Source organism: Globicephala melas, chromosome 13 (genome assembly GCF_963455315.2).
Source record: "Globicephala melas chromosome 13, mGloMel1.2, whole genome shotgun sequence".
NCBI classification, from domain to species: Eukaryota; Metazoa; Chordata; class Mammalia; order Artiodactyla; family Delphinidae; genus Globicephala; species Globicephala melas.
In genome coordinates, this window is record NC_083326.1 from 42,181,683 (window position 1) to 42,442,162 (window position 260,480).

Here is a 260,480-nt window from a genome sequence, read left to right on the forward strand (position 1 = left end):
ACGCCAGTCTGGTAATTTATCTACTCAGAGATTTCTTGGTTTGGCTGGAATCTGCGGAATAATTAAATTACTACAGTTCTCTAGGGTATAATGACGATTTGAAAATTCAGAGGAAGATTTGCTCCCTCTCATGAGGGAGATTTTCTACAGGGAAAAGAAGTATGAATTAACACTCAGAGAAAATGACTGCAGCAGAGGGGAGAAGGGAACACTTTACTTCAAAATGAGGATGATTTAGAAAAAGACCAGCTGCTATGAAAACCCAAGAAAGAAGCCAATCATAGACACTGAAGAACTCATAGTACATTTTTTTAATATTAAAGGATTTAAACCAACAGTTACAAAGTCCTATCTCTTAAAGACTAGTAATTCTATTGAGAGACGTCAAATAAATAGTCTTAAAACGATGTGTTAATTTTAAAATAGAATTTGTATAAAATGCTGTGAGAACAAAGAGCTGTGTGCTGGAAGAGGAAGTTTGCAGAGGAGGTGACACTTGAGCTTGGTCTTGAACAAGGAGAATTAGTTCACAAAGCAGAGAAAGAATCAGCTATTTGTGGTTAAGAATCTCCTAGGGGGGAACTGTACCTTCAGTGTGGCTGGAAGGTGGAGTGTGTAGGGGAAAGTGGTGTCAGAATAGGCTGGACGGATGCAAGCTGTTATATACAGAATGGATAAACAACAAGGTCTTACTGTGTAGCACAGGGAAATATATTCAATATCCTGTAATAAACCATAAGGGAAAATAATTTTTAAAAAAAGAATGGGCTGGATTGCGGTCCTTAGGCAGCATACCAAGGAATGTGAATGTCATTCTGTAGGTGACAGAGGGCCATTAAGGATTTCAGGGAGAGAAGAGATTTGCTACAATTCATCTTTCAGAAATATCACCTGGAGTACCATGGCAGCTTGATTAAAGGGAGTGAGCCAGGAAGCATCTTAGTAAATGATACACAATAGTTATAAACGATATCCACTTGGAATATTCGCTATTAACTGATCACTATTAAGGAATAACTCCAAAGTTTTCAAACTTGAGAAAACCAGACTCAGAATACTTTTTTAAAAGAGAGAGGGGGTGAGGGAAGGGGGCACTGGATTTTATAAATTAGAGCTATAACATGAAACAGAAGGAGCATGCTAATTAGGATAATTCAAGGCAGGTTCAGCAAAAGGACTATTTACAAAGTCATGGGCAGCGCCTAGGAAAATAGAATGGGTAGCTCAGTACCCAAGGGCTAGTAACGGTGTAGCTGTTACCACCCCTAGGCTGAAGGATGAAGGGAAAGAACGTCATTTCTATGACATCAGGAGGCTAAAAAGATCAGGAGACGGTCTCTGCTTCCAATTAATCTCCTAACCTCTGCCAAGAGAATAAACTAAAAATCATGACACATCCTGGGTAGAATGGGAGAGATTAGTCCAATTGTTATATTCCCACTTATTTTACCAGTTTGGCCGTTGGAAAAAATGTATAGATCATGGCAAATAATAGTGGACTAACACACACTTAACCAAGGGGAATCTCCAGCCTCAGCTTCTGATATTGAGTATATTAGAGGATGCATGCCTTTTAATATCCATAGGAAAGGAGAAACCAAAGCAGTTCAAACTGAACTGGGATGGACAGTAGATTATGTTCATGGTCTTGTCCTACAGCTCTCCTGTCCTTTATCATGATATGATTCAAGTGGACCTGGACCATCTGAACATTTCAGAGAATGTCACGTTGGCCCACTATACTGTTTTATTTTAGATTGAAGTATAGTTGATTTACAATGTTGTATTAGTTTCAGGTGTACAGATTCTTTTCCATTATAGGTTACTACAAGATATTGAATATAGTTTCCTCTGCTATACAGTAGTATGTCCTTGTTGTTTATCTATTTTATATGATAGTAGTGTGTATCTGTTAATTCTAAACTCCTAATTTAATCCTCCCCAGCTTCCCCTTTAGTAACCGTAAGTTTGTTTTCTATGTTGTGAGTCTATTTCTGTTTTATAAATAAGTTCATTTGTATCATTTTTTTTAGATTCCACATATAAGTGATATTATATGATATTTGTCTTTGTCTGACTTCAGTTAGTATGATAATCTCTAAGTTCATCCATGTTGCTGCAAATGGCATTATTTCATTCTTTTTTATAACTAATATTCCATTATATATATATATAATGGAATATTACTCACATACCGCATCTTCTTTATCCATTCATCTGTCAATGGACATTTAGTTTGCTTCCATGCCTTGGTTATTGTAAATATTGCTGCTATGAACATTGGGATGCATGTATTTTTTCAAATTAGAGTTTTCTCCAGATATATTCCCAGGAGTGGGATTGCTGGATCATATGGTAACTCCATTTTTAGTTTTTTAAGGAACCTCCATTCTGTTCTCCACAGTGGCTATACCAATTTACATTCCCACCAACAGTGTAGGAGGGTTCCCTTTTCTCCACACCCTCTCCAGCATTTATTGTTTGTAGACTTTTTGATGATGGCCATTCTGACTGGTGTGAGGTACACTATACTGTTGATATCATGTTAATATCATGATATCATGTTGATATCATGTTGATATCATGATATCATGTTGATATCATGTTATCAAACCTGATGAGAAGGAAGCTCGGATGGCTTGGTGTGGTGGTTAATTTTATGTGTCAAGTTAACTGGGATAAGGGATGTCCAGAAAGCTGTTATACATTATTTCTGGGTGTGTCTGTGAGGTTGTTTCTGTAAGATATCAGTATTTAAATTGATGAACAAAGTAAAGTTGATGGCCATCCCCAGTGTTGGTGGGCATCATCCAATCCACTGAGAGCTTGAATAGAATAAAAAGGCAGAGGAAGGGCAAATTTGCTCTCAGTGCTCGAGCTGAGACCTCCATCTTCTCCAGTCCTGGAAGAGGGCATCGGAGCTCCTGGTTCTCAGGCCTACGGACTCAGACTGAATTACAACACTGGTTTTTCTCGTTCTCTAGTTTGCGGGTGGCAGATTGAGGACTTTTCAGCCTCCATACCCATGTGAGCTAATCTCTATAATTAATAGATAGATAGACGGATACATAGACAGATAGATAAAATAAGTATATAGGTTCTATTACTCTGGAGAACCCTGACTAATACCCATGGTAAGACACTGATTCTCCAAAAATATATGGGCTGCCGCATAAGTGAGTTTTCAGGGGTCCAATAGTCTGGGGCATGCCGTGCCGTTGCCTCCAAGGTAAAGGGCAAGTTGTGGCACTTAGCACCTTCCAACACTATGAAGCATTGCACGATAGGCCTTTTCATGTTTGGGAGGCAACGTACTACACTTAGGCATACAGTTCCTATCCATTTGTCACGTGATGCAGAAGGTTGCCAGTTTTGAGATTGTCTGGTAGCATTGCAGTACTAGTACAATCCAGGTTGCCATACCAATAATTCTGTTGCATACACCACATGACACAGCAGATCTCGTGGTACTAGAGGTATATGAGATAGTTAAAGAAACCATGAGGAGTATTTCTCAAGACAAAATGGGAAGTTGCCGCACAGCCCTCTAGGGTCCTGAATCAAGACCATGCACTTGTAGCATAAAACTATATACCATTCATATAATAACTCCTGACATGATACTGGGTCCTGACACAAACCAAGCTGTGACCACAGGTCACCAAGGGGCTGTATGACTAGAAGTACCCATTTTGAACTAGGTGCTGTCAGATCCACCAAGTCATAAGATTGAGTAGGCCCACCAGCAATCCATCTCACAATGGAAATAATACATCACGTATCAAGCCGAGGCAGATCCAGAGGACAAAAGTAAGCTGCACAAATATGGCCCATGACCATTCCACCTACACCTTGCTCTCAGCTTATTCCTATGGCTTCAAGGGAGTTCCCTAGAACAGCTGATGAAGGAGGAAAAACCCACAGCTGGTTTACTGATCCGATGGCTCAATGTTTTGGTATGAGCTAAAAATAGACTGCTATTATATACAGCCACACCAGGGGGGGATCCTTCAAGACAGTGAAAAAAAGTCCTCCTGGTGGGTAGAGCTTTGGGTGTAGAGAGAAGCGGCCAAACTAAGGATATATATGGACACAATGCCAGCACACCATGCAGAGTCTGAGCCCACATCTTTTTCTCTTTTGTTAACTCATAATAGAAAGATTTGAAGGAGAGAAGGGAAAGCAGCAGAAGCTGGCCCCATGGGAACCTGAACCACTGGCTCTGTTTGGACAGTTTGCTGTGCCTTTTGGACCTACTTGGGTCTGGTTACGTATACACCAGGGGTTGGCAAACCACAGCCCATGGGCCAAATCCAACCCACCACCTGTTTTGTAGCTTGCATTCTTTGTAAGCTGAGAATGGTTTTCACATTTTTTTTCTTTTTTCTTTATTTTAAATTTTTATTGGGGTATAGTTGATGTACAATGTTGTGTTAGTTTCAGGTGTACAGCAAAGTGAATCAGTTACACATATACATATATCCACTCTTTTTTAGATTCTTTTCCCATATAGGCCATTATAGAGTATTGAATAGAGTTCCCTGTGCTATACAGTGAGTCCATATTAGTTATCTATTTTATATATAGTAGTGTGTATGTGTCAATCCCAATCTTCCAAGTTATCCCTCCCTACATTTTTTAAAGATTGGAAAAAATCAAAATCAAAATAATATATACATATAAAGTGATATGAAACTCAAATTTCAGTGTTGATAAAGTTTTATTCGAACATAACTACACTTATGCACTTACATATTGCTTCTGACCACTTTTGAGCTATAGCAGTAGAGTTGAATGAAACCATACAGCTTGTAAAGTCTGAAATACTATCTGGCCCTTTATAGGTAAAATCTGCTGACTTCCATTTTATAGTGGAATGCACTGTGCACATCCAATTTTATGGTTCAATGAATCAGGAAGCACAAGGTTTGTGATTTGGATATCCTATGGTCAAGAATTCAATCTGTCCCAAGACCAGCAGTCAGTTAGGATCTTCCTTTCTAATGAATAGTTGTTGGCAGAATAAGACATAGCCTTATTCCAAAGGTCTAGGGTGTCTGTTGTCATTCTACTGGGGCTTGGCAGATGCTGTATAGCATCTCTATCTGCCACTGACAGGAAGAGCAGACCATTGATTTTGCTTGGTCACAGGGGCCCTGTGGCAGGATTGAACTGCAGCCTGAAGTGTTTCAGAGCTCTTTGCTATTTCAGGTCCTACTAAAAGCTATCAGCTTATGGAGTTACCCGGTAAATGGGTTGGTACAGCATGCCTAATTGTGGTACATATTGTCTCAAAAAACCCAAATAGGACCACAAAACATGAGTGATAAACTGTACAACAGCTTCTCTCTCACTTCAGAAGGGATGTCCCAATATGCTCAGACCATTGGTTTCCTATAAACATCACTGATATTGTAGGGTCTTGAATGTTCAGAAAATTTTTCTCTCACTCTTTGGCAAGCATATATCTTATCCCTTCCATAGGTGTTGATCTCTAATAAACATCCTGAACACCAAACTCCTTCTCAGAGTGTGCTTCCTGGAGAGCTCAACTTGTGATGTTCTAGAGCAAGATTGAAATGGCGTACTGTTGTCCCTGCTATGTAAACGCAAGCTGTTTCTGATTTCACATACTGAAGAAAATAGAAAAGAAGGTATTTTCATAGCAGGTACTAGGAGATCTGTTGATTTGCTCCAAGAAAGATACCTTACCTGAAACCATAGCTATGCTAGGTACCACCATGTAATTGAGTTGACAACAATTTGCTGTCACTCTCCATACCTACCTTGTCTCTGCCCCAGCTAACAGGTGAGATATATGATATATAGTAGGAATCACAACCTCTGCATCTTTCAGGTCTTTTTGATGGCACTAACATCTGGATGCAATATTTTCTCAAGATGCAATATTGCTTTAAGTTTACTATCTTGAAAGGTGAGTTCCAGGGTCTTCCTCTATTCCTAACATCAAAGCCCTCACTCCATGGGTCAGGGAATCAATGTGGGGCTTCTGTCATTTATTAAGTATATCTATTGCTGCTATATCCTCTAAGATTGGGGGTAAACCATATGATGGGTCTACAGTCCCACTATTAAACAAATTTGAGCCAAAACTCCATCTATCATTTAAAATCCATTAGTTTCCATCTCACTTGTGGGTCACGGTTGTATTTTGGGTCTCCAGGGATTAGTGATTAAGTAAAAATTTCTCAGGATCACCTATGTCTGACCAAATATTCCCATTTCTTGTCTGAAGATCTCATTTCTTCCCTACTATAAAATTTGAGAGCAAATTCTGTCATCATGACTGCAGGTCTCTCTGGGTAAGTCTCAGGAGAAGATTCATGATATATATGTGTGGCCACGTGGCAGCATTCTTCTTTTAAAGGAAACTGGACTCCTCTCAGACAATGAGTTCTGGGTGTATGAACTATCTTATGTATAGGAAATTGGTAGCTGTCTGCAAAGACCTACAAGAGTGACTCAAAGTAGATTTCTGACTAGTGGTCTTAGAATTTTCTACCTAAATATGTCAAGTAGCATCTGCCTATTTATTTCATTTCTAAGGACACTCCCTGAACAATTAGTCATTGTAACAAATCCCTGCAGCTCAAAACACTCTAAATATTATTCTGTCCCTTTATTTTATTGTGATAATTGTGCCTACCTTATCTCTGAGATTTAAGCTTGACCATCTGGCCTCTACTAACCCAGAATTCCATTGTTCCTAGTGATATCAGAGAACTCAATCTGTGTAACCCTTCACTATCTTCTCTGGCCTGACAGAACAGCCTCCACGGAGCAATTCAAAGATAGCACAGGGAGATCAGCTCCGTGCTTTGTGACCGCCTGGAGGGGTGGGATAGGGAGGGTGGGAGGGAGGGAGACGCAAGAGGGAAGAGATATGGGAACACATGTATATGTATAACTGATTCACTTTGTTATAAAGCGGAAACTAACACACCATTGTAAAGCAATTATACTCCAATAAAGATGTAAAAAAAAAAAAAAGATAGTGATCCTCTTCAACATTGCATTTCATAATGACCCAATGAAGGGAATGATCACCCAGGGGATATAGTTAGGGAGTGGTTGATGAGCTCTATGCCAACATTCCCAGTTCCATGAGGCTTTAGACTCACTCCTTCCTCAATAGGATTCCAGAGAAGTTCTGACATTTTGACTTCATGAGCTATCGGGTATGGTTCAGTACAAACTTTAATTAACCAACCTAGACAATGATTATGCCACTTCCAGGTGCTCAAGACACATTAAGTCAAAATTCCTGGGTAGATAAATCCATCTCTCTTGGTCTAGCACTTCTGTACATTTTCCTCAAGCTTCTGCTGATTAGAAAGTTTTTGCAACTCTTTCAGTGTATCTTCTTTGAATGGCATTTTGCCTCTCCCTCCATGTTATACTGGAATCTTACTCTCATTATGGGCTTAGAAGAAATGAGAAGAATTGACATTAATTTGTAAGTTTCAGGGTAATTTTAGGGATCAAAGTTCCCAGGAGGATTTAATAAAGAAACAATACATGAAGGTGTGGGCTAGATGGAAGAAAACTACAAGGGATAATAGAACTTTGCCACAGGGCTTCTCTGTGAGAGGCTCGCGAACCGCAAAAAAAATAATAATAATAATAAAAAAAATAGAACTTTGCCAGAAAACTAATACAAGCTCTGGGCCCAAAAGGAAGCAGGGAGAGAGTATAGTTCCTGGAACCCAGAAAGAGTCATGTAGAGGGCTGCCTTGAGCGGAGAAAAGTAGTAATATTGTAAGTCTCTATCCATTGGCTAATTGGAATATTTCTATTAACGATACTTTACTTCCTCAACTATTTGATTACTCTAAGATGCACTTCGTATAAAAGAATAGGCAGTATAATGCCTGACTTTTTTCTCTTTATTTACCAATTTTAAAAACTTAAAATTGGCTCTCCGGTACCTTCTAATGGTCACCAATGAGTTTGTTCATGAACTTACTTGATGTATTTCAATCCAGTTCAGATACTGATGCTCAAACTGGCCAGTGAGAGCCTACCAGGTTGGCTCCTGAGTCCTTCTGAAACATCCCTATTAGCCTTGGATTGCTTCCTTGCTTTCTGATATGACAAGATGTTCCAGGCTCATATTGTAAAATTCCTGCCCCAGACGTGTCATCACTCATTTCTTTAAGATGACTCCTTCCTGTGGAAAGCTGTGCTTTAAGACCATAATCTGAGTGCTACGGGTGCTGATCGCTACTGTGATTATTATTGTTTCTCAGCCTTTTCAGAGGACAGAGTTAGAAAAAATGTATTTTTTTAAGTTCATATTGATACTTCCTAGCAAAATCAGGACTATAGGGTTTTTATTTAACCTCTTTGATCTTCTGTATTTCCTTTTTCCCATGCCAAAAATACAAGTAATTAAAATAAGCCAGCATATGTATCTGATTTTTCCCATGATATGCATCAGAAGAATGGGAATAGCAACCTCAACTTTTCATGGACACATTTAAAGTATACCTTGAGTACTTCCAGAAATAACTTTTTGGGAAGTGTCTTTAGTAAGCTGAATATCCTGTCTGAGCTGGTGAAGGCAAGAACACGATATAGGAGTTGTCAGATTAGATGTACCATAATTTGTACCCAAAATGTGGTGAGGCCCAGGATAAGCAGGTTATATATCCATTCAATATATTATAGGCCAAGGGCCTTTACCACATCAAGTTTCTATTTGAAAATGCAAACGGTAATAAACAAGCAATTTTCAAATATTTTTAAAGAATAAAAGAAATTCATCAATTGAGGAGTTACTATAATATTCCTTTGCCTAATATATATATGTGTATATATATGTATGTGTGTGTGTGTGTGTGTGTATATATATATATATATATATATTTTTTTTTTTGGCCACACCAAAGAGCATGTGGGATCTTAGTTCCCCAACCAGGGATTCCACCCATGCCCCCTGCACTGGAAGCACGGAGTCCTAACCACTAGACTGCCAGGGAATTCCCCCAATAAATATAATTAATAAAACAAATCAGCTGCATAATGTTTATTTTAAAAACATTAACATCAGTGAGCTATTTCTTTTGTGTTATTAATATATAATTCTATACTCCAAAGTTAAATTATTGGTAGAAAGAGCAATGCCATTTTACTAGGCGGCAGGGGAAAAAATGGCTGGCTGACCCAGGAGGAGAACTAATGTGCTTCCTCAGAGCTTGCCCCAAACTTCAATGGTGACTATGATGCAAAAGGGATGATCATCAAGAGAAAAGGCAAGAACACTGCCCAAGCAGTCCCTGTCTGAAGGGGTACCCACAAAAGGCAGGGCTCCTCTCTACTGAAGGGACTTTTCTTCTGCAGTGAACAGTGAAGGGGCTAATTCAGAATTCACTCATTTTAATCCCAAGATTTAGATGAATTTTTCTATCATCTTGCAAGCTGGTATCTAGTATGTGTAACTTACAAATTTTATTGCTGTCTTTAAGCAATTAGCTCATGCCATTTTTTTTTTTTTTTCAGTACTTTTCCCTACAGGACTGAAGGTTCAGAAGTAATTTGCAAAGGAAAACATTCCCAGCCATGTGACTTAAAGGTTACCCCAGCAATATTTGTCTTCATTAGTTTCCTTGAAAGGCCATGTTTTCTTAACTTTATATCATGCTCTTTCCCCCACTCACTAAATTTGGTCTGAGTCTGTATTAAGGGCTGCGTTGTTGTCTGCTAACTTCCAGAGAAACTGCTAAGCACCAAGAAAGATAGCACTTAGCTGCTTTTAGTCACGATCAACGGTTTGCTCATAAGAGCCTAAAAGGATCAGAAGGGGTGGGGGGAAGGATATAGAAAACCTCTAATAGATCACCACAGAACTTTTGATTTTGTTTATAGAGAGAACACCAGTAATAGTGACTGACAGGTAGTGCTCATAATTGATGTTGCTGTAATTCTAGATGGGGTGCAATTTAATGTATATTTAATGTACAATATCTTTATGAAATTTATGTCACATCCTATTCTAATGCTCCTATAAACTGCTGCACAGGAATAGAAGGAAATGATATTTGTGTTCTGTTTAATCTCTGTCTGGGGCATTAACCTCTGCCCGCGGAACGTCTCTACCCATTTGTCTCTGTATTGGTTTGGGAGTAGTACCGAGACCAATAGGTGGTACTAAATAAATATGTTATCAGCTAGGTCATTTAACCCATATACACGAACCTAACTTACTTATTGTGGTTGTATAGCATGCTTTTCCGGGGTAATAATAACAATAATGGCATTCATTTATAAGATGGGCACTATCTTATTTAACCTCTAACGCAGGTATCTTCACTCTTTGTTCACAGTTGAGGAAACTGTGGCCTGGGGAAGTTAACTAACCTGCCCAAGGTCATTCAGCTAGCAAGGAATTCGAGCAAAGACTCAAGTTCAGGCATATCAGGCCACAAAGACAATACACGTGAAGAAAATTCTTCATCATTGTCGTCATGTACATCCACGTTCGCTACTAACCTTGAATTTGCCTTCAATTCTCTCTTAGACTATAAGCATCTAGAGAGAGATTTGTAGCCCAAGTATCAACATCACGGAATGCTCTGGACAACTGATGGGAGGATCATTTAGTATAATGCGGCATAATCCCCACTTTCTAGGTGTTTGGGTACTAGGATGAATACTCATTCCCAGTGGTGAACATGTCTCAAGTAAAAACAATGGTGTACATTCTGAGGTAAACAGTATGATCCTAAAAAGACTCCAGTAACCAATAAGTAATATCCTAATTTCAACACGTTGTGCTTTCAGAGGCTGTTGGTAAGTGACGTAGAACATATATAGACTTCTTTATGAGTTCACTTTGGTTCTGGGGGTGAATGGGGGTAGCATGGCTGGGTGAAAGGAGCACGTGAGTTAGTTCCAAATTCTTCACGTACCGATTGCCTGGCCTAGGATGACTGGGTTAACCTCTCTGCCCTTAGTTTTCTCAAACATTAAAAGGGATTAATAATACATACTTTATAGGATTATTATGAAAACCAAAGGGAAAACTTTAAATTTCCTTGCAATGGTCTAAAACATAGTAGATTTTCAACAAGTATTGGCACTTAATTTTTACTCTTTTAAAATCCAATTCAAGAAAGGTTTGCTGAGCTTGTATTATATATTATGCAGCAACTGCAAAGCAGATTTAAAAAGTGATTAGGAAACAACACTCCATAAGCTAGAATGGGGACAGATGTGTAAATAGCTACCTGCAATGTGATATAAAAAGTGCTATCTTAACAGAAAGGACAAAGTGGGAACACACAGATAGGAATGGTTAATTCTTTCTTTAGGATGTCAGAAATCGTTTGCAGAAATGGGAGAATTTCAATCTATATTTGAATGTAAGGAAAGAAATGATAAGAATTTGGAAAGTTTTGAGTGCAGGCAAGGTTATGTAATATTAATCTGCATGAGATTCATCCATCTATTCACGCAAACATTTACTGAAAGCCTACTATGTGCCAGGCACTGTTACAACATGCTAGGGTACAAAAATGAGAAGACATGGTTTTCCTTCAAGGAGCTCACAGTAGTGATTGATACAGAGGGATAGTTTGCATTTTTACTCTGAACTTTCCTGTCATTTTTATAAAAACTATTAATAGTACTGAGGCATATTTGTAAAAATGGTCATTGAGGCCATAACTCAGATCAGTAGTAAAGTACAATAGAAATTCTAGCACTGTTGCCATTTTTTTCAAAATAATTTCTGTCACAAGAGGAACATTTGTAAATTTCCATTATTGGTTTGTTTGTTTTTTCCTTCTTCCCTCCACAAAATCAAGATTTCAGTCCAGGTCAACTTCTGAGCTTCAACTGTATGCACTGAATATATAATTTGCACAAGATACATCTGCCTTTGAAGAGTTTATAATTTAGTGAGGGTATGAAATTATCTCTCTGTAGAGATTACGGTAAAATTCCTTCTGAAGATTTATCTTCCATGAAAATTTAGAAGGAAGATAATAGAAAGCAAAGTAGAATTTATTAAATTGTTCTTTTAGAGTACCTGTAGAATCATTTCTATCTTAGTTTCTGCACAAGAAAACCAAATTGTGTTGGATTTATTGCCTGCTCTGGGGATCTTGACAGACTACAGACTAAACTTAAGTCTCTGTTTCCTTGGAACCGTTGGACATAGGCATCTTGTATTTCTCACTGAGAAATTTTACACCAAAGAGACAAAGGAGATTAAGGCAATAAACAAATTGGAATGGCTTAAGGAGACCTGGCACCCTTCCATGATATGACAGCTCTCCTGTTTCTCAGACCGGATTGTATTTTTTGAAAATCCAGCTATACATTCTTTTAAGAGACACCCCTAAAACATAATGACACAGAAATATGTAAATAAAAGTAATGGAAAAAATATATTAGGCAAATACCACCTCAAAGAAAGCTGGTGTAGGATAAAAATATCAGAGAAAATAGAGAGTAAGGCAAATAGAGATAAAGATGGCAACACAATAGAAAAAGGAACAAACCACCAAAAAGATATGACAATCATAAACTTTTATGAGCCTAACAACAAAACAGAACCAAACCAATGCAGTGACAAGTAGAAATTGACAAATCCACTATGATAGTAGGCAGTTTTAACAATTCTCCATCTGAAACAGACATATCAAGTAGAATAGAGAATATTTCAACAGTAAAATTAACAAGCTTGTACAATTGGATGGGTCTAACACTCTGCACTGAACAAACAGAAATACATATATATTTTTTCAAACGTATTTTCAAGTACACATGAAACATTTACATAAATTGCTCACAAATGAGTCATAGAAGAAGTCCAATATATTTTGAAGAATTATCTACGAAACACATTTCCTCACTACCAAGCAACAAAGTTAGAAAGCAATAATTGAAAAAAAGCCTCCAGATATTTAAAAAGTTTTAAATACATTCCTAATAAGTCATCAGTTAAAAAGGGACACACAATAGAATTTACAAAATATTTAGAACCAAATGATAACTAAGCGTTATGTATCAAAACATGTGTGGCAAGTCAGAGTGGATCTTAGAAGGGGATTCAGAGCCTGTAGATACATTTATTTTATAAAAAGAAAGAAAGAAAGAAGGACTGAAAGTAAATGAGTTGGCAAATCAGCTCAAGAGATTAGAAAAAGAACAGAGTAAACCTGAAGAGAGTAAAAGGTAAAGCAAATAACAGCAATTAATAAAATAGAAAATTAAGAAAAAGTAAATCAAACCAAAAAAAACTGGTTTTCTCAAAACAACAACAGCAACTAACAAATTCATAACTCTCTAGCAAGACTTATCAAGAATTCAAAACAACCTAAAATGTCTATCAACAGAGAATTATGGACTCTTCATGAAATGAAATGTATAAAAGGTATAATAGTTAGAAAGAAGATTAGAGATTCATGGTCAGCATGGATAAATCTTAAAAACACGTTTGGCCAAAAAAGCAACTTGCAGAATATGTATAAACATATCATTTTTGTAAATGTCAAAAGTGTGCAAATCAGGACTATATTCTATTTATGGGCACACACACACGTAGTAAAAATATGGAAACATTCATGGGGTTAACAAAAACCAAAATCGAGGTAAAGTTTACACCACAAGGGAAAGAGGGAACGAGGGAAACGGGATTGGAAACGGGGAAAGAGAGGGAAGTCTTGTCTGTATCCATAAGGTTTTTTCTTTATACGCATCTGAAGTAAATAAAGCAAAAAGTTAGTATTTGCTTAAGCTGGGTTGTGGGTAGACAGGTAGTCATTATACCATTCTCCGTCATTTTCTATGTATTTGAAACATAATAAAATTTTAGAAGTAAAAACGTAGTTATCTTACGTAATCTTTTGTTCTTTCTTAATTCTCTCTCCTATCCTTCTCTCCCACCCCACAACTGTAACACAAAGGTCCCAGGTTTACCAGTTTATGTACCCATGAAGTTACACAGATATTAATATATTTCACCTCCACCTGGATATCTGAAAAACCTCAAATCCTCTTCAGGTTTCTCAGGAACTCCCTAGAGATATTTTGCCTCCTTATTCAAGTCACTGCCACAAGCCTTTTAGGGGGGTTTACCCAGAAAACCCAGCTCTGTATGTAAAAAAAGAGGTAGGCCAGAAGGTCCAAAGCCACCTTAGGAAGAAAGGAATTTCAGATTTTGATGAGTAAATGACAACCAGAGGTATCTTTCACTTCAAATACCAAAGCACCATCTCATACATACACTCCTCTTATTTTTCATTCTCTTAACCCACCCTACTCAAGGAACAGTGCAAACAAATCGCCCTGGGATCACTGCCATTGATTCTGCTTCCACCCAGTCTGCACTTTGACCCACACCTGACCCACAGCCTACCGTCCCTCACCCCAACCCACACCCAATTCAGTCTTGCAGATAAGTAAGAAAGGCAGGAGATGCTCTTTCCCCACAGTTCACGTGAAACAGGTATTTCTTCTGAGACAAATGTGGAGTTTCAATCCATCTGGATGCAAGTCATTTAAAATATGACAAAAGCTACTACTAAACAGTTATTTGCAAGGGATTCAAATAAAACTCTCATAATTCTTAAAATGGTCATAAATTGTTCATGTTGAGAATTAAAGTTACCTTACACTGTCTTTGTAGAGTAAGGTACTTAACAGCTATACCAGTGCTTTTAATGACAACTTTACTGTATTAATTGCAGGTACCTTTCATTGCTTTCTTGAATCTATGCTAAAACATAAAGCAAAGCAAAAACAAAAACAAAAATAAACAAGAATGAGGGCTCCATTCTTAAGCTACTATAAAAATCTTGCTTTAAATCACTATTTTAAGGCAATAGTGTGGTGTCTCTAGGGCACCAAAGGAGATACAAAGGCACATGTAGATTGCCGATTAGGACTATTACTTGGATACAAAGGGACTACTCAGGCGAAATAGTATTGAAATGGTGGCTGTATGGTGTGTTCCTTTATCAAACCCTAAACAAGCTATATTTCTGTAATTTCACCATTGTAAAAAAAACATGCTAGAAGAATGATTGATTTTAAGATGACTTTTATAGTAACATAGGAAACTCTTAATGTTTTATAACAAAATGCTAACCCAATCGCTCACTGCATTGTCAGGTGTTGTACAATGCAGCCCATATTGTTGGATCAGTAAAAGCTTCCATTTGATACCAGTGGGAAAACTTGAAATGTTTGTACCTGAGTAATAAAATGGAATATTTGTTGGCTTAACTTTACTTCTATATATGTTTGAAGCAATATCCCCACTGGTATGTATTACAAATGATTGAAATAAATTTGGCAGGAAGTCTCAGAAACCAATAATGGATTTCTCAGGACTTAGGAAAATATTTGCATTCCTGTACCCACTTTCATGCCAGGAAAGGAAAATAAAACTTATTAACACAAATTTGATTTTATCTTATGATTTCCCTTCCCCTCTTCTTTCCCTCCCTTGCCTCCACTCACAAACCCCCCTCCCTCATTGTTTTCCCTTGAGGTTTTCTGCTTATCTCATAACCCCTAGCAATACAGTTCTTGCCCATTTCCATAGCTCCGTCATTTCCAATAGGCTTTTCCTCAGGTACACACAGCTCTCCATCTTCTTTGTTCCACCTTTACCTTGCTTTCCCATTTTCAGGTTTCCTCTCAGCTCCTACCCTGTTTCACCCTCTCTGTCTTTTTAGTCTGAAAGGTAATAAAGAGGATATTGTCATCTTTACTTCCCAGGGAGCTCGAGATGGATTCACCCCAGAAGATGGTAACCCTATTTCCTTTGTCAATTTCCATTGTCTATGTTAACCATATAAATGTAAAGAAAGCAGAAAAACCCAAACTGGCCAAATGCACTCCTCTGTGTTTCTTTAATCCTGAGCAAGGTGGTGTAAACTGCCCACCAAAGTTTCCCTGAAAATCAAGGGCACCAAAGCTCACATGTGTATTAATGAGACCCAAGAGCATGTAGTTCAAATAAAAGCAAATTAAATATGTTAATGTAAATTTTGGCATTAATGAGATTTACTAATAAGAAGAACCCTATTAACTCTTTTTCTGGATGGAATTATAACTAATACAAAAAGCTCAAATGCTTTATTAACTTATTGCATCTTCCCTCCAGATGTGGGATTTGCTTTTTGACGTGGTACAAGCCCAGTGGCAACACTTAGTTTAACGAAATTCTGAAAGCACTAAGTGTATTTCGTCAGGGTTTTATGTTTTTTTCATGAAATAATCCTTAAGCAAGTATTCTTGTGCTTTGCTTCTCACTTCCTGATTTCATCTGACCTTGTGACACTTTTTTTGGCGGAATAATAGAACATAAAATGATAAGATCTCATTTGACCTAATGTCTTTGAGCAATACAAATAATGTTGGATGATTCTATATCAAAATAAAAGTTTTAAAGCAACTTTCTAGTCCCTGAAACAATTTGGAAGTCAATACCTTCCCCCACTATTAGAAATGTAAAATGTTTTCATATTGACTATGCATCCCCCAGAGAGTTTGATTTCTAGTGAATATGATTCTACTAAAAGATCAAGCCCCGGGTAAATACAACGAGCAATTGAAAACTTTATTACCTTTCCTTATAGAGAAGGATAGATCATACAACATAGACTAAATGAAATGGAAAAGACCTTGGGAAAGACATGGCACCAATGTTTAAATTGTCTAGGAGTGGTGATCATTTATTCTTCTTAAAGATCTCCAAGGCAGAAAACTTGGCAATGTCTTTCCATGGTCTATACAGAGGTTCACCACTTCATGGTAGAATTCCTTCTTAAGTTTAACAGAAATTTTTGAAATTTGTGCTATTGCAAATACATTTCTGGGTTTAATATATCTGTGCATAAAACTTCCTTTCTCGGGCTTCCCTGGTGGCGCAGCGGTTGAGAGTCCGCCTGCCGATGCAGGGGACACGGGTTCGTGCCCCGGTCCGGGAAGATCCCACATGCCGCGGAGCGGCTGGGCCCGTGAGCCATGGCCGCTGAGTCTGCGCATCCGGAGCCTGTGCTCCGCAACGGGAGAGGCCACAACAGTGAGAGGCCCGCGTACCGCAAAAAAAAAAACCAAAAACCAAAAAACACAAAACTTCCTTTCTGTAGTTAGGTTAATTTACTTAGGGCAGTTTCTCCAAATTTAATTGGCAAGTAGGCATTTAAAGCCTCATTGAAAATAGCCAAATGCATAAATATACACCAATTTACATTTCCACCACCAAGAGATGAAAAAGCCCATTTCATCATATCCTTGACATCCAAACTGCTCTTGATGTTTAAAAAAAATGCTTTGTGTAGGAGTAATCCACCAAGTTACTAGAGTTTAGCAGGAATGGGTGTTCTCATCTTCCTTTCTTCAGATGGTTTGGAGAGTACAAAACCGATTATATTGTTACCAAGGAGCAGTGGAGGGCCGAAGAAGGGCAATGTACTTAGTAATTCTGCATCATTTGCGTTATGTGATCCTCCATGTATTTCTATTTACTTAATGAATCTTTATCTATTATTATGTTCTAGACTCTGTTTAAGACTCTGGAAGCAAAAACGATGAATACACATTGTTGTTCTCAAGGAGGTTACAGTTATAACTGAGCCGTTTCTCTAAATAGCATACAGCAGCAGTTAAAAGGAGTTTGTATACCAGCCTATTATAAACAATTCTAGGGAGAAGTCTGCTAAATTATCTCTGTTGTTGATGTTACTTCTAAATCATATTTCAACAAATATTTATTAGTACCTGTCATATGCAAGGCACTAACCTGGGAGATGCAATATGAACCTGAAAATATAGGAGAAATTAAGTGTGCCTAAAGGCAGACAAATCTTCACGGGTCTCCAGTGTTTCTGCACATCTTTTGAGCAGAGGCATTGATAGCTTTTGTTCCAGGGCATCCTTTCAAGGATGTATGTATAGCGAACGGTCTTAGAAGGTAGAGGCAATGTCTCCCTTTGGAGCAGAGGGTAGTTTCTGTAATGTCCAGTAATAAAAGTGACATCTCCTTCTGAAGAAAAGGTAGGTCAGGTTTGCCTGTTAAAGATTTGGTTCTCAGGGTGTCTTAGCTGTAACACAAACTCACTGGGCATGCAGCATCCACCTGGGCATTCTGAGTCACGCCATGGAACTTGGGGGACAAGGAAAACTGATGTGAACATGAAGTTCATGCTGCCTGATGAGCTAAGAGTAATAAATCCTTTATCTCTGATCTGGGAGTCTCCTGTCTTCTGCCAGGATCCGTGAAACTGTGGCAGGCTAAATTGTTAGTTCCAGAGTCAGTAAAATCTTGTTAGTGCCAATCAAGAAGTTTACTATTTAATAAGGAGTTTAAGAAAAGCACACATATAACCATGGTATGTTACAACTGTGGTCATAGTTACCCAAAATACTATAGAGAAGGACAAAATTGGTTCTGACCAAGAGATAGTTTCATGTAGGAAGTTAAGGGAAGGAAAAGGAAAAGACTCAAAAAATTATCATTCTCTCCCTATTTCTCTGACCTTTCTCAGTATCTTTTGCTGGGTCTGCCTCTGTTGTAGGAAGCCCTCAAGATTCTGTCATTGTCCCACATCTCTTTGCATCTATGTCCTTTGGGAAATTTTATCCATTCACATGACTGCGGCTGCCAAATATGCATCTTCGTCCTTAATTTCTTTCCCAACTCCAGCTCCCTGTTTCCAATTGTCTACGTCACATCTGGATATTTTACAGGTGACCCAAATTGAACGTGTCCAGAATTGAACCTATTCTCTCATCTTCCGACATATTCACTAGTCTCTTCCTTCCTGAAACTGTTAAAGGAATCATCATTTCCAGGGCCTCATGCAAGAAATCCACAAGGAATTCTCATTGCTAGGCAGGCATGTCGTCAGAACACAGTTTAATAGAATCAGCCTGAGGTAAACCATGCCACTAGAGTCTGTTAAGTATTGATACTGTCAACAAAGACTCATTTTGACCTGGGGGTTGTCCTACCTTTTCAAAGTGACTTTATCTCCAGTCTGATCCATAATGGATTGACTTGATAGTTCCATGTTATTCTTATTTCAAAGTTCTCATCCTTGTCCTTGTGCACAATGTCCTACCCATACTGGGTTCTACACAGACCTGCTTGGGATTCATGATCATTTTGGGAGAGCTGTTTTATCCCATGAAGTGAATTAATAAATAGGTTCTGAGGATATTACCTCCTTAACAAATATCCTATGTCTGTTCCCTTATTTTCATGTCTAGAATAGACTGTCCTGTTTCAACCCTTGATCAACCATCACCAGCGTCTTCTACTGTCTCCTATGTGTGTTCTATTTCTTTCTTTGAATCCATCTTGTATACACTTTCCAAAACACTCTTTTCAAAAATTCAAAGCTGGTTAACAAATTCGGTGCCTAAGACCTCGCAGTAGCTCCCATAACGAACACCATAGGTCACCTACTACAGGTCCTTTATGATAAAGTTCAAGTTCCTTCACAGGACAGACAAATGTCTCCATGATCTGAATCCTATCTAACTCTCCAGCTTCATCTCAGCCACTCCTTCCTTCAAATCTCAAGATACAGCAAAATCACACTAATTATAGTTCTTCCCATGTAATATGCTGCTTCTCGCTTCCATGCTATTACTGACTCAGCTCCTTTTCTCTAGGGTTCACTTCCTAGTCTCTCCCTCTGTCTTGTCTTGACTTGGCTAATTTGTTCTGTTGCGTGCTTCACTAGTCGGTCATCTCCTCGAAGAAGTCTATGATTTTCTCATCCAGTTCCTTGCCGCGTAAGAAACTCCCTTCATAGCCTCAAAATATCAGTACACATCTCTAATCCCTACCACACTGGATTGTAATTACCTTTATTTCCTGTGTTTCTGGCTCTCTTACTAGATTAAGACACTTGAGAACAAGAACTATCTTTGCATCCCTATTGGCTTGTGCCTGGCATATAAGTATTCAATAAATATTTATTGAATGAGTGGATGGATAGATAGATAGGTGAAGAGTGGGAGATGAGCTGTGAACATTTATGTAGCAATTCAATCAAAGTACATTTAAAATTTTAATGAATGGAAAAATGGACAGACTATAGTATGGTGCTCTTTTGAAAGGGTATTAGTTACCATAATAAACATATCAGCAATAGAATAGATTTGGCTGCTGTTCCTAATTATTATGAATATTTTCTTTTTCTCCTGCTAAACTCCTGATAAGTTAGACATGTAATAGATAAACTGGAACATAGTCAATATTTTCAAATTGACATATTTAACCTTTTTTAAATGGTAAATACAAAGCATTTATAATACTAGCATATATAAAGAGCAAAGTTAATATTAACATTGCCTATGTTTGTCCTTCTTCTCTTCCTCTTCTTCTTCTTTTTAGTGAATTCATTTCCATTTATATCAATTCCAAAGTGTGACAAATGACTTGAATCCTTGGAAAAGACTGTGACTTTCAGGTGTTCAGGTGTGACTCTGAAGCACGTGGTAAGGTAGAAAAAAGAAACTCCAGAGAATAGATGATATAGAATGATAAAATATTTGAAAATAGCAGGTAAGACTTTAACTTGTTGTTACAAACGAAGTAGTGGGAAAAAAAGGTGTTTTAATCATCTGAGTTACAAAAATAATGCAAGATGAATACATTTCAAAATATAATTTCAATGAGAGTTTGAGAAGAAAAGCAGAGATGTTTTTTACAACTACAGGGTCAGAACCTCTGAGGAGACCTACAGAGAGTCTGCACAATCATTCTAATGAGACCATCTTCCACTACATTAGCTTGAATAGTATAGAGCCAAGTGGAACTCAGTGGTCTTCCCCCTCATGAATCCCTAGTGCTTATTCAAATGTAGTGTGATTTCAAGGGTAGATCAACTTAAGCTAGATATGTTTATCCCTCTATAGATTTAATGGTGAGGATTAAAAAAAATTAAATGCATTTATTTATCTATAATAATAAAGTCAAGAAATGGAAAAATTTATAAGCTCAGAAAATACAAATGAAGGTCTTGAACAGAAGCATGAAAAGCATTATCTTCATAGTTATATACATAAATATTTGCCTACTAGTTCTTATTTTGACATTTGATGGACTTTTACTGTACTTCAGTATTTTGTCTGGCAATTTTCTTGTTAAATTTGACCTCCCCAAATATCTTCAAAATTTTTTCTTATTCTTCTAGTTATAGGTGTTCTTACTAAATTTAGGAAGAATGTTTTATCCAGGGTCTTGCATCTACTATTAAATATTCTGGCCCACTCATAGAATCACATGTAGTAATTGCTAACTACACTCTATTTTTGTTACTTCTTAGTACTTGTTCAAATACTTTTAAAAGCTTTTGCCTTTAAAAATTCTAAAGCAAAAAGAGTTTTAAAAGGAAAAGATAATGTGGAATCTTCAGTATCCAAGTTGTGGAAGTGAAAATTCTTACATTTTGGGAAAGTAAATTGGCAATATGTATCAAAAGCCTTAAAAAATAAGTTTACACTTTCTAATACAACAATTCTCCCTTATAGGAATTTATATTAAGGAGGAAAATCATGAATACGCCCAAAGATTTACCTATAAGGATAGTCATGAGGATGTTATTAATAATATAAAAATTACAAACAATAAAAATACCAAATCATAAAGAGTTGGATAAACTATCCAACTCTCTAAGCATGTTTCTTATGTGGAATACTATACAGTCGTTAATTTAAAAAATCACATTTTGGAATACATATCAACATGGTAAAATGAGTGAGAAAGGCAGACTACAAAATTATAGGTTGATCCAAATTAAACAGATACACACACATACATATATACTATAAGTAGAAGAATATGTACCAAATACGAAGAGTGATAAATTGTTAGCAGGGTGATGGGATTATAGGTTGTATTTTTTCTTTTGGGGGATTTTCTATATTTTAAAAATTTTATAAAATAGACATTTAAACACCATTTTGGAGAATTTTAAATTTGTTTCTGAGGTGAGGGAAAGGCATAAACTCTTCAAGAAGTGGGTTTGGGAATGAGTAGAAAATCTACTAGAGAAGTTAAGCATGATCTCAAGCAATTCTACGTAAGTGAAGGTGACACTCCAGCCTTCATAAACCAGGAACCTGAGTATGAGAGCAGTCAGGGAAGAAAGATGCATCCAGTTTGGACCAGGGTGGTCGGGTATCCAAGAGAGGTGTCCAGCATAACCCCACTTTCCCTGTCTTTCTCTTTTCACTGGTTACTTCAAAAGAGGGGTGGAAACATATGATGGACTTTCTTTAGAGGATTTGTCAGCAGGGAGCTAAAATCTCATTATCTTTCAAGGGAGAGGCTTAAAAATGGAACTGCCTCTGACACTAAAACTCCTTTGAAGCTTCAAATCATCAGAACACCAACAACAAAGCTGTACACATCCTGTGAAGATTTCTGGCACTAAGAAATATTTACTAATAATTATTATTTGGGCACTAATAAAAATAAAATGAAAGGTTTTCTACCTGTGCTTTGTCACATTAAATACATTTATTAAGAAAATATAAATTATATCATGAACCATACAATTTTCTAGGTGGAAAGAATCTTAGCTTATCTACTTCTTAAGTGATATAGCCAATTAAGCTATCTATTTCTTTAACTAATATGTTAAATGTACGATTCAAAACAATTTATTAATATATGAAAAATAAATAATTAGTGATTAGTTAGTAATTGTGCTTTATTTTAGTAAAGTACTTCTTGAAACTGCAGAATTGGATAGCTAAACTATGAATCACTTAACTACTCCTTTGGAAAGCCTTTCACATAATTTATAAAAGCACACGGGAGTCAGGACCACTACTCATCACCAGCAGCTTCTCAGACTGACGTCTTGTGCTTGTTTGGGAGGAAAAACACCATCTACAAAGAGCTTGCTTCTTCATAAGCCCAAACCTATAACCTATAAAGTTACACACATGCACACACATGTACAATGATGATTTTGGTAAATACAGTAATTAAATTATCATTTGCTCTTTATATTTCTTTTTTTTTTTTTTTTTTTTTTTTTTGCAGTACGTGGGCCTCTCACTGCTGTGGCCTCTCCCACTGCGGAGCACAGGCTCCGGAAGCGCAGGCTCAGCAGCCATGGCTCACGGGCCCAGCCGCTCCGCGGCACGTGGGATCTTCCCAGCCCGGGGCACGAACCCGCGTCCCCTGCATCGGCAGGCGGACTCTCAACCACTGCGCCACCAGGGAAGCCCTGCTCTTTATATTTCTGATTATTTTTGAATTTTAGAAGCTCCTACAACTTCAGCCATAATGTTCCCTGCTTTGCTAAATTATAAACAATGCACAAAAAGAACTATTATTTAAAATGGTGGTTTTAACACTGTAGCTTGTGTTATGGACTGTGAAATAAAATTAGTGGATCATGACTGATGTTGAAAAAATTAAACAGTAAAGAATAGATTAAAAGGATTAAAAAATAGATTAAAAGGATTCGGTACACATTAGAAGTACACAAAAAAGTATTATTTTGGAAAACTTTTGTTTTGATAATATGTGTATTCTGGGTTGCAACGCGATACATATTTTTAAATAGGGCTATGTTGTATATGGTTTCAAAAAGCAAACATGCCCACAAAATCCAACTTGCAACTTGGAATGTTTTTCCTTAATATGGATATTTTCCCTTAATATTCCTACTTTGACACTGTAATATACGTATTATTCAATGATCTACTTAAGAAAGGCACATCCTGTATCAAAAGCAGGAAAGGAAGAGATGACAAAGTAAAATTCTGAATATGTTTTAAAATCCTTCCCGAAAGTACCCATATGGGATATGCTTCTTTATGGTATTTTGTTTACTCATTTATACATTCTCTTGATAGATAGATAAATAGATAGATAGATAGATGAAAGAGAGATAGATTGATAGATAGGTTGATCAATTTACCTATATAGAGAACTTACTATGTGACAAGTGCTGGGGATGCAAATGTAATAAAGCAAGGCTTTCTGACAGTAAAGTCCTGGCAAAGGAGACCACAAATAAGCTAACAAACAATAAACTAACAACATGCTAACAGTTTTAATGTGTTGTAACTGATGGTCTAGAGGTACATTTCTAGTTCAGTGACAAAATTGCAGAACTTGATTTTAATAAATAAAATTTAAATTTTCAGATGAATGAAAAGAATTGGGGGCCAATCTAATAGTAACCATTGTTGTATGGAACTAGAACCTTGAAAATTTCTAGACCTGATGAACATTAATCATTTAAAATCCAGAGATGCAGTGTCCTGCTAAATAATACAGAGTGTGAGGATGACTCGGCCTATTGATTATTCAGTTCAACATTAAATGAGCACTTTCCATGTGCCAGGCATGGTAACGAGAGCTGGAGAAACAAAGGTGAAGAAAACACACTTTTAGTGGCCATGGCTAATTGTGGTCTAGTAGGGAAAGCCAACATAAAAACAGATAATAAATCACAGAGCAACTCTCACAATTAAAAGCGTTGGGGGTATTGCCAGGTACGATGGTGACACAGGGAAAGGAGTGGTCAGCTCTTTGCGGGAGACAGGATTTCACGGAAGAGAAAGGAAGAAAGGCATTCCAAGCCAAGAGGACCACCTCTTGAAAGGGAAAAGAGCTTAGAGACCTAGAAAACCACCGGGGCTGTGAACTTCGATATCACACTTGACCACTAGCATATTATGTGACCCAGGACATTCCGATACTGGGAAAACCAACATGTAATGTTTTTTTCTTGCAAAGCTGATAATGCAGAGAATTAACGAGATATGTATGTATAAACAGAAGTTTCACAGTTAGGAAGTCATGAAATGTCCCTCCTAGGAGTCCTATAGTATCATATGCCTGATTCACTCCCGGGCTTATCAGCATCATTAGATCAGCATATGAAGGGTCATCATGGCCACTGCCTGGATCTGCTGGGTAGCAGGGCTGGCTTACTGCAAAATTAGTGTCGAATAACCCCATAGACTCTAGATTTAGGGACTCAGGTCCCACAGCTGGGAGCAGGCACCTGGGTTTCCTGTTTGAGGAATGATGCTCTCTACTCTTTGCCAGATGTAACTGTTCTTCCAAAATCAAATCATTTCCTCACCGCTCCATTTGCCTCTTCATTTCTTTTTTAAATTTTGCCCTTCAAAACCAATACTTCTTTTAATAACAACAGCAAATGCTTCCATAGCCCTTCCTATGTGTCAGGCCCTATTCTAAATGCTTAACATATATTAAAGGATTACATTTTCATATCAGTCCTATGAGATGAGAACTATTATTGTTATCTTAGTCTATCTAGGCTGCTATAACTGAATATCATAGACTAGGGGGCTTATAAACAACAGAAATTTATTTTTCACAGGGCTGGAGGCTGGGAAGTCCAAGATCAAGGCGCTGGTAGATTCTGAGTCTGGTGAGGGCCTATTTTCTTGTTCAAGACCTAATCACCTCCCAAAGGCACCACCTGGGGATTAGGTTTCAACATACGAATTTGGGGGGAGCACAAACATTCAGTCTATAGCGATTATCCCCATTTTTCAGAGGAGGAAATAGCAAGTTGCCCAAGATCCTGAATAGGAGCAGAGTCACTAATGAAACCCACGCCATCTGGCGCTGGAGTCAATATTTTTAATCACCATAAAATGCCGCCTCCCACAAACGTCAATTTAAAAAGGTATTTGGCAGGAACCAGGGAACAGCACATTGAATTCTGCTCTACAGAAAATTTTTCTTGGATGTTTCTTTTTCATAAACTGCAAAATCTCATAAGTTTTGCCCCTGTACCCAGCTGTTTTGCTTTTATGTACGTGGTTTATATCGGCCCAACAATCTTAAGAAACACGCCTCCTCATATCATGTTTGGAAGTGTAGGTCAGCCAGACTGAAAGATTACCCTTCTCAGCTGATTTATTTTCCGTAGAGTTTAACCAAAACTCTCTCTGTCTCACAAATAAGATCTTTCTGAAAGAGTTCTGCCACAACAGGAGACTTACATAAGAATTTGTAGCTCATTAAAATTTCTTCCCTCTAATACTCAAGGTTGAAATGAAAACTTTTCTGCAAGGCCAGCATTAAGAGCAAATCTAAGTTCTTTATTGATTAAAAAAAAAAGCTGATTGCATTAATCTTTTTACTTTTTATCTTGTCTTTCGGTCACAAGTCACCAATCCTTGCATGGGAAGGAACTACTTCTATTTCCTGAAGTTTTTAAAGAGGATATAATAGTCGCAGAAAGTTATTTTTTAAAATCAATCTACCATATATGGTTTTAGGATCTACAAACTGGTCGAAGGACCCCTGACCCTATCCATTCTTAAATGTTTCTTGTATCATTTTTGAACTCAGCTTTATTTCCAGAAATGATTAAATATTTAGATAGAAAAAAAATTAGCTGGCACTTAGCTCCTTTAAGTTTTCAAAAATTCTTCTTTCTGTGGGCAAAACTTAGAACTTTATGGACCTGTGATTCTGAGTAAAACCGACACTAAAATCTTTCCCACTTTTTTTTCAAGACTTTTCCAAAAACTTAACATCAGTGACAGAAAGGTCAAAACTTTCAGCAGAAGACTTTTGTGAAAATCATCGCCAGTATTTCAAAGTGAGAGGACAGGGAAAGTGGGAGTAGAAGAATCTCCGTGTTTTTCTTTAATTGCTATGGAGAGGTTTATTCATTGGCACAGAACTAAGCCAGCCCACTGAAAGGCAGCGGATGTTTTCAAGTCCCCTTGGGCGGGCGAAGCAGGTGCTGTTTTGTCTTACATGCGCTGAACACTGAATACATATTGAAAAATATAAAGAACTGATATGTAACCCTTTCACCTGGCCATCATTCACCTCTGCCGGTGTAAAATAACGCTAAAAAAAAAAGATTAGCACATAAATGTCAGGATGTGCCTGAAGAAGCAGGAATCTTACAGCCACCTTTACATTCTGAGCTCTGTCTGCAGTAAGCAGGCCATACGCAATATCAGGGAAAACAGAGTGTTTGTCACGGAAGGCAGACTGTGGGGTTGTATCTCGGCAAGGCTATCTACAAGTGTGTAATGTTGCCAAACTATCTAATGTCCTGGTACGCGTATCTAAAAAACGGGAACTATTCCAACCTTTAAGCTTGGGAGAGAAATGAGTGATAAAAGCATGTGAAAACATCTGGTCCCAGTCGTCTCCCAGTAACCCTTGGCGTGTCCACAGCTGTTGTTAGCCTCATCCTCTGCGGTCTCCAGCAGTTTGTCCATACAATGAAGGTACTAAACCGACAGTCACCTTCCCCTGCGTGGGTACTCATCATTCATTACCTTTCTGCTTCTCGGTGCTTCGGCCTTTTCCATTCTGCCTAGCAGCCAAAGTCTAGACTGCTGGGGGTAACTACCAGCTGCGTTTCTGGAGAATTGTAGGGCTGGCGGGGGACACGGCAGGGGATGGTCCCCGCCTGCCTTTCCCAGCTTCGTTTGTCTGTGTAACTCTCAGGAGGTGGGCACCAAACAGGTCTTTTTTGTGTCCTGTAGTAGCAACTCCAGTGCTAACAGGGTCGGGGTAGTCGGGAGAGTGCCCGACATGAAGACTGAGAAAGATTCCTGAGCTCGCTGCGTTCCTCCAGGGCGCCCTTCGGGCAGGCCCTGGGTAGCGAAGGAGTGCGGGCGCACGGTGGCGCCCGGGCGAGGTTGCAGGGCCCCCGAACGGTCGGATGGGGGAGCGAGAGCTAAAGCTTGCAGAGCGCGCCGAGCCGCCTGAGCCGCGGCCAGACCCGGGAGCCAACAGCGAACGGAGCCAGCCCGGCTACAGCGGGAGGAGGCCGAGAGGGAGGCGGGGCGGAGCGGGGCGGGGCGGGTGGTGCAGGGGAGGCGGGGGCGGAGGCGGGGGCGGTGTCTCCCCGAGCTGCGCAGGCGTCGCTCGCACCTTGTTGATTAGTCAGTGCTGGGAACGCTGCTATGGCGTTTCTCAGACCCGCGGCTCCTCCTCACACGCTCCAGGCGGAGGGAAGGAGGGGTAAAAGAAGGAGGAGGCGAGCGGGCGGCCGCCGCAGCTGCAGACCCGGGGCCAGAGGAGGAGGCGGAGCGGGAGCCGCCGCATACACCCCGGCCGCCGCCGCCCGCCGCCGCCGCTGGCTTGCTGCGAGTCCTCTCCAGGCTTGAGGGCACGCGGGGCGCCCGGCCATGTACCGCAGCGGCAGCTGAGCCGGCCGCGGGCCCCCTCCCTCCCCGCCGCCGCGCCCCCGGGCTGCCCGCGGCCAGAGTGACCGGCGCCTTCCGCGCGCCCCAGACCGCAAGTGCGAGCAGCGGCGGCCGCCGAGGCGCGGGTGGTGCAGGCGGCGGCGGCGGCGGCGGGAGCGCGGGGCCGAAGGAGGCGGGGAAGATGGACCCGGCGCCCTCGCTGGGCTGCAGCCTCAAGGATGTGAAGTGGAGCTCCGTGGCCGTTCCGCTGGACCTGCTGGTCAGCACTTACCGACTGCCCCAGATCGCGCGGCTGGACAGCGGTGAGTCCCCGCCCGCGGACCGCAGCCTCGGCGCGTCTCTGCACGCGTGTGCCCGGGAGGGTGGGACCCTGTGGGGAGTGGGCTGCCCGTCCCCCAGCGTTGGACTTGGCTCGAGCGGCTGCCGCAGCCCTGGCGCGTCGCTCTCAACTCCCCCCAGCAGCAGCTAGAGGTGTGAAAATCAGAGCCCTAGTAGTATAATTTAAAAGGACGCAAAAAAAAAAAAAAAAAAAAATTCAACATAAGGGAAGCCTCTGCAGATAGTAATCTTGGAGGCGAGCTGTCTCTCTTCACCCGCCTGCAAGAATTACTCAACCTGGGAAACCCTGTATGAGTTATCTTAGGCAACTTTCTTACAAAATAATTGTGCTTTGGGTGGCACCTTTATTTTGGATACTCTCCTCCCCCTCCGCCACAAGAAGGAACAGATTTTAGGGGAAAGGCTCCTGGGTGACCAATGGAAGGGATCACATTTCTCGGAGACGTTTTATTACAGCTTGTCTGTTTTGTTTACCTGAAGAGAAAGTAGTTTAGGGCTGTGTGTAGAAAATGTTTTTAGCAGAGGTGATGGTATGCTTAAGGTTAATTATTAGCTTAGCGCCTTTCTAGCCTGGAAAATAATTGAAAATACACCAACACCTGTATTGACTTGGAACGTGAGCTCGGAACTAAGAAATGCTTGTGTTTCCTGAAATTGACAACCAGAAACCAACCAAACGTCTCCCAGCTGTTTGTTCTGCAGGTTGACATCTGCAATCGAGTAGATGGATGTGCATACTGTCAAGCAATAGATACCTTTCAGTTTGAGAGTTCTGACGTGTAAGGTGGCAGTTTAGGCGTGTTTTGTCCTTTGTGTTTTGGTAATAACTTCAGTTGATGTTGGCTTCGTGCGATTTCAGACTGTTTGCAGAAACAGGCTTGCTTCTGCTATGGGGCTGCCAGAAGCACCTGGGTGCAGGCTGGCGGGCAAGCAGATAGAGCTGTGGTCACACAGGCCAAGTCAGAACAGCACTGAGCAGAAAGATGTCATTTCAAGTCACAAGGACTTGGGTTACTCCTTTTCTGGAGTACAGGAGTGAGTAACATGAGACGTATAAACGTCCAAAGGCATTTTTGTTCCCGTTCTTTTCTGTGGGGTTAGATCAGACATTTGAAGTACTGATGTGAAAAATAAAGGCAGGAAAGTTCATGAACGCTGAAAAACAGTCTTGGCATGCGTGTTAGCCTTGTTTGATTGGTGGTGGTAGTGGTGGGCTTTGGGAATAAACTAAGAGTTTTAAAAGTAGTAATGAAATGCACGTGAGTTCAGGGAGGGTCAGGTGGTGTGTTGAGGCATTTCTGCTTAGAGTGGGCGTGCTTTAAATATGCGTCTATAGATCAGAATCAGAGAGAGAGAGAGAAAGAGAGAGAGAGAGAGAGAGAGTGTGTGTGTGTGTGTGTGTGTGCTGACAGTGTTTCATTTACTCTTACACCGTGCAAAATTGTGCATATTGGAAGGTTATGTGAGTCCTCACCTTTTCCTACCGTCTCTCATCTCTGCACGCTCCCCCAAAACTTACTAGCTAGGTAGTGAACATTGGTGTGTGTGGTGTAAAAGTCACCCAAAAGTTTCATTAAACTGACAGTTGAAAGAGGCTGAATACCAGTTGCAGACATGTTAGCTTTATTATCCACTTTCCTCTCTCCGCCATTCATAAAAAGGGTCTGAATCAACAGTGTACTCATCCCACACTTCTTTTTAAAATTAGGACGTGGGTAGCGAGTCTTAACAGCGTGTCCTTTCAAGCTGTGGATTTTGATCACTATGTGTAATTCCAATTCTTTATTGTAAATTTTCTCTTATTCCCGCTTGAGAATCACAGTGACATACACAAATTTGGAATCATAGCCAAATACTGCTTTATACCTTGTTTCTTTCACTTAATCCCATTGTTAATTTTTTTTAAGCTGCATGATGTTCCATGGGATGATGGCTCTATATCTAGTCCCCTGCAGCGGACATCAAGCGGCTTCATTTTTTACTATTATTAAGTTGTGATGTAATGAATACTCTTGTACATAAATCTGTTTGTTTGGGTTAGTATGTATTCCTTCCCTGCTGAGTAAGCATGTAGATCCGTTTTAAGTCCTTGATACACATTGTCAAATTGCTTTAGAGGTTGTACTCATTTATACACAAATGAGAATTTTGGGAGTACCAGTGTCCCTACAGCCTTAAAATAATAAGTATTTTACAAACAACCAAAAAAAAAAAAAAAAACTCTGCTAATTTGAAGGGGGAGGTGTTAGATTACCAATTAAATTTGGATAGACTTTAAAAGAACTGATGATAGAGTCCATGCTTATGTTTTAAAATGTTTCACAGCAATGCTTAGAACATGTTAAGGATATGCCACCATGCTATATGTGAAATTTGTGCAGTCGTCGTCCTGTGTATGTCCTTTTCCCGGTTTTAGTACTGCAGGTACATTTTATACACGCACACCCTATACTTAGACATGAAAGGTAGTCATTTTCCAAATCACTTGTTTTCAAAGAGGTTAAAGAAATGGAAAAACATGACAGTAGTTGACATCATGTCAAGAGAAAACTGTTGGCTATTTTAAACAATCATTAAAACCATTAAACATCTGATTTCATAACTGTTGATTATTGAAGGCCTACTATGTGCTGGTACATTTCTAAGTGCTTGATGTATTTCTCATCCTTAGCACCCCATTTTAAGGACTTTGCGAGCCTTGAGATTTAGAGAAATTGAGCGACATACCTAGTAAATGGTGGACTGTGGTTTTCAGCTGACTTTCCGATTCTAAAGACACCTTTTATCTCAAACTGTACTACCTCCTTCTACTAAATGGGAGTAGATTTAGAGTAGGTCTAACGTCTGCTCTAAATAGCCCCACTGTCTCTCTGAGAGCTTGAGGACAGGAAAGTCAATATTTTTAAAACAGTGTAGACAGCGAATTAAGCGCTGGCCTCATCCATCATATCTAGACGATTTTCTGCTTCCTAAAGGAGTGGCTGAAAAGAGGTAAGGGGCAGCGGAGAAGAATCTGAGAAAGAAGGGAAAAAGCGGAGTCTGAGGGCTTAGGGTATGTAGATGTGTCTGTCGACATTACTCCTTAGGACATTTGCCATGTTTAACATACTAACTATACAATAAGTAAGAGCTTTCCAGTTCTTTGCTTCATGCATGTCAGTAATGAAATGCCAGTCAGACACATTCAGTATTCCATCCCCAGTGGCGAAATTTGTCATCGTATAAGATAAATACAAAATTAGTGAGCCTTTATGGTATGGTCTCATGAGTCTTTCTGGAGACTAAAAGAAAAGTACTCCAGCGGTCCTCCTTAGGAGTGAGATACATCTCTTCAGCCAGTGTCTAATCCCCGTCAGCAATGCAGTTAAGATCAGATATCTAACTTCATCATCAATTTTAGAAACTTGGCTGCAGAACCAGGTTCAACCAATGTGTTTATGACTAAGAAGAGGGTGGAGAGAATGCTAATCCTCACCCCATCATCAGCCCATCCTCGCTCAAAGCTAGGTAGGTGGGGAAATTGTTCTTTCTCTGTCTCTTCAATATTTTGTCTTGGAAGGGTTTTCTGAAGGGTTGTTCTACAGCAGTGTTCTTACAGCTTTTTTGCTCTCATAGTGCCTAAAAATTCTGTAAAACCCTGTACCCTAAGCATGTTTTTAAGTTCATTGCTAAAACTTTTCATCCTAAGTTTAAATAGTTGCAAAGGATGTCATTTTTTAGCATATTGTAAATGTTGACTTTTTAAATTGTTACATCATTTAAAAAACTCTGTAGTGGGATCTATATTTAATTCCCAGTATCATTCATTTTTAAAAATGCAGGAGTAAGTTCTTAACAGTAAAAGTCTTACATCTTTCCTTTTTCTCCTTCAATTCATATTTCCATTTCCCTTCCCCTACAGACTTCTATCCCAATGTAATATAGTGTTTTTGTTTGTTCGTTTGTTTTGGTAGAAGGAAGGATTTATTACTTGCAGTAAATAAGGAGAACACTGGAGATCTTTCCCAAAGCAGTGTCTCCCAATGTAATATAGTTTTATGCATGAAAGTGTCTTATTGATCACTCTGTCTTACGTAACAAAAAAGAATATAAATTGAAATGTAGTATTTTGTATTTCTTTTGGCCATAAGTCTCTTTTTATTTAAATATTTCAGGTTGTTTAAAACAAACAAGTGGAAATTACCTGTCTTAGAGAAGGAGTTCACCAAATGCTGGAGACCTGATCCTCAACAGGCATCACCCTTTTAATTTGTTACTTTGTTAGTTGCCCTGAGCCCTGTGTTCTTTACACCCTGGGGTAATGAAGATTAGAAAGATCTGGTGAAGGCGATGTAGATGCATTGCTTTTGTAAAGTGGGAGAAGGAGCTTTGCGAAGGGGAGATGACGGAGGACAGCTTCCCTTCATCAGGAGATGGATGTCCCTCCATCCCAGTCTTGGTTTCAGGCAGATCAGTTTTCAGACAAGAGAATATTTGGAAGTTGGGGATTTAGAAATTGACTCACATATAGCTATGATGGTGAATCCCTTGGGAAGTGTTGGCTTTGCTTCAGACACATATCCCAGTTCAAAGAATGCTGGTCTAGAGCAGTGAAAGATGAGCTTATGGTCCTGTCTGCTGAAAGAAGGAGGAAGACCAAGGCTGCGTGAATTGCCAGGGAGAGAGAAATAAAGATGGTGGGCATTGGAGGCAGCTGCGTATAAATTAGCAGCAGTCTGGCCCTCCTAGCTTTGTGGAGGAATCAGAGTTGACTCTAAGCCCCAGGTGTGTTGGGACTGTGGGAGCTTTGGTATTTGCTTTCTGCTGAGCTGCTTCTCTAACTTTACCATGTAAGTGCCTGGAGGGCTGATGGTGCAGAAACAAGGTGGACACTCAGATGGCAGTGAGGGTCCACGTGGCTGTTTGCAAATGTCAAAGGTGTTTATAGATTCAAGTTTTATCTTTGAAATTAATGTAAATTCCCAAAATCTGCTCCATGACTGGTGTTACTTTAATATATATTAAAAAATTTTTTCTAAAGTAACTTAATCTAAGTCTTTTTCTGGGAAGATGTGCTGTGCTTATCTTTGGTTTCATTTCCTCTGGCATTCTAAGTTGTAAGAGGTTACATGTGCCCCAGGTGAGACAGTTGCTTAAAGGATACTGGATTTGGAGCCTAGAAACCTCCGTTCAGTTACATGCATTGCCATTTCTTAGCCATGTGATCTTGGGCAGTCTCTTAATCCCTTTGATTGATATTAAAGTTTTCTCATGCAGAAAAAAAAATGTACGTTATACTTGCCCATGAATCTCATAGTTATTCATTAATCTGTTTATTCAATAAGCTAATATTTATTAAGGCTCTACTGTGTGTCAAACCCTGTTATAGGTATTGGGACAGTAGCACGGAACAAAACAGAAAAAAACCTCTGTCCTCATGCAGCCTACAATCTTATGTATCTACTTACTATGATAGTTAAAGGCAATAATATATGTGAATACATGTGTATTTTATTATGTTTTTTAGTTAATTTATTGTTTTTTGGCCGTACCACGTGGCTTGCAGGATCTTAGTTCCCCCACCGGGGATCCAGCCTGTGCCCCCTGTGGTGGAAGCTTGGAGTCTTAACCACTGGACTGCCGGGGAATTCCCAATACATATGTGTTTTAAAACAATGTATATGTAAGATTGACATAGTGCATGCTCAGAGCAGTTGATGGGGAGGCTTCAGAAGCCTCCCCTTCTGTTGCCTATCATTTAGGCAACAGAAGTCCAGTGAATAATAAACAGATTTTGCTATCCTTACAGATAAAGAAGCTGAGGGAAACGTTCTGTGTGACTTTAGTCCATTTCCTTCTGAGTATTCCAGGTTATTGACTTAGTAATACACAGGTTATAAAAAGGTGGTGTAAGGTCTTTATCAGAGAGAAAGTCTTGTAAACTAACTCAACCAAGATTGGGTTTGGGAGAGACAGGAAGTTAGTTTTGTTTTGTTTTGTTTTTTTTGCGGTTCGCGGGCTTCTCTCCGTTGTGGCCTCTCCCGTTGCAGAGCACAGGCTCCGGACGCGCAGGCTCAGCGGCCATGGGTCACGGGCCCAGCGGCTTCGCGGCATGTAGGATCTTCCCGGACCGGGGCACGAACCCATGTCCCCTGCATCGGCAGGCGGACTCTCAATCACTGTGCCACCAGGGAAGCCCAAGAAGTTAGTTTTAACTTTAGGTTTTAACTTAATCCAGAACCACATGTGAGCCTGACCTAGTGATACTGAGACACTGGAATCTTTTTTTAGTGCATACTCATGGATTCTTTTATCGAATTGATGATGATTTTCGGAGCACCTACAGTTGGAGAACTATTAGCAGGAAAGAAGTGCCTAGTATGATGTTATACACAAGGTGGGTTATGAAGAAAGTCTCTTGAATATTCTTTTGTATACCATATACTTTTACTTTCCTCTCGTCATGTATTCTAGTTGGCCATGCCTAAAAATTATGAAAAAAGAGTAGGAGAGGACCTTGTGGAGGACAGTGGATGGAGGTAAACATTTAGACCCACAAGACGAGATTTGGACATGGCTCCTTGAATGCTCTTGCTTTTCAAGTAAGATGGCTGTTTTGAAAGTCTTAAATGAGTATCCACATGACCAGTAAAACAAATCTTAAGATGCTCAGTTCATCTGTAAAAGGAAAACTGGTTTGACCATTGTGATCAACTGCATCATAGTTTAAAGAGAGTATTTTAGTCTCTTTACCTCATTTGGCTGCCTTGTTGAAATAGCAAGTTCTAGTAGACCAGCTTGTAAACTCGTTTATTTTTGTTTGAGATTCTTGAGGTATCTGTCTTTTCACTTAGTAAGCTGCAGTTCTAGGAAGAATCATAAACTCCCTCTCGTCTTCAGCAGGGCTATCAATCTTAAGAAGACCAGCTATTATATGCAACTTGAAAAATAGCTTTTATTCCTGGTTTATGTATCATTTTGTCATACTTGACAAAATATACCTGCTAAAATATTTTTTAAATCTCATGGGATTAACTCCTCTTTTAGATGACATTTCCACATGAAGATGCTCCCCCCACATCTCAGCCTCCACCCCTTTTCCCAGTTTCACAAGATTGTTCACTCGAATTTCAGGTTAAAGGTATTTAGGGTAATTTTTACTGTTTCTTAGCTTCTAAGCACAATGCCTGGTACATAGGAGGCATTCAGTAAGAATGTAATAAATTAATAAGCAAATTTCAGTATTAAAATTTTTAAGGTCCAAAATATCGGTATTACTAAAGCTGTCTATGACCTCTGCTAGTCTGACATAGAACTTCACGCTTGTTCCACTTGAGATAAGGTGGTAGGTCCTAAAATTAGCAGTAGGGAAAAGAGAGACTGGTAGAGCATCATGATGAAATCATGATTCTTAGGGTCATTAATTTTCAATGTTGTAAATAAGTTATTTCTAGAAATTACAACTCAGTTTTTCAGATTTTTTTGCTTTCTTACTAGTTCTTTCATTCTGAAATTAAGATGCCTTCTTTACATATTACATGTAGCTATGTCATTGAATTTTTAATCTTATGTCACCTAGAATACCATAAATCTTTGGGACTAGTCAACTCTTAAAACAGTAAAGAAAAACCTGATTGGAGAGTCAGCTAGCCATTTAACTATCCATTGTCTCATCTTCTCAGGGCACCAGGGATTTTACTTCTAAGCAAAACAAGCCACTTGATTTAAGTAGTGTTACAAAACTACAACTGCTAATTTGATACAGTTGTCATCTTCCTAGAATAGCCCCAAGATTGACTTGAAACCATAGTGTCTTAATCCCAGACAATGAGTTTCCTTTTCTGCCATTGCAGGAGTATTACATAGTGGTAAAATAAAAAGGAAAAACCAATATTCCTGAGCTATTTTCTAGTTCTGGGGATGAATTACTTTACATATACTTACAGGCAAGTCGTTTTAATTGATTCTGCTACTTCTTAAACCTACTTTGAAGTATTTAAATACCACTTGGGCTTTGATGACTTGAATGGTTGTTTAATAAATATCAAGTTACTGAATTCAAAATGCAATGTGAAGTCTTATAGTTATGAAGCTAGTTGTTATTCAGGCTAATATTTAACGTGTACAGTAAGTTACTACGATTAGCCCTGGTTATAGCTTAGAGAGGAATGTAATTGTGAGCAGTGCTTATGTTTGTATCCTTGTGAAGATTTAAAATAGGTTATATTCTGTTGTTTTTTTCCACTCAGTAGAGAAAAATTTCCTTGGTCAGATGTTTTTTCAAGGTGACAGTTTTCTCAATACCAGACTTTAAGATGTTAGAAATGAAAATTTGTTCTTGATAATTAGTTCACATTGACAGTATTTTCCTCCTAGCAGGGAACCAGATTCAAATATCCAAAAGTAACTGGAAAAGGGTAAATATTTACTTTTCTATTTTTAAACATATCTTGTTACCTTGTAGGTAATTAGGAAGCACTGGTTATAAGAGATTTTTGTCATTCATTCAAAAAAACGGTAATGAAATGCCAGAGGAAGCTCACTTGAATAACTCCGGGCCATCCATCTATGCAGATGCTATACTCCGTGATTGATATTCACTTTGAATTGCCACTCTCTTCCTTTAGCAGCAATGGGCAAGTAGGGAATGGCTGGAATCAAGGACCTAACATCTATTCCATTGTCATTCCTCGTCCCCAGTAGCTTGTGCTATGAAATCTTCAATTTGTTTCAGGTTAACGTTTAATGTAATGCAGAATCCATTTTTACCTTGGACCACAGACCCACAAAATCAGTCAAGCACCAGACCCAAGTTAAAAACAATTCAATTAGTTATGCCTAAAGAGGGCGAGAGCTCTAGAAGGTTCAGATTACTTATTTAAAAAAGAACATAAAGCTTCATTAAGATATTCTGCTGTTATTTTTTCCTGTTTATTTTGGTCCAGTCTTTGGTCTGTTAAGAGGAAGGGAGCCACTGAGAGTAGACAGGATCAAGAGAAAAATTTTCACAAGCTCAGCATGACCAGGTATATCAGTTTAGGTTAATTTCAACTGTATGTAACAGGGACCAAAAAAAAAAAAAAGGTGGAGATTTCTTTTTCATATAACTAAAGTCTAAAGGAACACGGTGCAGGATGATAGGGCAGATCCACAGAGTCAAGGACCCAGGCTTCTCATGTCTTTCTGCTCTGTCATCCTCAGAGGTAGTTTTTTGTTTGTTTGTTTGTTTGTTTTTTGCGGTACAGGGGCCTCTCACTGCCGCGGCCTCTCCCGCTGCAGAGCACAGGCTCCAGACGCGCAGGCCCAGCGGCCATGGCTCATGGGCCCAGCCGCTCCACGGCACGCGGGATCCTCCCGGACTGGGGCGCGAACCTGCGCCCCCTGCATCAGCAGGTGGACTCCCAACCACTGCACCACCAGGGAAGCCCCTCAGAGGTAGTTTTGACTTTATGGTTCTCAGTGGCTGCTAGAGCTCCAGCGATCGTGTCTGCATCCCAGACAGGAGGAAGGGAAAAAGGGTATGTTTTACTGCACCGTACTTACATCTCATTGGTCAGGACTTACACACTCCTATATGGGCAGGAAGGCAAAGAACTGGAGTCTTAACTGGGCACAGTGCCCAGGGTTTTTTACTGCAGGAGAGGGAAGCAATGAATATTGGGAGCCGCCTAGCAGCTTTTGCCATTCAGTTTTTTGCTTTGATGCCTTTTCTTTACTTTTTTTCTCCTATTCAAAACTTACTAAAATAGTCATGCCTTGTAAATAACTAGAAAGAACCTCCTGTATAGCACACAGGGAACTCTACTCAGTACTCTGTAATGACCTATATGGGAATAGAATCTAAAAAAGAGTGGATATATGTATATGTATAACTGATTGACTTCGCTGTACAGCCGAAACTAACACAACATTGTAAATCAGCTGTACTCCAATAAAAATTAATTTTAAAATAAATAAATAAAGTTACTGTGCATCTTAAGAAAAAAACAAAAGTCATGCTTTGGGCCCTAATTCCTTGACATCTCCTTGTTCAGGTTCTTCCTTAGCTAAGAGAGTAGGAACTTCTTGCCCCAACTTACTTTTCTCTCTTCATCCTTGAGCTAAAACCTTAAAGCGGTTCTATTTAAGAGGCCCCTTATTAGAGGTGGAAGTACTTTATCAGTAAGCCATGAAAAGTTGTATACTCTAAGAAATTGTTGTTAGAAGGCACTCTCACATTCTTTTTTGGTTTGTCTGCTTGTCAGGTTTTGTCCCAGACCTGATGTACACAATGGGGATAGTTGTCCAATTTTTTTTTTTGGCTGCATTGGGTGTTCGTTGCTGCGCGCGGGCTTTCTCAAGTTGCGGCGAGCGGGGGCTACTCTTCGTTGCAGTGCGCGGGCTTCTCACTGCCGTGGCTTCTTGTTGCAGAGCATGGGCTCTAGGCATGCGGGCTTCAGAGTTGTGGCTCGCAGGCTTCAGTAGCTGTGGCTTGCGGGCTCTAGAGCACAGGCTCAGTAGTTATGGTGCACGGGCTTAGTTGCTCCGCGGCATGTGGGATCTTCCTGGACCAGGGCTCGAGTCCTTGTCCCCTGCATTGGCAGGCAGATTCTTAACCACTACACTACCAGGGAAGCCGTGTCCAGTTTTTTAAAGGTGCTTTTTTTCCTGCTCTATTTCTTTTGCCAGAGAGGCTTGGCGGGTTTTTTTTTTTAAACATACTATTTCCCCCCCAGATATCATTGTTATAGACAGAAAATGACAGAAATGAATATCAGTGTTAATTCCAGAGTTTATATAATTTGTTATGTAACCTTTTTTTCTTTTTAAATTTTATTTATTTATTTTGGGCCACGTTGGGTCTTCGTTGCTGTGCGCAGGCTTTCTCTAGTTGCGGCAAGCGGGGGCTACTTTTCGTTGCAGTGCCGGCTCGCAGGCTCAGTAGTTGTGGCCCACGGGCTTAGTTGCTCCGCGGCATGTGGGATCTTCCTGGACCAGGGCTCGAACCCGTGTCCCCTGCATTGGCAGGTGGATTCTTAACCGCTGCGCCACCAGGAAAGTCCTGTAACCATTATTAACATTTTCCTATTATGCAGGCATGCCATGTAAATGGAGAATATATATAAAAGTGAGACCAAGCTATATGTAAAACTTTTAAAATTTTGCATTATATCATGAGCATTTTCTTTCATTATTAATATTCTTTGAAAGTAAAATTGTCATGACTGAATGTGATTCTTCTATTACCAGTTAACCATTATTTGACTATTTTCCACTTGTTAGACATTTAGTTGTTTTGAGTGTTATGTTTTTGAGGCTATCTTTATACTTATATTTGTCAGTTTTATACATCATTTCATTATTTGGGATTCCTGGAAGTGGGATTAAAAAAAATTTATTTTTTAGATTGTTGATGTGTATTGCTAGATTGTATCCGGGAAAGTTTGTACCATTAACAATGAATGAGTAATATCATTGTGCATCATTGAATATCGTAGGTGTTTTCCAGTCTTTGCTAATTTAGATAATTTAAAAGTTGGCACTTTTTCTAATTTGTATTGCTTTGATGACTAGTAGAATAAATTCAATGATTTTATCATATTTGTGAATTTTATGAGTTATTTGTTTAATTTTTCGGTAGTTTTTTTAAAGCTTCTGTAATAAAAATGAAATCCTAGTGTCCTTTATTCCTGGTTTTTCTGCAGGATGTTTATAAGTAATCTCCAGGTTTCAGGTGGGCTTAAGCACTTTATAAACTTCTGTTCTATTTTTTCCAGTTAATGTTCATAAATAGGTATTACCTCTGTTTCTGAAATTGAATAAGTGTGGTTAATTTACTTTTCTTCATCGAGTTGGATATTGGATTTAAATGTTATGTTCAGTGTTGCATTGTGGCCAGTCAATAATCTCATGAAAATCTTGATAAAACCATGTTGTGTGTTCGTAGCTATAATTATACATACAGAATTTGAATTCATGTCATGGAGAGCTCCCACTGGTACGTCATTGTTGACAAATTCCTTTGCATTGCATAAAACTAAGCTGACAAACTAGGTTCATTACTATTCAGTTTTAAAGACTAAGAATGAATAGACAAGTTTATAAAAATATTTCATTATTTTTACATGTAATCTATAATGAACCCTGAAGTGCTGCATTTAGGGCAGGTAGAGTTTTCTATTGCATTTCCTATTCTCTCTCTTGTAAGCATTGGGTTTTGGCAAATTGAGAACCTGCTGAAGCTTAGAATCTGAGTGCTGATGTGAGAGAATAAATACTAGAGATTCACAGATAACTTCAAGACCAGGAGAGAAGCAAACATGATAGTTTGAATGTCGTTTCATTTCCTCTGTTGAGTATCTGTGCAAATGTCGACTTTGATGTAGTAATGTTTAAGAAGAAGGGAACTGGAGGTAAGAGAAGGAAAACCCGGTTTAATTCTTTCTACGTATAGACAGTGATTGATGGGGGAACGAAATACTTATCCCACTGCCAACTTGGCACCTGAGGACTCTAAATAGTTGTCTTTATCAGAGGCTTGAGGTGACAGTTGCTGAAAGCACAGTACAAGATGACTTTAAGAGAATCTTTTAGCGCCAAAGAAGAAGCCTCAAATTAACTTCACAGGGGATCAGGTAGCTTGTGAATTGTACTTGCCCCTCCCCCCAGTCTTCTGTCTTTTTTCTTGACCCTGTTGGGAAGCTGTCAATCTGAGCAGGTTGTATACAGTTGAATACAGTAGCTGTCTGAGGAGTTTCGTGCTAATGGACACTAGAGGGGGAGGGAAGAGGAGAAATGTATGAACTAAGTTATAAATATCATGTATAGTCTATTTAGTTTTTTAAATTGTCACAATGAAACAAAACTTCATTTCTCCCAATTATAAACATCATGTATTCACAATTAAAAATTTGAATGCATGGAAATATTTTAAAACTAAAGATAATCTGAGGTCCCACCATCCTAAGATAACTTGGTGACTGTCCTCTCTTGCATCCTCTATTCTCTTTCTCTCTTACACTCATAATTTTACAGAAACAAGGCATTTTATCTACCACTTTTGTGTTTTGTTTTTTTGCTTTCTCCCTTCACATCAACCCCCATTCCTCCAATCCAACCCTGCCTACCCACACAATCCACTTTAATAATCCAGGAGTATCTTTCATATTTCCTCTATACTCATATAATTCTGCACTGACGTTAGATTTACAGTCCTCCCTCAGTATCTGCAGGGGATTGGTTCCAAAACCCCCGCAGATACCAGAATCTGTGGATGCTCAAGTCCGCATAGTAAAAATGTCCGTAGTACAGTGGCCCTCTGTATCCATGGGTTCTGCGTCCGTGGATCCAACCAACCTTGATTCGAAGACAATACTGAAACAAAATTCTGTCATTGCTTTTTAAAAACAGGATTATATTATACATACTTGTGTATTATACATACTTCTTGGCTTCTTGTTTATGTCACTCATGGGAATCTTTCTAAATCATCTGGTGTAAAACAAATTCATTCTTTGTTAACAGCTGCATAATAGTCCATGGTACGGGTATACTCATTCTTCTGTTCATTTGTGTTCAACTTGTTCCTAGTTATTGGTCTCACTAAACCTCCATGTACATGATGTTGTTAATTTGTTCATTATTTCTATAAAAGTCTGGTTTCTCTCACATATCTTTTACTTCTCCCCCAAACATCTTTGATGGCACTGTCTTCCTGATTCTCTTAATCTCACATGCAAGGACCAGAATGAAATCTTTTTAGAAAAAATTATTTAGGGAAAGTGGGTCTTCTATCCCAGTATCAGAACCCAATTCACAGAAGTGGACCCGATTTAACAGCGGTTGCCCAAATGCTGTCCAAAAAGTCGGTAACAATTCTCATTTCCATCCCTGATGTATGAGAATACCATTTCTCCAAACCTGTGACAACCATTAGACGTTATAAAGTTTAAAAGAAATATTTGCCAGACTAATGGACATAAAATGAAATCTGCTATGTTAATTTGCATTTGCCTGACCATTAGTGATTTTTGTGCCCTTTTAATGTCTGTTTATCATGTAGACTCGCTCTTCTGCAAATTGACATATTTTTTGCTGCTTTTTCTGTTGTCATTTTATTCTTGGCAATTTCTAGGTGCTGTTTATATTATTCTAGAGATTTTTTTCTTATTTACATTTACCTTATCTGTTGACTTTGCTTGTTATATGTATCCACTCAAGAGTTTAAAATTTTTACTTAGACAAGTGTCTTTTTTCTTTTTTTAGAAATTTCATAAATGTCTGAAATAAATGTCTGAAACATTTATATTAACATAATTCCACACAAATAACCCAATGAAAGTTTAGTATTAGTTGTTTTCTTTGCTTGTTTGTTTGTACTGCAGCTTCTTATTAGTCATCAATTTTATACACATCAGTGTATACATGTCAATCCCAATCGCCAAATTCAGCACACCACCATCCCCACCCCCCACAGTTTTCCCACCTGGTGTCCATACCTCTGTTCTCTACATCTGTGTCTCAACTTCTGCCCTGCAAACCGGCTCATCTGTACCATTTTCCTAGGTTCCACGTACATGCATTAATATATGATATCTGTTTTTCTCTTTCTGACTTACTTCACTCTATATGACTAGATCCGTCCACATCTCAACAAATGACTCAATTTCGTTCCTTTTTATGGCTGAGTAATATTCCATTGTATATATGTACCACAACTTCTTTATCCATTCGTCTGTCGATGGGCATTTAGGTTGCATCCATGACCTGGCTATGTAAATAGTGCTGCAATGAACTTTGGGGTGCATGTGTCTTTTTGAATTATGGTTTTCTCTGGGTATATGCCCAGTGATGGGATTGCTGGATCATATGGTAAATCTATTTTTAGTTTTTTAAGGAACCACCATACTGTTCTCCATAGTGGCTGTATCAATTTACATTCCCACCAACAGTGCAGGAGGGTTCTCTTTTCTCCACACCCTCTCCAGCATTTGTTGTTTGTAGATTTTCTGATGGTGCCCATTCTAACTGGTGTGAGGTGATACCTCATTGTAGTTTTGATTTGCATTTCTTTAATAATCAGTGATGTTGAGCAGCTTCTCATATGCTTCTTGGCCATCTGTATGTCTTCTTTGGAGAAATGTCTATTTAGGTCTTCTGCCCATTTTTGGATTGGGTTGTTTGTTTCTTTAATATTGAGCTGCATGAGGTGTTTATATATTTTAGAGATTAATCCTTTGTCCGTTGATTTGTTTGCAAATATTTTCTCCCATTCTGAGGGTTGTCTTTTCATCTGGTTTATGGTTTCCTTTGCTGTGCAAAAGCTTTTAAGTTTCATTATGTCCCATTTTTTATTTTTGTTTTTATTTCCATTACTCTAGGAGGTGGATCAAAAAAGATCTTGCTGTGATTTATGTCAAAGAGTGTTCTTCCTATATTTTCCTCTAAGAGTTTTATAGTGTCCGGTCTTACATTTACGTCTCGTATCCATTTTGAGTTTATTTTTGTTTATGGTGTTAGGGAGTGTTCTAATTTCATTCTTTTACATGTAGCTGTCCAGTTATCCCAGCACCACTTACTGAAGAGACTGTCTTTTCTGCATTGTATATCTTTGCCTCCTTTGTCATAGATTAGTTGACCATAGGTGCGTGGGTTTATCTCTGGGCTTCCTATCTTGTTCCATTGATCTATATTTCTGTTTTTGTGCCAGTACCATACTGTCTTGATTACTGTAGCTTTGTAGTAGAGTCTGAAGTCTGGGAGCTTGATTCCTCCAGCTCCGTTTTCCTCTCTCAAGATTGCTTTGGCTATTCGGGGTCTTCTGTGTCTCCATACAAATTTTAAGATGATTTGTTCTAGTTCCGTAAAAAATGCCATTGGTAATTTGATAGGGATTGCATTGAATCTGTAGGTTGCTTTGGGTAGTATAGTCATTTTCACAATATTGATTCTTCCAATCCCAGAACATGGTATATCTCTCCATCTGTTTGTATCATCTTTAATTTCTTTCATCAGTGTCTTATAGTTTTCTGCATACAGGTCTTTTGTCTCCCTAGGTAGGTTTATTCCTAGGTATTTTATTCTTTTTGTTGCAGTGGTAAATGGGAGTGTTTCCATATATTCTCTTTCAGATTTTTCATCATTAGTGTATAGAAATGCAAGTGAATTCTGTGCATTAATTTTGTATCCTGCAACTTTACCAAATTCATTGATTAGCTCTAGTAGTTTTCTGGTGGCATTTTTAGGATTCTCTATGTATAGTATCATGTCATCTGCAAACAGTGACCATATTACTTCTTCTTTTCCAATTTGTATTCCTTTTATTTCTTTTTTTTCTCTGACTGCCGTGGCTAGGACTTACAAAACTATGTTGAATGATAGTGGTGAGAATGGACATCCTTGTCTCGTGCCTGATCTTAGAGGAAATGCTTTCAGTTTTTCACCGTTGAGAATGATGTTTGCTGTGGGTTTGTCGTATATGGCCTTTATTATGTTGAGGGAGGTTACCTCTATACCCACTTTCTGGAGAGTTTTTATCATAAATGGGTGTTGAATTTTGTCAAAAACTTTTTCTGCATCTGTTGAGATGATCATGTGGTTTTTATTTTCAATTTGTTAATATGGTGTATCACATTAATTAATTTGCGTATATTGAAGAATCCTTGCATCCCTGGGATAAATGCCACTTGATCGTGGTGTATGATCCTTTTAATGTGTTGTTGGATTCTGTTTGCTAGTATTTTTTTTTTAACATCTTCATTGGGGTATAATTGCTTTACAATGGTGTGTTAGTTTCTGCTTTATAACAAAGTGCATCAGTTATACATATACATATGTTCCCATATCTCTTCGCTCTTGCGTCTCCCTCCCTCCCACCCTCCCTATCCCACCCCAGTTTGCTATATTTTGTTGAGGATTTATGCATCTATATTCATCAGTGATATTGGTCTGTAATTTTCTTTTTTTGTAGTATCTTTGTCTGGTTTTGGTATCAGGGTGATGGTGGCCTCATAGAATAAGTTTGGGAGTGTTCCTTCCTCTGCAATTTTTTGGAAGATTTTGAGAAGAATGGGTGTTAGCTCTTCTCTAAATGTTTGATAGAATTCACCTGTGAAGCCATCTGGTCCTGGACTTTTGTTTGTTGGAAGATTTTTAATCACAGCTTCAATTTCATTACTTGTGATTGGTCTGTTCATATTTTCTTTTTTTCCTGGTTCAGTCTTGGAAGGTTCTACCTTTCTAAGAATTTGTCCGTTTCTTCCAGGTTGTCCATTTTATTGGCATAGATTTGCTTTTAGTACTCTCTTATGATGCTTTGTATTTCTGTGGTGTCCTTTGTAACTTCTCCTTTTTCATTTCTAATTTTATCGATTTGAGTCCTCTCCCTCTTTTTCTTGATGAGTCTGGCTAATGGTTTATCAATTTTGTTTATCTTCTCAAAGAACCAGCTTTTAGTTTCATTGATCTTTGCTACTGTTTTCTTTGTTTCTATTTCATTTATTTCTGCTCTGATCTTTATGATTTCTTTCCTTCTGCTAACTTTGGGTTTTGTTTGTTCTTCTTTCTCTAGTTCCTTTAGGTGTAAGGTTAGATTGTTTACTTGAGATTTTTCTTGTTTCCTGAGGTAGGCTTGTATAGCTATAAACTTCCCTCTTAGAAATGCTTTTGCTGCATCCCATAGGTTTTGGATTGTCGTGTTTTCATTGTCATTTGTTTCTAGGTATTTTTTGATTTGCTCTTTGATTTCTTCAGTGATCTCTTGGTTATTTAGTAATGTATTCTTTAGCCTCGATGTGTTTGTGTTTTTTACATTGTTTCCCTGTAATTCATTTCTAATCTCATAGTGTTGTGGCCAGAAAAGATGCTTGATATGATTTCAGTTTTCTTAAATTTACAGAGGCTCGATTTGTGACCCAAGATGTGATCTATCCTGGAGAATGTTCTGTGTGCACTTGAGAAGAAAGTGTAATTTGCTGTTTTTGGATGGAATGTCCTATAAATATCAATTAAATCTATCTGGTCTACTGTGTCATTTAAAGCTTCTGTTTCCTTATTTATTTTCATTTTGGATGATACGTCCATCGGTGTAAGTGAGGTATTAAAGTCCCCCCTATTATTGTGTTACTGTCAATTTCCTCTTTTAGCGCTGTTATACTTGCCTTATGTATTGAGGTGCTCATATGTTGGGTGCATATATATTGATAATTGTTATATCTTCTTCTTGGATTGATCCCTTGATCATTATGTAGTGTCCTTCCTTGTCTCTTGTAACATTCTTTATTTTAAAGTTTCTTTTATCTGATATGAGTATAGCTACTCCAGCTTTCTTTTGATTTCCATTTGCATGGAATATCTTTTTCCATCCCCTCACTTTCAGTCCGTACGTGTCCCTAGGTCTGAAGTGGATCTCTTGTAGACAGCATATATATGGGTCTTGTTTTTGTATCCATTCAGCAAGCCTGTGTCTTTTGGTTGGAGCATTTAATCCATTCATGTTTAAGGTAATTATCGATATGTATGTTCCTATGACTATTTTCTTAATTGTTTTGGGTTTGTTTTTGCAGGTCCTTTTTTCTTTTGTGTTTCTCAGTTAGAGAAGTTCCTTTAGCATTTGTTGTAGAGCTGGTTTAGTGGTGCTGAATTCTCTTAGCTTTTGCTTGTCTGTTAAGCTTTTGATTTCTCCCTCGAATCTGAATCTGAATGAGATCCTTCCCAGGTAGAGTAATCTTGGTTGTAGGTTCTTCCCTTTCATCACTTTAAGTATATCATGCCACTCCCTTCTGGCTTGTAGAGTTTCTGCTGAGAAATCAGCTGTTAACCTTATGGGAGTTCCCTTGTATGGTATTTGTCATTTTTCCCTTGCTGCTTTCAGTAATTTTTCTTTGTCTTTAAATTTTGCCAGTTTGATTACTGTGTGTCTCGGCGTGTTTCTCCTTGGGTTTATCCTGTCTGGGAGTCTCTGCGCTTCCTGGACTTAGGTGGCTATTTCCTTTCCCATGTTAAGGAAGTTTTTGACTGTAATCTCTTCAAATATTTTCTCTGGTCCTTTCTCTCTCTCTTCTCCTTCTGGGATCCCTATAATGTGAATGTTGTGTTTAATGTTGTTCCAGAGGTCTCTTAGGCTGTCTTCATTTCTTCTCATTCTTTTTTCTTTAGTCTGTTCAGCAGCAGTGACTTCCACCATTCAGTCTTCCAGGTCACTTATCCGTTCTTCTGCCTCGGTTATTATGCTATTGATTCCTTCTAGTGTAGTTTTCATTTCAGTCACTGCATTGTTCATCTCTGTTTGTTTGTTCTTTAATTCTTCTAGGTCTTTGTTAAACATTTCTTTCATCTTCTCGATCTTTGCCTCCATTCTTTTTCCAAGGTCCTGGATCATCTTCACTATCAGTATTCTGAATTCTTTTTCTGGAAGGTTGCCTATCTCCACTTCATTTAGTTGTTTTTCTGGGGTTTTATCTTGTTCCTTCATCTGGTATATAGCCCTCTGCCTTTTCATCTTGTCTGTCTTTCTGTGAATGTGGTTTTTGTTCTACAGGCTGCAGGATTGTAGTTCTTCTTGATTCTGCTGTCTGCCCTCTGGTGGATGAGGCTATCTAAGAGGCTTGATGGGAGGGACTGGTGGTGGGTAGAGCTGACTGTTGCTCTGGTGGGCAGAGATCAGTTAAACTTTAATCCACTTGACTGTTGATGGGTGGGGCTGGATTCCTTCTCTGTTGGTTGTTTGGCCTGAGGCAACCCAACACTGGAGCCTACCTGGGCTCTTTGGTGGAGCTAATGACAGACTCTGGGAGGGCTCATGCCAAGGAGTACTTCCCAGAACTTCTGCTGCCAGTGTCCTTGTCCCCATGGTGAAACAGAGCCACCCCCTGCCTCTGCAGGAGATCCTCCAACACTAGCAGGTAGGTGTGGTTCAGTTTTCCCTGGGGTCACTGCTCCTTCCCCTGGGTCCCGATGCGCACACTACTTTGTGTGTGCCCTCCAAGAGTGGAGTCTCTGTTTCCCCCCTGTCCTGTCAAAGTCCTGCAATCAGTTCCCACTAGGCTTCAAAGTCTGATTATCTAGGAATTCCTCCTCACATTATCAGACCCCCAGGTTGGGAAGCCTGACATGGGGCTCAGAACCTTCACTCCAGTGGATGGACTTCTGTGGTATAAGTGTTCGCCACTCTGTGAATCACCCCCCCAGCACTTATGGGATTTGATTTTACTGTGATTGCGCCCCTCCTACTGTCTCATTGTGGCTTCTCCTTTGTCTTTGGATGTGGAGTATCTTTTTTGGTAAGTTCCAGTGTCTTCCTGTTGATGATTGTCCAGCAGCTAGTTGTGATTCTGGTGTTCTCGCAAGAGGGAGTGAGAGCACGTCCTTCTACTCCACCATCTTGTTTCCTCCTAGACAAGTGTCTTTTTCCTGTGTTTTCACTCTTGGCTGAGAAAGTGACTCCTAGATTGTATATACATTTTCTTAGATATTCTAGGAAGATTGAAAAAAAATTTTTTTAGGGCTTCCCTGGTGGCGCAGTGGTTGAGAGTCCGCCTGCCAATGCACGGGAAACGGGTTCGTGTCCCGGTCCAGGAGGATCCCACATGCCACGGAGCGGCTGGGCCTGTGAGCCATGGCCGCTGAGCCTGCGCGTCCGGAGCCTGTGCTCCGCAACGGGAGAGGCCACAACAGTGAGAGGCCTGTGTACCGCAAAAAAAAAAAAAACAAAAAAAAAACAAAAAACACACAATTTTTAAAATTTAAGTCTTTAGTCCATCTGGAATTAATTTTTGCATATGACGTAAGATTTTTATTTTCTTTCGGACTGTTGTGCCAGCCCAGTTATTCAAAAGTATGCTTATTAAATTGAATATCATTGTCAAAGTTTTGTTCTTTAACAGTAGAAAAGACACACTTCATCCACACCTGTCTTTTAGGGATTGCCTTGGGCTGTGATGTAAAAACATGTAGGTTAATGAAATCTGAAAACAGATTTTTTTAAAAATTCTTTTTTTTTCATTCTTTTTATTAAAAAGAAGTTGTGGCTAGAGCTGTCCCTAACGTTGATTTACTCTTCTTTTCCAATAGCTGTGGGAGGTCTGAGATTTTTTTTCTAAATAAAATTTTAATTCATTTTAAAGCCAGTGCTACCCTGTTGAGTCTGGGAAATGATAGTAACTTGTTAAATGCCTTCTGGAAGCATAGTCCAGATGCTTTGGCAATAAGTTGTCTCCAGGGAAGAATTTGTTTTAAAATGATACTGTACTAGGCTGGTGTGTGTGTGTGTGTGTGTGTGTGTGTGTGTGTGTAAAAGAGAGAGTATGTGCCTTGCAAAATTTCAGAAGCATTTGCAAGTCTGTGCTCATCTTTTTAACTGTTTGATTAATTGAAAGTGTATTTACCCCATTATTTTTTGGACAAGGAGCACACTTCACACACTATTCTTAACGTATATCTGTGTTTATTGCTTAAAAATCCCATTATGACCCACATCTGTTCATTTTTAAAGGCTTGAAGTAAATTTCTCTTAATGTTTTCCTTACCTCCCCGCAAATCATGGATGGCATTGTCTTCCTGATTCCTCTTAATTTCACATGCAAGGAGCAAAATTAAATCTTTTTAGGAAAAACGTAGGGAAATGTGGACCTGATATCTCAATGTCCCAGACTTTCTGCTTAAAAAAAGGAGAAATAAGTGTGAGAAGAGAACTCATACAGAGATTATTCTTTGAGACTTTTTCTACTGTAAGACCTTTGTGCAGAACTACAACAAAATCTCAATTGTGCATTCCATAAAGTCCTCCAAGCTTTATGAAGTTGGAGTTGGGTGTGTTTAAAAGTTTCATCACTTCTCTTTTTAGGTGTCTTTCTGAGCCATCTGAGAGCCAGGATCCTGTCTTCTCTTTCCGTTGTAGATTTCACAGGGTCTAGTAGGACCACCGGATGTCCACCAGATGGATCAGAAATCCTGTCTGAGTGACTCTGCCACAGAGCTCTCTGGACACTCCAGCTTATCGCTAAAGTATTTGCAAGCTCCACCCCCGGACACACACAGGTGTACATACTCTATTCTTCACCTTCTGACCTTTTAGCAAGTTCTGGGCATGGAAAGAAGTGGTAACCGGTTTGTTACCTTATTTGGAAAACGGAGTTTTGCAGATGTAATTAACAGTTTTGAGATGAAATCATCCTGGATTACATAAGTGTGCTCTAAGTTCACTGACACCTGTCATTCGAAGAGAAAGGCAGAGGGGGGTTTGAGACAGACAGAAGAGGAGGGAGAGATTAGAGTGCTAGAGCCACAGGCCAGGGTATTCCTGCAGCCGCCAGAGGCTGCAAGAGGCAGCGAACAGAATCTCCCCTAGAGCCTCCCAAGGAAGCACAGGCTTGCCGACAGCTTGATTTTGGACTTTTGGCCTCCAGAGCTGTGAGAATAAATTTCAGTTGTTTCAAGGCACTCAATTTGTGGAAATTTATTATGGCAGCCAGAGGAAACTACATATATACACGTGTATGCACATAAGCACACATACATATGTAAACACACACACACACATTTTGCTGGCCTATAGTTAAATAAAGTGTCAGATAATTTTTTTAACATCAGAAGTTATAAATGTGTCATCTCGTTTTCTGGATTTTCCCAGTGATAGAGTTTACCCTAACATCCATCAGTAGGCTGATGGATAAGTGGGATTATGGAATGTGGTTTTCACAGCGTGTTTGCTGAGCAGCTGTGGATCACACGCCCGCTGTCTTACAAGCACAGTATCAAGTTCCAGGAACATGAAGGTGAGTGAGTGCAGTCCTGATGCTCAAGGAGTTCAGAGGCCCACTGGGCAGGTAGATTCTTAGAAGTAACTATTATCGTGTAATAAGCGTGGAAACGCTTCATCCCAGAGGTCAGTTAATGTTGCCAGGAGCTCTGGAGGCAGGTTTCACAGAAAACATTAACTGACTGCTGAGCTAGACACTGACGAGTGAGTAGGGTTCCAGTGGGTTTAGAAGAGAGGATGCTCTTCCTGACAGAGGTTAGGAACATCCTGAACAGAGGCATGGAAGGGGGTGGTAGGAGATGAGGCTCAAAAGGCAGTGGGGAGCAGATCTTGAAGAGCTGTCACATGTTGAGGTTGGACCTTTATCCTGTGGCTTAGCTGCTGGCTCTTAGCCTTTCCCCCGCCTTCTAGGACACAAATAACACATGGTGTTATAACAGACTCCACTGCAGCAGAATCCACTCAGGTCCCCAAATTTGATGCACTTCAGAATGAAACAGTAAATAATGAAGTAGAGTGAGATGTTTAGCCTACCTCTCCCAATTCTCAGACCAACAAGGAGTTTTTTCTCATAACGTGTGAGCTCCTGATATCAAGAGCAGTCTCTGGAGAGGCTCAGTGTAGAATCTTGGGCCATGTGTACTTCCTTGCCCAGCTAATGATAAACTCCATCCCATTCTGTCTCAAGAAAACCTACTAGAGTTTGTGAGTCAAGTTTTCATAGAGAAACTTGAGTCCACTCCAGTTTTTATTTTAGGAATAAATTATCTCACAGACTTCATATTTCACCCGATCCTAGTATTGAGCAACACTTTCTACAACCAGCTGTGTCACCGCGTCACAGCTGCAGATGAGTGTGTAGACAAAGGGCTCATCTTTGTTCCTGTGCTCCTAGCACGGTCCCTGGTCACAGAAGTGCTCCTCTAATGTTTGTTACTATGAACCGAGGGGAAATGTTGGACGGCTTTCCATATGGGAAGGGCCCAATTATTTAGATTTTAGAAGGATCGTTCTGGTGTCATTTAGAGCAGGAAAAATTTGGAATTATAGAATGACAATATTTGGAAGCTATGGAGTTATAATCAGGGAGAAAGATGGTCTGCAGCCAAACCTAAAGTGGGAGTGGAGAGGAGGGGGTGATATCCTGGAAATATTTTCAAGGTGAGATTTCCAGGACTGATGACTGGATAGATGGGATATGAGGAGGAGAGAAGCACTCAGGAGTCCTGAGGCTCCTGGGGGGCTGATGTCCTTGTCAGAGGTATGAACACAAACGAAGGAGCAGATTGCGGGTGAGTGCATTAGTCAGGGTAGACCCGGTGAGGCTGCAGTAACCACTACAAAATGTCAGTCTTTGAAAATAGCGGAGGTTTATTTCTCCCTTGTGCTATGTGTTTATCACAAGGTGGCCAAGGACTCTCCTCTATGTGCTCATCCTCCCTGCAGGACCCGGGCCCAGAAGCCCGTGTTTATGCTTCCACACCTGTTGAGGAAGGAGACAGAATACGGCTTATCACGCACTGGCCCCTTAAAGATTCTACCCAGAAGCGATGCCCCTCACGTCCCTCTTACATTTCATTGTTGGTGGCAAATCCCACGGCCACACCTAACATTCAGGAGCGTGGAGATGTGCAGTCTTGCCATGGGCTGGGAATATGACTCCAGTGACTGTTGTGCTAATTGGTGGATATGTTGAGCTTGAGGTATTTATTTAAGGGAAATTCCCTTCAGAAAAAAATTACAAATCATGGCTTGCATCTTGAGAGAGTTCAGGGCTAGAGAAATAATGTTGGAAGATTTCAAAGTTGTTGGTCATAAAACAGGCCACAGGAGTGAGTAACATTGATCAGGAGGGAATAGAACCTGTGCTCATGATGGTAAAAGATCAAGGTTAATAAGCTTGTGGTTCCAAATATTGCAACCCCAAAGTGTATTTTTTTTAGCAGTTTATTTTAACTTTTAAATAATTTTAAGTAACTGTTGACATAGGTGTTGAATTAATCACTTAAACGGAGTTTAGCTTTTTCATACTCCAAAATCACTGACTTGCATTTAGTAATTTAAAAGGTGCCGTTAGATTTTCCAGTAGGATTTCGGCCAATTTTCTAACCCAGCATGGAGGAAAAAGTATTGCCAAGGATAGCTACTGTAGGTCGAACTAAAGATCACTTATAAGTTGATTGATACTAAGATTGCTGAGTACTCAGAAAATTAGAATACCTTATAAGATTTTCTAACTGGTTGTGCCTCAGACAGAAAGATATGGGCTTAACCTTTCTCTAATGATACTCTTTTTATAGCTCCGATTACTGGCAAAGGGAGTAGTTAATAGCACTTTTCCCCGTTGGCTGGTGCGCATACATAAGGAGACATGATGATTCTCTTCTCCATTCTCTTAAAAGGTTCTTGTGCTCCTGCCTGCCTGACCTCCATCGAAGTCTACACCTAAGTTACTCACTTTTTAATCTTTTCGTGTAGACATATGTGATTACCACAAATAAACCCTCCTCCCTTCAAGACTGTGCACTTAACAGGAAAATGAAAAAACAAATCTGGTTTAATGCATGTCACCATTATTTCTTTGAAGGAAACTGCAGAATTACAATAGTAGTGATGGTAAAAATTCTGGTCTTCACAGCCGAGGTGGAACGAGTATTTGTCAGGCTTCCACTTTTTGTTAGCACTGTATCATGAATGGTTGCAAAATAAAGAAGGAAGCTATACCTTTTACCTTCTTGTCACAGACACATAAAACTATTAAAAGCAACTCTTCCTTATTCCTCAAGCAAAGCCATTGGTGTTTACTCCTGGACGATGATTATAATTAACATTTATTGAGGGTAATTACAGTGCTGGTTATGGTACAATACTTTATATACATTATCTCATTTAATTCTCATAATAGCTCTTTGACGTAAGGCTACCTACCAGGAACAAGAGGCTGAGAGAAAGGGAATAGTATGCTCAAGGTCACACAGCTGGGAAGATGGGTAGCGAGCTGCCAGCCGGTTCTGGAGCCCTGCCTTCCCTCCTGTCGCCTGCCTCTCTCAGTTTTCCGACCAACGAGGAGTTTTTTTTCCCCACTCATATTGCACATTACAGAATAAGAGAATCTTCTGTTGATCATCTTTATTAAAAATTGAACCACTCATAGGCAGCGTACCAAGAGTAGGCCTGGGTGCACTAACTGAAGTAAAGAGAACCACCAGGGCCCCAGAGAACTGTTAGTAGAAGATGGGAACTAAACTGGACACTGGGAATTACCAGCTGAGGGAGGTTTTCTGTTTTAAATGTTTGTTGTCTTCCTGCCCCGTCCTCCCCAACAAGAAAGACTCAGGGTAGAAGTTGACATGGAAAAGCCGAGTAAGAACTGTCTTCATTTTTCCTTCTTGGCATCAAAAATGCTTGTTCCTTAATTGCCTTCCATGGTCTATGCATATGTGTGTTTGTTTGTGTGTGTGTGTGCGTATTTCTATATGTAAACCCATATGTATAGTCAAAGGCTTCACTTACCTTGGAGCAAGACTTGATGAAACTCCAGCCTTTCCAGAGAGGCTCTGCTTCTGATGCCCATCTGTCAGAAAGTCCACACTTGTAGTCAGATCCCTTCCCTTGACTGAGGAGTAGTATATTTTATGGTTACAGTGTGACACAGCAAGCACTTTGGAAACCGAGCAGAAACAGGTTGGTACCATCAAAGGTGACAAGAAAGAACATAAGAGATGCAGTCAGGGCCTGTGGTCACACTTAGGCTCCGACACCAACAGATACCCTCCCCACTAATACATCTCTCTACTGGGCAGTATTTTCACATTGTGTATTGATTAGAACAACATTAGCGGTGGTTCTTGCCTAACTTCTTGGGGATCTGATGAAAGCTGCAAATCGACATGTGCACAAACACAAAGTTTTTTACATAATTTCACAGTGTTCGTTATCTGCCCACCTGTTGCCTGAAGCCAAGGACTCAGAACCGTGAATTAGCGTGTCCTGTCACTGCACAGTACATGGGCACCGTAGCGGGGCACAGTCCCTGATGGCATTAGAAGGGGAAAGGCAGCACCCCATCCTGGAAGTTTATTACTTTATCTTACAATCATCAGTTGACTAGGTAGCATTCTGCACGTTGGGATTTTCTCCGTGACGGAGGGGGTGGCAGTGCCCTGGGGTGGGAAGTGGTGAAGAACGTTTCTCAGAAGTGGAACTCTGTGCCATTCACACAAATCTGATTTCGCTTTACTTGGGTTCCCCCCACCAGAGAGCACCAACTGTGGCCAGGTCTGGCCCGCTGCCTGTTTAGTAAACTGAGTTTTACCAGCCATACCGTTCATTCACATACTGTCTCCGGCTGCTTCTGCACTTGAATAGCAGAGTTGAGTAGTTGCGTCAGAGATTGTGTAAGCCTACCATGCCTAAAATTTTTACTCTCTGGTGCTCAACAGCCCTTGTCCTAAGCTATTTGTTCTTACCCAGTTTTCTTTGAGGTTGGTGTTGTTTATTTACATAGATGAAAGTAGAGATGTCTATAGATTCTGGAAAACGAACTGATGTGGACGGACCAGGCTTATGTACACTCACATTTAACAGTGGTTTAATCAATGGTAGCTGTCTCTTTGAAAACAAGGCAAGAGAGCTCTCCAGATAACCCCCTTTAGAAATACAGTAGAGCAGTCCTTGATTATTTGTAGCCTTATCTCTTTGTGAAATGGCTTAATTTTCATGCTAGGCTGGGTTCTCCGGTGCCCTCTCAGAGCATACTTGGTCAACACAAACTATATTATTTAGTGTCACACTACATAACACAGAATCAGGAAAGCAAAACCACCTCAGTAATCACACATAATGAATTTCAACAACATAACTTCTAAATTCAATTGTGTGTCTCTTGGGTTATCCATAGTACCTCTTTTCATTAATGTCACTAAAAACTGTCTGCAGAAATAAAAATGGCAGTTGTAGAAACATGTCTTTGATGGATAAAGCAAATGGAAAGAACAAACTAGTATTGACACAAGGCCCCTGACCTCAAGAAATTTAAATTTTAGTACTTTGTGTTTTAGTACTAGCATTATATCAATTTTTACAACTATTCCAGCAGATTTGGATGATTGAAGAAAGAGAACTGAATCTGTACCAATCCAGAGAAGTTGTTATTAATCATTTATTGCTTTCCTGTAAAACAAATACAGTTTTCTAGACTTCACCACCACACTGATATGATATGAGAAGAAATGAAAAAGTTACATTAATGTGTATATTTCCTCTTTTTAAAAGTTTGCTTTTCTGTAAAGCCAAAGAATTTTTTTTATAATATTGAGAGAAGGAGTGTATATCATAATACTGGTAGGACTATGACTTAGAAATTTATTTGGTTTTGTTTAATAAGCTTTTAAATATACAAAAGTAAAATTTGAAAATTGAGAATTTAGTTGAATGATAAACAGCTAAGTTAACTTATTTCTTATTTGAGCTATACATCCCGCCAGAAAAAAAATTGTCTTAAATTTGGTAGTACATATTCAGAGATTCTTTGGCCTAAAACATGGAGGAATAATTTGTGTAGTAAATGTAAATGAATTATCAGAAACCCACTCATAGCTTCCTACTGAATGTAAATGAGATGGTGATGGATGCTGTTAATCTGTGTGAAACAGTTGTGACTGCTGTTTGTGCCTGCTTGTAATAGGGGCAGCATATATAGTTTTAAAAGCAGCAAAGTTGCATGTACTTAGCGCTCTCTATGTATTCAGTACAATCAGGGCCATTGATGGCTTGTGGCAGTTGAGCCTACTGGGATGATGTATACAGTAAACATCTCTTAATAAGATACTGCTGCCCAGTTACTGTTGTGAGATTGTGCTTGGTAACACTCACCAGGGCTAGATTTTTCTGTTTTCATTCTACACTTCGTAGAGTTTCATCTTCCCAGAGTCTTGAAAATTTAACTTCCGCATTACTTACCTGGCATAATTATAGGAATTGCTAGGGGATTTGAGAAGGTGTGGGTGGAAGCAATAATAGTCAACAAAGGAAGCCTCATACAAGTCATGTTGATAAGCTCATGATTATAGCAATATATCAAATAGAGAAGCACTGCTACTACATTCATTGACTTCCTGCTGATTTTTGTGTTTTGGTTTGTTTTTTTTTTTTTTGGAAATTGTTATTCTTTTGGTCTCCAGTCAGACATGGATTTCAACCCCAATTCCCTCTTGACCCTGTGTGTGAATTTGAGAAATTAAGGAACTTTTCTGAATTTGTTTCCTATGTGGAAGATCCCGGCTTGCCCAGGATAGTCCCAGTTTGTGTCTCTTGTCCCAGAGTAATTATTAATAGTGCCCTCTCTCACTCTGTGAAGCGCCCTGGTTTGGACAGTAGATTACATGGACATCCTATTTATAGGTGAAGTGGAGGTAATACCTCCCCCCAGCCTTGTGATATGTGGTGGTTCTATGAAATAACATGAAAATGAACAGCATGATTCTTTTGGTTTACAAAAAAATAAAATTTTTGTCACAGTAGATAACCTTGAATTCTAGAATAATGCTGAATAGTTTTATTCATATATATCTTATACATGCATACATATTATGGGGAATTTGCGACAGATAAATAGGTAGATATCGTATACATACATACATATATTAGTGAAATTGCTGTCTGAGAAATGGAGAGAATATTTTGGTGACCATTAATGGTGCATCAGGAATCAACACTCTCTGTATTTTGAAAGGAGTAATTACTACTGTATTTGTATCATTAGAAATTTCTGCTGCACAGCTCTGTGTATCATTGTTTCAATGTCCCTGTCTGCTATTTGAATTAATTTGAAGGCTGTGGTACCCTTGTGGCAGAGCATGATTTAAAATTTAGAGCAGTTCTTTTGATGAGCAATATGCATTTTACCTCAACACTACATTTCCTAGGATAACACGGTTTTGCAACTGAAATGATATTTGTGAGAGTGATTTCTATCATGCTACTATGATCTTATATTTTTTGCTAGAAAAATGAATCTAGTTTAAGACCATATGATTTGATTCTGGGATTATTAAATACGCTAATTTAATATTTGGGGTTTACTGTAGGGATTTTAAACTATTTTTAGAAGGTGGAAATAATATGTTATACTATAGTAAGATGATTGTGCATTGGAATCTTACAAAGCAAGCTACACATATTTCTACATAGAACTTTGGCAGTTTTAACTAGGAGTCTTTAGCTTCAACCATTCAGCTTGACTTAGTCATCTTTCATCGGAAGATTTCTGGTTTATATTCAAAAGCAAGAAATTATTCATGAATTCTAAGTTATACCATATGCAGTAATTTTGACAAGACTATTTATACTATTCCTTTCCTTTCCTTCCTTCCTTCACTGTGGATGGTGCTCTGGGGGATTATATGCCTCCATTTGAGGAGCAGATGGCTGTTAAGCATTTCTGATGAGCTGTCTTACACATATATCATAGGTAGTAAATTTTTTTCTGTTCCTAAAAGATGCTTAGAAAGGTCTATAATAGTTCTTTTGCCATTTTGTGTGTGTGATCCTGAATGAAAGCTATACATCTTTTTAAAAAATTCTATAATTCACCCTTCTTACTACTGAGTGTAGGTTTTTCCACTTGCATCCCATTAGTCTGTATAGGTGGTGATGCCCTTCTCCAAAATGAGGAATAAACGGCAGGCTTGGGATGGGTAGTGGAGAGACTAGGTGATGAGGTCAGGGGCTGGACGTGCTGAGGTTGACTTGCTGATAGCACATCCAGGTGGAGATGTTACCCAGGCAGTTGCTTGCTCCCATCCATGGGCACAGGTGTTCTGGGGTCACATACAGGCGTTGGGTCCAGATTGATGAGTGGGAAGGGAGGCAGAATACGCTTCCAGAAGGAATTATTTCCTGTGCTAAATCTTGAAGGACAGATAGGGATTAGCCAGCTGAAGAGGGCTGCTCTGTTTTCCTTTACCTCTCAAACACTTCTTACCCGATGTGGCCTTCTATTAATCTTTGAAAGTTATACCCTTTTAAATGTTTGTGATATAAGCACATACACATTCAATATAGAATTTTCTGAACCAGTCCATCTAGGAAGAGAGACAAAGAGAGTTTTCCCTTGCCAGTGTGAGGTTAATTCATAAGGGCTGGTTGGAAGGAACTGGGATGGGATCTGGCACTGTTGGGTGGTTAAAACTTACAGGGGCAGCTTGGTTCAGCTGCTTTTACTGTTTCCTTTTTAGAAGTATTAACTCTCTTTACAGTTAATCCCTCATGTGATGACTATACCTTAACCAGGATAGAATGTGAAATTTCTGGTGACTCCTAAATATGCTCTGGGATTGTTGCTGTGTTTTGAGATCTGGCTTGACTATAGGCTTACCTCTTTGAAGCCAGAGAGGGCCTTCTGTCTTAGCCCAGGCCAAGCAGTTAACACCGTTAGAAACCAAGGCTCACAAGAAACTGGCTCAGCCCTACGTCTGAGCTCCATGCTATTTGCACAGATTAGGTGACTTTTTAAAAAAAACTTACTAACAGCTTTATTGATGAATAATTCGCAGCTCATAAAATTCACTCTTTTGAAGTGTACAATTCAGTGGTCTTTGGTATATTCAGGGAGTTGTACAACTATCACCACTATTTTATTGCTACCGAAGGAAACCTCGGACCCAGTAGCACTCACTTCTCACCCCGCCCTCTCCCTAGCTGCCAGGAGCTACCAGTCTTTCTGTCTGTATGGATTTGTCTGTCCTAGACATTTTGTATAAATGGAATCATATAGTATGTGGCCCTCTGTGACTGGCTTCTTTCACATAGCATCGTGTTTTCAAGCTTCATCCATGTTGTACGTATCAACACTTCGTTCCTTTTTATGGTTAACTAATAGTCCACTGCATGGATTTATCCCATTTTATGTATCCATTCATCAGTTGGTGGCCATTTGGGTTGTTCCTACTTTTGGCTCTTATGAGTACTGCTGATATGAACATTCAAATACGGTCTTTTGTGTGGACATATATTTTCATTTCTCTTGGATATATGCCTACAAGTAGAATTGCTGGGTCATATGGTAACTATATGTTTAATCAGTGGAGGAACTGCCAGACTCTTTTCCAAAATGTCTGCACCATTTTACTTTCCCACTAACAATGTATGAAGGTTCTAATTTCCACACATCTTTATTGTCTGTCTTCTTTATTATAGCCATTCTAGAATGTGAAGCGGTGTCGCATTGTGGTTTTGATTTGCATTTCCCTAGTGACTAGTGATGTTGAGTATCTTTTCATGTGCTTTTTGGCCACTTGTGTATCTTCTTTGGAGAGATGACTATTCAATTCTTTCCCATTTTTAAATTGGGAAATTGTTGTTGAATTACGAGAGTTCCTTATGTATTCTGGATACATGCCCTTTATCAGATATATGTTTTGCAAATATTTTCTCCCATTCTGTGGGCTATCTTTTCACTTTCTTTTTTTTTTTTTTTTTTTTTGCTGTGCGCAGGCCTCTCACTGTTGTGGCCTCTCCCGTTGTGGAGCACAGGCTCCGGACGCACAAGCTCAGTGGCCATGGCTCACGGGCCCAGCCGCTCCGCGGCATGTAGGATCTTCCCGGACTGGGGCACAGAACCCGTGTCCCCTGCATCAGCAGGCGGACTCTCAACCACTGCACCACCAGGGAAGCCCTCTTTTCACTTTCTTGATGGTGTTTTTGGAAGCATAAATGTTTTAACTTTTGATGATTTCCAGTTTATCTGTTTTTTATTGTCATGTGCTTTTGGTGTTACATATAAGAAACCATTGCTTAATCCAAGGGCACAGATATTTATTCCTATTGTGTTCTAAAAGTTTTATAGTTTTAGCTCTTACATTCGGATCTACTGAGTTGATCCATTTTTCGTTGGTTTTTTGTATAGATTACTTTCAAATGATGGCTTTTCTGTGCTTCCCAGCTATTTTATCTTTGAAGTATTTCTGGTGTCTCAATCCACATGAAATTACATGAAAAGTTTTAAGAAAAATTCTTTTTTTTTCACTCTTCTGTGTCTTATGTTTGGTCATTTGAGAGAATCTACTTACTGGCATACAGTGATTAATTTCAACTTTTTTTTAACCTACTGCTATTGTGAGCTGAAGAATACACATGTTCTCTTTTACAGTAGCAAATACAAGTCAGCGTAGTACTGAAGACTCTTGCTCTGTTAACCTGAACAGTTGGTCTCTGTTCTAGAACAATATCTTCATTTTCTGAGAACATTTGTTTGGGATCTTTCAATGAAAGCATCTCTCTTTCCATCAGCCTCTTATCTGCACAATGAACAAAGCTACTGAGTAGAGGGCAAAAGCTTAAGACATGCAGGTGATTTGGAAACTGCCACATCCCATATGCTGTAAATGCTGAAAATTTACATCTAAATCAAAGTTGAGTTTGGAAACTTCACAGTCTATTCTACTCTTCAAATAATATGCTACAAAGTTTTCTTATAACGTCATTGATTATTTTTATTTTTCATTAAAACAGAATGTTTTTTAGTGCTTTAATATGCCTAGTTCAGCAGGCAGTGATGCCGCTCGTTTTGTAAATAGCATGTTTTAAATTTAAGGGTGTCAGTGTCTCTTAAAATGTCCTTTATATTTCAAAGAGCTTCAGCTACCTTCAAATATCACACATTGAATGAAAAGCTGAAATGGAATTTTTGTACTGAATTCACATAAATCGGTTTCTATTCTTTAGTTATTATTTTGGTATACTTAGCTTTTCAGGTTGTTAAGAAAATCATTTTGTTCTAAATAGCTTAGCTTCATACTTTATGGTGATGAATATAAAAATTGAGTATTACCTGTTAAATACTGTCGTAGTTGTGATACAAAGGGTAACGGGCATTATATAAAGCCATAAACTAGTTTACTTAGCAATATTAAATAGAACAACAGATTTTCAATACTGATTTTTATTTTTAAAAGATAGGTCAATAATGGTTTTCATGTAGCAGTTCAGTAATTTAGTTTAGTAGTTGGCAAGGCTGCTTCTAGCCACTTCAGAGGGGTTTCTTCTGCCAAAAGAAATTACAGTTTGCACCTGCCGTGAAAATGGATAGAAGCGGGGTTCAGCCTCACGGGATTGCCTTCTGGGGCTAGTTTGTGAACTGCCCGCAGCGCTGTGACAGTGACCTTTCCAAGGAACTCGGTAGGCGGCAGCAGGGACAGGAAGTTTGCTATATTTTGGAATGCAAGCAAAAATATTGGTACATTGTCTCTCCAGATGACTCTCAGAGCACTTTTCTTTCTGTACGGGGTTGGGAGGGTGGGCTATGTATGGAGAGATTTGCCATGTGGGTTGGCTTGTGTCCGAAGAAGGAACCCTTTCAGATCTGGGTCTGATTACAGAAACGGAGAAATAAAGCTGCAGTGGGGGCTGCTTTCATCTCTGGATATAAGGGAAGGCCTCTGTCTATTGAAACAGTTGCTTGTGTCTGGGTGAGCAGTCACCAAATAGAGAACACGACCACAGAAGTCCGGGTCAAGCTAGCAGCTTTCCTCATCTGCTTCTTCCATTTTTTTTTTCCAAAGCTGTGTTTTCTTGACTGGTGACTGTTAGTAGCAGCCTAACATTTATTGAGTGTTTACTCTGTACCAGGTGGTGTGCTTTTCTTTAGCTGGATTATTTAAGCCCCACAGCAGCAGCATGGAGGTAAACACTGTTATCTCCATTTTACAGAGGAGAATGGTGAATCTCGGTTGTCCATGGAGTTGGGCTACCAGAGCCCAAACTCTTTTGCGAATTTTGGGAAAAAAATTTTAAAATAGTCTTAGTTACGGTAAATACTGCTTTCTGTATATTTAAATGCATACTATCTGAGATCTTGCTTCTGCACCTCTAGGCTTCCTCAGAGAATCCTTGTCTCTTTCAAAGACACTGTAGGAACTGGGGTCCTAATGTCTCTTAAGTCTTTGATACAGCTTCTGCTAGTTACGATTACTAGCTCTGTATTTCATTGAATCTTACAAAATTATCAATTGTAAAAGGCACTGTTATTTTATATATAGTTAAGAAAGAATACAGATGCCAAATAAACTGTAGCAGTGCTTCTTATCACCTACAGTTTTATTTTATACTTGTGAAATAAGCTCTTTGAGACTTACTTAGACATAGATTTTTCCATTCTTGGGCCATAGAAACAAGAAAATATATGTGAAACAAATTTAGGTATTTCTCAGTCTTCTTTACAATCCAAGTTGAACTCCTCTGCTTTATTTTGCCACTCAGCTGTAGATGTCCGTGCTTTTCCTACACAATATGTCCTCTGTGCAATCAGGAGCATTGCTGAGACAGCATTTCTTAGGAATGCTCGACCGTTGTCTGCAGGATCTTCTTCCAAACTACAAGTTCTAATGAGTATGTACAGGAAATGAGGATACAGCAGAACCACCACCTAGCCAGCAGTGATCGTAAGATGGCAACCCAAGTTTGGAGATGTGTCATAGAATCAAAATATAGTACTGTGATATTAGAGGAAGAAACAGAATCAAAATCCCAGACTTCTTAACTTCATCACCTTTACTGGGGCTCACCTTTTTATCTCTGGAATGTGCTTGTGCTAATTATGAGTAATGATAACAAGAATACAGGCAGTGTGCTATTTCTAGTATTACACGTGGCTGGGTGGTTAATTCACTCTGGACAGTTTAATAGCAAATAGCAACAGTCCTGGGATCTGAAGCTAAAACATCATGATGTGGAGAAATGCCAGAAGCCGGCTGTAGTCATGTGGAAGCTGTGTGAGCTTAAGCAAGTTACTTCTCTGTGCCCCATTTTCTTCATCAGAAAAAGATAGTTTCCACCTCAGATCCTTTTGCTTTAATGAATTAATTTCTATAGTGCCTTTAAAACATTGTCTTCTCTACCAGTAAGTGCTATTTATGTTAAATAAATTCGTGAATAAACAAATAAATGACTGGTATCATCAGGAAGTATGGAGCAAGCTGTAAGCAGAGGCCAGCCAGCGAGAGAGGAGAAGGGAGCAGATGTGCAGAAGCCAGGAGGCCAGGGGCCTCCTGCCCTCCTGCAGGAACCTAGCACTGGAATCCCCTGGATAGGGCTGGGGGATGGGCTTGCACCTTCGTTGTTTACTTCGTTGTTTATAGTACTTTCCCTGAGTGTAAATAAAGGTCATGTGTGTGTGTGTGTGTGAGAGAGAGAGAGAGAGAGGGAGGGAGGGAGGGAGGGAGGGAGGGAGGGAGAGAGAGAATGGGGGCTAAGATGCTCCACCCAGCATGGCCCTCACTCAACTATCTCAGCCTCTGACCAGGAATCGTCTTACCAAAAATAACCCCACCTTTTAAAGTTTTTAAAAATTATCATTATTAAAGATGGCTTGGTCATTCTGTGACTTTGCAACCAAAGCATTTTAACTGCTTCTTCAATATCTTTTGGTCCAGAAATGACCCAGAATAAGGCCCAACCCACAGGTTGTAAATCTGTTGAGCCCTCTTCAGTTGGAGAGGTTTTACAGGACCGGAGAAGCCATCTGCAGCATCACCTTATCAGAAGTAAATTTACCTAAGCAATCACGGCGGTTCTCCTTTACAAATTTCCGTTTTGGGTTCTTGATGGGCGGGCCAATTCCGGGCTTATCTGATGTCAGCCTGGGGCAGGACCAAGGCTCTTATTCTTACGTAATTCTGCCTTCTTCCTCCATGTTCTTTTGGGGGAAGAAGTGAACTTCGCTTCTTTACAACTCCTCACGTTAAATAAACGAACTTATCAGCACGGGGTGAAGAAAATGGGCCTTGGAATTCTGCAGCCTGCCTTCCAGTGCCCGTCAAGGATTCACACCTCAGTTTTGTTCTTTCTCAAATAGGGAGGCTGGTATTTACTCCAGAGAGCTATTGTAAGAACCCTCTGCAATGTTGTAGCTTCAGCTCTTAGTCTTTCAAATACTAGTGCCAGCTCAATAAAGTCAGTAAAACTTGGTCACAATTAGATATCCCACCTTTGTCCAAAGCAGGGGTGCGGATGGGGCTAGGGATCAGATGGGGACCTTTTCCAACAATATATACTCCCCGCCAAGAGTCCTTACTGCAGTGAGCCACTCTTACTCCTTGGGGCGGGGCCAGAAGCCAGAGATGAGGTGCTGCTTCTCTTTCCATCCTCCGACCTGGAAGCTCTTGCTTGGGGGACACCGGGTCCCCAAATTATTCACCTTAAGAAGATTTAATGCTTATTTCAATGATAATTCCTTTAAAATCTTTTTTGGCAGACATACATCTCTTCCAAGCAACCTTGGAAGGTCGTATTGTTACAGTTTTCATCTTACAGATAAGAAAACTGAGATTCAGCAGTTCGGTAATTGCCCAAAGATAAAAAGTAAAAGTTAAGTTCCATTGTAAACTTATAAATCAGCCAAAGTCAGTTCCTGGTTTTCGTGTTTCAGTGTCATTTAACAGGATGAGGCTTTGACAAGCTTTTGTTCTTGACACTCGTTTGTTCCAGGGGCAGGAAAGAATGGGGGTCTGTCTTCTGTTTCTGATCCCCCCTTTCTCAGCACAGTTTGTGAGATTCACAGCTCCCTGAGGGGAAGGGTCAGTTTGATAAGGGGTTCAGCTGCCTCTAGGGCTGAGGGGCCATGTGGAGGAGTGCTAGCTGTCATCATGGGAGCCAGGCACCCGGCCAAGGTGAGGAAAGTGTGAGGGCTTAGTAGGACCTTGTGGAAGGAAGTTCACCGATTGAAGCCATAAATTCACAGGGCTGGTGGCCATCCCACGGCTGCTAGCTTGCATGTGAACTGAGGGTTAGACCAGAGCAAACAGACTTTCTCTGCCAGTTAAAGCGGAAGCATGTTTATTTTTGTCTCTTATTTAGTTGTGTGTTGTAGGCCTTCTCCCTTCCTTATTTTTTGCTGAGAGTAGAAATGGCAGCTGAAGTTCATTCCTTTCCAAGTCAAAAAGATAGATTTGCAGGGCAGAAACAGAGGCACAGATGTAGAGAACAAACGTATGGACACCAAGCGGGGAAAGCGGCGGGGGTGGGGGGGTGCTGGTGGCGGTGTGATGAATTGGGAGATCGGGGTTGACATGTGTACACTGATGTGGATAAAATGGATGACTAATAAGACGTGCTGTATAAAAAAATAAATAAAATAAAATTCAAAAAAACCCAATAAAGGTACGGTAAATTTATAAAGGATCCCTCCCCCCAAAAAAAGAAAGAATATAGAAATGGGGAAGGGGAGCATGTTTAGTTGCTCATATTTTGGGTGGGAACAGTAGTTCAATAAATTGTTTTTATTCTAGGCTTTTTAAGAGTGTTGGGTTTTGGCTATTCTGAGCTATTGGCTATTAGTTTACCATTGTAAAGAGACCAGTCCAGTTGTTGCTAGATGAAATATGAGGGTCATAAACATTGCATAAAGGTAAGCTCGGTTTGCCTGGTTTAATGATGTGAAGAGCACAGGAAGGGAATAAAAGCAAATTTCCAGGTAAGTTAGACCTGAAACATTCTTTAAAGCATCAATTTGAATTATCTATATCGGATTTTTAAGAAGGAAGTAGATACAGCGACTAAAGCATCATTCTTTGTCCCATTTTCTGGTGTTTGAAAGCCCCCTAGTTTCCACCTGTCTGTATCTGGAGGTAGAGTGGCCTTGACTCGGGGCCATTCAGCTTGGTACCCTGTTTCAAGGTGTAATCATCATCCTTGACATTCATCATCCCCGGTGCTCACTTTCTTCTTTACCTCTGAATACTCTAGAAAGTGAGTTTCTACCAGCATCTCTGGTTGTGGCATTTTAGACACCAGAGAGCTCGGGATCACAGTTGAATGCTTGCAGGCTGGAGTTGTTTTCACTTCTGTCCTTTCCGTATAGAACTAATGGCAGGCAGTTTTTATCACTTTACACATTTTCTCATTCAGCCCTTTCTCATGTCCCCGGTACCATGTAGCAGAACCCGGGAGCTAGAAGGAAGCCCCAAGACAGTCCTACCCCGACCCCTTCCTATGATGGAAGAGGCTACAGGAGGAGGCAGGGGCTGGAGATGACTTGTCTCCAGGTCGCTGGCTGAGTAATGGTCGAAATATAACTAAAGTCCACGTCTCCCAGCTCTGTCTGGTGCTGTTTCAACCATAGCACGTTACTTTGGTTGGTTGAATTTGTTTGTTGCCCAGCTGTCACTATTGCCATTTTAATGATTCTATATCATTATAATGGTTTAAAATCTGTGTATGACATGAACAGCCATGTGTTACTTTCTCTTAACCCATATACTAAGGGCTCCCTGTGTGCAGAGGCCGGGTTGGGAGCTAGACCTGGCATTTCTCGGTTAATTCCATGGTAACTTTTACAGTAGGTGAGGGAGCTAGGATTTGAATCTGTTTCTCTGTCTTCAAAATCTCTGCCCTCTCAGTACCTCACAATTACATATTCAGAATAAATAAACCTCTCGCACTTGAGGTTTCTTCAGTTTTAAATCAGAAAATATCTAATCAGAATAATGCGTTTTTCTTAAACTATTATCCTGCTTTCCTTTAATTTAGAAGTAAAATTCAAGAGAAACTCTTGGAATGAATAGGGTGATGCATGTAAACAGTCCTAATAATGAAGCTGCATGAAGTTACAGAAATGACATCTGATTTAAGTGGCTTCATCAGGTTGGATAAGAAGGGACATTGATTGATAATTGGCTACAAAAAGAGGCCTTGTTTTTACGCAAGAGTTTATGTTCCAGCTGTTAATTTGAAGTGTGTCTTTTAGATTAGAAAGATCTAGATAAATACATGTCCTCTTCTTATTGTAATAGTTATTTTTCTTACTTGTGAATCTCTACATTTAAATCATTGAAAGTTTTACACACATTCATCTAAATGAGCAGTAGAGCAGAGCTACAGTGATTGCAGGAGTGTGAAGCTGCAATGGCCCTATGTTCTGTGTTGTTCTATGTAACTTCCTTGACCTTCAGAGGCCCTCCAGAGAACAGCTCCGATAGGGGCTGGTTCTGTGCTGCAGCTCTTACATCCCTTCCCATCCCCCCAGCCCCGAAGTTCTCGTGTGGAGAACACTGATCTAAAACCTCTACCACCAGTATTTTTCTTTACCATTTGATGACTTAATTAGTTCTGCCTTCTTTATTCTCTTATCATACTCACTCCCTTTGGTGCCTCTCACTGTTCTTCTTGCCCTTTATCTAAGGAGAATGACTCAGTTTTTGTTAGAGGCAGTAAATACAGAGAAAGAGACATTGAAATTAATCAGACCTGAGATTGAAACTCAGTTCTACTGCCTTAACTAGCTGTGAGCCCTCACTGACATGTTTTTACTTGTAAAACAGGGCTAGCAATACCTCCCTCACAAGGCAATAAGAAGGATTAACGAAGGTCATACATGAAAGCACCTAAAACTGTGCCTGGCACACTCTAGGAATTCAAACCTGAGTACTCCTCACCCTGTCTCTCACCCTTTTCCAGGTTCCATTGCAAAATTAGGCATAATATCTCTAAAGTAATTTCATGAAATTTTACCTCTACAGCAGCATCTTTCTCCTTTTTAAATAGACTGCTTTTTCTCATATAACATTTTTAAACAACCAGATTTTTATTTTATGTTATTATTTTTGTTTAATTACTGCCATTATAACTACATTGATTTCTCCTGTTATGAAAATAATCTCATTATTGGTTACATAGACTTTGTGGGATATTCTGCAAACCTATCCACCATGTATAATATTTTACAGACAAAAACGACCTAGTTTTCAGACAGCCAATTTAATAATGTTAGAAAACTTTTGCTTTGTTTTTTAACTTGGTATTTTGAAAGAATTTTAGACTTATAAGAGTTACAAAAATAGTACAGTGAGTTCCCGTATACCCTTAACCCATCTTCCCCTAATAACCGTAATAACAGTTATCAAAGTTAATGTTGGTTCAATACTATTAATTAAAACAACAGACTGTATTTGGATTTCACCAGTTTTTTGGCTGTTGTCCTTTTTTATCCAAGATTTAATCCAGGATCCCACATTACATTCAGTTTTCCACTTCCGTAGGCTTCTCTGATTTGTCACAATTCCTTGGTGTCTCTCCTTGTCTCTCATGATCTTGACACTTATAAAAAGTGTTGGTCATTTACTGTGACTCAATTTGAGTTTGTCTGATCTCTTGATTAGATTGAGGTAATTTGTTACCGCCAAGGATACTGCAGACGTGATGTCCACATAGCTTTTTACAGGTCTAACATTAGTCACTTGGATGAGTTGGTCTCTGCCACGTTCTCCAGTGTAAAGTTCCTGTTGATCCCTTGGTAATTAACTAATATTTGGGGGAGACACTTTGAGACCATGCATATATATATATGTTTCTGCTTAACTTTTGCGCACTCATTTTAGCATTCATTGGTACATCTTGCCTGCAGCAATGTTACAGTGGTATTCTAATGGTGATTTTCTTGTTCATTCATCCCATCTACATTTATGAATTGGAATTCTTCTGTAAGGAAGATTTGTCTTCTCCTATTTATTTTTTTATTATCATTCATTTATATCAGCATGGACTCATGGATATTTATTTTATCCTTTGGGTTATAATTTAATATTATCACTATTTACTTTGTTGATCAAATTGTTCCAGCTTTGGCTGTAAGGAGTTCTCATGGCGGTTTCTGTGTTCTTCTGTGTACCTTCATCTTTTTTTTAAAAGCACTTTTTTACTTTCTGACCCCCCCCCCCCACAAGATGTTCCAGGCTTATTTTCTATTTACCCTACCTCAGCCCTCACTTCTCCAAGGAGGCTTGATTCCTTTTAATAAAGGTATGTTTATTGCTACTGGAGTGTCGCTGCTTCTAGGCCTCTCCGCAGACAAAGTTAGGAAATATATGTATGTAAACTAACAAATGTCTACACACACGTATCTCTGTATTTTCATATCCATCTATCTGTATATGAACTGAGGGGGTTCATACTGTATAATCTCTGTTTCATATCTAGCACAAGGTTCATTTTAACTTTTCTCTTTTGCTTATTTGTAACTTCTTTTTCCAGCAGTGAGAAGCTGGCTTTCAGTATCAAAAATCAATTGATGGTATCCATGTGGATAAATTTTTGGATTTTCTGTTCTGTTCCATTGATCTTTGTGTCTATCCATTTGCCCATACCACACAGTCTTGATTATAGTAAGTCTTAAAATCAGCCAGTGTGAGTCCTCTAACTTTCTTTCTCTTACTCAAATTGTATTGACTGTTCTAGTTCCTTTGCCTTTCCCTATGAGTATTAGAATCAACTTGTCTATATTTACCAGTAAAACTCCTGCCAGGATTTTGATTGTAATTGTGTTAAATCTATAAATCATTTTGGGGAGAATTGATATAATGAGTCTTCAAATCCATGAACATGCTGTGTCTCTCCATTTATTTACATCTTCTTTTGATTTCTTTCAAAGGTTTTATAGTATTCCCTGTATAGAAACATACCTGTACATGTTTGGTTAGATTTATACATAAGTATTTCTTTCTTTTTTTAACAAAAACTTAAATGGTATTATATTGGAAACAGACGAGTGGATATCCTTACCTTGTTCCCGATCTTAGGGGGAAAACTTTCATTCTTTTACCATGATGTGTGATGTTAGCTTTGGATTTTTTTTTTTTTTTGTAATGTCCTTATCAGATTAGAAAGTTTCTGTTCTCTTCCTACTTGCTCAAAGTTTTGATCATAAGTGGGTGTTGTAGTTTGTGAAATGCTTTTTCTATATCAATTGAAATGATCACGTGTGGGTTGTGTTTTTAGCCTGTTAATTTGGTGAATTAGTTGGCTTGAAACATTAATCTCGCCATGAATTCTCAGGGTAAACTCCAGTTGAAAGTGGTATGTTACTATTAATGTTAATATTTTGTTGAGGCTCATGAGGGATATTGGTGTCATTTTCTTTTCTTGTGCTGTCTTTGTCTGGTTCTGCTATCACGGTAATTCTGACCCCAGGGGTGAGTTTGGAAGTATTCCCTTTTCTTTTATTTTCTAGAAGCAGTAGAATTGGTGTTATTTTTTCTTTAAATATTTGGTAGAATTTGCCAATGATCTGGGCTTTGGGATTTCTTTTTTGAGAAGGTTTTCTAAGTACAAATTTCATTTCCTTAATAGAAGACTGATCAGGTTATATATTTTTTCCTTCAGTGAGTTTTGATAGTTTGGGTTTTCAAGAAATTATTCCATTTCATCTAAATTGTTGAATTTATGTGTGTAGAGTTGTTCTTATGTGCTTACTTTGTTTTCCTTTCCATGCCTGCTGGGTCTTATTGATAGCCAGATGTTGATAATTTTTTCTGATGTTGATAGTTTTTCTGTCTCTTTTGTTCTTTGTCAGCCTGGCTAGAGATTTACCGATTTTACTGGTTTTTTTCAAAGAGTTAAGCTTTAGCTTTGATTGATTTTTTTCTCTATTTTTTTCTGGTTTTAATTTCATTGATTTCTGCTTTCATTTCCTTCTTCTTCTTAACATTTCTTTGATTTCTGCTCTGTTCCTTCTGATTGCTTTGGGTTTATCTCTCTCTGCTTTTTCTAGTTTCTTAAGGTTGGAGCTTAGGTTGTTGATTTCAGACCTTTCTACTTTTATAGTACAAGCATTTCATGTTATAAGTATCCTTCTAATTGCTGCTTTATTAGCATCCCACGCACATTGAAAATCTCAAAAGACATTGTTTTAATTTTTGCTTTTAACCACCATACAAATTTTATAGAAATTAAGAGGAGAAGAATAGTATACTCTCTTTTCCCAGGTATTTACCATTTCTGTTGCTTTTCTTTATTCCTGATGTTTCTTTCTAGTACCATTTCTCTGTTTGAAGAACTGTCTTTAGCATTTTTTTTTTTCTAAGAGGAAATCTGGCAAACAAATTTTCTCTTAGTTTTTCTTCATCTGAGAGGGCTTTTATTTCACATTCATTTGTTAAGGGTATTTTCACTGGATGACAATTCTTTTCTTTCAGGACTTGGAAAATGTTCTACTTCTTTCTGGCCTCCATGATTTCTGATGAAAAGTCAGCAGTCATTTCATTGTTTTCCTAGACTATGGGTCACTATAATCTTCCGCTTTCAGGATTTTAATCTTTATCTTCAGTGTTCAGCAGTTTGATAGTATATGTCAGGGCTTGGAATTCTTTGAGCTTATTCAGTGTGGTGTATGCTGAGACTTCTGAATCTGTAAGTTTATATCTACCAGGTTTCAAAGCTTTCAGTCATTATTTTTTCAGACATTTTTTTCAGCACATGTTCTTTCTCTTCTCCTTCTGGGACTCTGATGACATGAATATTAGACTTTTTGGTATATTCTCATGGGATCCTGAGGACCTGTTCAGGTTTTATTGTTTTTTGCTTTTTGTTTTTTTTCTTTCTGTTTCTGTTTCTGTTTTGCTTTCTGTTTCTTTCTGTTTTTTTTTTCTTTCTGTTTCTGTTATTCTGTTGAATAATTTCTATTGATTTATCTACAGATTTACTGACATTTTCCTCTATTATCTGCATTCTATTATAGAATCCATCAGTTAATATTTTAGTTACTGTATTTTTCAGTTCTAATGTTTCCATTTTCTCCTTTATATTTTCTGGTTTTAGGGAGAGACGTTTTATCTATTTGTTTCATGAGTGTTCACTGTTACTTCTTAAACCATAGTTTTAACAGCTGCTTTAAAGCCTTTGTCTCATAATTTCAGTACTTGGATTGGTGTCTGTCTTTTCCCTTCCAAGTTAATGTTTTCCTGGTCATTTGTGTGCCACATAATTTTGGTTTTTAAGTGGGACATGTTGAATGTCCTTTTATGAAATTCAGGATCTTGAGGTCTTGTTTAAATTTTAAGCAGAAAATTGATTTGGGTTCTGCTTTGCGTTAGCAGACATTCAACAGGTTAGGTTCAGGTTACAAGTTTCCACCTGCCTTTTCAGGCTGCGGTTCCACTGACAGTTCAGTTTTCACAACCTTTGCAGTGCTAATTGGATCTGACTTCCTTGTGCCCCACCCTGTAGCCAGGCTGGGTCTGGGCATTGGTGTATGCTGCAGTTAGCGCTCAAGGCGTTTGGTAGGCTGCTGAAAGTCAGAACCATGCGCAGCTCAGAGGTGAGCCCAGGAGTGCTGTACAACTTCGCAAAATTTCTCTCTTGAGCTTCCTTCTCTTTGTGATCCTGCTGGCATTTTCTGGCTCCTTGGGAGCCCACTTCCCAGTCCTCTAGCCAAGAAGTCAAAGCTCTAGTTTTTCCTCTACCCTGCACTACCTGCAGTTGCATTTGTGTCCAGGGGAATGCTGCAAGAGGCCAGGGAAATAAAAAAGCAACAGTGATTTGCCCATCCTCTTGGGACCACCACTTCTCTGGTCAGAGAGGGTTCCTCTCCTGAGAGTTTTAGGGACCTGCCGAGCTCCTCTCTGCCCATAGACAAATTTAGCAATAGTGTACAGTATTTGTGTACAGGTCTTTTATTCTTTAACATGACAATAGCAAGTTAAAAACATGGTTTTTGAAGCTAGTAGGGTCAGCTCCATCCATCCCCTTCAGTGTATTTATGTGTGCCATTCATTTGTAATATAGTCAGATTCATTTGGTAAGAATGTTTTAAAGGTTGGGTTTCACATTTTTAAGATACCCTGAGACACCAGCACACCCTAACATGACTGCCTTTGGTCTGCTTTCTGGGTCTGACGCATGCAGAGTTGTGCTTCAGTGTCAATTGTTTCTTCCAGTCACCAGCCTCCTCTCACTTTGATTTCACTCAGCAATGCTATTGTCCATTCTCATGGCAGTGCTATAGTACAGACTGATTTACAGTATTCTAGGACTTGATTGGTGATTATGCCATGACAGTTATCCTGTAATGCATTTGCTAACAGAAAAGGATAAGGCTTCTTTTTTTTTTTTTTTAAATATTTATTTGGCTGTCCCAGGTCTTAGTTGCAGCATGCAGGATCTTTAGTGGCGACATGCGGGATCTAGTTCCCTGACCAGGGATCAAACCCGGGCCCCCGGGCACTGGGAGTGCAGAGTCTTAACCACTGGACCACCAGGGAAGTCCCAGACAAGGCTTCTTAAAACTTCCAGTGACATCCGTTGTGTTTCAGAATTCAAATGAAGATATAATGCTGTGACATGCTGTTGGAAACCAAATTGTTACTATATCAGGACTGGATATGGTAACATGTTCCTGGATTTCTTGTTAGTGGATTGTCTATGACAAACCATGATTTCTGGTCTTTTTTTGAATGTCTTTACCAATCTTTGTAGTACAGAAAGTGACCAAGTATTTAGCTGGGTTTTTTTTTTTTTTTTTTTTTTTTTTGCTTTTTTACATGTATACTCTAGGTCAATAGCAATAAAGATTAAAGAATGTCATTCCTCCCCTGCACCAGGAAGGGGTGAGCTAGAAAGGCTCTCTGTTCAGAATTAAAGTTCACCTCTAGTTGGATCAGTGCTTTTCATTAAAGAAGTAAAGTGTTCTTTATCCACATAGATTAAAATGTTGTCAAGGTCCCAGGCCGGAAACACAGCCGGCGAACTGAAGTGCTCTCTGGTTTCTCTCAGCTTGAAATCACTTTTAGAATTCGACAGTACTGTGTTGTGAGACTCCTGGCAGCACCTGAATTCAGAATAGCATGCAGCCTCTCCTTCTGCGGTGACCATGGCTTCCTTTGCAGAAGGGCTTTGTCTTGTTATGAAGGTTCAGGCTTGGTTATTGAGTGCCGGGGACAGTGATTCTGGGAGGTGGACATCATCATCCAGAGTGCTGAGGTTGACTTGTGAACTACATATATTTGATTCTTAGGAGAGAAATAATCCTAAGTGGCAGATCATTGGTGTTAATGTCACTAAAATGATTTAGAATATTAGTGGTGGGGGGGAGGGGAGGAAGACTATCAGGGGGAAGATTTAAGAGGAGTGGATTTCTAATAGCTAGTGTAGAATGATATATAGTTTGAATTAACTTGTTACTGAGATACAAGAAGCCTACCAGTGCATACAAATTTGAACTGGTGCATTTCCCTTTATTCTTTGATGGAGATAATAAGCCATAATATGGGCAATAGATTCGAGATCTCCAAAATTGACCTTGTCCTTTTTGTCCCCCAGTAGTAAAGGGAAGTAAGTGATCACCATAGTCTTCATTTTTAGAGAGTTATCTTTTCAGGGAAAGGGGCAGTACCCAGAGAAACATAAAATTCATTCCATAAATGCTTTTGAAAATGTATACTTTGGCTAGGGCTTTGCAAATGATAAAAACAAACTCAAGCTGCTTAATCAGAAAAGAATACTGGAGTATCATGAAATCCAAGGGCAAGAATGCAGCAAAGGATGAAACAAGGAACTGAAAAGATGGAAAATGATCTCATTGGCTCATCTTGGGTTCATGTGTCCTCGCTTGAGCCAATCAGCTGTGTCCGGGCAGTCGGGCATGTAGTCCAAATGTTCTATGGGGTTCCTTCTCTGTGGGGAAAGAGTGACATTTATTGATGAAGGGTTAAACTAGATGGAACCCTGCGAAGTGATCTATTACAATGCCATGTTTAAACTTGCCGGCCTATTATAATTAAAACCTCTAATAATGGTGTGTGGCCTTTAGGTAGGTTACACAGTTTATCAAACTTGCAAATATAATAAGCTTTTCAACCATTTTCCTTCACATGCTGTCATACTGTTCTAACAGTTTTCCTCCAGGTGGCTGCTGTGTATCTCAAAGATCACTGCATTGCTAATTATATATATATTTTAAAAATATAATGCCTTTCTTCTTACATAATCCACTACCATTTTTAGAACTCTCTATAATGTACTTTTCCTCCATGTATAGTCATATCTCTCATGCAATTTTTCTTAAATTGCCCTGGACCCCTTTTTTTCTCCATACTGTTGTATGTTACCACTTTTTTGAGACCTAAGAAATTTAACTTTCAGATTTAGAAAATATGGCTTTAATATATTAGTAAATGATGTGGCATTTTTGAAAGGTCACATTTTTTTATGGTTGGAAGGAAAATGGGAAATATTTGTGAGTCATTTTAGCTGTCTCAGTGAGTTTAATGCCAGTTTTTCTCTCTAAGGTTAGATGCTTAATTTCAACACAAAGTATCACTTTTCTCCATATGCCTGACTTTAATTTTTGTGACATGGCAGAATAGACTGATACAGTCCTTTGGAGTGGAAGTTTGCATGTGTGGTAGTGGGTGGTAAGCATGTTGCTTCTACCAGCTTTGCTCTTCATGCCTCTTATGGTATTGGTGTTACAACCAGACCACAACTACCTTATATATCACCGTGGTCAAGCACTATCGGTTCTCTCTCCAGCTCTGTCATTTATTAACAGAGTGATCTTGGGCTAATTATTTCACCTCTTGGAGCTGTTGTTTTTCTCATCCATAAATTTGGAGAAAAGAGTTTTTACAGCTATTGACTTTTAAAAACAATACTTAACACTGTTCCTGGAAATTCATCACTGATAACTAAATGGTAGTTACTATTAATTTTTAGTAGATGACATGTGTTTCTTGTAAAATGCAACTTCACTAGTGCAAAGCCCCTATCTAGTTAAATTGATATCCATTTTGTTGCTTTGCAGTGGTATGTGGCTTTCCTAAACTTGGAGCTCGCGGAAGCCATGGTTAGAAGTTGGGGCAATGAGGGAAATACAGACATAGGAGTGAACTGATAAAATAATTGGCAAACTCATTAGCTATTCAGGGAATGTTAAACTGATTGAGTTGATTACTTTGTGAAAGCTCGAAGTAGAATTAAAAAGAAGAATTTCTGTAGAATAAAGTAGTAACACATTTGAAGACTGAAACTCACACGAAGTAGAAAATAGAAATGGAAAGAACAAACCTGTGTACAATAAAGTGAAGTATAAATTGAAGCAAGAATTGCTGTCATGTGTGTATTTTACCTTACATCCTGAAATGCACATTTTAATAAGTAAAAAAATATAATTTTTAAGAACAGTAAAACAATCCTGCTTTTGCCTGCTGTCAGCCAGGCCATTAGTAGAACATTTTATTTTCTTTTGGGCTCTAGAACTAAAGAAAGAAAACTGGACAAGATCCAGAGAAGAGTGATAGCAGGAACCAAAGGACTATTAAAAAAATAAGGCCCATGAGGAAAGGGTGAAGGAGTTGTGAATCTTTCGTTTGAAGAGAAGTTCAAGAGGCCACTTAATAAGTCTTCGCATATGTGAAGGGTTGTCATGAGAAGGATACTGAGTAGTTGTTTCCTTTCTCACTAAGGACTGAAGAAAGGGGAATGGTGCCAGAGAGACGTGGGTTAGATAAAAAGAAATACTCCTTGCAGAGAGAGCAAGGCATGAAATCTGTAGTCAGATTAGCTGGTCCACATATCTTTGACTGGACTAGACAGCCTTGGTCCTTGACCGTTTGGCTGTATTCTTTTGAGGTTGGCTTCACTGCACACCTATGGACTTAAATCTTGGCCACAGAGGTGGCACTTTAAAATCTTGTACCATCTTGAATTTCTTGACGTTTTCATGCCTGTTTCTCTTCTTTATCTGCTCCAAATTACGAGGTGGTACAGAGCACAGAATGAATTCTTGTAGCCACTGAAAGAGACTCTTAGACCTGAATAATTAGTAGACTCGTGAGGCAGGTGTCCCCTCCACAATGTTTGTCATATATACTTGGAATCACTGTTTACCTCAAACAGTATTAAATTACATTTAAAAATAGAAACTCTTTTCCTAGGGAGATCTTCACGGTTGTTAATGGGAAAAATCTCCAAATAAGATTTTTATACCACGATGACAGTTTAGCCAGTTGGTTAAATAACTGTTTCCTATCACTAAATATGGAAAAGCTTCTTTTTTTTTTTTTTAAGTGAGAGCTGCTGAGTTAATAGAGTTTAAAAGTGAAATGTATACAAAATCCTAAGCACATTTATAGTGGACTGTGTAAGTGAGTGGTAACTAACAGATGTGTGCCAGCCCACTGGGGTGAAAATAGTGGAAGGGAGGAGCCGGGGGATGATTTGGTTGACATTTACTCAATCACACAGACACTTAATTGGGACTGGTACAGAATTTTAAGTGCCTTTTGGGGGACTTACTGTTGTGATCTTTCTTTAGAACAGCCCTGATATACCCTTCAGAAGGCTGGCCTGGGAGGACGTTGTCTGTGCCAAATTACAACACAGAACAAGGGGCTGTTCTCTTTCATTTGCTGAGAATAGTGCTTAATAAGTACTATTTGACAACATGCTGAATTAAGAGAATGTTATAAGGATGTTTCACGAAGGAAAGTGGGTAAAACATCTGATGTTTACAAGTTCTATTTACATGTAAGTTGACAACAGGATAAAGCCATGCTTAAAGCTTTATTTTAAAAATTTTATTCATTCGTTTGAATATATATGCTGAGAGAAAATGCTTTTATCTGGTTGCAGATATACTTTATATCTCTGTATAGTTAATGCCAATTTTTTTCCGTGTTGGTTTGAAATGTATCAGGCCCTGGTAAACTGCTTTATGTTAACCAAATTCATGCAGTACTGATTTGTAGCCCGGGATACATCCCTGATTATTTCCTGTTTCTTTTGACCTTGACTTTGATCCCATTCTGGTATCTTAGTTTATAATCATAAGTAAAGGGAGAAAGAACTCAAAAATTTTAATAATATTTTTATGTATATTTCAGTGTCATAAGCTAACTGTCTCAAGTTTAATGTTATCATAGATTGTAGCATATGAAAGTACTGCTGTGGGACATTCAAATGTAGTTCCATTTATTAATACACATCTATAATCTATAGTCAGGTATAACCTATGAAATAATTAACTTGTGTGTTGAAATATAAAATAGTATAGTGATTTGTGACTTCTTTTCTAGCTAGGTTTCTCACTTAAATATGCTTTAAAAATGGGTTTAGATGACCCCCAGTGCCCCTTGCAACTTGAAGATTCTGTGCTTCCCTGATACTGAGCTTGTGTGAGGCCTGTAGCCTGTCTGAATACATGGGTAAGTAGCAGTCTGTGTTATACAGCTGTAGGCTGATGATATACTGGTGACCTTATTTTAAAGAGAGATTTGTATTTTGTCACTGCAATAGGGCCTTAGGAAAACCTGAAGTTTTGTGTATTCAAGTAATACATCCCTTCCTTTTCTTTTCCTTACTTAGGATCTAGTGCAATTCTAATGAGCACAACAAGTGCTGGAGTAAAAAAAAGAAAGAGAGAAAGATATAAGGATAAACAGAACAATTAACTAGTGACTAGTTTTCAATGCTTAAAAAAAATACAGTGTATAGGGAGGGTGGGAGGGAGATGCAAGAGGGAGGGGATATGGGGATATATGTATAGATATAGCTGATTCACTTTGTTATACAGCAGAAACTAACACAACATTGTTAAGCAATTATACTCCATTAAAGATGTTTAAAAAAAATAAAAGGATACTCTTTTAACCCCCCCCAAAAAAATACAGTGTAAACTAATACCTTACCTTATATTTTATTTTATTAATACCTGGCAATTGTGTGGCATTTGTGATTCACAGAATGCACTTATCAACGTCCTCATTTAATCCTCACAGACAATTTATGAAAGAGGCTCTGTTCTTTGCATTTCAATTAGAAAACTGCTTCTGAGGGCTTCCCTGGTGGCGCAGTGGTTGAGAGTCCGCCTGCCGATGCAGGGGACACGGGTACACGCCCCGATCCGGGAGGATCCCACATGCCTCGGAGCGGCTGGGCCCGTGAGCCATGGCCGCTGAGCCTGCGCGTCCGGAGCCTGTGCTCCGCAGCGGGAGAGGCCACAGCAGTGAGAGGCCCGCGTACCGAAAAAAAAAAAGAAAAGAAAACTGCTTCCGAGATTATTGTGACTTAACTGGGATCACGCAGCTAGTATTGGGTCAGGATTCAAACTTTGCACTCAGACTTCAGAACCAGCTGTCTGTCTTTTCTGTTCTTCACAATATTCATCTGGGCTGGGTTTACTCTGAAACTATATTGAGATACACAGTTTAGGTGGACTGCATATGTGCTCGTGTGAAATCTGGGTAAATCATTTATAGAACAGGCTGTTTAGTTTTCCTTTTCATCTGGCTTAATGAGATTGCATGGTTTAAGACTAAGAAACAGGAAGTCTTCAGTTGCCACTAACTGACTGGGAACCTTGTGTCCATTTCTTCAAATATAAAATGAAGGCAGGTGACGTTTAGGTTCTCCAAGCTTCCCTCTAGCTCTGAAATTCTGTGATTCCAAATTTATATATTAAAATTTAATTTTTAAATTAATTTAATAATTAAATGTAAAATTCTGCTCCATTCAGAATTTAAAAAAAAAAAAGTTGCCTCATATGATGAGCCCACCTTTTTTACATTAACTTTCTCCTAACAGTCTATGCCAGGGATTGATAGGCTTTGTTTGAGTTTTAGATAATATGGTAGCAAAATCCCAGATTCTATTCTGTAAGAAATAGTTATCACATGGTGAGACTCTCATTCTGAATTTAAAGAGTGAAAAATGACTGCAGAACGCCAATTATACAGGAGTTTATTCCCCAAATGTAAATTGAGACTTAGTATTAAGTACTTGGGCTGCCAAGACCTTGAGCTCCCAGCCTGGCACGGAAAGCCAGGCCCACAATCATGAAATGTCGTTACAGCTAGAAGGCCCCTGGGAAGGATGCGTACAGAGTGCCAGCAGAGTAAGAGAAGGAAACAGTTCCATCCGTGGGATGGAAAATGGAAGGGATGCACCAGTGAGGACTTCACCAAGAATGGGGTTTTACCAGATGGAGAAAGGATAGTAGACCATCCTAGGCCGAAGGAAGCATGTAAGAGAAGCAGATCCCTTAAGGAAACTACTTCAGAGAACCCCAGCTAGTTCTGTTTGTATCACATGCTGGAGGTTGACTTGCTGGGAAGGTAAGCTGCACCTAGCATGGGAAAGTCTTGTATGGACTTGAGACTATCCTAGGCATTAAGGAGACATTCGAAGAAAGTAAGGAAGAACTGGTGTCTTGCAAAGATGACAGAGAAGGCAGTGTTAGACTCTGAAATTTCTAGCTCGAACAACTGTGGGGGAAGGGCATTCTGGGCAACAGGATGAGCGTGAGAAAAGCCCATGGACACCCGAGATAGATAGCACACAGGGCTGTGCTAGTCTCCATCTATGGGCCCTTCTTTGGCCCTCTCATGCCTCAGACCTTCCCAGTGTGATTACTGTAGCCAGGTCAGGAAGGGTTCCATGCTGTACTCCATGGATTTTGGACTTTTTTCTCTCAACAGTGAAGAGCCATTGAAGATTTCTAAGCCAAGTAATAATGAAAGTAGATTTGCATTTGCAAGACTCTAATTGCAGCAAAATGGAAGCTAGGTTAGAGGGGTGCCACAATCTATATGGAAACACCCTTACAATATTCCTGCTGAGAGCTGTTGGGAGCCTGCATTAAGTGAGAGCAGAGGGATGTGTAGAAAGGGATGGAGCCCAGAGACTGAGTTAGAATAATGACAGCAATAATATTAGCTGAGGTTTATTGAGGGCTCACCTTGTACCAGGTGCCTGGTGTAAATGCTTTATATTCACTAATCATGTAAGCCTTACAACAGCCCTATGAAGTAGACACTATTATTCTTATCATCATCATCTACATTCTCCAGATGAGAAGACTGAAGTACAGAGACATTAAATAACTTGCAGTTACACAGCCAGCAAGTGGCAGTTTGGGGATGTGAACTGAAGCACGCTGTTTCTAGAGTCCACACCGTCATGACTGCATTCTGTTGCCTCTGGATCAGTAGGCATCCATGCGATGTAGGTGATGAAGGAAGAGGTACCATTGGTACCATTGGTACCATTGGCAGTGGTACCATTGGCAGTGATTGCTTGGTTGACTGGGAGGGTAGAGCTACCCCACACAGAGATGCGAGGAGCCAGGGCTCTTGGAGGAAAGATCATCATTCTGAGATATATCAAGTTTTCAGGTTCTCATGGGGCGTTCAGCTGGTGATATCCAGATGACAATTGGATATATAGACCTGGAGCTCAGGGTTGGCCTGTGCCTGACAGTTGCGTGTAATTCTAAGTGCAGCTGCTATCAGGGCAAAGTAATGAATTGGCAAAGCTAAATATAGCTCAAACTATATTCATAATCGCCCTTTATCTGTAGGACCCTGGCTTATGCCCTTGCTGTATCTCCCCAGAAATATTTATAAATATTTCTCTACATAGGTCCATGCAGGTCCGTGCAGTGGAAATACTGGGGAGGGAACTCCAGCGTCAGCGTAAGTGGGACTAATCTGGGGATTCTCTGTAGTGAAGACAGCTCCAAGGCAGAAAACGCGTATTGAGCCTGTGTATTGAACCAGTGCAGTTAAATGCTGTGGAGCTCTCCTGCATCCAGCTTTGGATTCCATTCTTTACAATCTAAATGGAAAGTACCCTTTACAAACCTCCGAAAAGGTGTGTGGTTTCTTGGTGGTCCTTGGAACAGATGAGTGAGGTGGTTGTTTAATCCCAGCCAGGGTGGCAGTTCAGGGTCAGCATCATGAAATCCAAAAAGCAGAGGAGTCGTTTGGAGCCAATGCCCAGCAGTGGTCAGATGCATTCAGGGAGGTACAGATGAATGGAGTTCAAGTGGTAGGCACATTTCTCTGCATGTCAGTGGACTGTACTTGCTTTCCAGAAAAAAATGTTCTTTGCCTCTCTATTCTAGGGTTTAAAAGTACAATCAAAGGAACGTAGCAAAGAAACCTTGGGACCTAAGCATCATATAAAAAGTAATAATTTTGAAACTACTTAAAAGTTCTGATTATTATATCCAATTAATTTTAAAAAGCCAAGTGAAATTGTTGGAAATTATTTTAAGCTTTATTTTTAAATACAGACTAATAAGTTTTAGCTGCATTCATTTCTCAATTTATCTGATCGTTAGATTCTGTTTGCCTCCAGAATCTTAAGTGAACTGTGTTCTTTTGGCCTACCTGAGATGTTAAACATAAGCAGAGCTGCACTCTTATTTGACTGTGCCACTCAGCTTGGGCAAGGTAACAGCAGTTTCGTATCCTAATATCTCAAAGTATAAATTGATTGTGATTACTTATAAAGCCTCTGTGGAAGAAACATAAAGTTTACCCATAATACTCTTGACTTAAATTCTATATCTGCTGTGTGCTGGAATGACCAGCTTTCTTCCTGTATCACTCTCTGTGGGAGGCAGAATTCTAAGGTGACCCCCTTGGTGGCCATCCCCTGGTGTTATACCAGATTATGTTATATGGCAAAGGGAATTTTGCAGATGTAATTAAGGTCCCTAATTAGTTGACTTTGAGATAGAGAGATTATCCTTAGTGGGCCCAACCTAATCAGGCAAGCCCTTCAAAATAGATAGTTTTCTCTGGCTGGTTACAGAAAATGAAGGTCAGAGATACTCAAAGCATGAGAGGGATTCAACATAAGGCAGGTTCTTGTCCCTAAGGTAGCGAGGGGGCCACAGGGCAAGGACTTGAGAGCAGCCTTTAAGAGTCCAGAGTTCCTCCAGCAAGAAGAAAACAACTGCAACTGAATTCTTCCAACAAAAAGAATGAGTTTAGAAGAGCACCCTGCCTGAGCTTCAGATGAGAATCCAGCCAGCCAGCATCTTTTTTTTTTTTTAACATCTTTGTTAGATGTTAAACACAATGGTGTGTTAGTTTCTGCTTTATAACAAAGTGAATCAGTTATACATACACATATGTTCCCATATCTCTTCCGTCTTGCGTCTCCCTCCCTCCCACCCTCCTTATCCCACCCCTCCAGGCAGTCACAAAGCACGGAGCTGATCTCCCTATGCTAAGCCAGCATCTTGATTTCAGCCTGAGCAGAGAACTCAGCCATGCCGTGCCAGATTTCTGACCCATGTATAAGCTGCTAAGTTTGTGGTAGTTTGTTATGCAGCAATAGAAAACTGATACACTGTCCCTCGCTGCATTTCTCTCTATTAATGCTGGTTACTGGTCTTCAGAGCTGCAGTGTTACCATCTCTCAACTTAGTGTATTTTCCATCTGTTGCTCTGATAGCCACAACTGCATTAAATTAAGGAGAATCCTATTTCTTTTCCCCTTTTCTCTTTTAAAACCCTGAGCCCAGTCTTACTGGTTCTTATTGTGATTCTTCATCTAGGTTCCAGGCTTTGAAGGGAGATAGGGAAGGACTTACCCTCTTCATGTTGTTAACGTATCATCATGCTGAAAGTGATTTCAGGATGTAGTTTCTGTTCCATTTCCCTTTATTGACTTAGTTCTTGGCGATGTTATATCCTGCTGTCGAAGATGTTTCTCATGTTACCCATTGGAGTGGGTCTGTTATCTCCATTTCACATGTAGAAAATAAGCAAAAGAGCAGTATGTGGCTATCCCATAGCAGAGGTGGGAGTGGGCTCTAGGAGCGTGGACTTCAGTAGTTGTGGCATGCAGGCTCAGTAGTTGTGGCTTGCGGCTCTAGAGCACAGGCTCAGTAGTTGTGGCACATGGGCTTAGTTGCTCTGCGGCATGTGGGATCTTCCTGAACCAGGGATCGAACCTATGTCCCCTGCATTGGCAGGCAGATTCTTAACCAGTGCGCCACCAGGGAAGTCCCAAATTGTTGGATTTAACATGACATTTACACCTGGTGAAAATCATCCCTTTATTTTAATAGTTGATGTGAAGCATACAGTGCAAATCATTGCACATTAATTATCAGAGCATTTTCTCATTGGAGAAAGAAACTGTTGTGTACCTGAGTCCAGCTGGTAAGAGAAAGGGAACTAATTGAGGAAGGAAATAAGTCAAAGTCATATTTTTCACGAGCTTTCTATCTATACAGTACTATCCTGATCCTTCACGTTTATCCTCATCCACTCATCCCAACTTCCTTACAATATTATCACCATCATTTTAAATGTGAGAATTCTGAGGCTCAGAGATGTTAAATAATTTTCCAGAGTCATATAGTTAATAAATATTAGAATCTCAATTCAAACCTAAGTCTGGCTCCAACTCTTAGCCTATTGAGATCCCAAACTGCCTTCCACCTAACATGTGGAATCATCATACATTCATTTGAATTAGTGGAAGCAAAGAGCTGGGGGCAGGGCAAGGAGGAGGGATCCTAGGAATGTGCCTGGTGATTTGGCCTTTGCCTGCCCTCCCTTTTCAGAGCTTGGTGTCTGGAGGAGGCTGGGATGATGCCTGCATGTTTCGATGCTTGGTCTCTGCGTGACTTTATGGTATAACATTGCCTCGCACCATGTGATAAATAACACGTGTTGCACCAACCAAATGCATCATCTTATGTTCACTGTCCAACACTGGAGGACACACGGGCTCTATCAGACTTATGGAGAGAGGAATGTCTATATTCTGTCTTTTAATGGATGGGCAAAGTGTAATTTTCCTATGTGAATCTGAGCCCCCTCCCTCACCTGCCAGAAATGTGATTCCATGGTATGTGCCAGGCACTGTACTAAGAGATTTAGTATATTGTCAATGTTTGTAGAAATACTGATACTACAATTGCTCACCTGTTTTTCTAAAAATCACTTGACATAGAATTCTTATCTTTTAAATATTAGGTACAGTACAGTATTTCAGAGCATAAAATTTCAGATTTGCCTTAAGTAGGCATACTTCTGTTTCCTACAGCAGAAGTCTATTATTCCTGGTAAATCTACTGTTGAAAAGGGAGTCCTTTGTCCCAGGGTTCATTTGAAAAGAGGTAATAATATATCCTTAATCTCTCTCTCTCTTTTTTAAACATCTTTCTCTTTTGTTTTATACATTCCTTTTTGCTTAGATTTCACCATGAAGTTCTTTGATTCCCTTACCATTTAGTGTTTTGTCTAAATTCATCTCTGTTTCTTTCTCTTCTTGTTGGGATTTCACAGTAAACCGTAAAATGTAAAAACTCTTTCACTTGCTTAGAACCCAAGGTTACAGTTTTTGGGCCTTTGAACAGAGTATTCATCTAAAGAAGGGATCTTAGTGTAGATTTGTGGATGTTTGTTTAGGGTGGGAAGAGATCAGTAGGAGATACTTGAAAAAACAGCCTTTCTAAATACTCTGCTTTCCTCGAGGGGCTTAAATATTGAATAAGACCGTAGTGCTTAATTTATACTTAGACCTATTTAATGTGAATGCTCACTCATTTCTACCCAAGATTGTTCATTCAGAAAGCACTTATTATATAGCTGTTCTACACCCGGTGGTCTTGTGGAATGCAAATCAGAGGAGAAATAGAAATGATGTTGGGCCTGAAGAGTTGAAGATCTGGTTGAGGTGACAGGGTTCCTGGTTGTTTCATGTCTGTGCACTCAAAGTAAAGATAGGTGCAGATTTAATAGTTCTTAGCATTTGTTTCATCTTTCTAAACTTTAGATACTTTCAGTCAATAGAAGAACTAGGCATCACTTTTAGATTAGTCAGCATGCCATGACAGCAGATATTTGGCTTCACTTAATCAGAATATTTTACAAGAATAAAAATATCCTGGGGGCTTCAGTTGCTTTCTTTGACATTCCTACTCATTTTCAGAAAACAGGGACCTCTTAATCATGGGTTACACTAGAATTTCTGTGCTGCAGGTTCATGGCCAAAGTGAGATACAAGGGGAGGAGTTGAAGTTTAGCCACTGGGTCTTGATTCTTAGTAATGGTCAAATGGACGCTTCACCCACAGGCTGTGGAGTGACTTCCTTCCTCTGGCACTCAGCATGTGGTATCACTGAGGTACTTGACATTAAATTCTTCTGTTGATGGTAAATTCTAGGAAATTCTAGGAAAGCTGTTTCACTGTTTTTCTCAAGATTTCTTTTTGCCATTAATATAAGAACACTTACTATTTTTCTCTCTGCATTTAGGAATACTTGATATTACCCCATTTAGAGCCATACCCCTGACTTAGATTCATAGATAACCTAGAGCCAAAGCTCATAATACGTGAATTTAACTATCCAAATGTAAGTTAACATTTAACTTTTATCTGTAATTAGGTACAAGTAAAGAGTTCTTATCAATGTGTGACAATAGTTTTAGCAATTTTTGAGTAATGTGCTGGTCTTTATGAAGTAAACTTGAGTTAGTAAAAGTAATACAGTCTCTGTACCCACAAACCAGTTAGGAAGCTTGAAAGAAATTATCAAAAGCATAATATTGATGAATGCTCTTTCCTGTAAACTCTGGGGGATTATTTTGAAGTAAAAATCATTAGATACCAGCCGTTGTTCAGATTTTACAACCGGGAGGTAGGCTTAGACAGTACATCCTTAGATAGGCATCTTTAATACAATCGGTTTCTTAAAGATGAAAAACAAAAATTATTTTCTGTTTTGAAACTAGTTTACATATTTTGATTGTATAATGTAGGCACCACAATTCTTAATTTATTCTAATACTCCTGTATCATTTTAGGCTTGAGTTTGGCTGCAAGTCACAGAGACCCAAAGACCAAAAGTTCAGGTTGGGGTGTTGCCCAAGGTGACAGGGGCCTGTTTTTGTTGTTGTTGTTTTTCAGTTGCTATGTCATGCACTCAATTTCAGCCCTAAGTTTCCTTCAAGGTCTGAGATAGTCGCTACCATTCCAGTTCTGATAATCGCCTCCATATTTCATCCATCAGGAAGAATAAAGAGGGAAAAGAAAGGCACATTCCCTCCAAAGATATGTCTTGGTTGCCACTTAAGTTCAGTGTGGTACTGGAGATTCTAGCCAGAGGTATTAGGCAAGAAAAGAGGGGGAAAAATGGCATCCAGTTGGAAAGGAAAAAGTATAACTATATCTATTTACAGATGACATGAACTTGTATATAGCAAATCCTAAGGAATCTACAAAAGAAACTATTAGAACTAACAAGTTCAGCAAGATTTCAAGATATAATATCAGTATGCAAAAATCAGTTGTTTCTCTACACTGGCAATGAACACTCCAAAAATGAAATTTTAAAATAATTCTATTTGCAATACCATCAAAAGAATAAAATACGTAGGAATAAATTTAACAAAAACAGTGTAAGACTTGCACACTAAAAACTACAAAACATCATTGAAATAAAGATTTAAATAAACGGGAAGACATCCCATGTTCATGGATCAGAAACATTAATACTGTTAAGATGACAGACAGTTCTCCCCAAATTGATCTATAGATTGAACACAATCCCTATCACAATCCTAGCTTTTGAGACAAGAACTGGTAAGCCGATCCTAAAATTCATATGGAAATGCAAGGGACCCAGAAAAACCACAATAGTCTTGAACAAAGTTGGAAGACTCACATTGCCCAATTTCAAAACTTATTACAGAGCTACGGTAATTAAGACAGTGTGGTTCTAGCATAAAGATAGATGTATAGGGCAATGGAACAGTATTGGGAAACCAGAAATAAACCCTTACATTTATGGTCAATTGGTTTTTGACAGGGAGGCAAGACAGTTCAATGAAGAAAGAGTAGTCTTATCAACTGGTGCTTGGATAACTGAATAGCCACATGAAAAAACAAAGTTGGACCCCTACTTACAGCATGCAGAAAAGTTAATTCAAAATGGATCGTAAACCTAAATATAAGAGCTAAAAACTATAAAATATTTTAAATCTTCATGATGCATGGCTTATGCAGAAATTTATCAAATATGACACGCAAAGCACAAAATTAAAAATAAATTTGACTTCATCAAAATTAAAAAATTTTGTGGTTCAAAGGACACTATCAACAGAGTGAAAGTATAGTTCATATAATGTGAGAAAATGTTTTCAAATCGTATGTCTGATAAGGAACTTGTATCCAGAATGTTAAAAATAAAATAAAATAAAATAAAGACTCTTACAACTAGGCATTAAAGACAAGCAACCAAATTTAAAATTGGGCAAAGGATTTGAATAAACATTCCTCCAAAAAAGATACACGAATGGCCAACAAGCACATGAAAAGATGCTCGACATCACTAATCATTAGGTAAATACAAGTCAAAACCACAGTGAGACACACTTCACACCCACTAAAATGCCTATAATTGAAAAGATAGATAATAGCAAGTGTTGGAGTATGTGGAGTCCCTGGAACTCTCATTCATTGCTAGTGGAAATGTAAAATGGTGTAGCCAATTTGGAAGAAAAACAGGGAGTCCTCAGAAAGTTAAATATAGAGTTACCATGTGACCCAGCAGTTCTACCCCAGGTATGTATTTGAGAGAAATGAAAACATATGTCCATACAAAAATTTGTATACTGATGTTCATATCAGCAGTATTCAATAACTGCCAAGATTGTAAACAGTCCAACTGTCCATCCTCTGATGATTGGACAAATAAAATATAGTATATCCATATAATCAAATATTTGGCCATTAAAATGATGTACTGATGCATGCTACAACAGAGATGAACCTTGAAAACATGCTAATTGAAAGAAGGCAGACAGAAAAGCTCAAATATTTTATACCTCCATTCATATGAAATTTTCAAAATAGGCAAATTTATAGATACAGAAAGTAGATTAGTGGTTGCCTAAGCCTGGGGTGGGGAGTAGGGAATAATTGTTAATGGGTTTGAGGTTTCTTTTGGGGTGATAGAAATGTTCTGTAATTCAACAGTAGTGATGATTGCACAGCTCTGTGAATATACTAAAAGCATTGAATTATAAACTACAATCAGTTGATTTTCTGGTATATTAAAGATTTTAAATCTATATATATATCTTGGAAGTTACATATACTACTTGCACTACATCCCATTGGCTATAACCTAGTTACTGTGTTACACCTACTTGTTACGGGGCCTGGGAACAGTAGTCTGTATTCTGGGCAGCCATGTGCCCAGCTAATATAAGAGGACTGTTACTGAGGACAAGGAGTGAGTGAGGTATTACTGGATGTCTAGCAATCTTTGCCACTTTTCCAAGTTAAAGGGGAATCATAACCAAAAAAAAAAACTGCTACAAGTTATTATGGTTAAGTCAGACAATCGTGTTGATATACAGCTTCCTATTAGCCTGAAATAATAACCTGTTTGTTTTTCTTTTTAAAGATTTTACATACAAAGAGAGGATGCAAAGGGCTCATGAGTACCAGTGATCCCCTGATGGTGTCTTTATGAAACCTGGTCCTCCCAAAATTTATGGCTGTGGTAACCAAGTTGATCGTTACAGCCTCCTCTACTTTATTTATTGAAAAAGTACTGATACTTTTAAGAATTTTTGAGAAGTCTATAAATGCCATTTCAGAACACACAGTGAAATCAATAATAATTCTTTTAATTATTGAGATATAATAAATGTCAAAAATAAGGAAAGCATATTGTTTTCTGTATAAAGGAATTAGTCTTTTCAAGTTGTTGTTTTTTTGTTTGTTTGGTTTTTTAGCATTTAAAATTACTAAACCAGGATTAATGGGATGGATTATTTCAGCATCTAAGAAAAAAAAGGGAACATTTTTTAAGTTTCAGGGAATGGATTTCTCTTTTGAAATAGTTTGTTATTGGCTGAAAAGCTGAAAAGTTACTTTAGAAAATATTAAAATAAAAAAAATAATTTCATGTGTATGCTATAAAGCTTCATTATTTTCAGTTGATTGGGAAATTTGGTAGGCCAGAGAGAACTGGCAGAACATAACATTTTATTTTTTTTATTGAAGTATAGTTGATTTACAACGTTGTGTTAGTTTCAGGTGTAGTTACAATTACATATGAGTATATATTACATGTATATGTAGTTACAGTTACATGTATTCAGTTACATATATATTCTTTTTCAGATTCTTTTCCATTATAGGTTATTACAAGATGTTGAATATTGTTCCCTGTGCTGTTTTTCTATTTTATATATAGCAGTGTGTATCTGTTGATCCCAGACTCCTAATTTATCCCTCTCCCTCACCTTTCCTCTTTGGTAACCATAAGTTTGTTTTCTATGTCTGTGAGTCTCTTTCTGTTTTGGAAATAAGTTCATTTGTATCATATTTTTAGATTCCACGTGTGAGTGATATCATACGATATTTGTCTTTCTCTGACTTACTTCACTCAGTATGATAACCTCTAGGTCCATCCATGTTGCTGCAAATGGCATTATTTCATTCTTTTTTATGGCTCAGTAATGTTCCATTGTATATATGGACCACATCTTCTTTATCCATTCCTCTGTCGATGGACATTTAGGTTGCTTCTATGTCTTGGCTATTGTAAACAGTGCTGCAATGAACATTGGGGTGCGTGTATCTTTTCAAATTAGAGTTTTCATCATTTCCTGTTACAGGCCCAGGAATGGGATTGCTGGATCATATGGTAACTCTATTTTCAGTTTTTAAAGTAAGCTCCATACTGTTCTCCATAGTGGATGTATCAGTTTACATTCCCACCAACGGTGTAGGAGGGCTCCCTTTTCTCCACACCCTCTCCAGCATTTATTATTTGTAGACTATTTCATGACGGCCATTCTGATTGGTGTGAGGTGATACTTCATTGTAGTTTTGATTTGCATTTCTCTAATAATTAGTGATGTTGAGCATCTTTTCATGTGCCTGTTGACCATCTGTACGTCTTCTTTGGAGAAATGTCTATTTTGATCTTCTGCCCATTTTTTTATTGGGTTGTTTGTTTTTTTGATGTTGAGCTATGTGAGCTGTTTGTATATTTTTGGAATTAATCCCTTGTCAGTCACATTTTTTATGAATATATTTCCTATTCTGTAGGTTGTCTTTTCCTTTTCTTTATGGCTTCCTTTGCTGTGTAAAAGCTTTTTTTTTTTTTGCCGGACGCGGGCCTCTCACTGCTGTGGCCTCTCCCACTGCGGAGCACAGGCTCCGGATGCGCAGGCTCAGCGGCCATGGCTTACGGGCCCAGCCGCTCCGTGGCATGTGGGATCTTCCCGGACCGGGGCGCGAACCCCTGTCCCCTGCATCGGCAGGCGGACTCTCAACCACCGCGCCACCAGGGAAACCCTGTGTAAAACCTTTTGAGTTTGATTAGGTCCCATTTGTTTATTTTTGCTTTTATTTCCATTAGTCTAGGAAATGTATCCAAAATAATATTGCTGCAATTTATGTCAAAGGTATTCTGCCTATGTTTTTCTCTAGGAGTTTTAGAGTATACGGTCTTACGTTTAGGTCTCTAATCCATTTTGAGTTTGTTTTCATATATGGTGTTAGAGAATGTTCTAATTTTATTCTTTTACATGTAGCTGTCCAGTTTTCCCAGCAACACTTGTTGTAGAGACTGCCTTTTCTGTATTGTATATTCTTGCCTCCTTTGTTGTAGATTAATTGACCATAAGTGCATGGGTTTATTTCTGGGCTTTCTGTTCTGTTCCATTGATCTATGTGTCCGTTTTTGTACCAGTACCATACTAAAACATATAAAATTTGAAAGGAGGTACAGGCATTTAATCTCAAGTACTGTTTCAACAGAGAGATAAATTTATTATATATTTTTGGTAGGTATGTTGTAGTGATTAAGAGCATAAGCTTTGGGGGAATTCCCTGGCAGTCCAGTGGTTGGGACTCTGCACTTTCACTGCTGAGGACCCGGGTTCCATCCCTGGTTGGGGAACTAGGATCCTGCAAGCCGCAAGGCATGACCAAAAAAGAACATAGCTTTGGAATCTTTTTGACATAGTCCTGAATCTGCACTTTTCTGCTTATTAAATCTGTGAGCTTAGACTACACTTAACATTCTGAACCTTAATTTTTCTTACCTGTAAAGAAGGAACAATACCTACCTCATAATGTTACTGTATTACATTGAAATAATATATGCAAAGCATTTAATTAGTGTCCGATTTACTGTTGGCACTTAATAAATGTTTGTTTTATTATCATTGAAATACAATCATTAAGATAGAATGAGGTATTTGAAAATCTCTTTGCACATAAGTGGGAAACATTTTTATGGAACCCTGTGTGTGTACAGTTGTCAACTTGGTATGAAATGCCTTTTTTTATTGGTAACTCAAAAGTGAACTTTTTCTCATCTTGGGATGAACTGTCAACTTCTCCATTAGTGAAGTTTTAACTAACAAAATTTTATTGCAGAGAATGGAGTAAACAGACGCTAATTCTAAGTTTCTCATATAAAATTTATTTTCTAGGAGAATGCATAGAAGGGCTGCGGGAAAATGACTACCTTCTGATTCATTCGTGCCGTCAGTGGACCACCATCACTGCCCATAGCTTGGAGGAGGGGCACTATGTCATTGGGCCAAAGATAGAGATTCCGGTACATTATGCAGGTAAAGCTCCTTTCAAGAGACAAGAAACGACTAATGAAGGGTACTTGAATATGCTAATTTTCTCCTCCACAGTGAGAAAATAGGAATTGTCTATAAACTAGAGGGTATAATGACTTAGAAAAAGATGAATGAAACACTTTGGTTATTTTATCAGTGAAAGCTCAGATTCATTTTGTCATAGGCATTTCTAATTAATGCATGTAGTTAAGCGTGAATTCTTAAGCACAGATTCTTATTAGATATTTATAAAATGAAAATGGTACAAACACAAAGATCATCTCTGGAATGACAGTCCATATGCGTAACCAGCCTCTGAACACCAGTATCTCTGAATAAACCTGAGCACGATTTGTGAATGACTTTGATGTCATGGTTTCACAAGATACCATTTCACAAACAAGCATTGTGGTCTGGTTTTAAAAGTATTGGATTGAAAGGTCAGATACCTGAACATGTCCCTCTTTGCAAGGAAGCGTTTAGAATACAGGCAGCAGAGGTGACCTCACTGCTTAGTTGAATCAGGATAATAACTACCTTCTTGCCTCAGTTGGAACTCCATTCAGTGTAACAATGTCATTTAACTAATTTTTATTAAGGGCTTTCTAAATACCAGCACTGTTCCAGGAGTTCATGATACATCTAGTAGCTTAAATCCACTTTCAATAGTGGCGGCTTACGAATGCAGTTTTTAAAAAACGTTCTGTATATATATTTCCTATACTTTCTTCTGGTGCTTATAGTTCATTATGTGAAGGATCTTGACTTTTTCTCTACTATTGTTAATTTTTCAAAAGTCTCTAGCAGGACACTGTAATTGATTAGCTATAAATTGTATAGCCCTAGACTGCCGTCATGTTTTTGAGTGACTCCTCTACATTGCCCAGAGAGTTGTCTGTTTGGAAAAGAGACCTTGCTATATCCCCACTGTCTAGAACAGCAGCAAATGGTGTGTGTTCAGTAAATATTTTTTGGATGAATGAATGGTTTGGTCCCCCTTTTATTCCTAGGAGTCTTCATTGCTAGATATGACCTAGAGATCACTAAATTTCTCAAAATCCTTCTTATTCCAGAAAAATTATAAGAAAGAATTTCTCTTGCCTGAAACCCTGTCCTGGAATTCTCTTGCCCAGATGTAGGAGTAGACTTCATAGAAAAAGGAGGAACATATAGCTACAGAAAGTATTACGACTGTGAGATTGGGAGCCAGGCCAAAGGGGCAGAGAATGAGACAGACCCTCCACCTGCCCAGTCTCTCCTGCCAGTGGTCCCACAACAGGTGAGATCCATGCTAGTTTTAGCAGAACCAAAATTCTGTCCCTTGTGGAAAACCGAGAAGGAAGGTGTAAGATTGTGATTCACATATATGATTTTACCTAATCTGCTGTGTTCTTCTTTTAGTAGATTGAGTTTTAGTCTTTCCCCCAAATCCATTGCTCCATGACATCGTTCGTCCCAAATGCATGCTGTCATTTGATCAGTTACTCAGATCTCTTTAGAGACTCCGTATGCCACCAGTCTCTTTGACTTATTGCTCAGAGCCCTCACAGGGGCTGGTTCTAGTCCACTTCTCCAAACTTACCTCTTCTACTCTGAAGAGTGAGCCTTCCACTCTAGCTAGATTAGTCACCTCACTGTGTCCTGGATATCCTGAGTACTTTTGCACTTACACCATTCCCCGGGCGGCGTTGCCTTCCTTGGCCATGCTTTTATCAGAGCCTGTCATTGCATCAGGAGGGGGCAAGTACCCCCGACTCTCCCCATGTGGTCTTCGATGTACTTACCGTGTATCACATTCATTTAGCACATCCTCGGGCTTCGTTCAGTTACCTTTTCCTACAAGCACACACATCTTCACTTGCCAGCTGCACTGTACACTCCTTAACAAGTGAGACCAATTCTAAAAACCTTTGTGAGTCCTTAAGATCTGTACACAAAAGATACAGTTCTTTATGGCTGCAGATGCTTCACCTAGGGATCTCAAACTTGGCTGTACATTGGAATCACCTGGGAAGCTTTCAAAATGGCTGATGCCCAGTTCCCATGTTCAGGGTTCTGGTAATTGGTTTTGAGTGTGGGCTGAGCATTAGGATTTTAATAGCTCCTCTTGTATGTAGTTAAATTATGCAGCCAAGGCTGGGAATCCTTTGTTCTGGAATGGGCATTCACAGTGTCAGATGATCAGATTTCCCTAAATACCTGCAAATATTTGCAAATGTTTTATTGTTCTGAACATTTTTTAAAATAGACATTCACATTCCACTGGGATAAAAGATATGGTATGTTCAACAGCTTACCCTTTATCTGCAGGGAAATGATAGTACACTTAATTGGGAGACCCCAGGGCGTGTATTGCAAATGATACTATTTTTTTTAAAGTGAAATTGAGGTCCCAAGACTAAAAGGAAACATGAACACTAAGACTGTACCACTTTACATGAAAAGAAAGAAAATATATTAAAGGAAGAAAAACTTGAAATAGAACTATCTTGGTTCAAGCTGCTATAACAAAATACCATAGACTGGATAGATCATAAACAAAAGAAATTTATTTCTTGAGAAGTCCAAGATCAAGGTGCCAGTAGATCCGGTGTCTGGTGAGAACTCAATTTTCTGGTTTGCAGATGGTCATTTTCTTGCTGTGTCCTCACAAGTTAGAGAGAGAGAACAATCATCCTTCTCAAGTCTGTTCTTATAAGGGCACTAATCTCATTCATGAGGACTCCACCCTCATGACCTAATTATTTCCTGAAGGCCGCACCTCCAAATTCCATTACATTGAATTACTCTGATTTTGGGAGGATGTAAACATTCAGTCCATAAAAAGTAACCAATGGTTTATGAGACATTTGATAAGATTATTTCAAAGAGCATCCTAGGGGATATTTTATTTCAAAGAATTTATTATCAAGTCCAGCCTTTGGAAGAGAGTATAAAGTAAATTGTGGAGACTAAAAATATCATATATGTCTCTGGTTTATTAGTGTTTTAATTTTAATTCGTAGAAGAAACCGTTATTCATGCATGTTGTACTAATTTGTTGTAATTTCATATAGGTTAAGAGTCATCACTCATTCTTTGAGGAAAATTAATAAATAATAATTAAATATGTTTAACATAGTAATAAAATCTACCAGCTTTGTAATCAGCCTAGTTGGATTCCTGGTTCTGCCACTTACTGTCTGTATTTGGGCAAGTTACTAAACCTCTCTGAATCTTAGTTTCCTCATCTGTTAAGTGGGGATAACTATAGTGCCTTTCTCTTCAGCTAGTTGTGAAGATTAAAAGAGGTAATGCAAGTGAAGCACCTTTCTGAGCGCTTACTAATTCCAAGCGCTCCATAGTGTTAATAGTGGTGATTATGGTAGTGATAGCAGTAAAATGTTTCTAAAGATTTAACTGTTTATTTTGAAGTACAGATTACAAGTTGAATTACTTTTCTGCTCCTTAAAGCAGGCTGAATACTGATACCCCTCAATGTTGTTTTGGCTGCTGGGTTTTTTTGTTGTTGTTTTAAACTTTTTACTTTGAGGCTGCAATCGTATGATATATTCCTTTATACTATTTACCCATTTTTACCATCATTTGCCATGTTTGTTGTATTCTTTTCCTCCATCTCTTTCTCTGCGCGCGCGCGCACACACACACGCACACACACACACACACACACACACACACACCCATATTATTTATTTATCCCGAATCATTGGAGAGCAGATAGCACACATCCCCCTTAGACTTCATTATGTATTTCCTAAGAACAGGGATATCCTCTTATGTAACCACAGTACTGTTAGCAAATTCAGGACATTTAATACTTTAATCTGCGGTCCATGTTCCAGTTTTGTCAGTTGTCCCAATAATATTTTTTCGCTCTAGGACAGCACCTAGTCTGGGACCCCTTATTGTATTTCCCTATCATGTCTCTTTAGTCTCCTTTAATCTGGGATAGTTCCTTATCCTTCCCCTTATCCTTCCTTCCTGATGTGTTTTATGACTTTTTTTTTTTTTTTTTTGGCTGCGTTGGGTCTTCGTTGCTGTGCGCGGGCTTTTTCTAGTTGCTGAGTGGGGGCTACTCTTCGTCGTGGTGCGTGGGCTTCTCATTGCTGTGGCTTCTCTTGTGGAGCACAGGCTCTAAGCACATGGGCTTCAGTAGTTGTGGCACATGGGCTCAGTGGTTGTGGCTCGCGGGCTCTAGAGCTCATACTCAGTAGTTGTGGCACATGGGTTTAGTTGCTCTGCAGCATGTGGGATCTTCCAGACCAGGGCTCGAACCCATGTCCCCTGCATTGGCAGACTGATTCTTAACCACTGCGCCACCAGAGAAGTCCCTATGATATTTTTGAAGAATATAGGCAAGTTGTTTTATAGACTAGCCCTCAATTTGGGTTCCCCAGGCTGTTCATGATTAGATTGAGATTATGCACTTCGGTCTGGTTGTGTCCTCCTCAGGGAATCACATCTAGAGACACGGGATGTCCCTTTGTCCCTTATTGGTGACATTGATTTTGATCACTCGGTTAAGGTGTTGTCTGATTTCTCTGCTGTAAAATTACCATGCTTTGTGTTACTGGGAAATTTGAAAGAAGGTTCTTTGAGATTCTGTAGGTATCTTATTCCTTCTCTAACTCTCCCCTTTTGTTGAGCAGCTATTGATGTTTCCTGTCTGATTCAATTTTTACTTTGAAGGTGGCAAAACAGTGCATTTCTAACGTAACTCCATCATTCCTTCTTATATGTGTTGTCATTCTACTGTAAGGAAGAGCTGTTCCTTCTGTCCCATTGTTCAGTTAGTTACCTTTTATTATCAGCATGAAATTATGGATTCTTACTTCAGGAAGGGGGTCAAAATATCTTCCTGTCCTTGTTTATTTTGATGCTCAAATTGTCTCATATTTTGCCATTTGGGTACAAGCTGGCCCATCTGTCTTTATGACATGCCCCCTTTTCCTTATTTTCTGTTGCAGGTAGCAACCATTCTTCTCAGTTAGTGTACCATTTTCATCAGGGCTACTGCACTGTCCTATTCCAGGCAACGCTCCTTACTTTGTGGTCTCTGTAAATGGTGTCCCTTGGAGTTGTGCACTGCACAGCCAAGGCAGTTGTACACAGCTCTATTCACATATATTCTGGAAAGTTGTGAAACTCAGCATTTTAGAAAATCACAGAGTGCCTTTCCCATATTTTTTATCAGAGATTTTCATGAAATTCCTCATGTGAAAAGAAATAATTTCATAAAATTTTCAGAAAAGAGAAATATGACTTGAAGTCCCTTATCAGAATTATACTCTGATGTGGTGGTAATAAGAGTCGCCTTACTCTGAATTCTGAAATTATTAGATGTGCTTTGAGAAAAAAAATAAAGACTTCCCTTATTCTGACAAAGTAAGTTTTTTATTTGGGATAAAAGGAATTTTCTTGGTTTAACAAACAGTTGATTCCGAGAGAGAGAATGTGTTCAGTCAGCATCAGCATCACGTATTTTGCTAACAGCAGGGAAACCGCTCAAGAAAAATTGGCATAGTGTTTAGAAAAATGATTGCAGCTTTCAGACAACTTTTAGTCAAAAGGTATCAGAGATCAGTTTAATCTAAACTCTAACTTCTTGTTGCTACCGAAAGGGCAAAGATTTCCTAAGGAATGTACAAGACAGAATGTGGAATTTTTCTGCATTCTGTGTACTCAGACCATCTAAATTCCTGCCTGGCACTCCATCAGACACTGCTAACTCACCCTGCACGCTTCCTGACTTGTTCAACCAAAAAAAAAAAAAAAAAAATCTATTTTTAAGAATTAGAAAAGGGAACCTAGTGCAACTTAATTATAGCCAACAGTTTGTAAAGATGAATGATTTCCATTTTACAGTTCACATTTCTATTCATCAAATTCCTTGTGTCTCTGCAGCTCAGAGTGGTCCAGCTCGCGCATGTTGCTTACACTAAAGCATGTGTCTCAGGGTTTACGCTGAGCCCTTCTAGGGCCTTAAACCTAATTTGGTATTCACAATTGGACATTTTGTCCTTTAAAACTAATATAAACTTCAGGCTCCACAAAAAGCTGGATACGCCGTTGCCTCTGGAATTTTATTTGCCCTTTTAAGCTCCAAGTTTCCAAACTATAAAATGAAGTTTTACCTTAGAAAATGTCGTGAAGATTTTCTGAGATCTGACTTGTGTAAGTGACTCAACACTGTCCCTGTCACGAGATGAGTACTAAATAATGTTACCTCCTCGTTATCAACTCTGTCGTGAAAACCAGAAAAAGCTCTCTCTAGAGACACAGCTCTGAGAAATCAAATGAATCAGAATGGGAGGTGTCTGTACCCGTGATCCACCACTTGGGGAAGTAGTGGAATTCCGACTGGGTTTATGAAAATATAAATCATTTGACGGCGTGCTTGGTGTCATCATCACCGAACAGATTGCTACTTGAATATAAGCATCTGAGATAAACTCCAGCCACGTTTGGCTTCTATTTTTAAATTCTCATCCTCCTGCAAATCTGGTGAATCTTTAACAAGCTAAAATGATCTCAGTACTGCCCTCCTAGCTACAGTATGTACAGAAATAGGTAACAGTGGAGCCCAAGGTTGGTTAGAATTGCTTATGAAATCTGCAAGGCCCTTCTCAGCAAGCACCTGCATTTATATCAGCAGTACCTGTTTTTAAAAATGTAGGATGTGCAGTGTCTGTCTCTCGGGCAAAATTATAGTAATGTGATATTCTAACATAACCTTGAATTGTAATTACTGAACAAAGGGAAGTGTTGAAACAAGCTAATTTTATTCTCCTGGGTTGTGAGTTTAATTAGTGTGAATCATCTGTTTACAAAAGTGACTACTTTTGTAAAACATCTTGTGTACTTTCTCTGTTACATGGGATAAAGCTTATGTGATAAAATGGAAAGTAACCAAATGGTCTTTTAAAAAGTCCTCAGGACCAATGTAGTATGCCAAGGAACATTATCCCAGCCAGTTTTGCCAGTAATAAATATTAGCTATCTAACAAATAACCATTTTTCTTAATTGAATCTTTAGGTCACAGATAGCAATAACTCAGATTTATGTAGTGTTTAGTATTCTTTTGTTAACTCAGCATTTTACTTGTATTTCTTCATGCAGCTTTGACAACAAACCCATGAGGCGGGTTCTATTATTATCTGCATTTGTGCACAAGTGCAAACCGAGGTTCAAAGATGTTAAGGATCTTGTAATGTTACACAGTAATAGGTGTGATTTGAACCCAGGATATGCGGCTCCAGAACCTGATTTCCTCACCACAATTCTCTGGAAAGTGCTAGAAGGCACTTCGCACAAGGAAGATATTCTGACCATCACAGAGAAGAGAGATCTGTTAGAATTTGCTAGTAAATTGAGTAAAGCTTTTGCTTTTCTTTCCTTACACGCACAGCTCCCCACTTGTAATCTGACTCTAGGGGAAAACTAAGGAAACATATATTTCTCTTGACCTTTTCCAGATTCATAAGTCATCTGCGTACAGGTGACATTCCCATTTCTAAGTAAATTACAGGAAGGAGCAAAGACAGAAGAGCTTCCAGGAGAGCCTGTGGGAGATCGAGAGGATGCTGTGGGAACCTGGGGGCCTTCCTATCCAAGTCTGGAGGCCAGGGGAGAAGGTCTTTTAAGTGTGACTTAGGAAGTTGGTGATATTCAAAAGGACAGGCTCGGTGAATAAATGGCAGGAAAATTAGACTTCACCAGGGGATTAAAAATGAGTGGAAGGTGAGACAGCAACACAGATCAACTATGTGTGCCAGTGTAGTAAAGAAAAGTAAGTAAAGAAGTTGGTGATATTCAAAAGGACAGACTCGGTGAATAAATGGCAGGAAAATTAGACTTCACCAGGGGATTAAAAATGAGTGGAGGGCTTCCCTGGTGGCGCAGTGGTTGAGAGTCCGCCTGCCGATGCAGGGGACACGGGTTCGTGCCCCGGTCCGGGAAGATCCCACATGCCGCAGAGCGGCTGGGCCCGTGAGCCATGGCTGCTGAGCCTGCAGAGCCTGTGCTCCACAATGGGAGAGGCCACAACAGTGAGAGGCCCGTGTACCGCAAAAAAAAAAAGAGTGGAAGGTGAGACAGCAACACAGATCAACTATGTGTGCCAGTGTAGTAAAGAAAAGCTAAGGGTGACGACATAGGAGTGAAAGGCTTCTAATATTCATTTTTTAAGAATAATGGAGTCGGAAGCATCTTTCTCAGCTGGGGGGATGACTCAGAAGAGAAAAGGGGGGAACTAATTAAGTAATGTAATAGCCTGGTATCTGGGAAATTGTCTCTGCCATTGTTTTCCACCAGGGACGTTGTTACCCTCTCCCTCTCTACTTCTTTGTTTCATGATGTATTTGGTGTAGCTACTGTAACATAGCGTTTGTGGTCAGAGGTCAGGTGAATTGTATCTTTCACATTTGGGTATTCACCCAGACGTTTAAACTCAAAACAAGGGTAAAGAACTTACGTAAGCATCTGCCTTTGATGGAAGAATGACTGAGGACTGTCGCCAGCCTTCGGTATAGTTTTCTAGTTTCACTTCTAAATGCTCAAGAATAATACCCCAAGGAAATTTGAATATGAATGATATTCATGAGGAGATGATTCTAGGGAATTATCTTGATTTTGTTAAGTATTGTTAGGTATGATACTAGTATTACAGTTTTGAAGGAAAACATCCTTATTTTTTAGAGACATACTGAATTACTTAGGGGAGGGGAATATGATTATCATTTATAAAATACTTCAAAAACAAACAGATCAACATAGACAAATATTGGGCGGGCTGTTAAAGTTGTTCAGTCTAGGTGACGGGTAGATGGTACAGTATTCATTTTCTGTATGTTTTGAAAAATTTTGTAATAAGGAAAAAAATGGACTCTCTGACAGCAACCAACAGCAAAGTTAATTGTCGTGCATAACTCTTCAGTGGTATTCTTACCAAAACCACTTCTGCCTCAATCCTTGAATTCTACTTGTAGTCTCAGTAAGTTGTTCTGTTCCAGTGTCAAATGTGGAAATAGCCCAGTGAAAGGTGAACTCAGAAAGAAATGATTCTGTTTTCACCACATGGTGCAACCATCCCAGTTTAGCAGCTACCTGTGGAGACTTGATTGCTCCCAGCCTGGCCGGTTCCCAGGGGCTTACCCAGTTGGTGGTAGTGATTTAAGTATAAAGGAGGAAGGAGGTGTGTGTGTGTATGATTTGGAAAGAAAGGAAATTCTTTTTTATTAGTTTCTCCTTAAAATAAGAGCTTTATGGGAGAAATGGAAAGGGGGAATATGAGTAAATACAGGGAAAGTTATTTGGTGTCACACTGTGGCTTTTCTTTTTTTTAAAACATTTAAAAAATTTTATGTATGTATGTATGTATGTATGTATGGCTGTGTTGGGTCTTCGTTGCTCCACTCAGGCTTTCTCTAGTTGCGGCGAGCGGGGGCTACTCTTTGTTGCGGTGCGCAGGCTTATTGCAGTGGCTTCTCTTGTTGTGGATCATGGGCTCTAGGCGCGCGGGCTTCAGTAGTTGCGGCACGTGGGCTCTAGAGCACAGGCTCAGTAGTTCTGGCACACGGGCATAGTTGCTTCACGGCATGTGGGATCTTCCTGGACCAGGGCTCGAACCCGTGTCCCTGCCTTGGCAGGCGGATTCTTAACCACTGCGCCTGTGTGGCTTTTCTTGATCTATAAATGCTGGTAAAACAACGTTTATAAAAATTTGAGAATCCGTCGATTGCTGTTTTCACATTTTGGCCTGTTTACTCTCAGAATCCTTGAAAATCACACACTGCATCTACAACAGAAACTCTAGGATCCAAAACATAAAACAAAAAACTCTGGTACAAAAACAGGGATGGTGTTTGGGGTTCAAAACTCGAAGGCTGCTGTTTTCTAATTTTTTTTTCTACTTCTCTGTCAGTACTGAATGGAAAGTTGGTACTTGAAAGGGATAGCTCCAACTTTAGTCTGATTTAACCTATGAGATAAATGTGATTAACATCAGGTGGAAAGTTTGAACAAGCTGCCTGTAACCACACTGTTAATGGGGTGTTTAAAACATGGGTGGGGATGGGTTCGTCTCACTTCGTAATTTGATTTCCATGTTGGATTTATACCTCCGAGAGGTGATGTGACCTTTTAAAAAGTTCCCTTTCAGCTTTTAGGGATTGCTTTTTTTTTTTTCTTTGCGGAAAACAGACTTCTGTGTTTCAAAACTGATCTCAATGCCGGTAAATCTTCCTGAAGTCACTTCCCTTCGTTTCTTAGAATTGGAATCGCTTACCTTTATGACTCACCCTCCAGGGCAGTCGTGTGCTGGTCTTCTGTTAAACCGCTTACCCAGCTGGGTAGTTGTCAGGAGGACTTGTCCACAGGAAAACGACAGACCACGTGTACTATGCGAACTTTTGTGACATTTAGGGCAAGAGCATAGATGATTCAGAACTTGCATGTGTGCTTTTCCGGAAGGTGTACATTACCAAGGCCTCCAACCTGTTAGGACTGGTTTACAGAACATCATGGGGTTTGTCCCTAAGAGTGAGTCAAGCCAGTGAGTGAGCGTGAGACCAGCAAGAAACACAAAGCTTTTATCTTCTAGACGTTAAAAATCGTTGTAGGTAAATGAAATGCAGGGGCGCATCAGTGTTTGAAATAGTCCATGTCTCCCCTCATGTCATTTGCATCCCATGAGCTTCATACTCAGTGGCAGCTGTGTCTTTGCATACAGCCCTTCACACCATTTCATCACCCCAGCTTTACTTGTAGTAATGAAGCCAGTCACCCAGGGAGGGAATTTCAGCCCTCCATCACCTCATGCCCTTTCCTCTTTGCCCCTGTAAGTAATTGTGTGCCAAGTCTTGCTGATGCCATCCCCACTGTCCCTGCCAAAGCTGCTCCCCCTTTCCAACCTGCTTTCACTGGGTCTCTGAAGACCCGAGTGCCTCCTTCCCAGCCCCCATCAGTCAGGTTATTTTTTCTCAACTAGAGCTGTTACTTTACCACTGGCCGGGACGTGTCAGAGGCGTCCTCCAGGTGGGTGCAGACTGTCGTCTAATCAGGGCCCTTCTGAGACCTGACATCCATTCAACTATAAGAGCATGCTCTCCGGTACACACCTCTCAGGGCGCCAGCCCCACTGGCCTGTTCGTTGTTCCCCAGATGGGCCCCACCCACCTTGCCTCACTCTGTGCTGCTTCTAGTCCTTGGATGGCTCGCACATCAGTCACCCCCCAGCTATGAGACCCTACCTCATACACCACCTCCCCTCAAGAAGCTTTTCTCAATTTTCCACAATGTGTGTATAGATAAGGTCCTTCCTGTTTGGAATCCCTATAATACTTTGTGCTCAAGAGTGTTTATGTCTTGCTTTTATTCTCCTCCCTACTAAAGGCTCCTTGAGGACAGTCCTGTCTCTCACAGAATCTAGAACAGGCTTGGATAGTTTAAGAGCTCACTAAATATTTTTGAGCGAACTGAACCTGAGTCATCTTTAAAGAATGAACATTTTTTTCAGTCGGTTTACAAAGATGCCTGAGAATGCCTGGAGAACAGTCTGGTTTCCTTTTCCCTTGAAGCAGGCAAGTGTAGCTCTAAGCCCCTCCATGGATAGTAAGAGCAATGATCATGATGCTCTGATAGAAGTGCAAACTGTTGAATAAGGAGAGAGCAGTTCTGTCTGGGAGTGGGAGGTGAGGGTCCTCAGGTGACCATGGCAGGAAAGGGAGTCTAGACCAAGTGCCAGATTAAGGAAAGGTTTGGATTATGGGCAATAGTGAAAGATAATTTAAATGGTTAGTGGGTTAGAGGGGGAAGGATTATTTAGGAAATGAGTTTCGAAACCCAGCTTGGAACAAATGTAAAGAGATTCAAATTCTAGGATGAATTATGGGAACAGTAATCTCTGTGTCTTGTGGGCATCCCTCCTAATCTGTGTCTCAAAAAGATTACAGGAGGCCACCACCTCCCACACTGATCCAGAATGGACGATGAGAAATCAGAGAAACCGGATAGGAAGTTGTTGAAATAACCTGATAAAAGATAATGAAGACCTGACCTAGGCTGGGGGAAGTGCTGATGAGGTAAAAGTTGATACCTAGATGCAGGGGACAAGGAAAAAGGAGAGAAAGGTAATTCTGAGAATTTTTTTTTTTTTTTTGGTCCAGTTTTTAAGGAAACAGACTTTTGTTTTTAACCTCCCAGGCATAGGCCTTAGCTCGTGGACTCTTTTTCCTAATGGCTTTCATTTATTTCTGCCATTTTCTTTTTTGCTAAAACATTCTTTGCCTTTAAAATAAATGTCAACAAAATAAATGTCAAGTTCTTCCTAGAAAGAAGTAGAGTAGGAAAGTGAAGATTCAGATTTCTTTTAAAATGCTTTTGTGATCTTGTTGGGACACTCAGGGCCTTCCAGTAGAAGTTTCACATCATCTCGGGTACTTAGACTTCTTGATTGGCAAGAATGTGCTTATCCTTTTAGTTCTTGAGCCTGCCAGGTACATCAGAGATAGGAGTTCCACAGAAAAAGTGTGTTTGGAGTAAGGCGTCAGGTGATAGGAGGAGAAAAAAATATATACAAAAATCTCAAGGACTAAAAGATTGATACCATAAAGATTTAACAGTTTTGCCTATATCTGGCATTTACTTATTTCCTACATCCAGTAGGAATTCTTTGTTCTGTGTATCAAACTAGGAAAGTTTGATGAACTGAATGAAATAGTCCAGTCGTATATTTTCAGTGCTTATGATAAAGACATTCCTCTGTGAAGAAGAACATGTGTGTTTTGTAGATTGACTCGTTAAGATCAAAACATCTGTTATGGAGTCTGTCACAATTCTTAATAACTGTTACTTTCTTGAAGAAAAATAATGTTTGTTTTCTATAACATAGACCAGTGGTTTCCAACCAAGTTTGAGCAAGCAAGTTGGTCAACCAAGTTGAGCGTCTGTACCCACCTCCCCTTCCCCAGCACATTTGGCAATATCGAGAGACGTTTTTGGCTATTGCAACGAGGGATGGGGGGCTATTGTGACCCGGTGAGTAGAAACCAAGGATGCTGCTGACCATCCTATAATGCCCAGGACAGCCAAGCCGCCACTACAGAGATGTCGGTGGTGCCGAGATGGAGAATCCCAGATAACAATAATAATGTTATTACTATGCTGTGTTATCAAAAAATATTTTATGCTGTGTTATCAAACAATCTCATTTTGCACAGAGGCTGCCAGACAGACATTGTCTAGAAAAAAGTATCAGAGTTGATTTCTAAAACATAACAAGCTGTTGCCCAGACTGAAAAAAACATGTTAAACAGTTTGTGAACAGACATCACATTCTGCACACACTGCCTGAGACTGACAGCAACCATGTGTGTCATGGCAGAAAAATTCAGGGGGCAGCAAAGGAGCAATCCCCTTTCGTTGCAAAGCTTTGTTTATCCTCCAGGACTACCCTGGCCCCTTCCTTCTCCCTTTATCTTCTCCCTTTATATATATATTTAAAAAAAAAAAAAAGGTGTACCTATCTGTAAATGCCTAGAATAAACAGATTTTAAAAAACAACATTATAGGGCTTCCCTGGTGGCGCAGTGGTTGAGCGTCCGCCTGCCGATGCAGGGGACACGGGTTCGTGCCCCGGTCCGGGAGGATCCCGCATGCCGCGGAGCGGCTGGGCCCGTGAGCCATGGCCGCTGAGCCTGCGCGTCCGGAGCCTGTGCTCCGCAACGGGAGAGGCCACAACAGTGAGAGGCCCACATACCGCAAAAAAAAAAAAAAAAAAAAAAAAAAAAAAAAACAACATTATAAAACCTGGTTTCCCTACTTCAGATTGTAGTATGTATCTACATAAAATATGGTTCTTCAGATGCTGTTGAAATTGAGAATTTTACGTGTTGTATCTGTGTGGGTCAAGGTCTGCCCCCCACCGCCCCCCAATAGAAGTGTAGCATCATTTCTCTTTTATTCTTCTATCTTCTCCTTTCCCATTTTAACAAAGTTCAGGTGACTGAATAGGGAGTCCAAATCTAGCAAGGAGAGGCTGCCTTGAAGCAGTGCTGCTGCGGGTCTGCGGATCTATTCAGACGTTGATTGAATAATGGAACACGCTGGAGACGCTGGGCAGTGGGCACAGAGGGTGGGGGGAGGAGTGCAGCGGAGGGAGTGGTAGCACATAGGACCCGCAACAGTGAGTAGCCGGGAGCACCTACTGAGTGGGGGCCAGGCCTGTATCACACAGAGAGCCATGATTTCATTTCATGGTAGAAACTGTCCCCTTCCAGATGAAGAACCCAAGGCTTTGGGATCTTAGCCAAGGTCCTACCGTCAACAGGTAGGAGAAGTCAAGATTGAAACCCAGAGCCATCCAACCGCGAAGCCTGCCCACTCCGCCTGCAGCCGCCCTTCCTGCCACGGGGGCCAGATCCCAAAGTTCTGATGGGCCTTCTGGGTTTGGGTTGCACCTTGTCAGCATGAGCTCACTCCCATGATTTTATATGTGGGTTTTAGAGATAACCCTTCGGTAGCAGGTGGGGACAGCCCTTGGTGACTAGCGTAAGTAAGGCGGAAGCAGCAAATAATACAGCCCGTTGCTCCCGGGGCTGCTCTCGAGTTTCTCAGGGGCAGGCCGGGTGAATCATGAAGAGAAGGTTATTATCTCAAGGGTGAGGAAGCATTTCGATTGGGGCTGTAATTATTCGGTCTGTTTTTCCACCTTTCCTTTACCTGGCGCCCTCTTGTCAGCCAGTATGCGCTGGCTGGTAATATTCTTCTGCTCATCTAGCAGGCAAAGCTCACAAATTCGAGGGCATTTTGTTCCTCCTCCCTGCGGAAAGGCCTTCTTTGTGTTCCCAAGGTGTAAACGAGCTGGGCAAAGAGCAGTCCTTTGGAGCAACAACCCCATGTCTGGATTAACAGGGCAGACAAGTAGGGAAACGTAAAAAATAAAGGCACTTAAACTGAACTACAGAATTCCTGGCATAGATCACTTCACTTCACCTCGGCCCCACTCTCCTGAACACACACATATATGCACAGTGTTTCATAGCGAGTGTGTCTTTTTTGTGAGGTAGTGGAAGGAAGATGAGGTGATGCATTTTACCTGTTGCAGGAACCATTAGGAGACTATATTCTCTTTGATGTTTGGTTCTGGTGTGTTTCTATGTGACGACTGTAGAGCATGTTGCTGTGTAGAGAGATGATGTCACTAGTGCTGCTGGTGTCCAGTCATCTCCGTCTGCTGTCTTCATGCTTGACCAGCTGGGCACTCTAGACCTTGAACGACATTGAGGTGGGAGGAGCCACCTTGGGTCAGCTCTATGGTTCCCGCCAGACTCAAGGTCATTGCCTCCTGCCTTATGGCAAAAACCAACAACAGTACAGAGTTAGGAACACGATGAGGGTTCCTACTTTCACCTCTTCTCTTCTGTGGCTGTCTCAGTCCATTCGGGTCACTATAACAAAGTATCACACACTGGGTGGCTTATAAGCAGCAGAAATTTACTTCTCACAGTTGTGGAAATGGAAAAGTCCAAGGTCATCATGCTAGCATGGTTGGGTTCTGGGGAAGCCCGCTTCTGGGTTGCAGGCGGCTGACTTCTTGCTGTGTCCACTCATGGTGGAAGGGGCTAAAGACCTCTGTGGGGTCTGTCTTATGAGAGCACTAATCTCATTCATGATGGTCCCCCTTCATGACCTAAGCGCCTCCCAGACACCCCACCTCCTAATACCATCACACAGGCTTAGGATTTCAATGTATAAATTGGGGAGGGGAGACACATTCAGTCCATAGCAGTGGCCTAACAACTTGAATTTTTCTCCCCAACTAGAGTTCGTACTCTACCAAAATGACAATGTAGAGAGGAAGTTCATTGATCTGGCTCAGCTTCTTAGGGGCTATGTGATCGTTTCTGTATGTTGCCTAACTTTTCTGTGCCTCAATTTCATCACTCATAAGATGGGGAAAATAATACCTATATATACTTGTTTTGAGGCTGAAATGAGCTTAGAACTGATGCTTAGAAGAGCATCTGGCATATCCTAAGTACTGTATAAATGTTCTGTGCTGCTGTTACTGTGTGGTTGATGTAGTAAGACAGAAAAGGAAATGAGATTTCAAGCATTGGAAAGGAAGAGAAAAATACCATGATTGTCTTACAAAATCCCAGTAAACCAACTGAACCAAAGATTATGATTAATATCAGAATTTAGTGGTCAGATACAAGGTTAGGTTATAAAATCTATAATGTTCTCTAATACACTAGAAATAACCAAGTGGAAAATGTAAGTTTTACACAGTAGTACAGAGCGGCATCCAGAACACATTCTTGTTTCCCTTGTAAAGACCTTCACTTGATCTGAATGAAGATAGATAAGCCTGGAGATGTCAACATGTCTATTATTCCACAAGACAAGTGTTTCTTTGTTGGCGTGTGAAAACATGTTAAATGTTCTGTATAGATTTGTTTTAATACTTAAAAGTGTCCTCCTACCTTTACATGGAGGATCTTATTTACAGATTTCCTCCAGAAATCTATTTTGGGATATCCTGAAGAGTTCATACCATACTTTTAATTCAGTCAGTTGTCTGAACATGATGAGGTGTGATGAGACAGTTTTCTTAAGATCACCGTCCAGATTTTTTTTTCAACTAAGTACATGCAAACCCCCTGTTAGCAAGTAAGGTTCCTGGAAGTCAGGTTCCTGGCAATCTGTGTGTGGCTGCACAGTGGCGATTATGGTAGTTCTTGCTCTGGAGTGGCCATATGAAGTCTTGACAAAAATCTATTGATCGCTGTACAGACAAAGTAGGTATAAATTGGTTTGAAGAGCCAGGTATGTGCCATTGTCTTTTTAAGTCTCTTCACTATTGGAATCATTTCCAAATCACTGGATCTAACTTCCAACCATTGGCTTTAATCAAATGATTCCAGTTTGACTGCCTGTAGGGTGGGCGGGATATCTAGCATGATATTGCTTTAGCTACGTGAGACCTAATTCAAGGAAGAGATGACTCCAGCTGGCAGCTTTTGAATGGTTTCGGTTTCTCAAGTGATTCTTGACTCAGTTTAATTGATCTGAATGAGTAAGATGCAAAGTCCCCCAAACTCAGATGAACCTGTGATAAAACCCACACAGCTTAGGATTTAGAATTGCATTTAGAATTGCTCTTTCAGGTGTGCAGACGCTGAGGCAGCTGTGTGGGGTGGAATGGGTCTTAGACTTGGAGTCAGAAGTTGTAGATTCTGGTGTTTGCCTCTGCAATTTACATTATCAGCTCTGTAACCTCAAAAAGTGCCTTTATTCTTTCTCAGTTCCCAAGTTTTTAAAATAAGAATGTTTGTGAATATTGAATACATTGACTATATAAGCTTTGTAAACTATAATGAACTATCCCTTTGCAAAGCATTACTTTTAGTAGATCAAAATATTCCTGGTTCTCCATATACTTAGTACCTTCTTTAAGAACAAGTGAGTGTCTTTTGTGCTTAGAATAAATGGTACCTGATCTTCAAGCCATTCTGAGTCCTCTCACCTTAAACCCGACTGTTGGAAGCACTTCTTCTTCTTGTAAGTTTCATAGCACTTTATTGAAACCATGTCTGGCACTTGCGTATACGTGGCCTTTACATGTATCTGCTACTTTATTTTAGCTCTTAAAAATGACATTGCAGTTATTTAATTATTTAATGCATTATTTATCTTTGCACTCTTCACAGTACCTTGAAGTGTGCCAGGTACGTAGAGATGCTTAAATGGTTGAACAGTTGGAGCTGTAGTGTTTTGCTTGAATCTAAGGAAGGGTCTATCGTGAGTACTTGATTGTTATTATCAGTCTGGTTTAAGCTAGAGGTAAAACAGTATCGTATGGGCACGTGCCATCAAGGAGGATATTACTTGCAGGGAAGATGGAGAGTTAAGTCATGGAACCAAGGACACATAAACTTGCATCTAGAAAACCAACCTGCAAATTAAAGGAAGCACTCTAATTGTACAGAGCAAGAAATGGCGTGAGAAGTAATGACTGAACACAATGTACAAAATTGACCAACTGCCCAGAAAAGGAATTGATGACCATGTGATCTCACTTTACCTTCAGCCGAGCATCACCTTTCTAACATCTACTCGAATGTTCCTTATGCCTTTGAAGACCACGCTCAAAACATTTGATAAGAAATACGTAGCGTGAACCCTGGGTTCATATTCCTCAGGGGCAGCTGAAGCATTTCACATCAGGGAACTCAACCCAACCTTATCACCATTGTTGATGAAAGCTGCTGAAATCACACACTAGATTTTAAGCATCAAAGCTCCCAAACAGTGTATTGGCAAAAGGAATTCTGTTAACTACATTCTTCATCAGTAAGAACTCTAGGTTTGCATAGTTTATTTGGGGTGGATATCAATGTGTTCATTTTGCCAGAAATTCTTATCTGTAGTTTTCTAAGGCCGTGAAGTCTGATGTGTGAAAATAATTGAACCTCCTATGACCAGACACCACTGATGGTAAATCTGGTTCACTTTAAAGCAAATGATGGAAAATCACCAGGTTCATATATCTCTGAAGGTTGAAAAACCAGTCAGGACAGCACATAGTGACTGACCTAGTGATCTTCTCATGGAAAGACTGGTGGGCAGCTAGAGCACATCGTGTGACAGCTCTTCTATTTTGGCATCTTCTCCCAGATGCCTTATTTTCAGGTGGCTTTGCTTGTAAGGATATGCCCTGAAGAGCAGAGAAATGCACTTGTTTTCACTGTTTCTTATCAGTCTTCTTGGGAAAATGTGCAGGAAGAGAAAAGAGAGATTTTTTTTTTCTTTTGTAATTTGACCAAACCAAAAAATCATACCAAGTAAGTTGTTATCCTAAGTCCTCTTTATGTTGTATACCATTTTCCACTTGTTTCTGAGAGTGAAAGTGGGTGAGGGCCACGGGTGCCTGTGTGTTCTGTTGCTCCCTGGAGAACTCAGTCAGGGACACTAGGAAGCAGTGTATCCAGCAGGAAGCACCCATTGTCGTCCCCTCTAATTCGTCCCCTGAAAAAGGACATGTTGCTTTGGACTTGAGTTCTGCACAGTCTTGTTTACTGCATCCCAGAATTCCGTTTATAACTGTGTCTGTTCCATGGTGGTAGAAAGAAATCCCCTCTCCCCCACCCCCACCCCGCAAGTGGAAGCTAGTTTTTACCTAAGTGGATAATATTTCCTTTTATTAAAACGTGGCCAGAAAGAGTTCTGTTTTGACATTATAAACGAGAGTTAGGATTATCTACCAGGTGGATACGGCAATTGTGTGTGTCCCCTCCAGCTAGGCTATTTGACTATTCAGTTTTTCATTCTCTAGTTAAAAATTAAAATTCAGATATTAATGCTTTTAAATCTTTCTACTATATACAAGACTAGGGAGAGTGATTCATACAGAAAAGCTTTATCAAACATGTTCCTTCTGATAACTTCGAGGATAACTTCTATAGAAGGGAAGTTGGCATCAGAACAGGGAGAGTCAGGGGTGAGGGTGAGAGGAGAGAGAGCTGTAACCAAATGAAGCTGCTTGGAAGCTGTGGTGTCTGGATCCCTCCATTAAAAAAAACCTATACAGTACCCAGTTTTCTACAATACAACCCTACGTCCTGTTCTCTTCTCTTGAAGTCTTTAGGGGCTGCCTTTTCTGTGTTACAGTTCCAACCTCTTGCCCCATTTCCTCGTAGAGCGAACCCCAAGCCAAACCCAGTGGCCATTCAGCTGACTGGGCCAGTTTAACCAGTATTCCCAGCTCTGTTGACATTGCAGCACCACACTAGAGAGCTTTTGTGTTGTTCCTTCCGTGGTGGTGAGACAGAAGACAGGTGTGGAAGCTTCACAGGGTGGAACTTGCCCCTCTGATGACTCACTGGGTGCCACTCTTTGGGTGTATATTGTCAATACCCCCTTGCTAGGAGGTTGTCTGACCTCAGGGGTGTAGCTTCTGGGGCTTTGCTCATAAGGTTGCATGTTTAACCCGCTGGAAACATTCCAAGTGGGTAATTGCTCTCCACCTTCTAAAATCAATGGATTGGGTGTGTCTGTTTCCTAGGCTGACTGTTCTATGTTAAATTTCTCAGAAGTAAGAATGAGATTTGTTTTGTCAAAGGGTAGTGTGTGTCCCATGGAGATGTTGGGTTTTGATTTAGAAGAAGGACTGTGCTTCTTTTATGAGTGTGCTTATGATTCTGATAACTTGAAGAGTGGTTTAGGTGTAAAGATACAACTTGTCTTATTAGTACATAATAATTTCATAGACAATTGTTCCTTGTGTCTGTTGTGTTATTAGGTATGTGTATTTATGTACAGGCATACGTCATTTTATTGCACTTTGCAGATAGTGCATTTTTTACAAATTGAAGGTCTGTAGCAACCTTGTGTTGAGCAAGTCTGTCAACACCATTTTTCCAGCAGCATCCTTTTTAAATTAAGGTATGTACATTGTTTTTTTAGACAATGCTAATGCGCCTTTAATAGGTTACAGTATAGTGGAAAAGTAACTTTTATATGCACTGGGAAAACAAAAAATGTGTGTGACTCTCTTCGTTGTGATATTTGCTTTATGGCAGTGGTCTGATATCTCTGAGGTATGTCTGTGTATATATGCCCCTGAGTGTGTGTGTGTGTGTGTGTGTGTGTGTGTTACACACACACACAGAGGAATGTGTGGAAAAAATGGTTACCAAAATGTCAGTGTTGGCTATCTCCAGGTGATTTTAACTGATTTAAAAAACAAACCAACCCAAGGGCTTCCCTGGTGGCACAGTGGTTAAGAATCCGCCTGCCAATGCAGGAGACATGGGTTCGAGTCCTGGCCCAGGAAGATCCCACATGCTGCGGAGCAGCTAAGCCCGTGTGCCACAACTACTGAGCCCACGTGCCACAACTACTGAAGCCGCGTGGCTAGAGCCTGTGCTCTGCAGCAAGAGAAGCCACCACAATGAGAAGCCTGCGCACCGCAATAAAGAGTAGCCCCTGCTCACCGCAACTAGAGAAAGCCCACACGCAGCAACAAAGACCCAATACAGCCAAAAATAAATAAATTTTTTAAAATAAATAAATAAATAAAAAACAAACAAACCCTAGGTGCAAACTATTACATTTAGGCTGGATAAACAACAAGGTCCTACTGTATAGCACAGGGAACTATATCCAATCTCTGGGGATAAACCTTATGGAAAAGATTATTTTTTTAAAAAAAGTCTCTGTGTATAACTGAGTCACTGTGCTGTATAGCAGAGATTGGCACAGCATGGTAAATCAATTATACCTCAATAAAAAAACAAACAAATAAGCAACCGAAACCCCACCTGGAACCCTGTTTCTCCATCTAGCAGCTCCTCAACCAAACATCTCTGCCCCTCACCTCTCCTTTGCCGCATAACCTACTGTGGTCTGACTTTCATTCTCATAACTTGGCCGCCATAGCTTTTACTAAGGTCCTCAGTGCATCCTGCTTTCTCCATCTAACGGGCGTTTTCCAGCCCTTTCCTTGCTGGACCTTTCTACCACATGTGAGGCTGTTGTTTGTTTTTCTCCTTGACGTTGTGGACTGCCAGGACATCACCACTTGCTCCCGGTTCCAAGCTCTGTCTCTCTGTGTCACCCGCCCCTTGGCACTGGGTGTCACCCAGACTGCCATCCTTGGCCCACTCAGCTCAGTGGAGCTCACTCTAAAGCTACCACCCGCCCTTAAACCTGCCCTTCTTCCTGTATCCTGTTTGGTGGCATCACCACCCAAGCCAGAAATCTTGGACGCTTCCCACGACTTCATCCCCCACATCCTGTGATGAAAAGTTCACTGATTCCATCTCCTCTGTGTATCAAATGTGTCCTTTTCTTGAAAACACATGTCTACTGCCCTAATTCAAACCCTCTTTGTTTTTCATTTACAGTGGCCCCTGAACTGCCTCCAGTTTTGTTCCCCTAAAATTCGCTACCCACACAGCAGCCAGAAAGGTCCTTGATATTTAAGACACATAGGATTTTTAATTTACACACCTTACACCTTTGCTTTAAATCTTTTCATGGATCCCCAGGCCAACAAGAGAAAGTCACTATGACAAATTAAGACACTCTGACACTTAGGTCTTGCCTGCCCAGTTCTGCATTTGTATAGTTCCCACACCTGCCATGTCCTTCCTTTAGTCATGCTCTCCTCTCCACCTAGAATAGTCATCCGTCGTCCAGGAAGCATCTTCTGGTCTTCTGGTAACCATCTGTCTCTGACATTGCATGTCCACATTTATAATTGCCTTCCCCCACCCCCCAGTAGATCCTGAGTTCTTTGAGGGCAAAGTGCTTATCAGAAGATCTGGCATGTAATAAGACAGTAAATCTTCGGATTAATGATGTGCCTATGTAGTTTGAATTGTTGATACGAATTAGGATATATAGAGATTGTCAACAGCAGATAGTTCGTGCATAATCTTAGTGTTACCTTGGCTTCTATCACTGATCGCCAGCCTATGTGGTGAAGGTGAGGAGAGTTGAGCTTGCGTGTTTTGAAGTGGCACACTTAATATTTAAACTTCCCTTCTGTATGTTTGATTTATTTTGAAATTTTGAATACAAGGGAAACAGAAATTTAGGGATCTTTAAAAGAGTGTGACTTATAAATTGAGGAACATTGGCTTAAAGAAGTTCACAAAACATGACTGCAAATGTTGGGAGTCATGCCTATAGTAAAAATTAATCTTACACTTTATAAGCATTGTCAATATAAACTAGTTACATTTACTTTAAAATTGCCACAGAGTAATGTGTAAGCTGTCAGGCAGTGGAAACTTTCATAATTTTCTTCATCTAGAACAGAGATATAGATATAAATAGATATATATCAAATCTTGTCTTAAGTACTTTCTGATGATGCTTATAGCAACTTACAGCTCAAAGGGAAGGGCTATCTTTTTTTTTTAACTTTTTTTTTTTTTTTGCGGTACGCGGGCCTCTCACTGCTGTAGCCTCTTCCGTTGCAGAGCACAGGCTCCGGATGCGCAGGCTCAGCGGCCATGGCTCACAGGCCCAGCCGCTCTGCGGCATGTGGGATCTTCCCAGACTGGGGCACGAACCCGTGTCCCCTGCATCGGCAGGCGGACGCTCAACCACTGCGCCACCAGGGAAGCCCTAGGGAAGGGTTAATCTTATTCATCCCCTAAATTTCACAGTTGAAGGAAATGAAAGACACACACATCCATATCCAGAGGGAAAGACACCAAAATGATAACTCTGTCAGAGTGATGTTGGAAGAATTCACTGATGTTATAGTTGATTTACTTTTTATTTACAAGATGCCCCATGAAGTGGTTTAGTTAATCAGGAAGAAATTAAATACAAAGTCTTTACTTTAAATGATACCTCACTCAACCCCTGCCAAAAAAAAAAAAATCTTCATGTTTTCAATAAAAGTATTGTTTATTAGCAGCCATAGAAATCATTCTCTCATTTTTAAAAACTCCATGGGAGCTTGAGATGTGTGTGTGTGTGTGTGTATGTGTCTGTCTGTGTCTGTGTAACAAATAATATTATCAACAAAGTGTTTGTTAGTGCTGAAAGTAGAAGGAAAGAGTTTCAGATTAGTAAGCTTTAAATACCTCTCTACAAGACTGATTTCTAACTATCTCTTCTCTAAAATATGCCAAGAAATGTATTTAACGTAAGCAGACTTCCAGTCATTTGGATCATTGTTCAAATGATGTGAAAGTTATTGATGTGAAAGTTATTCTACATCGTCTAAAAAGAAGCATATGGGCCCTGAAATGTGAATCCACATTTGGAATTCATTTTGTCTTTGACTCACTCATTCTCAGGATGTCTGATAACATGTAGTTGTGCCGCAATATAGTCGTCCTTAGAGCTTGTGTGGGAAAGGCGGTACAATGAAAGTAACGTTCGGATGCCGTTACAGTTCCAGTCTGCCTTCACGAGGAACAATGGTGTAGGTGTACCATTCGGATCAAGTGCAGCCTTGTGGTCCACTTTCAAAAAGGACAATTATTACATTTCATGTTTACTTCCCAAAGGGGATTTTTCCTTGGTTAGCGATATTTAAATGAAAGTGCTGGGCAGTAATGCCTTTTGTTTAATTTCACTGTTATTATTGGTAGGGAACTAGATTTCTCAGATTTCTGATCAAAATGATGCAAAGTCTCATTTTGAAAAGCCACATTTTTGCTGTATGTGTTTGGCATGAGTGGAGGGGGAGGGAAAGGGGACGAGGAGAGGAAGAACATGGGAATGAATGGGTCACAGTGGCTGGGAGTGAGCTAGAAACATACCTAGGTCCAGGTTGTGAAGGGTCTTTATAGATCCACTTCCACTCACTAAAGTTAATACTTTACCCACTTAGGACTTAGCATCAGGGTCTGCGGAGACTTTATGACCTTAATATATAAAAGATAGAGTTCCTGCAACCTAGAGGTTGTCAGTGAGGCAGTGGGAACAGTGACGCAGAGTAGAAAAGGAGAATGCTGTATTTACCAACTGAAGAAATATCGAGACCTCTCTTTCAATTCTACTGTGTGGCATTTTTGCCTGATTTTCCATGAAAATTACTTGACTGTCACCAACTGTGACACACTGCCAACGGATGTGAAGATCCACAGATTCATAGAAGTTCTGTCAGGTTTTGAAATAATAAAGAGCTCAGTTTTGATCCCTGGTCCTTATTGGCAAGGGACATTCGCTAAGCATTTTTCTCCCTGCAGAGGGGCAAGCACTGGTGATACAGGCAGTGAAACTACTCGGAATGGTGCCGTCATGGTGGATACATGTCGCTACACATTTGCCCAAACTTCTATCTACAATGTGTGCCACAAAGAGTGAACCCTAAGATACGGACTTCGGGTGATTATGATGTGTCCGTGTAGGTTCATCAGTTGTAATAAATGTCCCACTCTGGTGGGGATGTTGATAACGGGGGAAACTGTCTTTGAGTGGGGGCAGGAGGTATTTGGGAAATCTCTCTACTTCTCAGTTTCACTGTGAACCTAAAACTGCTCTAGAAAAAAAAATACTTAAAAAAAAATAGATGGATTTGTCAGGAGTAGGAGATTATTTTAAGAGTGAATACCTCATGTGTGTCATAGTCTTTGTGGCTCTGCTTTAAATCCCCCTTCCCTTCATTGCTCAAGCCCCGCATTAGTGTCACCTCCCATATGCACAACCTCACCTGGTTCCCTGGGCAGTTAGTCATCCCTCCTGTGAGTGAGCTTTTCTTCTCGCTTCCACGTAGCCCTTCACTTTGAATGGTTATTCTGTTTCATCTGTGTCTCCCTGGCTTGCTCAGGAGTGGGACTAGACCCTGTTCATCATCCTTGCATCCCTAAAACCTAGGAGGGTGCCCAGCTTGGAAATGCTCAATAAAGAAAATAAAACAGAGCAAAATAAAATAAAATTTGGACTTTGGCAATGAGGAACTTATTGAGAGATTGTTCTTCTTGTGTTTGTTTTATCAGAGAGGTAATCTGGAAACTAGGTGAAGAGTAAGAGTGCCTCAAAGGAGAAGCATACATTCTGTAAATCATCGGAATTTGGGTTATCCCTAGATGTTATAAAATCAAATATCTTAGGAGAAGAAAAAGGCTTAGTCTGAGTCTTAGGATCAAAACGTAGTCTTAGTCTAAAACAACCAGTTTATTGCTGCTGAATTTATAGTAGGGAAAAGCCTGCTCTTACCCATATCAGCTGGTATTATATGCATAAACATATCTACTAAGCAGTGTTCTTCTACCAGTCAAAAATCAGTATCTGGGGCTTCCCTGGTGGCGCAGTGGTTGAGAGTCCGCCTGCCGATGCAGGGGACATGGGTTCGTGCCCCGGTCCGGGAAGATCCCACATGCCGCGGAGCAGCTGGGCCCGTGAGCCATGGCCGCTGAGCCTGCGCCTCTGGAGCCTGTGCTCCGCAACAGGAGAGGCCACAACAGTGAGAGGCCCGTGTACTGCAAAAAAAAAATTAAGTATCTAATGTAAACCCTAAGCATTGTTGCTATTCGTTAAATATTTTTTAATACTGTTTGAAAGCAGTAGTTGATCAGTTTTATTTAAATACAGGCGATTTTCTTGGGCTTTGCAGCGAGGAAGGGATTTACATAGATATAGATTTTTTTTTTTTTTTTTTTTTTTTTTTGCGGTACGCGGGCCTCTCACTGCTGTGGCCTCTCCCCTTGCGGAGTACAGGCTCCGGACGCGCAGGCTCAGCGGCCATGGCTCACGGGCCTAGCCGCTCCGCAGCATGTGGGATCTTCCCGGACCCGGGCACGAACACGTGTCCCCTGCGTTGGCAGGCAGACTCTCAACCACTGCGCCACCAGGGAAGCCCTACATAGATATATTTTAAGAGAAAGTGAAGTGTTTACTGTTTTTATTTGATGTGGGCTTTTTTTGTTGTTATTGCTGTTGGTTTTGTTTGACAGGAATCAGTTTACAACTCTGAATGGCAAGGTTGTAAATGAAGAACGGAAACTCTGCCAGAAGGCATAGGGAAGGCCTAAGGGAGATAAAGATGTTGTTCTTGTAGATTCTCAACTTGCCCTTGTCCTTGCAGCTTAGCATCAGTAACTCCTCTCCATTTAAAAAAAACCTTTTTTTTAATAAAAAGTACTATTAGCTTTCAGTGTAGTTTGTTTGTTTTTAATGCAGGGTGTTCATTGTGAAGCTCTTGACCCTAATATAGTGATATTTGGTTTCTCAACCTTACATTTCACCTGTTGGCAATAAAAGCTGTATTATTACTGAGGACCTAAATTCCACCCACTGGTTTTTCCAGAATATTTGTAGGACTTTCTCAACCACTAGGAGCTGCCAACTCAGCTTTGGTATGTAGACCTCCCAGCTAGCCGGAAGCAAAATATAATTTGAATCACTCCTCTTTGTTGCATAACTGCTGGTTGACTCTGGTACTTAGGTTTCGTTAATGGCTTTAATCAAACTTTACCTCATGTTATGATGTAGTCGTTAGACTTTCTTGTAAAAGTGGATGAAGAAGATGATTAAAAAGCTGCATTGGCCCAGCTTCCTAGTCTACGTCCCTTTAGGTGTTTGAATGGATAGATCTGAGTGAATAAGAATGTTTCTCTATTATGTACAGGTCCCTTCCTATTAAATATATATACATGTAATACACTTTAAAGACTTTTCTCTTTCTTACTTTCTCCCGGGGCAGCCTTTGCCATACCTTTATTTATAAATTCATTTGTGCAGCACGTACTGGGCGAGGACTCTTCTATGCCAAGCAGTGTACCAGTCCCGGAAGCAGACGGGAACCATAAGCCTGCCTGGAAGAGGCTTGCTTACTGTGTTGCACTGTAGCTAAAAAGTAGCACCAAAGAGGGAAACCCGAGGGGCCTCATCATCTAGAAGGCGCTCCGAACTGAACTATGGTATAGTGGGTAGAACTACAGAGTGGTGTTCTTGCCAGGTCATGGGGTGGGGAGAGGAGAGAAGTGTTAGCAGGAGTCCAGTCTGGAGGACCATGTATCATTTACTAAGAACTTTAAGCAACACCTAAGGAATATTATTTGAAGAGGTTTTGGACACATTCCACCACCTCCATAAATCCTCCCCTACCTAACAGTGGAATTCCTCATTTAACTTTTACTTCCCGTGCATTACCTCCAGAGATTTAACTCCTACTGAAGGAAAAAAAAAAAAAAAAAAGCACACTTCCTTTGCATTATTTTAATGGCATTGCTTTCTTTCTAAGATTAGCGCTCAGAGGAAGGCCCTGTGATGAGGTGCTGGTGGCAGAGGGGGTAGATAACCAAGAAGTGATTGGAGCCTGAAGCGGGGGGGATCCTAAATGAGACATGGGTGGGATGAGACTGGCCAGTGGGGGTAGGAACGAGTCAGGAAGTATGCAGTCACTGTCCTTAGAGTTCTGATCAACCCTACCCCCTCTTCCATTTCCCCATCGTAATAGATAAAGGATATGTACCTATAGTGTCCATATTTTTTGAACCAAAAATTGAAACCATGATCTTATAAAAGATTTTTGTACCACTGCCTGTGAGATATTTAGACTCTTTTATTGGATTTACAGGAAATCTCCATGTTATGTTTGTGTAATAAAGAAAATATTCGAAATCAGGATGGTTTCTGTTGCTTTAGTATAGCTGTGGGTGTGGAATAATGGTATTTCATGATGCTGTGAATGGCTAATATTTTTTTTCTGTTGAATAAACTAAACTATCTATCATTGCCAGAATAGAACATCAAAGTTAAAGGCAATTGGAGTGATGTTTATTGTTTCCCAATAAAAATAATTCTGTATATATATGAAGGTTCTGGTCAATATTTTAAATTACTATTCTGAACCAGCGTTCTTTGTGAAGGCTAGAAATGAAAATTCCATCTTAGTGTCCTTTGCCCATTTTTATAAGTTCCTGTAGGTGACCAAAGGCACAGGCTTTAAAGAGTCTTTGGTTTTACTTTTCGTTTTGCCACTCACTACTCTGTGATTTCATTAAGTTAACACTCTGGAGATCAGTTTCCTCCTCAACTTACTTCATGTGCCTGGTACATGGTATGCTCACGTATTTTACAACTTCGATCTGATTATCTTTATCTCATGTACTGGTGCACCTTTTCCACATTTTTCTACTGCTGTAACATTTGCCTTATGTTTATAAAGTAATTTTCTGTACATCAGTCCTATGAGCTAGATTAGAGAATTTTATAAGTGTGTTTTACTAACATTAATGCATTCACAAGATACAACGTGCCTTTGTTAACACTAGCACATCAGACTTTTATAAAATCAATGAATATAGTTCTTGCTTTTGGATTTTGCTTTTCTCCCACATTTGCTGTTTCTGTGTTGCATGCTCTGTGTGGGGGGGAGGGAAGGGCAGGGGTGAACACTTATGGCCCTGAGATATTGAAATTATTCCTTTTATGGTATCAGAAAGCTGACCTCGACCAGAGTGTGCCTTAAAGTCAGATTGGTAAGGGCTTCTCCTGTGGTATTTCAGAAAGTTCCAGGAAGTTACCAAGCCTCTTTAGAACAACCCTCCTTTCTATGTGTTGATGACTGAAAATCTTCAAAGGCTTTATCTCTTATGAAAGTTCAGAATGTTCCAGAGCTCCTAGAGTTAGGGGTACGGGGGGCGGGGGGGATTGAGTTAGCTCATTTAAGCCTTTTCTAACATTTGCATAAAATTTAAAATCTTTTAGTGAAGCTTGATTTGTTAGGAAAGAAGCCTGCGACCTAGGCTTTCAGTGCCCAGATCAGAAGGGATCTCCCACCAAGAGGTGAAAATCTTAATCAGAGAAAGTCTTAAGAAATTTTATTTCAGTTTTACCAGCTGTAAATAACACGTAGATGATCATTGGTAATTCTAACTAGGATGATTAAGTGTACAATTATGACACTATATTCATTTTATAAAGAAACAATGACGAGGTAATATCCAAAAAGTAAATTTACCTTTGCAGAGGAATGAAGCCATGATAAAGTTAATGGCTAGGCAATTGTTTTTGATTTCCTGAAAATAATTGGTGTTTTAAAGGTTTACTGTGTTCTTAAGTAATATTTTTTTGGCCTTGAAACAGAAAAATATTTTTTTCCCTTAAGAAACATAGGTATGCTTTTGTAATCATCACAAGGAATATTGTGGTATATCCAGTTTTTCAGGAATATTTCTGTTTTGATTAAGTCAGACTCATCAATTTGGACTCACAGCCAAATCCCCCATATCCTTTATTGATAGAGCTGAATACTTAACAAGCTACAACTGCAGCTTATTCTAATTTAAGCAAATTTGATATATGAATTTAGATATAAAGGTGTATAAGTTAAGTGATTGTATACTTGACATTCTGTGTTTGCCGTAGACTTTGCCTTGGAAGAACAATCTTAGCTAGTCAATATAAAATAATTCACTGTAGATGAAAATGTACAGTTTTACAGAGAGGTACACAAATGGATAACTGTATAATCAGTAGTATATTACTGTTTTCAAAATGCAAACTCTGCTGATAAGCAGCTCATCTTTCCTCAGTAGTATACATTCTTTTGTTTTGATGTTTAAAATATCCCGAATTTTCCTCTTTTGAAACAAACTGGAAGGGCAGATTGTAGTATAAATAGATGAAGTTGGGGCTTCCCTGGTGGCACAGTGGTTGAGAGTCTGCCTGCGGATGCAGGGGACACGGGTTCGTGCCCGGGTCTGGGAAGATCCCACATGCCGTGGAGCAGCTGGGCCCGTGAGCCATGGCCGCTGAGCCTGCGCATCCGGAGCCTGTGCTCCGCAAAGGGAGAGGCCACAACAGTGAGAGGCCCGTGTACCAAAAAAAAAAAAGATGAAGTTTTTTCTTTGACATCTTGCACAGTGTTAGGCATTTGATCCCAGCTTAGTTATCATTTGGTTAAACCATATACACTTATATCAGTTGCTTTATAGTTGAGCATTTCATGCTTCTCAATAATTTCTTTCTCTTTTCTGTAATTTGCCTTTAAACTGAAGTATGAAAAACTGAGAAAATCACACATTCCATTTGTCCATTACTGATTAGCTACATATATTTAGCAACTAAAGGAACATTATAATTTCAAATATTATTTATAACTTAAAGCACATATAATTTAGGAATACAGTATGAGTTAGATCCTTATAAACCCACTAAAATTCTTTGAAAGGTTTTTACAAAGGACACGAAAAGGTCTGACCCTAGAAAATGACATACTCCAGAGAGATCATTTGGGTACCTGAGGGTAAATGTACTAGAATGGAAAGGAAGTATGAGTAGTGAAGGTGATGCAAAGATGAGGAAACTGTATCCTGGAATAGGAATTCTGGGAGCTAGAACATCTAGTATGGGAAATACTGAAGACCATAGCTACTTAGTCCAAATACTGAGGATTTGCATGTTCAATTATGGTACCTCTGTCTTCTGCCTTCCCACCCTCTTTGCCAGACCAGCTGTGATAGTAGCTAGTAGCTATTGAAGGTGGCAGAAATGGTTTATAAACTTTTATTTTTGTACAGTTGCTTGACAGTAGTCATTGTTAAGCAACACATGTAGATGATTCCACTTTAAATGGAGGTACACATTGATGTAAAAACATTCACTGTACTCAACATTTTAATTATTAACCTGGCACATAGGTCTTGAAAAGATGTTTGAATGACTGGTTTCCATTCCAGTTTCTACCTATCTATTTAACTTAACTGATGCTGATTTTATATGGGGTAATCATAATGTACTCTATAAACTCTACTAGGAAATATAACTGGTTTACATATTTTTCTAAAATAATTGTCTTAAACGGGATATTGGGAAATTATAAAATGCTGATGTAAAGTCTTTCATAGAATGTCTTCATTCCATTTGCTATTGATTGGGAGGGGGAGAGTGGGATGTCAGATTTCCAAATACTTTGAAAATAATTTTCTATCTAAAATCAAAACTTAGAGAGTTAACTTGTGCACCCAAATGAATTTACAGTTAATCGTACTATTGAAGTTGTTAATAAGTAATATTTTGGTGGATTCTTCCTTCTTATTTCATTGAAGGGAAACAAATATCCAAAACTATTTTGATTTAATTTGGGGATATCATTATATTTTTGATTGATTTTTGCAGCCAATCAAAGATTTGCCTTCCTCATCGTGCTTAACTCGTTCTAACATTAAAAATAGCCAGAGTCCTTAGGCTCCTGCCAACAAAAAGTGTTATGAGGAGGTGGTCAGATGTGTGTGGTTATGGGCAGGGCAGGTGCAGGAGGTAAGGAGCCAGTCTCAGATATCAGGATTATCTCTAGGTGATCCCAGAAGTGGGTCGTCCGCATATGAATGTGTTCCTGTGTGGGATGATGAAGGTGATGGTAGTGATGACAGAGAGGAAAGAAAACTCATGCACCTGAGACCTGATGGGAGTGTGCTTTGTTTCCTTACAGTTGCATGGTAGGATCTAAGGATTAGGTAAAAATCAGAAGGCTGTCACCTGTGAGAATTTCAGTATTTTTAAAAGAATATTAAGTAGAAATATATTTCTACCTAACTGGAAATGCTGCCATAATAACAGAATTTCTGTTTGAGGTCTGAAGCAAAGGGAGAACTCTGATTAAATGTGCCAATTCAGCACAAATGTTGAGTATTTGCTCTTTCCCAAAACCAAGAAAAAGATGAAGTGAAGAAGCAAATAGGGGGTAAACCCTTAAGAACAAACGGAAGAAGATAGGACAGAGCATGAAAGATATTAAGTCTCTAGAATAAATAATGGAAATTTCACCCATAATCTTCAAATTTTCAGTAGAATGGAACCATAGTGAAGATGAGATGCCAGTATTAAAAACCGGAGGTCTGTGAAAGTCGGAACAGCTGGTATAACCCCCAGAACGCTCCCTCGCTTGGCTTTGGAGTGTTTGCTGTCCAGTGTAACTCATCCAGGTGGAAGGATTCTCCTTTGGAAAGGTGATCCCCCAGTAAAGGGTCTGTAGATACTAACATTGGGGGGTTCCCTAATGAAATAGTGTGCTCCCCAGCTGATCAGACTACAGTGAAATTAACAAGTCGACAAGTCCATTCACCTGCACAGAGCTTCCCATGCATCCAAATTTTAGTGCCTCCCTCTGAGGTGAGGCAACCAAGGAGCATCCGCCTGTGGGGAGTGTCTGCAACAGGACTGTCCAAGCAAACCACATACCGGGAAAAAGAAATCTTGGCACAGATGCCCTCCAGGAATCAGAAGAAAAGTTCCGTGATTGTCTGAAAGAGATCAAAGGATAGAAGATATTTTATTAAACAAAACCAAGGTTTTTATTTTAAAAAGAAACAGAATAAGCAAGCTCTTCTTTTAGAAGTTAAAAATATGGCAGAAGTAAAGAAGTTCAGTGGAATGATTGTATAACTAAAGATGAGGAACTCTCCCAGAAAGTAAAATTTTGAAGAGGAGAGGAGTATAGGAGAGGAAAGAAGAGAAACAAAGTAGACAGCGTGAGGCTCAATGTTTGAATAATAGGTGTTCCAGAAAAGGAATGAATGGAGGTGATCATGAGCATCATTTTTTTTAAAAAGAGAGAACCCGTACCTGATGTGTTTGACCATGTTGAGAGGGGTTTTATGCTTTGGATCAGCAAGAATTAGTTACTTAAAACACAAAGCAACTGTACGGCAGTTATTTACCCTGCAGATGGGGATTAAATATTGCACAGGAAAGAATGTAATCCTTTTGGTTCTACTGTGACCTGTATCATATAAACACTGAATATTGATTCTAATCCCCAAATTAAACTGTCATGGAACCTAGTTGGGAGGATTGGGACAAGAGAGTGTAGAGTGAGTGTAGGTGGTATCATAAGCCTCCTATGTGACGGGAAATCAACAGAGGATATATACAAGTCATACCTATTTAGAAACACAGAGACAGATATCAGAAGAAATGCTCAAAGAGGTAAAAATGAACAGCTCTGGGGAGCAGGCATCAGGTTGAAAGGTGTAAGGCGGGAGCTGCTGTTGCTCTTTTTATTATAACACACTTAGTGCCATTTGACTGTTAAAACTATGGGAATGTTTTACTTTGAAAATAAAAGCAGGAGACAATTTTTTGAACAAAGCCTGCCACGTCCAGTGTATGGATGTCACAGCAGGAGGGATGTGAACTGAGTGGACGGCTGGGCAGTTTGGGGAAGGTTCTCAGGTCCTCCCCCTTGGGTCTGGCATCCCCGGCTTGCGCAGGATGCGTCCTTGTCACAGAGGCCCCACGCCTGGCAGAATGCTCTGCCATCACTGTTTCCAGATTCTCAATAATTTAGGGACAAGGGGCCCCCGCATTTTCATTTTGCCCTGGGCTCTGTGAATTATGTAGCCAGACCTGCTTCTAATAGATACATTGTTTGAATTCCGGCCTGGCTGAGGTTGCTACTACTTCCTTTGACTCTGACCTTCTAGTGGCCTGTTTTCACCACCCAGGCATTGCTATGGCCACAAGAGTTGGAGTAAACTGACATTCCTTGCAGATGAAGGGAGTTTAGAGAGAGTCTAGCGGTCATGGATTACATGACCCCCTCCAGAAAACTGTTCTGGCATCTTCTATCAGTTAATTCTTTGTCTTTTTAAAGAAGACATCTGACACAGAAAGAAGTTGTGGTGGTGGTGGTTGTTTAATAGACCTTATTTTTTAGAGCAGTTTAGGTTCACGGCAAAATTGAGGGAAAGGTTCCAAGGTTTTCCATATACTTCCTGCCCACACATACATGGCCTCCCCCATATATCCCCCCACCAGAGTGGTATACTTGTTAAAACTGATGAACCTACACTGATCCATCTTCATCACCCGGAAGCCCTAGTTGACATCAGGGTTCACACTTGGTGTTTGCTGTAGTCTGTTCCGGCTGCTATAACAGAATACCATAGACTGGGTGGCTGATAAACAACAGAAATTCATTTCTCACAGTTTTGGAGACTGGGAAGTCCAAGATCAAGGCACAGGCCTGTGTCCTCACATGTGTGAAAGCGGGGAGGGAGCTCTGTAGGGTCTCTTTTATATGGGCACTAATCCCAGGCCCCATCTCCTGATACCATCACATTCAGGATTAGATTTCAGCATACGAATTTGGGTGGATGGGGGCACAGATATTGTCAGTCTGTCTGTAGCAGTGTTGTATATTCTGTGGGGTTGACGACTTTATAATAACGTGTATCCATCATTTTAATATCATACGGAGTCATTTCGCTGCCCTAAGAATCCTCTGTGCTCTTCCTGTTCACCTCTCCCTGCCCCCAGGCCCTGGTTATTTTTAATTCTGAACCATGTACTGAGTTAAATGATTTTCTTAGGAAAGAGTATCGGGGCTGCCCAACAGAGAAGTGGAAAGCTAAGCTCACAGCATCAGGAAGAAGTTGATGGTGCCCCTGAGGTATGAAAGGATCCCCCTCAACCAAGGAGGGCACAAAGAAGGCTAAAATCGGGCACCTTTTGGCCAACTGGGAGGTCTCACTTGACTTTCTGTAACGAGCAGCGCCATCTGCAGGCAGTTCTTATTTCCTGGACCGTCACCGCATGGCAGTTGGCACATCCCACCTGTGTCACTTCCAGGGCCAGTTTGGGAAGCACACACGTCTGATGCGCTCTTTGAAAGGTTCTCCTCTGTCCCTTCCTCCACGGGCTGACTGAACCTGTCAGATCTGCTGCAGCTCTCCTGGCCTGTGTGTGTCACTCGAGCTCAGTGGTGGGGGCTAAGCTGAGTATGTCCTGTGTATATAGAGGAGGGGACAGACAGTGCCAACGGAAAGGTGGTGGCTTGTCGCCATAAAGTGAGGAGGATGGTTTTCCTGTTTAGTTAGTAAGTTCATTTCAGAGGCAGTTACCAAGGAGGATCCTTAGAAATGCCTAGAGCAATAGCAGTCACAGTAGTCTTCGTGCAGCCCCCAGAATGATGTGCCTGAAATGCACTGCTAATATGGATATATGCCTTCTGCTGTATTTATTAAAAGTTGTTATTTATAGTTATATCTCATTGATTCATTAAAATTATTTAAAATTGTAGTGCTCTAGAGATTACTGTTGAAGGAAATAGGTGTGACTTGTGACTTAGATGAAATTTTTTCCTCCCTCCCTCCCTCCTTGCCTCCTTGCCTCCCTTCCTCCTTCCTCCCTCCTTCCCTCCCTCCCTCCCTTCCTTCCTTCCTTCCTTCCTTCCTTCCTTCCTTCCTTCCTTCCTTCCTTCCTTCCTTCCTTCCTTCCTTCCTTCCTTCCTTCCTTTCGATAAAACAGTTTTGTAAAGAGTGAAAGCTCCCATGCAGGTAACGTTACTTCCGGCATGCCTTAGCGTAGCAGGTGGAGCTGATGAAACAATTGGAGGCTGGCCTTTTTCCTGGTCTTATTGGCTCTTCTTGATGTCCATTCAGTTCACATGCCTGACACTGTGCTGGACACTGGAGGTGCAAGGTCAAACAAGATAAAGTCAGACACTGTCATCGGGGAACTCTCGGTCCAGGGAGGAGAGGCGCTAATCAACTCCACATTGAGATAAAGGCTGTAAATGAAAAAGTCAACGTGTCTTCAGAGCTGAAAAGGAAGAGCTACTTTAGGTTCAGTTCAGGAAAAACCTTTTTGAGGAAATGACTTGTGAGCTGAAACCTGAATGATACGTTAGGAAAAAAAGAGCATGGCCGGCGCAGGGAACAGAGTGTGCGAAGGCCTTGAGGCAAGATACATGCTCTTTGTGTGAGAGAAATTCACAGAGGGTCAGTGTCCCTAGAGCTCAGAAAGGAAGGAGTAAGGTAGCACAGCACTGAACCCCCAAGGCAGGGAGCGACCACGTGGCCAGGACCCAAAACTCCATTAGGGTTTTTATTTTAAAATCATACATACAACAGAAGCCATTAGGGAAAGGTTTTAACAGCAAAACCATAAGTCTCGAATCTTCAGAATATCGTCACAGTAATGGTTCTCTTAGGAGGTAGCTTTCACACCTTACTGGCTTAGTCATATAAACCTGGGTTCAAATCCTGGTTTTGCTCTTTGCTAGCCATATGGCCTGGGGTATATGGCTTAATTCGGTGAACCTCAGTTCCTTACTTGTAAAATTGACATGGTAATACCGTATACCATAGTGGAGATCAAAAGACATATATAAGGCACTTGTACAATAGCTGACATCCAATAAGTTCTCAATATATGGTGGTAGTGGGAATAGTAGTTGTCATCTTTGTTGTTGTTGTTATGTTTTTGAGGAATTTAAACAAGTATAAGTGGGCACAGGAGCAGAGTAGTAAATAAACTGGCCATTAAATAGGAAAGAGATAAATAGAAGAGCATGTTGTACGAATCAAAGGAAGGAGTCCCCAGAATTACATTTATATAATCGTGATTGGAAAACTCAAAAAGCCCAGCAGTAAAATTTGAATAATTTCACTCTTTTTCCTAGTTGGCGTTTTTCCTTTGTAGAATTATAAAGTTAAACAGCTTGTAAGAGTTTAGAAAGCAAACGTGGGAGATTAATATGAATGGTCATGAGACATTCGAAAATCCCTGGTCTGTCGTTATCAGTGCATTTTGAATTAGTTATTTTCTCAAGGAAAAGATTTTGGAGACTGTAACTTTTTTTGAAATAGGAAAGAATTGCTAACCTGACCTGCTTCATGGTGATTCATTCTTTTCCCATTTTGCCCCTTAAAACAAACCAAGAAGCCAGATGTTTGGTTGCCTAAGATGAAAGCCGTTTCCTTAGAAATTCTGAATGAAAGGAAAGTGCTTCTCTAGAATGGCAAGGTCTGTTTGGAGGTAATCACGACCTGATTCAGGCAGTAGAATGTGGTTCTAAGAATGTTGCTCGTAGCAACAGAGTACTTGAAGATATGTTCATTTTCTAAAATAAGCCTTCTCTAATAACAAGTGTGTATGGAATTTTCCTGAACTCTATTGAATGTTCTTTTTTTCAACAATTGTGTAGACCTAAATCATATTCAGTTTGGTCCGCTTATAATTTTTTTATTACTTCTGTTTGCTTAAAAAGCCTCCATGTCTTCTATGGAATATTTCTTTACCTGCTAACACACTCTTCTTTGTTCTGTCTGTGAATGTAGATCAAACTTAAGGGTGTTAAAGGTATTAGGAAAAAATCCCTTCATTCCCCTATATTTATAAATATCAGGATGAAACCAGTAATTTTTAGTTGTCATTATTTAAGAAGATAATAAGAAATTTCCAATGTGTTTGTATGTTTGTTGAATTTTTTCCCCCAACTCTTGTTAGTGACTGAAACATTGCGTTGTGAAGTTCTGAAATGCAAGTGGAAAGCTAGTAATTTTCCACTTTCCTTCCTGTTCTTGATTTCTTAAAGTAAAATATTGATATATGAATAACTATCATAGACAGAAATCCAGATAAAACAGCCATATCTAAAATGTATCTATTCCAAAGATACAAAATAAGAAAATTTTGTTTACTTATCTAAGTATACAATTCTAGGTAGTGTTATTTTGTTCTTCATCATAAGCTTCTTGTTTTGAGAGTCTTTTTAAAAAGGAATTAGATATAGATTTGTAAAATTGTATACCTGCTAGGTAGTTTTGGAAAAAACGTAGAATACCATCATTAGACATGAGCTCTTCAATACAGATAATGATCTTAGGACTGTTTTCTCTTGAAGTTTTTTTCCTTCTGTCTCTGCTCCAAATTTTCATTCTTTTAATGCCCTATAAAGACAGTTTGTTTGTGGAGTTTTCTGGAACAGAGTCCAGTGACACAGTGATCTCTATGGTAAATTTATCATCAGGCAAACACACTAGCTTTTTCTGTCACTCACTCTTCACTTACCTTGCCCATGACATCTGCTTTCTCACAAAATATTTATTTAAACACGGTAAAGAGTAAAACACTGGAGGGAAGTCATAGGACTAGAATTCTAACTGCTGCTCTGCTCTGTTACCTCAAGCGAATCATTTAACCTCTCTGGGCCAAGTTTAATCAGTGAATCAAGGGAGTTGGCCTTTGCTCTGTGCTCTCTTCTAGCCCGTTCTGGGGTGATCAAAATGTCAATCCTGCTTTTGTGGAGGTTTAGAGAGAGTTATAGCTTGTTTCTCTCTTAGCTAAGTGTGTTGTTAAAGTTTTAAATTTGCATTGTAGATAGAAAAGAAACAAGTTCTTATGTGCAGGTAGTGCTGGCGATTTTTAGAGTTAATTTTGGATTCTCCCAGATGAAAACTAAATTCTTCTAGCCATAGCTATCTCTCCTTTGCCTTAACGTTCACTTAGTAATGTAACAAATATTTGTTGACCTAATGTGCTGGGTACCAGGCACTCTTTTAGGCACTGAAATAGAATGTATTGTATACTATAGTTGTCTCAAACTTGGCACATATATGTATTTTAATGTTTTTCTTTCATGCTTTCAGATGAAGCTATTAACATTTAGAAGTGCACACAAAATCTGTGAAACTCTTTCACATAATCCTTTGCTAATGTTGTTTTGTTTGTATTGTTAAATAATATTTTCACGGGCTTCCCTGGTGGCGCAGTGGTTGAGAGTCCGCCTGCCGGTGCAGGGGACACAGGTTCGTGCCCCGGTCCGGGAAGATCCCACATGCCGTGGAGCGGCTAGGCCCGTGAGCCATGGCCACTGAGCCTGCGCGTCCGGAGCCTGTGCTCCGCAACGGGAGAGGCCACAACAGTGAGAGGCCCACGTAACGCAAAAAAAATAATAATATTTTCACCACTAAGAGGAATTTCAATGTAAGGTACACAAAACATAAACATGAAGCAGAAACAACCTCTGGTACTAAATTATTACTTTATTTTTACTGTATCTTGATAGTGCTAATGAATTTGTTGGTTTAGATTATCAAGATGATTTATGCCTCATGTATGTTGTCTGTGGTTCTTTGGCTTCCCTAATTAATATTTATCAGTTTCTTAACATAGACCCATCTAAGACATCTTGTATGAGTCATTATATTATTTGTAATGATTCATTTCTAACTAGTCAGTTTACTAATAGAAGACTTTATAATCTTTGTAATGACAAAACTTTGTTTCTTGACTTCTGAGAGTTTTAGTTCTCCCTTATTCCCCCTATCCATTTCCCCCTCCTCCTTTCTTCACAAGTTCCACTACTTCCCCTTCCCTATATTAACTCCCCCAGCTCTGTAATAGTTCTAAATCAGAAAAGTCCAGGTTCCATTAATAAGTATTTCCACATAGTCATAGGACAGCATGGAATCACAATCAGAAGGCATCTTATAATCCACTTGCCAAAGATGGTGTGATTTCAGTGTAGTCAAAGTGATTAAATAGTCATGTCTTAGGGACTTCCCTGGTGATGCAGTGGTTAAGAATCTACCTGCCAGTGCAGGGGACACAGTTCAATCCCTGGTCCGGGAAGATCCCACTTGCCGCAGAGCAGCTAAGCCTGTGCGCCACAACTACTGAGCCTGCGCTCTAGAGCCTGTGAGCCACAACTACTGAAGCCCACACACCTAGAGCCCATGCTCCGCAACAAGAGAAACCACCACAATGAGAAGCCCGTGCACCTCAACGAAGAGTAGCCCCCACTTGCCGCAACTAGAGAAAGCCTGTGCACAGCAATGAAGACCCAACGCAGCCAAAACTAAATAAATAAAGTAGATAAATTTATTTTAAAAAAATAGTCATGTCCTAGACAAGTTTCTAGAAACATACAGCCCACAAAAACTGAATCAAGAAGAAACAGAATAGACCAGTCACTAGAACTGAAATAGAATCTGTAATTTTCAAAACTCCCTACAAACAAAAGTCCAGGACCAAATGGCTTCACTGGGGAATTCTACCAAACATGCAAAGAAGATCTTTTGTGGATCCTTCTCAAACTCTTCCAGAAGATTAAAGAGGAAGGAATCTCCCAAAGTCATTCTATGAAGCCACTGTTACCCTGATACAAAACCAGACCAAGACAGTACCAAAAAAGGAAATTACAGGCCAATAACTGATGAATATAGATACAAAAATCCTCAACAAAATATTAGCAAACCAAATCCAACAATACATAAAAAGGATCACACACCATGATCCAGTTGGATTCATCCCAGGGTCATTAGGATGGTTCATCTTATGCAGATCAATCAGTGTGATACACTACATCAATAAAAGAAAAGACAAAAACCACATGATCATCTCAGTAGATTCAGAAAAAGCATTTGATAAAATTCAACATTCATTCATGATAAAAACTCCCACCAAATAAAAATCTCAACATAATAAAAGACATTTTTGACAAACCCACAGCCAATATACTACTCAACAATGAAAACCTGCAAACCTTCCCACTAAATTCTGGAATAAGACAAGGATGCCCAATCTCACCACTTCTCTTCAAAGTAGTATTGGAAGTCCTAGCCACAGCAGTCAGACAAGAAAAAGAAGTAAAAGGTATCCAAATTGGAAGAGAAGAGGTAAAATTGTCACTATATGCAGATGACATGATACTATATATAGAAAACTCTAAGGACTCCACACAAAAACTACTAGATCTAATAAATGAATTCAGCAGAGTAGGAGGATATAAGATTAACATTCAGAAATTGGTTGCATTCCTTTACACTAACAATGAAATATCAGAAAGGGAATGTAAAAAGACAATACCTTTTAAAATTACACACCCCAAAAATAAAATACCTAGGAATAAACCTGACCAAGGAGGAGAAAGGCTTACGCTGAGAACTATAAAACATTAATAAAGGAAATAAAAGGGGATTCAAAGAAATGGGAAGATATCCCATGCTCTTGGATTGGAAGAATTAACATTGTTAAAGTGGCCATACTACGCAAAGCAATCTACAGATTTAATGTGCTCCCTATCAAAATGCCTATGACATTTTTCACAGAACTAGAACAAATAATCCAAAAATTTATATGGAACCATAAAAGACACATAATTGCTAGAGCAATCCTGAGGAAAAAAACCAAAGCAGGAGGCATAACTCTCCGAGACTTCAGACAATACTGCAAAGCTACAGTAATCAAAACAGTGTGGTATTGGTACAAAAACAGGCATACGGATCCATAGAACAGAATAGAGAGTCCAGAAATAAACCCACACACCTATGCTCAATTAGTCTTCAACAAAGGAGGCAAGAATATAAAATGGGAAAAAGTCTCTTCAGCAAGTGGTGCTGGGAAAGTTGGACAGCTACATGTAAATCAATGACGTTAGAATACACCCTGTAACCATGCACAAAAATAAACTCAAGATGGCTTAAAGACTTAAACATAAGACAGGATACCATAAAACTCGTAGAGGAGAGCATAGGCAAACCATTCTCTGACATAAACCGTCCCAGTGTTTTCTTAGATCAGTCTCACAAGGCAATAAAAATAAAACCAAAAATAAACAAATGGGACCTAATCAAACTTACAAGCTTTTGTTGAGAAAAGGAAACCATTAAAAAAAAAACCAAAAAGACAGCCTATGGAGTGGGAAAAAATATTTGCAAATGATGCAACAGACAAGGGCTTAATCTCCAAAATATACAAACAACTTATACGACTCAACAACAACAAAAAACAAACAACCCAATCGAAAAATGGGCAGAAGACCTAAATAGAAATCTCTCCAAAGAAGACATACCGATGGGCAAGAGACACATGGAAAGATGCTCAGCATCACTAATTATTAGAGAAATGCAAATCAAAAGTACAATGAGGTATCACTTCACACCAATCAGAATGGCCATCATTAAAAAGTCTACAAATAGCAAATGCTGGAGAGGATGTGGAGGAAAGGGAACCCTCCTACACTGTTGGTGGGAATTTAAACTGGTACAGCCACTATGGAAAACAGTATAGAGGTTCCTTAAAAAACTAAAAATAAAATTACCATATGATCTAGCAATCCCATTCCTGGGAATATACCCAGACAAAACTATAATTCAAAAAGATACATGCACCCCTAGGTTCATAGCAGCACTGTTCACAATAGCCAAAACATGGAAACAACCTAAATGTCCATTGACAGATGAATGGATAAAGAAGATGTGGTATGTATATGCAATGGAATACTACTCAGCCATAAAAAAGAATGAAATAATGCCATATGCAGAAAAATGGATGCAACTAGAGATTATCATACTAAGTGAAGTAAGTCAGAAAGAGAAAGACAAATATCATATGATATCATTTATATGTGGAATCTGAAATATGGTACAAATGAACCTATCTACAAAATAGAAACAGTCTCATAGACATAGAGAACAGACATGTGGTTGCCAAGGGGAAGTGGGGGAGGGAGAGGGATGGACTGGGAATTTGGGGTTGGTAGATACAAACTATTACATTTAGGATGGACAAACAACAAGGTCCTAATGAATAGCCCAGGGAACTATATTGAATCTCCTTTGATAAACCATAATGGAAAAGAATATTTAAAAAATGTCTCTGTGTATAATTCAGTCACTTTGCTATACAGCGGAGATTGGCACAACATTGTAAAACAACTGTACTTCAATTAGAAAAACAAAAGATATTTTTGACAAACCCACAGCCAATATAATACTCAACAGTGAAAAGCTGAAAACCTTCCCACTAAATTCTGGAGCAAGACAAGGATGCCCAATCTCACCACTTCTATTCAACATAGCATTGGAAGTCCTAGCCACAGCAATTGGACAAGAAAAAAAATAAAAGGTATCCAGATTGAAAGGGAAGAGGTAAAATTTGTCATTATATGCAGATGACATGATACTCTATATAGAAAACCCTAAAGACTCCACACAAAAACTATTAGAATTGATAAACAAAATCAGCAAGGTAGCAGGATACAGGATTAATGTACAGAAATCTGCTACATTTCTTTACACTAACAATAAAATATCAGAAAGAAAAAGTTAAAAATACCTTTTAAAATCTCATCCAAAAAAATAAAATACCTAGGAATAAACCTGACCAAGGAAATAAAAGACTTATATGCTGAGAACTGTAAAACATTGATAAAGGAAATAGATGATTCAAAGAAATGAAAAGATATTCCCATGCTTTTGGGTTGGAAGAATTAATATTAAAATGGCCATACTACCCAAAGCAATCTACAGATTTAATGGGATCCCTGTCAAATTACCCATGACGTTTTTCACAGAACTAGAACAAATAATCTTAAAATTTATATGGAACCACAAAAGACCCAGAACTGCCAAAGCAATCCTGAAGAAAAAGAACAGAGCTGGAGGCATAACCCTCTCAGACCTTAGGCAATACTACAAAGCTACAGTAATCAAAACAATGTCCTATTGGCAAAAAAACAGACATATGGATCGATGGAACAGAATAGAGAGCCCAGAAATAAACTCACACACCTACAGTCAATTAATCTTCAACAAAGAAGGCAAGGATATACAATGGAGAAAAGACAGTGTCTTCAGCAAGTGGTGTTGGGAAAGCTAGGCAGCTGCATATAAATCAGTGAAGTTAGAATACACCCTCACACCATAAACAGAAATAAACTCAAAATGGCTTAAAGATTTAAATATAAGACATGACACCATAGAACTCCTAGAAGAGAACATAGCCAAAACATTATCTGACTTAAATCATAGCAATACTTTCTTAGATCAGTCTCCCAAGGTAAAAGAAATAAAAGCAAAAATAAACAAATGGGAACTAATCAAACTTAAAAGCTTTTGCACAAGAAAGGAAACCATAAGCAAAATGAAAGATAACCTACAGACTGGGAGAAGATATTTGCAAATGATGCAACTGACAAGGAATTAAATTCTGAAATATACAAACAGCGCATACAACTCATATCAGAAAAACAACCCAATCAAAAATGGGCAGAAGACCTAGACATTTCTCGAAAGAAGACATGTAGATGGCCAATAAGCACATGAAAAGATGCTCAACATCACTAATTATTAGAGAAATGCAAATCAAAACTACAATGAGGTATCACCTCACACCAGTCAGAATGGCCATCATCAAAAAGTCTACAAATAGGACTTCCCTGGTGGCACAGTGGTTAAGAATCCGCCTGCCAATGCAGGGGACATGGGTTCGAGCCTTGGTCCAGGAAGATCCCACATGCCGCGGAGCAACTAAGCCCGTGTGTCACAACTACTGAGCCTGCGCTCTAGAACCCACGAGCCACAACAACTGAGCCCACATGGCACAACTACTGAAGCCCACGCGCCTAGAGCTCGTGCTCTGCAACAAAGAGAAGCCACCACAATGAGAAACCCGCACACCGCAACGAAGAGCAGCCCCTGCTCACCGCAACTAGAGAAGGCCCACGCGCAACAACAAAGACGCAACACAGCCAAAAATAAATATATTTTTAAAGAAGTCTACAAATAATAAATGCTGGAGAGAGTGTGGAGAAAAGGGAACCCTCCTGTACTGTTAGTGGGAATGTAAATTGGTGCAGTCACTATGGGGAACAGTATGGAGGTTCCTTAAAAAACTAAAAATAGAATTACTGTATGATCCAGCAATGCCACTCCTGTGCATATATCCAGAAAAGATGGAAACTATAGTTTTTTTGTTGTTTTGGGGTTTTTTTTTTTTTGCGGTACACGGGCCTCTCACTGCTGTGGCCTCTCCCATTGTGGAGCACAGGCTCCGGACACGCAGGCTCAGCGGCCATGGCTCACGGGACCAGCCGCTCCGTGGCATGTGGGATCCTGAAAAAACTTTTATTGAGAAAACTTTTATTGAAAAAACTAAATGCTTTCGATTCTGTTAGCATCTGATTGGAACTTGTTTGTGCATTTCTTTATATCCAGGACATTTAAAAATATTAATTTAACATAAATGGAATAATCAGTGAAAAAAGATGTACATATAGGGTCTCATTCTAAATAAAAAATCAGTATAGCTTTTATTTCCATATTAACATCTGACTCTTCTAAAAACTCAGTGCTCTGTCAGAAGCAACAGATGATCTAGTTGGCATATGGAAATTTATAATTGAAAGATTTAGTGTGAGTTGGTCTTCTATTAATAAAAGAAATAATTGAACTCATTTGCTTTGTTATTTACATTCTGAGTCCCTTCGTGGTCTGAATTTATACCACGTACATATTAGCAGCAATTCCCAAAGGGAAGTAATTGAGAGCTCCTCTATCCCATGGTCACAGCTAGAGAGTTTCTTCTACAGATCCCAAATCAACGTGGAATTCTCCATCCTCCACTCTCATCCTTCTAAACCCATTTTCCATGGAGACTTTTGCCTTCCCTCATAATCACAGATGCTCACAGGTCTGGTCTTTTTAATCCTGGGGAAAGAGAAAGTTGATCCACAGAAACGAGGGAGGTAAACTCTCGCTCGTATCAGTCCTCACTAGCCTACCCCTAGACCCTGCCCCCCTCCTCTTTCTAGTAGGTTGGCCAAAAAGTTCCTTAGGGTTTTCCGTAATGGAAAAACCCGAAGGAACTTTTTGGCCAACGAGTATTTCACTTTCTACTCCATCTCACCTCCCTACCCCTTGCCAACTCCTCCCATGCTCCCATTCAGCTTGTCATCCCCAAATGCCTGATTCTGCCCCTCATCTCCTGAAAATGCGGGTTCTTAGAGGCTACTGCCCAGCCTTGCCTTATGGAACATATACCCCCAAATCCTCTAATAGTGCCTGGCACTGGCAGAGTTCTGGGCCCACAGTGAGAAGGACAGCATTCCCTGCTCTCAGACCAGCATGGCAGCACAGGAAGATGCACCCCAGGCCAACCCTAAATCAGCGTTCTGTAGAACTCCTGGCCCTGTCTCAGTAGTTATGTGTTAAATCAGGTTTTGTGTGCTGATCTGGCAGCTTAATCCCCAATTTTCATCTTGTTTCTCCGGGAAGATGTCAAAGTTTTGAAGAACTGATTAGTAAATGAACTTTTGGAATAACCATACATTTGTAATTTGGTGCCTGCCTGTTTCTGATAAGAGGGTATCCTGCAGCTGCTCAAAAGGGCTTTGTTTGGCATGGGGGTTGAGAAGGAAAAGAGTTACCGGTTTTGCTTTAAACATTGAGAATTTTTGGCTCTAAAAGCACTTTTTAATCATTTTAATTTGTATTTTTCCGTTTAAATGTGGGCATTTTAGACGTGATGCGTTTGCACAAACATGTATTTCAGACACACAGAATTCCATAAATCTGCATATCAACAGCTGTGTACCTACACTGAAGAAAAGATTCCCTTTCACAGGCATTTCTTTACGGCCTAGAAACTGGTATTTTAATCCATCTTTTCAAAGAATGTACTGAGAATTTTAATGTAGGGTAGCTGGTCAGACTTGAACTGTGGCATCGAGTCATGCCGAGCAAAATTTGGGTTTTTTAGATTAGTGATGTTTTCTGTTCAAGTAAAAGGCCTGAAAAAAAAAAAAAGAGAAGGTATTGCTTTAGAAACACATACATTTTCATTTTTCAGGATGTTACCTAGAATATTTATTAACAGGTTTCCAGGACATTGAATGTTTAAGGTCATCCTTGAACCTAATTATCTCTACACTTCTCAAGTTTAAACTCACGGCTAAATGAAGCAAGGTTAAACTCATGGCTAAATGAAGCGTATATTCGTGAACTTGGCTGAATTGTGTGAAACTTGTGTCATGCAGGCCCTTTAATCCCCACTGTAAAGCTTTTCTTGCAAAATGTCTGAACCTTTATTAATGTGTTATTTATATCAGAGTTGAACTAGGGCCAAGAACTGTAATTGTTGTTCTGCTTATATCAATAATTTTACATAAGTCTTCTCTACTGATAAATTTGAGTCAGATTAATGAGTAATAAATCTAAAGATAACCTTTTCAAACCATTGGAGAGCCAAGAAAGTGAATATATAATTGTGATTAAAAGGGATATATGACTAAGGCACTCAAATGCATTTCATATGGTGCCTGAGTACTCCTTTCTGGCTTAACACAATTGAATGAAAATTACTTCCTAGTTATATTAAAATAGTGTCATTGATTACTTTAAACTCTTTTTTTTTAATGATGTAAGGAAATACAACAGTGCACTATAAAATTTAAACTTGAGGGGACAGAAGTACCAGAAGTTTAACTAAAAGACTAAGAAATTAAGATACAGGTTTCTAGAAAAATGCTGTGTCAGCTTTCTCACAAACTCTTTTGCTAATGTTTGCTCTCTTTCCAGTTAAAAATAGGGATACCATTCAAAACCAAAGTACATTTATCAAAAAAGTAGGAACTTATCTAATAAATCACAATTTTATTGAAACATCATGCTTTACATTCCTGATAGACCATAAAACTTAATGTGGAACAGAAATGTAAAACCTTGACCAGTGGTGTTTTATGCGTATTTTGAAACTAGAAGGCCATCACTTGGTTTGCTTCTCCAGTATGAACTTTGATGTTTTTAAAACTCACATTACCTTTTTATTGTATAAAGTAGAAATGAAAACTCTTCAATGTATAGTTTGCTAAAATAAAGGACAAACATCCAAATAAGAACTTTAAGAAGTGATTCACGAACTATGAGTTTATTTGACATTTAAAGCTATTTTTAAAACTGCATTTAAAAACTCTCTTCACATTTCTTAGAGAGAAGGGGTCTTATCTTTAGTTTGAAGTAGTAACAGCTAGACCTCATGTATTGGCAGGAATATTGACATCCACAAGTTTGAGTAGAAATGTTTATTCTTCCTTATACCAAATTTAAATGTCTTTGGGTCCATACTTAATATCCTAAAGACCCTGACTTAAAGCAGTTGGGGCAAGAAGGTACTAATATTAGCCAGAAATCCTAATCAGGGTAGTTCTGTTGAATTTGAACTGTTATGGGTTATTTTATTCTTACTTTCTGAATTGTAAAGTGGTTATATTACTTTCATAAATAGGCTTTTTTTTAAGTCTCTGTGTGTATGTATATTTAGAGAGGAGAGACACTCTGAATGACTCATTCTGAAGGAGGGGGGGTCAGTTTTAAACTTTTCAAATAGCTTCCTTTTCTCCTTTTCCCATTTCTTTACTGAAACTTACCAGTTACTGTACATAAAAAGTGTTCCCTTTCTTTTAACTATCTCTACTGGTTGCCAAGGTGTAAATCAGAAAGCCCAAGTTTTCTGTCTCGCACTTCATAAACAAGACTCAGTTCTGCTTCAGACACTTGGAGCCCTGCCAAAGTTGTCATGATGATGTCAGTTTACCAAGAATGTTCACATTTCTCATGCTGTGTTCCACATTCCCTGGACTCGAGCAAATGTCCTTTTAGAGCCCATTGAAGTTTTAGGGTTGGATTAAAAAAGCATGCCTTGTTTTCAATACTTCATGCTACCTTTTCAAAATCAAGGATCCATTTTTAACACCATGACGGTTTACAAGCCCATGATCCATTTTGTATTTGTTGGTTAAGAAAATACAGAATGACCAGAAGTTTATCAGGTGGTGAAACCAATAAGATTTGCTAGTTTAGTAAATTGAAATTGTATTAATTTAGTATTCCCTCATTCATCAACTGCTTATTTCATATCTATATTTATAATCCAGTATATTTATTTTAATATAGTTCTTGATTTTCAAATTTTTACAAATAACAATGGCCTCTACCTGTATTTGGAAAGACATAGGTAGACGTTACTCAGTGTACAGAATTCTTAGATATCTTACAGTACTTCTTAGTTCTTGGCTAGAGTGGAAATCACTGTGCTGTAGATGGTTATTTCTAGTTATTTAATAAGTGATTTTGGCCTGTAAGCCATAAACATTAGAAAAACCTAACAATTTTAAAAGATTATTTAGAGAAATGGCTGCATTTGAAGGGAGTAGTTTAACTTTATATATACCTGTCCTGGTAAACTTTATGGAGAAGTTATGAGGACCATGAAAATTTCAGTCCTTCCAACATTTAAAATGTGTGTAAGTTCAGTTTTATGATAACGAAGGTTTAAAATAAAATCTGTTCTATTTTATATCTACTACATTTGGACAGTTTATGTGTTGGGAAATGGACTAAATATGATAAATTCTGTGAAATATATTTGTCCTCAGACAGAATTCTTTGTACACACCAAACAGATGATGTTTACATGGATTTCTTGCAGTTAATGTTCGTTAATGACCTAATTAGCCGAAAAACTAAAGTACCAGCTAATAGTTATTTATATTGTAAATATATTTGATTCTTTTTATATCCTACTTGAGTGGGTAAATTACATATTTACAAAGTGGAAAGGAGGATTTTCCTTAATATTCATGTTTAAATTGAACTCTGGTTGACTTTCTAGGCTGAGGTTGCACGTTGCCTACTTTTCATTTCGTTTATGGTAATGTGAAGTATGGATAGTTTTCTTGTCATCACCCAGTTTTGATTCATTCAAAAGAATGGAACTTCTTGAGACAGATCCACTAGCCAAAGCTAAGACAAGTATTGTTAATCACAGGCAAAACCCTGGCCCTCTGCCTCTCTTTCTCATCAAGCAGCATAATGTAGCCTTTTGATAATTTCTAGAGCATTTCCTCGTGGCTTTTTACGAAAGTTTCAGAACAGGTTTAAACTAGGCAAATTAAAATCTAGTTTGAATTCAGAGATTTTTAAACCTCTATTTTAAGAAATAATTGCAGATTCCAAAAGTAGTTTTCAAATTAGCAAGGAGGCCTCAACCAGTGTTTCCTTCCTGTGGTAGAACTCCCTGTCATGTTCTCTGGAATGTCAGGAGTGAATTTGCAGAGCTAGAATGTCCTACTGGGTCAGCCTTCCAGATCCTACCTTCCCGGAAGTTAATTCATGACAGTGATAGATCACAATTAGTGAATTTTTTCAGGCATGTTTATGTAATGGAACATTGTCGAGGTCATCAGACTAAGGAAGTAGTTACCTGGCATGAAAGGAGCACCAGGATAAGTGTCTGCTAGCCCCAGTTTCGGTTGTGCTGTTTTCAAGATCACTGTTACCGCTCTAGGGACAGAACCTCTCTCATAAACCCTGTTGTACTCCTTTTTCCATTGTACTCATTTCCAATTTTATCCATTGCACAAAATACATACATAAATATATATATATATATATATATATATTTTTTTTTTTTTTTTTTTTTTTTTTTTTGGCGGTATGTGGGCCTCTCAGTGTTGTGGCCTTTCCCATTGCGGAGCACAGGCTCCGGACGCGCAGGCTCAGTGGCCGTGGCTCACGGGCCCAGCCGCTCCGCGGCATGTGGGATCTTCCCGGACCGGGGCACGAACCCGTGTCCCCTGCATCGGCAGGCAGACTCTCAACCACTGCGCCACCAGGGAAGCCCCATAAATATTTTTTTAATTGACATCCATTTGGTCTTTTCCTGTGATTTCAGTTAAAGTAGTTGTTTGTTTTGTGCATCCTATGGCATTTTCTAAAGAAGAAAATAGTTCCTCTCTTCCAGAAGTCCCTTCGAATTGACCCAAACTCATCCCCTATTATCCAGTGAGTACAGTTGCCTCCGTTCACCTTTGAAAAGATTGCTTTTCTAAATTTGGTTCCATTTCCTATTTTTCTTGTCTCCTTACTTCCGCCATGAGCTCCCTTTTGTTTCTTTGTTCACAAGCAGCCACCTGGAGTCCTGAGAGGGTCTCGCTGCACAAGGACAGGAGGCTAGTTCCTTGGTTGTGGAGCAGTGCTTTCCACAGGCCAGAACCGCACTATGTGTGTTGGTTCGTTGTTTTTAATGTTCTTGCTACTAAACTTTAATCTTTTATTCTCTCAACAATTTCTTTTTATCTTGAATCGTCTTAAGGTCGCTTCTTTTTTTTTATTCTTGGATGCACACTGCTAGCAGTCTGGAGACACAGTGTATGCATAGTTACATAAATTAAAGGCCTCAAACCTGGCTCTCGTAGCGGGGGTTTATATGCAGACTTCTCCAGATTCTCTCCAAACAGAAATGTAGCGTGAACGAAGCCAAGACCAGATTGAGCTGAACTAACTGAATTGAGATGGTGCTGACACCCTGTCTCTTCCCTTCTCTTTAACCCGGTGATGACCTCCTTCCCTTTTGGGGGAAGTGCTTTTCAGACCTGCCGCCTTCTGCAAAGCTTGTTGTCCCCTGCAGTTCAACTCTGCTTTATCAACATTCTTCTAATGTTAAGTTTGTGTTTGGGGAACCTCGGTGAAAGTTCTTGAATCATATTCTGTTAAGTTCTCCAAAATCCAGTGATTCCATGTCTCTTTACTTTTCAATGTCTGAAACACAACCAGGGAGTAATCAGTCAATCATTTCTCTGATTCCCATAACATTAATGCACTAAAAAAAATAAACAGAACTATAAACCATTTGTTCTTCTGACCCCAAAGGAAAGCCCAAACTCTTTGGGTGAATTGGAAGTTTATTTTTATATGTGATCTGAAACAAAAGAACCATCAACCAGGACTTGGACACATTTTCATGTACTAAGTTACCTCTAACAATATCTATCACTTTCTAAGAGGACTTGCTTTATATTGATGAAACGTATGCAGAATACTTAAAGGAATTCTCATAAAAGGATGGTCCAGTTGTATTGGGAGTTTGTTTTTGTAGATCTAAACCAGTTAAGGTCAATGATGTTATTTTCTATAAGGGGGCCTCTGTCTGTTGTTAATTTAAAATTCTATACTCGCTTGACTTAGCTTCTTCAGTTATGTTTAAATTATGCAGTATGTTGATATTGATATGATTTTCAGCTTTTGGTAAACATTGCAATTTATGTGGGGACTCCCAGACTTTAACCCAACACAGAGTTAAAATGAAACCAACCCAGAGTATACTATAAAGTAGACAGTATAACCGTAGTGGAAAGGACATCTAATATTTAGACCAATTCTGTGCTCGTTGCCAGTTTCACCAAATTAGCATTGCCTTATCAAGGTTGTAGTGAGAAGACGTGCTAAAAGCTTTCCTATTTTTGTAGTCTATTTTAAGAACTCAGTATTGATTAAAATGGAATTAATATGTCCTTTATCTTTTTTCATATCATAATTTTTTCTAGTTTATCACTGAATGATATTTCTAATTAGCAGTTGAAAATTTTGCTAAATTTTAGTGTTGGTTTAGATTTCAAAAATTAAATGAGATGAATGTGATTGCTGGAGAGGACTTCCCATGCTGTGGTAGTAATACTGGATTCCTAACAATGGTCTTCTAGTACATAGACATTTCACTTATTTGTAGTCATTTTAACCTTGTCCAAATGCCATGACTTTGTAATTAATCTGTCCCTGGATAATCAAGAGTTGACTGGGGCTCCCCTGGTGGCGCAGTGGTTGAGAGTCCGCCTGCCGATGCAGGGGACATGGGCTCGCCCCGGTCCGGGAGGATACCACATGCCGCGGAGCGGCTGGGCCCGTGAGCCATGGACGCTGAGCCTGTGCGTCCGGAGCCTGTGCTCCGCAACGGGAGAGGCCACAACAGTGAGAGGCCCACGTACCGCAAAAAAAAAAAAAAAAAAAAGAGAGTTGACTGTACTCTGTGCCTGTGTTTGACTTGCTCATACATTTTACTTTTCTCGTTTGCTTATAGACTATAGACTGTTTTATTGTAGACTATTCATTAGCTGCCTGATCTGTTACTTCAGTATTACACATTTATATATAAGTATGCATGTGTTTTATCATCTGGTGATGTCTTATTTTGAAAATGGTTTTTGTATCAGTAATCCTTAAGCTTAATTTTTACCAGTATAATTTAATTTCCCAAAAGTTATTCAAATAATTAGGCATTTCTAGATATAGTAAATTTGTGTTTACTCAGCATAGTGAGTAGTTACTTTTTTCCCCACTTAGTGTGATTAGACATAATCATTGATAATTTCTGTGAAGAAGCTAGCAGTATGGGACCAGGTTTCAACAAAAATGTAGCCTTTTCAATCTATGTCCAGTTGGATGTCTGGGTCCAAAAAGAGATCATATGCAAAAGAGACAGGCTGACGGTTGGGGTCTGGAGGTGGGACAAGGGAGGCAGCACAGTTGTGTGAGTGTAATGCAGAGGTGGTATTAACACCACTTACCAAGCTGGGCATTTCCAAGACTTCCTCCAGGGTAGATGTGAGAAGACCAGAGTAGGATGCACACAGGCCCCTGGAGGTCTGAACCTTAGCAGAAACAGAACAGAATTGTTACAAAGACTGCCAGTGTGACCAGGAGGGGTCACACTGTGACACACACTCCCCACCCTGGCCTGGCCCCACCCAAGTGCTTGGGTTGGAAGGGAATCAGACACCAGCCCTGTGTATTCAAGCATTGGGCAGAAGAGCTGGGAGTGGGAGGTGCCTGTGAATATCCTGGACTGCCGCCCTTGGCAGGCTGCTAGGGAGTGGGTGGCTTGCTGACACTTGGACATACATTCTAACTGCTCAGATGGCTCTAGACAGTGCTAAAGATGGCAACCACTGTTTCCTATGAAGATGAGTAAATGCTTGTTAGGTAAATGGTAATCTGTTACACTAAAATATATAATAATCTGGAACATATCAGATTGATTATATGAAGTACAGGTTTTGTTTTGTTTTCTTTTAACCAGCTTGTTTTTAAAGTTCTCATGTGAAAAATTCTAAAATTCATATGGAACCACAAAGGACTGTACAAAGCTAAATCAAACTTGAGAAGGAAGAACAAAGCTGGAGGCATCACAATTCCTGATTTCAAAATATATTACAAGGCTACAGTAATTAAAACAGTATGGTACTGGCATAAAGATAGACATATAAACCAATGGAACAGAATAAAGAGCCTAGAAATAAACCCATGCATATACAATCAACTGACCTTTGACAAGAGTGCTAAGAATACACAACAGGAAAAGGATAGTTACTTCAATAAATGGTGCTGGGAAAACTAGATACCTGCATGCAAATGAATGAAATTGCATCCTTATATTACACTATACACAAAATTCAACTCAAAGTGGATTAAAGGCTTAAACATAAGACCTGAAACTATAAATCTTCTAGGAAAAAAACATAGAGGAAGAGCTTCTGGACATTGGTCTTGTCAATGGTTTCATTGATATGACACTAAAAGAACAACAAAGGCAAAAATAGACAAGTGGGACTACATCAAATTTAAAAGCTTCAACACAGCAAAGGAAACCATCAGCAGAGTGAAAAGGCAACCTACGGAATGGAGGAAAATATTTGCAAATCATATATCAGATTTGGGGTTAATTTCCAAAATATGCAAAGGATAAGGAACTCCTACAACTGCAGAGCAAAAAACCTGATTTTAAAATGGGCTAAATACTTGAATAGGCATTTCTCCAAAGAAGAAATATAAATGTCCAACAGGTATATGAGCAGATAGTGTCACTCATCTTTAGAGAAATACAAATCAAAACCACAGTTAGAAATCACCTCATACCTGCTAGAATTGCTGTTATCAAGAAAATAATAGACAGGTGTTGGTGAGGATGTAGAGAAATTGGAACCTTGCACGATATTGATGGGAGTGCAAAATGGTACAGCTGCTATGGAAAACAGTATGGAGATTCCTCAAAAAATTAAAAATAGAACTACCATATGATCTAGTGATCTCACTTCTGTGTGTTTATCCAAAAGAATTGAGATCAGGATTTTGAAGAGATACTAGCATGCCAGTGTTCATTGCAATATTCACAATAGGCAAGATTTGGAAACAACCTAAATGTCCATTGACAGATGAATGTATAAAGAAAACGTGGTCTCATATGCCCAAGGATTGCAGTAGGCTCCTAAGCTTCTCCCCTCTACCCCTCCCTGCCCCACCCTATCCCTATCCTCCATTTGGGAGCCAGAGTGTGAGAATCTTTTTAAAATACAGTTGGGGTGGACTTCCCTGGCGGGTCCAGTGGTTAAGACTGCACTTGGGTTCGATCCCTGGTCAGGGAACTACGATCCCACATGCTGCACGGCATGGCCAAAAAATAAAATAAAATAAAATAAAATACAGTTGGGGTCAGGGGTGCCAGCTATCCACGGAGTGGAAAATCCACGTGTAACTTTATAGTCAGCCCTTCATATCCGATGTTCTGCAGATTCAACCAACCGCGGATGTTGTAGTATGTATTTATTGAAAAACAATCCATGTATTAGTGGGCCCATGCATTTCAGACCTGTGTTGTTCAAGGTCCGCTGTACAAATCTGATTGCCTTACTGCCGTGTTAAACAAATTCAAGGGGCTTCTGTTTGCTTATAAGAGAAATATCAAAATTTCCCTTTTGCAGGAAACAAATTCCAATATATGTCTATTTTCTTTTATCTAGTTGATTTTACATATTTGAGCACAGAGAAACCTACACAAGGATATGTAAAACACTTTACATCAGTCCTTAACCGAGTAGGGTCGGAGGCAGGGCCGACTTGTGGCCTTAGCATGGTGGCTAAGAACCGGACTGTAGGACTAGACTGCTTGGGTCCACATCCAGCACGCACTTGCTAACTCTGTGGCCTTGGGCAGGTAACTTAAACTTCTTTGTATTGTAGGGTTAATAGTAGCATGAAAGCATTTGGCAGGTGCCTAGCACCTAGTAAGTACTCTGTGTTTTCCTCTGTTAATTAACAGTTAATTAATTTTTCTCTCTATTGTTGAGTTGCTATAATAAATATGCTTTACTTTTACAACACATAAATTTAGAAGAAAGTTTTAAAGAAAAGGGGGAAAAAAGATCCAAGGATATCTGGGGGCAGTTCTTACTATTGCCTGCAAAGCACTGTATGACAGGCCCCTGTCTATTAGTAACTTCATCTTAGGCTACTTTTCTTTCCTTTGCTCTTCTTGACCCCAGTCACCCCAGTCTTCTCATTTCCTGCAGCCTGACCTCTGCTCATCTTTCAGATCTCAGGTCAGAGTGATTTCTCAGGAAGTCCTTTTATTGGCCCCTTAGACAAGGCCAGATCCCCTTGACCTCATAGAACTTTTTTTTTTTTAAAACAGAATTTATCCAAGTTGTAATTACATATTTCTTTGAGTGTTTGTTTAGTGATTGACACCCCATCACTTGACGAGAACCTCTGAGAGGCTAAGACTGTCCATATCACCCACCATTCTATCCCCCGTGCCTGGCACAGCAGTTGCCAAACTGAGAAGGAAAGGGGTGTTTCAGAAAACCCACCAGGTCGGTGTGGGGAGCCCCTAGGCTCTATGAGGACCTGGCAAGCAGTGACACTGGAAGGGAGGGGAGCTGCTGCATTTTTAAGGGTATTGTCATTTCTGCCAAGAATTTTCAGTTGTATCCAGATATCTTGGAGCCCCCAAAGATAGCTCCTCAAGCATTTTTTTATTTCAGAAGTTTTTCTTAGAGGCCTGCAGAGAAACTCTTACGTACAGAAATGTGAATCCTGCCCTCCGAGATCTGCCTGCAGCACTAGGACAGTGTTTTCACCTAGTAGGTGTGCAGGAATCATAGCAGGTATGCTTCTTTAACCATCATCATGGGCTACAGGACCAGCATTCACATCAGCAACTGGTATGGAAGCCAAGGACTTAATAAATTTTCATGGTTTAGTGTTAAATAAAATTAAGAAGGGTGAAGCCCAGTATGTTAGTCAGGCTTCTCCAGAGAAACAGAACCAATAAGGGGGGGGGGGGTGTGTGTAAAATAGAGATTGGTTGGTTGATTGATTGTAAGAAATTGGTTCATGCCGTTGTGGAGGCTGGCAAGTCCAAAAGCTGGAGGCTGGAGGCCCACGGAGGAGCTGCCATTTGCTTCCAAAGGCAGATGGCTGGCAGAATCCCCCTTCTTTGGAAAACCTCAGTCTAATTTCTCAAGGGATTGCGTGAGGCCCACCCGCATCACGGAGGGCAATCTGCTTTACTCAGTCTGTTGATTTAACTGTTAATCCCATCCCCAAAACTGCCTTCACAGAAATATCTAGAATAGTGTTTGACCAACCATCTGGGAACCGTGCCTGAGCCAAGTTGACACACACACGATCAACCATCATACCCAGTAAGCTGCCCTTGCCTGTGCTGTTAGCCTGCTCCAGGAAAGCTCTGAAGTGCTGCAGGTCTATAGAAGACAGCCTCTGCGTGAGGTTCAGATTCTAGTCCGATCATCTAGAGCTTATATGTAAGGTGCCCAGAGTATCCAAAAGAACCTTAAAGAACCAGAGGTCTTTGTTACTTACATAAAGTTCAGGAGCTTTGCTGTTGTTTTAGAGGTATTTAAGCATCATGGTTTCCTTGTTTTGTTTTGTAGTTTGCATTGCCTTTCAAAAACAAAGTGCATGCACTCACCCCCAGAAATCAGCATCTCATGTTTTTTTCCCATTTTATAGTTGAGGAAATGTATTAGTTTTTATGCCAGATTGATGGCCATTAAATGGCTGGGTTGAACCTAGGTCTTCTCATTTTATATTGAGCCTTTCCCCTCTTTCCCTAACCCCTTGTTCCATAACATCTCATTTCTAAAGGAGGAGGGAGGGGAAAAGAGAGAGAGTATGAATGAATATGAAAATGAATATTTACAGAACTCCTACCTGAATTCAGTATAGGAGAAATAAAAAATTTTACCAGATTATATGCTTGCCTTGACCCCTCTGGGGCTGTGGCTCTTTCAAGCCAGAGGAATTTAGGTTTGCTGTCCATTCCTTTCTAGTTCTACATTATGGGTGACTATATTTATGGACAAATAAATATTGAAACTCTAAAGAAATCACCTCCTTCACTCTCTGGGTCACATTCCCTACTACCCTGTAGCATTTAAGAGTGTTTTCACAGTCATCACGTCTGCCAGGTTTGGGTCTTGTGTTATGCCTCCTTCCAGTTTGTTTGGTTAGTTAGCTAATGTGTTTTGCATTCAACCAAGGAAATTCAAAATACTGTCTCCAAGAGAGCCAGCTAGAGTAGAAGTGCTGTCCAACTTGAGAGTGGTAGGCCGGCTGAGTTCTCTAGGTGATGATTGAGCAAACCACCCGCTAATTTTAGGCTGGGAAAGGATGGGGCACAAATTGAGTTTTCAGTAGAAAAATAACGTCCTGCTAAGACGTCCTATAACCTTGGAAGTATCTTCTGGCTCTCTAGCTCTTGGCCATTTTGAAGCTTCATATCCCTACTCATTATTGGATTAAGTGTAGTGAAGACTTTAGTTTTGAAACTGTAACTTTCTGCCTTAGATCACCTGGATCTGAAAGGTCACGAAAGCGAAGCTTGTCCTTCTTTCCTATGACTAATGTAGGTGGGAAGCAGTGGGCCTCAGGCACCCATAAGTGGATAAGCTGAGCAAGAGCACGCAGGGCTACAGAATTTTCCTGCATTACCACTTTCAAGCTTGTATACCAGATACTGAATTGTAGTGCAAAATGTGTATTAATTGCCCGTACTTATAGACATATTGTAACTTTTCAAAAAATTTTATTGTGAACACCATCTGCCTTGGCTTGTGCGGATGAAGTTTAAGTTTATAGCCAAAGCTCCATTTGGTCCTGCACAACAAAATTGCATATGGCTTTGTTAGTCCCAATTCTGGCATCTCTTGGAGCTAAAAACAGTCCATTAAAAATAAAACATACGGGGCTTCCCTGGTGGCGCAGTGGTTGAGAGTCTGTCTGCTGATGCAGGGGACGCGGGTTTGTGCCCCAGTCCAGGAAGATCCCACATGCCGCAGAGTGGCTGGGCCCTTGAGCCATAGCCGCTGAGCCTGCGCGTCCAGAGCCTGTGCTCCGCAACGGGAAAGGCCATAACAGTGAGAGGCCTGCGTACCGCAAAAAGACAAAAAAAATTTTTTAAAAAAAAACATGTTTTCCAGGGATTGATTTCCTAGAGGCAGTGCAAAAGTATAATGTATCTTTGCCTTGAATATAGAGATGACATTTAATAGTTCCTAGTTTTGAACTTCCTAGATTATCTCACTGAATTTTCATGACAAATCTGTACAGTAGGTAGAACAGTTGTTTTATAAAATAAGTGGAAACGGAGAAATAGTATTCACCTAAAGACCCCTGGACTGCATATTTTTAGCAATTACCATTTTTGGTTGCCTACTTTGAGTCGAGGGACTGATTCTAGCTGGCTGTGTTACCTACATCTGCTAATATTATTTAATCCTCATAACAACCTGTGGAGTCGCTGGTAGGGTTCTCACTTTATAGACGAGGAGGGTAAGTTTCAGGAAGGTTAAATAATCTAAGGTCGTGTTGCTGGTCAGGTAGAGCTCTTCTGGTCTGAAGTCCATGCTTTTTCTAGCCTTCAAGCTTCACCTCATTACAGTGTTCAGTTTGATGTCATTAAGTTCTGTGGCCGTTTATGACCCATATTTGATTTTTAGTTCATCAGAGCGTTTGAGTGGGGAATAGGTCAGAGCCAATGGAAATTTGACTTGTTGGATCCTATGGTTGCTGTATGCTAACTTTTATAGTAATAAAATGCTATATAAATCCCTGTGTTTGTGTTGTTTATGGCAATCAAGATGTTTCAACTAAAAAAAATGTATATTGTCAGGGAATTAAGATACTTAAATTCAAGAAGTATTTATAGAGCACCAGTATTTGCTAGGTGCTGTGTGATTGGTACTTTCATGTCTAGTATTTAATACGATTTTTACAGTGTTCCAGCAGGCCTTAATTATTGCTTGTTTGCAGACAAGGAAACCTAGCCTCAAAAAGAATAAAATACTTGGGGAAGGATACACAACTAGTAAGTAGAGCTAGAGATACACTGGGGTGTTTCACTTCACGTCCATTACTTTTAGTCCAGTGTTAATGTTCACAGCTTCCAACATGCTCTGTTGCTACTGTGGTCACTCTGCCATCTCTCAACCCACCATCAACACAACCAACCCATTCCTTGTCATTTGCATACCCTCCCTTGTGAATTTCAGAAAATTTTGTAATCAACCCAGGGAGCATTTCCTGAATTGTAACTAAAATTGTCTATGGGAGATCATGCATCTAAAGAAGGTACTATATTATGCAGCCATTAGCATCTTGTTGAGGGACCTCTGCTTTTCAGAATTCATTTCACAGAAAGCAATGGAGTTATCTATCCATCATTTCTGAGAAATAAGACAAGTGATGGATACATGTAGTTCTAATCAGGACAACTCATTACATCTTCAATGGGTGTTTAAGAAGACCTGAGGTAATTGAACATGGTGATTGTGTTGCTGTATCTGAAAGGTTTGACTGACACTTGTTTTGTTTTGCCTGAGCCCATAATTGCAGAAATACTCTCCATGGTGATTAGTTCCCAATTTAAAATTGACTGTTTCGGGCTTCCCTGGTGGCACAGTGGTTAAGAATCCACCTGCCAGTGCAGGGGACGTGGGTTCGAGCCCTGGTCTGGGAAGATCCCACATGCCGTGGAGCAACTAGGCCCATGCACCATAACTGCTGAGCCTGCGCTCTAGAGCCCACGAGCCACAACTACTGAGCCTGCGAGCCACAACTACTGAGCCCGTGCACCACAACTACTGAAGCCCGCCCACCTAGAGCCCATGCTTCAGAACAAGAGAAGCCACTGCAATGAGAAGCCTGCGCACCCCAACAAAGAGTAGCCCCCTCGCGCTGCAAGTAGAGAAAGCCTGCGCGCAGCAACGAAGACCCAACACAGCCAAAAATAAATAAATTTAATAAATTTTAAAAAATAAAATTGACTTTCATTAAAGGTAACTCCATAATGAGACCAGTGAGGACCCAAGGTGTGTGCTTTAATGATAGTAATTCCCTCCTCACTTGCTGCTTGTCCAAGTGCACAGAGAAGATGTAAGGCAAAGCCTTCCTCTTAAGTCCTGCTTGAATTACAAGAAAAGAGGAGGTCGAATTACATTGCCTTTAAGGTCCCTTCCAGCGTTAGCATTCTGTGATTCTTTGGAATATTCACCAAATGGAAGTTCAAAAATTGATTCTGCTTTCACACTGAGAGGGAAGAATGCCCACAATTCAATACAAGATTAGAAGCTGCAGAGAGGAAATAGTTGTCTTGAGTGAGTTCTTTTATTGGAAATCAGCCTTGTACTACTGGACAGGAAATTGAGTGCTTGCCTGGGTCATTAATCATTGTGCCGATTTGAAAATTAGCAGTGGGGGGAGGTGGTTATATTTGAGGAGGAAGGAAGGAGTGGGTGGAAGGAGCGATCCTGAAAGCTCCACCTTCAGAGTGGGCATTAGCTGGAGAAGATAGAGTGATACCAACCACCCCCATCTGGTGCAGGTGTCTCCGCTATTTCTGCCAAGTCTCCTGATTGTTCCCACACATCTCCTACTCCAAACTGTTTCCCATCTCTGCCAAGAGGAGGGAAAGAGAAAGAATTCTGGGATTTTCACTGAGAAAAGGCAGAGAAGTGATCATCTAATGGGGGTCATATTTCTCTGTTTAGCTCAAGAGGGATATTATAAGGGAAGAAGATAAGATTGGGATAGCCATAGTTCTTGTCAAAGTTACATTGAAAAGAGACAAAAAGAAAAAAAAAACCCACAGCAAAAATATGAGTAATAGGTTATATCATGTCAGGACAGCTTGTGTCCTTCAAAACAACTCCAACTTTTACTGTCTCTCTCTTCCCAAGTAGAACCGCACTCAGGAAATCGTCTGCTCCCACGTAAAGTTGGAGCTTTTTTCTTCTGTTACTTGGGCTAGAAAAGTACCAAGACCATCCTTGCTTTCCTTTTCCATCCTCCCTCCCGCCACCCCGGTATGTAACAGTTTTAGAGTGTTTGCACTTTTCTGTGTATTTTTCCTTGAAGGTGAGAGGTTTTGGTAAATAAAAACTTGGCAGCAGATTTTATTTCCACAAAAATAACAATTCTGACATCTCCAGGTATCATCTCTCTCAAAGGTGTTCCCAGGGGAGTTGAAATATACCACTGGACTTTCTCATCACTCATCAGAACTGCCTTGGAAATTTGCACCCCTTGCGGTCTGATTGACTAAGCCTTCTATAACACTCTCTCTTCTCCTAGGGATTTTTCTGGTGGGAAAGTGGCTAAATTAGGTTGGGAGTTGAAGCATTGGGCTCGGTTACGGTTTGTGTGAGGCTTTGCTCTTTCTCCGTCTCCAGACACTTGCTTCTTTCTGACTGTAGTTTCACAGTGTTCCTAACTGCTGGGTGTTCAGTATGGTCCTTAGCGTCCCTGATGAATCCTGTCCTGAATCGTCCTTCCGAGCACTGCCGGGGCTGGCCTGCTTGGTGATCGCTCTCAGGCTTGGGTGGAACAGAAACAGACTGCTCCCTTCTCCCTACAGATCACACTCCAGCCTGCATAGAGATCGGCATCTTTTCCCCAAACTAGTCCCAGCTGCGCCCACCCTCACCCCCATTATTTACACCAGGGTTGAGTACCTAGAGATAATTCCAAAATTTAAAAAAAAAAGAAATCAACACCAGGTGAAGCATCATTGTCAGCACAGGAAGAGTCTTTGGAGCAGCTAATGCTGCAAAGGATGAGATGTGCTGCTGTGAGCCAGCCGCCTGTTCACAGGAAGTCCCACAGACTTGCAGTATTCGGGGCTCTTCTGAATGAAAACCAGTAGGCCAGGTTCCCACTTGGTTGGAGTTTAGCTAGCTAGCTCGAGAAGTAATGTCAGTTACTTGGGAACTCTTGAAGTTCTGACTTGGAGAACTGGATCCCAACAGTGCCTTTAGGGGCCTTCGTCTTCTGAGGATGCACTCCTGCCTCCTAAAACCTGGCTCTTGTAGTCATAATGACTTGTAATGGCCAGAGCCCTGGTCGTCTCCATTCCTTCTCCTTGACTCTGTAACACCAGACACCAGCAGGAGCCGTCCTTGAAACTCTACCTCCCACTGTCCGTGGCGGTCCACTCTCCTGGCTTCTCTCCATCTTTTCAATTCCTTCTTTGTCTTCTTTGGTTCATCCCTGCTGTGTTGGCCTTAAGACTCTGCCTGTTTCTCTTTCTCTTTCTCCCTCTCCCTCCCTCCCTCCCTCCCTCCTTCCCTCCCTCCCTCCCTCCCTCCCTCTCTCTCTCTCTCTCTCTCTCTCTCTCTCTCCCCCCCTTCTCTTCACGTCTCCCTCTCTTCATCTCTACAGAAAACCTAACCCTCCCAGCTTCCAGTGTCACCTCCTGTAGGTGACTCTTTACTCTTGACCTCTCCCATTCCAAAGTTCCACTGACTGCTGAATACACTTCCACTTTATCATCTCAGCTTCAACTTACCTGAGGAAAAAAAAAATTTTCACCCCCTAAACCCTGCAGTGTGTGTTTTTGTCATTGTCATTTCAATCCATGTCATAGACCACCATGTTGGTCCCCATACTCTTTCTCCTTTGTGCCACTGTTCCCAGGAGAGGGCTCAAGCAGACTTGCAGGGACGTGTATGAGGTCGTTTCCACGTACGAAGCACTAAGCGCCAAGCACCGCGCTGAACTCTTTCCTGGTCCCTGTCCCACTCAGTCCTCACAGCTTCCTGTCAGCTGGCCAGTGGGAAGGGACTGCGCTCTCTCTACCCAGAGGTGGGAGCAGACATCGCCCTTTCCCCTCCTCCCCTCCGGACATCCCAGGACTGACTGTGTACTTTGGAATAGGAAGAGGGTGTGGATTGTCAATCCAGGCTGCCCGTGAGGGCAACGCCCTTGGGGATTCTGTAGCTGGAGACTCAAGTGCCTTCCCTCCTTCTTTGCCCCCCCCTTTTTGGAGTTGCAGGACTTGGTTCTGGGGTGCCTTCCCTGTGCCGGGCTCCTTTGGCTCTGCCTAGGGGAGGAGAGAAATACACGGCTGGCACAGGCTTCGGCACTGAGTCTGAAAGAGGGCAAGAGGAGGAGCCGGGAGGAGTTCAGTGTGCCCTGACCAGTGGCAGCTTCGCTCTGACGTCCTGCCTTCCTGGCGCTCGTTCATTCATTCAACCAGTCTGTCTGTGTGTATCGCAGAGGTACGCTGGGCAGCACGCTGGACACTCAGCCCCGGCTCTCCCCTGTGACCGGAAGAAATGCACTTTTTACCGCTCATGTTATAGTTGATTTCACTGGAACCATGGTAAGTGCCACAAGTGTGTGGCAGGCACTTGTTGGTCGGGGCTCTTCGCCGTGCTGTCTCCTGGCTTTCCACGTGAGGAGTCGCGGTGCAGGGTGGCCGCTGGGCGAGGCGCACACCCCGTGCGCCAGCGGGGCGTCCTCTGCCCACAGCATGGCAGTAGGTGGAGCCCACCCACCCGTCGCCAAGTCCATCAGGCCAGCCCCGCCCAGGGCTCCACCTGCGCTCAGGTATTCTTACCACCTCCGGCGTTTTCTCCTCACTCTTCCACCTCCACATTCTCGAATCACCCAAAGCCCAGCCCACCCTCAGGGCCTCCCTCGTGTCCCAATTTCTCCTCTGTCCCAACAGTGCCCTTGTGCTCTGTCTCTCCTCTAATATTATAGCTGATGGCTCTTCTGTGAGGAGTTGTTACGGGTTCTCAAACTCCATACAGGCACTGGCAGTAGCAGGATCCCCTGGAAACTTGTCAGTAATGCAGTCTCAGTCCGCGGCCCCTACCGTCAGAATCCGAGCTGGCGGTGGGCCCAGCAGGCTGTGCTGCAACAAGCCCTCAGGTGATGTTGATATACACCAGTTTGAGACCCACTAGTGGTGTCTCCTTTAGAATTTAATGGTGTGTTACCTTATTTTCTTATTTCATGTTTCATAGGTTAATATTTTGTTTCTACAACGAGATTGTAAGTCTGCTATTTTGCCTACATTTCGTCTCTTTACACAGTGTTATTAACAGTTTAATATACATTTGGTTGCACCCCTGAAAGCTGTTCCAATCAATTTTCACCAATTTCCATATGACTAGTAATTTCATCTTGGTCTGCTTAGGAATCCGTGGTATACGTAGAGCAATAGTAAATTCTTCACAATCTCTGAAACCAGTTGAGAAGCTCTTATTGGTATAGAGTGCATAACACAGGAAGGGCTGTAACCCGCAAACCATTCTTTATGGGTTTAAGTGTGGGAGAGAAATGTTCTTAAGATGATTAGATTTTGCTACCCACACAATGGATGGCAATAGAACGGAACGGGTTGGGGGGGTGGGGACTTAGTATGACATCAGTTTGATGGAAATGATGAAATAAAAGAAGGAGGAACAGATTTTTTGTGAGTTAAAGTACGTGGTTAGGTTGGAAGGTATTTCCCATTCACTTCAAAGGCTAGGGTCTAGTTATGTTGGCATGTTTCTCTGGGGGGGGGGGGGCCTGTATGAATTTTGAGGAGAATGCTGTAAGGCACCTGTTGTTTCAAGGGAGAATATTTTTAATGTGTTGATCAAACCCAATGCTTGACCTGTAAGACATTCAGACTTTTCCCTTCTTTTCTTCTTTCTTTTTTCCTTCCCTTCTTTCCTTTATTCTTTCCTTCCTGATATATTAAAGTGTTAAAGATACTAGTGATAGATTTTTCTCTAGAAATAACAGTCTGGGAGAAGAGTTTATTTATTCTATTTCATCATGATAGTCCTTTACCTTCCCACCCTCCCATATGCAACCATTTAAATGTGTTTCTGGTGCCTTCTTTCTTTGGATGTGTTTTTATGAAAGCACAGTGGTTTATGTGCAAGTACTTTAGATTTACATAAATTATACTGTGTTTTAAGTCTCATATTTTTTTTCCATTCAGCCCTGTGTTTTTAAGGATCCGCTATGTTTTTATTTTTTTATTTACTTATTTTAAATTTATTTTATTGAAGTATAGTTGATTTACAATGTGTTAGTTTCTACTGCACAGCAAAGTGATTCAGTTATACATATACACACATTCTTTTTCATATTCTTTTCCATTATGGTTTATCACAGGATATTGAATATAGTTCCCTGTGCCTTACAAGGATCCACTGTGTTTTTAAAATCCATTCTTGTTTTACTGTGTGTTCATATGCTCTCCCAAGAATGGGCAACAAAAACCCTGCTGCTCTGAGCATCCTCCTGCATTCTCCTTATGCTCTTGTTTGAACATTTCTTGGGGATGTGAACCCAGGAGTGGAATTGCCGGCCTTAGAAGTTTGTAGAATTAATTTTACTACCTGGTGTCAGATCGCTCTCCAGAATGGCTGCCCCAGCCTCACTCCCATCACAGTCTAACAGGATTCCTTACCCACATCAGGAATTCACCATTTTTGTCTAATGAATGTGAAGTAATAGCTCTTCATTTGCATTTATTTGACTATTCAGCTTCTTGTCACCTGCTTGATACTTTTTTTTTTTTTCCCTGCCTCCTGCTCTGTAGGATAGCCTTCTTGGTAGATTGTCTGTTCATTTTCTGGCCTACCATTGTGTTAGCGGTGGTGTCTTTTTTGGTGATTTGCAGCATTACATGGGCCAGTTCAGATATCAATCTCTTTTCAGTTTTGGGCTTCGCAAGCGTCATCTGTTCCATCACTGCTCTGCCAACTTTTCCCATGAAATCCTTTACTGAACAGAAATCCCTAATTTTAATGTAATGTAATCGTTATTTGGCCCTATAGTTTCTGCTTCTGAAGTCCTTCCTTGCCTGTAGGTGATGTCAGGTAGGGATTCATTTTTAGTTTTTCTCTGCACAGTGAGCCAGTTTTACCACACCGAAGTCTGAATATCTTTTCCAGTTATCTTTGTCACATAATATAATGATGCCTTCCATTTCCCTAACTCTCTCGAAATTCATTCATTCCACAAAAGTGTTTGTATAAGTTGAAATGACTCAGAAGGCTAGAAGAATAAGCTGCCTCTCACTGACTAGTAAGAATAACACTCATGAAAACAATGTCAGCACACCCTTATTCTGGCCTTGGAAAGTTTCAGCTGGACTCCAGGTGGAAATAGAGTGTAATTGCCGAAAGAATCTATCTGTTGACATTGGCTATTCTACTTACAGGGAGTTGATGATATCAGCCTGCATGAACTCAGGTCCTGTCTCACTGTATCCTATAGTGATTAGGTTTATCAACCATCTAATCATTTCAGATTTATGAATTATTTACAGGGCACGCTAAACATGCTACCCTAAATTATTCACATCTTAAAAACTGGATAGGCTTCCCTAGTGGCACAGTGGTTGAGAATCTGCCTGCCGATGCAGGGGTCCGGGAAGATCTCACATGCCACGGAGCAACTAAGCCTGTGCGCCACAACTACTGATCCTGCGCTCTAGAGCCCGAGAGCCACAACTACTGAAGCCCGCTCGCCTAGAGCCCGTGCTCCACAACAAGAGAAACCACAGCAGTGAGAAGCCCTTGCACCACAAGGAAGAATAGCCCCCACTCACCGCAACTAGAGAAAGCCCACGCGCAGCAACAAAGACCCAACGCAGTCAAAAATAAATAAATTAAATAAATTAAAAAAAAAAAAACTGGATAGGCGTTGGAAAAATTCAAATGTATGTAAATGAGAGAGGAGGAAACACAGAGACTTGTATTTTTTTTCCCGGTAATCTCTGAGTGTCTGAAATATCCTTAGCACTCTGCACGCTGCCTTGAACAGAGTACTAAGTAAATAAATCATATGCTTTGAACTGTTATATTAGTTTGACTAATAGTTAAAATAGGGAGGGAAAATGAACTCAGCCCTTATTTTCATTTCTCTTATTGAATCCAGGCAATAAGAAAACAATATTTATCATCTTACTATTAATCAAATGCATACTGCTCTTTGCTGAATATTCTTGTACATACATGGCCTAATTTAATCTTTGCAACAATCCCATGAAGTAGGTATCAGTTTCAAGTATTGCAATTCCTGTTTGTTTTCTTTGATACTGGTTTTCTTCACTATAAGCTATCATCACCTTAGTATAGTGAATTTTCTATATATATTTGCATATATATATATTTTGTATATATTTGCAAGGCCAAATGCTGCACTTTCATCCCTCTTCCTAGGAGCCAAATATTAATGAAGACAGTGTTAAGCCTCTGTATCAACATGGATATAATCTACCAATTTTTTGATGATTACTCCTAATTTGACAGATTATTAGCCATCATTTCCATTCAGCATCTATATGGGTTCTCAAATGTTATAAATTCTTACAGTTGCCTTCTAACATCCCTGGCACGTTAAATGTTTTTGGTTTTTATTTATTTATTTATTTATTTTGCGGTACGCGGGCCTCTCACTGCTGTGGCCTCTCCCGTTGCGGAGCACAGGCTCCGGACACGCAGGGTCAGCGGCCATGGCTCACGGGCCCAGCCGCTCCGCGGCACGCGGGATCCTCCCGGACCGGGGCACGAACCTGCGTCCCCTGCATCGGCAGGCGGACTCCCAACCACTGCGCCACCAGGGAAGCCCGGTTTTTATTTTTAAAGAAATAAAATTCTACAACCAGAAAAGGAAAAAGTCAAATCCCCTTAGCACAGTTTCAGAAATCACAGTCACTGACTCACCCCTTATTGTTCTTTTTAAATTTCCCCCAGAGATTTAGGTTTTTTAAAAGCCTGATCTTACATTAGAAACAAGAGTATTTTTATTTAAATGTATCTCTGTGCCCTGACAAAGTCACTCCTCTCTGTAAGAGTCCTTCTTCTCTCCAGCCTTGTTTATCCCATCAGACATTCCTGCCAGAAGCAGCCCTGTTTACATAACTGCCCCCGTTGGATGGAATATTTTACTGAGCGCAGCCCTGCGCTCACACCACAGCCTGTTTAACATGGAACAGGGACAGACCTGAAAGGCACTAGAGAATGCTCAGTGAGCTCGATCTGCAGTGAATAAAAGTGGAGGCATTTGGATGAAAATGAAGCTTTGCAAAAAGGGAGCAAGTGCAGGGACGTGTTGTCAGCAAAGACCAAAGCAAACCAAAGAGGAGAGAGTAGTTCTCTGGTGAAGGGGTGGAGGGGGAAACCTTCCGATGGTTCTGGAGTGTCGGACATAGGTATGTATTTACTGTTCGAAAGCGTGCCATTCATGAAACCCTTGAACAGAAATGGAGCCCTAGGTCTCAGAGCCACAGCATGGCTATTGCTTCTCCATTTTTTAATTAAAAGAAAAAGATTTAACAGGAACGAAGGGCTCTTTGTCCTGTAGGGCCTTTTCCTTTTACTAGAGTTTCTGTTTTTGTACTGCAATTTTGACTGATTTCTAATAAGCGTAGGACTCTCCTCCACAGCACTGTGGTCACAAACATATTAGAGTAATTGTGTTTTGAGGGTGATACAGTCTAACTGGAATTGCTCTGCATTGAGCAGAGGGTACAGTAGGCAGCTTGTCGTAGAGAAGATAAAATTGGCCATCTCCCATGCTTTGTCTTTCTGTCCCAGAACCAGGTGGCCGTGCTCCACCCTGAATCCACATCTTCAGCATTTCTTTCTCCTCTCTTCCTCCCAGCTACCTGGCTGCCAATTGTGCCACTTCTTTAAATTTAGGATGCTTCTTAATGGCTCCTCTTCTGGAGTTTTGCCCAGATTAATATAAGAAGGAGCTAACACTGTTCTCCTAACCAGTACCACATTCCAAAGAGTATCGTGATTACATTCCTTTTCATTCGTGACTGGTACATCTTTGTCTCATTTGACTTCGCTCTGATGTTCATTGAGCCCTTATCAGGTGCCTCTCATCAGGTGAAGCCCTTTATGTAAGTTTAATCATCCCAATAGCTGATGTTATGTTAGTGTTACTGCCCTTGCATTATGGAACTAGGAGACACACGGAGGTGTAGAAGGTCATGACTTAACCAAAGTTGCCCAGTGGGAGGGAGAGCCAGGATTTCAACTCCAGAAGTTCATATGCTTAACTGCTGTGTGAAGAGGTAGAGGCAAAATGATAACCAATGAGTACGTGCTAAGCCATGAGAACAGAGCATGCCTGGCTCCAGGAGTGCCATACCTCAGCTCTGCTCTTGTATCGACTGCAAGCCTTTAAAGAGTTGCCTTGTTGGTGTGTGTGTATATATGTATATGTGTATGTATTTATATATACACATACGTACTCTTTATTTCAGAGTAGTTTTAGTTCCAGAGCAAAATTAAAGGGGAAGGTACAGAGATTTCCCATATACCCCCTTCCCCTACACAGACACAGCCTCCCCCATATCACCATCCCCCACCAGAGTGGTACCTTTGTTAAAACTGATGAACCTCCATGGACACATCATTATCACCCAAAGGCCGTAGTTTACATAACAGTTCACTTTTGGTGTTGCACATTCTGTGTGTCCAGACAACTGTATAATGACATGTATCCACCATTATAGAATCATACACAATAGTTCCACTGCCCTAAAAATCCTCTGTTCTCTGCCTACTCATCTCTCCCTCTCCCCTAATCCCTGAAAACCACTGACTTTTTTACTGTCTCCATAGTTTTGCCTTTTCCAGAGTGTCATATAGTTGGAATGATACAGTCTGGAGCCTCTTCAAATTGGCTTCTTTTTCTTAGTAAGAAGCATTCACGTTTCCTCTACATCTTTTTTATGGCTTGATTGCCTCGCTTTTTGTAGCTAAAGAATTTGGTGAAAATGTACCCCTAGCCCTTACAGAAGTGCGATTTAGGACCTCTCCAGTATGTTTTCATTGAGTGTCTCTGCTAGCTTTTCCATCTTTAAGTCCATGCACTGAGCCAAGGTGGGTGTTAAAATTTGAGGATTCTCCCCACCCCCCTTTGATTATGCCGAGTACGCTCTACATCAGAGTTTTAAGAAACCATTCGTGTTTCTCTACATGGAGTTTTAATCAGTTCAGTTTTGGCCTGAAGGTTCAAAACTAAATCCCTTATAATCAAGGCACTTTTTTTCCTAATGAAAACCACAGCTTGAGCAGCTGCTTGTATTATTGTCTCTCCTCTGTGGTCCCACTGGTGTGTGGGAGTTTACTGTTGGGCTGTGGAAAAGGGAGCAAATGAGAATCCAAGAAAGGGGTCATGTTTCAGTAGAGGAAGAATGGTGGAATGTTAAAATCCTTGAGTGTTTTCCTCACCCTCCCCACACTTTGGACATGCAGTTTGGCTCTCTTTTTCCTTTTTAAATACTTCCATAAGGCATGGAAGAGAAGCATATATCATATGAACCGTAGTATTGAAAACTCCTAGACCTCAACTTTGATTCTATACAGAATACCTTCATTTTTGCCTGTAGTTGTAAAATGACAACATAGCTTTAAAGTCTGTCTGTGTCGTGTACGTCCATATTTTGTCCATCTGCGTTGGTGGGGTCTTCCTCTCCTTTGTCTGGGTTGAAATTGTGTTTATCCGTGTGTAATTTTTTTTCTTGCATCAATTTCTGTCTCGTTTTCTTTTTTAAATTTGTTTCCATATCTCCTTTTCGCCTCATTTTCCCTGCTTCCCATTTTCTCTTAACCTTTGTTTTCCCCTTCATTTTTTTGTACTATGTGATTTAAGCTCTACAACTAAAAATTGAAGTTTTACTTTTGCTGTTTGTAACTTTTTATGTAACTCTTTAATGTAGATAAATAGATCATTTTCTATTTCTCCAAAAGGATCCTACCTCAAATAAAATTGCTTTTTACTTACTAGAACCTTGATTTTTTTTTTTTAATGTGGGTTTTTGATCCTTAATAGAAGCAGCTGCTTCATCCCAGCGACTAGTTCCAGTGCTAGAGATTAGAAAGAGTAGCTGGGTTCTCTTTCCACCGAATGGGTGAACTATTGGTGACACTGTGTACCTTCTATGCTCCAGTCACCCTAAGTTACCCAGAAGTGAAGATAGGTTTTGTCATGTAACCAGTTGCCAGGGTCATTGTGGGGATTAAACAGGACCATCTGAATAGCCCTCCACACTATCAAAGAAGAATTCGTTGCATATGTAAATGGTAAATGACCCTTCTTCCTACTAACTTTGGGGAATTTTTTCAGTAACGACAAGGCACAGTCAGCTCCTCTCTCTGTCAACCTCATCCTGAGGAGGGAGGTATTAGTGGCTTGGGGAAGCAGCACAGTAAAAGTGGACTTAGGATGAGAACGCACGAGTGACCGTCCTGGGCTCGCTATTGACTTGCTGTGACCAAAGACATATTCCTTAATCTCTGCCAGCTTCAGTTTCCTCGTGGGTCAAGCCTCTCATAATCCCCGCCCACTACTGTGGTTTGTTGAGTGAGGTAATGTGTGTGTGAACACCTTCCGATTGAAAGCAGGCTCTCGGTGGAGTCATCCTGACATGGCTCCAGTCCAGAGGCTCAGACTCCTTTTTCTTTTGTTATTTTGTCTTTCCACATCCTATCGAGTCTCTTTCTTAAGAAGCTGGTCACTTGGTATGCGATTCTCTCTTCTAATTCTTTGTCAGTGCTGCCATTTAACATGTTCTGGCCTTCAGAGTCAGGCAAGACCTACCATCATCCGTTACCACGTTTCGATGGAATACCTGTGGTGGAGACCAGAAGTAGAGGGAGCTCGGCTATGCCCAGGCAGAAGGCTGTCAGCAGTGTAGGTCTTAAATGAGCTTGCTCATAAGCTTAGGCTAAAAGCTGTAAACGGAGGCCTCCCACTTAAAGTCATCCTTTCAATTTGAGGGAAAAGGAAGCACCCCAAGAGGCTACACTTCCCACCTAAATTTCTCAAATATTTCCTGATATCTGCCCACTCACATGGCATCACGTCAATCAGTATTGTGTTAAGCCCTGTTCAAACCACAGCCACTCCCTCCTGTCTCGTAGAAACCCAGGGTAGTCCCTGGGTTAGAGGAGACTTTTTTATTTGAGTGAATCATTAAAAACTATTAATAACTAGGTGCATTTACATTTTTTAAAAAATCCAGATTTCCTGCCTCTGGAAATCAGCAGGTGCTGGAGCTCTGAGGTGGCCATCTCCACCTTTTTACTAATTTTACTAATTTACAGCTTCTCTGGTCATGTAAATATTTGATTTTGGTACTCTGGAAGAAATACATACCTATTATATATATTTACATACACACATATATATGTATTTCTCCTACTCTGAACGCCTGTTCTTCAAAGCAAGCATTTAGTAAGTTTCTAGTATGGACTCAAATTGAGCCGTCAGAGAAGCAGAAGACATGATTCCTGCTGTCAGGGTGCTTGTGGTCTAAGAGAACAACACAAAAACAGGTGAAATAAGTAGGGAATAGTTCAACAAACTCCGGTGACAAATATGAACAAAGATGAGCATGGGCTGAGGTTGTGAGGGAGAGCTTCATGGATGACATTGGACTTGAGCTCATACTGAAATTCATTCCCTCATTCAGCTGTTATTTATTAAGTAGCTGCTATGTGTCTTGCACAGTATTGGGCACCGGAATAAATAGGTGATTGACACACCCCCTGCTTTCTTTAGAGAGTTTACTGTTTAGTTTACAAAGACATGTAAACAAAAGAGAATGATAAAATTTACATGCTTGGATAAAGATCTATAGACAATGAGATCACACAAGAGTGCGGCCAGGTATATACCTGAGCTAAGAAGATTTTTGATAGAGTAGGTGAAGCGTGAATTGGTTTTGGATGAATAGCTTGGCCAAACCTGGGAATAGAGAAAAGGCATTCCAGATCTTGAGTTCAGTATAAGAAGAAGTATAATTCACTGTGGATGGATCTAGATGGATTTTAGCATAATGAGAGGAAAGTAAGGGTCAGATCTTGGAGGGCCTATATATTCTCTACAAAGTTAAATTTTACAGGAGGTGGAAGGCCTCCAAAGTCTTTTAATCAGAGGGTAGAAGGGCATACACCCCCGCCCCCAGTCTGTCCTCCACTGCCTCCACCCTGCCCCTCCCCAGAGGCTGACCAGCAGGGCGAAATCTGCAGACTCTCATGCCCTTTGATTTCCAGCTAAGTTCAGCCATTGGATAGATAGCCCCAGCAGGAGATGGGCGGGTCAAGGGAGGAAGCTGGTCATGGTCTTTATATTCTCCAGCTTCATGGCTCCCTTGAAGGATAGCTTGGGAACAGCTGCTTCTCCCCTTCTCAGGGCAACCTTATTTACATAACGTTCTCCTTCCTGTAACTAGTCCCTCCCCCTGGCACCACAGGCCTATGGTGGTGACCTCTTCTCTGATACTGTCCCTAGCTTCTCACTCTGCTTCCCCTGCAGCCCACCCACACCATTATCAGTGACCCTGTTGTAAATAAATCCTCTGCAAATTATCCTCATTTAAAATATGATTCAACTTTAATTTTAAGCACTAGTGGAAAGAATAGTTTTCTGGAATGGAAGTCAATGGGTAAAGCAATCAACTGGTAAAACTGGCCAAAGCGAGAGATGTTGTAGTTTGTTCAAGAAAGGGAATGGAGTTGAAGTGACACCAGTTGAACGTGAGGGATTAGGGAAAGGGAGGGGTTAAGGATGACCACCCGGGGTTCTGACTTGGGTGGCTGCTTGATTCAGAGAGTAGAAAGATGAGTTCAGTTTTGCACGTGTTGATTTTTTTTTAATTTTTTTATTTATTTATTTTTGGCTGTGTTGGGTCTTCGCTGCTGCGCGTGGGCTTTCTCTAGTTGCGGCAAGCGGGGGCTACTCTTCGTTGCAGTGCGCGGGCTTCTCATTATGGTGGCTTCTCATTGCGGAGCACGGGCTCTAGGCACGCGGGCTTCAGTAGTTGCAGCACGTGGGCTCAGTAGTTGTGGCTCATGGGCTCTAGAGCACAGGCTCAGTAGTTGTGGTGCACAGGCACGTGGGCTCAGTAGTTGTGGCTCACGGGCTCTAGAGCACAGGCTCAGTAGTTGTGGCACATGGGCTTAGTTGCTCCATGCCATGTGGGATCTTCCCGAACCAGGGATCGAACCTGTGTCGCCTGCATTGGCAGGCGGATTCTCAGCCACTGCGCCACCAGGGAAGCCCCGCATGTGTGATTTTGAGAGAGATCTTTGTGGAAGAAGTGTTGGAGATATGCACCAGGTATTGGGTAGACCAATGCGGAATTCAGGAGAGATCTGGCTGGAGGGAATGTTGGTGTGCTGTCAGCTTGTAGGTGGTCCTTGAAGCCAAGGTGATAGAGGGGGTCCCCCAGGAGAGCTGAGAGAGTGGGAGGCCCACAGATGGATACTAGAGGTTTCGGCTCTCGTTTCGTTTTATTTACACACAGAAAGTCAGCCACTGGGCTGAAGGGAAGGCGAACGGTAAAACCAGAGCTGTGAAAGGAGATTTACCGCAGGCCGTGCTCATCACCAGGCGTGATAGGGACTGGGGAGGCATGAATCATGGGGAGCCCCACCTTCCCAGTAGCACGAGACTGACTTCTCACTGCCTGTTGACCATAACTTCCCAGCCAGTAGCAAACGGGACAGAACTGAATTTGACCACCTCTGACTCTCTCTCTTATCTCTACGCATCTCAGCGTCGTTGCTGTCTCTTCTTAATTAGCAAAATTTATTTCCATTTTTCATTTCTGACAAGTGACCTTTTTTCCCTCTGAGTAAAGGAGAGCGTGTGGTCCTACTGTCTGTTCAGCATCATACAGGTGCTTGAAACTTAGACGCCTCACGTAGGACTTTGGGCCTCTTAGCTGTCTGTGCTTAATGTATCATCTCTATTGAGGCGAATCACTGTGATTATCTTGAGAGACACACACCAAAAAATGGATATTTTCTAGATGAGAGTTATTCCCTGTCAGCAGATTAATTATGTAATATAGTTTTAGAAGCACATCATGAAAACAGTGCAATAATAGTACCAATCTTTGCTTTTTACATATTACCTTCAATTTCTTTAACCTGTCATCGAGGATCGTGGTGTTGGATTCGTTCCTGGGAATTTCAGGGTCCTGCTGAGAGAACAGCTCTCACAGTGGAGATGGTTTATGAAATTAACAAAACCGTTGAAAGACAATGCAGTTTCCTCCCTCTCTGGGAACAGGGTTTTGACAGTAACGTCTCAGAACAGATGTTTCAGCGATCTCCAAATGTTTTCATTTGGTGGCACAAAGACTCTGTTATTCATGAAATGGTCTGTTAAAAAAATTAGTTCCTCCATGTGGGGATTGTGGGAAGATGTGTTGTATAAATTGATTTCACATTTTGTCAGGAAACTGGCTCTTAACTCTTTAAATCGGCTCCAGGATTTGACTCTGACAAGTTCCGACTTCCAGGCTACAGCAGTCACAGGGAACAGAGCAACACAACGGCTCAGCATCTTTCCCAGAAAACTTCAACTTGACTCATCTGAGAGGGTCCTATTCTTTTATAAGAGAATAGAAGCCATAAAATACAGTGAGAGGAGGTGGGCACGTTTGCTTTTCATTTGCATTATTCTCCTAATACAATCCTCATGTGCAGCTTAACACATCTTGATTTTAGACTTGTATTTAAAGGGAAAACTGCCATTCTAAGATGAACATGGGCCGGCTTAGGGTGTAGTTTCAACTACCTTACAAGAGACCTCAGGATAACTACTTAGGTGTGTTGGTCATTTTCATTTCTGATGTCTGATGTCTTTCATTTCTTGATGTCTCCCTGCAGGACAGAGGTCAGCAAACTGTGTGGCCTCAGGGCCAGATCTGACCTGCTGCTTGTTCTTGTAAAGTTTGATTGGAACACAGATGTTGTAATTCATTTACATATCGTCTGTGGCTGCTTTTGAGATACTTCGCCGGAGTTGAATAGTTGTTAACAGAGGCAATTTAGCCCACAAAACCTAAAATATTTACAGAACAAGTTTGCCAACCCCTGAAATAGGAAGTTGCATATATCCCATGACCTGGTATTTAAAACATTACATTAAAACATTTGATACATTTAGATTTTAAAGGTATTTGTGGGGTGTAAGAAGTATAAAATATTTATTTGGTTTTAGACCATTAAACATATGACAAGAAAATGTTTACAATAATAATATATGTACACAAAGAAACATGAACTAAAATCTTACAGGACAATATAAAGAAACTATATGGAAAAGAGGAGACAGAAGTTAATGGATGATATTGGATATTCAATAAACAGTTAAAAGAATGAATGAGAGGAATCAGTTTTTCTGATGTACAGTATGTTCAGATGTGAAAACATTTGGTCATATTTAGCTGCTACTTTGTTTTTATTCTTATTCTTTCATCTGTGTATGTTCATCATTCCCAGAATAGATTCTTGTCAGTGCTCCCATGCGTGTGCTTCTGAGGTCTTCCTGTCCATCTTTCCTGAGATGACAAACACAGGTGAGACTAGAAGGTTAGAATTTATACAGCTTTACTATTGACATCACCGACACACCAGATAGGATTATTCATTTGGTTCATATGCCAGAATGTATTTGAGGCTGCTAACAGTAAGAGATCTCAGACACAAGAGAAAAATAACTAAAGAACGCTTGAAGAACGAGCACCCAAATTGAAAGAGAAGAAAAACGGTGTTAAGGGGATAGAGGTGCTTTATATCAAGAAACCCAGGCTCTGTTCTTTGAACCAGAATATCAGCGATCACGACAGACAGAGCAAGGAAAAGAAAATATAAGCGTTCTGAAGCTGTTATTTCATGAGATGAAACACCCTATTTTATCAGGAGGTATTCCATCACATGATCTTTTTTACGGACGTGAACAGTATCTGCAGTTTTAAGAGAAGGCAGAGACGTTCTCTACCCACATGGATACAGCAACCACTAGCCACATGGGCTTTTGAGCGCTTGTAATGAGGGTAGTGTGAACAGAGGTGTGCCGCAAGTGTAAAACCTACATGGGATTGAAAAGACTTAATGTGGAAAAAATTTAATTAATGATTCTTATATTGAATTTAGATGTCTTGGTTTAGATAGAACCATATTATTAAAATAAATTTCACCTCTTTTTACTTTTTTAATGTGGCCATCATAAAACACATAATTGCATGTGTGGCTTGCGTTGTATTTCTATGAGGCAGCACTATCTGTAGGGTGATGTCTCATTTGATGTGAAAGTGTTAGGATTTGGTGACACATCCTTGACTTGTGAATGTCTTTCTGAAGGGACAGAATGGAATTTAGTATAGGCATGTAGCTTTCGGGTAATCTGTTAGCTCAGAGATTGTACATCTACAGACCACTTGGCCTGCATACAGATCCTCCTGCCTTCGGAAAGTTTTTCTAAAATATTGATCAACATTTTAAAATAAGTTAAAACTATTTCATGCTCATGGAAAGATAATTTGTAGACTTTCATAAACTATACTTGGTTTAGTGATGGTAGCTCGACTTGGCTTCCAAATCTACAATTTATTTTGTTATTCTGCTAACAATTAGAAAATATAAATTACAGTTGCAGATAATTGGAAGTGTTGGCAAATATCTGATGTCTCTGTCAGATGATTCTGGGTATTCCCACCAAATGGACCCATAAATTTGAACTCTTACTCACTGGTGACTACTTTTTTCCCCTTGTGTATTACATCCTGGTGCTGAAAGACTGTTTCATCCTGGAAGATAGTTCCAGTTGCTTATCTAATCTGTTCTTTGGTTGGATTGGTCCCTGAAAAATATGTCTTGAGGTTCTGTGCCTTATTCAGATTTGAATGATTTTTAAGTACACCATTGCTTGCTTTCTCTGTTGAGTGAAAACATTCATCTGTAGTTCAGAAACAAACCTTGTGTATTGTAATGTAGTTCACCTTTTATTTATAACTTTGAAAACCTGCAGTTACTTATGCATTGCTTCATTGTTTGCTAATTCCAGGACTATATTTATTACACATTTATTAAGTACCTATTGACTTTAGACATGTTGAATTTGGTGCTAATGGGACTTCCAAGTATAAATATCCAACAGGCCCTTAGATGTCTCTAGAAGTGAAAAGAAATGTAGACTGTGTCAAATATATTTATTATATATTTGTACAGTCGTTTGTACAAGAAAAATTCAAATGTTTAGCTTCACTGATCTTCAAAGAGATGCAGATTAATACAGGAAGGAGGTGCTTTTTAATATGCATTGAATTGTCTAATTGAAAAAATACTCAGTGCTGGCAAGATTGTGCCCCAACTAGGAGGCATGTAGCCTATTCATAGAAATATAAATTGGTTTTGGTATTTTGGAAAAAAATACAGCTGTGCATGGTAAACATAAGGAATTGTGTATTATTCTTTGATTTAATAACCTCACGCTAGAAAATTTATCCCTAAAATGTGAGCCAGAAGACAAAAGAAAATCTCTTTGCAGAAGACGGAAGGGAGCCCAGAGTTGCTGAGTGGCTACTTGTGCTGAGTACTTTGCATCATCTCACTTAATCCCCACAGCAGCCCTATGAAGTGTCCCCACTTTACAGGCAAGGAAGCAAGGCTCAGACGGATTAGTAATTTGCCAGCATCATAAAACGTGTACATGGCAGAGTTCCCACTTACATTAAGCACGTGCCAAACTCAGACTGACCATGTAAGAATAGAAAAATAGTTAAATCCATTATTAAGTGCTGTGCAAGTATTGTAAGTGTCATCACGTGGGAAAATGTAGGAAAATACAGAAAGAAACAGTATAAAACTGTAGATAAGCCAGTTATTAAAAATTTGTACATAGACTGAGTAGAATAATGACAAATGAAAAGTTTAATTTGGCAGAATTTGTTTAACTAAGTAGTATTGAGATTGCCATAATCTTTTTGATTTTTTAAAAATTGTTTTTTATGAAAAAGGTACAATCCAACGTATTTTGTATTTTCAAATGTGTTGTTCATCCCTCTACATTTTCTAAAAGGTACATGAGCTGTTATGTCTAGGTGCATCCTCTATTTTGTCCTCATCACCTATCCTTTAACTCTTGGAAATGCCTCCATCGAGGTTCATCGCTAGCAAAAGCCCTACATCCTTAAACCCTCCTGAAATTACTTTCATTTTGTTAAAACCCAAATCTGCATATGCCCTGAAAACACTGCTTCCTTGAAGGCCTCTCAGGTGGTAGCTCTATTTTTTTTTTTTTGCCCCAGAGTTGAGGGGATATAAGTGTCTCTATGGTCTTCACTGCTGCCCTGACCTTCACTGCTCCCTAAAAACTCAGCTGTAAATCTCTTGTCATCAGACAGCATCCCCTGCTCCCCCATTGTTGGTACATTCTCTACCAAGCCTAGGATTCCTCCCTCATTTCTCCATGGTTCTCACTCCTGGCTCACTGCCGTTCTCCCCAGCAGTGCTTCTCTCCTCACCCTTGGAGATTTCAGTGCTTACCTGTATGATTCATTTGATACCCCTGGCTTCTCAGTTCCTTTAGCTTTTCACCACCACAATGCTTACCTCCCATGGTCGCCCCTCGACCACAGCATCGCCAACAACTCCATCCCTCCGTGATCTCAGTCGTATACATACCACTCTCTGACCTCTCTCCTCTGCCTGGTTCTCGAGCTCACTCCTCCAGGGCACGGAAATCAAGTCCGTCAGAACCTGCCATCCGTTGATCCCATGATTATTTTCATCCTCTTCCCTCCCTCCCGAGATGTTGGGTCCAGCTCAAGCTCCGTGAACTCGCTTGCATACATCCTGCCTGCTTTGTCCCTCTTTCACGTCTCATACTCACTTGGCAATTGGCTGAATCCAAATCTCTACCTGCTTCACGCCAGCCCCCGGGCGTCATACACAGGCTAGAGGAAAACACACAACTAGAGTGTTTGGTTTCATTTTCAGATGCTGACCATTAACCTCAAGTGGGAACTTAGGGCTGCCCACCAGACATATTATGGTATTCATTTTCACTGGATTTTTTTTTTTTTGCGGTACGTGGACCTCTCACTGTTGTGGCTTCTCCCGTTGCGGAGCACAGGCTCCGGACACGCAGGCTCAGAGGCCATGGCTCACGGGCCCAGCCACTCCGCGGCATGTGGGATCTTGCCGGACCGGGGCAGGAACCCGTGTCCCCTGCATCGGCAGGCGGACTCTCAACCACTGCGCCACCAGGGAAGTCCTCCCCAGACTTTTTACAATCTTCTCCTCTTTCCTTAACCTCCAACACCTCCTCTCTCAACTTTATTCTCAACTGATGCCTTCCTTCCCACTTTTGCTGGAAATATTGAAGCAATAAGAGGGAGCTTCCCCCAGGTCCCACTGAACCTGCCACAGATGAATTCCTGTTGAAGGCCAGCTCCTCCACTCTGATGTCCCCCCATGTCCTCAAGGATGTGCTCCAGTAATCTTGCTCATCATCTGTGCGTCATTCCCATCAGCATCAAACATGCTGGCACTTCTCCCATCGTATTGAGGAAACAAAAACACTCTCTGGGCCCCATCCCACTTCCTCCCTTTAGCTACTACTCAGTGTCTCTTGTCCCCTTGTCACAGAACTCCCCAAAACATCACCTGCTGTCCATTCTTGTTATTCCCAGCTCTCCTTTCTCAGGCTCTCAGGTTCAATCAAGCTTTGGCCCAGCTATTCCACTGCTCGTATCAAAATCCCCAGTTAAACACAAGCTGCTAAATCCAACAGTTCTCAGTCTCGTTTCACAGTCCTGTACACAGCATTTGACGTCACTCCCGCCTTCTCCTTGAGGCACTCGAATCACCTGGCTTCTAGAATGTAGCACTTCTGGATTTTTCTCTTATTTTCCTGGCCATTCCTTAGTCTCCCAGAGCTCAAACCTTGGACCTCTTCTCAGTCTACACTTGAGACTGTGGTTGTCATCATTAAAGTGTCATGGCTTTGGGCTTCCCTGGTGGCGCAGTGGTTGAGAGTCCGCCTGCCGATGCAGGGGACAAGGGTTCATGCCCCGGTCCGGCAAGATCCCACATGCCACGGAGCGGCTGGGCCCGTGAGCCATGGCCGCTGAGCCTGTGCGTCTGGAGCCTGTGCTCCACAACGGGAGAGGCCACAGCAGTGAGAGGCCCGCGTACCTCAAAAAAAAAAAAAAATGTCATGGCTTTAAATATCATCCATGTTCCCGTGGCGCCCAGAGTTACTGTTTCCAGCCAGACCTTTCTCCTGACATCCACACTTATGTATCCATCTAAGAGCTTTCGGGCTATCTCTGTTTCTATGTCTAATAGACGTAACCGGTCCAGACTGAATTCCTGATCTTACCTCCTCATCTTACCCCTCCAGACCTGCCCATCTCAGTTAGTGGCAGCTCTGTTCCTTAGCCGCTCAGGCCACATTCCTCACTGCTTCCAAACCCCGGCCGTCTCATACCTGGATGATTGCAGGGCCCTCCTAACTGGTGTCTGGGCTTCTACGCCTGGCACCTTTACAGCGTGTCCTCAACACGGCAACTAGAGTGATTCTTCTGTAACGTTGGTTAAATCGCCTCTTCTGCACTTAGACCCCCCCAGGTGGCTCCCCATCGCACTCAGATGAAGAACCACAGTTCTGCAAAGCTGTGGACAACTAAACCACCTGTTATTTCTCTGACTTCCTTTCTCTTCCTTCTTAGCTTCTACTCACCCCACTCCAGCCACAGCATGCCAAAGACGCACCAACCCATCCGCCTGAGGGTTTCTGTGTAGACTGTTGCGTGTGCTTAGAGCTCTGAGAACTCACTGCCCAGCTACATCAAAGTCACTGTCTCAGCCACGCCTACTCTGGCCACCCTGCGCTCTCCAACCCCCTCACCCTATTTTTAATGGTACTTCTCACCTTCTGTCTCCCACTTCAGTGTAAGCTTCAAAAGGACAGAGGTTTTTATCTGGTCTCTTGATTGATTTATCTCCAGCATCTAGAATAATGCCTCCACCTAGGAGATGCGTTAAAGAAAATGTGTTGAAAGTATGAAAGTTTCCCTGTTTCTGCCTGATGCCCCGTGGACGCATGCAGAGAGATCTGCCTCATAATAGCTTTTCATTCCTTTTCAAGTTTCTCAAGTGTTATATTGTAAACAGTGTTCAGAAAATGACCACTAAGAAACATGGCGTCATGGACTTGACCGTATATGGTCTTTTATTCTAAACCGAAAGCAGCTCCTCTAGAATGTGGCAGCAGTATCACAAATACCAAAAACGTCCAAGCAGCATAATAGAGCCTTGACATTTTTAGGAATATGTTCAGAGTTCTTCAGAAATCCCCCAAATTATGGATACTTTCATAGTATATCCTACTCTCATGAATTTCACATGGTAGTGAAAAGGAAAGATGGAAGCTACGTGCTGCTCCAGATGCCGAGTGGCTCACTCACTGCAAGGGGGGCTCCTCCCAGCGCCCGCCCCAGGCCCCTTGGTCTCAAGCCCCACGCGTGTGCCGCAGCCAAGCTATAGAATTGCAAATTATAGCAGCTCCTGAGCCCTCAGCATCGCCTGCGTATTGTTGAAACCAAGGATATCTGTGAAAGCTAAGGGTCCACGTATTATTTTATTCCATTGCACATTTTTAAAAAAATCAGTTCCCCCAGGCCTCTCAGACTTGGTTTTAGAATATAATGTATGGGGGGGGGGCATTATTACAACTAAACGGCAATGTGACTTATGGTTATAAACAACATGAGCAACCACTTATATAACACATTAAGTTTTCAGTGTCGAGTTTACATTACAAGTAAGCATCTATCAGATTTGTTATTGATCCTCTGGTAATAAACTCTGAAAGTAGCAAAAAAAGAAAAAATATGTTCGCTTTCGTTTTTAAGCTGATTTTTAAATAAATATCCTAGTTCAAGAAAACCTTTTGCCACGGTAACTTTTTCTTTTTTTAAATGATAATGCTCAGAAAGCCTTTGACAGAGAAGAGTGGGAGTAAGGAAGGGGGATGCTGTCGCCACGGTGACAGCTGTCCAGCGTAAACATCTCATATCTCTTCCGTTTATCACGTATTTCAGGGCAATTCAAGCTGCTGGAACAAGACCGAGATATAAAGGAGCCAGTGCAATATTTCAACAGTGTGGAGGAGGTGGCTAAAGCATTTCCTGAACGCGTGTACGTCATGGAGGAAATAACGTTCAACGTGAAGGTAGTTCTGAAAGAACCAAAGATTTATCCTAAGATAATTTAGCTTTCAGGTTGTTGTGTACACAGTAAGTGCTCATCTGTGCCTCTTAGGAGGTTCCATCTTCCTAATGAGTTGGTGTCAATGGCCAAAACTGGTCTTATAAGAACTGTGCTGTAGCTGAGCTGACCCCCACCCCAAAGGTTACTACACTTAGTTAGCATTATCTTTGGCTAGAATAACTGCTAAGGCAGATCAAAGGTTATTTTCCTTTTTTAACATTTGGACTTTATTCCCTAAGATGTAACCATTTTTTGGCCATATCTTCTGTGAGGCTAGATGCTCCACTTGGAAGAGCAAGCAAAAGGCATATGGTGAATCTAATACCAAACACTTATTGAGAGAAAGAGGGACTTCCAGAGCATGCCCGGACATCAGCATGTATTCATTCTGTCTATATCAGTCTACAAAGGAGGGAAAATTGATGTATCGAATGTTGCCCAATAGGTACTTATTGATCCTTGTTCGTCAGAGGAAAGCTGAATACTGTTTACTGTGCTGTGTTGGTTTTGCATTCTTAAAGGGACAGTTCTGTCCCCTCCTACACAGTGAGCGAGCTCCTTGTCGAGAGTCTGGTTAGAAGAGGGACTAACCAGAGAAGCGATGCCACCAACCAGGTCCAGCCTTGTTTCAGCCTGCAAACCCACTGCACTTTCTTCAGCCACATCCACGATTACACTGACTCATTTGAGAAAGTGTTCACATTGAAAGGATTTTCTGTTTAACCTCATTTCAGCAGGAAGTCCAACTGAGTCACTGTTCTCTGAATATTTCAAGATTTAGGGAGCAGATGCCGGATTCTTGGAAATCCACTCTATGTGAAAAACAGACTACATGGTATCTTGGCCCAAGAACACAAGTGTCTTTACAGGTGGGTCATTCCACCCACACTCCCAGGAAGCGGGGAGATGCCCAAGACAGCTTCCTTAGTGGAGAAGTGGCCCATTGAATTAGCTAAGTCATTCTTTCCCCCAGTTCTAAAACACAGCTGCCATAATCTGCTTCCTTTAGTTTTATTATTAAAATGATGTTGTATTTAGTAAAGTTCTTTACTCACCAAATTATGCTTATGTTCAGAATATTTACAATTTTTAACTCCTTCGGTGACCCGGGCTGTGAGTCCTCAAGACAGCTTCTGTTGGTTTACATTGAAGATTTGTGAGAAAGTGTTCATTTTTAAACTTTCCAAGATTCGTTGGCCAGAAGTTAATCAAATCCTATTTCATTAGTGTCTTGATTTGATTTAAATCTCTCCTTAAAACTTACATTTAAAATTAACTAAATGAAAAAAATTTTGTTTAGAAAGCAAAGTTAATACTGCAAAACTCTCTTCTGATACATTTCGTTTGCTGATAAATGATGAGGAATCTAGCATAAAATTTTTTTATGATTTTTTAAATGTCCTCAAGTATTAAAATCTAAAATTCAGTCTTTGGTGGCATATTGTTTACATGAAAGATTTTTAAAAGATGCCTCTAAGAGCTGTTTGTGAATTTGTATTGAACCAGCAATGAATGAAAAAATAATACTGAAACTAATACATTTTGATAGGGGTTTTTTCCCCCACAGAATACCATGATTGGCTATATTGATTCAAATGTATATAATAGAGATATCATTCAAAAGTTTAGCACAACAGTGTGAATGTACTTAACACTACTGACCTGTGTACTTAAAAACGGTTAAGATGGTAAATTTCATGTTATGTATATTTTACCACAATTTTTTTAAAAAGCAAAAAAAAAAAAAGTCAGTTGGACTCCCCACTGAAATGAGGCCGAACAGAAAATCCTTTCGGTCTGAACACTTTTTAAAATATGTCAGTGTAATTGTGGATATTACAGATAAGTGTATGGGGTAGAAACTTATAGCATCCACAGAGCTGGTTGGATTTGGGTTGAGTTCTGTGCTATGCATACATAAATATTTAATACCTCTAGTCTATTACTCATAAAGTTGTAAGAGGTCATCACTTAAGTCGTCTTTCAATTTTATTCCAAGAAGACTCGATAAAGGAACCTCAAGAAATTTACAGAGATATACACAAAAGTCTGTGTGCTTAGTGAGTAAACACCCACGTAAATAAATAAACCGAGGAGATTTGGGGGAAGGATGCCTGGATACTGCCTGGATTTTAAAGGAAAATGTTGGATGCCATGGTCTTCTTTAAAAATTGATTCTAATGTACACGAACATATATGTAGAGCTTAATGTGAGACCTAATTGGGGGCAAGGAAGTGCTATGCTTGGTTATTACTTCTCCTGGAGAGGAAGAGAAAAAATGAAAAACAGTACAACCTATTCATAACTATAGCTGTTACAAACATTATTAAATATAATGTAATATGAAATATTATATAAACATAGCTATTATCCAGCAAGCAATTTTTTACAAGATAGGAGAATTCAAACCTCCTTGGAAAATTCAGCCTCTTCTCTCTGCTTCAGATAAAGTGTAAATTAGACCAAGAGGCTAAACAACTATAGAAATGACTAACAGTTAAGAATTGGCAGCTAACTGGCATCATGATAGTCAAAAGGCACAATTATTATTTGAAATAAAGAAATATATATTTATGCACATATATTCATATATAGTTACAAGTGCAAATTGAAATGAAGCATGATAAGAATACAGAGTAAAACAAAAGTATTGAAAGAATAAGAACTAGTTTTGTTATTTTCAAGACTATAGCAAAATTTTATCTAAAATTTAACAGATAGTATTAGTACTATTTACATATTTATTTCAAAATAATGTATTCCTTTTATCTTAAAGAAAATATGTCTTTAAAAGATGACTTGATGTGTTTAAAAATGATCTGCCCAATTGTCCCATCATTGATTAACTGTGTGAAATGAGTTAATATATGTTAAACGTTTAATTCTTTAAGCAGCAAATATATTTTGAGCACCTACTACATGGCCCACCCTGTCCTAGGCACTGGGGGTAAAGATTGAATAAGTAAATCCTTGCCTGCTTGGAGATTACATTCTATTGGGGAGGCAGGGAATAAATAAGCAAATACAAACGCTACCTCCAGATAAAGCAATAGAGAAGACATTTGGATATACAAGTCCGGAGCTTGGGGCAGGGTCTGGCTTGGGGTATAATATATATTTGGGGCTTATCAGCTCCTAGGTGGCATTTGAAGTCATGGGGCTAGCTGAGTTCACCTACATCTCAACCAAGGGTGATTCCCCCCACCCCCCAGGGACATTTGACGATGTTTGGATACAATTTTGATTGTCACAGCTTGGGGAAGGGGTGGGTGCTACTGGTGTCTAGTGAACAGAGGACAGAGATGCTGATAAACATCCTACAGTGCCCAGGACAGCCCCCCAACAAAGCATTATCCAGCAAAAACGTCCAGAGTGCCAAGGTTGAGAAACCCTAACCTGGAGTCTAGATTAAGACAGGAGATCTGAGGACTGAGCCCTGGAGCATTCCAGCACTGGGGTCTAGAGGAGGCAGAAAGGAGTAGCAGATAGAAAGACAGCAGAGCATGTGGTATCCCTGCAGCCAAATGACAATAGCGTTTCAAAGAAGAATGGGCAATTGTGTCACATGCTTAGTGATTGAGTTAGATAAGCACTGGGAACTAACCATTAAATTTAGCAAAATGGAAGCCTTTAGAAGCTTTGAGAGGAAGGAAATAATAATCAGCTCAGAGACCCAGAAAACAGTTAACCAGGGAGGTATAGTAGGGTGGTCCCACGGTGTTGTCGAAGTAAATTTCAAGTGAGATTACTCGGCACTAACCCTTTTTTCTTCCAGCCGTCTTCAGCTGGAGAGTTGGGTATATAGTCAGAGTTGGGTTCTACCAGGCAGTGTAACAGAGATGAGCAAAGGCACAGATGAAGTGCCCTGGAGTGGCAGGTAGCAATGAGCCATGAATACAAGACGTGTAACCCCAATGAAAATTGGAGATCCTGACAGGGTTAAGGAACTTTTGATGTGGATTTGTTTAAGGAAGTGATGTGCAAAATAGGAGAGTGGTAGAGCGTCAAGTCCTTGAAATTAAACTTGAGGCAGTAATATAGGAAATGATAGGAGTAGCTGTTTTTCAAATCTAAATAGGCAACTGAGGTGGGAGGAACAGAAAATGGGAGACGAGAAGGTCAAGAAAATGAAAGAATATGTGGGCAGGTAACCTCTTGCTGATCATTTTGTCCATTTCCTCCAATCCCTCCTAAGCTGATGGCATTCGATGTTTTTACAGCAGTCACCTGCCTCATTCACCACTTTTTCCCTCTGTTAATAACATCCAGTTTTTGGTTTCCATGGTAAGAATTTTGTTTACCTGCTTTCCTACCTATTTGTTTTTAACTGTAATAAGCATTTTCTCAATTACCTCTTTTAGTTTTTTCATCAGCTGTCTCTGTTCTCATGTTTACTTTCAAAGTCAGAAGATGTCTTAGTTCTGAATTGGTCATTCCAACCGAAGGCTCAGTCCTCTACCCTTTAATAAGAAAAATAGCTACACCAACAGTTTTTCAGCCCGACTTCTTTCTTTAAACAAGTTGCCCGTTATCTAAAGAGCATGTCAGACTGTGTATCGTAGCTCAGGCTCTGGATTCAGAGTTGAGGTCAGACACCAGCTCCAGGCATTGACTGTGACCTTGGGCAGGTCACATGACCCCAGGTGTCTTCACCTCCAAAATGTACAAATCATAGATTTGTCATGAGAGTTAAATGAAGCAATGCATTCATGTGCTTTGCAAGTGTCTCATGTAGGGGCTGGCTAACTGCAATCTTGGGGGAAGGCACCTGTCTTGCAAATAAAGTTTTATTGGAACACAGCCATCCCCCTACACTTAGTGTTGTCTGTGGCTGCTTTCATGATACAACAACGGCACAGTCTGGTAGTTGCACAAGAGACCATATGGCCCACAAGCCTGAAATTATTACTCCCTGGCCCTGTAAGAAGAGGTTTGCCAACCCCTGATTCAAAACATAAAATCCAACTAAATGAAGTTTCACATTTTAAAAAAATTTCCCAGCACAGATGATTTCACTTACTCTTTATTTAGTACTTTATACTCTGTGACTGAATATTAGAACAGAGTATTTATGTGTTGTTGTTTCAGAATACCCTTTCACCTCAGATACTTTTTTGGAGACTTATTATGCCAGTACCTAGTGAATTATTTTACATGTCTTCCAGCCTCTCAAACCCAGCCCAGTAATAATGAGAAATGTTCCCACACGTGTATTTTCTGCCATCAAACTAATGACTAACAAATTAAGCCTTGATGTAAGTCTGTCTTTCCTGTGACATTTGCAGAGAGAGCGGGAAGAAAGGGCAGCCTTGGATTTGGCACTGGGTAGCTTGCAGCTCTCGTAAAGTGGGGAGGAGGCTTCCTGCTTTCAGTGCCCTCAGGCACAAGCTTTCTATATTAAAATGACTGCTCCCCAGTCCTAGGGAGCCCAAATGCACTAATCTGGATGCTATAACGTTGCTATTTTCGTTCCAGTTAGTGAGGTCCAAGCTTTCAGCTGTTCCAGCATAGATTTCCCCGGAAGCAGAATAACAAGTTTGCATTGTCTCAGCTGGGGAAAGTGCCCCACTCAGGAACTGTGAGATTTGGGCCAAATGTGGAATGTAGTCGCCGCTTCAGCCCACACAGACCTCGTAAGAACCGTTACCCTGTGGCTGGGTCAGAGCTCAGCTGAGTCCTGTCACCTGCGAATCAGCTCCTGCTAACTGGGCTTGGCGCTGGCAGGGGTGGCAGTGCCTCACGGCAGAGCTGCTGGAGTGGAGCGCAAAGGATCTCAGGATCAACTTCTTTTAATAGGGAAAAAAAATCGTGTAAGATTCAGAGAACTTGAGTGATAGCTGAGCTTCTCAATACTGAAAAACGTGACCAAGAATAAAGTGACAAACTGTTATAAATAATCCAGCAGGACTAGGAAATTTATAGACTCTGAGTTTTGATAATCATCAGATGTTAGACCTAGAAAGGCCCTTACACATTGCTTTGTCCTACTCCTTGTTTTAATAAATAGGGAAACTAAGAAACAGATGTCAGCCAACTTCATTGATACATACAAAACCACAAAACAACTTAGCTGCAAAGCCAGATCCCCTAATTCAATCCAGTCATCCTTCTACTCCCTCATATTCTGTCTGTGGATTTGAGATAAGGCCCGTGATTATGATCAGAAAATCCTTTCACATTGACACTATAGCTTGCACGGTAAATTCATTTTCTTTTTTTAAAAATCTAAATAAACATATTCAATAATTATTGCCTAGCCAGATCCTTTCGTCTTTCATATTTCTGACTGCTTATGGTCTGACACACAGGATTTGGCAACTTTCTGAATGTTATATGTGCCGATTTTTAGATCTTACATCATTCCAGAGTATGTTGCCAATATTTCAGAAATAAAATCCTACAAGTTAACTTGATGTTTTCTATCAGCAGTGGTACAGTTTCTAATTAGATAGCACATGTCAAAGTGAGCCCCTTCAAAAATGCTACTGTAACATATTAACCCAGAATTGTTTTAAAGTATTAACCAGTATTCACAGAGAAACAAGATGGGTTCTTGCATTGTTGCTTGAAGCAGTGGTAAAGACACAAGGAAGTAGCCAAAATGCATCATTGAATAAATAAGCAAGAGTTCTAAAGTTTAATATGTTTCCTGCAACTTGATGCTGAACTTCGGATTTTTTCCAAGGCTTCTAACTTACTGAGAATCAGCCAGCTTTTCCCCCAAGCCGTAGATTTGAGGCAATCTGTGTGCCTTTTATCTTAATATATTCATTCCCCTTTTTAAAGCTGCCATCTGAAAAAGTGCTGAAGAAATAAATATCTTCCCCCTCTGCCAGCCAGTTAGACTGTACTTTGTTTCCATACCTAAGATAGTTAACAAATTAAACATATGTCATGTTACTTCCTTGACTCATTTTAACAGAACACACTACAGACAAGGCCTTGGAGATACATTAATGGAAAGCATTTGGGCTGCTCTTGATTCTAACTCTTGTCATAATTATTTTACTCTCTGCCATCTTTCTGATCACGTTTGTCTTTTAAAAGGCAAAAACAGCGTATGACTAGACTTTATTCTGTGTGCATGGGCCATCCTGTATTCGTCCTGTAGAGTAATACAAAATAGTGGGACTGAGTTCTTTGGTTGTCTTGTTTTATTCTTATACTAAGAGTATAGTTGAGTCGCGGTGGTCACATCATTCGTAGTTTAAAATACCATTCCTGGGGCTTCCCTGGTGGCGCAGTGGTTGAGAGTCCGCCTGCCGATGCAGGGGACGCGGGTTCGTGCCCTGGTCCGGGACGATCCCACATGCCGTGGAGCGGCTGGGCCTGTGAGCCGTGTCCGGAGCCTGTGCTCCTCAACGGGAGAGGCCACAACGGTCAGAGGCCCGCGTACCGAGAAAAAAAAAAAAAGAAAGAAAAATACCATTCCTGGTTTCTGTCTTGACCATTCAGAAAAGGAATCCTCATGCTGTAAGTTTATAATGATGTCAGACAGGTGTTTTATTCCTCTGATTCTTCACAATGGATAAGGATCATTTGCTCTGGCATTTTCTACCTCTGTGGAGCCTTTAGAGCGTGAGTAGTTCTAGGTAACCAGCTTTTGGGGTAGCTGTGAATTTTAACAAAAATCCTGTCCAAAATGACTGTAATTTTCTTTCAGTTTCTTAAAATGTATTGTACTTTCTATCATCCGAAAGAGAAGTACTGGAACAAAATTTAAACTTATCCTCATCTCCTGTTGTGTATGACTTTTACCTTTATATGGGGAGAGCCTACAACCCTGAGAATTATGTGCTCTATGGTCTCATTTAAATTGTTTGTTTGTTGCCTCTTATGTTTGTTAGAATACCTGCTTTAACAGTCCATATTTCCAGTGTTGATTTCCACTTCTATTCCGCTGTGGGCTGGAAACTGGTAACCAAGCTGGACAGAGTTTTAGTTAGATGGGAGTAAGTACCCTTAAGGTCCTTAAAGCCTTTTCCATAAGCCCTAATATCACACCTTTTTGCTTGCTCAGAGGCTTTAGTTCACTACCTTGTTCTTGGCTACATTTCAGAGAGATCAGAAATTACTGATTAGTACGCAACCTGAATTTTGTCAGATGTGAGAATGAATTTTAAAAATGAAGAGTGAATGAATTTAGAAGTAGCCGGTTTTTATTTGTATTTTCCAGTTTTTAAAAAATTCATCTTTTCCTTACCATGAGTCAGATGTCATTTATTTTCAAGAGTCATTCAGAATGATAAAATTGGATACAATGGTGAGGCTAATTATTTCAGTGTTTGAAGACAGCCCCAGTGCTCTTTTCGTCATCTGAGGTTTCAAGACCTCTGAAAAACTACCAGTTGGCAAGCCCTCGGCTGCACCGTCACAAATTAAATCATGGCCGTTGTACTTGTCATCCTTGCCCTATTTCCTGTTTAAAAAAATAAAACACTCAGGATTGACATTTGTCTTAACTCTTCATGCCCTTTCTTTCTCATTTTCTGCCATTTTCCCAAAAGAAAGAGTTACAAAAATCGAAGTTTGGGGGGAAATGAGCTAATATTAATCAAATATTGTCTAGTTAACCAAATATCAATCAGATCAATCCTGATTTTTTTTTTCAGGAGTTGAGATTTTAACCTCTGTTACGTGTTTCATCTTTAAAACAACTATTCTTAGGGAACAGGTTGCCAGTCACCAGGGACAGAGAGAAACAGAAGAGGTAGGGAGAGAGAGGATGTGTATGTGTGTAAAATTTTATGTCAGTGTTTTCAAATGTTGCTTGACCTTGGGGTATTAATTCTGAATGGTATTATGAACAGTAAAACCCTGATAGTTTCCTGGATTAGACCTATTAGAGTTGTTTAGATAACACACTTTGAATGACTTCCTCTCAGGAAATATTGAAACTGGAAATGTTAACCAGGCACGCATACCCAAGCACTTAGACAGAATGCATTTTCTTTTGCTATTAAAAAATGTTTAAAGGAAAGAAATTATGCAAATAAATCACATCTGTAGAAACCAGAGGAGACTGTTTGGCTCAACTGTCAAAGGAAGAACACTTATTTATGAGCTTCTTCCTCTGTCACTGACAGTGACCGCGAGATTGGTCGGTACATTAGTCTCCTAATATATGCAGAGCTAATTGTCAGCGTGAATGGTGACATCACAGTTGGAAGCATGGAACCACAGATGGTACGCACATATGTTATGCATTTTTATGTATGGGAGTAGGAGTAACTTCCTTTAGAAGTACAGACATACACAAAAACGTAGACAAAACTGTTGAGTGTGCCCAGAGAGTGACATTTACTGAAGATAATTTAGATCTGTTTAATCTGTGTGAATCGTGTCTCACAAACTATGTGGACATTCTCTTTCAGATCATTTGGTGTGCAGTACTCACTAGACCTATAATTTCTTCATTCTGGAAGGTGTATGTTTATAAAAGTAAATAAGGAAAAATAGAATAAGTACCAATTGAAAGAAGCTAGAAAGAGACATTTCTTCTTGTTATTCCTTCATGTTTGAGAAGCACTGTTGGCTCCCTGTATGTTCACTGGAAACAGTTTGTTGTATGAGTGAACATGTGTGTGTTTCCTCAAATCTCATGAGAACCCTTTCTCAACATCCTTGTCTCCATTCTGATCCAAATGGATGAACTGCCAACTTTTTTTATAAAGTTCCAATTAAAAGGAAGTATAGCAATGCATCTGAGCATTTTGGAGACCAGTTTATCCTAAAACAGTATATTCTGAATCATTTCAACATGTTCACTTCCTTTGAGATACAACTGTAATGATATTTCAGTCCCTATTCTGACATTAAGTTTTATTCTGGGATAACACATTCAATAAAAACTTGAGCAATTCTTTAGTACAGAAGGAAGGATAATGCTTAAAGGTAGCAGTTTGGGCTTGAAAACAGTAGTGCATGAAAATAGAAAATAACATGAAAATACAGAGATGTGAAAGGTTAATGTGAAGCAGAATTATAAGAATTAAAACATTTTAAGAATTACTGTTAATAAAAGTAATAATAATGGTCTCCCCTTATTGGGGGCTTACCACTGTGGGAAGTTGTTTACCTACATTGGTTAAGCTTGAGAAGTAGCTGATGGTGTTCTCATTTTACAGATGAGGAAACTGAGGCTCAAAAAGGTAAAACACTTCATCTGAGGTCACCTAATAGTAAACAGGATTCAAACTCAGCTTGTAGTTTAGTTATTAGTATTGTACCCTTAATAGTATTGTACCAATTAATTTCCAAAGAACATGGTTCCTTTTATTCATCTATACCAGGGGTCAGCAACCTTTTTCTGTAAAGGCGCACAAAGAGTAACTAGGTTAGAGTTTGCAGGCCATACAGTCCCTGTTGCAGCTACTCAACATTGCCAGTGGAGAGTGAAAGCAGCCACAGACCGTGCAGAAACAAATGGGTGTGGCAGTGTCCTAATAAAACTTTATTTACAAAGTCATGTGGTGGGCCAGAGTTGGACTGTGGGCAGTAGTTTGCTGACCTCTGATCTGTGTTATTATAAGCTTAACTAGTTGCCAGCTGGAAGTAAAAGGGATAAACCAAAAATTAAAATTAATAGCCAGTGAATCTTCATAAGGACCCTTGGTGACCAAAGTCAGAGAATAAAATAACTGAAACGTTGAAGCTACAGGTCCTGTATGAAAAGACAGTCAGCTTTCATACGTGCCAAGTACTGTCATGTATAAATGATATATTAGCTTCAAAGAAAACCCTCCTCTATATTCTTCAAAACTGTCAAGGTCATAAAAAACAAGGCAAGATAAAGAAACTCACAGAACAGAGGACTAGATGCAATGTGGTATCCTGGTTTGGTCCAGGAACAGAAAAAGGACATTCATGGAAGAATTTAGTGAAATCCAAATAAAGCTTATAATGTAGTTAATAGATTGCACCAATGTTCATTTCTTAGCTTTGATAACATGCCATGGTTTTGTAAGATGTTAACAGGAGAAGCTAGGTGAAGGGTATACAGGAACGCTCTGTACTGCCTTTGCAACTTTTCTACAAATCTGAAATTATTCCAAATAAAAAGTTAAATTTAATTTATTTATTATTAATTAATTGATTTAAATTCCTAAACTAACTCTAATATAGAAGTCCAGGTGAATGCTGAATCTGAAAATAAACACAGCTAAGTTGAGGTCTTGTTAAAAAATAATAATAATAACACTTATCTGAGTCCACTTAAATGGATTTTAAACCTTAGGAGCCTGAACTGGTGTTAAAACAATATTGTGCTGCCATTTATGTACTGATAATGCCTCCTTCAGAGGGATTCCCTTCACTCCAGAGACAACAGAACTGTTTGTTTTATATAGCACTAATGTTGATCGACAAACTCCTTTTCCCAAAAGTTAAAATTATATAGAGATGACCCAGAATGGGTAAGAAATTATTTACAAGGATTCTTACTACCTAGTTTTCTAAAGACATAATGATTCCTACTCAGTAAGCAATATGAACAATGTCAGTCACTTGACCCAAGATGCTTTTTTATTAACATAAAAGAAAAAATCCATCTCAGGCTTAATGTAAGCCTGATACTAAAATGTGATAAAGATAACATAATAATAAAACTGTAGACTAATCTCACCTGTGACTAAGATACCTCAATCATAGATCAAATGCTATCAAGGAGAATCATGCAGTATATTTTTTAAGTGCAACATGATCACGTTGAGATTTTTTCGGGCATGTAGTGTTGTTTTACTATTTGGGAATCTGTTAAAATGTAAAATACATCAAAATGAAAAATAAACATATGACTGTCTTATTGGATACAGAAACAGCATTTGGTAAAAAAAAATTAATTTAATTGTAGAAACTTTTAGAAAACTAGAATTAGAAAGACACATCACTAATAAGATTTTTTTAAATATCCATTTCAAACCAACAAATTTCTCATAGTTGATATTAAAACACAGATGATATTCACATTAAAATGTGAAACAACACTCTTGCCACCACCACTCTGTTGTGGGGAGAAAGGATGAAAACTTTAAAAATGAAAACAAATTTTTCGACTGCATAAGATATAATTACCTAGGAATCCCAAGAGAATCAACTGGGAAAAACTATTACAATAAGATTACTGGACACACAGAATAGCAGCAAAGTATATTCAACAAGACAGTAAACAGTAATGTTCAGGGATTGATAACAAAGGCAAATTTAAATACTAATAAGGGAAATAAAAGATATGAATACATGGTGAGAGTTTTCATGTGCCTATTTGGAAATACTAATATAATGATGTTAGTTCTTGTCAAAACACCATGTAGATGTACTTCCAGTAAAATTACCAATGCAAACCATGGGCAGGATGATTCTAAAGTTCATCTGGAAAAATAGGCAAAAATATCTAAAATTTCCTATTGCCATGTTTTCTTTTAAGTTTTTATTTTTAAATAATTTCAATCTTAAAGAATTATTGCAAGAATAATATAAGATCTCCCTAACCACTTTAGATTCACCAACTGTTAACATTTTGCACATTTGTCTTATCATCCTCTACTCCTGCATGTGCATATACATACATATGTATGTTATGTTTTTCTGAACCATTCAAGAGTGAATTGCCTACATTATGCCCTTTGCCCCTTAATAGTGTATATTTCCTAAGCATAAGGATATTTTCTTATGTAACCACAGTACGTTGATAACAATACTTTTATTTACAGTCTGTGTTCTAACTTTGCCAAGTGTCCCAGTGTCGTACTTTATAGTATTTTTGTTTCTTCCAGTACAGAATCCATTCCAGAATCACGTATGGCATTTACTTTTCATTTCTCTTTATTTCACTTTAATCTGGAACAGTTCTTCAACCTTTCTTTGTCTTTCATCACATGGATGTTTTTCAAGAATACACACCAGATATTTTATAGAATATTTCTCAGTTTGGGTTTTTCTGATATTTCCTCATGATTAGATTCTAGTAATGAATGCGTTTTTAAGGTGGAATGTTATGTGATTGAGGTCCTGAACTTCTCAGGGAATCATATCCAGAGGTACGTGATGTGAACATGCTTCTCTTTGGTAATATTAAGTTTTATCACTTGGTCAAGATGTGTCCAGTTTCTACCCTCTACAATTACTTTTCCTCCCCTGGTAATTAATTAGCTTCTGGGGATGACATTTTAAGACCTTGCACGTTATCTATTACCTTAATCGAACTTCTATAAATTCAGTATTAATGATTCTAGTGTATAATCTTTACTGTAATAGATACAAAATTATGATTTTTTCCAATTCCACCACTTCTTTACATTTGTCAGCTTTTCCCCCATTCATTTTTTTCATTCATTCATCTTTTTGTTAACAATATGGACTTAGACGTTCCTGTTTTATTCAATAGATTATAACTCATTACAGTCTTCATTTACTGTGGTACTCAAACTGTCCCAGATTTAGCCAGCGGGCGCTAGTTCAGGCTGGCTCCTGTGTCTTTTTGACATGATCCCATCATCTTATGAGCACTTTCTGGCACAACAGAATGTTCCAAGCTAATCTTGTATCTTTCCTGCCCTAGCCCTGGAATCAGTCATTTGTCCCAGGAGCCCTAGTTCCTTTTAATGGGGAATGAGTTGGGCACTAAGTATACTTGGCGATAGTTGGAATCTTTGCTTCTAGTCCCTTGGAAAGAACAAAGCTAAGTAGTATGTGTGTGTGTGGTTTCTTCAATTATGAGTTGGTACTAATACGTCCAATTCCAATCCAACCCTGTGGAGTTCTTGCTTGCTTTTCCCAATTCCATACTTCCGTCTCCCCTGCCACGGTGAAAACTCTGGCTCCCAAAATATCGACACATTTACTCATTTGTTCAGTCCTACAATACACATAGAGTTGTTTGAGAATCACTCTACCCCTATACAAAACAAATCTACTAAAAAGAACACAATCTTGGTTGGTCTTTTCTTTTCCTTACTTGTAGTATATAGTCAGTGTTCCAAAGTTACTTGGATTATTTCTCTGTCCCCAGGGCTGTTAGTTTATTCATTTGAAATACAGTTGGGTTCATCTGTTTCCATTTGCATTCAGCTTTTTTTTTTAATTTCTTGTTAACTTTTATTGTACTTTTTGAATATATAGGCCATTAGCCTACTTCCTAAAAGACAAAACTCTATAGCAAGGTTTACTCACAGAGGTGTCACTCTCCCCCATGTCCCTTCCTCCCTCCCCTCCCTCCTGTAAGTGACCAATTTCATTGTTTTCTGGTTTATTTTTCTTGTGTTCCTTAAAAAAAAAAATAAGCAGAAATACACACACACACACACACTTTTCCTTCTTTCTTAAACAAAAAGGCAATATACCATATAAATTTTCACGTGCTTTGCTTTTTTTTTAACTTAGTATATCCTGGAATTTATTTCATACCAATTCACTGAACTAACAGTACTCATTCATTTTCACATAATATCATTTCGTGTGTGTACCATAGTTTATTCAATCAATTGTCAATGTTTGGGCATTGAAATAGGTTCCAGTATTTTACAAATACAAATGATGCTACAACGAATAACCTTGTACATGGGTATTTTCATACGGTTGGAGAAATGTCTTCAGGGTAAATTCCTAAAAGTAGCATTGCTGGGTGGAGGGATAAATGCATGAATAGATTGGTTAGGTATTGCCAAATTCCTGGCCACCAGGCTTGTACTATTTGCATTTCCACCAGCTATGAACAAGAGTGCCTGTTTCCCCATAGCTTTACCAACTGAGGGCAGTGTCTAGCTTTTGAATATTTATCAGTGTTCTAGGTGAGAAATGGTATCTCAGTGGAATTATAGTTTACCTTTCTGTTTAGTATAAGAAAAGTTGAACATCTTTTCATAGATGTATCTTTTTAGTAGATTGATTATTCATGGCTTTTCTGTTTTTCTGGAGGTTTTGGGGTCTTTTTTAAAAACTGCTTATGTATTAGGGATGTTGGCTCTTTTTCTGTCATATACACTGGAAATATTTTCTGTCAGTCTGTTATTTGACTTTTGACTTTGCTTCTCTTGTTTATTTCCATCTAAAAACTTTAAGTCAGAATAACCACAAGTGAGGGCTTTTGTCATCAGATCTCAAAATGTATGACAAAGATACAGGAATTAAAACAGTATTGTTATGATAGGAAAATAGGCAGAAAGGTCATAGGGTAAAATGGCCCCTAAATAAATACTAATATATGTATACATTTGAGTGTATGTGTTTTATAAATTTAATATATAATAAAAGTGGCACTTCAGATCAGTGATGAAAGGGATGGTTATTTGGAAATGTACTGGACACTCAGTTAACTATTTAAAAAACTGAAGTCAGATCCCTACCTTAAATAATCTACCAAAAAAATTAAATAAGTTAAATATTTAATAAATGAAACCATCAAAATGCCGGAAGAAAATATTGGTTAATGATATCAACATTTCTCAACCTGAGCACCAGTGAAAATTGGACTGGATAAATCTTTGCTGTAGGACCGTCCTGTGCCTTGTAGCATGTTTACCACCATTCTTTGTACCCACTAGGTGTAAGCACCCTCCCAGTCATGGCCATCAAAAATGTCTGAAGACACTGTCAAATGTCCCCGGGGGGGGGGGGGGCAAAACCACTCCTAGATCAGAACCTTGATCTATATCTTCTCAACAAGTAGACACATAACACCCAAGAATGAAATCACAAAGGAAATGTTTGAAAATGCTGCATAGAAAAAAACTTTAATACTTAAAGAAGGCATAAAATTGAAATTCAAGCAACATATTGGAAAATGTATAGTATAAATGACATTCACATTGCATAAATAGTAATCAATAAGATAGCCATCACAACAGAAAAATGGGTGAGGGACACAAGTAGACAATTCACAGAGGAAAAACTCTAAATAGCTTGATAAATAAATACCAAAAAATATTCACAATACTAATATTCAAGCATATTCAACATAAGACATAAATAAATGCAGGACACATGCTTTACTTTTAATATTGGTAAACATTAAATTTATTCAGCATGGGTATGGGGAAACATAACTTCATAGAGTAGAAATATGTCTATGTATAACATTGATGAAGTACAATGGGTAACACATATTAGACCTTTCACATGTATACACAGCTTTGTCCATGCAATTCTACTTCTGAGACTTTATCCTAAGGAAATCATTGAAGTGTAAAAAAGTTTGCTGCAGTACTATTTATACTTGCTAAAAATTGGGAAATCCCATCTGTCTAACAGTAAGGAATTGGTCAAATGAATTAAGGCATATCCATATATAATGGAATATGTTAGGTTAGTATTACAATTGATGGAGTATATGCACAGGAAAATGGATAAATTACAGTGAGAAGCAGAGCAATAAAACTGTATGTGTATTTATATATCTCTGAGATAGACTGATACACTCATTTCTTTTTTTTTATTTCATTCTTTTTAATTGCTGAGTAGTATTCCAATGTATATATGTACCACATCTTCTTTATCTGTTCATCTGTCAATGGACATTTAAGTTGCTTCCGTGTCTTGGCTATTGTAAACAGCGCTGCGGTGAACATTGGGATGCATGTATCCTTTCAAACCATGATTTCCTCTGGATGTTTGCCCAGGAGTGGGATTGGTGGGTCATATGGTAGCTCCATTTTTAGTTTCTTAAGGAACCTCCATACTGTTCTCCATAGTGGCTGCACCAATTTACATTCCCACCAATGGTGCAGGAGGGTTCCCTTTTCTCCACACCCTTGCCAGCATTTATTGTTTGTAGACTTTTTGACGATGGCCATTCTGAGTGGTGTGAGGTGATACCTCATTGTAGTTTTGATTAGCATTTCTCTAATAATTAGCGATGTTGAGCATCTTTTCATGTGCCTCTTGGCCATCTATATATCTTCTTTGGGGAAATGTCTATTTATGTCTTCTGCCCATTTTTTGATTCGGTTGTTTTGGGGTTTTTTTATGTCAAGCCGCATGACCTGTTTGTAAAATTTAGAGACTAATCCCTTGTCACTCGCATTGTTTGCAAATATTTTCTCCCATTCTGTAGGTTGCTTTCTCATTTTGTTTATGGTTTCCTTTGCTGTGCAAAAGCTTTTGAGTTTAATTAGGCCCCAGTTGTTTATTTTTGTTTTTATTTCCAGTACTGTAGGAGGCGGATCATAAAAGATATTGCTGAGATTTATGTCAAAGAGTGTTCGGCCTATGTTTTCCTCTAAGAGTTTTGTAGTATCTGGTCTTACATTTAGGGCTTTAATCCATTTTGAGCTTATTTTTGTGTATGTTGTTAAAGGATGTTCTAATTTCATTTTTTTACATGTAGCTGTCCAATTTTCCCAGCACCATTTATTAAAGAGACCATCTTTCCTCCATTGTATAGCCTTGCTTTCTTTGTCATAGATTAATTGCCCATAGGTACATGGGTTTTTTTCTGGGCTTTCCACCCTGTTCCATTAATCTGTATTTCTGTTTTTGTGCCTGTACAGTACTGTTTTGGTGACTGTAGCTTTGTAGTATAGACTGAAGTCAGGGAGCCTGATTCTTCCAGCTCCATTTTTCTGTCCCAAGATTGCTTTGGCTATCTGGGGTATTTTGTGTCTCCATACAAATTTTAAGATTTTTTTGTTTCAGTTCTGTGAAAAATGCCACTGGTAAATTGATAGGGATTGCATTGAATCTGTAGATTGCCTTGGGTGGTATGGCCATTTTAACAATATTGATTCTTCCAATCCAAGAACATGGTATATCTTTCCAACTGTTTGTATCATCTTCACTTTCTTTCATCAGTGTCTTATAGCTTCAGAGTACAGATCTTTTGCCTTCTTAGACAGGGATATCCTTAGGTATTTTATTCTTTTTGCTACAATGGTAAATGGGATTGTTTCTTTAATTTCTTTTTCTGATCTTTTGTTGTTAGTGTATAGAAATGCAACAGATTTATGTGTATTAATTTTGTATCCTGTAACTTTACCTAATTCAGTAATGAGCTCTATTAGTTTTCTGGTAGCATCTTTAGGATTTTTTATGTATAGTATCATGTCATCTGCAGACACTGACAGTTTTCCTTCTTCTTTTCCAATTCGGATTCCTTTTATTTTTTTATCCTTCTCTGATTGCCATAGCTAGGGACTTCCAAAACTATGTTGAATAAAAGTGGCGAGAGTGGACATCCTTGTCTTGTTCCTGATCCTTTCCCCATTGAGTATGATGCTAGCTCTAGGTTTATCATATGTGGCCTTTATTACGTTAAGGGATGTTCCCTCTATACCCAGTTTCTGGAGAGTTTTTATCATAAATGGGTGTTGAATTTTGTCAAAAGCTTTTCCTGCATCTATTGAGATGATCACATGGGTTTTTGGGGGGTTTTTTTTATTTTATTTTATTTATTTATTTTTATACAGCAGGTTCTTATTAGTCATCCATTTTATACACATCAATGTATACATGTAAATCCCAATCTCCCAATTCATCGCACCACCACCACCACCACCCCTGCTGCTTTCCCCCCCTTGGTGTCCATACGTTTGCTCTCTACATTTGTGTCTCTATTTCTGCCCTGCAAACCGGTTCATCTGTACCATTTTTCTAGGTTCCACATATATGCATTAATATACAATATTTGTTTTTCTCTTTCTGACGTACTTCACTCTGTATGACAGCCTCTAGATTCATCCACGTCTCTACAAATGACCTAATTTCGTTCCTTTTTATGGCTGAGTAATATTCCATTGTATATATGTACCACATCTTCTTTATCCATTCGTCTGTCGATGGGCATTTAGGTTGCGTCCATGACCTGGCTGTTGTAAATAGTGCACAAAAGAACATTGGGGTGCATGTGTGTCTTGTTCAATTATGGTTTTCTCTGGGTATATGCCCAGTAGTGGGATGGCTGGGTCATATGGTAATTCTATTTTTAGTTTTGTAAGGCACCTCCATACTGTTCTCCATAGTGGCTGTATCAATTTACATTCCCACCAACAGTGCAAGAGGGTTCCCTTTTCTCCACACCCTGTCCAGCATTTGTTGTTTGTAGATTTTCTGATGATGCCCACTCTAACTGGTGTGAGGTGATACCTCATGGTAGTTTTGATTTGCATTTCTCTAATAATTAGTGATGTTGAGCAGCTTTTCATATGCTTCTTGGCCATCTGTATGTCCTCTTTGGAGAAATGTCTATTTCGGTCTTCTGCCCATTTTTTGATTGGGTTGTTTGTTTTTTTTAATATTGAGCTGCATGAGCTGTTTATATATTTTGGAGATTAATCCTTTGTCTGTTGACTCATTTGCAAATGTTTGCTCCCATTCTGAGGCTTCTCTTTTCGCCTTGTTTGTAGTTTGCTTTGCAAAAGCTTTGAAGTTTCATTAGGTCCCATTTGTTTATTTTTGTTTTTATTTCCATTACTCTAGTAGGTGGATCAAAAAGAATCTTGCTGTGATTTATGTCAAAGAGTGTTCTTCCTATGTTTTCCTCTAAGAGTTTTATAGTGTCTGGTCTTACATTTAGGTCTCTAATACATTTTGAGTTTATTTTTGTGTATGGTGTTAGGGCGTGTTCTAATTTCATTCTTTTACATGTAGCTGTCCAGTTTTCCCAGCAGTGCTTATTGAAGAGACTGTCTTTTCTCCATTGTATATCCTTGCCTCCTTTGTCATAGATTAGTTTACCATAGGTGTGTGGGTTTATCTCTGGGCTTTCTATCCTGTTCCATTGATCTATATTTCTGTTTTTGTGCCAGTACCATATTGTCCTGATTAGTGTACCTTTGTAGTATAGTCTGAAGTAAGGGAGTCTGATTCCTCCAGCTCTGGTTTTTTCCCTCAAGACTGCTTTGGCTATTCGGGGTCTTTTGTGTCTCCATACAAATTTTAAGATTTTTTGTTCTAGTTCTGTAAAAACTGCCATTGGTAATTTGATAGGGATTGCATTGAATCTGTAGATTGCTTTGGGTAGTATAGTCATTTTCACAATGTTGATTCTTCCAATCCAACAACATGGTATATCTCTCCATCTGCTGGTTTCATCTTTAAATTCTTTCACAGTGTCTTATAGTTCTGTGCATACAGGTCTTTTGTCTCCCTAGGTAGGTTTAATCCTAGGTATTTATTCTTTTTCTTGCAGTGGTAAATGGGACTGTTTCCTTCACTTCTCTCAGATTTTTCATCATTAGTGTATAGGAATGCAAGAGATTTCTGTGCATTAATTTTGTATCCTGCTACTTTACCAAACTCATTGATTAGCTCTAGTAGTTTTCTGGTGGCATCTTTAGGATTTTCTATGTATAGTATCATGTCATCTGCAAACAGTGACCGTTTTGCTTCTTCTTTTCCAATTTGTATTCCTTTTATTTCTTTTTCTTCTCTGATTGCATGGCTAGGACTTCCAAAACTATGTTGAATAATAGTGGCGAGAGTGGACATCCTTCTCTTGTTTCTGATCTTAGAGGAAATGCTTTCAGTTTTTCACCATTGAGAATGATGTTTGCTGTGGGTTTGTCATATATGGCCTTTATTATGTTGAGGGAGGTTCCCTCTGTGCCCACTTTCTGGAGAGTTTTTATCATAAATGGGTATCAAATTTTGTCAAAAGCTTTTTCTGCATCTATTGAGATGATCATATGGTTTTCCTCCTTCAATTTTTTAATATGGTGTACCACATCAATTGATTTGTGTATATTGAAGAATCCTTGCATCCCTGGGATAAATCCCACTTGATGATGGTATATGATCCTTTTAATGTGTTGTTGGATTCTGTTTGCTGGTATTTTGTTGAGGATTTTTGCATCTATATTCATCAGTGATATTGGTCTATAATTTTCTTTTTTTGTAGTGTCTTTGTCTGGTTTTGGTATCAGGGTGATGGTGGCCTCATAGAATGAGTCTGGGAGTATTCCTTCCTCTGCAGTTTTCTGGAAGAGTTTGAGAAGGATGGGTGTTAGCTCTTCTCTAAATGTTTGATAGAATTCACCTGTGAAGCCATGTGGACCAGAAGTTTTGTTTGTTGCAGGATTCTTAATCACAGTTTCAATTTCATTACTTGTGATTGGTCTGTTCATATTTTCTATTTCTTCCTGGTTCAGTCTTGGAAGGTTCTACCTTTCTAAGAATTTGTCCATTTCTTCCAAATTGTTCATTTTATTGGCATAGAGTTGCTGTAGTAGTCTCTTAGGAATCTTTGTATTTCTGTGGTGTCTGTTGTAACTACTCCTCTTTCATTTGTATTTTATTAATTGAGTCCTCTCCCTCTTTTTTTTGATGAGTCTGGCTAATAGTTGATCAACTTTGTTTATCTTCTCAAAGAACCAGCTTTTAGTTTCATTGATCTTTGCCACTGTTTTCTTCGTTTCTATTTCATTTATTTCTGCTCTGATCTTTATGATTTCTTTCCTTCTGCTAACTTTGGGTTTTGTTTCTTCTTCTTCTTTCTCTAGTTCTTTAGGTGTAAGGTTAGATTGTTTATTTGAGATTTTTCTCGTTTCTTGATGTAGGCTTGTATTGCTATAAACTTCCCTCTTAGACTGCCTTTGCTGCATCCCATAGGTTTTGGATCATTGTGTTTTCATTGTCATTTATCCCTAGGTATTTCTTTATTTCCTCTGATTTCTTCAGTGATCTCTTGGTTATTTAGTAACATACTGTTCAGCCTCCATGTGTTTGTGTTTTTTACATTTTTTCCCAGTAATTGATTTCTAATCTCACAGCATTGTGGTCAGAAAAGATGCTTGATATGATTTCAATTTTCTTAAATTTACTGAAACTTAATTTGTGACCCAAGATGTGATCTATCCTGGAGAATGTTCCATGTGCACTAGAGAAGAAAGTGTAATCTGCTGTTTTTGGATGGAATGTCCTATAAATATCAATTAAATCTATCTGGCCTGTTGTGTCATTTAAAGCTTGTGTTTCCTTGTTAATTTTCTGTTTGGATGATCTGTCCATTTGTGTAAGTGAGGTGTTAGGAGTCCCCCACTATTACTGTCTTACTGTCGATTTCCTCTTTTATAGCTCTTAGCAGTTGCCTTATGTATTGAGGTGCTCCTATGTTGGGTGCATATATATTTATAATTGTTATATCTTCCTCTTGGATTGATCCCTTGATCATTATGTAGTGTCCTTCCTTGTCTCTTGTAACATTCTTTCTTTTAAAGTCTATTTTATCTGATATGAGTATTGCTACTCCAGCTTTCTTTGGATTTCCATTTGCATGGAATATCTTTTTCCATCCCCTCACTTTCAGTCTGTATGTGTCCCTAGGTCTGAAGTGGGTCTCTTATAGACAGCATATATATGGGTCTTGTTTTTGTATCCATTCAGCAAGCCTGTGTCTTTTGGTTGGAGCATTTAATCCATTCACGTTTAAAGTAATTATCAATATGTATGTTCCTATGACCATTTTCTTAATTGTTTGGGGTTTGTTTTTGTAGGTCCTTTTCTTCTCTTGTGTTTCCCACTAGAGAAGTTCCTTTAGCATTTGTTGTAGAGCTGGTTTGGTGGTGCTGAATTCTCTTAGCTTTTGCTTGTCTGTAAAGCTTTTGATTTCTCCATCAAATCTGAATGAGATCCTTGCCGGGTAGAGTACTCTTGGTTGTAGGTTCTTCCCTTTCATCACTTTAAGTATATCATGCCACTCCCTTCTGGCTTGTAGAGCTTTTGCTGAGAAATCAGCTCTTAACCTTATGGGAGTTCCCTTGTATGTTATTTGTCATTTTTCTCTGCTGCTTTCAATAATTTTTCTTTGCCTTTAATTTTTGCCAATTTGATTACTATGTGTCTTGGCGTGTTTCTCCTTGGTTTTATCCTGTATGGGACTCTCTGCACTTCCTGGACTTGGGTGGCTATTTCCTTTCCCATGTTAGGGAAATTTTCAACTATAATCTCTTCAAATATTTTCTCGGGTCCTTTCTCTCTCTTCTCCTTCTGGGACCCCTATAATGCGAATGTTGTTGTGTTTAATGTTGTCCCAGAGGTCTCTTAAGCTGTCTTCATTTCTTTTCATTCTTTTATCTTTATTCTGTTCTGCAGCAGTGTGTTCCACCATTCTGTCTTCCAGGTCACCTACCCGTTCTTCTGCCTCAGTTATTCTGCTATTGATTCCTTCTAGTGTATTTTTCATTTCAGTTCTTGCATTGTTCATCTCCGTTTCTTTGTTCTTTAATTCTTCTAGATCTTTGTTAACCATTTCTTGCATCTTCTCAATCTTTGCCTCCATTCTTTTTCCAGGGTCCTGAATCATCTTCACTATCATTATTCTGATTTCTTTTTCTGGAAGGTTGCCTATCTCCACTTCATTAAGTTGTCTTTCTGGGGTTTTATCTTGTTCCTTCATCTGGTACATAGCCCTCTGCCTTTTCATCTTGTCTATCTTCCTGTGAATGTGGTTTTTGTTCCACAGGCTGCAGGATTGTAGTTCTTGCTTCTCCTGTCTGCCCTCTGGTGGATGAGGCTGTCTAAGAGGCTTGTGCAAGTTTCCTGATGGGAGGGACTGGTGGTGGGTACAGCTGGCTTTTGCTTTGGTGGGCAGAGCTCAGTAAAACTTTAATCCACTTGTCTGCTGATGGGTGGGGCTGGGTTCCCTCCCTGTTGGTTGTTTGGCCTGAGGTGACCCAACACTGCAGCCTACCCGGGCTCTTTAGTGGGGCTAAAGGCAGACTCTGGGAGGGCTCATGCCAAGGAGTACTTCCCAGAATTTCTGTGCCAGTGTCCTTGTCCTCACAGTAACACACAGCTGCCCCCAACATCTGCAGGAGACCCTCCAACACTAGCAGGTAGGTCTGTTTCAGTCTCCTATGGGTCACTGCTCCTTCCCCTGGGTCGCGATGAGCACAGTACTTTGTGTGTGCCTTCCAAGAGTGGAGTCTCTGTTTCCCCCAGTCCTGTCAAAGTCCTGCAATCAAATCCCGCTTGCCTTCAAAGTCTGATTTCTCTAGGAATTCCTCCTCCCATTGCCGGACCCCCAGATTGGGAAGCATGACGTGGGGCTCAGAACTTTCACTCCAGTGGGTGGACTTCTGTGGTATAAGTGTTCTCCAGTCTGTGAGTCACCCACCCAGCATTTATGGGATTTGATTTTATTGTGTTTGTGCCCCTCCTACCGCCTCATTGTGGCTTCTCCTTTGTCTTTGGATCACATGGGTTTTATTCTTCAGTTTGTTGATGTTCTGTATCACACTGACTGATTTTCGGATATTGAAAAATTCTTGCATCCCTGGGATAAATCCCACTTGATCATGGTGTGTGATCCTTTTAAAGTATTGTTGGAAACCACCCAATTAAAAAATGAGTGGAAGATCTAAATAGACATTTCACCAAAGGCATACACATGACCAAGAGGCACATGAAAAGATGCTCAACATCACTAATTATTAGAGAAATGCAAATCAAAACTACAATGAGGTATCACCTCACACCTGACAGAATGGCCATTTTCAAAAAAATGAAACAATAAATGCTGGAAAGGGTGTAGTGAAAGGGAACCATCCTGCACTGTTGGTGGGAATGTAAATGGATACAACCACTATGGAGAACAGTATGGTGGTTCCTTAAAAAACTAAAAAATTGAACTACCACATGACCCAGCAATCCCACTACTCGGCACATACCCTGAGAAACCGTAATTCAAAAAGAGACATGTACCACAGTGTTCATTGCAGCTCTATTTACAACAGCCAGGACATGGAAGCAACCTAAATGGCCATCAGCAGATGAATGGATAAAGATGTGGCACATGTATACAATGCAATATTACTCAGCCACAAAAAGAAACGAAATTGAGTTATTTGTAGTGAGGTGGATGGACCTAGAGTCTGTCATAGAGAGTGAAGGAAGTCAGAAAGAGACAAACAAATACCATATGCTAACACATATATATGGAATCTAAAAAAAAATGGTACTGATGAACCTAGGGGCAGGGCAGGAATAAAGATGTAGACATAGAAAATGGACTTGAGGACATAAGGGAGGGGGAAGCTGTGGTGAAGTGAGAGTAACATCAACATATATACACTACCAAATGTAAAATAGATAGCTAGTGGGAAGCAACAGCATAGCACAGGGAGATCAGCTTGGTGCTTTGCAATGACGTAGAGGGGTAGGATAGAGAGCGTGGGAGGGAGGTTCAAGAGGGAGGGGATATGGGGATATATGTATGCACATGGCTGATTCACTTTGTTGTACAACAGAAACTAAAATAGCATTGTGAAGCAATTATACTCCAATAAAGATGTATTAAAAAAAAACTTTAGTTCTGAAAGCCTTCCAAAAAAAAAAAAAAGTATTGTTGGATTTAGTTAGCTAGTATTTTGCTGAGTGTTTTTGCGACTCTTCATCAGTGATACTGGCCTGTAATTTTCTTTTTTTGTGGTATCTTTTTCTGGTTTTGGTATCAGGGAGATAGTGGCCTCACAGAATGAGTTGGGAGTGTTCCTTCCTCTGCAATTTTTTGTAATACTTTCAGAAATATAGGTGTTCTCTGAATGTTTGATAGAATTTACCTGTGAAGTCATCTGGTCCTGGACTTTTGTTTGTTGGGAGTTCTTTAATCACAGCTTCAATTTGAGTACTTGTGATTGGTCTGTTCATATTTTCTATTTCTTCCTGGTTCAGTCTTGGGAGATTGTACCTTTCAAAGAATTTGTCCATTTCTCGTAGGTTGTCCATTTTATTGGCATATATGGTAGTCTTTCATGATCCTTTGTATTTCTGTGGTGTCAGTTGTGACTTCTCCTTTGTCATATCTAATTTTATTGATTTGAGTCCTCTCTCCTTTTTTCTTGATGAGTGTGGCTAAAGGTTTATCAGTTTTGTTTATCTTTTCAAAGAACCAGCTTTTAGTTTCATTGATCTTTTCTGCTTTTTCTTCATCCTTATTTCTGCTCTGATCTTTATGATTTCTTTCCATCTCCTAACTTTGGGTTTTGTTTGTTCTTATTTTTCTAGTTGCTTTAGGTGTAAGGTTAGATTAGTTATTTGAGATTTTTCTTGTTTCCTGAGGTAAGATTATATTGCAGTAAACTTCCCTCTCAGAACTGCTTTTGCTGAGTCCCATAGGTTTTGGATCGTCACGCTTTTGTTTTCATTTGTCTTTAGGTATTTTTTGATTTCCTCTTTAATTTCTTCAGTGATCCATTGGTTGTTTAGGAGCATATTGTTTAGCCTCCATCTGTTTGTGTTTTTACAGTCTTTTTCTTGTAGTTGATTTCTAATCTCATAGTGTTGTGATCGTAAAAGATGCTTGATATGATTTCAATTTTCTTAAATTTACTCACTTTGTGGCCCAGCATGTGATTAGTCCTGGAGAATGTTCCACGTGCACTTGAGAAGAATTTGTATTCTGCTGCTTTTGGATGGAATGCTCTATAAATATCAATTAAGTCCATCTTCTAATGTGTCATTTAAGGCCTGTGTTTCCTTATTGATCTTCTGTCTGGATGATCTGTCCATTGATGAAAGTAGGGTGTTAAAGTCCTCCACTATGTATTACTGTCAATTACTCCTTTTATGGCTGTTAATATTTGCCTTATATATTGAGGTGCTCCTATGTTGGGTACATATATATTTACAGTTGTTATATCTTCTTGGATTGATTCCCTTGACCATTATGTAGTGTCCTCCTTTGTCTCTTACAACAGTCTTTATTTTAAAGTCTGTTTTGTCTGATATGAGTATTGCTACTCCAGCTTTCTTTTGATTTCCATTTGTGTGGAATACCTTTTTCCATCCCATCACTTTCAGTGTGTGTGTGTCCCTAGATCTGAAGTGCGTCTCTTGTATACACCATATATACGGGTCTTGTTTTTGTATCAATTTAGCCAGTCTGTGTCTTTTGGTTGGAGCATTTAATCCATTTACATTTAAGGTAATTATCAATATGTATGTTATTGCCATTTTGTTAATTGTTTTTGATTTGTTTTTATAGGTGTTTTTTCTTCCCTTCCTCTTTTGTTCTCTTGTGATTTGACGACTAACTTTAGTGTTGTGTTTGGATTCCTTATTCTTTTTTGTGTGTGTATCTATTGTAGATTTTTGGTTTGCTGTTACCATGAGTTTTTGTTATAGCAGACTATATATATAAACAAGATTGTTTTAAGTTGCTGGTCTTTTAATTTCAAATGCATTTCTAATATCCTGCATTATGCTCTCCTCTTCTCATGATTGCTGGGTTTTTAAAATATTTATTTATTTATTAGCTTGGTTGCTCTGGGTCTTTGTTGGAGCAGTGGGCTCCTTACTTGCAGCTCACAGGATCCTTAGTTGTGGCTTGCGGGCTTCTTAGCTGCAGCACAAGGGCTCCTTAGTTGTGGCATGCAAACTCTTAGTTGCAGCACGCATGTGGGATCTAGTTCCCTGACCAGAGATCGAACTTGGCCCCCTGCATTGAGAGCACGGAGTCTTATCCACTGCGCCACCAGGGAAGTCCCCCATGATTGCTGGTTTTGATATCATATTTGTGTGTGGATGATTTCCTACCTTTACTTTATGTTTGCCTTTACCATTGAGCTTTTCCATTCATAATTTTCTTATTTGTAGTTGTGGCCTTTTCTGCCTAGAGAAGTTCTTTTAGCATTTGTTGCAAAGCTGGTCTGGTGGTGCTGAATTTGAATTCTCTTAGCTTTTTCTTGTCTGTAAAGCTTTTGATATCTCTGTCAAATCTGAATGAGAACCTTGTTGGGTAGAGTATTCTTGGTTGTAGGTTCTTCCTTTTCATTACTTTAAATATATCATGCCTCTCCCTTCTGGCCTGCAGAGTTTCTGCTGAGAAACCAGCTGATAACCTTATGGGAGTTCTCTTCTATGTTATTTGTTGCTTTTCTCTTGTTGCTTTTAGTATTTTTTCTTTGTCTTTAATTTTTGTCAATTTGATTATTGTGTGTCTCAGCATGTTCCTCCTTGGGTTTATCCTGCCTGGGACTCTCAGCACTTCCTCTACCTGGGTGGACTGTTTCCTTTCCCATGTTAGGGAAGTTTTCAGCTATTATCTCTTCAAATGTTTTCTCAGGTATTTTTTCTCTCTCTTCTCCTTCTGGGACCTCTATAATTCAAATATTGGTACGTTTAATGTTGTCTGAGAGGTCTCTTTGGCTGTCCTCATTTCTTTTCATTTTTTTTCTTTATTCTGTTCTGCAGCAGTGATTTCCACCATTCTGTCTTCCAGCTCACTTATCCATTCTTCTGCCTCAGTTACTCTGCTAATGATTGCTTCCAGTGTATTTTTCATTTCAGTTTTTGGGTTGTTCATCTCTGTTTGTTTGGTCTTTAGTTCTTCTAGGTCTTTGTTAAACATTTCTTCTGTCTTCTCAATCTGTGCCTCCATTCTTTTTCTGAGATCTTGGATCATCTTTACTATCATTGCTCTAAATTCTTTTTTGGGTTGACTGCCTATCTCCACTTCACTTAGTTGTTCTCTAGCGTTTTATCTTGTTCCTTCATCTGGGACATACTCCTCTGCCATCTCATTTTGTCTAACTTTCTATGATTGTGGTTTCCTTACCGCAGGCTGCAGGGTTGTAGTTCTTCTGCTGTCTGCCCCCTGGTGGATGAGGCTGTCTGAGAGTCTTGTGCAGGCTTCCTGGTGGGAGGGACTGGTTCCTCCCCACTGGTGGGTGCAGCTGGGTCTTGTTTGTCTGTTGGGCAGGGCTGTGTCAAGGGGCATGTTTAGTGGGCAGCTGTATGCTCAGGAAGACTTTAAGCAGCCTGTCTCTTGATGGATGGGGCTGTGTTCCCTCCTTGTTGATTGTTTGGCCTGAGGTGTCCCAGCACTAGAGCCTACAGGCTGTTGAGTGGGTCCAGGTCTTGGAGAGAAAATGGCCACCTCCTCTAGGGCTCACACCAATTAGTACTCCCCAGAACTACTGCCACCAGTGTCTTTGTTGCCGCAGTGGGCCAAAGCTGCCCCCATTGCTGCAGGAGACCCTCCACAGCAGATAGATTTGGCCCAGGCTCTTATGAGGTCACTGCTTTTTTTCCTGGGTCCTGATGCACATGAGACTTTGTGTGCACCCTCCAAGAGTGGAGTCTCTGTTTCCCCCAATCCTGTGGAATTCCTGAGATCAAACCCCGCTGGCCTTCAAAGCCAGATTCTTTAGGGGCTCCTCCTCCTGTTGCCAGACCCACAGGCTGGGGAGCCTGACATGGGGCTCAGAACTTTCACTCCTGTGGGAGAACTTCTGTGGTACAATTATTTTCCAGTTTGTGGGTCACCCACCCAGCAGGTATGGGATTTGATTTTATTGCAGTTGTGCCCCCTCCTACCATCTCATCGTGGCTTCTTCTTTGTCTTTGGATGTAGAATGTCTTTTCTGATAGATTCCAGTGGTTTGTTTTTTTGTCAATGGTTGTTCATCAGTTAGTTGTGATTTTGCTCTTTTTGTAAGGAGAAGTGAGCTCACATCTTCTACTCGGCCGTCTTATCTCTGTCTTTTCTTTCCGTTTATATAAAATTGTTAACAGGTTATCTTTAGTGGTCAAGTTGTGTAGAAATTGTTCATTTTTATATCTGTATTTTCTAATATTTCTTCCAATGAACATGAATAGTTTTCATAATAAATAGAAGAATGGGGAGAAAGAAGACATTTTTTAAATCCTTTGTCCCAATTTTAGAACATTTAATAAAATTAGCAAATTTTTAAAGGTAAGAAATTAGAATTTTAATAGTTTAAAAAGAATTTTCTACAGTGATGTTCATGAAAGCATTTTTATAACTGAAAATGATACAATGATAATACTAATGTCCCAAAATAATTATCCATATGGTAGAATACATAGGAAAAGAAACTAGAAGGATGTTTGTTTATCAAACCATTAACCATGGCTGTATCTGCATCAGGTTCATGGGTGTTAATTTTTGGGTGTTTTTCTTCTGTATTTCCCAAAATGTTACAAATGAATACAGGGTACCTTCTTCTTCAGAAAAAAAAATGCTTTTAAAAGTCTAAACTAACATCATCTTGTTATTGTTAACCACATAAATATTACAGGAGAAATGGATTGTCTAAATTTAATATTAAAATAAAACAGCATTTTCCTTTGTGTATGCATGTGTGCTTCTCTGTGTGAATAAACTAAAGACAACTACCCTAAAATTTGATTTATCCTATTGTAGGTTGCTTCAGGTGAATGCAATGAAGACACCGAAGTTTACAACATCACCCTTTGTACGGGGGATGAACTCACTCTCATGGGCCAGGCAGAAATCCTTTATGCAAAGACTTTCAAGGAGAAGTCACGACTCAACACCATCTTCAAAAAGATTGGGAAGCTCAACTCCATCAGCAAGCTGGGAAAAGGCAAAATGCCGTGCCTCATTTGCATGAATCACCGGACCAACGAGAGCATCAGCCTCCCGTTCCAGTGCAAGGGCAGGTTCAGCACCCGAAGCCCTCTGGAGCTTCAGATGCAGGAGGGCGAGCACACCATCCGCAACATTGTGGAGAAAACCAGACTTCCCGTGAACGTGACCGTGCCCAGCCCTCCGCCGAGGAACCCGTATGACCTCCACTTCATCCGTGAGGGGCACCGCTACAAGTTTGTGAACATCCAGACCAAGACAGTGGTGGTTTGCTGTGTGCTGCGGAACAACAAGATCCTCCCCATGCACTTCCCTTTGCACTTGACTGTCCCCAAGTTTAGCCTCCCAGAACACCTGGTGAAGGGGGAAGTATGGCCTGAAACCCTGGTCCATCACTGGCTGGGTATCTGCCAAGAACAGTTCGACATCGATGAGTATTCACGGGCGGTCCGCGATGTGAAGACCGACTGGAATGAGGACTGTAAGAGCCCCAAGAAGGGCCGGTGCACTGGCCACAACCATGTTCCCAATTCCCTTAGCTACGCTCGCGATGAGCTCACCCAGTCCTTCCACCGGCTCTCCGTCTGTGTGTATGGCAACAATCTCCATGGCAACAGTGAGGTGAACCTCCACGGCTGCAGGGACCTGGGGGGAGAGTGGGCCCCCTTTCCTCATGACATCCTGCCCTATCAGGACTCGGGTGATAGTGGGAGCGACTACCTTTTCCCAGAAGCTAGTGAAGATTCAGTGGGCATCACAGGGAAGTCAGAACTTCCTTATGAAGAGCTGTGGCTGGAAGAAGGCAAGCCCAGCCATCCGCCTCTCACTCGCTCCCTGAGCGAGAAGAGCAGATGTGATCAGTTCCGAGGTTCTGTCCGGTCCAAATGTGCACCTTCTCCCCTTCCTGTCCCCGGAACTCTGGGAGCAGCAATGAAGTCTTCAGAGATTGCCCTACCTCCACCTCCAGTGCCTCCCAAATCTGAAGCCGTAAGTCCTTTCTGGTTTTGGGCGATGTGCCGGTCCTTCTATCTCTCTGCTCAGTCATCTGCTAATTTATTTTCTTTCTTAAAGAAAACTCCCCAATGGAAGATTATCAGAATGAGCAATTTGCTTAATTTGGAGTGAAATAGAAATATTTGCTGGATTATTTTTACCATTTGGGAGTTAGAGTTTTACTCTACTGATGAGAAATTCTTGGAGAGTTTTTATTAGGAGAGGTTTAAACATGCTGCCTAGAGAACGGATAACAGCGAGGGGAGAGCAGAAGGCGGAGACCAGATAAGAGGGATGAATATGGTAACAGGTATGAAATGATGACACCCTGAACCACAGCAGTTGGTAGCAGCAGATGGCAGGGAGAAACGAGCTGCTTCGGATCATGTTTCAGAGGTGGAACCAACAGTATTTACTGATTAAATTGGATGTGGGTAGTGAAGGAAAGAGAGAAATCAGGAGAAACTCCTAGATTTGTAGCCTGAGCAGCAGAGTGGATTACTAGTGCCACTTACCGCTGATGCGGACTGAAGGAGGAGTGGATTTATTTGGGGGAAGGAGAGATCAAGAGACATCAGCATCATTTGTAACTCTCTCCTCACAGTTACACTGAGATCAAAGCATCATGGGGGTGCTCACTTACACACCACACATACACACACACAGGTGCCAGCCCGGTTTTGCTTACCACCTCAAACGTAACTCACTCAGCTGAGGAGGAGTCTATCAGATTTTAATGTAAAAGGTCATACAGGACAGGAGAAAGAGCCCTCTGTTTTGACCATGTTCTTTGATTGACAGGCACTCTGAACCTTCACGACTCATTTTTGATCATTGGATTTCATTATATCTGAAGGGCGAAAGCGCTTGAGGCATAGGGTGTAATTCTGTTCATTTATTTGACAGTATCTGTGGTAGTGGTTTCCTTTTTTTCTATCTCTAGCAGAATCCTTTAAAAGAAAAAAAAAAGAAAACTAACACAGATCACAATAAATAGAAGCATTACAATCAAAACCCATCTGACTGAAGGACAGATTGGAGGGATGGGGTCTCCCCTTGGCCCTGTCTACTCTGCCCCCACCAGGTGGTCTCAGGACACCTCTCTGGAAACACAGGGCTGTGTAGAGCCTTGTATCAAAACCATGGGCTAGATACTAGAAAAGTCACCATCAGTGACCACTGAAATCATGACCCTGGACTCTAGCAACTTCCCCTTTTGTAGGGAAGGTAACAGATGAAAAGAGAGGACTACTATACAAGTTAAAATGTGGGAAGTATACATAGGTCATGTATGGGGGGAGTTCAGAGGAGAAAAGAACTTCTAGTTGTGCAAGAGAAGCCTTCATGGAGATGACATTTCAGATGAGCCGAGAGCATATACATGAATGGAAAGAGCAGAGAGATGGGAAAGAAGGGCGTTCCAGACAGAATGGCTTGAGCAAAGGCAAGGGCAGATGAGGGAAAACGCAGAGTTTTGCTGGGCGAGTGGAATAGGGTTGAAGAGGGAGTATGAAGGGCAGTGGTGTCTTCAAGGCTGGAACCAGGTCATGGACAGCTCTGGACACCAGGCAGCACTTTGTGCTGGGCGTCATACATAGCTGTCCATGCAGAGCCCTCATTGCTGCAAAGCTTTCCTGAGAGAAGACCCACCTCCAGCTGTTTATTCCAGGACATAACAACTCCCCAGAAATTGCAGGTCTCTACTTTCCCCTGCTCCTTACAAGATCTACCAGGGATCTTAAGGCACAAGCCCAGAGATCCCCGTATCCAGTAGGGGTTGTGGAATATTTGGGGGAAGTCTTGGTGGAGTCAGAGTCCTTGGTTCTTTTATTCATGTCAGATGGTGTTCCCCCAAAAAACAGGTAAAAGGTGAGGGGACACTCCTAGTAAGTACTTTAGGCAATTTTAGGTATGTCTCAATTACCTGTGTATGTGATGTTGCTTGAAGCTTGGAGCCTTCTCTTCGATAGGAATGTGACCACATGAGCTTTTCCTATAGAACTCTGGGCCCACCTGGCACATAACGGGGACTCCTGTTTGTTGACTGATTGATTGACTCATCCAAGGTGGTCCCACCCAGTTATTTACATAACCAAGTCTTGAGGTAGGAAACTGGCAGTGATTGTTTTCACTGAGGCTAGTGAAAGATGAGTAAGAACACAAATATTAAGAGGCACTATCTTGACCCTGGTACTAAAAGAAAAACGTTAGAGTTAAATTTGAAACTAAAAGCAAATCTCACAGCAGAAGAAAAGGTTTGGGCCTCCAGTCTAAGCCGTAATTTCTTATGACATAAGAGAACCTTCTCAGAGCATATTCGGTGTTTATAGAATGCTCTAATCATAAAGACTTTTTATAAACACGTGAAATTACTTAATTTTCTTTTTTTAAGAATTAGGCATTTCAAATGAAGTCATGTCTTTTATTGGTTCTGTGACCAGGAAACAAATTTTCCAGTTTTAGGATGTGCGTGGGATCCGGAGAACGTCATAACTGTTAGATGTGGCTTCCGCTTGTAGCTTTCAAAAGGGAACTTTAATGGGGCATAAATTCAAGTGCTCCCACAGAATTAAACTTCTTTGGATAGTGACAGTGGGGTGGGTCCTGGGAAAAAGCTGGGCCATAGAAAGGGAAGCAGAGCTGATAATTGGCAAATGAACGCTGCTTTGCCACAGTCCGTGTCCCAGTCATGTTAATATCTAGAGGGACAGTGGCTCCACTACAGTGTATGTCAGCCTGTGCCTTTTCTCCTTATTCTATTCTTCACTCCCTACTTCAGGGTCCTAAGTTACAGCAAATATCTGTGCTCTTTCTCCAGCAGATTTTGACAGTCTTTCTTTGTTTCTGTAAATGAGATAAAAATCTTTCTCCTTCAACAGTAATTCTTGCTATGTTTCCAGCAGTGTGCTGCAGTTCCGGCATCATCTGGTTAATGCTTGACCACTGTCCTGCCCATATGCTAAAATGGAAAACTAGGCTATGGGGCCAAACAGAAAATCCTCAGTGGAGGAGTGATCAGTTTAGCCCTGTTAATATACTTTGTACTTGATGTGGCTACTTAGAATTATGCTCTAGTCTGTACCTTTGTAAAGATCGTTAAATACAAAGGTTTTTTTTCTTTAAACACAAAACACTGCCACTTACCTTTCCCAACAATAAGAGGCTATTCCCCCCCCCTAACTGGAACATCCCAGGGAAGAGTAAACAGCTCCTGGTTCCAGGCACAGAAGAGAAATTGTTGCAGATGAGCCCAAGCTGGGGAGCTGCCCAGCTTACTGAGTGGTGACATTTTCATTTTTTTAAATTGTGCAGAGTGCCCTCAAATCAGAATGACCTGACAGTTCCTCTTGAGTGGGTTATCCTTAATTGGTTCATATGTTCCAAACACATCCTCTATTTCGTAACATCGTGGGCCTCGTTCCATAATTTTAATTTTCTGGCTGTTGGCTGATAATGTCTAAAATATTTACCCAGATACTCTCTACAAGTGACAGTCTTCAAGAGCTGCCTTTTTTCTGGTGGTGTTTTTTTTTTTTTTTTTTTTTTTCCTCTTTGGAAGATGCCATTTTGGAGAGCAGTGACAGGAAGGCTTGATAGTGCATGAAATCTATAAATAGAATGTTTGACTCTCAGACTATTCTGGTCAATGCAGTAAATTACAAATCAGTATCAAAACTACTGGATCACAACTCTTCTATAGCTATGTGTGCAGTAGTATCAAACCTGAGGACCCCAGAACCCAGGGATTAATTCATGTCCTCTGTCTTTAGTAACAGAAAAACAAAAGTGCATTCACTCTTGGTTGGATGTTAACGTGGCAGCGATTCTTGAGATTCATGAAAGAAAAACCATAAAAGCAGCTCTAGGTCGAAACCACTGGTTTAAAGCAAGTTTTCCTGCAGTGTGGATGAAGAATTTGTTAACCTTTGGGATTGACAGGATGCCCCCTGACAATGACAATACGAGAAGCAGGGTGTAGGGACTGAATTGTAAGATGGATTGTGGTAGCATACTTTCATTGTTATAAGGCTGAAGTCCATCATACATAAAGTTCCTGTAATGGAGCACACTGTCTTATTGATGTTTGAGAAAAATAAGACATAAAGGACGAATTTAATCCAGATCTACACTGCACCTAGTTCAGTAGGTGCCCGAAAAGACTGCACTATCCAGGAGTCTGAATCTGCAGACTGAGCAGCTGATGAGAAAACAGCAGGGGACACCAAGCATCCTGAGAGTCTTCATTTCCCTTCTCAGTGGAATTTCACCGGGAGCAGAGAGGAGTGATCTGCCACACTATGTGATGGGTCATTAGAGGCACAAAACATCATGTCTAAGAGCCACACGTGGATTTGCGTCCTCACTCTGCCACTTAGTAGCTCCATAGCTTCACACCTTGGGCAAACTATTTAACTTTCTGAGTCAGTTCCTGCGGCAATTAATAACAGTGTCTTCATTGCATTGTTGTATTATACAAAGTACTTGGCAGTTTTCCCTGGCACTCGGTAAGCATTCAATAAATAGTAGCGGTAACTTAATATGGGATGCATTCTTTTTTAGGGTTAGACAGAAAATAATTTTTTGGAGGTTATTTCCCCTGTCCTTCCTTGCCTAAGGTGTAAGGCCTCTCCAGAGAGTCGTGGAAGCTGATGGGGACAAGGACACCTACCTCCACAGACAGACCAGCAGAGAGCGCACAGGCAGGGGACAGTCATCCCCGCATTCCAAAAGTGCATCCTAACAGGCTTGAAAAGTAGCAAAACATTCTTTTCATCTGACTTTTAAAATGTCTGCTTGATAAGCTAGATGTTATGTGTTATAGTTACCTACCTGTGGAGCCAAAATTGTAATCATGACAAACCAAGAAAAGAGCTACAGAAATGCTCAGCATCCTGTGGGCCCCAATAATATGTAATCCTTTCATGGGGGATTTGGAGGTTTTGTAGAACTATAGAGTACCTATGAAAAAGCCACATGTGGTTCTAAGGCTGCAAATATGTAACAAGAAACTGAAATTCCTAGGAAAACCTCTCTAGAAATATTAAAGCTGAGAAGTTGCCTTGACTAATTCCATTAGGCATGGCGAGGCTAGGTCATGGTGCTACCAGGTGTCACACCTGGATGTGTCCACCCAACAGAATGAGGGCCCTCACAAGACTACCCAAATTAAGAAAAAGTCATAAAAATGTATTGTTTAAAAACCGAGAGAACTGATTCTTAAGAATTGAGCTATAAGAATTAATTCTCCTCTACAACCAGCAAACACTGAGGTAAGAGGCAGCAGGACATGCATACTAAAAACAGCCTTGCACCAAAAAAACGAACCCAGGCTACACAGGATGCTCCCACATAAAAATAGCCCTCCAAGACCACAGTAGATAATTGTTTCTCCTAAATTCATAGAGTAAGAGAAATATAAATAATATTAAGAAGCAGAGGAAACACTCCCAATTAAAAGATGAAGAGAATTCCCTTGAAAGAACAAACAATGAAACATACCTCTTCAGTCTAATAGACACCAAGTTTAAAAGGAGATAATGAAAATACTGAAGGAATTAAGAAGGGCTATCAATAGGAATGCAGGTTACTGTAAAAAGGAACTACTGTAGAAACTATAAAAGAGGAGCCAGGAAAAATTAGAAAACTCATTTGCTGAGATGAAAACTGACTGAGCTAAAGGCAATGAATAGCAGATTGAATAATGCAGAAGAACAAATAAGTGTTCTGGAAGATAGAATAATGGAAATCATCCAATCAGAACACAGAAAGCCCAACTGGGGGAAAAAAAAATGAAAGCAAAATAAGAAACCAATGGGATAATATAAAGCATGCCAATCTACACATAATAGGGATCCCAGAAGGAGAAGAAAGAGAAAAGGGGTTCAAAAATGTGTTTGAAGAAATTATGGCTGAAAACTTCCCGAACCTAAAGAAGGAAACAGATGTCCAGGTACAGGAAGCACAGAGGGTCCCAAACAAGATGAACCCAAACAGACCTACACCAAGCCATATTATAATAGAAATGGCAAAAGTTAAAGAGAGGAAGGATTCTAAAGGCAGCAACAGGAAAACAAAGAGTTAATTACAAGGGAACCCCCCCATAAGGCTATCAGCTAATTTCTTAATAGAAACATTTGCAGGACAGAAGGGAATGGCAAGATATAGTCAAAGTTCTGAAAGGGACAAATCTGCAACCTAGGATACGCTACCTAGCAAGATTATCATTTAGAATAGAAGGAGAGAGAAAGAATTTCTCAGACAAGCAAAAACTAAAAGAATACAGCAATACTAAACCTATCCTAAAAGAAATATTGAAAGGTCTTCTCTAAATGGAAGAGAAGCAAGAAGGTATAGGAAAGAGAAAATCACAATTGGAAAGTAAATCACTTAATAAGCCAGTAGGCGGATTTTTTTAAAAATCAAAAAGATTTTTGTGCAAGTGATGACAGCCACAATGAACAGCAAAAGGATAAATATGAAGATGTAAAAGAGGACATCAAAATCATAAAATGTGGGAGAGGAGTAATAAAATGTAGACTTTTTTGTTTGTTTTTTTTTAGAATGTGTTTGAGCCTATATGACTACCAGTCTAAAAGCAAGTAGATAGGAAGGGGTTAAAATACTTGAAAAACAAGGTAACCACGAATCAACACATAAAATCGACTTACAAAAACCAAAAAGAAGAGAACACAAGCATAATATAGCAGGAAATCATAAACCACAAAAAGAAAAAGAAAGGGACAAAGAAGAAATACAAAATTAACTGGAAAACAAGGTTTAAAATGGCAATAAATAGATATCTATTAATAATTACTTTAAGTGTCAGTAGACTAAATGCTCCAATCAAAACACAGGAGAATGGCAGGTTGAATTAAAAACAAGAGCCTATAATATGCTGCTTATTGTAGGCAACACATAAAAAAGAGACCCACTTTAAGGCAAAGGACACACAGACTGAAAGTGAGGGGATGGAAAAAGATATCTCATGCAAATGGAAATGACAGAAAAGTGGGGGTCTCACTACTCATGTCAGACAAAATAGACTTTAAAACAAAGGCCATAAAGATAAAGAAGGACACTATATAGTGATAAAGGAATCAAGACAGGAAGAGGATATTACATCCTTAAAATATATGCACCCAATATAGGAGCATCCAAATACATAAAACAAATACCAGTAGACATAAAGGGAGAAATTGATGGGAATACAATAATAGTAGAAGGCTTTAACACCCCACTCACATCAATAGACACATCTTCTAGACAGAAATTAGTAAGGCAGCAGAGATCCTAAAGGATACAATAGAACAGTTAGACTTAATTGATATCTTTTAGGACATTACATCCAGAAAAAAACCAGAATACACATTCTTTTCAAGTGCACACAGAACATTTTCTAGGATTGACCGCATACAAGGGCACAGAACAAGCCTAAACAAATTTAAGAGTATAGAAATTATTTCAAGCTTCTTTTCTGACCACAATGGCATGAAACTAGAAATCAACCACAGGAAAAGAAATAAGAAAAAAATGATTACATGGAGACTGAACAACATGGTACTAAGAAACCAGTGGGTGAACAACAAAATGAAAGAGGAAATCAAAATATACTTTGAGACAAATGAAAATAAAAACACAACCATACAAAATCTATGGGATGCAGCAAAAGCAGTTCTTAGAGAGAAGTTCATAGTGATACATGCCTTCCGCAAAGAACAGGAAAAATCTCAAACAACCTAACCTACCACCTAAAAGAATTAGAAAAAGAAAAAGAAAATCTAAAGTGAGCAGAAGGAAGGAAATAATAAAGATCAGAGAGGACATAAATAAAATAGAGATTTAAAAAGCAATAGAAAAAAAATCAAAAAAAAAGAGCTGGCTCGTTGACAAACCTCTGGCTAGGCTCACCAAAGAGAAAAGAAAGAGGACCCAAATATACAAAATAAGAAATGAAAAAGGAGAAATAACTGATACCACAGAAATACAAAATAAAATAATACTATGAACAATTATATGCCAACAAATTCAACAACCTAGAAGAAACAGACAAGTTTCTAGAAATGTACAGCCCACCAAAACTGAATCAAGAAGAAATAGATAATTTGAACAGACAGATCACTAGAACTGAAATAGCGTCCGTAATTTTAAAAACTCCCTACAAACAAAAGTCCAGGACCAGATGGTTTCACAGGTGAATTCTACCAAACATAGAAAAAAAAACGTATACTGATCCTTCTCATACTCTTCCAGAAGATTGAAGAGGAAGGAAGGAATGTATGCCCAAAGACATTCCATGAAGCCACCATCACCCTGATACCAAAGCCAGACCAAGACAGTACCAAAAAAGAAAATTACAGGCCAATATCTTTGATGAATATAGATGCAAAAATTCTCAACAAAATATTTGCAAACCAAATCCAACAACACATAAAAAAGATCTTACACCACAACCAAGTTGGATTCATCCCAGGGTCACAAGGATGGTTCAACGTAGCAAATTAATCAATGTAATACACCACATCAACAAAAGAAAAGACAAAAACCAAATGATCACTCAGTAGATGCAGAAAAAGCATCCATTCACCATAAAAACTCTTACCAAAGTGGGTATAGAGGGAACATATCTCAACATAGTAAAAGCTATTTACCACAAACCCACCAGCAGTATCATACTCAACAGTGAAAAGCTGAAAGCCTTCCCATTAAATTCTGGAACAGGACAAGGATGACTACTCTCACCATTTCTGTTCAACATAGTATTGGAAGTCCTAGCCACAGCAGTCAGACAAAAAGAAAAGAAGTTATCCAAATTGGAAGAGAAGAGGTAAAATTGTCATTATATGCAGATGACATGATATTATATATAGAAAACCCTAAAGACTCCATACAAAAACTACTAGACTGATGCACAAATTCAGCAAGTTAGCAGGATATAAGATTAGCATACAGAAATCTGTTGCATTTCTTTACACTAGCAATGAAATATCAGAAAGGGAATGCTAAAAAAAAAAAAAAAAAGCCCTTCTAATCACATCAAAAAAAAAAAAAGGAATAAACCTGACCAGGACTTCCCTGGTGGTCCAGTAGAAGAATCTGTCTTCAATGCAAGGGACGCCAGTTCGATCCCTGGTCAGAGAACTAAGATCCCACATGCTGCAGGGCAACTAAGCCCATGCGCCACAACAAAAAGATCCCATATGCCACAACTAAGACCCAACGCAGCCAAAAAAAAATAATTGTTTTTAAAAGTCAATCTTAAAAAAAAAACCCGACCAAGGAGGTGAAAGACGTGTATGCTGAAAACTATAAAACATTAATAAAGGAAATTGAAGATGATTCAAAGAAACGGAAAGATATTCCCATGCCCTTGGATTGGAAAAATTAATATTGTTAAAATGACCATACTTCCCAAAGCAATCTACCCATGTAATGGATATCCCTATCAAATTACCCATGACATTTTCCACAGAACTAGAACAAATAATCTTAAAATTTATATGGAATCACAAAAGACCCAGAATCGCCAAAGAAATCCTGAGGGAAAAAAAGTTGAAGGCATAACCCTCCCAGACTTCAGACAATACTACAAAGCTACAGTAATCAAAACAGTGTGGTATTGGCACAAAAACAGCATATGGATCAATGGACCAGAATAGAGAGCCCAGAATTAAACCCACACCCCTACAGTCAATCTTTGACAAAGGAGGCAAGAATATAACATGGGGAAAAAAAGTCTCTTCAGCATGTGGTGTTGGGAAAGTTGAACAGTCACATGTAAATCAATGAAGTTAGAACACACCCTCACACCATACATGAAAATAAACTCAAAATAGCTTAAAGACTTAAATATAAGACATGACACCATAAAACTCCTAGGAGAGAACATAGGCAAAACATTATCTGACATAAATCGTACCAATGTTTTCTTAGGTCAGTCTCCCAAGGCAGTAGAAATAAAGCAAAAATAAACAAGTGGGACCTAATCACATTTACAAGCTTTTTTACAACAAGAGAAACTGTAAAACGAAAAGACAACCTACGGACTGGGAGAAACTATTTGCACATGATGTGACTGACAAGAGCTTAATTTTCAAAATATACGAACGGCTCATACAACTCAACAACAAAAAAGCGAACAACCCAACTGAAAAATGAGCTGAAGACCTAAGTAGACATTTCTCCAAAGAAGACATACAGATTGCCAACAGGCACATGAAAAGATGCTCAAGATCGCTAATTATTAGAGAAATGCAAATCAAAACTACAGTGAGGTATCACCTCACACTCATCAGAACGGCCATCATTAAAAAATCTACAAACAACAAATGCTGGAAGGGTGTGGAGAAAAGGGAGCCCTCCTGCATTGTTGGTGGGAATGTAAATTGGTGCAGCCACTATGGAAAACAATATGGAGGTTCCTCAAAAAACTAAAAATAGAGTTGCCATATGATCCAGTAATCCCACTCCGGGGCATATATCCAGACAAAGCTATAATTCAGAAAGATACATGTCCCCCTATGTTCATAGCAGCACTGTTCACAATAGCCAGGACACAGAGACAACCTAAACGTCCATTGTCAGATGAATGGATAAAAAGATGTGGTGCGTATATACAATGGAATACTACTCAGTTATTAAAAAGAAAAAAATGAAATATTGCCATTTGCAGCAACATGGATGGACCTAGAGATGATCATACTAAGTGAAGTAAGACAGAAAGAGAAAGACAAATACCATACGATATCACTTATATGTGGAATCTAAAATATGACACAGATGAACTTATCTACAAAACAGAAGCAGACTCACAGAGAGAGAACAGACTTGTGGTTTCCAAGGGGGAGGGAGGGGGAGGGAGAGACAGATTGAGAGTTTCGGATTAGCAGATGCAAAATATCATGTATAGAATAAACAACAAGGTCCTACTGTACGCACAAGGAACTATATTCAATATCCTGAGATAACTATAATGGAAAAGAATATGAAAAAGAATGTGTGCATATATGTATAACTGAATCACTTTGCTACCCAGCAGAAATTAACACATTATAAATCAACTATACTTCAATAAAATAAATTTTTAAAAAAAGAATTGATTCTACTCTGAATTTTTATTTTGTCTTTGGGCTTTCTCCTACTGACTATTAATATTAGAGAAGACAAGGAGGGAGGGATAAATTCGGAGCTTGGGATTAACGTACACACACTACTATATCTAAAATAGGTATAGTATATCTACATTCCAGTCAAAAAATTTTTTAAGTGATATAAATTAAAGCTAAAATAAATAGAGAAGGCACTAAAGGAGAGATTTTCTTAAATAAACCTTGGGTATTAATAGTCAAATTTAGGTAATAAAAAGATTAATCTGCAAGTGATTATTTACTTTTCAAAATAATTGCTCTACGAAAGGATTCACTCAGGATTCCACTAATTAATGCGGTCTCCTAAGGCATTTGACATTTAATTAATTTTAATTACAGCTTTTGAGGAGTACTCTGTAAGCAAGCCATACCTACATTTCCCATTTGTTAATTGAAATAAGGACTGAATTATTATTGTGTTTTGGTAATTTTGAAACTAATTGCCTTTGGTTTTGTGTAGGTTATTTATTTTTAAATGAAACCTTCTAGGCCAAGAAATTGTCTCCTGTGTCTGCCGAAAGTCTCAATGATTAGAATGTTAATAAAGTCATTGTAATATTCTATGGGATAGCCCTTGTTTCAAATCTGCACTCTTGGGTTTACCATTTGCACAAAATCACATTAATGGGAAAGTTATATACTATTTAAATATATCTATCATGCATTATACTCCTTTCTCAGAAAAGGTCTTTATTCTCTGCCCCAATGGCATAGTCTTTCTTTGGAGTCCAGGGAAGCACCCTGGAACTTAAACAAGTATTCTTTTCAGAACTGCATGCCCTTCTTGTTTCCCAGTAGCGGCCTGCTGTGCCCTCTGCCTTGACTCCCTTGCCTGAGGCCTGGAGGTTGGAGGCCATTGCAGACCCAGGCCTGCCTTAGGTCCTTATCATCCGCATACACAACGGGAAAAAGAAACACACACATCTGAGAATCAGGATTTCAACTATAAATCACATCTGCCCTGGCGTAATTCATCAGATAGATGTTCATTTATTGCCATGTTGTCATTGTAAAACTTTAATTTCTGTTTGGCTGAAAATACCCCTGATGGGTATGTGACAGGGTTGTGAACTCTTTGTATAAAAGCCTCTTTATAAATAAGATTTCTTAAGGCTGTAATGATTTTGTTATCTGGGAGAGGGAGTGTGGGAAGAAATGTAAAATACAGGGCAGAGGGCATGCAGTGAAGGCAAAGTTACAAAGTTCAGGGAAGCATGGTTACAAAACTCCTTTCTTTGCAACACTGACATTATCCCGAAGTCAGCTTTTTAGAGAAGAAAACTCATGGTAAAGGTGAGTCCAGTTTTAGATCAAGCTCCCCTATAGCGTGTGTGTTTTCTGAATTAGTGTCAACATAGAAACAACATGATCCTTAGTCCGCCTAAGGATGGCCGAAGCCCGTTAGTGACTGCCCACAGTTCCAAGCAGTGTGGTCTTTGAGCCGAGATTTTCACCCACAGGTATGTGGTGGCAGATTTTAGACTGTAGACAAGGAAATGTGAGGCCTCGTCGGCAAGTGTCTCCAGGTCCATTGCCTTGTATTTAAAAGTTGAATAATTGCTGCTATGAAATTGGTATTTTTTTCCCCCAAAAAAAGTTCAGCAAAGAACATTGCATAGTAAATTTTCTGTTTTCCTAAGCTGTCTCTTTGGTCCAGTTAGTGAAGGGGTGTGAAAGTGTCATTTCTTCCATAGAAGACAAGTAGGGAGTTCTGAGAAACTAAGACTTTCCAAGAAACATCATCATACCAAAGAGCCCCCATTCCTACACTGTGCAGTTTCATAAGCACGTTGTGTGTCTTTTGTTTGTTGTATTCTTTTAATCCCTAGGAAGTGTCAGGGAAAGATAATGTCACAGAAGAAAGTAGTTCATACGTGTATAAAATACTCCAGTTGTATGTAATGTGTGAATTTTTATCTTCTAAACATTTACATTTAACCCTGTTTCCAGCCATGCAATAATGAGCTTTGTGTCTGTAATAAATTCTCACGCGTTATCTTTAACATGTGGCTATTTAGGGAGAAGACCTTGTTTTCCATTTTTCACAAATTATTGGTCCTTCACCCCGGGCTCAGTTTCCTCCCAACTAAACAGACTTATAGCTGTGAGGAGTGGGGAGGGGAAGGGATGCTTAAATACCTATTCCAGGAGTCGAGAAATCAAGTTACACTTTCTGGAGAGTATTCAGAAAATAAATAGCCCCATTCCATGACGCACGAGATTCTGACCACAGGTTGGAGTTGGGTTTTGACTTTGTCAACCACCTTCACATAGTAACACGAAGCTTTCCAAAGCCATTTATTTTATTGGGTGTGTCCATCTTTGCTTTCACTGTTAGATAATAAGCTGCCATTGATTATTTTTCTGGTTTTACGCGGCCAGTGCTGGCATGGTGAAGGCAGAGAGCAGTGGGGAAATGTGTCCTCTCCGTCCCAGAAGTCAGTGTGCACTTAACCTCCAGGTTACACGCGTGCATGTACCTACCCAGGCACGTTTTCAGGTTTCTTCCAAGTTAAAAAGAAAAAAGCCATGCCTCATTCAATCCACTATCGCTCTCTAATAGCTGTCTCCCCCTTCCTTCCCAGCCCCTTCCTTCCTTCTTGAAAAGAGTGGTCTGTCCTCACTCACTCCACCCTCACCTCCTGTTCTGGCTTTGACTCCCTGGAATCTGCCTCTGGTCCCCTCACTCAACTCAAGCTTCATTCACTAAGATCCCCAGTGACCTGCTAACCGTCACACATCTTCCCGACCTGCCCTGAATTCCTGCCGTCGTTCCGTCTTCACACCATCCCTCTCCTGAGCCGCCCTCCCCACCATCTGCTTCCTTGAAACCACTGGGGACTGTTCTGTGCCGTGAGCGGTGAGATGCGGTCCCTTGCGTTTCTCCCCCTTGGTCTCCTCCTCTACTGGCCCCTTAGGGGTTCAGCCCTCTTCCCTTCTCATCTGGGATCTCAGTGCCACCAGGACTTCAGATTCTATCAGTAGAACACTGAGCTCGACTCTTTTCCACACTGAACCCCTTGGTTTCTCCCAAGCTCTGTTCTTCCTTCTAAGTGTCTGTCTGATAAGTGGCATCAGGATTCGTCTCGCCTTCTAAGCCCCCCATCCAGGGCATCGCTCTGGTGGTTTATTCCTGCCCTTGTACCTTTTGTACACTCACAATTCCTTCCTCCTCCAGACTTTCTCAGTATAATTTCCTGTGAGTTTGTTCTTCCCCCGCCCTCCTGAAGCTTTCATGGTGCTCCCACGGACCTTCATTCCACCTTCTATTATTACAGGACCGACTTTTATCTCCGTCGTGTGTTGGTCTCCCTGCCTCCCTCCCAGCTAATTCCAGGGGCTACTCGTTCTTGTCTGCTTTACTTAGCACCAGCTCAGTGAGCGTGTGATGGGCGCTCAGCATATAATTGAACAAGTCAATAGTAAATGGAATTAATGTCACTTGTAGGAAAAGGGAAAGCGACACAATGTTCTTCGGACTTTTAGGGGCAGTAGATGGTGCCTGTGATCCCGGCCATTAGCCCTCAGGACGGACACCTTCCACAGCTTACTTCAAACCCCACTAGTAAATGTTGTGTGTTAGATGGCAGTCACGTAAATATGCCTCCCTGAGAATATGCCTCGTAGACTAAAGAGAAGTGATGGTTCTAGAAAGAGCAGAACTCCCCAATTCCACCTCACAATAAATTAGCTTTCTGTTTAGCTCTGGGTTCACAGTCTGCTGCTTGAACACTGGGGAGAGGTGTCTTACTCCTGGGTAGCCGGTATCTTATCTCTGATAAGACTGAATCATTGAGCATTTCTTTAGAAAAGGGAAGACTTGTTGTGGAGAGGCAAGGATGAGAGGATTGTGCTGGAAGTAAAACCACTTATAAGAAAGGCTTTAGACCGGAGAACTGCTTGTGAAGCCAGGCTCTGGGTACGTACGGGTGGGAGTCTGCTCTCCCTGAATCCATGTTGTGGTCATTGACCCTGTCATAACCAGTAGGTGCCAGGAGCTTGGCTGTAAACACTCAAGCTACTCATCACCAGAAATTACCTACCAGTAGGCAAAAGTCACCCATGATCCGCGATGGGTAGTAACACCTGCCTCAGACAGAACGCCATCCCCTCCCTTAGCACCAGCGTTCCGGGTTTACTCCTGAGAATCCAAGTCCCTCACCCTCGCCCTGCACTGCTCCTTGAAGTTCAGTCTTAAATGCTGCACTGAAGGGCCGAGAAGGGCTCTAGTCCGTCAGGCATGGTGTGTCGGGCACGGTGTGTTCTATGACGTCCTCATTTAGAAATACCGTCATTTTCACTCTGACACCACGTCCAGTGTCGTGGTGGCAGAGTTGATGGCGGCCATAGGGGCCAGGTCTGCTGGCACCTTTCTTCCCCTAGATTGACACCAATATGAAGACAAAAAAATTAACGTGGAGCCCAGATGACTTATCAGTAACAGTCTCCACATTAAAATATAAAAGGCATTCTTTTGGTATAAGTTTGAAAATAAAAGTGCCTTGTTGTATTTGTTTTGTGACATCCAGTAACCTCCACCTGGCATTCTGTGTACCATATTTGTGCCAGAGGTGACAAATCCCCAAACTCTGCCATCCACAGAGCAGTAAAAACAATGACAACGGTCCCTACCATTTCCACTTTCGGGCTTATTGAATATACATGGGAAGTAAGTGAATATAAACAGTCTGTTGGCAGAGTTCAGAAGCAACGACAAGTACTGGTGGCTACTTGTGATGGTCCCAAACCACGCCTGTAACAGTTAGAGCTGGGCCTTAGGAAGTGACAGGAGGGGGTGGGCAGTAAGAACTAAAGCAGAGCGAGAGGCAGGAAAGCACAGGGTGTGTTTAGGTGACACGGAATCTGCCCCATTGGATGGACCCATGTATTCATATAGAGGAGTAGTGAGGGAAATAACTAGAAAGATGGAATCAAATGGGATAATTTCCTCTAGCGAGAAGAAATCACTAGAAAGACTGCAGCAGGCCTCAGTGGGAGACAGGAGAAGCTGGACTTTATCCAGTAGTCAAGGGGGGCCACTGGAGATGGGAAGTAACAAGATGAAAGCCACATGCTGAGACTTTTAGAAGGAATGTGCTGAAAATGTAGCACTTAAACGTGAAATTGAATATGAGGAAAAACTGGAAACAGGGTGATTGGCCATCTGGTCTTATAAATTGCCTTTATTGTCAGATAAAATTCATTTCAAGCCACAGCTACCTTTCTCTTGGATATAAATGTCCCATGATGAACCAAATCAAGAAGCAAAGAGAAGTAGAATAATTACTGTTAAAAGGAGGTACGAGATAGAAAGTAAGGTGGCACAGTAAACCCTCACAGTGTGTGGGTGTATCACTTCTGAACCCCAAAACGTATACATTCCCCCAAAGCATATATAGTTTTCCCATAAAATGCTGCAGTATGACTTCACTTGAGCGTCCACATCTGCAGCCACAAGTTAAAAGTAACACGGGGAGGCGCGTCTACAGGGCCATCAGCCGTGCTCACCCCGCGAGGGCCGCCCTCCCGCAGCTGCCCAGGGTAGCACGCACTAGTTTTGTTCCTCCACAGTGTTACAGCTGAATTCCTGTCGCCGATGGGGTCCCATTGAAGTCGGGTTTTGTTTTGTTTTTAACTACCTTTTCTCCAAAATGGGTTTCAAATAAGCCTAGTTCTTTCCCATTGAAGTCACGATTACACCCAAACTGCCCCCTCATGACAAGGGAAGAAATCTTTCTTTGGTCTCATGTTAGTATCTTCTCACTGACACACATACACACACACACACACACACGACTCCTTTCAGGAGTCATGTGGCCATTTCAGAAGCTTTCCATATTTCAAATGCTGTTTGGAGTGTAGCTGGAAACGTTCCGGTCAGCCGAGCTCACCTCACCGGGCCCTGTGACCTACAAATGCTTCTTTTTACTGCTGCCTCCCCCGTCCCCTCCTGTCACCGGGAAACCTATGGGGAAGCTCTTTAGGACTGTCCAGTTATGGAAGGAGGGGGCAGAACCAGATGTCAGGAACCTTGAGAGTCTGGGGTTATAAGAAGAGAAGAGAGGACTTCCCAGAGATCAGAGTCAACTACAAGTGGCTGCTTTTCTGTGTTCCGAGACCTAGGTCAGCTGATGATACTCAATTAAAATGCACAGTGTAGTCGACCTCTCAGCATATCATAATTGACATCTCGGTAAGTGGTCCCTAATGAAATGTATTTAACGACTAATTCCAAAATTTAGAAATTTCTAAATCAAATTCAGCCTTAACCCTGTTTTCCTGATGCTTCTCTCTAATCCCATGTTGAGAAGCGATTGTTTATTTTTAAAATGGAAAAGTTAACCGACGGACTCCTTATCTTCCTTCGTTTTCCATGATTCCTGTTATTCTAAGCGTAGACAGAACCAAGCACATCTATAAAAGCCACACCCATCCATCCCAGATTCTAAAGACATTCCCTAAGAAAGAAAAACACAGTTGGCTACCATACAATTCGCTGACAAGACAGAAGGAAGATGACACAATATCTTACTTATTTTGTAACCAGTGTATGCTCCCAAAAGCCAGGGACTGGAGTGATCCAGCCAGAACTTTTCAGTGTCCTAGTTGGTTCCCAACTTCTTAAGAAGACCCCTAAGTGAGGCAAGAGTCCCCCTGGGCCAGCTCACAAGCAAGCCTCCCTCTTCCGTATCCAAACCTCATTTCCTTCTCCACCACCACCTTTTGAAAAGCTCAGAAAGAGAACGCCCGCAGCTGTTGGAGAAGAGAATCTGCTGCTCTCAATATTCTGTTTTAGCCTAAAGGGCTGCTGCAGAAGAAAAACTGTATGCAGTGGGTCCCAACAACCAGGGTGGTGGGCCCTCCGGGTGGGAGCAGTGATTCCCAGACCCAGGGAGAAATGCAACGGCTGAGACTTTACATGGCTTCTGTTTCGCTTAGAATTGAGGTTTGCCTGGTCTCCCCGGGGTCACATGACTTTTTTAACATCTGGTTTTCTCCAGCAAGTGAATCAGGCCTCGGAAGCCAGTTAGAGGGCCGGGGTGCAGCGTAGGTGGTAGACGATGCAGTGTAACGTGAGCCCATTCATTTGGTCTTAAGCAAACTCCAAACCAAAGCTAACAGGAGCTCCGTTTCATTGTCTCCATTACCCAGAGCCCCTGGGACAGAGGAATTGAAGGCAAAGGTGAAAAAAAATGGGTGGGAACACAGCCTAAAAGCAAGCAAGGGTAGTGGTGGTTTTTTTTTTTTACAAAGTCAGAATTGGCTCTGTTTTTACCTAGGTAGTTAAGGGTAGACTAGCTGAACCAGGTGTAAACTGCCCCCTGCTGTCTGACACAGAGAAGTACATAAAAATATCTGCCTCGTTAAAAAGAACCGTATTCTGAAGGCCGGCAACAAGCTGGGGCGAAGGCAGGCAAGGGATGGCACAGGTCACCTGCCTCCCTCTCCGGTGTGAAGATGAAGGAGGGTGAGGGAGGCGGTATTTTTCGGACTTGGAGAGCTGCTTCGTTACGCCATCTGCCGCCTTGTTTCTCAGAGTGTGGTCCGTGGTCCAGCAGCGTCCACATCACCTGGGAGCTTGAGGGGCAGAGCCTGAGATGCAGAGTCTCAGGCCCCACTCTTGGTCTACTGAGTCAGAATGTGCATGAAACAAGATCCCCAGGGGATTCATGTGCACAGTTACCTGTGAGAAGCCCCGACTGTAACCTCAGAAGGAGCCTTTACACTAGACAAGGTCCACTGTTCCCTAAGGTTTGTAGCAAATCGAATTCAGTTTGAACAGTGAAGAAATACAACTCGCTAGGAGAATGGAATCCTTCATTCATATCGTGATCACTTAACGCCCTTATTTTCGTCCTACTCCTGTTTCCTGTGTCCTCGTGTATCACCGGCTCTTTACCATGCTGTCCTTCCCATTACTTGCTACATTTCTGCAGCACCTGCCAAACCGTTTCTTTCAAAATCGCTCCATCTCTGGCAGCCTCCTGTTTCCCACAGTCCTTGTTTGCTCAGGTCTGCTCTCCCTTTCTTCCACCCCTGCTGGTGTCACGTAAGAAGAGCAGCCACTGGGCCCTCCGGGAGGGAGCTGGCCCTGTGCGTAGTCCGAGTGTCGCTAACCCCACGTGTTCTCTTCTGCGCCAGGTCAGGGAAGAATGCCGGCTCCTGAACGCCCCGCCTGTCCCGCCCCGCAGCGCAAAGCCTCAGTCCACCAGCCCCTCGGTCCCTCCTCGCACAGCCAAGCCGGCGCGGCAGCAGACTCGCTCTCCCAGCCCCACCTTATCCTACTATTCTTCAGGGCTGCACGACATGTAAGTCCTATGCCAGGGCCCACTTCCAAATGGTTCCCTCAGCAACCAGGTCCCCGATCCTTGAGAACCGTGTCAAGGAGCCATCCCCTGGGCAGGGTGGTAGGAGAGGAAGTTTTCTTTTAAAAAAAGAAAAAAATAATTTTTTTTTTAACTGGATGAGCATGATGGGGCCCTGTTGGTTCTGAGCTAGGATGGAAGAGCCAGTGACCTAGGAAGATGCTGAGTCTGTGAGGGGTTCAGTGGTTAAGGCTGGCATCTACTTGTCTCCGCTTTGACTTCAACACACGCAGACAGCACCCTCGAGGAGGACCCGGAACGGCAGGGGTCCTGTCGGCCGTCTACTCTGAATTCCACCCAGTGCTAGAGGCCCTGACCATCACTGTAAAGCAGTCTTACACTTCCATCTGGATCCTCCCAGTGCCGTGAGCTCATTCTTTTGCACTGCAGCTCATTCCATGGTTGGCACATGCCAATAAGTTTTTTTAGAGATCTTTCATTATATGCAGTTGAAATCTATCTCCATGTAACCTTCAACTGTTTCTTAGGTCTAAAGAAACAAATGTAGGTCCACCCGACCTCTCTTGATCAGGCTGTGAAACCATGAGGTCAGCCAAGATGTAAGTCTCCTCCAAGAGGCAGCCTCGGTCCCACCTGCTGTCCCCCCATCACCCACCTCTGAGCACACTCTGGTTTCACGGTCACTCTTAACATAGGGCCCCAGAGCTGAGTGTGATCACATGTGACAGGTTAAAGTAGCTCTCCTTGGCAGGTACTTTTTTGTTCCCTGGACATTTAAATCTTTATGGTGATGTTACTCAATTGTGCGGAAACCAAGGCAAGAATAAGGATTTTATTCGAAACATTTCTTCCAGCCTCAGACTCTTGGATGGATATAAGGTCATCAGTGGTGGTGATGTAGTCCTGTCACTGTAGCCCAAGAATGACAAGCATGAGACACTCATTTACTGCTCTCTCACTCCACCCTTGCCCACTGCAGACATCACTAATCAATCACAGCACCTGTTGGTGATAAGCCCAAACAAGGCTAAAGATTTTTCTCATCACAAAGATCCAGGCACCCACTAACAATGATTTTCTTGTTAAAAAAATAATATATTTGCCATCTCTGCTATAGCATATTAAATGAGTATCTTCATATCCATAGTTACTGATGTATTTTAGTAATTTAAAGATTCTTTAAAAAAAAAAAAAAAAAAAAAAAAGCCCAGTGAGGTTAAGCAGGTACTTTACGATAAGAAATATAATATTTGTTGCCTAACTACATTTTTCTACTCAGAAGTGACATCAATGGGATAAGGATAGGCTGGATGTTTTACTTTTCTTTTTTTTCCACTCATCTCTCTCTCTCTCTCTGTGTTTGGCTTTTAAGCAGCATTACTAAAAGTGACACGAGTCCTCCTGAAAGCGCTCCCGTTTCCTGCTACCCGTGTAACCGAGTGAAAGCAGATTCCATGGACCCCAAGTCCCCGTTTGGCAGTCCCACTGCTGAAGCTCTATCCTCCAGGCTCTCATGGCCTAATCATTATTCGGGAGTGTCAGAGACCCAGACCAGGAGCGACTTCCTGCTGGATCCGAGCAGGAGTTACAGTTACCCCCGACAGAAGACGCCGGGCACGCCCAAGAGAAACTGCCCGGCAGCCTTCGACCTCGACGGCCACGAGCTGGCGGCCAGCCCACCCGGGCCCGGGCCCACGGAGCCCGGCGGTAGTGCCCCGGGGTGTCCCAAGTCGGCCAGCTACTCTCTGGAGAGCACGGGCGGGAAGACCCTGACTGCAGCCCCCACCAAGCAGAGCATCTCGTGCCCCGCCTTGCCTCCCAGGGCCCCGAGGCCAGTGGAAGAGAAAGCCGCCCTCGACACCCTACCTTTGCCTCTGCAAATCGATGGTGCTGAGGAAGCCCCCGAGTCTGGGTCACCGGACCTCTCCGAGGACCCGTACTTTGTTCAGAAGGGCACGCAGGACATCTTCTCCATGTCTTACCCCTTCTCGTCACCCCTCCACCTCCAGCTGGCCCCCCGCTCCTGTGGTGACGGGTCCCCGTGGCAGCCACCTGCCGACCTGTCGGGACTCTCCATAGAGGAAGTGTCCAAGTCCCTGCGGTTCATAGGGTTGTCCGAGGACGTCATAGCATTCTTTGTGACCGAAAAGATTGACGGAAACTTGCTTGTTCAGCTCACGGAAGAAATCCTCTCCGAGGATTTCAAACTGAGCAAACTGCAGGTGAAGAAAATCCTGCAATTCATTAACGGCTGGAGGCCCAAAATATAGCCAAATAACCCCAGGTAGCATTGAACAAAACAGATAAATGTGTGTTCTAGAAGGGGAGGGCTGGGACACAGTTTCACATTTTTTTTGCACTAAAAACTTTCTCTGTAAATAGGGATAAGAGAAAACTCTTACTATGCAGATTATGATTTTGAATGGTGAACAGGCTATTTTGTACATCAATAAAAATGCTGTACAGAACACTTAGAGGTGTGCCTTGTACATCACTCAACACTCAACAGCTGCTAAAAGACAAAAGGCATGCTCAGAGAAATAACTGTTACCCAAGTAGGTTTATGCGAGAAGTTGTGATATTTATTTACAAAATAGCCAAAGCTGAAAGACATAAGAATCTTTAAAAAAAAAAAAAAAAAAAAAACACCTCTGAACAATTCCCTCCTTTGGGAGAATCAACTTTAGACAATTTATTCTGTGCTCTGTCGTTCGGATTGCTCAGTGCTAATTGTTTTACTCTTGTGCCTGAAAATGTTAGTGATACGAAATGACACTGCAGTGTTATGTGCTTGGTGGGGATCTTTTTATCAAAAGGCATTTTACAAAAGTCATGTGCTAGTAGAGAGGATCTATGATGTCCTTAGAAATCATAAATCATGACCACAATAATTTATCTGTAACTGCTGCTAATTTTACTGAGGAGAGATAAAGAAGACCAGAATATATACGTATATGTATATTTACACAATACAAATGTATGTTTTAAACATCAGTATGAGTCTGATCTTTTAGATAACATCTGTTCACTTTCAAATATCCATTGAAGTTTGGGGCCGTTAATTAAGTCGACTCTCTTAGGAAATGGGACAGAATGATTCCAAAGATTCTCAGAACCCTGCCCCTCGAAGCTCAGTCTTATCAGGCTCCATCACAGAAAACTTGGAACAAATCAGTAGAGAGTCTGTATTGAAGAATTAAGTTTGATTTTAAACCTATTACAGGCTGGGTTTTACACAGAATACTCCCGTGCTGATCAGTGTCTGGGGAAATGACCATTTCTGTCGAGTGATAATTCTTCTCGGGTTTGAGGGTCTTATTCTCCTGGTATGTGGTGATGAGGGGTCTGGAGAGCATTTCTCAGAGCGTGTCAGGTGTTCTCAACATGCTTTGTGCTTTAGGAGAGCTCAGAAATCAGACATACCATCCTCTGCTTTGATATGTGCTACATCTGTTGCATCATTTTTTAAAGTATCAATAAGAGTACTTGTTTAGTTCAGAAATCTTCTTTCCTCTCTTCCAAAGAAAATACATGATTACCGTACTTTCATTCCAACAATCCCAGGACCCAGTCTGACAGTTTTTGCCAAACGTGAATAAATACTCCAAAATATAATGGCATCAACATAATTCTTGACTTTTTGAAGGAATATAAATCTTAGAAAAGTTTTTGTTCTCCGAGCAGCATATCGTCCCTAGCCCTGTCTCCCCCAGAGTCTGTCCCCACATTCGAGATGGGCAGACAGCCACCCAGGTGTCAGTGTGACTTGCAGGACTGGCTTGTATGTTATTATCCACTCTTCTTGCTCATCAGAATAAATACACAAATGGAAAGACAAGACCCACCAGTCTAGTTTTGCAGACCTGTTCAATATATGGCTTCATTTCTTGGCATTCAAGATATTTTTAATCCATCTCATTGTTTAGAATTGGGGTGAATTGATACCTTTTCTCATTTTCCATCTTAAATCTCTTTTTTTTAAAAAAAAGGATTTTCCCCCCAACATGTCTCCCAAAATGCAAATACTCTAGGTTAAAAGTGCCCCATAAAAGAGTACCCTGTAGAATCTATCAAACTGTAGCACCTCTTCAAAAGTAACTGACAAGTTTATATAGAAGCTTCTAGTACTGCACTCAGATGACATGCAGCGCCTCCATGACTTTCATGTTGAGAAAGCATCTTTCTGTGTGAGGGGCAACTCCCTAGGTAAAGTTAACCTCTCAGAACTTGCCTTTAAAATAAAAACAAAGGATGACGTTGAAACGTTGCAAGTTTTCTTTGGCAAAACCCTGCTGAATCCGTTCGTGAATCCTTAGTGCTTGAATGCTTTTCTCAGTTCAAGAGGGAGGAATGAGTGGGTTTGAGTTTACTATGACAGTTGCCCCACATAAACAACTGATTCCTTTTATCTTTTTTTTCTTTTTGTTTGTTTTTTTTTTTCTTTTGCAAAACCTCGACACAAAGTCCTTTTTGTTTTTTGTCTTGGCATATGTACGTTGAGTTTATATCGACGGCAACATAGAGACTCCTTGAGGGCAGGGACTATGGCCTTTCATTCACATACTCAAAATTCACAGCATCATCTGTGTGCCGGGCACTATGCTAGTATGACTTGACAGGCTGATAAAAAGACACAGTTCCTGCCCTCTTGGAACTCATATGGTTTATGTTTAAAACCACAGTTGTTGAGACTGGGTACGTGCAAGAGAGACATGAGCTCTTCTGGCAGTTGGATGGATGGAGAGTTAAGTGTGCCCTGTCCCTCAAGAACCCACAGAAGGAAGAAATGGCAGCCTCTATCAACGGGGTACAAAAGAAAAACTGCAAGACCATTGAAACTCGGAAAGCATTGGAGGCAGCAGGTATCTCTGACTCCCACTGACTAGTGTTCTTTTCTACTGATTGGATTTTTTTTTTAATTGGTAGTGAGTATCTTCTGGTATCTGTAAAGCCACATGGCGCCCTTACTAGACAAGGCACGCATAGCCAGAGAGAATCAAGACAAGGAATGCAGAACAGGGGTAGGAAGGAAACAGCCCTTCCCTTCTGAGCTGCGATTTTTGCAGTGAAAAGCAGTGTACAGAGATCCCCACATGCAGAACCTTTTCTAACCAACCAGGTCAAGACTGAGGACATCTTCTGGCAGGTTCCCTGCAATCTGTGCACTGACCCCTGTGCTTGGGGAGAGTGTCCAAACGGCACTCTTTCTTGGATTCCTTAAATGCATGGCCAAAACCATCGTGACCCCCTTAAGAAATACAGCAATAAACCAAACCAAGCAGCTAAAATGTAAAACGTGGGCCTGATTCATGTTGGGACGGAGCACTGAAACACAGATCAATTCTTTCTCAGAATCGCATCAACGCCTGCACGTTCTCTCTCTTTTAAGTTGAGCTGCTCAACTTTATGAGCTGTGAAATTTACATTTAGACCCTTTCAACCCACATAGAACATTCACATTTATGGAGTTGCAGCGAGCTGCCCACTCGGCTAAATTGCAGTGTTTATTCTTGTTTCACGTAGAAATAAAACAATCTTACAGGGAAATATTATGACTGTCCATTCCAACTGTTTTCAGACGTGGGTAAATACCCTCTGCCGACATTCCAGAAGCACCTGCACACCGTGCACACGACTCCTCGAGAAGTTCAGGGGGTGGGGGTGGATGAATAGAGGGCTCTTCATTTTCCAAACACACTGTATCACAAATCACTACTCATCATGCCTAAAGAGTATGAGCTTAACATTTGGAATAACAAACTGAAAAAAACACAGGTCTCCAAAGACCACTGTGAACGATTCAAAGAAAATTTCAACTTCAGTCCCTCAGAAAAGTGAAATCTGCTGTTGGACACACAAGACTTTCAGAAACTATGACCATTAATCCCAATTTTCTAGGAATACAATGGCACCAGGCTGCTAGGGCAAGAAAAGTAAGATGCCCAGAGTGCAAATGATGGAAAGTAGGATTTTTATACTGTGGGACTGTAATAGTGTGGAATTCTTATGACCACTTCTTGTCCAATCACATCGTTTAGTCTTCAGAACTTGGTGTTTTAAAATTTGTCTCATTGTGAAAGCTAGAAACAAAGGGTAAACGTGATTTCTGTTAAAAGTATATACAAATATCTTCTGTAATTTTGCTGCTCTGTCTAATTCTTAGGCTATGAGTTTTGTAATGAGCTTATCAGATGATGAATTTCCTTTGTTTACAATCTCATGTAGTAGGGCTCAGATCATTTCTTAGCTATAAACCTCTTCTCCCATTTTCATATTAAGCTCCATTTAAAATATTGCTTAAGCTAAGCCTAAAAGTTGAATTCAATTAGTCAAAAATTTGGGAGTTTTCCTTGACTTAAATGAAAATGGTATATTCTTTTCAAAGACTTTTGTAACCATCTTTACAGTTTCTTTGCTTGGAAAAGTGGGGTTGTTAACTACCAGTTAACAGTTGCATTATTTCCAGAGCATTGTCTATGGGCCCAATGTGTACCTCAAGATAAACATGGTATGTTTTGTCTAAAAAAATTCGTTGTTGATTTAAATGGTTCTGAAATGTCTATAAATAAAGAAATTTTAAAAGTTGCTCTTCTTGCAATCGTTCCTCAGTGAGTTGGAACCCTGTGTGGTTTTCTAGAACCTCTCTTTCCCATCCTCATGGAGGAGAAGAGAACTTGTCTGAAGGGTTTCTGAAGACTGCAAGCTCACTCCATGTTAACAAGAGATTGAAGACTGTGGTTATCGAAAGTGGAAGAAGCTGGGAACCAGGTAACCTGGTGGCAACCAAAGAGAATCTAGTACCTGTATGGTCAGGAATTAGGACAAAAGACAAATATAGATGGACTAGTGAGCTTTAAAAAAATAATAATGGGGGAGGGGATAAATGAGGAGGTTGGAATTAACATATACACACTACTGTATATAAAATAAACAACAAGGACCTACAGTACAGCACAGGGAACTACGTTCAATATCTTGTAATAACCTATAACGGAAAAGAATCTGAAAAAATATGGATAGGTAGATAGATAACTGAATCACTTTACTGTATACCTGAAACTAATGCAACATTGTAAATCAACTATACTTCAATAAAAAAAAATTTTAATTTTAATAAAAACACATGTTTGTACAGAAAAAAAGGACAATAGAAATTCATATCTCTGGCTTATATATAGTTTAATTTCTATAATTACAATTAGCATCACACTGAGTAGATGTGGTAGAGGGTTTTAGAGAAGGTCATGAGCGTGCAGCACGCTGCAGCGTCCACCAGTTTTACAGAGAAGTTGGCAAGTGGAGGCTGGTTAAGCTTTTATTGTACTCAAAATAGCATGAAGTAGCTTCAGACTATCTTACTGAGCGGTTCAGGGGAGGGTTGAAGGGCAGGGAGGACAATGAGATCTTAAGTCCTTGCCTGGCTAGGATCTCCCCAGCTTCACAATCACCGAAAAATCTTCCTGCCTTCTTTTGCTAGACAAAGCATCCCTAAATCATTCATTCCGTGTTATACTTAAACCTTCAACCCTTCTGCCCTATTTCACAGGGATAAAACCTGTGACTACACCCACAGGTGGCCACTTTCCTGATTTCAGGGATGTGCACTGGACAAAACTATAGAGTTGATGTGACTGGGCTAAAACGTCCAAGGACCTACCGCAAGGTTCTAGAAGTACTTACATCAGATATACACTAGGACATATGACTCCCCCAAATTGGATATTGCCAAGTAAATTTGAGTTTAGAAATATATTGAGTTAGAAGACTCACAGACATAGAGAACAGACTTGTGGTTGCCAAGAGTAGGGGGAAGGAGTGGATTGGGAGTTTGGGATTAGCAGATGCAAACTATTATATAGAGAATGGATAAACAACAAGGTCCTGTTGTATAGCACAGGGAACTATATTCAATATCCTGATAAACCATAATGGAAAATATGAAAAATGTATATATATGTATAACTGAATCATTTTGCTGTACAGCAGAAATAAACACAACATTGTTAATCAACTATACTTTCATGAAACTAATTTAAAATAAAAATTTTTTAAAGAAATACATAGAATCAAATATCCTCCAAATCCTACCTATCTGAGGTTAGAAAAAGCCAAATCATTGAAAACAGTGAGTAGGTGGTAGGTAAATTGCACTGAAATGAATCTTCCCTCAAGCAGTCCCCTCTCCCACCTCAGCCCCTCCTTGCTTAGGTACTCATAGGCATCCTTCAGGATTCACCAAGTGTCATCCCCCAAGCTGATTTGGTTTCACGTCTCTGTGCTGACAGCTCTCTGGCTACCCTTGTAAGCTATAAGTCTTTGGTATCAGGGCTTATGTCTTCGCTGTCATATCTTCAAAAGTAATGCTACTTAAGATTCTACTGAATGACGGCATGATGCCATCACGTTCCTGATGGCGGCCAGTCTTCATGCCATCAAGATCAAGGCCCTGCAGCTGCATGATAACAATGAAGTAAAGTCAAAAGAATGACCAGTGAAATCTGGATTCATCATAAAATATCTAAGACTAAAAGAGAGTAAGATATGAACCTGTTTAGAGATTCCAGATCGAGTTTGCAACATTTGCCAATGAATAAATTTTTCTTCTAACAGTTTAATGAAGGCAATGAGTTCAGTTCTTTAATGAATATAAAGTGAACTAGAAAAGATCAGTGTGTTTCTGTAGGTTGACTCAAATATTGGCTCTAAAAGACACAGGCAATTGAAGACTAGTAGATATGGTTGAATGACCTAAGCTAAGAGTGATCTCAGGACCAGAAGCAGTGATGGGTAAAGATAAGAAAGAGTTTGCGTGCTCAGAAGCACAGCTGGCAAGGAGATATTGTGCAGGGCACAGGAAATAGCATCCATGGGCAGATCACAGAAGTTTAGAGCCAGAGGGAACCCTGGAAATGATCTGGTCCAATCTCTTAACTTTATTGGAATGAAACCCATGGAGGTTAAATGACCTCACTGGGATCACACGAAGTCTGTGACAGAACCAAAGCTAGAAATAAAATCTCGTTTCCCCATTTTGTACTCGTTCCACGACAACCTTGTCTCCCAATTTCCTCAACTTTTAACTTTTAAAATAACATTTAAGGACTTCTCTAGTGGCGCAGTGGGTAAGACTCTGTGCTCCCAATGCAGGGGGCCGGGGTTCAATCCCTGGTCAGGGAACTAGATCCCACATGCATGCTGCAAGTAAGAGTTCACATGTCACAACTAAGGAGCCCGCCTACCACAACTAAGACCCGGCGCAAATACATAAATAAATAAATATTTAAAAAATAATAAAGAGCAAAAGTGTTTTTTTAATAAAATAATTAAAATTTTAAAAAATAAAAATAACATTTAATCAGGTTTTTTTAAGCACATGGAATGCCCTACCCTGGTCCTCCAACTTCTCTTTCTTCTAAGCCTAAAATAGGAGCTGATGTTCCCCAGTCAGTGTTAGCTGGAAAGAAAAGAAACCTCTCCTGCTTGTAAAATGGATGTGCATGTCACCTGCTTTTTGATCAAAAACTATGACTCAGTGGAGATACTGAGACAGGTGTAAGATGAAAAAACGTAAAAGAAAAAAAAATTCAAAACTAAATGTCCATCAACAGATGAATGGATAAAGAAGATGTGGTACAAATATACAATGGTATACTACTCAGCCTTAACAAAGAATGAGATAATGCCATTTGCAGCAACATGGTGGATCTAGATCATATACTAAGTGAAGTCAGTCAGACAGAGAAAGACAAACATCATACATCACTTATATGTGGAACCAAAAAATATGATACAAATGAACTTATTTACAAAACAAACAGACTCACAGATGTAGAAAACAATGGTTACCAAAGGGGAAAGGGGGCAGGGGGTAATAAATGAGGAATTTGGGATTAACAGATACACACTAATCTATATAAAATAAATAACATGGACCCACTGTCTAGCACAGAGAATTATATTCAATATCTTGTAATAACCTTTAATGGAAAAGAATCTGAAAAAGAACACACACATATATATAACGTATATATATCACTGAATCACTCTGCTGTACACATGAAAATTGTAAATCAACTATACTTCAATTTGTAAAAATCCCCCCAAAAAAATCCACGCATAGCATACACGCCTTTCATCCCACTGTATCCAGGGTAGCCCCTAGGAAGTGTATAAACTGGGGCACCTTGGGAGAGAAGCAGCTGTAGTACTAAACATGGCCACAGGGTGCCAGGCTTTTCCAACCAGCTAATAACTACCCAAGGATTACTCCAGTCGAGGATCACAGTAGAGTAAAATTTTAAATCCAGCTGTACTGGGGGTCTCTCTATTCCCATCAGTCACTTTTCCACTTTCCTTAGTTAGCCAAAGGCATTCAAATCCTGAAGTTATATAAACAGAAAGAAGTGGCTCAAAAAAGGTAAGGGATTTGAAAGTGGGGCACTGTACAATTTTTTCAAGCCACATTTCCACGGGAAGAGGGCAAAGGAATATTCAAAGCGCAAAACTGACCTGTCAGAAACCTCGCTCCTTCTTGGCCCTGAGTCTCTGGAATTTTGAAAGTGAATGGTGCAAATCTGAAGCTCTTGCATACAGGAAGTTGTACTTCGTGTTTTTTTTTTTTTTTCCATTGATTGGTTTTGAGCAACAAAACACCCTCAACCAAAACCAAAATCTATCAAGTATCATTACACTAAAGTTGACTTTAGTGTAAAGCTGACATTACACTAAAGTTGACTTTTGAGAAAGTACATCTCCTTTAAGCCTCCTTCACCTTAACACTCAAACCATGAACCTACCTAATTGATCCTGAAGAACAAAGGAAAGATGAATTCTAACGAAGAGAATCTCAGACTTCGGTTTGGGCATGAATATGTTCACGCTTCATTCTCTGTGCTTTTTACTACTGTCGGTGTAGCATAATTATTGACAAAGTAAAGGAAGTCTCTTTTTCAACTTTTAAGGCGGTGACTGATTTTACAAATCCAGTAAACTACCAGTAATTTCAGTTTTAGTTTAAGTTGCCATCTTGAAACAGTGTAATTGCCAGTTAAAGTTTTCCCATAGCCACGCTTACCCGTTTCTATCACATTTCAGTGATAAGTGAATCCTGTGGAGAAATGGGACTTCTTCACATTGTCAAATGCTTGGCTATCCTGGCTCCGTGTTTCTGTCTAGGTTACCCCGTCCTACACACAAAGGCCCTCACTTTTGGTTCCTTGCCTCTGTGAAGACTGTAGAATATGCTGGTCCTGCATGTGCAGCCTAGCGGCCCCCCTCTAAAGCTGGAAAAGTCTAGCCATGTAAATTATCATTGAAGCAAAACCTGAAAGCAGGATAGACAACCAGCTCACGAGGTGCAGAACACTGTCCGTGCAGCCCGGGGTCCACTCTTGGTACAATCCCATTTTTTCATGGGTCTCACTAATCACTGAGATTGGATAAGAAGAGGTAAGTATGGTACATTCTGTGTACACCAGTGATCTGGGGCACATTTTGAAGAAGTAAGATTTCTGTATGTTAATCATCCTGGATGATAGAAAGGTGTGGGAGTTATTTGTGTCGGCAGAAGGAAAAGGCAACCTGCAGAGACGCCACTACTACAGTAACTCAAAGTACTGGGATCCGTGGATCAGTTAATAATTGATAGTTTATTTGGAAGGTTGAGATAACTTATCTTTCACAGAAACTAACTGCAAAAGAACATTTTGAAATATGGCCTGGGGAAATGAAGTACACATTTCCTTCTTCAGTTAACTATTAGGTGCGCTATTATTTAAACCTGGACAACTACTTTGAGAGAGGTCGCGTTTATTTTTGTTGTTTTTTTGCCTTGGCATGTTGCCAGTATTGGCCATTTCTAGAGTATCCCTCTTCCATCCATAGGCTTTGTCCCTCCTGACTGTCACCCAGTGTCAGGGTGACATTTGGGGGCAGGAAGTTTATAAGGAAATCAGCAGCTGTTGCTAGAGTTGAGGATTTGACACCAGCGTGCCCTCAGCAACCCCAATACTCAAGTTCCAGGCTGTGGATTACTCCACTACCAGACTCGTTTATCCCCTAACTCAGCTACTGTCCCCACCAACCACTGTAGGTCTCAGTATTCCCAGTAGGGACCCCACCTCCTGTCTCCCCCCAGTCTGGGTTTCTTCTCGCACCTCTTTTCCTGGGACTTCTTAGATCTTAACCCAGCCTTAGCCTAAATTTCACATTTCCCTGAACCCTCTTTTTGCTCTATCTCCAGTTAGCTCATTATGATGCCTGAAAACATTCTCTAACCTGAGTTTCGTAAATATGTCCTTGTGAACAGCCAAAGTGATCCAGCAGGCAAACAACACTGGAGAGACGGGACTGATCTCACAGGCAGATGGAAGAAGCCAGGGCGGCTGGTGTGCAGTTCTCTGGGTTCATTAATTGAAGTAATTTGGGTGGCATACCTCCCGTCATTCCCAAACAGTAATAATTTGCTTTTCCAATCCTGGCTGTATGAATGCTAAAGACAGGTTTGAACTTACTTTTAGTGTCAATAAAATATTGATCAGCCAGCCCCTCACCCTCTGGCATGTCCCTAAGTGATGTCCTCAGTATGTTTGGAGGAAAGTGTGTCTCATGTGCTCCAAGGTTTACCAACACACAGTTACTCTCTGATTCCCAGCCCTGGCACCGCACCCAGCTGGCCACGGCCACAGGTTCACTTCCTGCTTCTCAGCACAACATGGAGCTCCTGAACTCTCTGATTATACAGCCAGTCCTGCAAACAGGCTCCTCTTGTGATGCGTGTTTAGGCTTTTCCAGTCCTTCTGTAAAGGCTGTGTGTGCAGGTGCTCCATCAACCTGAGCTAGAGAGGTGCTTGCTTACAATGCAGGTATCCAGCAGGGTACCAGGCATCCAGGTGTATGTACGTCCACATACCCCAACACCTATGCCTTGAACAAACATCCTCTCAAAGACTCACAAACTCAACCCATGAGGAAGTGAGCCACAGACCTCTTCATAACTGCCCCCGAGGCTACACAGACGCCCAGCAGAAGCTTAGAAACGCCACCCATACGGGCATGATTGGCCTCCTATACGTGTGTCCATCCTTTCCTTCAGGATAGAACCTGAGGGAGGGTTTCTTTTTCTGGTGACAAATATTTAACACCTTTGGAGTCAGCCAGTCCTGCATTTGAGTCAGAGTTCTGCTCTTTATTATTGCTGTGGCTATGACATCATTTTCTTACCTATAAAATAAGAATGACAACTACCTCTTAGAGTGGTTACGAAAATTAAATGAGTTGACATATGTGAAGCTCTTGACAGACCACTTAGTTCAAAAAAAGACTCAATTCTGTTTTGAAATAGAATTAAACCCCTTTAAAAATGAGGGACAATGCGGTGTGGGAATAACACACATTCCTTCTAACCATTAGCAAGTGCTTTCTGAGTATGTATTACGTTTTCTGCACAGACCAGGTACTAAAGCTGTTCTGAATGAAGACACGAGCTGATGGTTTACAGACAGTTAGCACAGTAATAAAATCATTCATTGAGTAATTACTGTGTTCCATTCGTTGAAACACAGGAAATCACATGCACTATCTCACTTAACTTACACGGAAGCAGTAAGAGATAACTACTACTGTTATTCCCGTTTTTATCTATCTATTTATTTATTTATTTTGGCCACGTCATGCGGCTCGTGGGACTTTAGTTCCCCGACCAGGGATCGAACCTGGGCCCTTGGCAGTGAAAGCGCAGAGTCCTAACCACTGGACCACCAGGGAATTCCTTATTCCCGTATTTATGGATAAGGAAACTGAGTCTAAAAGGGTAACTCATCCAACATCACACAGCAAGTAAATGGTCAACCTGGATTCAAATCCAAGTCTTTCTGACCCAGAGGCCGTGCTCTGATGCAGGGACACGTGCTCTGATGCAGGGACACGTGCTCTGGGAGTCCACAGGGCAGAAGGTCACTGTGACTTGAAGCTCGGAAATGACCTCCTACAGGAAGTGGCTCCTGAACAGGAATCTGGAGGATGAGTAAGAATTAGGAAACGAAGGGGAGCAGGGAGAAGGTGAAGATGTGAGAGAGAAGAAAGCAGTATTGGCAAGGTCTTGGAGATGCAAGAGAGCATAGCGTCACTGACATAAATTGTTCAGGGGGACCGCAGTGTAGCGAGTAAAGAACGTCGGTGAGAACTGAAGCGGTAGGAAGAGGCCTTTCCATGAAGGCCATTGCATTGAAGGCAAGGGAGCCTGGTCTTCAGGCAGTGGAGAAACTCCATCATTGGAAGTAGGGAGTGACAGGAGCAGATAGGATCACTGGGAATGCAGCGGGGGAAATGGGTTGAAAGGAAGAAATCCTGGGTGCGGGGAGAGCCATTAGAAGCAATGAGGAAGCACATAGATAATTCATGCAAGTGTTGAGGTGTCCTGGGTGGAGTAACACCAATGGGGATGTAGAGAAATGGACCAACTGGAACAGAGTGGAGGAGGTAAAACAAAAGGACTTGGGAATCAATCCAACGTGGCAGCTACTACTTGGAAACAAGCGCCTAAAGCTCCAGGTGCCTATGACTCTCAAACTTCCGCCACTCCCCCTCCTAATACAATATGGGACCTGAAAGTAAAAGACTGATATTATGATGGTGTTTCAGGGGCTCCTAGATATGAGAAGAAACAATAGAATATCAATTTAATGGTAAATGATGGTGCCTAATCGAGAATCTCCACTGGACCCTATCCTGGTTGGAAGGATGAAACAGGAGTTCAGTCACAAAGCATCCCTCAGCAGAGCTGGGTGGGGATCTACCAAGGGGGCCATCCCTAACCGGGGTACCCTCCTATCTGTCACCAGCCACACTGGCCTCTGAAACCACGGTGAGCCTGGGACCTCGTCAAAGTCAGAAGCTGCACAACTTGCTCCCCAGGGGCGCTAGAGGCTGCGCTTCCGCTGGGCAGGGCTGTGGAGCAGAAAGCTGTACCCAGAGCACCTTCAGCAGCACAGGTGGAACAGGGGTCACGGCTCCTGGGAGTAGAGGCGAGGAGGGATTGAGGATGGCATCCAGGTTGTCCACCTGGGCAACTGGATAGAAAAGAAACAGAGGAGCAGGGCGGGAAGGGGATGCTGCACGTCAGGCCGTCCACCAGGTGGGGTTCTGTTTGGCTGCACAGAATGAAAACCCAACTACAGCCGCTTAGTCGAAAAGGGGTTTGTTTTCCTCGGTAACAAGAAGCCCAAAGAAGGCACTTAGGGCTTGTGCAGCTGCTCAAGGAGGCCATCCCGGAACCAGGACCGTTCAGGTCTCCTGCTGCACTACCCCGGTGGCTTTCATCCTCATGATTATAACTTGGATCCTGTAGTCACAAGCATTTTTCCTGACTTCCAAGCAGAAAGCAAGCTTGGAAGCGTAAAGAGCAAAAGACACATGTCACTGACTCTGTCCTTTTTAAATCCCTAGAGATTTCCACTTGGCCAAAACTAGGTCGCATGACCACCCCAGGGGCAAATGTCACTTAGGTATTTTCAACCCTGAGCAAATCAGAACCATGAGCAAAGAAGAAGAGACACTGGATAAACCACCAGCAGTGTCTTCACGGGCCCTTATGCAATATATATTCGTTGTCCCAGTGTCGGCCACGGGAATGCAGGCCATCTGCTGCAGATGTTTCTGATACATGAGTCAGAAGTGGAGGACAGAGCTGAGCTCTAGAACAAGTTAGCTCATTAACTCTCTGGGATCACATCCTTATTCTTGCCTGTATTTTCAGTTGTCTCAAACCCATCAAAAATTTGAGAAATGCTGCATATTATATTGCACCTCCTGAAAATGCATAATGCATATTAGTATATTAAAGGCTCTGAGAAATTCTCAGTAAAAGCCTGTTTGACTATATTTATCCTAATCTCTCTCCAACATTTCCCAGACCTTGCTTTGGAAAGTTGATGGAGGCTACTACCTTGAGATCATCTAGTTGAGTTCTTCACGGCCATGTGGCTCACTAAAAATTAAGCTGTTGGCAGGGTATAAGAAATGTGGGATCTCCATGCCATATAATAGTAAGTACAAGACCAGTTTCCTGGGCAAGCAACTTATGTAGTCACACAACTCTAAGCACTTAATCCTGTTCCCATCCCAGGGGCTTCTAGGGCCCTACCTGCCCCTCAGGTCCTGACCATGGGTTCCTGTTGACCAATCAGAGGTCTTGGTAGCAGGAACCATTCTTGTCCTAAGCTCTGAATGGACCAATTAGAAGGCTACGTGATAGTGACTCATTGATGTTGGGTCCTGGGTGGACCAACTGGGAGCCTAAGTAACAATGACTCTTTGATGTCCAGGAGCCTGAGTAAACCAATCAGAAAACTAAGTGACAATAACTCTTTCGTGGTCTCTGTCCTGGGTGAACCAGGTAACAATGACCCATTGGTCTTTTAGATCTTGAAAAGAACAATCCAGGAATCTGAGATACAGTGGCCTCTTTTTCATCTGGGTCTGACTGGACGAGCTAGGGGTCCAGGTTTCTGTCAATAAATAAGGGTCCAAATACCAAAGACACCCTTTCTCCACGGTCCAGTGGGCCACTCAGTGGCTGCGGGGACTTCTGTAGCCAAGAGCCCCACCCTTCACTGATCACAGTACTGGTCCAGGGTTGATGGTGGGCATCGCTTGGGAGGGGGATCGTGTCCCTCCTGGGCTGCCAGTGTTTGCTGCACCACCCTCAGCCTTGCCCATGCCCAGCTATTTTTTTATTTAGTGTCACATGGTGGTTATGGCTGGGGTAGGGTCTGGGCCTTCCACCTCCACCCCTGCTGTAACCAGTCTTCCCTACTTTAATAAGTACCGGAGGGCATAAAAAAAAAAAAAATGCCCCAAACTTGGGTTAATGCTATGCTGTTGCCGTCTTGAGATTAATTTCCACAAGGAGCTCCAAATTTTCATTTTGCACTGAGCCCGGCAAACTATGTAGCCAGTCTCAGGCAAACAGGATAAAGAACAGATAGACATGATTCATATTTTTAGCTTTTTACTATTTCAGAAGAAGGAATTGCCTGCTGGTTGAAATACATTTGGCCTTCTTGCTGACATATATCAACATATATGAAAATATTAAAACATAGAACTGTTCTCATTCCTGTTAACACCCTTCCCCTACTCCTTTTTTTTCTTTCGGGGGGCGGGGGATGGATATGTCAAGTTTGTATTAAACGTAGTGAAAAAGAAATTAGCCTCACTTTACCATAAATGGATATGAATGGGAATTTAAAACAAACTTTTTTTTAAACTGTAAAACAAAGGCACTAGTCTTTGCATTGGGGAAGGGAGTCATGTTTTATTGATGATGTTCAACATGAAGTACAGTACATGGCCTATAGTGGATGCCCAGGTGGCTGATTGACTGAAATAGAGCTTGATGAGTGAATGGATTTGACAAGGCCCATCCAGAGATTAGAGAAACTCTCTAGACAGCCAGAGCCGGGACTCAGGCACCCCCTGCAGACTCTGGTGAAGGCCAGGATCTGTTTTCTACCTGGAGTCAATCCTTTTGTGTAGTTTGTTTGGGGTTCTGGAATTTAAACTTATTCCAGAGTAGCAGCTATCTCGTGACCATGAAGGCCCCCCCACCCCAGTACGTAAAAGCCACAACCACAAATCAAACTGGTCCTCCACATTGAAGGAAATACCTAAAAAGAGGAACAAAACTGGTATAATTAGAGCTGGATTGGAGTTCCTATCCATCAGGAATTTCTTTTGAAATCTCTGAATGTTGACAAGAAAGATAAGATGGTAGAAAGAGACTTACCCACAAGTCAACCAAGAAATGATGTTTTTTAAAGCTGATTTCTTTATCCTTAGCTCCAGACAAATATATATAGTTTTTAAAATGTATTTTTCCCTGTTCTGCCACTTCCAGCCTAAAATATATTTATACCAACAGCCCCCATCACCACAACCCCCAGGAAAAACGAAGTGTTATCTTCCACAAAGGATGGTTGATGAGTCAGTATACTGCTCTGTCTAGGATAATCCACATCTAACTTAGACTTTGCAAAGCTTAAACAGTCTTGGGAGCAGTATAGAAGGAATAAAATTGCCTTTAGGAAGCAAGAACCACACTTTCATTTCTTTGAAAGAGGAAAGTTAATCCCAACAGAAAAACAAAGAAAGCAGCAAAACTCATGTATTAGCAGAAAGAGGGAGATTCTTTGTTATTATTTGTCATGTAAAATGAGAAGATAATGAACCATCAGGGATTGACCTTTTCACGGGAAGAAAGTTGATATTTCAATTCCTTTTCTGAGTCAGGAACTGGGTCTCCTCCGTGGCAACCACCAGAGCCATTTGTTGGTAGTGGGTGTTCAATACTATCTGTTGGTTATTTGACGGGTGAGTGAGTGCATCGGTTGGTTGGTGGATTTTAATTCAGCAAATTCTCTTCTTCTCTGACGTTATAGCAGCCTTTTTCTCATTTTCCTGGTCTTTGTTCTGTGATGACGTAGGCTGGCTCTATCCTCCACACTGTTTGAACCAGCATGCAAGTCCCCATATGAGCCATTCTCCTCCAGAAGGTGATCTGGGGTCTAAGCTTCTCGTTTTGTCTCTAGATTATAAGCCCTCATGTCTTACTTTAGTCCTGGTCCCAAGACTGCCCCACCTGCCCCTCAGCCTGTCCCACCCTAGTCAGGTTCAATAAATATTTCTGTTGTTGGACTGGTGAATATAAACAAATTAACCATTCCCATTCTGCTTTTGAAAACAAACACGTCAAGTAGTGAATTTTTAGAAAAGATATGTCTTGAGATAGCCATATTTACCTATTTAAATCTTTTTCTTAAATTTACAACTGAAGCCTACATTGAGTCTTACAATTGAAGCCTACAGTTAGTTTAGAGTCCACTGAAATAATGTCATGGCTTAAAAAAATACAGGGTACACAATTTTCCTAGCTTTTTAGTTTTTCTTTTTCTTTTCTCATTGAGAAAGTCTGCAACTTAATATGTAATTCTTGCTAAATTATAATATGATTTTCTTTCTATGGTTTAAAACATTTGCCTCTATTAGATTTTCTTCTCTCTCTGTGTGAACAACCGGACGCATTGTGCCACATTCGTCTCAAAGCAGATAGAATATCAGTAGTCACTTGGAGCATCTCCCAAAGGCTATTTCAGAGAAGATCTCTTTACCAGTTTCTTCTTTCAAAAGTTTTTAGAGAGCACAAGTCTTAAAAAAAAAAAAAAAAGTACACACAGTATAGGGTTCTGCCTGGGATTTAGAGCAGACAGGCAAAGGTTAACAAAAATAGAAAGAAATTTAACTCATCCCATTTAATTGAAAGCAATTTCCAAGTAGCTTATTTGTTATGAAGATAACTTCATCCAAGCATTTATTTAATAGTTAATTAGCAGCATCTCTTAAAAGATTTCTGCAGCCTAGAAAACACAAGGCCATAATGCCCACTAATAATATCAACTGATGAACAAGGACGCAGCACCTACGTTTTCAGCTGATGATGTGGTAAAGATCATGAAATCCTGCAAAACTCAATCTAAAGTGAGTTATAAATCGTACAAATACCAGCTAATGGATAATGAGATTCTGTTCTAATGTTGATAATGTGCAATGTAAGTGTTTCCTGTTTCTTAAATAGGATATCTTTGACCATTTAAACAAGTCTTTAGCACCAAACATCCACAGGCAAGAGTATATTAAAAAAGCTATTTTGTGTATGCCACTCGGAGGTAATGAGAAAATGCTTCGCAAGTGGACACGCATAAGAGGAGACATCAATGTCTTATTAATAGGGAAGAGCACACTGAGTTAATAGTGCATTGATAACTTATTTTTATCGTCCCCTCCTCACCACGCTTGTGTGACTTAGTGATGTAATATTAGCAAGAAAACAAAAAGCCAAACTAGCACAATTACTGTCTCATCATTTTCTTGTATAAAAAATGTGCTTGCCTTTTACTGAAAACATTTTTTATCCTTGAGAACGTCATATGACCTTTTCAGAAATATCCTGTGTCCAATACATCAACCCCCGACCCCAAATTCCCCACATACTTCCATACTACCCCTCCTTTTATCCAGCTCTAAATCCCAACTTTGATCTACTCAAAAATCCAATAAACACCCTAAAAAACCTGACTACTGTCTAAATCTCCCTCTAACCTAGGCTATTCCCCCATCTTTCCATTTTACCCTTTGAGGAAAGTCTCAAAGACCATTTGGAATTTGAGCAAAGACTTCAAGGTGATTTTATACAAGAACCTGCAACTGGCACAGCTTTATCCACCACGTTCTCTGTCCCTCTTGATGCCAGGCGCTCAGGGGGATACAAAAATACACGTGATGCAATACCTGCCTTTCTGTCTAGTTGTGGAGATGAGACAAATAAATTTACTGAACTTGCATTTATTAAATACTTACTCCATGCCAGGAATTGCCAGCCACAGACAAAAAAAAAAGGAAGACACAAAGATTGTCCTTAAGGCGCTTGCAGGAGAAAACAAGAGGACAGACATGTAAAAAACTGTCAGTACATCAAAGTGTTTAGGCTCTATGACAGAAGTATAAGCAGAATGTTAAGAGGGCAATGGTGGAAAAGTTTCCAAGAGAAGGATTTCAACTTTCAACACTTCCCTTGAACTGTCATTTTAAGAACTCATTAGAAAATATTCCTGAAGAATACCTCAGTATCTTCCATGTTCGGTGCTATAAATTACTCCGATTTCCACTTAACTGTCACCTTCAAGAGACGTGACCAGACTCCCCAGAATAGCGTAGCCACACGATCACAATCTTGTACTTAAGCTGATTTGTAATCCTTTGCCTACCATTTTTTCTTATGGTTTTACTGATTGCATGTAAAGTCAAAGAGAGCTGGAACTTTGTTCTGTCACCTGCTGTATCCCCAGAGCCTAAAATGGAGCCTGCCACAAGGAAGGTGCTCAGTAGTATTTATGAAGGGATGAATGGTAAACGCACAGGATTTTCTCAAATTGGCCTTGTGGCCAGCCCATTTTCCCTTTCTCGAATCTTCATATTTCACCCACTTTCCCTCCATTCATATCAGCCCTGACTCAATATCCAGTATTGTTCCACGGGGAAAGGTTTTACAGAATGCTCATCACACCCTCACTGAGACCCTCTCAACAGGCCCTGATGCTTTAGACTGGGTCACAGTTAGAACCGAGGCCTGTGACAATTGCAAAACTATTTGTGCTAAGTCTACACAAATATCCAATTGTAATATAATTTTTACAATTTTTTATTTTACACAGCTTTACAGTTTATAAAATATTGGCTATATTCCCTGTTGTATAATACATCCTTGAGCCTGTCTTACACCCAATAGTTTGTGCTGTAATATAATCTTTAAGCAAGAAATAGTATAAACTATGTAAGAAAATAAATTCTGGATAATAAAGGTTTTATCTTTTTGCTATAAGTTTATAGTCTTTTAGTTCAAATTTCACAAGGATTTGGAATTTGGGGTGATGGGTTTTGTTCGTTGCCTAACATTATATGTCAAACAGAACGACTGCCATTCTGAGGAGGGAGCATGACACAATTATATTTGATAGGCAAGTGAAAAATGTACCCTGAATATTATTTAGGCCTAACCAGCTATTAATAATGATCCAAACAAGATATTGTCTGTTTTAAAGCTTCTTTCTGAAAACTAATTCTTTGAAATGTGTTATTTACCAGGGCTTTGATTATGCTAATCTATTCAATTCAATTCTATGAATGTTAACTGAGTACTTTCAAACATGTGGGGGCGGGGAGGGGTAGAGAGATGAGGGGAAGTCTAGGAATGTTGTAAAGATGAATAGGAACCCCAAGAGTCCTATAACCTAGTATCTTACCATGTGTTATAGAATAGTTTTATATGGACATTCCATATTTGAAAAGAGCATGCTTCTCTTTGTGTTTTCAGTATTCAAAATGCGAAAGAGGTCAGAGAAAGCTTCCCCCTGTCCCAGAAGCACCTCTACCGATGCAGGTTCACCCAGCCCCCCAAACTGTCGTGGTTCTAGTTTTCCTGGTCACCTTCTCTATGGGAAGATGAGCAGAGAATCTGTTGCACTGAACTCAGAAACAAACGTCCTCTGCTGCTCTTGGAGATAACACCCACAGAAGGCTGAAAATTAAAATAAAATAAACAGGGCTGCAGATTGTTCAAATTAGGCTCCATGAAAGCCAGAGGGACTGTCTGTCGTTTAGCTGTTAAATTAGACCGCGGCTGCTGCCGATTTGAGAGCAGATGAATGAATGACAAGTGTTAATAAACCCACGAAAAGGTGCAAAGTAAGCCACAGGGAAGCAAGGAATGCAGAGCAGATGGACAATTGGATTTGAACAGAAGGAGTAAAATGGAATTTTTAGGTTGAGGTTTTTTTTAAAAGATAGCAATAACCTATATTTCTACAGATGGACTTCTTTACTTTCTGAAAGATTTTTAAAGTTCATCTCTTTCCATTTGCTGTCAGAGAAGGAGGGCTAGGGGATGCTAGTAAAAAGATACAGATAAGAATTCCATGGGTAAGAGTACTGGATGTTTTCCATAACTTTCAGAGAGCATTTATCACTTTGTACACTGAGTTATAATACATCAGCATTTTATAAGACTCTAAACCCAAATACAGGTCAATGAAATCAATCAATTAACTGTCTACCTCCAGTGTGTTGAAATACAAAAGAACTATTCGTTTGCTGCATTTGGCAATGAACTGTAGGTGATAAATCTTGCTATTTTAAGAACCAAAACTTTTTCATTTGAAACTATTTGTTGAATGAATGAATGAATGAATGGGTGGATGAAATGGATTGTACAGTTGCATTCAGTAGCATTGAAAATAATTTCTGGGTGAACTTGTAAACAGAAGTTACACTGCAATACCATCAGGACACACTTGGGCACTGAAATGTGAGTTGGAATCACAGCTTTACTTAGGCGGTCCTCACCTGGAGGGTTGAACATTATGAATCAAGTCTAGAGGGCAGTGGGACTGGCCAACCAAGAGACTGTCATTAATGGTCACTGGGCACCTACTCTGAGAGGACCCTAAAGGGTAAGTGATCAGACCCCACGACTGGCTTAAAAAAAAGCAGTACCAGGTTTCTGATAGGTGAGGTAGAATTGAGTTCTGCACATCCTTAGTAAGTCCAATAGTTTTCCTCTGGGAAGCTCTCATGAACTCACATCAAAGTCCTAGGGAACAGGAATAAAGACGCACACGTAGAGAATGGACTTGAGGACGTGGGGAGGGGGAAGGGTAAGCTGGTACAAAGTAAGAGACTGGCATGGACATATACACACTACCAAATGTAAAATAGATAGCTTGTGTCCACCTAGAGGGGTGGGATAGGGAGGGTGGGAGGGAGACACAAGAGGGAGGAGATATGGGGATATAGGTATTTGTATAGCTGATTCACTTTGTTATACAGCAGAAACTAATGCACCATTGTAAAGCAATTTTACTCCAATAAAGATGTAAAAAAAAAAAAAAGCAAAGTTCTAGGGGAATGGTGAAATGCAAAGGAAAAACCAAAACAATTATCCTTATATAAGATCCTGGGCTTCCCTGGTGGCATAGTGGGTTGAGTGTCCACCTGCCAATGCAGGGGACACAAGTTCGAGCCCTGGTCTGGGAAGACCCCACATGCCGCGGAGCAACTAAGCGCATGTGCCACAACTACCGAGCCTGCACTCTAGAGGCCCCGAGCCACAACTACTGAGCCTGTGTGCCACAACTACTGAAGCCTGTGCACCTAGAGCCCGTACTCCACAAGAGAAGCCACCGCAATGAGAAGCCCACGCACAGCAACAAAGAGTAGCTGCCACTCACCACTACTAGAGAAAGCCCACACACAGCAATGAAGACCCAACACAGCCAAAAATAAATAATAAAAAAATATAATATAAAACAGATCCTTATGCAACACTGATAACACCACCACACACTCTAGCATGGTTTCAGAGAACATAGGACAGCTCCAGCACATCAGCAGCAGTAGCAACCTTCCATGAAAGGACACCTTCAGGACAGCCACGTCCCAGCCTGGCATCACCGCTTAGCCACCGTGACACAGCTGCACCACCACCAGAGTCTATGGGCACTCGCAATCAGTGATATTGAGTATCTTTTCATGTACTTACTGGCAATTTGTATGTCTTATTTGGAAAAATATCTATTCAGGTCCTCTGCCCATTTTTAAATATGACTGGTTTTTTGCTATTGGGTTGTGTGAGTTCCTTAACCCGTTATCAGATAGACAGTTTGCATATATTTCCCCCCATTCTCTAGGTTGCCTTTCATTTTGTTAATGATTTATTTTGCTGTAAAGAATCTTTTTAGTTTGATGTTGTCCAATCATTTATTTTTGCATTTCTTGGTTGGGCTTTTGGTGTCATATCGAAAAATTCATTGCCAAGACCAATGTCAATGAGCATTTTTCCTATATTTTCCACTAGGAGTTTTACACTTTCAGGTCTTATGTTTAAGCCTTCAGTAGACCCATTTCAAGTTAATTTTTGTGAGTGGTGAAAGATAGGAATCCAGTTTCATTCTTTTGCATATGAATATCCAGTTTTCCCAATACCATTTACTGAAGGGACTAACCTTTCCCCACTGAGTATTCTTGGCCCTCTATGAGGGTTTATTTCTGGGCTCTCTATTCTGTTCCATTGATCTATGTGTCTGTTTTGATGAAAGTACCATACACTGTGTTGATTACTAGAGCTTTGTAGTATAGTTGGAAATCAGGTAGTGTGATGCTTCCAGCTTTGTTCTTCTCAGGATTGCCTTTTATAGGATTAAGTATAAGAAATTTGAATGTTATTTGTGTTACCAAGTCCAAACCTGTACTGCTTGCTGCATGACAGGCCAATAAATGGAGAGAGAGGTTGTTGGCGCAAGGAGTAGCAACATTATTCTGAAAGCCAGCAGACCAAGAAGACGGTGGACTTGTGTCCCAAGGAACCATCTTGCCTGAGTTAGAATTCAGGCTTCTTTTATACTGAAGGGGAGGGAGTAAAGCCAAACACTTCCTGGTTCTGGTCAGCCTCAGGAGGGGACATGATGATTTCTATCTCCCTGCAGTTATTCACAGGTGGGCCTGGTCAGGATGTCTCTTATGAAGCTGACAAAGATATTTTAGCTTGATGCTCATTACCTGGGAGGCAGGCTTCCCAGAGATGGGCCATTATGTATAATTTAAGCTTATAGGCAACATCCCTTTAGGGATTAACTTGTAATAGAATACAAAGGTTCTTCCCTATTACTACAATTCCCCACTGTCAATGTCCATTCCATAATCTTGTGGGAAAAGGGACAAAGACCACTCTGGCTACTTCCAGAAACTACAAATATTCCTTAGAATCTTTAGTCAGTCCTTTATCTACAACTATTCGAACATGATGAACCCCCTTAGCACTTTGTTCATTTGTAATTCAACTTGGGGTTTTGGTTCCAGTTCCCAATACATGTACTAAATTCCTGTGTTGTTTATTTGCACAAAATTACACAAATTGGTTGATGCTTCTCCAGCTACAGTGAAATTACCATCTACTTCAGTTGGATGGGCAGACCTGTTGGAGGCAAATGCGTGAACAGAGGTTGGTATAGAGCCCAAAGTTTTAACAAGTTGGCAACTGCTAGTTCTTTTAGAGCATTTACAGATTCTCTCACCTGGGCAGACACCTGGAATGGCCTACCATACAATATTTCAAAGGGGCTTAATATAAGCCTGCTTCTGGGAGCCACTGATCCAGAGCAAGGCAACTGGCAAGGCCTTACCCCGAGTTAAGTTGGTATTCATTTTCTCAGTTTTTCCTGTTGATTGTGGTCTCCAGGATGAATGTAGTTCCAATGCCTTAATCCAAATCAGGGAATAATTTCCTTAAGAAGGGCTTTAACCAATTAAAAAGTACTGATTTTAAAAAATAACTTGGAAGACACTGGGATAGCCAAAAGGCATAGAAAAAGACATTCAGCATCACTAATCATTAGAGAAATGCAAATCAAAACTACGAGGTATCACCTCACACCAGTCAAAATGACCATCGTCAGAAGTCTACAAACAATAAATGATGGAGAGGGTGTGGAGAAAAGGGAACCCTCCTACACTGTTGGTAGGAATGTAAATTGGTGCAGCCATTACGGAAAACAGTATAGAGGTTCCCTAAAAAATTAAAAATAGAGCTACCATATGATCCAGCAATCCCACTCCTGGGTATATATCTGGAGAAAACCATAATGTGAAAATATACATGCACCCCGAAGCTCACTGCAGCACTATTTACAATGGCTAAGGCACGGAAGCAACCTAAATGTCCATCAACAGAGGAATGGATAAAGAAGATGTGGTACGTACATACAATGGAATATTATTCAGCCATTAAAAAAGAATGAAATAATGCCATTTACAGCAACATGGATGGACCTAGAGATTATCACACAAAGTGAAGTAAGCCAAAGACAAATATCATGATATCGCTTATATGCGGAATCTAAAAAGATGATACAAATGAACTTATTTACAAAAAAGAAATAGGCCCACAGACATAGGAAAAGACTAATGGTTACCAAAGGGGAAAGGGACAGGGGGAGGGATAAATTAGGAGTTTGGGATTGCCATATACACACTACTATATATAAAATAGATAAACAAGGACCTACTGTATGGCACAGGGAACTGTACTCAATATTTTGTAATAACCTATAAGGGAAAAGAATCTAAAGAAGGATATATACATGTATAACTGAATCACTTTGCTGTACACCTGAAACACAACATTGTAAATCAACTATATTTCAATTCAATTTTTTAATAATTAAAAAAATAAAAATAACTTAAAACTGCTACACACAAAACAAATTGTTCACAAAATATTCTCCTTCCCTTCTTAAGGTTTTATGATGCATTGTTATCATTAATCAGTCTTTTACTATTAAACTTAAATGGCCAATTGAGACAATTCTGAGACCGTTCTTCCACCATCGATTAAGACTGGCATAATGGCCAGAGCGGCTGGGACAGCTAGCTCAAAGGGAGGGGTTAAGGTTTGAAGCAACATATCCTCACTCTCATTCCCTTCCTTTTCTTATTTTCCCTGATGTAATAGCACAAATGCTTGCACATAAGAATTTCATCATTCTTCCCTGCTCTTCACAAAATAGCTAAAGAGTCATTCAAAAGCCACTGTAAAACCATAAATAGCACTTGATCACCTCTAACCATTAAAAGGTTGCCTTTTTGCTTTGGCATCAACCAACTGGGATTACAATGCAATTGAAAAGAAACTTGGTTACTGCTGTGACATACAACAATTTAAGATAATTACTAAAATTATGACTGATGGGACTTACCTGGTGGTCCAGTGGTTAAGACTCCATGCTTCCAATGCAGGGGGCACAGGTTCAATCCTTGGTCAGGGAACTAAGATCTCACGTGCTGCACGGTGTGGCCAAAAGATAAAATAAAAATTAAAAAAAAAATAAAATTATGACTGCTATCGTTTACCAGGATATACTAGAACTTTAGGAGTTCCATATGATTTCCAGAATGTGTACATTAATAGCATTTACCCACATGATAACAAGAAGTTTTATCACCACTTATTTGATGATGCTGCCCACATAATTTAACATACCAAATAAGCCTAATTAGTTTAATATTTCTCTCTCTGAGATGGAGAGAAAATAATTTGAGTTGTTCCAGGGACCCTTTGGAAAACCTCAAAGTTAGCTAGAGGTCAAGTGAACGTCATTTAGAATTTGATCTTTGGGAACTTTGTCAAAAATATCAAAAAGTTTTAACCACCGATAATAAAAGAGCTCAAAGGCAAGTATAGATCACTTAAACAAAGAAACTCGCAATCTATTACCAAAAGCAGTTCAATATTTTAAGACAACTTTGTCCTCTTAGAGAACCAAATTCAGGTTTTGTGCCACTTTACCTTTAAAATTCATTTTCTTAAGTTCAATCTTAGCCAGTCCTGACTATGCACAAAACTCTTTCAGTGTTCCTCCTCCACAAACTTTCTGTATCCATATTACTCTGTCCCTCACTTTCTTTTCCATTCAGAAACAACCAGCTCTAGGACAAAACCACCTTTTTCCCTTTTACAAAATGCATTTTCATTCCTCATACCTTCTCTGCTGAAGACACACATCCTACATCTTTGCATACTGAAATGTTTCCCTTATAATTCTTAACCTTAAAACATTAATCTCTAGTGAAAACCAAGAAGCAAGTACTTGTAAACTGTCATACCAGCATTTCCTGATTGACAAACTCTCTGGAGAAGGCAAAGATAGGCAAATTTAGATATGCCCAGCAAATAATGTTCTAATATTTTATCCTATTTGAAATGACCCAGAGAGTCAATGAATTCTCTTCATTTAATTTAGTTTAGTTTCAAAATACAAAATCTTGAGACCATTTTACATAGACATTCCCCAAACGTAATTATTTCTATAGAGTTTACCTAAAACTCTTAACTAATTTACCTCTATTTCACTCAAAAGTTTATCATATTATTTTTCTTGCTGACATATTTTGAAAGAAGAATAATAAGGTCTTATTTAATTTCTAGTAAACCTAAGTACAATAAAAGTATTATGCTTAACGTTGATGACTCAAAAGACATGTCTGTATTAATCAAGTCAACAAGCTTAAGTTAACTCTGATACCAGATATTAATTCAATACCAAATATTTCCTAGATCATGAGAACCCAAAATTCATTCTGGCCAGTTTTTTATATGAGTATATATATAAGCACTTAATTTCTTAAAGACAATTAATTTTGGAAATGCCACACAACTATTAACACACATACAAACACACAAAAAAACACAGGGGCCTCACAGTTCCCGTTGCAAAATTTCAGCCATGAATTGGGTACAACAAGGTAAAACCCACCAGTTACAAAAGAGGTTGGATTCAAATTGGGTTTCTGGTAGATGGGACAAATCAAGGTCACCTGTCTAGATGGCTAAACACTTTTTACTAGTATTTATGGAAAAGACACTTCTATTTCTATGTGTAGATTTTGGCGATTTTAGGAACCAAGTAGAACGTTTCTCTTCTTCCTGGGAATGTCTCACTCTTAGACAAGAACAGACAGGTTTTTTGTTTTTTCCCCGTTTCTTTCCTCCATTAGTAAAAGTTTTAAATATCACAAAACCGATTTGGCTGTAAATGGAGAAACAGAACCAAACAAAATGAAACAAAAAACCTAAAGGACAAACAGAAAATCCTAAATAAACCCTCAAGTTCAATCTTGGGGTTTTACATACACCTGTGACACAGGAGACCATAAACGATGTAATTAACACAGCAAGGGTAGCAGTACATGGTACACAGAGTCCCAAGATAACCCTGCCTAACCCCCTTGTGGAGATCCTCACAGGTACTGTGGCCACACAATGTAACAATAAAATATCATCCTCTTCTCACCCACGGGTTCATAGCTGTAATCAGATCACTTATCCAAAATGCTCCTCAGAGCACTTTCTTTAGGGATAGTTGAAACATTCCCTATTTTTTTTTTTTTTTTTTTTTGCCGTACTCGGGCCTCTCACTGTTGTGGCCTCTCCCGTTGCGGAGCACAGGCTCCGGCCGCGCAGGCTCAGCGGCCCTGGCTCACAGGCCTAGCCGCTCCGCGGCCTGTGGGATCTTCCCGGACCGGGGCACGAACCCGTGTCCCCTGCATCAGCAGGCGGACTCTCAACCACTACGCCACCAGGGAAGCCCGAAACATTCTCTATTTTTAAAGACAGAAATTCAAGCCAAAAAACCACAAACGGCACACACAAATGCTAGCGTCCAAAGAAACCAACAAACCGGTTCACAAATTGGGTAAAAGTCCAACAGCTCTTTCCTCTCTCCAACAGGGTACCCCACTCAAATACAAAATAAATTGGTTTATTCCGAACAAAAAGCCCCAGAGAGGAAATAAAGTTCCCGGCTGTACACACCGGAGCAACTTACCCTACTGTATGAAGCCCCTCGGATCCCAAATGTCGATTCTTCACTCCAACTGCCAAGCCCTGGGGGAGCCGGTGCCACTTTGGGGAATTTTGAAGAAAAGATCCTTAGGACAAGTGGTCCCAGCAGCTGCTAGGGCCCAACTGGGGCTGGCTAGCCACAAGCAACAAGCCTCCTGGCTGGCTGGGCCAAAATGTGTTACTGAGTCCAAGCTCGTACTGCTTGCCTCACGGCAGGCAGATAAATGGAGTGATGAGTTGTAGGGGCAAAGGAATAGCAACTTTATTCAGAAAGCCCGCAGACTGAGAAAAGTAAAAGCTCCCGTACCAAACAACCATCTTGCCTGAGTGAGAATTCAGGCTTCTTTTATACTAGAGGGGAGGGAGTAAAGCCAAACACTTCCGGGTTCTGGTCCGCCTCCGGAGGGCATGTGATGATTTCTATCTCCCTGCAGTTATTCACAGGTGGGCCTGGTTAGAATGTTTCTTGGGAAACTGACAAATGAGCATTAACTTAATGCTCATTACCTGGGGAGGCAGACTTCCCAGAGATGGGCCATTAGGTATAATTTAAGCTTATAGGCAACATCCCTTTAACGATTAATTTGTAACAGAATACACAGTTTTTCCCTATTATATTTGGGGTCTTTGGTGGTTTCATATGAATTTTAGGATTTTCTATTTTTATAAAAACTGGGATTGGAATTTTGATAGGGATTGCATTGAATCTATAGATGGCTTTGGGCAATGTGGACGTTTTAACAATATTAAATCTTCTGATCCATGAATACATGACATCTTTCCATTTACTTGTGTCTTCCTCAGTTTCTTTTATCAGTCTTATCAGTCTTTTCAGTGTACAAATCTTTCACCTCTTTGGTTAAATTTATTCCCAAATGTTTTATTGTTTGTTTGTTTTGTTTTGTTTTATTGGGATATAGTTGCTTTACAATGTTGTGTTAGTTTCTGCTGTACAACAAAGTGAATCTATTATAAATGGGGCTGTTTTCTTCGTTTCTCTTTCAGATATTTCACTGTTAGTGCATAGAACTCAATTGATTTCTGTATGTTAATTTTATATCCTGCAAGTTTACTGAATTTGTTTATTAGTGCCTTGGTGGTGTCTTTAGGATATTCTTTAAATAGGATCACATCATCTGCAAACATAGACAATTTTACATCTTCCTTTCCAATTTGAATGCCCTTTATTTCTTTCTCTTGCCTGATTGCTCTGGCTGTGACTTCCAGTACTATGTTGAGTAGGAGTGGCTAGAGTGGGCACCCTTGTCTTGTTGCTGATATTAAAGAAAAAGCTTTTGGGGCTTCCCTGGTGGCGCAGTGGTTGAGAGTCCGCCTGCCGATGCAGGGGACATGGATTTGTGCCCCGGTCCAGGAGGATCCCGCATGCCGCAGAGCAGCTGGGCCCGTGAGCCATGGCCGCTGGGCCTGCATGTCCGGAGCCTGTGCTCCGCAACAGGAGAGGCCACAACAGTGAGAGGCCCGCGTATCGCAAAAAAAAAAGAAAAAGCTTTCAACCTTTCACCATTGAATATGACCTTAGCTGTGGACTTGTCATATATGGCCTTTATTATGTTGATGTTACCGCTAATGATAATTTAATTTTACTGCCCAGGCTAGGGAAACATATGCTATCCTGTCTGCCTCCAGTTTTTCATATACTTTTTAATGTTTAAGCCTCTAAACAGTTTCAAATTCATTGCAGTATATAAACTAAGTATAAATCTAAATTAATTTTCCCTATCCTGCTATCCAGTTACCACAATAATCTTAGTAATGACTTAGGAAGAGTTTATAGTGAGTTTATATTGTATTATAGTCAGGGAAGCAGTCATTCTCAAGTCCACCTCTGTCAGCCATATCCATCCAAGCCTTCCCTCAGGCTTCCCAAAAATTTGCTATAAGAAATAGCAAAGAAGAAAGTATCACTTTGATAGAACTGAGCTAGTGTCTAATACTGCCAGTGTATCCCTGTGATGAAACTGGGCTGGAGCCTGCAACTGGGACCTCTCAACTAACGCCTGCACCAAAAGCCTGAGATGATGCCAGATGCAAGGTACAGCAGCATAGTGAACTGCACCTTTAGATGTGTGTGTAGAGAAGAGAGAGACCTGGCAGGCCCTGAGTCCAGTTAGCCAAGTACATGGAAGATACTCAGCCCTGGAAACAAGGAGGCAGAGAGGCAAGCTGAGGGCAGAATTACCCTCTGGTTGCTGTATTGCTCCTGTTCTGTCATACATTCATTTTATAATATATGAGCAATGGAATAGAAACCTTTGGGCAATTCTTCTTCTTTTAACTCAGTACTATAATGTTCTGGTTTT

General features: G+C 40.2%; 1 protein-coding gene across 2 annotated transcripts; it reads left to right on the plus strand.

Annotated features, from left to right (window-relative positions):
• The first annotated feature begins 28,297 nt into the window (after nt 1–28,297).
• On the plus strand, nt 28,298–234,740 carry GAREM1 (GRB2 associated regulator of MAPK1 subtype 1). 2 transcript variants are annotated; one of them, XM_030876493.2, is made up of 6 exons: nt 28,298–28,481; nt 93,268–93,408; nt 177,242–177,372; nt 207,506–208,678; nt 227,971–228,137; nt 229,528–234,740. In XM_030876493.2, the coding sequence occupies exons 1-6, from the start codon at nt 28,361–28,363 to the stop codon at nt 230,423–230,425; spliced, it is 2,631 nt and encodes an 876-aa protein (XP_030732353.1). In that variant the 5' UTR covers nt 28,298–28,360; the 3' UTR covers nt 230,426–234,740. The 2 variants fall into 2 exon arrangements, with proteins under 2 accessions (XP_030732353.1, XP_030732354.1); XM_030876494.2 differs by having other exon boundaries at nt 229,531–234,740.
• Nucleotides 234,741–260,480: the final 25,740 nt, after the last annotated feature.

What these genes read in the sequence shown, in the direction of transcription:
- GAREM1 (XM_030876493.2), top strand. Translation starts at nt 28,361, where the DNA reads ATGGACCCGGCGCCCTCGCTGGGCTGCAGCCTCAAGGATGTGAAGTGG. An exon ending in AAATAACGTTCAACGTGAAG is followed by an intron (nt 177,373 to 207,505) that starts GTAGTTCTGAAA and finishes ATCCTATTGTAG; the next exon opens with GTTGCTTCAGGTGAATGCAA. An exon ending in TCTTCAGGGCTGCACGACAT is followed by an intron (nt 228,138 to 229,527) that starts GTAAGTCCTATG and finishes TTGGCTTTTAAG; the next exon opens with CAGCATTACTAAAAGTGACA.